This window comes from Lepidochelys olivacea, assembly GCF_965140295.1.
Source record: "Lepidochelys olivacea isolate rLepOli2 genome assembly, chromosome: 23".
NCBI lineage: Eukaryota > Metazoa > Chordata > Testudines > Cheloniidae > Lepidochelys > Lepidochelys olivacea.
Window position 1 is genome coordinate 12,340,169 of NC_140433.1, and position 272,593 is coordinate 12,612,761.

Consider the following 272,593-nt stretch of genomic DNA (forward strand, 5'->3'; position numbering starts at 1 on the left):
AGTCATGTTTCTGTTCCTCTGTTTCTGTCAAGAGAGTGGCTGGGTTAAGGGAGGGGCAAGGCTGTAAGGTGACTTCAGAGTTCTCTAACAGCTTAGCCTGGTACCGAGCAATCCGAGCTTGGGTGAGCCAAAGCCCTCCCTTTGCATCCAATAAGGCTTGGACCGTATGGGGAGTATAGATTTGCATAACCCCTCCCAATGTTAGCTTCTCGGCTTCCTCAAGCACTAGGGCAGTAGCTGCGACCGCCCGTAAACATGCCGGCCAACCCTTTGCAATCTGATCCAGTTGCTTAGACAAATAAGCCACGGGACGTCTCCATGCGCCTAACAGCTATGTGAGTACTCCTAGGGCCACCCCCTTTCGTTCATGTACATACAACTGAAACGGCTTAGAGAGATCCGGCAGGCCCAGAGCCAGGGCTTCCATCAATTTTCTTTTCAGGATTTTAAATACCCTGTCAGTTTCTCGGGTCCAATAGAAGGGGTCACGATTTGCTCCTTTTACACAGTCGTACAGGGGTTTAGCCCACAGTCCAAACTCTGGGATCCATATCCTGCAAAAGCCTGCCATACCCAGAAATGCCCTGAGCCGCTTACGATTACTTGGGGTAGGAACTTGACAGATAGCTTCCTTTCTTTTTTTTTTTTCGCTTGAAAGCTGACACTTCCCTTGCCTTAGCTGTAACCTGATTCTGCTCTACCTCAGACAACAGGGTTCTCAGGAGAATATTACAGTCATAGAATCATAGAATATCAGGGTTGGAAGGGACCTCAAGAGGTCATCTAGTCCAACCCCCTGCTCAAAGCAGGACCAATCCCCAACTAAATCATCCCAGCCAGGGCTTTGTCAAGCCTGACCTTAAAAACTTCGAAGGAAGGAGATTCCACCCCCTCCCTAGGTAACGCATTCCAGTGCTTCACCACCCTCCTCGTGAAAAAGTTTTTCCTAATATCCAACCTAAACCTCCCCCACTGCAACTTGAGACCATTACGCCTCGTTCTGTCATCTGCTACCACTGAGAACAGTCTAGAGCCATCCTCTTTGGAACCCCCTTTCAGGTAGTTGAAAGCAGCTATCAAATCCCCCCCTCCCCCTTCTCTTCCGCAGACTCAACAACCCCTGTTCCCTCAGTTTCTCCTCATAAGTCATGTGTTCCAGTCCCCTAATCATTTTTGTTGCCCTCCGCTGGACTCTTTCCAATTTTTTCACATCCTTCTTGTAGAGTGCAAGTTTCACATCCTTCAAGTTGCAGTGGGGGAGGTTTAGATTGGATATTAGGAAAAACTTTTTCACTAAGAGGGTGGTGAAACACTGGAATGCGTTACCTAGGGAGGTGGTAGAATCTCCTTCCTTAGAGGTTTTTAAGGTCAGGCTTGACAAAGCCCTGGCTGGGATGATTTAACTGGGAATTGGTCCTGCTTTGAGCAGGGGGTTGGACTAGATGACCTTCTGGGGTCCCTTCCAACCCTGATATTCTATGATTCTATGATTCTATGAGTGGGGCCCAAAACTGGACACAGTCCTCCAGATGAGGCCTCACCAATGTCAAATAGAGGGGAACAATCACGTCCCTCGATCTGCTGGCAATGCCCCTACATATACATCCCAAAATGCCATTGGCCTTCTTGGCAACAAGGGCACACTGTTGACCCATATCCAACTTCTCGTCCACTGTAACCCCTAGGTCCTTTTCTGCAGAACTGCTGCCGAGCCATTCGGTCCCTAGTCTGTAGCGGTGCATGGGATTCTTCTGTCCTAAGTGCAGGACTCTGCACTTGTCCTTGTTGAGCCTCATCAGATTTCTTTTGGCCCAATCCTCCAATTTGTCTAGGTCCCTCTGTATCCTATCCCTACACTCCAGCATATCTACCTCTCCTCCCAGTTTAGTGTCATCTGCAAACTTGCTGAGGGTGCAATCCACACCATCCTCCAGATCATGTATGAAGATATTGAACAAAACCGGCCCCAGGACCGACGCCGGGGCACTCCACTTGATACCGGCTGCCAATAAGACATGGAGCCATTGATCACTACCCGTTGAGCCCGACAATCTAGCCAGCTTTCTATCCACCTTATAGTCCATTCATCCAGCCCATACTTCTTTAACTTGCTGGCAAGAATACTGTGGGAGACCGTGTCAAAAGCTTTGCTAAAGTCAAGGAACAACACGTCCATTGCTTTCCTTTCATCCACAGAGCCAGTTATCTCGTCATAGAAGGCAATTAGATTAGTCAGGCATGACTTGCCCTTGGTGAATCCATGCTGACTGTTCCTGATCACTTTCCTCTCCTCTAAGTGCTTCAGAATTGATTCCTTGAGGATCTGCTCCATGATTTTTCCAGGGACTGAGGTGAGGCTGTGACTACTGAGGCACCCCTCAAAGACTGAAATAAACCGGCTTAGGTTCATGGAGAATTCCCCAGCCTGTGTTTTCAAAGCAGCCAAATCCAGAGGATTAAAGGGCACATGAGTATAAACCTGCATAGTCATGGCCGGACGCCTGTCCAATCCAGACCGGGCGACTTTAGTTTCGGTGATTAAGGGGTATAGGCCAACCATTGGGGACTTACAAGGTGTGGGTGTAGGGGCTGAAGCAGACACCGGTTCTGCCATTACAGTGGGGGTGGGGGTCTGGGGACTAACATTAGCTGCTACCGAACCAGTCGGAGTCAGATTACAGCGCTGTAAAATATCTGGTCGAGTACATAAAGTCAGAAACAAATGCGCATACCTATGTTCATTCCATTTCCTTGTTCTCTGACAGAACAGGAGTAACTGAAGGATCGTGTTGTAATTAATAGACCCTCCTGGTGGCCACCACTCCTGGTCCTCCAGTTGATATTGAGGCCAGTCAACTGTACAGAATCGTTTTAATTGGCTCTTAGTCATCAGATCTGCACCAAATACCTTCCAGTTTGCTAGAATGCATTCTAGGGGCGTGCACCGTGCCCTAACCCCCGAGCTCTGTCCCTGTCCCATACCTACAGGGTAACTCTGGGCGTCCCCAGGTTCCAACAGAGCATACAATCCGGATTTCAAAAGGTTCCTACCTTATCCAAGGGACCGGTTCCTCATCGTTGCCTGCAGCTGCTCCTCCCCTATGTCCAAGGGACCGGCTCCTCACCGTCGCCCACAGCTGCTTCTCCACTATATGAGTGTGTTGCACCGTTGTGCCCTCCGGGGTCGATCAAATCACATCTCCTCCGAGGCCCCCGATGAACTCACCGGTGCGCGCTGGGCGTCGGTTCTCGCCGCAATCCTCGACCTCCAGGAGGAGTCCGGGCAAGGCTAAATAGCAGCTTCGTCACCCACCCAGGGACACCAAAAGCTGTTGCTGGCACCCAGTGCCGAGAGGCAAAACAACAGCAGGGGTTCGTTACCTGGTGTGTGTCACCCAATAATCACAACGGGGTGGAGAAGCAGAAAAGTTTATTTGCAGCTGCAAACAAGGTACAGGGAGATTTGAATCTCAAATCCTGCACACAGAGCAGGAAGTTACACGGGCTTTTATACATCCTTTCTTCAGCATACTTATCCAATAGCAAGCTGCCCTAAGTATCCATGTAGCCAGCCAATCCAGTTACCAGCTAGTTCCCTTGTTCTCTGTATCATCTGTTAAAGCACACATAAAGCTGCTTTATTCAGCATTGTTCTTCCATATCTGCCCTGTTTGGCCTTGTTTAGTTTCAGGCAGTCTGACTCTGCAACATATTGTTGCAGATCCTCAGCATAACTACTGTGTGTGCCTCCAGGCGGGGGGGGCCAAGGACACTTGGGCCTAGTACGCAGAGCTGTTGCGAGTGCCTCCAGGGGGGGCGGGGGGCAAAGACACCTGGGCCTAGTGCAAGAGGGCTCCATCGACACTCGTGGTCTTCCATCCCCTCGAGTTACCTAGTGGCCATGCCCCAGTGTCCCCAACAATGTGGAACCATTGTCTGCCGTTGCCCTGACGGAGGGAGGGGCGAGTGACGACATGGCTTACAGGGTTGGCTTACAGGGAATTAAAATCAACAAAGGGGGTGGCTTTACATCAAGGAGAAACAGGAACAACTGTCACACAAAATGGCCCCCTCAAGGATTGAACTCAAAACCCTGGGTTTAGCAGGCCAATGCTCAACCCACTGAGCTATCCCTCTCCCTGCTATTCCAGGCAGGACTGAATCTCCATTAAACTTTTCAAGGTGCCCCTGACAGACCTCACTGAAACGATTGTCGGCCGTTGATTTCACGGAGGGAGAGGGGAGCAAAAGAATACAAAACAAATCTGGTCTATTTCTTGTTTTGATCCACTCCATCTATCTTTTACATTTTTGGCTGGCAGAAGACGGTGCAATAGGACTGCTAGCCATCCACATCTCCTGGCTGGTCGGCAGAAGACGGTGCAATAGGACTGCTAGCCATCCTCAGCTCCTGGCTGCTCGGCAGAAGACGGTGCAATAGGACTGCTAGCCATCCACATCTCCTGGCTGGTCGGCAGAAGATGGTGTAATAGGGCTGCCGGCAGGACTGAAGAGAATGACCTGCTCGAGTCACTCCTATTTCAGTCCCTGTGGCCATGTCTGCCCAGGAGCTCCTGACCGACCTTACTGAGGTGGCCAAGAGCTCCTAGGACATAAGGACAATGATTATCAGGCCTATGCACCGTCTGCTGCCACAAGGCAATGAGCTGCAGCTGTGTAGCAATGCAGTCCCACGTCTGCCAGCACCCAGGAGACGTAGGGTGACAGTGCGCTGAGCGGGCTCCATGCTTGCCGTGGTATGGTGTCTGCACAGGTAACTCAGGAAAAAAGGCGCGAAATGATTGTCTGCCGTTGCTTTCACGGAGGGAGGGAGGGAAGTGGGGGGGCTGATGACATGTGCCCAGAACCACCTGCGACAATGTTTTTTGCCCCATCAGGCACTGGGATCTCAACCCAGAATTCCAGTGGGCGGCGGAGACTGCGGGAACTGTGGGATGGCTTCCCACAGTGCAACGCTCCGGAAGTCGACGCGAACCTTGGTACTGTGGAAGCGCTCCGCCCAGTTAATGCACTTAATGCACTTAGAGCATTTTGTGTGGGGACACACACACTCGACTATATAAAAACGATTTCTAAAAACCAACTTCTATAAATTCGACCTAATTTCATAGTGTAGACATACCCTTAGCCAGCCAGTAAAACAGAGGTTTATTAGACAACAGGAACATGGTCTAAAACAGAGCTTGTGGGTGCAGAGAACCAGACCCCTCAGCCTGGTCCATTTTGGGGGGCAGTGAGCCAGACAACCACGTCTGCCCTTCACTCCATGTCCCCCGCCAGCCCCAAACTGAAACTCTCTCCAGCCCCTCCTCCTCTGGGCTTTGTCCCTGTGGAAGTATAACATTGTATAAGTATAACATTGTATAAGGGGACATGCTGGATACATTGTATATGAGAGGGCATGCCAAAACATGTTACAAAGTATCTGAGGGAGCACACGTAGAGACAGTTAGCTTTTGAATGGAGAAGCAATTAAGATACAGCCAGCACGTCTAAGAAGCAGGCATCAGAATGGAAGGTGTGAAGGGCAATTAGTTAAGTTAACTGGAAGCTGTTAAAGGAGATTGTTAAGGGTGGCAGGTAATTGAAGATACATGACTGGTCTCAGGGGTCTCGAAGGGTGGTGACTAAAATCTTTTTCTTCTTTTGTCTGTAACTTCTCTGTAACTTGTTCTCCAAAAAACTGTATAAATTAAAAGACACAAGCCCCACTCAGGGGGCTCACTTCTAAATGTATTAGCAGAGCAGCTTTGCTAATAAAACAGAGTGGTCTGATAAATTGTGAGTCTGAGTCAAACTTTGACAATTTGGAGGTCCCACCGAGATGGCAAGCGGCTTCACTGAGGCTGTGTGATCCCTGACTGCCTTGCAGGACGATCGTGGCAGCCGGCGCCTGGGCGCTTAGTCCAAGCGATCCTCCACAAGACAGAAAGGTACACAGCAGCAGCGCAGTCTACGCCATTGAACTTGTTGGTTCCCACTCTGTTCGGGCAGGGGTCTTTGGATCCAGCTTCTGGAATCAGAAGTCTCAGGTAATTATTATTTTTGTGCTTTAACCGGTTTGAGGACTGTCTTGTCTTTGTGTCTATCCGTCTTCCCCGTGGTTTGTGTGTGAATCTGGGAGCCATCTCTGTCCGGAGACTGGCTGACCAAGGGGTCCCCGTCCCCACGGTCTGAATAAGTGGAATCTGCACAGCTGCAGCCGCACCACGCCTTGGGTATAACCCCGGTGTGAAAGCAAGGGCAGTTGAGGCAGTAGCCTGTGGGCTCCTTTCTGTATGTGGCACCGGGCACCGCTCTGCTGAGCCCGAATTTCCTTCTTGTGTGAGTGCTGTGTGAAGTCCTCCTGGATGGGTAATCAGAAGTCTAAGGTAGAACAGTTCCCTAAGGGAACTCCAGCTTATTTTATGTATTTTAGGAGGGGTCCGGACTCTTGTAGGTTTCTTGAAAAATGGTCCAAATTAGCTCTAGAGAACCCCAAATTACAGTGGCCACTGTTAGGTTCTTGGGACAAGGATCAAGTGGACGCTTTAAAAAGCAAACTCGTCCTCCCAAAAACCAAATTGGAGAGAGGAGAAGTAGACTGCTTCATGCAGTGGTGGGAAGAGGCAAATCGTAGATGGACTGAGTCAAAACTCACCTCTCTTAAAAATTCTATCAAAAAACTAACAGTTCAATTGGATGCAGTCTCTCCCACCACTAGTCCGAGCGCTCCCCTTTGCCCAGTCCTGTGCAATGATCCGGATCGAACCCAACCCCCACCATACTCCTGCGCAAATAAGAAATCAGAAAAGGAAAAATCTTCAGTGACTACAGATAATGAAAATGAAGAAGATACCCTCATTGGCCTCACAGCTCTGCAAAATATTATGAAGAAGAAATCCAAAGCAGACTGCAAAGATTCTCTTGACTGGAGCTTCTCTTTCTACAATCCACACCACTGACTTGCTTGAGGTTCCCCAATCTGGAAAATCTTTGTCTGCTGTTGGCATTACAGGGATCCCTACCTCTTTTCCCCTCTCAAAACCTTTGTCTGTTCAGGTCGGTCCCCTCTCTGAGGAGCATGCATTCCTCCTCTCTGATTCCACCCCTGCAAACCTTCTGGGACGGGACTTGCTATGCAAACTTGGCTGTTCTATTTACTGCTCCCCAGATGGTGTCTATCTGCAAATCCCTCAGTCTTCCTTATGTGATTCTGTAGCCTCCCTGCTGTCTGAAACTTCCCTCTCCACTCCGGTCCCTTGCTGTCCCTTAACTCCGTCCCTAGGGCGTCTAATCTCTCAGGTTCCTTCCTCCCTATGGCCATCTCACCCATCTGAAGCGGGCCGATTAAATACTGACCCAGTTCGGATTACTGTAGACAATTCCAAACCTGTAGACAATTCCTATCCTTTGAATCCTGAGGCAGAAGCTGGGATTGCTCCAGTTATATCTGCATTAAAAGAACAAGGAATTATTGTCCCTTGTTCCAGCCCCTGTAACACCCCTATCCTCCCAGTTCAAAAGGCTGATGGCAAATCGTGGCGATTTGTTCAAGACCTTTGAGCTATTAACCGTATTGTCAGACCTTCTTTTCCAGTGGTTCCTAACCCTGCTACAATACCAGCGTCTATTCCTCCAAATGCAACCCACTTCACTGTTGTAGATTTGTGCTCCGCTTTCTTCTCTGTCCCAGTTCACTCTGACTCCCAGTATCTCTTTGTCTTCTCCTACAAGGGTCAGCAATATACATGGACTACCCTTCCCCAGGGGTATACAGAGAGTCCATCCTATTTTTCTCAAGCCCTAGCCAGGGATCTCGCTGATCTGGTTTTCCCGTCAGGATCCACACTGATCCAATATGTGGACAATTTACTCCTGTGCTCCCCCTCTCTGTCTGCCTCAGAAACTGATTCACTAACACTTCTCACAGCTTTAGTGAACAAGGGTCATAAGGCTTCTTGCACAAAATTGCAGCTCTGCCAAACCTCTGTCACATACCTAGGCTTCCTTCTCTCCGAGGGCTCCCGTACACTCTATCCAGCCCGGGTACAAGCCATCCTTAGCTTTCCCCAGCCTTGCTCTCCACACCAGGTCAGAAAATTCTTAGGCATGACAGGGTTCTGTAGGCAATGGATTCCCCAATATGCTTCTCTGGCTAAACCACTCCAAGAACTCACTCGATCCTCTGTACCTAACCCCATGCCATGGCCACTTGAAGCAAATGCTGCTTTCATCTCCCTTAAGCAGAATTTAGCCTCTGCCCCGCCTTAGGGTTACCTAACTATGACAAGCCTTTTACCCTTTTCTGTCATGAACAATCTGCTTGTGCCCTCGGGGTTCTTACTCAGGAGCACCGTGACAGAAATCGCCTGGTGGCTTATTTTTCTGCAACCTTGGACCCTGTAGCCCAGGGTTTACCCCCTTGCCTATGCGCTGTAGCTGCTGCAGAGCGCCTGGTCGAGATGTCTGAGTCCCTTGTCCTCCGCTCTCCTCTCACTCTCATGGTTCCCCATTCTGTGGAAACTCTCCTTCTGCAACGCAACACGGCTCACCTCTCCTCTGCTGCCCTCACTAGGTATGAACTTTTGCTGCTTTCAGCCTCACATATGATTGTTAAGCGCTGCTCCCGGTTAAACCCTGCTACCCTCCTTCCTTTACCTAGTGATGGTGAACCCCATGACTGCCTTGCAACTGTCTCCGCTATCACTCTCCCGCGCCCCGACCTTTCAGATGTACCTCTCCCTAACTCTGACCTGGTATTATTCACTGATGGGTCCTGTTATAGAAATGACCAAGGCCACCTTCTTGCAGGGTACGCTGTGGTCTCTCTCTCTGAGACCATAGAAGCTGCGCCCTTACCCTCTGTGACCTCTGCCCAGGTGGCTGAACTGATTGCTCTAACCTGTGCCTGCTTTCTAGCCGAGGGGCTCTCTGCCACTATTTTTTCATAGATTCATAGATATTTAGGTCAGAAGGGACCATTATGATCATCTAGTCTGACCTCCTGCACAACGCAGGCCACAGACTTTCACGCACCACTCCTACAAAAAAAAAAAAAAATCTCACACCTATATCTGTGCTATTGAAGTCCTCAAATCGTAGTTTAAAGACTTCAAGGAGCAGAGAATCCTCCAGCAAGTGACCCGTGCCCCATGCTACAGAGGAAGGTGAAAAACCTCCAGGGCCTTCCAATCTGCCCTGGAGGAAAATTCCTTCCCGACCCCAAATATGGCGATCAGCTAAACCCTGAGCATATGGGCAAGATTCATCAGCCAGATACTACAGAAAATTCTTTTCTGGGTAACTCAGATCTTACCCCATCTAATAACCCATCACAGGCCATTGGGCCTATTTACCATGAATATTTAATTACCAAAACCATGTTATCCTATCATACCATCTCCTCCATAAACTTATTGAGTTTAATCTTAAAGCCAGATAGATCTTTTTAAATCTTAAATCTTTTTACTAATTCTCGGTATGCCTTTGGGGTTGTGCATGACTTTGGCACCCTCTGGCAGGCTCGAGGTTTTCTTACCTCTACTGGTACCCCTATCAAGAATGGCCCCTACATTGCCGCCCTCCTGTATGCAGTTTTACTACCGTCTGCCTTGGCAATTGTTAAGTGTATTGGCCACTCAGCAGCAGACACCGAGGTGGCAAAAGGTAATGCACTTGCTGATGCTGCTGTAAAACATGCCACCACTATAAAACCTTCACCAGAAGCGTTTCTTGGTCCCCTCTCTGTCTCTGTAACGCCACCATCCCTGTCTCATCTCGCTCAGCTCCAGGATTCTGCCCCAGAAACAGAGAAAGACTCCTGGAGTGCTTTGGGTTGCTCTTTGCATTCTGATTCCCTTTGGCAATCGCCCACCGGTACCTTTGTAGCCCCCCTCTCACTCTACCCGTCTCTAGCCGTCCTGCTACATGGTGTTTCGCATGTCGGCAAGGAGGGGATGGTCTCTGCTATGAGTAAGGTGGGGTGGTGGGCTCCCCATTTCAGCTCCTTTGCAACCCGCCCCTGTGCCGCTTGTGTTACTTGTCAAAGCCACAATGTCGGCAAATCTGTAAAAGTAACACAAGGGTTCCGGGGTTTGCCTCAAGCACCTTTCCTACACTGGCAACTTGATTTTGTACAAATGCCAAAGTGTCAGAAATATGAATTCATTTTAGTTATAATATGTCTGTTTTCGGGTTGGATTGAAGCCTTTCCCTGTCGCAAAGCTGATTCATTGTCCGTTGCAAAATGTCTGTTAAACCACATTATCCCGACCAAGGGAATTCCTGCCACTTTGTCTAGTGACCGGGGAACACATTTTACTGGAAAAATTGTTCAACATCTAAACCAGGTATTACATGTCACCCCCCTGTTGCACTGCCCTTACCATCCACAGAGTGCAGGGGCAGTTGAAAGGCGAAATGGTGAGCTTAAAAATAAGCTGGCAAAAATCTGTAGTTCCACAGGGTTAAACTGGCCAGCTGCTTTACCACTGGCCCTTATGGAAATTCGGTCATCCCCGTCCCAGAGACACAAATTGAGTCCATTTGAAATTGTCATGGGACGCCCTATGCGAACAATGGCTACTATTAGCCCAGCCCCAGACCTAAACCTAACTCACAGCACGCTCCTCCAGTACTGCAAAGGGTTAATGCAAGCTGTGAGCTCCTTCCGTTCGCGCAGCTTGGCCGAGGGAACCCACCTCTGCTGCCTGTCACACCCCTGAGCCTGGTGACTGGGTCTACCTGCGGCCTTGGAACCCCGGTGGAAGGGTCCGTACCGGGTACTGCTCACCACCCAGACAGCAGCGAAATTATCCGGCATCGCTGCATGGATCCACGCCCCACAGTGTAAGCCAGCGCCACCTCAAGGGGACCCAGCACCTCTGCAAGACCACGCCGAACCAGCTTCAACCCCAGAAGACAAAGAGGAACCGCCTGCAATACCTTACAATCTGCGCTCTCGTAAGGGTTGCCAGAAGCAGAGGGTAAGCAGACAGCAGGACCCAACAAACAGGAAGCCGTAGTGAGCCTAGCGTCTGCTGCCTGGTGGACGTAAAACCGTGACTGCGGATCCCTCGAAAGGGGCTGTCGGAACCAGAAAGGGTCCTGCTTCCAACATGTGTCCTTTGAGAAGCTTAATCCTCAGCTCCTGTGTCCTGAGGGTCTGGGGAATCCAGAGTGACAGTGACAATTCTTTCATCCAACAACAGGTGCAGATAGCCCAGATCCTGAATATTTCTAATGGCTGGGTCTGCAGCCACATCCCAGCTCGCTCACAAGCTAGTATCCCCACCATGGCAATCCCTTTGAATTCCTCAGAGCCTGCTGGAGAACCCTATCCACTTAAAAGGACATGGAAGGAAAATGACACTTGGGGGCTGGGAAAAACATATGTTCCTAAACTTATAAGTGTGGTGAAAGGAAAGGGCCACTGGTGCTGGGTGTGTAATGGGACAGGGCTGAATCTAGGGAGGAGCAGCTGTCTCCAATACATCGTGTCCCATGGTGTATGGGACTATTCAAACAAGGTTGGAGAATGGCGAACCGGGTATGGAAAGATAAACTTCCTCTCAACCTGCGATCAAACCAAAGATTCAATCTCTTGCTCTCCCTACAGCCTCCCTGAGAAAAACAGCACCATCTACAAATGTCATGTGAATGCTACCTCTTCTCCCAGTGAAAATCATCCTGTGCCCTTTGGGGGATACTATTCCTCCTTCGTAAATTCTTACATGTCAAAGGGTTGCAGTCAACCCTTCCCAGCTTTAATGGGACATCATTGGGTTTGTGGGGAAAATGTTTACACGGTGTTACCAGGAAATTGGTCAGGTATCTGTTATCCTGATCAGCTTTTCCCACAATTCCGGGTGCTTCAATCCCTCCCACGAAATCGCCTCCGTAATTTCAGGCGAAAAAGGAGGGACTTGCCAGATGCTAAATGGTATGTGGATAACATAAGCCCCCTAACTTGGGAAGAAGCTGTTGGCATTTCTTTAGTCCCAGTAGGGGGGTAATCCACCATGCAAAAAGGCTTTTAAGGTTACAAGCGGTGGTTGAGATCATGGCCAATGAAACAGGAGAGAGCTTAAAAGCTCTAGCCAAAGAAGCAGGAACGGTCCGACAAGTGGCCCTCCAAAACCGTCAGGCATTAGATATAATACTGGCAGCCAAAGGAGGGACCTGTGCTCTAATTGGAACAGAAAGCTGTGTATACATACCTGATAATACTAATGAGGTAATAAATCGTGCTAGCGATCTGGAGCAAATTGCATACCTTCCCCACGAAGAACCAAGTTCCTTGTGGAAATGGATAAGTAACTTATTCAATTTCTCTAGTCTGGGAAACTGGTTGTTTCAAGGAATCCTGACTATCCTATTTGGAATTCTAATAATCTTTGTGTGTTTTCAATTGATTTCTTGTTGTATCCAAAACTGCACAAGACACACCATCCATCAGGTTACCCCTAACCAGAGTGCTAATCTAATGTTGTTAAATGTCACCAGTGAAAGTAATGAAAAGAACGATTGATGTATGGAATCCAGTAAGTTATTGGTCATGGGCGTAGCCTTGACCAAAAGGCGGGATTGTGGAAGTATAACATTGTATAAGGGGACACACACGTAGGGACAGTTAGCTTTTGAATGGAGAAGCAATTAAGATACAGCCAGCACGTCTAAGAAGCAGGTATCAGAATGGAAGGTGTAAAGGGCAATTAGTTAAGTTAACTGGAAGCTGTTAAAGGAGATTGTTAAGGGTGGTAGGTAATTGAAGATACATGACTGGTCTCAGGGATCTTGAAGGGTGGTGACTAAAATCTTTTTCTTCTTTTGTCTGTAACTTCTCTGTAACTTGTTCTCCAAAAAACTGTATAAATTAAAAGACACAAGCCCCACTCAGGGGGCTCACTTCTAAATGTATTAGCAGAGCAGCTTTGCCAATAAAACAGAGTGGTCTGATAAATTGTGAGTCTGAGTCAAACTTTGACATCCCTTTCCTGGGCCAGGAGGGCACCTGATTCCTTTGTTCTCCAACCCTTTAGCTCTCACCTTGCAGGGGGGAAGGGCCCAGGCCATCACTTGCCAGGAGACAGAGTGTTGGCCATTTATGTACACTGGCCCTTTGCTCTGCAACAATTACACCCCCTTATCCCACCACCGAGAGACTGAAGAAATGCATAGGGGAAACTGAGGCTCCCCTACAGTATTCAGAGGAAACATTAAGAACAGTCACACTTCGTCACAGGGACACAGGCCAGGGGGCAGAAAGATGGGGACAGGGACATGAGGGGACATGGGATGGTGGGACATGTAGGGGGGAGCGGATACAGGCCAGGAGGCTGAGGATCCCAATGCGTGAATGTCAGGGGTGGGGAGTGAAGGGTAAACAAGCTGGGGAGCCAGAGCTTGGGCATCCGCCGGGCATGGGGGAGGGGAGATTCTCCTGAGCTCTGTCCCTGTTAACTTGCCTCCTCCCCTTTCTGGGGGGCTGGTTGGCTCCCCCCGACCCCCCATGTCCCTTTTGCAGCATCCTGAGGTGAGCTCTGCTCTGGGCCCTGAGATGCGCAGACCCACTGCCCCGGGTATGGGATCGGGAAGGTACACGGGACCTTTCACCTCTAGGGGGCTGGCTCAAATCTGCATCCTTTTCTCTTAGCACTAGACCCCACCCCCCCCAACCAGAGCCAGGAGAGAACCCAGGAGTCCTGGCTCCCAGCCACCCCCACCCCCCAATCACTAGACCCCATTCCCCTCCCAGAGCCGGGATATAGAACAGGCTAGGTGCCGGGCATCAGGTTTTCACAGAATTTCACTGGCAGTAGCAGAGACAGGAAGCGAGCGCCGGCTCTGGCCAGACTTCCCCTTTCCCGGATTTATCCACTGCTCCTTTATCAACTCAGGATCTACATTTACCCCTCCCTCCCCTGCTCATGGGGACCAGAAACCACAACCCCCACCCACCTCAAACCCCCCGTCATGTCTCTGTGCCACATCACTCAGCTAAGAACGGCGTGTGCAGCGATGGTACCTGAGAAGGAGGTTGGCCAGGTCCCTCCACCCTCATGCTCCAGGGCTGGGGCTGGGCCCAGCTGGGTCAGGAAGGAATCTCTGTCCCGCTCCTTGGGAGAGGGTTTCTTTGTGGGGGGCACTGTGTGTGGGGGGGTAGAAGCCCTCCTCTGCTCTGAGCTGCTGCTCGAGGGTGGCTAGACGGGCCTGTTGGAAAAGCTCAGGGAAGCCTGGACACCTCATGACACCTCCTGAGATTTCCCTGTTCCCAGCCGGTACCCAGATTAGGCAACTCCCATGAGGGGCTGGGGGGTGATGGGGCTGGGGGGTGGCATGAGACCAGGCAGCTGCAGGAGGGGATGTGGTTTGCTGGGCGTTGCAGGGAGATGGCTTTGCTCTGACTGCTGTAGATTTGGGCTGGAGATTGCAGAGAAACCAGCTGATGGGGAAGAAAGGGGCCGAGCGCATCACGGGCTTCCTGGGGCTGCAGCCCCCGGCGCAGTTCCTCATTCTGCTCGCACTCGGGCCTCAGGCTCAGTGGAGCTCAGCACTGGGGTGTTGGTGGCAGCGCTGAGGGGCCCCCCACTGCCCCATCATGGCGTCTGCTCTCACTGTCCTCTTCCTCGGTGAGTATCAGAGACAGCCAGGGCTTGTGTCTATGTGGGGGGTGGATCTGAGACCAGGGCATGTGCCCATGGCGGGGTGGGGTGGGGTGGAAATGAGACCAGGGTGCGGGATCGAGTTTCTCTGGGATCTGGTCACTAACGAGCCGTCTCCTCTCCAGGCTGCTGGCTGGCCGGTCACAGCGGCGTGTGGGGAGGTGAGTATCAGTCTGGGGGGAGAACAGTAACATCAAGGATGGGGGAGGGGATCTGAGTCCTGAACGTTACCCAAAACTCAACACAAACTCCCCCTGGGCGCTCAGACCTGTCCCAGTTCTTCTCTGCCCTGCCCCACCAGGGAGTAACGAGAAGCCGACCTTGGCTCCCGGGGTCTGACAAAGCAGATGGGAACCATCCACTGGTTCAGTGTCCTGCCCCCGCAGACTGGGAAGATTGTGGGGGGCGGGGGGAATGTGGATTTATTTCAGCTCATACAAACACTAACAGGGCCCATCCGTGGGCTCTAGATCCCCTCGGGGTAACCAAAACATTCATGGTCAGTGCAGCCGTGGGGAAGACCCCCCCCAGATCAGCCCCCTTCCCAACACCTCCCTCCCCTGCACTCACAGCCGCCCACCCCGCGATCCCAAGGCCTGGGGAAAGGTGGGTCTCTGCACTGATGGGATGCTCAGAGCCAGGCTCTGCCCTGAGCCCAGCAGAGGGGACAGAGTCACTGGGGGGTTTATCAGCCGGGGGAAGAAGCAGCCACTGGACATTCAGGGCTGAGGGAGGGGGGATCCCTGCCCCCAGCGGGAGCTGCAGAGCAGGGGGGCCTTTCCCAGGTAACACATCAGTTAGGGGGTGACGGGCGGAGCTGAAGGTTATAAACCTCAGTGGATAGTAGAGACTTGCACAGTCCCCTACAAGTCAGGGGTGGTGCTGCGTGTAAGCGGGGGAATGGTCCCGCTATTGGGGGAAACTTTCCTGGCTTATACTCGCCCCGGTGGGATTGGCTGGTGAAAGGATCTGAGTCCTCACTCCCACTCCCTTTACCCAGCGGCCTGCCTGACCTCGAGGGCTCCCCTTCCTCCCTCCCATGTGGCAGAGTCCTCGTAACCCCGGCAAGACTGGGGCCCAGATTCCCGGGGGGCTCGACCCCCAACCTTGTTGTGGTCACTTCAGGAAGGGGCGAGGGTGTCCCCTCTCCAGGGTGCTCTCTCTGCGCTGGATGCTTCCTGTGAATGGACCCCTAGAGACTGGACTGGTGTGTCACCCACTTGGGAGCAGAGCTTTGGGCCCCCAGGGGCTGGGGTTGCTCCATGTCTCATGCTGTTAGCCCAGGGCTCAGAGGAAACTCTGGGCCCCTGTGGAAAGGCATCCAGGAGCCCGTCCCCAGGGCTGCCAGGTCTGACCCCCCACTGAGGCCGCGTGGTGAGGACGGGTCCCAGGACTGGGTGACGGGGCCTGCGTCTCACGGCCTGTCTGCTTCCCCCTACAGAGCCCAGCTACCCCAAACCCAACATCTCCTTGAGCCCCAGCGGGGGGGTCTCCCTGGGGGGAGCCGTGGCCATCTGGTGTCGGGGGCAGCGCCAGGGCATGCGGTTCATGCTGAACAAAGAGGGACGCCATCTCCCAGCTGTGGCTTCGAGCGGGTCTGGGGCTGTGTTTTTCATCAGCAACGTGAGCCGGGAGGACCGGGGGAGATACAACTGCTCCTATCAGAACAGATCGGGGTCAGCCGCCGCGTCGTCCCCCAGCGACCCCGTGGAGCTGGTGGTGACAGGTGAGGGGCTCAGCTCGGTGTCCCCATTCCCAGCCCCACCCCCAGCCCGACCCTCACGGGGGCTCGGTGCTAGTGGGATGCTCAGAGCCAGGCTCTGCCCTGAGCCCTGACCCCGCAGTGGGGACGCCCAGCCGGGGAGCGGGGACGGAGTCACTGGGGGGTTCCCCAGCCAGGGGGGAGCAGCAGCCCCTGGAGGCTCGGGGCAGGGAGGCGACTTTAACGCTGCCCCTTGTGCGTAGGAACCGTGAGTCGCTATTTAATCCTGTGATCCCCTCCCCACTGTTCTCCTGGCGCGGCCACAGACTCTGTGTGATGGGAGCACATCGCGGTTTTCAGAAGTGTCCTTCTTTGTCGGGGGGCCTCAATCTTGGGGGATCTCAGACCAACCGCCCACAAACAGAGATGCCCACAGTTAGTGGAGACCTCTGTAAACACTGGCCTCAATAGCGCTGGATCCCTTGTGTTGGGGGAGCATATAGGCCCCTGCCATGGTCAGGACCCCGTTGTGCCGGGCGCTGCATAAACACAGAGTGAAGAGACGGTCCCTGCCCTGGGAGCTCACGAAGGAAAGTGAATCTGACTGTGACTCAGTTTCCCCCGTAGAATGGGGATAAAGACTCCTCGCTGCCTCCCAGGGGCTGACTTCCTTCCTGTGTGGGGCTCAGGCCCTATAGTGCCAGGCTCCAGAGAGCAGCCTCTGAGTCGCCCTGTGCTCGGGGGGGGCGGGGGCGGATGCAGTGAATGAGGCAGGGGCCACACACGGCGTATGAGGACCCCAAGAACTAGGCAGCCGCGGCTCCATGTGTGTGGGACTGGGAGCCCAGGTCACAGGGTCAGGGGGACTCTGGAATCTGGGAGAGAATCTCTGCCAGGGGGCCCCTGGATCTGCCCATGCCAGGGCCAGACAGGGAATCATCGAAGATTAGGGTTGGAAAAGACCTCAGGAGGTCATCTTGTCCAACCCCCTGCTCAAAGCAGGACCAACGCCAACCAAATCATCCCAGCCAGGGCTTTGTCAAGCCAGGCCTTAAAAACCTCTAAGGATGGAGATTCCACCACTTCCCTAGGGAGCCCATTCCAGTGCCTCACCACCCTGCTAGTGAAATAGTTGTTACGGGTTGGATCACAGAAACCCCCTTGGGGCTCCCAACTGATGTTGGGAAGACTACTTCTGCCCCTGCCCTCCTTGCCAGCTTGGCACTCCAGAATCCTGCCTGGCTGCGCCAGACGCGCTTGCCGGCCAGAAACACAGACCCAGGTCTGAACCACGTCCCACAAGCTACAAGCTTAACTGAGAGCAGCTTACAGAAGTGTTCCTGTCTTTAACACTCAGATGCCCAACTCCCAGTTGGGTCTAAACCCCAAATAAGTTTGTTTTACTCTGTATAAAGCTTATACAGGGTAAACTCATAAATTTTTCGCCCTCTATAACACTGATCGAGAGATATGCACAGCTGTTTGCCCCTCTGCCCCCCCGGTATTAATACATACTCTTTGTTAATTAATAAGTAAAAAGTGATTTTATTAAATACAGAAAGTAGGATTTAAGTGGTTCCAAGTAATAACAGACAGAACAAAGTGAATTACCAAGCAAAATAAAATAAAACACGCATGTCTATGGCTAATCAAACTGAAGACAGATAAAAACCTCACCAGTTCCAGGAAGCTTCCTTTTACAGACAAATCTCCTTCTAGTCTGGGTCCAGCTATCACTCTCATCCCCTGTAGTTACTGTCCTTTGTTCCAGTTTCTTTCAGGTATCTTTGGGGGTGGAGAGGCTCTCTCTTTAGCCAGCTGAAGACAAAATGGAGGGGTCTTCCAGAGGTTTAATTAGACTTTTCTTGTGGGTGGAGATCCCCTCCTCTCTCCTATGCAAAGTCCAGCTACAAAATGGAGTTTTGGAGTCACCTGGGCAAGTCACATGTCCACACATGACTGAGTTCCTTACCAGGCAGGCCACATTCCTGGGAAAGCCCAGATGTGGACTGGCATCTCCAAGTTCATTGTTGGCTTAAGGGCTTCTTGATTGGGCACTTACTGAGAACAGTCCTTTCTCAGGAAGCTGACCAACTGCTTCACTGAAAGCTACTCACAATCAAACAAGTACGCAGCCAATACTCATAACTTCGAATACGATAAGGACACATGCATACAAATAGGGTGAATAGATTCAGTAGCTGATAACCTTGACAGAGATATGTCATGTGGCATATGTAGCATAAAACACATTCTAGTTATGTCATTTATAGATTGACAAGTATATTTTCATAAAGCCTTATGGGAGCACCGTCACAATAGTGTTTCCTAATATCCAAAGGAGACCTCCCCCACTGCAACCTGAGACCATCGCTCCTTGTTCTGTCATCTGCCCCCACTGGGAACAGCCCAGCTCCATCCTCTTTGGAGCCCCCCTTCAGGGAGTTGAAGGCTGCTCTCAAATCCCCCCTCACTCTTCTCTTCTGCAGCTGGAGGCCGGGGCTGGGTGGGTGCCCGGGTCTGGCTCTCACAGCCTGTCTCCTGTGCACAGATCCCAGCTTACCCAGACCCTCCATCTCTCTGAGCCCCACTGGGGTCACCGCCCCAGGGGCAGACGTCACCATCCGGTGTCAGGGGCAGCCCCGGGACGTGAGGTTCTTCCTGCACAAGGCTGGAGACCGGAACCCGCCGCGACACATGGACCCTGCTGGGGACGGGGCCGAGTTCCACATCCCCACCGTGGGCCGGCAGCACGGAGGGAGCTACGGCTGCAGCTACCGGCCCCGATCAGAGCCCTTCATCTCCTCGCAGCCCAGCCACCCCGTGCAGCTGGTGGTAGCAGGTGAGGGGCCCGGCTCCACGTCCCCGCTCCCAGCCGGACCCTCAGAAGGTCGGCACCCAGATGGGATGCTCAGAGCCAGGCTCTGCCCAGAGCCCTAGGAACCCCGTGGACAGGGAGCACGGACAGTGTCACTGGGGGGTTCCCCAGGCAGGGGGGAGCAGCAGCTTCTGGAGGTTCGCAGCTGAGGGAAGGGGATCCCTGCCCCCAGGGGGAGCTGCAGAGCAGGGGTCTTTCCCAGGGGATGCTCCCCCGGCTGCCCCCGCACTGGGGATGCACAGAGGAATCAGGGCCCAGGGGCTGCCCAGCCAGCTCCGTCCCCAGCCACAAACCCCCCTCCCCGGGACTCACAGTAACGATCGATGCTGAGTCACGGGCAGAGTTGGATTAAGGTTTCCTGGGGCCCTGGACCAGAGCAAGGGGGAGTCTCTCCCCACCTTTTCACCTGCCCTCCCTCTCCTGTCCCGCCTCCTCGGCCTGCAGCTGCAGCTACCGGCCCCGATCAGAGCCCTTCATCTCCTCCCAGCCCAGCCACCCCGTGCAGCTGGTGGCAGCAGGGGAGGGGCCCGGCTCCACGTCCCCGCTCTGGGGGCAGCAGGGCCCATCAGTGGCCATGGGGGTGGTGCCCTGGAGGTCTCTGTGAAGCTGCCAGGGGCAGCCAGCATGGGAGGCGGGATTCCAGGCTAGATGGTCCCTTTGGCCTGAGTCAGTGTGGCCATGAGGAAGGCGGTGAAATGCCTTAGAAATGACGGCCAGGCTGGATCAGACAGCACCCCCAGTGCCGTGCTGGGGCAATGGGGCCAGCTCCGACCGACGGGGTGAACGCCCCCTACTGAGCCCCCCACCCACTGCAGCCCAGTGCCCCCTTGTGATACAAATCCCCCAAATCTTGCTTGATCTGACCCCACTTGATACCGTGGGACCCCCCAACATCCTCCCCATAGAATTTTCTCCTGGTTGTGCCCTGCGGTGTCCCAGCCCCTTGGGTGCTGCCTGGGGTGGGAGAGGCCGGGGGGGAACAGACCAGCCCCTCCCGGCACTCATGGCCTGCTGCTGTTTCCCAGGCGAATCGGGACCTCTGGCACCGCCGTGTCTGACCAGCCACATCATCGCCGGGGCGAGCGCGGCAGCCGCCGGCCTCCTCCTCCTCCTGGTGGCCTTCCTCTGCTTCCGAAAAACCCGAGCCAGTAAGTGCCCCACCCAGTGAGGAAAGGCTTAAACCTGCCGCGAAGCAGGGCGGGATGGGGTCACGGCTTGGATGGGGGACGGTGCCGGGAAAGCCAAGGAGTGGGGTGGGGGCTCAGCAGGGGGTTCTCCCACCCCAAAGGGGCTGCATCTCAGCCCAGGCTGAGGGGTCCCCATATAACCAGTCCCCTTGCCCCACCCCAGAGGTGGCCGCATCTCAGCACCGGGCGAGGGGTCCCTTTATAAAGAGCCACCGACACCGTGCCTCTCTGGTACATGGGGTGCCAGGGGAGCCGACCTATGGATCAGGTTTGTTATAGCGAGTCACTAAGGAGGGAGGATTAGGGACAGGAAAAGCCCCCCCGAGTTAATCTGCCCCACCCCTGGCGCATGCTACAGTGTTGTGCTGCCCCCCACCCCTGCTGCCATGTGCTGGGACCGGGGGATCCCGATCTGCTCATGGGGGATTCTGGTTTGTGTCCCTCTGCAGGAAAAGGAGCTGCACCAAGACCCAGCAGGTAGGAACCCGGCTCCTCCCTCTCCCAATCGACCTGCCGGGGTCACAGGGCTCCTGGGTTCTCTCCTTCATCTGGGTGGGGAGTGGGGGTCTAGTGGTTACAGCAGGGAGGTGTGGGTGTGTGTGTTGGGGAGTGACCAGAAGTCCTGGGTTCTAGGGAACTGGGTTCAGTGTGAGGCAGGGTGGAGGGCTGTCTGGGTGTGTTGAGGAATCTGTCCGCGGGTGGGGGGATATAACATTTACAAGGGGATTTTCTCTTTTAGCACCAGCCCTATGGGGGCATTAAAGGCATCGGCTCAGCAAGACCCCGTCTGTGAGTAACACACCCAAGGGGGTACCAGGGTGGGGCAGGATCCCAGGGAGGGATGGGGCTTGTGGGGGCTCCACCCATATGGGGCAGGGTCTGATTTACAGCAGCTGCTGGGCGGGACTAAGGAGGGGGTCCCAGAGGTAGCCGGTGTCAGCTGAGAGTGTTGGACTCCCAGGAGCTCCCTGGGGCCACCCTCCCTTCCCGCTCTAATTCCCCATCCACTCCTGGCTGCCAGCCCCCTGCTCTAACCACTAGCTAGAACCCAGTCTCCTCCTGAGCCAGGGCGAGAACCCAGGATTTCTGACTCCCAGTCCCTCCCCCCCCACCCCCGCTGTAACCCCCTCGACATCTTTGTGACTCAGTTTTCCTCTCTGTAACTCGGGGCTAATGACCCTGGCCCATGGTGTGGGGCGGGGAGGGGGTGGCTCTGCCAGGCTCTGACCCCTTGGGATGGATGTGGGGGGTCAGAGCTGGGTGTGGGGTCCTGCTCTGGGCCGTCCGGGGGTGCAGCTCAGCGAGTGTCTCTGTTCCGCAGACACCTCTATCGACGAGGGGAAAGAGCCGCAGACCCTGGTAAGTGTCCCCTGTTCCCCCATGGGGCCTGACCCCCAACCTTGCCCCACATGGGCCCCAGCAACCCCCTCACATCCCCCCCCCCCAAATACACCTTTCCTGGAACACTCAGTGGCTTGGGGTGGGGGTCAGGCTGGTGGAGAGTGGTGGGCTGATGTGTGTGTGTGTGTACCCTGTGCTCTGTGTGTGTGTTGGGGTGTTGGTAGATTCACACACAGGCTCACACACACCCCAGTGACTCTCTCCCCTCCCTGCCCCAGGAGCCCGACCCCGGTGTCCAGGGACTCACCTACGCCGAGCTGGACGTCCAGGTGCTGCAGGCCAAGCGGGGGAAACCGGCCCCTGCCCCTGAGTCTGCCCAGCCCAGCGTGTACGCCGCGATCAACAGGGCCCGGGGGGCCCCGCAGTGAGAGCCCCCTGCAGCCATGGGGCACCTGGCCCCAGGGGGCGACAGACTCACCCCCCCTGCAGCGCCAGCCCCAGAGAACTCTGCTTCTAAGAAGATTTAGGGGAGACGCTGCCCTCCCCCTGCTACTGCCCCGTCCCATCGAGCTGCTGGCCCCCTGCCCCGTCCAGACCCACACGTAGGGCCGGTGTGGGGGGCTTAGCACCGGGATGAGGAGAGGATGTGCCGAGGCTGTCTATGTTATTTTGCATCCTGTTAATCTCCAGCTTTGTAATAAACACAGAACCACAAACCAGCCTCCCTGGGCCCCTGCTGTGAATGTGTGTAACACCTGGGCGAGATGGGGTGGGGTGCGTGGGCTGGTTATACAGGGACCCCTCGTCCAACGGAGGGATGCAGCCCCATCTGGGGTGGGGTGCTGGTTATACAGGGACCCCTCGCCTGGCGCTGGGTTTCAGCTCCTCTGGGGAAGGTCGTCCGTTGGGCAGGATGCCGGGGTTCACACCCTGACTCGGGGCGAAGCTGCAGAAGGGTCTGTGATGCTGTACAGAACTCCAGAATTTGCTAAGCAATAAAAAAGGCATAGTCAACCAGTTATTTTAGATATTCTAAGTTGACGTAAGACAAATTTTAAAATAAAATTTTAGAATAAAAGAAGGAAAACTATATTTTCAAATTATACAAATAGATGGTCTCAAATTGCTTCGGCTGCAAATAAGGCAACTTTCAATGGACGTGTAACACAGCCCTGTGCAATATTGCACTCTAGGTGTCTACTACAAGGTCTGTATTCATCAACCCGTATCTTAGCACTCAGGTGGGCACTCTTTTTATTATCTTGGGGAAATGAGAAGCCCAAGCCCACAGATAGATAGATGCAGAATAAGGAGAATAGAAACTCCTTTTCCACCATGAATATTGATTGATAAAAATTTCCTTCCTTAGAAGGTTTTAAGGTCAGGCTTGACAAAGCCCTGGCTGAGATGATTTAGTTGGGGATTGGTACTGCTTTGAGCAGGGGGTTGGACTAGATGACCTCCTGAGGTCCCTTCCAACCCTGATATTCTATGAAGTGGGACTGTTCTTAATGTTTCCTCTGAATACTGTACGGGTGCCTCAGTTTCCCCTATGCATTTCTTAAGTGTCTAGGTGATGGGATAAGGGGGTGTAATTGTTGCAGAGCAAAGGGCCAATGTACATAAATGGCTGACACTCTGTCTCCTGGCAACTGATGGCCTGGGCCCTTCCCCCCTGCAAGGTGAGAGATAAAGGGGTTGGAGTACAAAGGGATCAGGTGTCCTCCCGGCCCCGGGAAATGGACAAAGCCCAGAGGAGGAGGGGCTGGAGGGTGAGTCGGTTGGGGCTGGCTGGAGACATCTAGTGAAGTGCAGACAGGGATGTCTGGCTCACTGCCCCCCAAAATGGACCCGGCTGAGGGGTCCAGTTCTCTGTACCTACAAGCTCTGTGTTAGACCATGTTCCTGTTGTCTAATAAACCTCTGTTTTACTGACTGGCAAAGGGTATGTCTACACTATGAAATTAGGTCGAATTTATAGAAGTCGTTTTTTTAGAAATCGTTTTTATATAGTCGAGTGTGTGTGTCCCCACACAAAATGCTCTAAGTACATTAAGTGCATTAACTCAGCGGAGTGCTTCCACAGTACCGAGGCTCACATCGACTTCCGGAGCGTTGCACTGTGGGTAGCCATCACACAGTTCCCGCAGTCTCCGCCGCCCACTGGAATTCTGGGTTGAGATCCCAATGCCTGATGGGGCTAAAACATTGTCACGGGTGGTTCTGGGCACATGTCGTCAGGCCCCCGCTTCCCTCCCTCCCTCCGTGAAAGCAACGGCAGAAAATCGTTTCGCGCCTTTTTTCCTGACTTACCTGTGCAGATTCCACACCACTGCAAGCATGGAGCCCGCTCAGATCACTTTGGCAATTAGGAGCACATTAAACACCACGCGCATTATCCAGCAGTATATGCAGCACCAGAACCTGCCAAAGCGAAACCGGGCGAGGAGGTGATGTCAGAGCAGTGACGAGAGTGATGAGGACATGGACACAGACTTCTCTCAAAGCACGGGCCCCGGCAATGTGGGCATCATGGTGCTAATGGGGCAGGTTCATGCCATGGAACGCCAATTCTGGGCCCGGGAAACAATCTCAGACTGGTGGGATCGCATAGTGTTGCAGGTCTGGGACGATTCCCGGTGGCTGTGAAACTTTCACATGCGTAAGGGCACTTTCATGGAACTTTGTGACTTGCTTTCCCCTGCCCTGAAGCCCAAGAATACCAAGATGATAGCAGCCCTCACAGCTGAGAAGCGAGTGGCAATAGCCCTGTGGAAGCTTGCAACCGCAGACAGCTACGGGTCAGTCGGGAATCAATTTGGAGTAGGCAAATCTACTGTCGGGGCTGCTGTGATGCAAGAAGGCAACGCAATCAAAGATCTGCTGATATCAAGGGTAGTGACCCTGGGAAATGTGCAGGTCATAGTGGATGGCTTTGCTGCAATGGGATTCCCTACCTGTGCTGGGGCCATAGACAGAACCCATATCCCTATCTTGGCACCGAAGCACCAAGCCGGCGAGTACATAAACCGCAAGGGGTACTTTTCAATAGTGCTGCAAGCACTGGTGGATTACAAGGGATGTTTCACCAAGATCAACGTGGGATGGCCAGGAAAGGTACATGACTCTCGCATCTTCAGGAACTCTGGTTTGTTTCAAAAGCTGCAGGAAGGGACTTTCTTCCCAGACCAGAAAATAACCACTGGGGATGTTGAAATGCCTATATGTATCCTTGGAGACCCAGCCTACCCCTTAATGCCATGGCTCATGAAGCCGTACACAGGCAGCCTGGACAGCAGTCAGGAGCTGTTCAACTACAGGTTGAGCAAGTGCAGAATGGTGGTAGAATGTGCATTTGGACATTTAAAAGTGCGCTGGCGCAGTTTACTGACTCGCTTAGACCTCAGCAAAACCAATATTCCCATTGTTATTACAGCTTGCTGTGTGCTCCACAATATCTCTGAGAGTAAGGGGGAGACGTTTATGGTGGGGTGGGAGGTTGAGGCAAATCGCCTGGCCACTGGTTATGCACAGCCAGACACCAGGGAGGTTAGAAGAGTACAGGAAGGTGCGGTGTGATCAGAGAAGCTTTGAAAACCAGTTTCATGACTGGCCAGGCTACGGTGTGAAAGTTCTGTTTGTTTCTCCTTGATGAAACCTGCCCCCCCTTTGGTTCACTCTACTTCCCTGTAAGCTAACCACCTTCCCCTCCCCCCTTTGATCACCACTTGCAGAGGCAATAAAGTCATTGTTGCTTCACATTTATGCATTCTTTATTAATTCATCACACAAATAGGAGGATAAATAGTTGGATAATAAGGTAGCCCGGGAGGGGTGGTGGAGGAGGGAAGGACAAGGCCACACAGCACTTTAAAACTTTAAAACTTATTGAATGCCAGTCTTCTGTTGCTTGGGCAATCCTCTGGGGTGGAGTAGCTGCGTGGCCGGAGGCCCCCGCACTGCATTCTTGGACATCTGGATGAGGAGGCTTTGGAACTTGGGAGGAGGGCAGTTGGTTACAGAGGGGCTGTAGCGGCGGTCTGTGCTCCTGCTGCCTTTCCTGCAGCTCAACCATACTCTGGAGCATATTAGTTTGATCTTCCAGCAGCCTCAGCATTGAATCCTGCCTCCTCTCTTCACGCTGCCGCCACCTTTCAGCTTCAGCCCGCCACTTATTCTCTTCAGCCCGCCACCTCTCCTCCTGGTCATTTTGTGCTTTCCTGCACTCTGACATTGTCTGCCTCCATGCATTCGTCTGTGTTCTGTCAGTGTGGGAGGACAGCATGAGGTCAGAGAACACATTTCATCGCAAGTGCATTTTTTTCGACTTCTAATCTTCGCTAGCCTCTGGGAAGGAGAAGATCCTGTGATCCTTGAAACACAAACAATGGGTACACTCTTTCATGGTAAACCTTGTTGTTAACATTACATACATAGAACACGTGTGCTTTCGTTACAAGGTCACATTTTGCCTCCCCCCGCCGCGTGGCTAACCCCTCTCCCCACCACGTGGCCAACAGCGGGGAACATTTCTGTTCAGCCACAGGCAAACAGCCCAGCAGGAACAGCCACCTCTGAATGTCCCCTGAAGAAAAGCACCCTATTTCAACCAGGTGACCATGAATGATATCACTCTCCTCAGGATAACACAGAGAGATAAAGAATGGATGTTGTTTGAACTCCAGCAAACATACACTGCAATGCTTTCTTCTGCAATGATTCCCGGCTACATGCTACTGGCCTGGCGTGGTAAAGCGTCCTATCATGGTGGATGAAATAAGACTGCCCTCCCCAGAAACCTTTTGCAAAGGCTTTGGGAGTACATCCAGGAGCGCTTTATGGAGATGTCCCTGGAGGATTTCCGCTCCATCCCCAGACACGTTAGTAGACTTTTCCAGTAGCTGTACTGGCCGCGAATGCCAGGGCAAATTAATCATTAAACACACTTGCTTTTAAATCATGTATACTATTTAAAAAGATACACTCACCAGAGGTCCCTTCTCCGCCTGGTGGGTCCAGGAACCAGCCTTGGGTGGGTTCGGGGGGTACTGGCTCCAGGTCCAGGGTGAGAAACAGTTCCTGGCTGATGGGAAAACCGGTTTCTCTGCTTTCTTGCTGTGAGCTATCTACAACCTCATCATCATCATCTTCCTCGTCCCCAAAACCTGCTTCCGTGTTGCCTCCCTCTCATTTGACGGAGTCAAAGCACACAGCTGGGGTAGTGGTGGCTGAACCCCCTAAAATGGCATGAAGCTCATCATAGAAACGGCATGTTTGGGGCTCTGACCCGGAGCGGCTGTTTGCCTCTCTGGTTTTCTGGTAGGCTTGCCTCAGCTCCTTAAGTTTCACGCGGCACTGCTTCGGGTCCCTGTTATGGCATCTGTCCTTCATGCCCTGGGAGATTTTGACAAATGTTTTGGCATTTCGAAAACTGGAATGGAGTTCTGATAGCACAGATTCCTCTCCCCATACAGCCATCAGATCCCGTACCTCCCGTTCGGTCCATGCTGGAGCTCTTTTGCGATTCTGGGACTCCATCATGGTCACCTCTGCTGATGAGCTCTGCACTCACCTGCAGCTTGCCATGCTGGCCAAATAGATTCAAAAGTTCACGGGCCTTTTCCTGTCTACCTGGCCAGTGCATTTGAGTTGAGAGTGCTGTCCAGAGCAGTCACAATGGAGCACTCTGGGACAGCTCCCGGAGGACAATAACATTGAATTGCATCCACACTACCGCCATTTCAACCCGGCAAGACCGATTTCAGTGCTAATCCCCTTGTCAGGGGTGGAGTAAAGAAATCAGTTTTAAGAGCCCTTTAAGTTGAAAAAAGGGCTTTGTCATGTGGATGGGTGCAGGTTTAAATCGATTTAACACTGGTGAATTCAACCTCAACTCCTAGTGTAGACCAGGGCTGAGAGTCACATCTGACTGCAGAGTCGGGGAGCAGGCTTCCCCGGGACCCCGCCTGGGTGGACTCGCTGTGGGAAGGGCACGGAGGGCAGAGGATGCTGAATGCTCCGAGGTCAGACCCAGGAAGGTGGAAGCTGGGTGAGCTGTGTGTCCTGAAGACAGGCTGCTCACAGAAAGGAGATTTCCCCAGAGTCCTGCCTGGCTTCATGGGGAGCAGTTCCAGAGCACGTCCCGGGGGCTCTGTGAGAGTCCCACCCCCCATTCTGTAGTTCCCTCACATCCCCCCCATCAGGTCCCCATCCCCCCAATTTTGCCCCCTGTCCCATGTCCCTTCACCACCCTCGTGTACTCTCATGCCCCTGTCCCCAACCCTGTTCTGCCCTATCCCCATCTCCTATCCCCTCACACACCCCGACCTCCCTCCCTGGGGCAGAGGGGGGTGTGGGGTGTTGTGGGGGCAAGAGACTGAGGTGAAAGAAAGTGGGGGACCCAGAACTGAGGGGGCAGGAGTAGGAAGGGGTCAGTAAGAGGGGAAGCTGCCAAGGGGTGGAAATGACAGCTGCCTCCTGGGGGACTGTGACGAAGTGGGACTGTTCTTAATATTTCCTCTGAATAGTGTGGGGGTGCCTCAGTTTCCCCTAGGCAGTTCTTAAGTATCTAGGTGGTGGGATAAGGGTATATGATCATTGTAGAGCCCTGGAAGGCAGGTGTGTGTAGGGGTCTGGATACAGAGAATGACCAACACCATATTTCCTGGTTACTGATGGCCTGGGCCCTTCCCCCCTGCAAGGTGAGAGCTAAAGGTTTGGAGAACAAAGGAATCAGGTGACCTCCTGGCAGGGGAAAGGGACAAAGCCCAGAGGAGGAGGGGCTGGAGGGAGTTTCAGTTTGGGGCTGGCTGGGACATGGAGTGAAGTGCAGACGGGGTTGTCTGGCTCACTGCCCCCCAAAGTGGACTCAGCTGAGGGGTCCTGTTCTCTGCACCTGCAAGCTCTGTTTTAGACCATGTTCCTGTTGTCTAATAAACCTCTGTTTTACTGACTGGCTGAGAGTCACGTCTAACTGTGCAGGACCCTCTGGCTTCCCCAGGACCCCGCCTGGGTGGACTTGCTGTGGGAAGCGCACGGAGGGGCAGAGGATGCTGAATGCTCTGAGGTCAGACCCAGGAAGGTGGAAGCTGTGTGAGCTGTGTGTCCTGAAGACAGGCTGCTCACAGGAAGGTGACTTCCCCAGAGTCCTGCCTGGCTTCATGGGGAGCAGTTCCAGAGCATCACCCGGGGACCCCGTGACAATTGGTGGTAGCAGTGGGATGTATTGCACCCTGTGGACGGCGCTTCCTGCAGTAAGTGACTGGGGAGCAGTAAAACGAAGGGGGATTGATGGGGAGCAGGTGTGCTGAAGATTCAGAGAGAGACAGTTTCGGGGGGGGGGTTAACCCCTGAGAGTGTGTGACCAGAGAGAAGGACTTTTGCAGTAACAGGGTCCCCCGGGGGATTGCAGCGAGCGGTCCCAGGGGCGGAGGAGTCTGCAGCTCGACCCTGGCAAAGAGTTGGTGATCTCGAGAAGGGCTGGCACACTAAGGGTTCTCCCTGGAAACCGTGGGGAGCTGAGAGCACCCAGGCCTGTGAGTCCACAACAACTTGGGAGGAGCGGAGTGATGGCCTGTCACCGTCTCCTTAAGAAGGACATTGTAACCCTGTGCAGAAAGAGAGGGTTGAGCATTGGAAAGTTCACCAAGGCACAGTTAATCGTGCAGCCGGAGGAGGATGACCGCTCTAAGGAACAGATTCTTAGGAACAGGATCTGGGAGCAGCTGGAGTGGGAGCCAGGCATCCCCAAGACTCCAGTCCCCGACCAGACGAGGGTCTTCATGATCGGGTTTCCCATAGGGGGATCGGAGACGGAGGGGATTGGAGCTGAGTCCGAGAGAGCAAGAGGACTGTGAGAGACAGCGAGAGCCCAAGAAAGAGCTGCAGAAGCAGCAGCAGCATGAACTGGCGTTGGGAGAGCGGAGAGGCGTAAGGGACCTCCCAGGAGTTAGTGGGGATAGACCCCGGGGGGGCCAGTTCCGCAGGGAACCTCGAGACTAAATTGCTGTCCCTCCGTCAGCCAGATGGGTGGGGAGGTGGACAGGCTCCCACTCCTGACCCCAACCTATATGTCTGTGTGGAGAATTGGGATGGTGAAGGAAATGTGCCTGTGACTTGCCTATGGAGGGAGCTACCCCAGTCTCCAAGCAGTTGTCTGTGACCAGCCTTGTGTGCTGGGACAAGGGGAATGAGATCCCAAGCTGTGTGTCTGGTAAAGGAGAAAGTGTGTCCGGCGCTTCTTTGTCTGTGGAGCAAACAGAAGGGGCCTTGCAGCCTGTGATGGTTGAGGGTCGTGCAGTTGACTCAGAGTTGATTCTGGATTCAGCTCAAGCCCAGGAAGGGAATGGTCCTAAGTTTGGGTCTGCTCGGGAGAATGGCCCTGTAACTAGGTCGCATCCAGTTAGTGTCTATGTAAAATCCCCGAGACCAGACAATTCTGGTGCTTGTATTTTGCCTGTTGCTAGTGTGTGGCTGGGAAAGGGTGGAGCAACACTGTCTAATCAGGGTGAGATCCAAGCCTGGGCACAAGGAGAGCATGAAGATGATTTGATTGTGTTACCTACTGAGGATGTGGAAACCTGTAGCAGGAAGGAAAAGATTCCTGAACTTGTGTGTGGCAAAGGGAAGGAGAAGGCTTCTGACCTGTTATCTAGGAAGTCTGTCAGTTTGCCTGAAAGGGGATGTAACTGAGACCCGGAAAGAGTCTGTTGTTGCTCAGGAAAGTGTCCCTCTAGAGCAAGCCCTAGGGAAAGACGGTAAGAGCAGAATTTCTGTGAAATGTGAATTGTTGCATAGAAAAGCCCCTCTGGAAAGGAATCCTCATGGAGTCTTTGCAAGCAGTTTACTGCAACTGAGGGGTGTGAAAGTGATTTAATCAAGAAAGTTTCAGTTCTTAACAGCCAGAAATTTTCTGTTGTGAATGGATCCACTGACTTTCTTGTTGAAAGATCCAGCGTGGAGAGCTTTGAGAAGGTCTCAGATGGAGTGAAAGCTGTTAAGAAAGTTAAACAGTCCTCTAACCAAGTGGCTGTGTTTGGCCAGCTTGTTGGGGAGACAAGGTTGTTGAGAGAGGAATGTTTCCATGCTAATTCTGTAAGTAAACAGTATGTGGCCCAGGTCAAGATGGGGGCTCTTAAACAAAAGAGCCCGAATTGCAGCCCTCCAGACTGGAGCGCTGGGAGAAGACCCAATCACAGTTTGACCCCCAGGGATTTTGGGGTGGCCAAAGGGCACGGGCCACATAAACCTTCCCACATGCGGACTGCGAGTGCTATCGACCACCCCCAAGCTAAGGGAGGGTGTGAAACTGGAAGGGCCTGGTGTAACTCCCACCAAGGAACGGGAGAGATGCTGGGGCATCCATGGGAACATTGGTGGCCTCGAACTTCCCCAGGTCACCAGCTAAAGTGACCCCGCTCAGTTCGATCTCGAAGGGGGGAGAGATGTGACAAAGCGGGACAGTTCTTAATGACAGGTTTCAGAGTAACAGCCGTGTTAGTCTGTATTCGCAAAAAGAAAAGGAGGACTTGTGGCACCTTAGAGACTAACCAATTTATTAGAGCATAAGCTTTCGTGAGCTACAGCTCACTTCCTCAGATGCATATCGTGGAAACTGCAGCAGGCTTTATATATACACAGAGAATATGAAACAATACAAAACAACAGTATTGTTTCATATTCTCTGTGTATATATAAAGCCTGCTGCAGTTTCCACGATATGCATCTGAGGAAGTGAGCTGTAGCTCACGAAAGCTTATGCTCTAATAAATTGGTTAGTCTCTAAGGTGCCACAAGTACTCCTTTTCTTTTTACAGTTCTTAATGTTTCCTCTGAATAGTGTGGGGGTGCCTCAGTTTCCCCTATGCAGTTCTTAAGTATCTAGGTGGTGGGATAAGGGTGTGTGATCACTGCAGAGCCCTAGAGGGCAGGTGTGTGCAGGGGTCTGGACACAGAGAATGGCCGACACCCTGTTTCCTGGCAACTGATGGCCTGGGCCCTCCTACCCCCCCTCCCCCACCACCCCCCCCAGCCTCTACCTGGCCCAGGAAAGGAACAAAGCCCAGAGGAGGAGGGGCTGGAGGGAGTTTCAGTTTGGGGCTGGCTGGGGACATGGAGTGAAGTGCAGACGGGGTTGTCTGGCTCACTGCCCCCCCAAATGGACCCAGCTGAGGCGTCCTGTTCTCTGCACCTACAAGCTCTGTGTTAGACCATGTTCCTGTTGTTTAATAAACCTCTGTTTTACTGGCTGGCTGAGAGTCACGTCTGACTGCGGAGTTGGGGGGCAGGACCCTCTGGCTTCCCCAGGATCCCACCTGGGTGGACTCGCTGTGGGAAGCGCACGGAGGGGCAGAGGAGGCTGAATGCTCCGAGGTCAGACCCAGGAAGGTGGAGCCAGGGGAGCTGTGTGTCCTGCAGACAGGCTGCTCCCAGAGAGGAGACTTCCCCAGAGTCCTGCCTGGCTTCATGGGGAGCAGATCCAGAGCATCGCCCGGGGACTCCCTGACAGGGGCACCGTCTGCCCCCTCCCCCCTCACTTCCCCAAACAATCCTGGCCCCCGGCTCTGACCTTTGGGGGGAGCCTGTCTGCCCTCAAAGTCCAGCCCCCATCCCAAACCCTCTCCCCTCTACCCCCTCCCAACACTCCCAACCTACTTCGCCCAAACTCCCGGCTCCCCCTCAGCTGGCTCCCCCCAAACACCCGCTGTGGGGGTGTCCAGAAGCGCTGGTGGAGACTCAATAAAGGGCCTGAACACGCCCCAGCCCCTGCCCCACACTGAGCAGGGTTAAACACGGGCCGGGGCGGGGTCCAGAGCCCGCAGCCTGCTCAGTCCCACGGGAAACCCCCATTGACCCCTGGGACCGGCTGAGACAGACCCAGCAGAGCAGGAACCAGGGAGCCGTGGCAGGCGCCGTGTGAAATGAGGGGTTTGTTCCAGCCCCGGCCCCGTTCGCTGGAGCGAGTCTCTAGCCGGAAAATCCCCTGGGTTTGGGCATCTCCCCGCTGGCCCCAGAGACGCTAGCGACTGTCCTGGGGGGCAGAGGAGCCGGTGGAGCTCGGCTGGAGCCGGCGTCACCGCGGCTGCTGTGAAAGTCCGACCCCATTTCCTCCCAGGTTGGGGGTTCAGCCAGGGGAGGGGCGATGGCGTCGGGGTCCCTCTCTCTGGCCGCTCTGCTCAGGACGTCTCCACGGAGCAGGGTCCGGACAGCCCGGGGGGACCAGGAGACGGGGGGGTGGCAGCCGGGAGGGCGAAGCGTGTCTCTTTCTTTAAGGCCCCAAAGGGTGGTGGGTGGCACGTCCTGTCCCCGCAATATTTTATCCACCAATGAGGCCTCGTTTCCAACACCCCAATTTTGGGTCACGCATTTCTCCTCCCCCTCTTCTCCTGTGTCCCAGGCGGGCCCCAGCCCTGCCCAAGGGGTCTGTCTGGCGGCCACTCGGGTTGGACAAATCCTGTCTTTCTTTCTCGCCAACATTCCCCCCAACGTTCATTCGTCCAGGTTCTCGTGAGGCTGCTGGAACTTCTCATTCACCTTCGTCGGCTGCAACATTAGGGGACATTTGGAGGCTCTGGTATCACAGCCGCCCCTGGGGTGGGGAGATTTGGGGGGCAGGGGGCATGAAGCTCTGGGGGTTTGTACAATAGAAATACGGGGAGGGGGAGGTCTAGGGAGAAAGGGAGGACAGAAAAGGGTCTGGGGGACCCCACTGCACAGAGAGGAGGGGGACAAACACTGGGGGTGCAGTAAGCGCCGTTATTTCAGGGCCAGGGCCAGATGAAGCCTCCCCACACACAGGGGACTGGGGGCTCTGTCTAGGGATGCTGCGGGGAATGGGATTTTGTGGGGTGTGGGGAGGGGCCCAGCTCAGGGCTGGGCGATGAGCCCTGGTGGTCCTGGGGGATTTAACTACCCAGCTGCGGGTTGGGAAAGTGCTAGGGCCTAACGCACTCTGCCCAGTGAGGTCCTGGATGGACGGGGGACAACAGCAGGTGTCTGAGAAGGAGGCCATAACTGGGGGTGGCCAGTTTAGACTCGATGGGGACCCCCAGGCAGGAGCTGGCTACGAAGCAGCAGGTGGCAAGTGGGTGGGGTGACCGTGGCTGTGAAATGCCGGGTGCCCAGCCCCAAGGAAAGGGAGCGGGCGGTGCTGGGAATCTGGCCGGGAAGGGGCTAGTTATTGAGTGCCCGGCTCTCCAGTGCTCTTGGCTCCCCGCAGATGCAGGTGGTGCCTTCCCCTTGCTGAGCCCTGCTTCGTACCTGCTCCCCACTGGCAGCCCTGGGCAGAACCAGCCTGGCTGGGCCAGCGAGTGGGACTCCATCACCCTCCAGGTTCTGCTCCATAGGGAGTCCAATGTGCCCAGCCCAGGGGCGACTCCTCTAGCACGTACTGTAGGGGCTCGTGCTCATGGTGTGACAGGTTCAGTCAGAGAGACACCCTTCGGACTGCCACCTGACATGCTGAGATTACCTCTGAGCCGTTTTCCACTGCCACCTTGAGACTCCAGAACCCTGCCTTGTTGAGCCAGACACACTAGTCCGCTGCAAACACAGACCCAGGTCTGGTCCACACACCAAAACCTGCTCAGCGGGTCACCTATCTCCAGCACCCAGACACCCAGCGCCCAATGGGATCCAAACCCCAATTAAACCTATTTTACTCTGTATAAAGCTTATACAGGGTAAACTCATAAATTATCCGCCCTCTATAACACTGATAGAGAGATATGCACAGCTGTTTGCTCCCCCAGGTATTAATCATTTACTCTGGGTTAATTAATAAACAAAAGTGATATTATTAAGTATTAAAAGTAGGATTTAAGTGGTTTCAAGTAATAACAGTAAGTTACCAAGCAAAATAAAACAAAACACGCAAGTCTCATCCTAATGCATTAAGAAACTGAATACAGGTAAATCTCCCCCTTAGAGATGTTCCAAGAAGCTTCTTTCCCAGAATAGACTCCTTCCTAGTCTGAGCCCAATGCTTTCCCCTGGTACAGTCCTTGTTAGTTTTAGTTCAGGTGGTAACTAGGTGATTCCTCATGTCTGGCAGCCCCCTTTGTTCTGTTCCACCCCCTTTTATAGCTTTGGCCAAAGGCGGGACTCCTTTGTCTCTCTCTGGGTTCCCACCCCTCCTTCTAAATGGAAAAGCACCAGGCTTAAGATAGATTCCAGTATCAGCTGACATGGTCACATGTCCCTGTGAGACCTCCTTCTTCATTACCCACAGGCTGGCCCCCATGTCCACAAGAAGGCTTGCAGGTAAATAAACCATCTACAGCCAATTGTCCTAGTCAATGGGGGCCATCAAGATTCTAAACCACCATTAATTGACTTCAGAGTTAACGTCATATTTCGAGTTTTAGATACAAGAATGATACATGCACATAAATAGGATGACCACACTCAGTAGATCATAAGTTTTGTAATGATACCTTCCAAGAGACCTTTTGCTTAAAGAATATTCCAGTTACATTATAGTTACACTCATAAGCATATTTCCATAAACATATGGAGTGCAGTGTCACAGATGGCACTGGGGGTTCAATCCTGGGGAGCTGCTGTCAGGACGGGAGCTGTTTTGGGGTGAGGATTCTCTGAGGCAGGGGTATTTGGGGGCAGGGGGGTTTCTGCTGGCATCTCAGTCCCCCGAGGGGAAGCGGCTCGTCCCCCGGGGAGATTCTCTTCCCTGCACAGCCGGATCCAGACTCCGGGGGGCACAGAGAGACAGCAGGTTAGAGGGACCTGTGTCACCATGGGCCCAAGTCCTGGGGGCAGCAAGGGGCTCAGAAGCGGGGGATCACCTCACCTAGGGCACCTCCCTCGAGCGGCTGTAATAGGCCTCAGCCAGGATCAGCCCCATGATGAGCAGGACCATGGCGCTCAGCGCCAGGCGGGCGATGTTGGCGTAGGTGAAATCCTGGTGTCCCGGGGGGGCTGCTGCAGAGGGAAGGGGAGAGTCACTTGGCAGCTCAGATGGGGAGATCAGCAGCTAGCTCTGCCCCAGGAGTGGAGCCCCCAACACCTCATCCAGCAGGTCCAGCCCAGCCCCCCTCTGGGGGTCTCCCAGGTGCTGCGGCTCTGAGATCTCCCCAGGGCTGGAAACCTCAGGTGAGGCCATGTCCTCCTGCCCCAGGGGGCTGAGCCTCAGCTTCGCTGATGAAGGGGGCTCCCGGGTGGACCAACTGCCCCCGAGCCACCCAGCACCCCAGACCACGCCAGGGGATGGAGACAATCAGAGCCTCAGGGTCTTAGCCCCCCACAGCAGGGAACTACCCCAGCTCCCTGTCCCCATAGGACCCCTCTGTCCACCCCCACAGGTGCCTCTGCCCCAGCCTGTCTGCTGTGCAGTGAGCCCGTCCCTGGGGTATCTTGGCTACTGCCAAACACAGCCAGGCAGAGCGTGTGGAGGGAGGCTGGAACATCACCCGCTGCCCCCCACACTCGGGTGGTGCCCAGGGCCCTGGGGACGAGGGCGCAGCCAGAGGCGGCAGAACATCTATTGGGGGAGGGTCAGGGGGTCCCCTGAGACCCCAGTGTGGGGAGGGGAAGCAAGAACCAAGGAAATTCTCGGTAATGCTCACTGCTATTGCCAGGGGGATGTCATGTGGCCCAATAATGGGGGGTTATTGCCAGAGGACTCTGGGCCCAATTTCACAGCCCAGTCCCCCAGATCCTGTCCCTCCCCTGGGATCCCCCAGCAAATTCTCGGCTGCGATCTGCAGATCAGGAGGCATAGGAGGAGCTGTGGGTCCGGGGTTGCCCCTCCCCCTGATGTCTCAGTCCCACCCACCCCTGGGCACCACGACCTGTTTCCACAGTAATTGCCCCCAACCCCGGACCAGGACCCAACCTCCTCTATGGGTCCCAAGAACGGGAGCAACACGGGGGAACATCCCCCTGGGAAAAGCCCCCTTCTCTGCAGCTCCCCCTGGGGGAAGGGATCCCCCCTCCCTCTGCCCCGAACCGCCAGTGGCTGCTGCTCACCCCCAGCTGGGGAACCCCCAAGTGACTCCATCCCGGCTGCACGCCTGGATGTCCCCTCTGCTGGGCCCAGGGCTCAGGGCAGACCCTGGTTCTGAGCGTCCCATCAGTGCGAAGACCGGAGGGATCTGGCCGGGTGTGGGGCTGGGAGCGGGGACGTGGAGCCGGGCCCCTCACCTGCTACCACCAGCTGCACGGGGTGGCTGGGCTGCGAGGAGACGAAGGGCTCTGACCGGGGCCGGTAGCTGCAGCTGTAGCTCCCTCCGTGCTGCCGGCCCACGGTGGGGATGTGGAATTCGGCCCCGTCCCCAGCAGGGTCCATGTGTCGCGGCGGGTTCAGGTCTCCAGCCTTGTGCAGGAAGAACCTCACGTCCCGGGGCTGCCCCTGACACCGGATGGTGACGTTTGCCCCTGGGGCGGTGACCCCAGTGGGGCTCAGAGAGATGGAGGGTCTGGGTAAGCTGGGATCTGCGCACAGGAGACAGGCTGTGAGAGCCAGACCCGGGCACCCACCCAGCCCCGGACTCCCTGGCAGGCCCGAGCCACGGGCAGATCCAGGGCCCCGGGCAGAGATTCTCTCCCAGATCCCAGAGTCCCCCCACCCAGAATCCCGGCCCTGCGAGCTGGGCTCCCAGCCCCACAGATACCGAGCCACGGCTCCCTACTGCTTGGGATCCTCCTATGCCCGTTTGTGGCCCCTGCCTCGTTCACTGCATCTGGCTTGCCCTGGACACACAGCTACTCACGGGCTTGTCTCCAGGGCCCAGCACGACAGGGCCTGAGCCCCACACAGAAAGGGAGTCACCCTGCCAGCCCCCCAGGAGGCAGGGAGGCATCATTATCCCCTTTCTAAACAAGGGGAAACTGAGGCACAGACAGATTCACTTTGTTAGTGAGCTCCCAGGGGCAGGGACTGTTTCTTCATTCTGTGTTTATGTAGTGCCTGGCACAAAGGGGCCCTGAACATGGCAGGGACCCTACATTCTCCCCCAACACAAGGGATCCAGCACTATTGAGGCCAGCATTTGCAGAGGTCTCCACTAACTGTGGGCATCTCGGTTTCTGGCGCTTGGCCTGAGGTCCCCCAAGATTGAGGCCCTTTTGAAGGACACTTTTGAAAATCATGACATGCTCCCATCTCACAGAGTCTGTGGCCGTGCCAGGAGCTGGGCCAGATCTCCTGGGTCCCAGCCCAGCACTGTGTCCACCAAGCCACCACTTCCCCTGCAGCCCCTGCCTCATTCACCTCCGACTGGGGCACTGTCTGGGGCGGGGCCTGGAGAACAGAGCGGAGGGGATCACGGGATTAAATAGCGACTCACGGTTCCTACGCACAAGGGACAGCGTTAAAGTCACCTCCCTGTCCCGAGTCTCCAGGGGCTGTTGCTCCACGGGGGAGGGATAGCTCAGTGGTTTGAGCATTAGCCTGCTAAACCCAAGGTTACGAGTTCAATCCTTGAGGGGGCCATTTTGGAATCTGGGGCAAAAATTGGGGATTTGGTCCTACTTTGAGCAGGGGGTTGGACTAGATGACCTCCTGAGGTCCCTTCCAACCCTGATATTCTATGATTCTATGATGGGCATCCCGTCAGGGCTCAGGGCAGAGCCTGGCTCTGAGTGTCCCATCAGCACCGAGCCCCTGTGAGGGTCTGGCTGGGGCTGGGGCTGGGAATGGGAATGCCGAGCCGGGCCCCTCACCTCTCACCACCAGCTCGACGGGGTCGCTGGGGGACGATGCGGTGGCTGACCCCGATCTGCTGTGATAGGAGCAGTTGTATCTCCCCCGGTCCTCCCGGCTCATGTTGCTGATGAAAAACACAGCCTCCAACCCTTTCGGATCCACAGTTTGGAAACGGCATCCCTCTTTATTCAGCACGAACCGCATGCCCTGGTGCTGCCCCCGACACCAGACGGCCACGGCTCCCCCCAGGGAGACCCCCCCGCTGGGGTTCAGGGAGATGCTGGGTTTGGGGTAGCTGGGCTCTGCAGGGGGAAGCAGACAGGCCATGAGACAGAGGCCCCGTCCTCACCACGCAGCCTCAGTGGTGGGCCTGGGGACGGGCTCCTGGATGCCTTTCCACAGGGGCCCAGAGTTTCCTCTGAGCCCTGGGCTAACAACATGAGACACGGAGCAACCCCAGCCCCTGGGGGCCCAAAGCTCTGCTCCCTAGCAGGAGACAGGCCAGGCCAGTGTCATGGAGTCCCTGGGCCATGCTCTGGATCTGCTCCCCATGAAGCCAGGCAGGACTCTGGAGAAGTCTCCTTTCTGTGAGCAGCCTGTCTGCAGGACACACAGCTCACACAGCTTCCACCTTCCTGGGTCTGACCTCGGAGCATTCAGCCTCCTCTGCACCTCCGTGCGCTTCCCACAGTGAGTCCGCTCAGGCGGAGTCGTAGGGAAGCCAGAGGGTCCTGCACCCCAACTCCGCAGTCAGACATGACTCTCAGCCAGCCAGTAAAACAGAGGTTTATTAGATGACAGGAACATGGTCTAAAACAGAGCTTGCAGGTGCAGAGAACGGGACCTCTCAGCTGGGTCCATTTTAGGGGGCAGTGAGCCAGAAAACCACGTCTGCCCTTCACTCCATGTCCCGGCCAACCCCTAACTGAAACTCTCTCCAGCCCCTCCTCCTCTGGGCTTTGTCCCTTTCCCAGTCCAGGAGGGCACCTGATTCCTTTGTTCTCCAGCCCTTTAGCTCTCACCTTGCACTGGTGAAGCAGGGGGGAAGGGACAGGCCATCAGTTGCCAGGAAACAGGGTGTCGGCCATTCTCTGTGTCCAGACCCCTGCACTCAGTTGCCCTATAGGGCTCTGCAATGATCACACACCCTTACCCCAAAACCTAGATACTTAAGAACTGCATAGGGGAAACTGAGGCACCCCCACACCATTCAGAGGAACCATTAAGAACAGACCCACTTCATCACATCTCTCCCCCCTTCGAGATCGAACTGAGCGGGGTCACTTTAGCCGGTGACCTGGGGAAGTTCAAAACCACCAACATTCCCATGGATGCCCCAACATCTCTCCCATTCTTTGGTAGAAGTTACACCAGGCCCTTCCAGTTTCACGCCCTCCCTTAGGTCGGGGGTGGTCGACAGCACTCGCAGGCCGCATGTGGGAAGGTTTATGCGGCCCGTGCCCTTTCGCCACCCCAAAACCTCCGGGGGTCAAACTGGGATTGGGTCTTCTCCCCAACAAGCTGGCCAAACACAGCCACTTGGTTAGAGGACACTTTAACTTTCTTAACAGCTTTCACTTCATCTGAGACCTTCTCAAAGCTCTCCACACTGGATCCTTCAACAGGAAAGTCAGTGGATCCATTCACAACAAAAAATTGATGGCCGTTAGGAACTGAAACTTTCTGGATTAAATAACTTTCACACTCTTCAGTTGCAGTAAACTGCTTGCAAAGACTCCATGAGGATTCCTTTCCCGAGGGGCTTTTCTATGCAACAATTCACCCCTCCCAGAAATTCTGCTCTTACCCTCTTTACCTAGGGCTTGCTCTAGAGGGACACTTTCCTGAGCAACAACAGACTCTTTCTGGGTCTCCTTACATCCAGAATTACCTCTGGCCCATCCGGCGGATTCCTACACAATCCCCTTTCAGTCAAACTGACAGACTTCCTAGATAACAGGTCAGAAGCCTTCTCCTTCCCTTTGCCACACACAAGTTCAGGAATCTTTTCCTTTTTGCTACAGGTTTCCGCACCCTCAGTAGGTAACACAATCACATCACCTTCATGATCTCCTTGTGCCCCGGCTAGGATCTCACCCTGATTAGACAGAGTTGCTACACCCTTTCCCAACAACACACTAGCAACAGGCAAAATACAAGCACCAGAATTGTCTGGCCTCTGGGATTTTGCATAGACACTAACTGGATGCGACCAGAACCAACTCTGAGACAACTGCACTATCCTCAACCATCACAGGCTGAAAGGCCCCTTCTGTCTGCTCCACAGACAAAGAAGAGCCGGACACACTCTCTCCTTTCCAAGACACCCAGCTTGGGATCTCTTTCCCCTTGTCCCAGCACACAAGGCTGGTCACAGACAACTACTTGGAGATCAGGGTAGCTCCCTCCATAGGCAAGTCACAGGCACATTTCCTTCACTGTCCCAATTCTCCACCCAGGTAATAGGTAAGGTCCAGGGACACTCATCTTCCATTCTCCTCGCCTTCCCACCCTGCTGACTAGACACAGGCATCAGCTCACAACGCTGCCTAGGCTCATCAAAACTTTCCTTACCAAGCACCTTGCCACTCCCCACAGATCCCCTGCCCTGCCTGTGTCTCCCCCCACTCAGCTGGCGTCTCAGCTCCCACTGTGCTCAGCACTGCCCTTGCTGTCCCAGTGGGGATAGGCAGCGAGCTCCCTGCTTTCCTCACTGCATCAGAGCCAGCCTGAGCCCCCCCCCCCCCCCCACAGCCGTGCTCCTGCGAGCAAGGGGGGCGGGGAGCATCTCTCTGTCCCACCCAGCCCCAGAGGTCTGGTGTGATGATGTGACACAGCAGGGAGGGGGGAGTGTTGACCTGGGAATGTGCCCTGGGGATGGGAGACCTGAGAGCCTGTCACCTGAGCCGGGAGGGTAAGGGGGAGATAAGACCTCTCCCCAGGAATGCGGACAGAGGCTGCAGGAGGCGCTTCCTTCAGTAAGTGACTGGGGAACAGTAAAACGAAGGGGGATTGACGGGGACCAGGCGTGCTGAAGATTGAGAGAGACGGTTTCGGGGGGCAGTTAACCCCTGCGAGTGTGTGACCAGAGAGAAGGACTTTTGCAGTAACAGGGTCCCCCGGGGTATTGCAGCGAGCTGTCCCAGGGGCGGAGGAGTCTGCAGCTCGACCCTGGTAAAGAGGTGGTGACCTCAAGAAGGACTGGCACACGAGGGGTTTTTCCTGGAAACCGTGGGAAGCTGCCCGGCCTGCGAGTGGCCAGCAGGGAGATGTACGCTAAACGCCTTAAGAGCGACCTGGTGGAGATGTGCAGGCAGAGGGGGCTGCGCACTGGGAGGTCCACCAAGGAACAGCTGATTGCTCAGTTGGAGGAGAGGGATCGCTTGGATGACCCGATCCCTGTCCCGGAGGGAAGCTGCCCGGCGGATGCAGCATGGGCCCTGGGGCCTGACCGGGCTGGGAGGGGTCAGACTGCTGCCGAGGACATCCCAAGACCCTTCCTACCTATGCCTGGGGGAGGGGTTCGGGGAAGACCGGTGAATACTGAGGGCACCCTGACCCCGGCAGCCAGCAGGGGATCCTCCCGGCGGAGCTCCCCATCCCTGGAGCGGATACGGCTGGAATGGGAGAGGGAGATAAAAATGAGGGAGATGGAGGATCATGAAAAACAATGTCAACATGAGCAGGAGGAGAAGGAGTGGGAACTTCAGGAGAAGGAGTGGGAACATCAGGAGAAGGAGCGGGAGCACCAGGAGAAGGAGCGGGAATGTCAGGAGAAGGAGCGGGAGCGTCAGGAGAAGGGGAGGCAACGTAGGCATGAGCAGGAGGAGAAGGAGAAACGAAGACAGCATGAACTGGAGCTGGCCAGGCTGAGGAGCAGTGGGGCCCCAGCTGCGGTGAGTGCGGGGGGACCCAAGACTGCAAGGAGCTTTGATAAGTGCTTCCTGGCCCAGCGGAAGGAGGGGGAGGACATGGATAGCTTCCTGACGGCCTTTGAGAATGCCTGTGAGATGCACAGGGTTGACCCTGCAGACAGGCTCCAGTTCCTCACCCCCTTACTGGACCCCAAAGCCGTGGAGGTGTACAGCCGAATGACAGGGGCGGAGGCAGGGGACTATGAACTGTTCAAACAGGCCCTGCTCCTTGAGTTTGGGCTGACCCCCGAGATGTACCGGAGAAGGTTCCGGAATCAACGTAAAACGCCTGAGGTCACCTACCTACAACTGGTCAACCGGATGCAGGGATATGCCCGCAAGTGGACAGCTGGGGCCCAAGCTAGAGAGGACCTGCTTGACCTAATCGTACTGGAGCAACTGTATGATCAGTGCCCTTCCGACCTGAGGCTGTGGTGGGTGGACAAAAAGCTAGAGAACCCCCAGCACGCAGGGCAGCTGGCCGACGAGTTTGTGAACAGTCGGTCAGGGGGTAGGCGGGAGGAGTCCCAAAGGAACAGCTCCCCCCCCCCCCCCCAATGCAGACAGAGAGTCACCCTGAGATCTCCCAGCAGGGAAATATGGAGAGCCCCCTCCAAAGGGGAATGCCTGGCGTCGGGCCCCTCCGACCCGCTCGAGGGGACCAACGTGACCTGAGCTGCTATCACTGTGGCCAGAGAGGCCACGTATGGACCCAGTGCCCCAGGCTCAGGGACAAACTGAGCAGACCCAACCTACCCAGGGTTAACTGGGTAGGGACCCAGCTGGACGAGGGGCAGACGACCCAGGCAAGGGGGGTTGCCAGTTTACCACCTGCTCAAGAGGGAAGAGTACCCCAGGCCAGCTCCGCCAGAGGGCTGGATGCTCTGGACTCAGGGTTCTCGGTTTACAGGGTGGGCGTGGGGCTGTCCCTCCGGAGAGAGTGCCTTGTACCCCTGGAGGTGGATGGGAGGAAGGTCAATGGATACTGGGATACGGGCGTGGAGGTGACGCTGGCCCGGCCCGAGGTGGTGACCCCAGATCGGGTGGTGCCCAACACCTATCTGACCCTGACGGGGGTGGGCAGGACCCCATTTAAAGTGCCCGTGGCAAGGGTACACCTGAAATGGGGGGCCAAGGAGGGCCCCAAGGATGTAGGGGTGCACCACCATTTGCCCACTGAGGTTTTGATGGGGGGAGACCTAGAGGACTGGCCAAGCAAGCCCCAGACCGCCCTGGTTGTGACCTGTAGCCAGAGCCGGCGAGGGGCACTGCACCCTGACCTCGGGGAGGGTACCACACCGGAGGCGCAGGACCCTACCCTGGTGGGGAGGGAGCGCCGAGGGGCACGGCTCAGAGAGGCTGAGGCCTCAGACCCGGCCAATGAGGGGGATCCGGGCCCCATCCCTTCCCCAGCCGCTGAGTTCCAGGCCGAGTTGAGGAAAGATCCCTCCTTGCGGAAGCTCAGGGACCTGGCCGACCTCAGTGTGGGACGGACTATGAGGAGAGGCTGCCAGGAGAGGTTCCTGTGGGAGAAGGGGTTCCTGTACCGAGAATGGGCTCCCACAAGGGAAGTAGAGTCCTGTGGGATCAGGAGGCAGCTGGTGGTCCCCCAGAAGTATCGCCGCAGGCTCCTGTACCTGGCCCATGACATCCCCCTCGCAGGGCACCAGGGAATCCGACGCACCCGGCAGAGGTTGCTACAGAACTTTTACTGGCCCGGGGTCTTTACCACGGTCCGGCAGTATTGCCGATCCTGTGACCCCTGTCAGAGGGTGAGGAAGGCCCTGGACAAGACGAAAGCAACTTTGATACCTTTGCCCATCATAGAGGAGCCTTTCCAGAAGGTGGCCATGGACATCGTGGGGCCTTTCAGCAGGATGACCCGGTCAGGGAAGAAATACATTCTGGTGGTGGTAGATTTCGCCACCCGCTACCCCGAGGCCGTGCCCTTAGCTTCCATTGAAGCAGACACCGTGGCCGATGCGCTCCTGATCATTTTCAGCCGAGTGGGTTCCCCAAGGAAGTCTTGACAGACCAAGGCTCCAACTTCATGTCAGCCCTGCTCCGGTGCTTGTGGGAGAAATGTGGGGTCCGGCATGACTGGGCCTCAGCTTATCACCCCCAGTCCAATGGGCTGGTGGAGAGGTTTAACGGGACGCTAAAGATGATGCTGAAAACCTTTATGAACCAGCACCCGCAGGATTGGGACAAGTACTTACCGCACCTGCTGTTCAAGTACAGGGAGGTACCCCAGGAGTCTACCGGATTTTCGCCTTTCGAACTGTTATATGGAAGGAGGGTAAGGAGCCCCCTGGACCTGATGAGAGATGAGTGGGAGGGGAAGGCCACTCCCAACGGAGAGTCAGTGGTGGAGTATGGCCTGATCTTCCGAGAGAGACTCGCTGAACTCATGGGCCTGGCCAGGGAGAATGTGGCCAGAGCCCAGAAGAAGCAGAAGGTCTGGTATGACCGCATGGCGCGGGCCCGTGCCTACGCCACCGGGGCCCTTTCAAGGGTGTCAAGCAGCTCAATGAGGTAAACTTTGTGGTGGAGCTGTCGAACCGGGCACACCACCGCCGGGTTTACCATGTGAATATGATGAAGCCATACTATGCCAGGGGGAATGTGGTGTTGGCTGTATGTGGACATTGGGAGGAGCAGGGAGATGACCCTTTAGTAGATCTATTCCCTGGGACCAGAGCTGGTTCCCCCCTGGAAACAATTCCCCTCTTGCAACAGCTAACCCCTGCCCCTCAAGCTGAGGTCAGGGGGGTGCTGCATCCGTCCCGACAGCTGTTTTCCAACCAGCCTGGATGCACTAATCTGACTGTCCACCGGGTGCAGACAGGGTGGCACCCGCCAATAAGATGCTCCCCCTTCCGAGTCACAGGGAAAACTGCTCAGGACCTGGAAAGAGAGGTCCGGGACATGCTGGCTTTGGGGGTGATCCAGCCATCTGCCAGCCCTTGGGCCTCGCCCGTGGTGCTGGTCCCCAAAAAGGACGGGTCAGTCCGGTTCTGTGTGGACTATCGGAAGCTCAATGCCATCACTGTGTCTTATGCCTACCCCATGCCCAGGCCTGACGAGCTCCTAGACAAGCTAGGAGGAGCTCGGTACCTTACCACCATGGACCTTACAAAGGGCTACTGGCAAGTGTCGCTGGATGCAGATGCCCGGCTGAAATCGGCCTTTATCACCCCTCTGGGGCTTTATGAGTTCCTGACCCTGCCTTTTGGCCTCAAGGGAGCGCTGGCCACCTTCCACTGCCTGGTGGACCAGCTACTGAGGGGGATGAACAGTTTTGCCGTGGCGTATATTGATGACGTCTGTGTTTTTAGCCAGACCTGGGAGGACCACGTGTCCCAGGTTAGACAAGTGCTGGACTGACTCCAGTGGGCTGGGCTGACTGTAAAAAGGGAGAAATGCAAGGTGGGGATGGCGGAAGTATCTTACCTAGGCCATTGGGTGGGGAGCGGCCACCTAAAGCCGGAACCAGCCAAGGTGGAGGTGATCAGAGACTGACCCGCTCCCCACACCAAAAAGCAGGTCCAAGCCTTTATTGGGTTGGCAGGATACTACCGAAGATTTCTGCCCCACTTTAGCGCCATAGCCATCCCCATCACTGAGCTATGCAAGAAGGGGAAGCCAGACAAGGTGGTCTGGACCGAGCAGTGCCAGGAGGCTTTCCGGGTGCTGAAGGAGGCTCTGGTCAGTGGCCTAGTTCTGGCAAACCCAGACTTTGACAAGCCCTTTGTGGTGTTCACCGACGCCTCAGACACGGGACTGGGGGCGGTATTAATGCAGGAGGATTAAAAGGGGGAGAGACACCCCATCGTGTACCTGAGCAAGAAGTTGCTACCCTGGGAGCAACACTACGCGGCCATCGAGCAGGAGTGCCTGGCCATGGTGTGGGCCCTCAAGAAACTAGAGCCCTATCTCTTCGGGCGACACTTCACCGTCTACACCGACCACTCTCCCCTGACCTGGCTGCACCAGATGAAAGGAGCCAACGCCAAACTCCTGAGGTGGAGCCTGCTCCTGCAGGATTACGACATGGACGTGGTCCACGTGAAGGGAAGTGCCAACCTGATAGCGGATGCGCTGTCCCGGAGAGGGGGCCCCGAACTTCCCCAGGTCACTGGTCACAGTGACCCTACTCAGTTCAGTCTCGAAGAGGGGAGAGATGTGACGATGTGACGCAGCAGGGAGGGGGGAGTGTTGACCTGGGAATGTGCCCTGGGGATGGGAGACCTGAGAGCCTGTCACCTGAGCCAGGAGGGGGAGGGGGAGGTAACACCTCTGCCCAGGAATGTGAACAGAGGCTGCAGGAGAGAGCCTGCTGGGGGCGGTTAGTTTTCAGTTTGGGGCTTGGTGGAGGAATGCAGGGAACTCCACGGCTGCTCCCCCAGAAGGACTTGACTGAGGGGTCCTGGGTGTACCCACAAGCTCTGTTGTGGACTGTGTTCCTGTTGTCCAATAAACCTTCTGTTTTACTGGCTGGCTGAGAGTCTCAGTGAATCCCAGGAAGAGGGGTGCAGGGCCTGGACTCCCCCACATTCCGTGACAACTGGTTACAGGCAGGCAGGAAGCCTAAGCCTAGCTGCTCCTCCCCCCTGCCAGCCAGGTCATCTGCATTTTCACTGACCATTTCCCTCTCCACCAATTGGTTCCCTGGATTCAAATTCAAACCCTGGGCAGTTACAGGAGCAGGGCCTGGATCCTGTCCCAAAGAGACACAGTCACCCCACAACAGGGTCTCGCAGCTGGTGTCCTGGAGCACCCCAACGACCAGCCAGCCCCACCCCTCCTGGGTCTGCACAGGGATCTGGGCCATAGGCAGGGCGAGGGGCTTCGTCCCTGGGACCCTCACCCAGCTCACCCAGCCCCTCAGCATCTGAGGCTGCACCACCCGGGGCCTGACAACAGTTCTCTTTGTCCCAGGATCTCACCACCCCAGAAATGTCTCCCCATTGACCATCACCTTCTGCTCCCACTGGGGGCCCGAGGGGCCTGGCCCCAGGAAACTCCACACAGACATATAGGTTGGGGTCAGGAGTGGGAGCCTGTCCACCTCCCCACCCATCTGGCTGACGGAGTCGATGGCCTTGGGACCCAGCAAGGGAGCTAGACACCGGGGCTTTTCCGCAGGGTCCCCCTGGTTCAAATCTCCAGCCTGCTCAAAGGCAGTGAGGTGGCATCCACATCCCCACGTCCTTAACCAGGGGCAGCAATTTACTCTCGAGGTTCCCTGCAGAACTGGCCCCCCGGGGTCTGTCCCCACTCACCCCTGGGGGGTCCCCTAGGCCTCTCTGCTCCCCCACCGCCAGTTCATGCTGCTGCTGCTTCTGCAGCTCTTTCTCGGGCTCTCGCTGTCTCTCACAGTCCTCTTGCTCTCTCGGACTCAGCTCCAATCCCGTCCGTCTCCGATCCCCCGATGGGGAACCCGATCGTGAAGACCCCCGTCTGGTCGGGGACAGGAGTCTTTGGGATGCCTGGCTCCCACTCCAGCTGCTCCCAGATCCTGCTATAGCCCCATTTGGGGTCAGGAATCTGCTCCTTAGAGCGGTCATCCTCCTCCAGCTGCACGATGAACTGTGCTTTGGTGAACTTTCCAGTGCTCAACCTTCTCTTTCTGCACAGGGTTACAATGTCCTTCTTAAGGAGACGGTGACAGGCCGTCACTCCGCTCTTCCCAAGTTGTTGTGGACTCACAGGCCTGGGTGCTCTCAGCTCCCCACAGTTTCCAGGGAGAACCCTCGTGTGCCAGCCCTTCTCGAGGTCACCACCTCTTTGCCAGGGTCGAGCTGCAGACTCCTCTGCCCTGGGACCGCTCGCTGCAATCCCCAGGGGAACCCTGTTACTGCACAGTCCTTCCCACTGGTCACACACTCCCAGGGGTTAACTGCCCCCCGAAACCGTCTCTCTCTGAATCTTCAGCACACCTGGTCCTCGTCAATCCCCCTTCGTTTTACTACTCCCCAGTCACTTACTGCAGGAAGTGCCATCTATGGGGTGCAGTAGATCCCACCGCTAACACCAGTTGTCACGGAGTCCCTGGGTGAAGATCTGGAACTGCTCCCCATGAAGCCAGTCAGGACTCTGGGGCAGTCTCCTCTCTGTGAGCATCCCGTCTGCAGGACACACAGCTCACACGGCTTCCACCTTCCTGGGTCTGACCTCGGAGCATTCAGCATCCTCTGCCCCTCCGTGCGCTTCCCACAGCGAGTCCGCTCAGGCGGGGTCCTGGGGAAGCCAGAGGGTCCTGCCCCACAACTCTGCAGTCAGACGTGACTCTCAGCCAGCCAGTAAAACAGAGGTTTATTAAACGATAGGAACATGGTCTAAAACAGAGCTTGTAGGTGCAGAGAACGGGACCCCTCAGCTGGGTCCATTTTGGGGGGCAGTGAGCCAGACAACCATGTCTGCCCTTCACTCCATGTCCCAGCCAGCCCCAAACTGAAACTCCCTCCAGCCCCTTCTCCTTCTCTGGGCTTTGTCCCTTTCCCGGGCCAGGAGGGCACCTGATTCCTTTGTTCTCCAACCCTTTAGCTCTCACCTTGCAGGGGGGAAGGGGCCAGGCCATAAATTGCCAGGAAACAGGGTGTTGGCCATTCTCTGTGTCCAGACCCCTGCACAAACCTGCCCTCTAGGGCTCTGCAATGATCACACACCCTTACCTCATCACCTAGATACTGAAGAACTGCATGGGGAAACTGAGGCACCCCCACACTATTCAGAGGAAACATTAAGAACAGTCCCACTTCATCACAGCCAGTCTCCAGGGTCCATTCACTCTCTGGCTTCTCTACTGGGAGGGCTGGGAGCCAGGTTCTCTCCCCAGATCTGGGAAGGGAGTAGGGTGACAGCAGGAGGGATGGGGTCCAGGAATCCTGGGTTCTGTGCACTGCACCACCCCTGACTTGTAGGGGACTGTACAAGTCTCTACTTCACACTGAGGTTTATAACCTTCAGCTCCGCCCGTCACCCCCTAACTGATATGTCGGCTGGGAAAGGCCCCCCCTGCTCTGCAGCTCCCCGGCCGGGCGTCCTCTCTGCTAGGCCCAGGGCTTTACGCAGAAAGAACTTCATGCCCGGGTACCGACCCTCACAGCGGATGGTGATGCTTCCCCTGAGCGCCACCACCGTGCTGGGCCAGACAGTGGGCGTGAGAAATTCTCGCCCTGCTTTCAACAAGAGACAGGAGTTAAACAAGGGAGACACCCCACCCCTGCCTCCCTCCCGCCCCAGTTCAGTTCATCTGTCACTCAGCCTCTCTGGGAGTCTGTCCCCTACCAGGCATGGCACTGCCTGCCCCTGGGGAAAGGGGGTTCACCCATACATAGCTCTGGACCCGGCTGCATGAGAGATCACCTGTCCCCCCGGCCCCACCTATGGCCAGCCAGGGAGCCTGACCAGTGGGCCCCTTGCAGCTCTGCCCCCCGCCCCGGGGTCGGAAATAGAGTCTGTGACCGGCAGGAGTCACACAAGACCCACCTTCCCCCAGGCCTTGGGAACAGGGGGCTGTGAGTGCAGGGGAGGGAGCAGTTGGGGGTGGATCTCGGGGCAGGGGTGGATCTGGGGGGTTCTCCCCCACGGCTGCTCTGACCGGGAACCTTTCGGTTCCCCGAGGGGATCTAGAGCCCACGGACGGGCCCTGTTAGTGTTTGTATGAGCTGAAATAAATCCAGGTGTCCCCCCCGCCGATCCTCACAGCCTGGGCATTGCAGAACTTTGAACCAGTGAATGGTTCAAATCCTGGCTTCTTTGTCAGAGTCTGGGAGCCAGATTCGGCTCCTAGTTACTCCATGGGGTCGGGGCACAGGAGAGCTGTGACGGGTCTTCACAGGGCGAGTTTGGGTTGTGTCTTGGGGAAGGTTCAGGGCTCGATTCCTCTTTTCCCCACCCCACGCATCCCCTCCCCCATCCTTCATGTTACCACCCTCCCCACAGACTGATACTCACCTCCCCATGCCCCGCTGTGCCCCGCCAGCCAGCAGCCTGGAGAGAAAAGTGGTGTTAAGGGGTCACATCCCAGAGCAACTGGATCCTACACCCTGGTCTCAGATCCCCACCATGGCCACACACCCTGGTCTCAGATCCCCCCGCCCCGCATGGCCACACAGCCTGGCTGTCTCCGATACTCACTGAGGAGGATGACGGTGAGAGCAGACGCCATGATGGGGCAGCGGGGGGCCCCCCAGTGCTGCCACCAACACCCCAGGGTCCAGCTCCACCCAGCCTGAGGCCCGAGTGCAAGCGGAATGAGGAACTGCGCCGGGGGCTGCAGCCCCAGGAAGCCCGTGATGCGCTCGGCCCCTTTCTTCCCCATCAGCTGGTTTCTCTGCAATCTCCAGACCAAATCTACCACGGTCAGAGCAAAGCCAGCTCCCTGCAACGCCCAGCAAACCACATCCCCGCCTGCAGCTGGGCTCCCAGACCCACAGACACCACGCCTCAGCTCCCTCGTTCTTGGGACCCTGTAAACCCTGAGATTCCCCACGACTGGGGCCACCCCACAAGGAAGGACACTTTTGAAAACTGCGACGAACTCCCATCACACAGAGTCCAGTCTCTAAGGTCCATTCATTCCCTGGGTTCTTTGCTGGGAGGGCTGGGAGCCAACCCTCACAGCGGATGGTGACGCTTCCCCCGAGAGCCACCACCCGGCTGGGGCTCACCCAGATGGTGGGTTTGAGAAATTCTCACCCTGCTATCGACAAGAGACAGGAGTTAAACAGGGGAGACACAGCCCCCCGCTTCCCCTCCACCCCAATTCAGTCCATCCCTCGTCCAGCCTCTCTGGGAGTCTGTCCCCTACCCGGGTTGGCACTGCCTGTCCATGGGGCTCGGGCGCAGGGGGTTCACCCATACGTAACTCAGAACCCAGCTGCATGAGAGATCACCTGCCCCGCCCCACCCCACCTGAGGCCAGCCAGGGAGCCTGACCAGTGGGCCCCTTGCAGCTCTGCCCCCCGCCCCGGGGTCGGAAATAGAGTCTGTGACCGGCAGGAGTCACACAAGACCCACCTTTCCCCAGGCCTTGGGAACGGGGGGCTGTGAGTGCAGGGGAGGGAGCTCTTGGGGGTGGATCTGGGGGGTTCTCCCCACGGCTGCACTGACCGTGAACGTGTCGGTTTCCCCTGCAGGAACAGAACCAGCGTCTGTCGGGGCGGGGGAAGGGGCTGAAACACCGACACAGGGATCGCCCCCCACTCTCTGCAACCAGTGATGGATCAGCCACTGGGCCTATGGGGCCTGTGTGCCCAGGGCCCTGGCCAAGTGGGGCCCCCTGGAGCCAGGGGCGGCTCTACCAATTTTGCAACCCCAAGCAGTCGCTGCCGAATTGCCGCCGAGCCCGGAAGAGCGGCGGAGCTGCCGCCCTCACTCCCCACTGGGCCCCTGGCCGGGGTGTGGGGACAGAGGTTCTCCGGTCTTGGGGCCGCAGCTGGGGGGTGTCACGGAGTCCCCGGGCGATGCTCTGGAACTGCTCCCTACGAAGCCAGGCAGGACTCTGGGGAAGTCTCCTCTCTGGGAGCAGCCTGTCTGCAGGACACACAGCTCCCCCGGCTCCACCTTCCTGGGTCTGACCTCGGAGCATTCAGCCTCCTCTGCCCCTCCGTGCGCTTCCCACAGTGTGACGAAGTGGGACTGTTCCTAACGGTTCCTCTGAATTGTGTGGGGGCGCCTCAGTTTCCCCTAGGCAGTTCTTAAGTATCTAGGGGGTGGGATAAGGGTGTGTGATCGTTGCAGAGCCCTAGAGGGCACGGTTGTGCAGGGGTCTGGACACAGAGAATGGCCAACACCCTGTTTCCTGGCACCTGAGGGCCTGGCCCTTCCCCCCTGCAAGGTGAGAGCTAAAGGGTTGGAGAACAAAGGAATCAGGTGGCCTCCTGGCCCTGGAAAGGGACAAAGCCCAGAGGAGGAGGGGCTGGAGGGAGTTTCATTTTGGGGCTGGCTGGGACATGGAGTGAAGGGCAGAAGTGGTTGTCTGGCTCACTGCCCCCCAAAATGGACCCGGCTGAGGGGTCCTGTTCTCTGCACCTACAAGCTCTGTGTTAGACCATGTTCCTGTCGTCTAATAAACCTCTGTTTTACTGGCTGGTTGAGAGTCACGTCTGACTGCGGAGTTGTGGGGCAGGACCCTCTGGCTTCCCCAGGACCCCGCCTGGGCGGACTCGCTGGGGGAAGCGCACGGAGGGGCAGAGGGTGCTGAATGCTCCGAGGTCAGACCCAGGAAGGTGGAAGCTGTGTGAGCTGTGTGTCCTGAAGACAGGCTGCTCACAGGAAGGAGACTGCCCCAGAGTCCTGACTGGCTTCATGGGGAGCAGTTCCAGAGCATCACCCAGGGACTCCGTGACAACTGGTGGTAGCGGTGGGATGTATTGCACCCTGTGGACGGCGCTTCCTGCAGTAAGTGACTGAGGAGCAGTAAAACAAAGGGGGATTGACGAGGACCAGGCGTGCTGAAGATTGAGAGAGAGACTGTTTCAAGAGGCGGTTAACCCCTGGGAGTGTGTGACCAGAGAGAAGGACTTTTGCAGTAACAGGGTCCCCCGGGGGATTGCAGCGAGCGGTCCCAGGGGCGGAGGAGTCTGCAGCTCGACCCTGGCAAAGAGGTGGTGACCTCGAGAAGGGCTGGCACACTAGGGGTTCTCCCTGGAAACCGTGGGGAGCTGAGAGCACACAGGCCTGTGAGTCCACAACAACTCGGGAAAAGCGGAGTAATGGTCTATCACCGTCTCCTTAAGAAGGACATTGTAACCCTGTGCAGAAAGAGAGGGTTGAGCACTGGAAAGTTCACCAAGGCACAGTTAATCGTGCAGCTGGAGGAGGATGACCGCTCTAAGGAGCAGATTCCTGACCCCAAATGGGGCTATAGCAGGATCTGGGAGCAGCTGGAGTGGGAGCCAGGCATCGCCAAGACTCCTGTCCCGGACCAGACGGGGGTCTTCACGATTGGGTTCCCCATCCAGGGATCGGAGATGGACGGGATTGGAGCTGAGTCCGAGAGAGCAAGAGGACTGTGAGAGACAGCGAGAGCCCGAGAAAGAGCTGCAGAAGCAGCAGCAGCATGAACTGGCGGTGGGGGAGCAGAGAGGCCTAGGGGACCCCCCAGGGGTGAGTGGGGACAGACCCCGGGGGGCCAGTTCTGCAGGGAACCTCGAGAGTAAATTGCTGCCCCTGGTTAAGGAGGGGGGGATGTGGATGCCACCTCACTGCCTTTGAGCAGGCTGGAGATTTGAACCAGGGGGACCCTGTGGAAAAGCCCCGGTGTCTAGCTCCCTTGCTGGGTCCCAAGGCCATAGTCTCCGTCAGCCAGATGGGTGGGGAGGTGGACAGGCTCCCACTCCTGACGCCAACCTATATGTCTGTGTGGAGTTTCCTGTGTCCCTCTAGAGCAAGCCCTAGGTAAAGAGGGTAAGAGCAGAATTTCTGGGAGGGGTGAATTGTTGCATAGAAAAGCCCCTCGGGAAAGGAATCCTCATGGAGTCTTTGCAAGCAGTTTACTGCAACTGAAGGGTGTGAAAGTGATTTAATCAAGAAAGTTTCAGTTCCTAACAGCCAGAAATTTTCTGTTGTGAATGGATCCACTGACTTTCCTGTTGAAATATCCAGTGTGGATAGCTTTGACAAGGTCTCAGATGAAGTGAAAGCTGTTAAGGAGTTAAACAGTCCCACTTCATCACACACAGCCAATCCACCCAGGCAGGGTCCTGGGGAAGCCAGAGGGTCCTGCTCCCCAACTCCACAGTCAGACGTGACTCTCAGGCAGCCAGTAAAACAGAGGTTTATTAGAAAACAGGAACATAGTCTAACACAGAGCTTGTAGGTGCAGAGAACAGGACCCCTCAGCTGGGTCCATTTTGGGGGGCAGTGAGCCAGACAACCACGTCTGCACTTCACTCCATGTCCCCAGCCAGCCCCAAACTGAAACTCTCTCCAGCCCCCCCCCCCCCGCTCCTCCGGGCTTTGTCCCTTTCCTGGACCAGGAGGGCATCTGATTCCTTTGTTCTCCAACCCTTTAGCTCTCACCTTGCAGGGGGCAAGGGCCAGGCCATCAGTTGCCAGGAAACAGGGTGTCGGCCCTTCTCTGTGTCCAGACTCCTGCGCGCACCTGCCCTTATCCCACCACCCAGATACGTAAGAACTGCCTAGGGGAAACTGAGGCACCCCCACACTATTCAGAGGAAACATTCAGAACAGTCCCGCTTCATCACAGGGGGGGCAGAAAGTAGGAAATGGGTTGAGGGGCTGCAGTGGGGGGACAGAATGGGGTGGGACCGAGGGTGGGATAGGGGCAAGGACTGGGGGAAGGGGCAGAAAGGGGTGGGGCCATGGGCGGGGCCGCAGGCTGAGGAGGCGGGACAGGAGAGGGACGGCAGGTGTAAGCGGTAGGGAGGGATCCTCCTTGCTCTGGCCCAGGGCCCCAGGAAACCTTAATCTACCTCTGCCTGTGACTCAGCATCGATTGATCGTTACTGTCAGTCCCAGGGACGGGGGGTTTGTGGCTGGGGATGGTGCCGGCTGGGCAGCCCCTGGGCCCTGACTCCTCTGTGCGTCCCCAGTTCGGGGGCAGCCGGGGGAGCATCCCCTGGGAAAGGCCCCTGCTCTGCAGCTGCCCCTGGGGACAGGGATCCCCCCTCCCTTGGCACCAAATCTCCAGGAGCTGTTGCTCCCCCGTGGCTGGAGAACCCCCCAGTGACACTGTTCCCGCTCCCTGTCCAGGCGAATCCTAGGGCTCTGGGCAGAGCCTGGCTCTCAGCATCCCATCTGGGTGCCGACCTTCTGAGGGTCCGGCTGGGAGTGGGGACGTGGAGCCGGGCCCCTCCCCTGCTACCACCAGCTGCACGGGGTGGCTGGGCTGCGAGGAGACGAAGGGCTCTGATCAGGGCCGGTAGCTGCAGCCGTAGCTCCCTCCGTGCTGCCGGCCCACGGTGGGGATGCGGAACTCGGCCCCGTCCCCAGCAGGGTCCATGTGTCGCGGTGGGTTCAGGTCTCCAGCCTTGTGCAGGAAGAACCTCACGTCCTGCCGCTGCCCCCGACACCGGATGGTGACGTCTGCCCCTGGGGCGGTGACCCCAGTGGGGCTCAGAGAGATGGAGGGTCTGGGCAGGCTGGGATCTGCGCACAGGAGACAGGCTGTGAGAGCCAGACCCGGGCACCCACCCAGCCCCGGCCTCCAGCTGCAGAAGAGAAGAGCGACGGGGGGATTTGAGAGCAGCCTTCAACTCCCTGAAGGGGGGCTCCAAAGAGGATGGAGCTGGGCTGTTCTCAGTGGGGGCAGATGACAGAACAAGGAGCGATGGTCTCAGGTTGCAGTGGGGGAGGTCTCCTTTGGATATTAGGAAACACTATTTCACTGGGACAGTGGTGAAGCACTGAAATGGGTTCCCTAGGAGGTGGTGGAATCTCCATCCTTAGAGGTTTTTAAGGCTCGGCTTGACAAAGCCCTGGCTGGGATGATTTAGTTGGGGTTGGTCATGGTTTGAACAGGGGATTGGACTAGAACCTCCTGAGGTCTCTTCGAACCCTGATCTTCTATGCTGCCCGCAGTGACTCTGTCCCCGCTCCCCGGCCGGGCGTCCCCACTGCGGGGTCAGGGCTCAGGGCAGAGACTGGCTCTGAGGATCCCATTGGCACCGAGCCCCTGTGAGGGTCTGGCTGGGCTTGGGGCTGGGAACGGGGACGCCGAGCCGGGCCCCTCACCTCTCACCACCAGCTGCACGGGGTCGCTGGGAGATGACACGGCGAACGGCTCCGATCTGCTGTGATAGGAGCAGCTGTAGCTCCCGTCGTTCTCCTGGTGCACGGTGCTGATGGGAAACACAGCCCCAGACCCGTCCGGATCCTCAGGCCTGGCCTCCCTCAGCACAGCACGTCCAAGTGTGACCAAGTTGGGGGATTTTCTTGTTTTCTCCTTGTTTTTCAATGGTTTGCATGCAGAGGGCATGGGACTCAGTTTCACTGGACGTTACTGGTTTAGAGGTGATGGGAGAGGGAGTTGGTTGGTACAGGGGACCCGCGAGGGAATGGGGACCCCGGCCAATGGCCTGGAGAATGGAGACCCCAGCGACTGGTGACCGGGAGGCCCAGCTCAGGAGTCACAGCTGGGTCTGGCCAGTGGGAGGACAATGGGCTGAGGAGAGAGGATCCTGGTAACCGGACCAGCTGGTTCCAGCCAGAGGGGCCAGAGGACAGAAGAGGGGAGAGGGGGCCTAGGCGACCCTGTTTACCTGGAGAGAAGACAATGAACAGAGGCGGGCTTCTGGCCAGTGAGATCAGATGCCCAGCTGGGAAGCAGGGGGGCTTGGGGCTGGAGAGAGGAAGCAGGCAGAGCCCACCTGGATGCAGGGGAGACTGGGATGTGCTGTGCTGAGGGAGGCCAGGCCTGAGGCACGGAGAGTTTCCTGTGCTGCGTTCAGATGCTCAATAAACCCTCCTGTGTTACGCTGGCTGAGAGTCGCTCCGGGCTAGAGATCAGGGGGCGTTATTCCCTCTGGGAGTGGAGGCCCTGGGGCTCCAGACCGAGTGGACTCCCTGCGGGGACCCACGGCAGAGACAGGCGTGCTAAGGTCGGAGAGGTGCAGTTCCAGGAGGCAGAGGGGCCTAACCCCCGAGAGAGAGTGGACCCCCGAGAAGGGCTGTTGCACTAAAGAGGGTTCCCCCCAGGGACCGCACAGCCAAGAGTGGGCACCCCCTGGGAGTCCATGACAGGCCTCAATACCCCTGCTGCACTAGGGGGTGCTATGGTGCAGGGGAAGGGGCTCAGTGGAGGGGCAGTCTCCTCTGGCCGTCACTGCTGGCCCTGATACCCCAGTGCACTGCTTGGGGGCGCTGTGCTGCAGGGAGTGGGGGCAGAGGTCACTAGGGGGCTCTCCCCTGGCCGTCAGTGCCGTCCCCAGTGCTAAGAAAAGTCCTGCAGAGAGAAATCCTACAAAACCCTGTGCAACAATTACAGCCGTGGCCATCTTCACATCCTCCCCGGTGTTCTCGGCTCCGATGGGCCTCTCAGTAGACAAGCGTCGCTAGCGGGATGGTTCCTGCTGGGGTTTCCCTTGTGTCTTCCCTCTTTGATATTGTAACTCTGACTACACCTAACACATAAGAACGGCCACACTGGGTCAGATCAAAGGGCCATCTAGCCCAGTATCCTGTCTGCTGACATTGGCCAGTGCCAGGTGCCCCAGAGGGAATGAACAGAACAGGGAACCATCAAGTGATCCATCCTCTGTCGTCCTCCGAGCAAACAGAGGCTCGGGACACCATCCCTGCCCATCCTGGCTAATAGCCATTGATGGACGTAACCTCCATGAACTTATCTAGTTCTTTTTTGAACCCTGTTATAATCTTGGCTTTCACAACATCCTGTGGCAAGGAGTTCCACAGGCTGACTGTGCGTTGGGTGAAGAAATACTTCCTCTTGTTTGTTTTAAACCTGCTGACTATTAATTTCACTGGTTCTTGTTTCATGAGGAGTAAACAACACTTCCTTCTTTACTTCCTCCACACCAGTCATGATTTTATAGACCCCGACCTGATCCCCCGTTAGTTGTCTCTTTTCCAAGCTGAAAAGTTTTAATTTCTCCTGTCACGGAGTCCCTGGGCGATGCTCTGGAACTGCTCCCCATGAAGCCAGTCAGGACTCTGGGGCAGTCGCCTTTCTGTGAGCAGCCTGTCTCCAGGACAAACAGCTCACACAGCTTCCACCTTCCTGGGCCTGACCTCGGAGAATTCACCATCCTCTGCCCCTCCATGCGCTTCTCCCAGCGAGTCCGCTCAGGCGGGTATCCTGGGGAAGCCAGAGGGTCCTGCCCCCCAACTCCGCAGTCAGACGTGACTCTCAGCCAGCCAGTAAAACAGAGGTTTATTAGACAACAGGAACATGGTCTAAAACAGAGCTTGTAGGTGCAGAGAACAGGACCCCTCAGCTGGGTCCATTTTGGGGGGCAGTGAGCCAGATAACCACATCTGCCCTTCACTACATGTCCCAGCCAGCCCCAAACTGAAACTCCCTCCCGCCCCTCCTCCTCTGGGCTTTGTCCCTTTCCCGGACCAGGAAGGCACCTGATTCCTTTGTTCTCCAGCCCTTTAGCTCTCACCTTGCATGGGGGAAGGGCCCAGGGCATCAGTTGCCAGGAAACAGGGTGTCGGCCATTCTCTGTGTCCAGACCCCTGCACACACCTGCCCTCTAGGGCTCTGCAATGATCATACACCCTTACCGCACCACCTAGATACTTAAGAACTGCATAGGGGAAACTGAGGCACCCCCACACTATTCAGGGGAAACATTAAGAACAGTCCCACTTTGTCACATCTCCTCATACAGAAGCCGTTCCAGACCCCTAATCATTTTTGTTGCCCTTTTCCGAACCTTTTCCAATTCCAGTCTATCTTTTTTAAGATGGGGTGTCCACATCTGCACGGAGTATTCAAAGTGTGGGCGTACCATGGATTCATAGAGAGGCTATTCATCTATCCCTTTCTTAATGATGCCCGACCTTCTGCTGGCTTTTTTGACTGTTGCTGCACATTGAGTGGAAGTTTTCAGAGAACTCTCCATACTGACTCCCAGATCTCTCTCTTGCCTGGTAACAGCTAATTGAGGCCTTATCGTTGATATGTAGAGCTGGGATGATGCTTTCCAGCGTGCATCACTTTACATTGATCAACACTGAATTTCATCTGCCAGTTTGTTGCCCAGTCACCCACTTTCTGGAGATCCCTTTGTAGCTCTTTGCAGTCTGCCTGCGACTTAACTAACTTGAGTAGTTTTGTATCATCTGCAAATTTTGCCACCTCACCGTTTATGCATGAAGGTGTGTCACAGACTCACAGGCCCCTGCAAGCTCTCTCGGCTCTGTAGGATCCCGGGAGGAACTCCCCTCCGTCTAACAGCCCTTCTCCGGGTCCATTCTCCCTTGGGGGCTAAGCCCTGGGTTCCACCGTCTCCTGGAACTGCACCTCTCAGAGCCTCCAGCCCGCCTGGCTCTCACCATAAGCCTCCCCCAGGGACTCTCAGCCGGCGTAAAACAGGAGGGTTTATTGAATGTCTGGACAAAGCCCAAGGGCTTGGGCCTGGCCAGTCTCAGCACCGTTCAGCTGGTCTGTCCCAGTCCAGGTGAGTCTGTCCCAGTCCAGGTGCAGCCAGACCCCTCTTTGTCCCCAGTACAGAAGTGACTTCCTTCCAGCTGACCCCCCTATATTACCTTCCCCACAGCCCCACCTCCACCCTTTGGCTTCCTTCTGGGAAAACAAATAGCTCGGGCCCTCTCTCTTCGTCCTTTGTCCTCCCACTGGCCAGAACTGGCCGGCTCCCAACACAGGCTGGGCCACCAGGTCACCGGTTGCTAAGTTCTATCATGTCCAGGCCATTGTCCGGGGTCCAGGCTGCTAGGCGAGGTCACACCCGGCCCTCTGCACCAGCAAAACCCCTCTCCCACCACCTCATTACACATGCCGCACACAGGGGAAACTGAGGCACGCACAGTACTCATGCACAACACTAAGAAAATCCCCCGCTTCGTCACAAGGTGTCAACCCGCTTTTCCTTAGCTGCACTTCCACACCCTGTGATTATTGGTCTGCCCGATTTTTCTTAGGTTGTTTGTAGTTCCTTTTTGTCTCACACGCAGCTACGCATGGCAGGTACCCTGCAGTCAGGACAGGCATTTTCCCATAACCTCACCTGTTGGCACATCTTATGCAGTAACCTTTGGTCTTAGCGGTTATTGCTAGGTCACGCAATCATCTTAAGCCTCTGGCCTAGTCTGGCGAAGCTAAAATCGTACAGGTCTCAGCCTGTAGGTCTTGCTATTAACCGTGCTTTACTAATACCTAATACACACTCCTTACACCTACTTATCTATCCTATACTGCGCTAATCCTGCAACTCCAGTCGAAGGAGCATCCGTTGATTGTATAGGAAATGCACATCCATTGGCCGTACCATCACATAATACACTGAGAAACGGAGGATAAAATGAAGGCTCCACACATAATCGGGGTGTAGTGAGCAGAGCGTCCTCCCTCTGGACTTGAGAGCGAGGGACCACTATGTTCCCCCCTGGTGGGTGGAGCCAAATGTGCCCCGCCCCCTTCCTGGAAGTACCGGGGCGGGGCAGGAAGTATAAAGGGAGGGCCCTGCAGGGGAAGGAGGCAGATGTCTCCAGCCTGCTGCTGAATGCAGAGATGACTCTGTGCTGTGGAGTGCCCTGCCCCCGGGGGAAACCAGTCCTGGAGACGTGGTGCCAGGACTGTCGTCCGCAGTGTACCCCACGGAGACAAAGGACCCCTGGACTGCAGAATCCCCCCACCCCCAACCAGACTGTAGTAGGAAGTAGCCCAGGGTCACCAGACTTTCATCCGGTTTTGTCGCCGGAGCACAGACTGGTGTGTTTGGGTACGATCCCCGCTGACCCAGTTGTGGCACTTCATATTCTCCATCGGGATATGCTTTTGATATGAATATGGCATCACTAAGTTGTATTTTATGCAAGATGGGTCATGTAAGATATCATTGGAAAGATTATGATTTACTGAATGTGATTATCCTGTTTGTATGCATGGATCATTTCTGTATCAGTCAATATTCCTAACTTTAATGTACCAATTACAAAAATGTTTACACCTGAGGAACGCCCACACACAAAACGCCATGAGTCTGGCTGGTTGGTCAATGAACCGTTAGGGGGAACAATAGGATTTTGAAGATGCTAACCTCCCACCTTCCTCAGACGTTTCCTGGGATGCTCCAAACCACCTTTGACTCATGGCTGCTTTGACACGGCAGAGTCATGTGATCATGTCACCTGGTACTGGACTCCATCTTGGACTGATAGTAGTTTTCCACTTGTAGGAGGTGGGGATCAAACTGGGAAACAAAGGATTCCCGCCTTATGTAAATCCTATTTAAGGCTGGGGAGTGAGATAATCAGGGTTCAGATCTTGTGCAGACTTGTGGCACCTTAGAGACTAACCAATTTATTAGAGCATGAGCTTTCGTGAGCTACAGCTCACTTCCTCAGATGCATATCGTGGAAACTGCAGCAGGCTTTATATATACACAGAGAATATGAAACAATACCTATTCCCACCCCACTGTCCTGCTGGTAATAGCTTATCTAAAGTGATTTCCAGCACAAATCCAGGTTTTCTCACCCTCCACCCCCCCCCACAAATTCACTCTCCTGCTGGTGATAGCCCATCCAAAGTGACAACTCTTTACACAATGTGCATGACAATCAAGCTGGGCTATTTCCTGCATAAATCCAGGTTCTCACATCCCCCCCACCCCCATACACACACAAACTCACTCTCCTGCTGGTAATAGCTCATCCAAACTGACCACTCTTCAAGTTAAAATCCAAGTTAAACCAGAACATCTGGGAGAACCTGGATTTATGCAGGAAATAGCCCAGCTTGATTGTCATGCACATTGTGTAAAGAGTTGTCACTTTGGATGGGCTATCACCAGCAGGAGAGTGAATTTGTGGGGGGGGGTGGAGGGTGAGAAAACCTGGATTTGTGCTGGAAATCACTTTAGATAAGCTATTACCAGCAGGACAGTGGGGTGGGAATAGGTATTGTTTCATATTCTCTGTGTATATATAAAGCCTGCTGCAGTTTCCACGATATGCATCTGAGGAAGTGAGCTGTAGCTCACGAAAGCTCATGCTCTAATAAATTGGTTAGTCTCTAAGGTGCCACAAGTACTCCTTTTCTTTTTGATAATCAGGGTTGGTTCTTCACTGAATCCCTGCCCAAGCTGACTGCTGAAAACACCTAAAACTGATCTGGGGAAGAAAGGACTGAACCCAGGCTAGAAGTTGTCTGGCCTGTGAAAGGAATACCTGGAGCTTCAAGTTTGTCTTCAAGAAACTCTGCAACCTGCTTAAAACAACATTGAGGGTGAGAAATTACTGCTTGTAGCCAGTTTCTATCGTGTATTAAACTATAGTTTGCATGTTTGTTTTATTTGCTCAGTAATCTGCCTTTGATCTCTTTGCTATCCCTTATAATCACTTAAAATCTATCCTTTCTAGTTAATAAACTTGTTTTGTTTTCTCAAAACCCAGTTTGTGGAACTCATTACTGGCGGGTGGGGGGACAAAGCTATGCATATCTTCCTCCACATTGAGGGAGGAGGCAAATTTCAATTAGCTTATGCAGTACAGTTCTCTGTGCAGCGCAAGACAAAACAATTTTGGGTTTGCACCCTGAGAGGGTGTGCACCTGAGTGCAGGTCAATTCCTTAGCTGAAAGCTTTCCTATGCAGGGCGGATTTCAGTGTCTGTGTCTTTCCGCAGCTGGTGTGTCCCTACCTGTGTGTGTGTGCTGGAGAAGGCTTGAGGGCCTGGCTCTGCAGGACAGGGTGAGGAAGCCCAGGCTGGTGGAACGGGTGGGCTCTGTGGTACCCCAGTACATCAGGTGGCATCCCCGGAGTGGTGCGGAGGGAGACTTTGAATGGGGGAACACGCACGCCATGACCTGGCCGCAGGGCTGAGGCAGCAGAAGCTGCTGGAGCAAGAGAGAGAGAGAGGCGGAGGGATGGCAGGCAGCTGTAGGAAGGGGCGTCGAGCCGTTCCCCAGAACTGCCAGCAGGAGGCGCCAGCCACGTGGCGCGTGGAGTACCCCGTCACCAAACTGTTCCAAAGCCGACAGAGGTGCTGCACGTAGGGAAGAAAAACCAAGCGCAGCAGGGCAGGGTGGGGGCGAACGGGCCTGGCAGCAGCTCGGCGGAGACGGATCGGGGAGTTGGGGTGGATCATGCCCTCAGCATGAGGCAGCCGTGCAATGCCGTTGCAAAACCAAAAGCAAAGGCAGCTTTAGGCTGTATTAAGAGAGGGGCAGCGTGCGAGTCCCGGGCGGTGAGAGTCCCGCTCTGCTGGGCCCTGGGCAGGCCGGGAGTGCTGCGTCCAGCTCCGGTCACCTAGGGCGCCCCCCTCGGGCGGCTGTAATAGTGGCTCCTCCCCCAGTAGCAGCAGGTCACGGTGCTCAATGGGCTGCTGTCCGGCCACACCGCTGCACGGCGAACAGGGAACTTAGCTTGGGACCCAGCTTGTTTCACATTATTCCTGACCTTGGCACAAAAACTGGGCGGGTTGTCATAAAATTTGCGGCTGACAAAAAGGCGGGACGTATTGCCAATCGGGAGGAGGACCGGACTATCGTACAGACGAGGATCTGGACGACCTGGAAAACTGGAGCAATAGGCACGGGATGAAATTTAACAATGCAAAGTGCAGGATCATCCACTAACGACAAGAATTTTTGCTATAAGCTGGGGATGTACCAATTGGAAGCAAAAGAGGAGGAGAGTGGGTGGGTTGATCACAGGGTGGCTAGGAGATGCCAGTGTGATGTGGCTGTGGGAAAGGCGAATGCAGTCGCAGGATGCATCAGGCGAGGTAGTTCCCATAGAGAGAGGGAAGCGTTTGTACCGTTCTACAGGGCACTGGTGAGGCCTGATCTGGAATACTGTGTGCAATTCTGGTCTCCCATGTTCAAGAAAGATCAATTCAAGCTGGAGCAGGTGCAGACAAGGGCTACGAGGACGATCTGAGGAATAGAAAACCCACCTTACGAGAGGAGACTCAAAGAGCTTGGCTTGTTTCGCCGAACCCAAAAAAGGCTGAGGGGAGATACGACTGCTCTGCTCTCTATCAATATATCAGAGGGATAAAGCCCAGGGAGGGAGAGGAGTTATTTACATTGAGCACCAGTTTGGACACAAGAACAAATGGATATAAACTGGCCATCAGCAAGTTTAGGCTTGAAATTAGATGAAGGTTTCTAAGGCCTCGTCTACATTACACAGTTTTGTCGGCAAACAGCAGTTTTTTGGGAGCCAGGAGTGGATGGGGATTCCCCCCAGGTCATTGGCTGGGAAGGTCTGATGAAGAAGTGAAGGGGGGACCCACAAAGCCCCAGGCCTGGGGGGGGGAGAATGAGGGGCAGGGGAGGGTGAGCTCCAGGGAATTGGTAGGGAGGGAGGCAAGAAGCTCAGCTGACACCAGCTACCTCTGGGACCTTCTCGTTAGTCCCACCCAGCAGCAGCTTTGAATCAGGCCCCGCCCCATATGGGTGGAGCCCCCACAAGACCCGCCCCTCCCCAGAGCCCCACCTTGGTACCCCCTTGGGTGTGCTACTCACAGATGGGGTCTTGCTGAGCTGGGGCCTTCAACACCCGCAAGGGGCTAGTGCTAAAAGAGAGAAAATCCCCTTGTAAATGTCATATCCCCCCACCTGCAGGGAGAGTCCCCAACACACCCAGAGAGCCCCCCATCCTCCCTCACACTGAATCCTATTCCCTAACCCCCCCTACCCCCACCACAGCCACTAGACCCCACTCTCCTGCCAGAGCTGGAGACGGAGCCCAGGTAGAGGCGACATGTGGGGGGGGGGGGCCTGCAGGGTCACATGACCCCTCCCAGATTGCTCGGTCACATGCTGCCACCGGGCCCCCTCCCCGCTGAGAAGCTGAGCTGGGGAGCTGCGGTGGACAGGGAGGGGCAGAGGCAGGTGCAGAGGAACAGCTGGGAGCTGCACGGGGGATGGGGGGCACTGCTTTCCGGGGCGGGGGGGTGTGGTGTGACTCCAGCTCTTCTGGGGTTGTGCCCCTCCACTGTCAGCAGGCCCAGGTCATCTCTGAGGGGTCCTGGCTCCCAACCCCATTCGCCCCCAGAGCCAGGGAGAGAACCCAGGAGCCCTGTGACCCAGGCAGGTCGATCGGGAGCAGGGAGGAGCCACCTTCCTACCTGCTGGGTCTCGCTGAGGTTCCTTTTCCTGCAGAAGGACACAAACCGGAATCCCCCATGAGCCGATGGGGAGCCCCCGGGCCCAGCGCCTAGCCACTCACCCCCCACAGGGCAGCAGGGATGGGGGAGTCTGGGGGGGTCCCCTCTGCTGCTGGGGCTAATCCTGGATCCCTGCTAGGTTGGGCCAGACCAGCAGGGGGCAGCGCAACACCGTCGCATGCACCGGGGGGAAGGACAGATGAACTCGGGGGGGGGCTTTTCCTGTCCCCAATCCTCCCTCGTTAATGACTCCTTATAACAAACCTAATCCACAGGCTGGTTGGCTCCTCTGTCACCCCAGGTACCTGAAAGGCATGGTGCCCGGGGCTCATTATACAGGGACCCCACGCCCAGTGCTGAGATGCGGCCACCTCTGGGGTGGGACAGCTGTGTGTATACAGCAATTACCCACACAGCAAAACCCCCTACTGAGCCCCCACCCCATTCCTTGGCTTTCCCGGCACAGTCTGCCATCCAAGCCTTCACCTCATCCCACGCTTAGCGGCTGGTTTAACCCTTCCCTCGGTTGGGGGCACTCACTGGCTTGGGTTTTTTGGAAGCAGAGGAAGGCCACGAGGAGGAGGAGGAGGAGGAGGCCAGTGGCTGCTGCGCTCGCCCCGGCGATGATGGGGCTGGTCAGACCCGAAGGCGCCGGCGATTCCGATCCGCCTGGGAAACAGCAGCAGGCCGTGAGTGCCGGGGGGGCCGGTCTGTTCCCCCCCACGCCCCCTCCTACCCCAGGCGACGCCCAAGGGGCTGGGACACCACAGGGCAGAGGGAGCCGAAAATTCTATGGGGAGGATGTCGGGGGCCCCAGGGCATCAAGTGCGGTCAGAGCAAGCAAGATTTGGGGGATTTGTAGTGCTAGGGGGGCGCTGGGCTGTAGGGGATGGAGGGCTCCTTAGTGGTCGCTCTCCCCACCAGTCAGGCCTGGCCTCATTGCACCAGCACGGCGCTAGGGGGCACTGTCTGACCCAGTCTGGCCATCATTTCTAAGGCATTTCACCCCCTTCCTCATTGCCTCACCGAGTCAGGCCAATGGCCCCATCTAGCCTGGTATCCCACCTCCCATGCTGGCTGCTCCTGGCTGCTTCGCGGGGGGCTCCAGGGTACTCCCCCTCCATGGTCACTGATGGGCCCAGCTGCCCATTAGCAGTGGGTTAGAGTCTGAGCAGGAGACTTCGCTCCCCTCCCAAATCCATCAGGCTGGGGGGGAGTCACTGCCCCTGTGAACAGCCTCCATCCCTCCCCCTGGGCAACCACTGGGGGAAGCTGCCCCACAATCTGTGACTCAATAGATTCCCCCCCAGTCCTTGTACCTGGCCCCGCGCTACCCAAGCGGGTGGGATCCGGCACCGCTCCAGGCTGGGTCGGGTCAGTTCCCCCTGCGGGAATAGAACCAGCGTCTCTCAGGGATGGGGGAGGGGCTGAAACACCGACTCAGAAATCACCTCCCACCCTCCGCGACCAGTGGTGGATCAGCCACTGGGCCTATGGGGCCCGTGCCCAGGGGCCCCGGCCAAGTGGGGGGCCCTGGAGCCCGGGCCGCCGGGTGAGCAGAATGGGAGAAGCCACAGCAGCCCGACCCTGGTCCCCTGCAGAAGCACGGGGGGCCGGGGGGGGAGGCAGGGGAAGCCTTAGCACCGGGACCCCCGCTGTGGCCCTGGGGTGGGAGGAGCTTTCGCTACCTGCTGCGGCCTCGGGGCTGGGGGACTCTCACTTCCCGCTGCGCCCCCGGGTCGAGGTGGGGGCCAGAGCTTCTCTGGTCTTGGGGCCGCAGTGCCGGGGGGGAGAAAATAGCAAATGGGTTGCGGGGCTGCAGTGGGGGGACAGAATGGGGCGGGACCGTGGGTGGAATAGGGGTGGGGCCCCGGGGAAGGGGCAGAAAGAGGTGGGGCCAGGTGGGGACGCAGGCCAAGGGGGCGGGACAGGAGAGGGACGGCAGGTGGAAGAGGTGGGGAGGGATCCCCCGTTGCTCTGGCCCAGGGCCCCAGGAAACCTAAATCCACCTCTGCCCGTGACTCAGCATTGATCAGAGTGCAGGGGGGGTTTGGCTGGGGACGGAGCTGGCTGGGCAGCCCCTGGGCCCTGACTCGTCTGTGGGTCCCCAGTGCGGGGGCAGGCGGGAGCATCCCCTGGGAAACGGCCCCTGCTCTGCAGCTCCCACTGGGGCAGGGATCCCCCCTCCCTCAGCCATGATCCTCCAGGAGCTGCTTGCTGCTCCCCCTGGTTGGGGAACCCCCGAGTGACACTGTCCCCACTCCCTGTCCACGGGGGTCCTGTGGCTCTGGGCAGAGCCTGGCTCTGAGCATCCCATCTGGGTGCCGACCTTCTGAGGGTCCAGCTGGGAGCAGGGACGTGGAGCCGGGCCCCTCCCCTGCTACCACCAGCTGCACGGGGTGGCTGGGCTGCGAGGAGACGAAGGGCTCTGATCGGGGCCGGTAGCTGCAGCCGTAGCTCCCTCCGTGCTGCCGGCCCACGGTGGGGATGCGGAACTCGGCCCCGTCCCCAGCAGGGTCCATGTGTCGCGGCGGGTTCAGGTCTCCAGCCTTGTGCAGGAAGAACCTCACGTCCCGCCGCTGCCCCCGACACCGGATGGTGACGTCTGCCCCTGGGGCGGTGACCCCAGTGGGGCTCAGAGAGATGGAGGGTCTGGGTAAGCTGGGATCTGCGCACAGGAGACAGGCTGTGAGAGCCAGACCCGGGCACCCACCCAGCCCCGGCCTCCCTGGCAGGCCCCAGCCACGGGCAGATCCAGGGCCCCGGGCAGAGATTCTCTCCCAGATCCCAGAGCCCCCGGCCCAGAATCCCGGCCCTGCGAGCTGGGCTCCCAGCCCCACAGACACCGAGCCATGGCTCCCTACTGCTTGGGGTCCTCATATGCCCGTGAGTGGCCTTTGCCCCTGCCTCGTTCACTGTGTCCGGCTCCCCTGAGCACAGAGTGGGCTGGTCTCTGGCACCCGCCACTTCAGGGCCTGAGCCCCACACAGGAAGGAAGTCAGCCCCCCGGGAGGCATCAAGGCGTCTTTATCCCCATTCTACAGGGGGAAACTGAGTCACAGTCAGATTCACTTTCCTTCGTGAGCTCCCAGGGGCAGGGACGGTTTCTTCACTCTGTGTTTATGCAGCGCCCGGCACAAAGGGGTCCTGACCATGGCAGGGGCCTATATGCTCCCCCAACACAAGGGATCCAGCGCTACTGAGGCCAGTGTTTGCAGAGGTCTCCACTAATGGTGGGTGTCTCCGTTTGTGGGCGCCCGGCCTGAGATTCCCCCAAGATTGAGGCCCCACCACAAGGAAGGACACTTCTGTAAACCGCGACGTGCTCTCATCACACAGAGTCTGTGGCTGCGCCAGGAGCTGGGCCAGATCTCCTGGGTCCCAGCCCAGCACTGTGTCCAGCAAGCCACCGCTTCTCCAGCCGCACCCCAGCGCTGCCCCCAACACCAGACGGCCACGGCTCCCCCCAGGGAGACCCCCCCGCTGGGGCTCAGGGAGATGCTGGGTTTGGGGTAGCTGGGCTCTGCAGGGGGAAGCAGACAGGCCGTGAGACGCAGGCCCCGTCACCCAGTCCTGGGGCCCGTCCTCACCACGCAGCCTCAGTGGGGGGTCAGACCCGGTGGCCCTGGGGACGGGCTCCTGGATGCCTTTCCACAGGGGCCCACAGTTTCCTCTGAGCCCTGGGCTAACAACATGAGACACGGAGCAACCCCAGCCCCTGGGGACCCAGAGCTCTGCTCCCTAGCAGGAGACAGGCCAGTCCAGTCTCTAGGGTCCATTCACGCCCTGGCTTCTCTGCTGGGAGGGCTGGGAGCCAGGACTCCTGGGTTCTCTCCTCAGCTGTGGGAGGGGAGTGGGGTCTAGTGGGGAGAGCAGGGAGGATGGGGGCTAGGACTCCTGGGTTCTGTGCACAGCACCACCCCTGACTTGTAGGGGACTGTGCAAGTCCCTAGTATACACTGAGGTTTATAACGTTCAGCTCCTCTCATCACCCCATAACTGACATGTTGCCTGGGAAAGGCCCCCCCTGCTCTGCAGCTCCCGCTGGGGGCAGGGATCCCCCATCCCTCAGCCCTGAATCTCCAGCCGCTGCTTCTCCCCTCTGGCTGGGGAACCCCGCAGTGACTCCATCCCCGCTCCCCGGCCGGGTGTCCTCTCTGCTGGGCCCAGGGCTCAGGGCAGAGCCTGGCTTTGAGCGTCCCATCGATGCAGAGACCCCCTGTGGGTCGGGATGGGTGAGGGGCTGGGAGTCAGGACACTGAGCCCGGCCTCTCCCTCACCTCCTACAATGATCTCGATGGGGTCGCTGACATATGACCAGCGATTCTCATCCGTTATGGAGTGATATTCGCAGGTGTAGCTCCCTCCATCTTCCCGGCCGACACTGGGGATGGGAAATTCAGCCACGGTCCCATCAGGCACCGTCTGCACCTGCGGGTTCGGGTGTCCAGCTTTAGGCAGAACGAACTCCAAGCCCAGGTATGAACCCTCACAGCGGATGGTGACACTTCCCCCAACCGCGACCACCCTGCTGGGGCTCACCCACACGGTGGGTTTGGGGTATTCTCGCCCTGCTTTCAACAAGAGACAGGAGTTAAACAGGAAAGACGCAGCCCCCCACCCCGCCCTCCACCCCAATTCAGTCCATCCCTCGTTCAGCCTCTCTAGGAGTCTGTCTCCTACCAGGGTTGGCACTGCCAGCCCATGGGACTTGGGGGTAGGGGGTTCACCCATACGTAGCTCAGGACCCAGATGCATGAGAGATCACCTGTCCCCGCCACCCGGTCCCACCTGAGGCCAGCCAGGGACCCTGAGCGGTGGGCCTCCTGCAGCTCTGTCCCTGCCTCCACCCGCCCCCCCGGGGTTGGAAATAGAGTCTGTGACCGGCAGGAGTCGCACAAGACCCACCTTCCCCCAGGCCTTGGGGACAGGGTGGGGCTGTGAGTGCAGGGGAGGGAGCTGAGGGTGGATCTGGGGGTGGGGGAAGATCTGAGGGGTTCTCTCCCATGGCTGCACTGACCCCGAATGTTTCAGTTCCCCAAGGGGATCTAGAGCCCATGGACGAACCCTGTTAGCGTTTATATGAGCTGAAAAAAATCCACGTGCTGCCCCACCTACCCCCCGATCCTCACGGCCTGTGTGGGGCAGGACGTTGAACCAGGGGATGGTTCCAGTCTGCTTCATCATACCCCGTGTAAGGAGAAGGCCTTCATCTGCCACCAGATTAAAAGTGCAGCCGAGCAGCAGCCTTTAGCTGAGAAGCAGGAAGTCGAATCCTCAATTTCCATCTACAGGACATTCAAACAATGTCATACCAGGCTGCTAAGAAGGAGACCCCGGCCTAATGGCCCCCACTGTCGCCAGATAAAGAAACAGATCTTGAGATGGTTAAAGAAAATGGAGTTTGACAGCGTCTTGTCTGGCAAGAAATCACTTCTCAATAGCTGTGGTTGTGAACTCCTCATTTCGTTATTGTTCTGTCATTATGGTCCCCACTTCCCTACTGTTTGTCTGTGTGGTCTGTCTGGTTCTTTAATTGTTTCTGTCTGTTACATAATTAATTTTGCTGGGTGTAAATTAATTAAGGTGGTGGGGTAGGATTGGTTAGAGAAATTTTAGTGATTGGTTAAGATATAGCTAAGCAGGGCTCGAGTTTCACTGTATAAACTGGGCTCCAAAAGGAAGTTCTTTGGGAACCAACTCCAGGACACAGCCCCAAAGATCAGATCTGCCAGACCTCAACGCTCTGCCAATGACACCGGGCAGAAACTGGAGCCCCCCCGATGGGCCTGATCCTGACCGGCCATCAAGAAAAGTTCCCCTGTCGTATTGGGCGTGGTGAGCACTGTATGAGTAGCGTGTGCCGTCTGGTTTTGGCGATTGTTAATAGAGGTTACGTAGGATATTCCTGGGTAAGGCTCTTTCACTGGTAAATGGTCCTGCACACCTGCAGAAGTAGTTACACCCGGAGCCCTACAGATTGGGAAAGAGTGTGGGTATTTAAATTGACCTGGTTACTTACTCCTAGTTACTCCATGGCAGGGGAGGAGGAGCACAGAAGAACGGGGCCGGGTCTGAGCTCACGGGGGGGGAATTTGGGTTGAGTTTTGGGGAAGGTTCAGGGCTCAGTTCCTCTTTTCCCCACCCCACGCATCCCCTCCCCCGTCCTTGATGTTACCACCCTCCCCACAGATTGATACTCACCTTCCCACGCCCCGCTGTGCACGGCCAGCCAGCAGCCTGGAGAGGACACAGCTCATTAGTGACCAGATCCCAGAGCAACTGGATCCCGCACCCGGTCTCAGATCCCCCCTCCATGGCCACACGCCCTGGCTGTTTCCGATACTCACTGAGGAAGAGGACGGTAAGAGCAGACGCCATGTTGGGGGCAGTCGGGGGCCTTTCAGAGCTGCCACCAACACCCTGGTGCCCAGCTCCACCCACCCTGAGGCCCGAGTGCGAGCGGAATGAGGAACTGCGCCGGGGGCTGCAGCCCCAGGAAGCCCGTGATGCGCTCGGCCCCTTTCTTCCCCATCAGCTGGTTTCTCTGCAGTCTCCAGCCCAAATCTACCGCAGTCAGAGCAAAGCCAGCTCCCTGCAACACCCAGCAAACCACATCCCCTCCTGCAGCTGCCTGGTCACCCCACCCACCCCATCACCTCCCAGCCCCACATGGGAGCTGACCCGTCTGGGGACCAGCTGGGAATGGGGCAATCTCGGGAGGTGTCAAGAGTGCCCAGGCTGCCCTGACCTTTTCCAACAGGCCCGTCTAGCCTCCCTGGAGCAGCAGCTCAGAGCAGAGCAGAGGAGGGAACCCACCACACACACCCCCAGTGCCCCCAATGAAGCAACCCTCTCCCATGGAGCGGGGCAGAGATTCCTTCCTGACCCACATGGGCCCAGCGCTCACCCTGGAGCATGAGGATGGAGGGGCCTGGCCAACCTCCTTCCCAGGTACCATCGCTGCAGATGCTGTTCTTAGCTCAGTGACGTGGCACAGAGACAGGACCGGCGGCTGGGTGGGGTTGCGGTTTCCAGCCCCCATGGCGGGGCGAGAGAGGGGTAAATGTAGATCCTGAGTTGATAAAGGTGCAGTGGATAAATCCGCGAAAGGGGAAGTCTGCCCAGAGCCGGCGCTCGCGTCCTGTTTCTGCTACTGCCAGTGAAACTCTGCACCAGGGCCGGATTTAGGGGCAGGCGTCTGCCTCGGGTGGCAGACTTGGGGGGGCGCCAGGCTCGGGGTGCTGGTTTTGTTGTTAGAGAAAAAAGGGAAAATTGAATATTTGGAGTAAAATGTTTCAGAAGAAAAATTCCAGAGGGAGTTTTTTTATTGCTCGTTGACTCTGCTCAAGCGTCCATCGAAGAAAGGTTCGGACCAATGAAGCACCACGAAAAGACTCCTCCCCACCTAGCAGATGCCCCAGCTCTGACTCCCCAGTTCATTTGCCCTTCACCCCGCAACCCCGACATTCATGCATTGGGCCCCTCAGCTCCCTGTCCTATGCCCCCTCCCCCATTCACATTCCCGCCCCCCATCCCCACCCCGTCCCGTGTCCCCTCATATCCCTGTCACCCCATTTTTGCCCCCTGGCCTGTATCCCCTTCCCCATTCTGTCCCCCCAGCCTGTAGTTCCCTCACGTTACCCCCATCATGTCCCCGTCCCTCCAATTCTGCCCCCTGTCCCAAGTCCTTTAACCCCCTGTTGTGTCTCCCTGTCCCCTCCCCCATTCTGCCCACCCCATCCCCATCCCCTCACACACCCCCAACCTCCCTCAGGGAATGTGGGGCAGAGAGGGGTGTTGGGGGTTGTGGGGGCATGAGATTGAGGGGAAAGAAAATGGAGGACTAAGGGGGCAGGAGTAGGAGGGGGGAAGTGAGAGGGGAAGCTGCCGAGGGGTGGAAACCGCAGCTCCTGGGGGGCCCTGTCTGCCCCCTCCCCCTCACACCGCAAAACAATCCTGCTCCCCGGCTCTGACGTTTGAGGGGCACCTGTCTGCCCTCAAACTCCTGTCCTCCATCCCGACCCCTCTCCCCTTTACCCCCCTCCTAACACTCGCAACCTACTTCGCCCAAACTCCCGGCTCCCCCCAGCTGGCTCCCCGCAAACGCCCGCTGTGGGGGGGTCCAGAAGCGCCGGTGGCTAAATCACTCTGGGCCCTGTTGTGTTCATGGAGATGCAATAAAGGGCCCAAGGTGCGAACACGCCCCAGCCCCTGCCCCACACTGAACAGGGTTAAACACAGGCCGGGGCGGGGTCCAGAGCCCGCAGCCTGCTCAGCCCCACGGCAAACCCCCCAGTGACCCCTGGGACCGGCTGTGACAGACCCAGCAGAGCAGGAACCAGGGGAGCCGTGGCAGGCGCCGTGTGAAACGAGGGGTTTGTTCCGGCCCCGGCCCCGTTCGCTGGAGCGAGTCTCTAGCCGGAAAATCCCCCGGGTTTGGGCGTCTCCCCGCTGGCCCCGGAGACGCTAGCGACTGTCCTGGGGGCAGAGGAGCCGGTGGAGCTGGGCTGGAGCCAGCGTCGCCGCGGCTGCTGTGAAAGTCCGACCCCATTTCCTCCCGGGTTGGGGGTTCAGCCGGGGGAGGGGCGATGGCGTCGGGGTTCCTCTCTCCACCCGCTCTGCTCAGGACGTCTCCGCGGAGCAGGGTCCGGACGGCCCGGGGGGCCCAGGAGACAAGGGGTGGCAGCCAGGAGGGCGAAGCGAGTCTCTTTTTTTAAGTCCCCAAAGGGTGGTGGGTGGCACAGCCCGTCCCCCCAATATTTTATCCACCAATGAGGCCTGGTTTCCGACACCCCAATTTTGGGTCACAGATTTCTGCTCCCCCATTTCTCCAGTGTCCCAGGCAGGCCCCAGCCCATGGGGTCTGTCCAGCGGCCGCTCAGGTTGGACAAATCCCATCTTTCTGTCTCGCCGACTTTCCCCACAATGTTCATTTGTCCAGGTTCTCGTGAGGCTGCCTGAACTTCTCACTCACCTTCGTCAGCTGAACCCACCATGGGGGGACATTGGGAGGCTCCGGTATCACAGCTCCCCCTGGGGTGGGGAGATTTGGGGGGCAGGGGAGAGGGAAGCTCTGGGGGTTTGTACAATAGAAATGCAGGCAGGGGAGGTCTAGGGAGAAACGGGGAGAGAAAAGGGGCTGGGGGACCCCACTGAAGAGAGAGGAGGGGGACAGACCCTTGGGGGCTGGAAGTGCCGTTATTCCAGCGCCAGGGTCAGACGCAGCATCCCCCTCCCCACTGACAGCCCCAGGCAGAGACAGGCCCGGCTGGGCCCGCGAGTGGGACCTGATGCCCTCCAGGGGCTGCTCCGTGGGGAGCCCGATGCGCCCGGCACTGGGGCAACTCCTCTCGCTGGTGCCGCAGGGGCTGGTGCTCACGGGGCCAGAAGTCCGGGGTTCAATCCTGCGGGGCAGCAGTTGGGTCAGGAGCTGTCAAGGTTCCTTCCCCACTCTGAACTCTAGGGTACAGATTTGGGGACCCACATGAAACACCCCCTAAGCTTATTCTGACCAGCTTAGGTTAAAACTTCCCCAAGGTACAAACTTTGCCTTGTCCTTGAACCGTATGCTGCCACCACCAAGCATCTTACACAAAGACCAGGGAAAGAGCCCACTTGGAGACGTCTTCCCCCAAAATATCCCCCCAAGCCGTACACCCCCTTTCCTGGGGAAGGCTTGATGAGAATCCTCACCAATGGGTACAGGTGAACACAGACCCAAACCCTTGGATCTTAAGAACAATGAAAAAATCAAGCCCGTTCTTAAAAGAAGAATTTTAATTAAAGAAAAGGTAAAAGTATCACCTCTGTAAAATCAGGATGGTAGATACCTTACTGGGTAATCAGATTCAAAACATAGAGAATCCCTCTCGGCAAAATCTTACGTTACATAAAGATGCAAAAACAGGAACATACATTCCCTCCAGCACAGCTTATTGTACCAGCTATTAAACAAAAGGAAATCTAATGCATTTTCTAGCTACTAACAAATTTATCTGAGCATGAGCTTTCGTGAGCTACAAGTCACTTCATCGGTGAAGTGAGCTGTAGCTCACAAAAGCTTATGCTCAAATAAATTGGTTAGTCTCTAAGGTGCCACAAGTACTCCTTTTCTTTTTGCAAATACAGACGAATACGGCTGCTCCTCTGAAACCGGCCATTTTCTAGCTAGATTACTTACTAACTTAACAGGAGTTGGAAGGCTGCATTCCTGATCTGTTCCCGGCAAAAGCATCACACAGACAGACAGGACCCTTTGTTCCCCCCTCCTCCAGATTTGAAAGTATCTTGTCCCCTCATTGGTCATTTTGGGTCCGGTGCTGGCGAGGTTACCTGAGCTTCTTAACCCTTTACAGGTGGAAGGGTTTTGCCTCTGGCCAGGAGGGATTTTATAGCACTGTGTACAGAAAGGTGGTTACCCTTCCCTTGATATTTATGACAGAAGCACTCTGTGGGGAATGATTCTCAAGGCAGAGGGGTTTGGGGGCAGGGGGTTTGTGCTGGAGTCGCAGTCCCCCAAGGTGGAGCAGCTCGTCCCCCGGGGAGATTCTCTTCTCTGTACGGCCAGATCCAGGCTCCTGGGGGCTCAGAAAGATGGTGAGTTAGAGGGGCCCCATGTCGCCCTGGGCCCAGCCCCTGGGGGACACAGAAGGGGGGGTCACCTCACCGAGGGTGCCCCTCTCCGGCGGCTGTAATAGGCTTCAGCCAGGCTCAGCCCCAGGACAAGCAGGACCACGGCGCCCAGCCCCAGGCGGGTGATGTTGGCGTGGGTGAAATCCGGGCGCCCCAGGGGGGCTGCTGCGAGGGGAAGGGGAGAGTCACTCGGCGGCTCGGACAGGGAGATCAGCAGCTGGTGCTGCCCCGGGAGCAGAGCCCCCAACCCCGTGTCCAGCAGGACTGGCCCAGCCCCCTTCTGGGTCTGTCCCAGGTGCCGCGGCTCTGGGGATCCCCGGGGTCGGACCCCTCAGGGGAGGCCGTGTCCTGCTGCCCCAGGGGGCTGAGCTTTAGCTTCCCTGGTGAAGGGGGCACCTGGGCAGTTGAACTCCCCCCTTAGCTACCTGGCACCCCATAGTGCCCTTCTGTCCACCCCCACAGGTACCTCTGCCCCGGCCCATCTGCTGTGCAGTGAGCCCATCCCCGGGGTATCTCGGCTCCTGCCAAACACAACAGTACACGCAGGGGGAGGCTGGGACATCACCCGCTGCCCCCCACATGCCGGTGGTGCCCACGGCCCAGCCAGATGCAGCAGAACATCTATTGGGGGGCGGGGCGGGGATCCCCTGAAAACCCAATGTGGGGAGGGCAAGGAGAGGGAATTCTGGGTAATGGTCACCCCTATTGCCAAGGGGATGTCATGGGGCCTAGGGAAGGGGGTTATAGCCCCAGCCCTCCTGCGCCCAGCAGGGCCCAGTGCCCCAGACCCTGCCCCGCCCCTGGGATCCTCCACAGTTTCCTGGCAGCGACATGCAGGGCAGGAGACTTTGGGGGAGCTGGGGGCTTGGCAGTGAGGAGGGGCAGTGGGGCTGTCTCTCCATCCCCCAATGTCAATGAGCCCCTCTCTGTGGTGTCTGGGCCCCACCCACCCGGATTCACTGCCCCCATCTCAGCCCCAGCTCCTGGACATCACGAGCCTGTTTCCAGGGCTGGTTCGATGGTGATTCCCCCCCCAGCTCTGGTACCTGGTCCCGCGCTGCCCGGGCGGCTGGGAGCCGGCTCCACTCCTGGCTTGGTTGGGTCGGTTCCCCCTGCGGGAATAGAACCAGCGTCTGTCAGGGTGTAGGGAGGGGATAAAACAGCGGCTTAGTGATCACCCGACCCCCGACTCAGCATCAGTCGTCACTGTCAGTCCTGGGAGCGTGGAGGGGGAGTTTAGTGGCTGGGGAGTGGGGACTCCCCCCTTCCCTCGCTGTATCAAACCAGGAGGCGTGAATTCTGACACCCCAGAATTGCTCGGAGATCACCAGTGGGGGTGGGGAACCACATGGGATTCGTCATTTTGGGTCCCGTTTTCATGTAGACAAGGTCTTTGTCCATCTTTCTATCCCTCACCAGACGTGCTCCCCTGTGTCCACCACCCTACGTCCCCATTGACCCACATTCCCATGGACCCGTGGCCGTCTGTCCCCACTAGGGCTGCCAACTTTCTAGTCACACAAAACCAAACACCCCTGCCCCGCCCCTGCTCCGTCCCTTCTCCTAGACCCTGTCCCCTGATCACTCCATCCCCTCTCCCTCCATCTTTCGCTCTTCTCCACCCTCACTCACTTTTACTAGGAGGGGGTTGGGGTGTGGGAGTGGGTCAGAGCTCTGGGCTGGGGGTGCAGGCTCTGAGAAGGGCGGGGGATGAGGGGGTTTGGGTGCAGGAGGGGGCTCCAGACTGGGGCCAAGGGGTTTGGGGTTTGGAGTGCGGGAGAGGGTGCATGATCTGGTATGGGGCCGGGGATGAGGGGTTTGGGGTATGGGAGTGGGCTCTGGGCTGGGCCGAGGGGTTCAGAGTGTGGGAGGGGGTGCAGGCTCCGACTGGGGGGGTGCAGACTCTGGGGATGAGGACTTTGGGGTGCAGAAGGTGGCTCCGGGGTGGAGCAAAGGGTTCAGGTGCATCCAAATTTGCGCCCCCCACCACAGAAAAGATGTGGACAAATTGGAGAGAGCCCAGCAGAGGGCAACGAAAATGATCAGGGGGCTGGAGCACATGACTTACGAGGAGAGGCTGAGGGAACTGGGGTTATTTAGTCCGCAGAAGAGAAGAGCGAGGAGGGATTTGATAGCAGCCTTCAACCACCTGGAGGGGGTTCCAAAGAGGATGGAGCTGGGCTGTTCTCAGGGGGGGCAGATGAAAGAACAAGGAGCGATGGTCTCAAGTTGCAGGTGGGGAGGTCAGGGGCATGCAGAGGAATAAAAATGTGGCCCCTTTTGGAGGGGCATTTTGTGTGCCTCCCGCAGCCAGAGGAGCTGGCTCTGCTCCCCAGAGGAGTTCTGTGCTCTGGCCCCACTGATTCGGGGGGGCCCTGTGCCTGCTTCCCCCCTTGCACTGCCCCTGCCCCGAGGGTCCGGCTGGCTGTACGGCTGGGAGCGGGGATGCTGAGCCGGGCCCCTCACCTGCTACCACCAGCTCCACGGGGTCGCTGGGCTGCGACCACATGGACAGGTCCGATTTGTGGTGATAAGAGCAGCTGTAGCTCCCTGCATCTCTCCGGCTCACGTTGCGAATCAGAAACTCAACCCCAGGAAGCTCCGCGTTCTGCAGCGCGTTCAGGCTTCCCTCTTTGTACAGAAGGAACCTCACGTTCTGGAGCGGACCCCAACACTGGATGGTCACGGCTCCCCCCAAGACGACCCCACCGCTGGGCTGCAGGGAGATGGAGGGTTTGGGGTAGCTGAGCTCTGCAGTGAGAAGGGAACAGGCCGTGAGACAGACCCCGGCACAGTCACTGCACCCCATCCTCGCTGCACGGACCCAGAGATGGGGCCCCTGGGAGAAAACCCAGCCAGAGGAACCTCTCCGAGACCCCAGAGATTCCTGGGAGCTACGACGGAAACTGCCCGAGGACCTAAATCCAGAGCACCCCTCTGCACCCGTCTATCTATCTATTGCGGGCCCCACAGCCTGGAAGCCAGGACTCCTGGGTTCTATTCCCAGCTCTGGGAAGGGGGTGGGGTCTAGTGATTAGATCGGGAGAGGGCTGCGAGTCAGAGGTGCTGGGTGCCACACAGACACGGTGAGAAAAAAACCCCGCCGTAAAGCCAAGTCCTGAGTATCTAACCAGACACAAGGTGCAGGAGGGATGATTATCCCCCATTCATACAAGGGGGAAAGGAGGTACAGGCAGGTTAAGTGACATCCCAAGGAGTGTCCCATCTGCCCAGAGAGCCCCGTGACGGTCTGGCTGGGTGTGGGGCTGGGACTAGGGACACTGAACCGGGCCCCTCACCTGCTACAATGATCCACACAATGTTACTCCGATACGACCAGTTGGGAGGCTCCGATCGGGAGCGAGATCGGCAGCTGTAGGCCCCTCCGTCTTCCCGCTTGGCTCTGGGGATGGTGAATTCACCCTCGTCCCCATCAGCATCCAGCTCCTGGATTTGGAATCTACCTTTATACAGAAATAACCTCCTGGACTCGCACTGACACTGACAGCGGATGGTGACGGCTCCCCCCAGGGCGATCACCCCACTGGGGCTGGCAGAGATGGAGGGTCTGGGCGCAGGGAGCTCTGTGTTCACACACAAACAGGAGTGAGATGGGGAGACACAAACCCCTCCCTGTGTGTCTATAACCTGCCCTTAGTGCCCAGCCCCAGGGACGGTACCGGGGGTAACAGACACCTCACTGCATCCACAGGGAACTTGAGGGCTGGGTTCGGATCTCAGCCCACCAGGAGGGTGACCATATTTCCCCATGCTGAATATGGGACACCTGGTAAAGTTACTTGTATTCAAGCAAGTTCAAGGGCAATCGATCAGAACTACGCAGTACAAACATTCAAATTAACATCAAATTGACTGAGCCCCTGTTAAAAATAAATACTGCCTAGCTGGGTTCTTTATATTGACCTTCTTATCTGTAAGGTTTTAGGCTTCACATGGGTGGGGGTGACACACACACACCCCTATTCCCTCCCCCCAACAGGGAGAGGTTTTACACACACACATACACACTCCCATACCCCTCTCTCACACGGGGGGTGACTGACTGACCTGAACCTCCCTGCCCAGCGCTCTCCGCCCTCCATGTCTGGCTGGGCCTCCGGGGACGGGCCCGCCTCTCCTGGTAGCTGGCACCATGTCTTGCAACACGTGGCGGGGGGGGGGGGCAGAGAGACATAGAGTCACATGCCTCCCCTCCCCAGATTTCTGCCAGGGTTCACACCAGAATGTAGCCAGCAGCAGCCTTTCGGCATTGTGCGGGAGGGAAGGGATGGGACCAGATCCCAAAGCAACTCAGATCCCCCCCGCCCCATAGACACACTCCCTGGTCTCAGATCCCCTCCCCCATGGGCACACACCCCGGTCTCAGATCCCCCGACCTCTCTCTCCAGGTCCTGGGCTGGTTTCCCAGTAACCCTGAATGGGGAACACCTGATGGGAGGGTTGGCTCCCGTCTCCACCCAGTACACAGTCAGGTTAGTGAGCCCAGGGACGGGCTGACCTGGCCCCTGTCTTTGCAGAGCTCATCTCTCCCTCTCTCCCCCATGGACGGAAGCAGCTTGTCCCTGCCCGCACAGTGTGGAAAGGCAGCTAACGCCAAACTGCTGCTGGCCACCCACATAACCCAGCCACCTCCTGTCCCCCAGCTACAGCGCGGGCAGGAAGGGGTTAAGCCCGAAGGCTGCATTGTGCACCAGGGCCCAGGGAACCTGACTGCAGGGGCCTCAGTGACCCCGGCCAGATAGGGGGCTCAGCAGGGGAGGGTGACTAGGGGACACGGAGCAGCCCCGCGCTCTCTGGGGGCAGGACCCAGGATAAGGGGGTGGGAGGCAAAGAGGGTGCTAAGCCCCTGCCCAGGGGGGCTGCTGTGGGTACGAATAGGCTGGAAATCACTTCCCCCCACCTCCCCATCCTGAACACTAAAGTTTTCCCTGCACCACGGATACTGACGTCCGGACTCTCCGCTCTGTCCCGACACCCCGCTCTGCCCGGCCAGCCAGCAGCCTGGAAAGGAGACAGCTCATTAGGGACCAGATCCCAGAGCAACTCAGATTCCCCCCGCCCCATGGGCACACACCCTGGTCTCAGATCCCCCCAGTGGACACACGCCCTGGCTCTCTCGATACTCACCAAGGAAGAAGTTCATGAGAGCAGATGCCATGACGGGGGCAGTGAGGGGCCCTTCAGTGCTGCCTGCAACACCCCGGTGCCCAGCTCCACCCAGCCCCAAACAAGGTGCTCAGCTGATGGCTCCAGCTACAGGAAGCCGAGGTGTCTCATCTCTTCCTGCGTCCATCACACCTTCTCTCTAATCTGCAGGCAAAATCTAAGGCAGTCAAAGTAAGCAGGGGCCTTTGCAAAACCCAGGAAACCCAGGGACTGGCAGCCTGGCCAAGCGTCATGCAGCTCCCAGCTTGTCTGTGTCTCTGTGGGGAGGGGGGACAGGTCACCCGCAACGCACCCTGCAGCCTTGGGGAAGGTGCCTCAGGCTGAGAGCCGGGCGACCACGGGGTCTGGTCTTCAATCTGCCACTGACCACGATTGCCATGAAAATTCCATCCCCTTTTCATTCTGGGTTCAAGCCCGGCTGGTGACCCATGTCGGTAATGTTAATACAGGATCGTGCAATTGAAGGCTGGCTTTGTAATGGACCTGCATGAGGGAGCACAGTTAAGGTTGTTCAGAAAACCGTAACTGTGGCATTTCCTGGTGCTGGAGCATTTGACTCTGCAGCCTTCCCGCTCAGCCTGCCAAGCTGCCCATCTGCGACACGAGCCGTGGCACCGTGTGAGGAGCGGGCGTGATGGGGGACGCCTGGGTTTCCTGCCCCTTGGGCCACAGCTGAGCGGTGATGACGGGTTTACGCTGTAACGCCTGGTTCGAAGGGGCTTTTCTCAGCGTGTGAATTAAATCAACAAGGTTCAAAAAAAAATCAGAGAAAGAGAAATTCGATCCTGGGCCCCCAACGGGTCACTAGCCGGGAGAGATCCAGGGACCTTCTAATGCCCCCACAGAGACCCTGCCCCCGAGCTGGAGGAGACCCTGTCAGTGGTTATGTGGCCAGGCCCCAAGGGAGAGACGTGACACAGGCTTTGTTTATACAGTGTTACAGAATCACAGGTCGTGTTCACTCTTCCGCCGTTCAGTCCCTGGGGAGAACCCCCTTCAGTGCGACAGCCCTTCTCCGGGGTCCACTCTCTCTCGGGGGTTAGGCCCCTCCACCTCCTGGAGCCACACCTCTCCGAGCCTTAGCACGCCGCAGGGAGTCCACTCTCTCTGACCTCCCCGGTCCATTCTATTCTCTCCAGATAAACAGGGTCACCTGGGCCCCCTCTGGCCCCCTGGCTGGAACCGGTCACTGGGGTCCTCTCTTCACAGCCCATTGTCATGCTCCGCCCTGGAGCATGAGGGTGGAGGGGCCTGGCCAAGGTCCTTCTAAGAGACAGTGGCTGCAGATACTGTTCTTAGCCCAGTGGTGGGACAGAGACAGGAGGGATGGGAGGTGGGGAGGGGTTGTGGCTTCCGGCCCCTGTGACAGGGGGAGGGAGGGATCCATTTACATGCTGAGTTGTTAAAGGAACAGTCGATAAAGCTGCGAAAGGGGAAGTCTGCCCAGAGCCGGCTCTCGCTTGCTGTCTCTGCTAGAGCCAGTGAAACTCTGCGTGACCCAGATGCCCCGCAACAGGGCTGGATTTAGGGGCACGCGACCGCCAGGGATGCTGGGCTTGCGGGGCACCAGGCTCAGGGTGCTGGTTTTGTTGTTAGCGACAAAAGGGAAAATCGAATGTTTGGAGTAAAATGTTTCAGAAGAAACGTTCCCGAGGGAGGTTTTTTTATCGCTCGTGGTCCCTGCTCAAGCGTCTATCGAAGAAAGGTTCGGACCAATGAAGCACCACGAAAAGACCTGGGGGGTTCGTACGACTTTAGTAAGCATCCGGCGGATGGGAAAACACTGCTGAGCCATCGTACGGACCTTCCCCAGGCGCTGACGCAGGGGGACTGCTCAGACGTCAGTGGTAAGGACAGGTTTCAGAGTAACAGCCGTGTTAGTCTGTATTCGCAAAAAGAAAAGGAGGACTTGTGGCACCTTAGAGACTAACCAATTTATTTGAGCATAAGCTTTCGTGAGCTACAGCTCACTTCATCGGATGCATGCCGTGGAAACTGCAGCAGACTTTATATATACACAGAGAATATGAAACAATACCTCCTCCCTATTACCAGCAGGACAGTGGGGTGGGAGGAGGTATTGTTTCATATTCTCTGTGTATATATAAAGTCTGCTGCAGTTTCCACGATATGCATCTGATGAAGTGAGCTGTAGCTCATGAAAGCTCATGCTCTAATAAATTGGTTAGTCTCTAAGGTGCCACAAGTCCTCCTTTTCTTAGTGGTAAGGACCTCTCTGTTGAATCGGACAACATCCGTCCCGTTTGGCCACACGGGACGCGCCCTCCACTCCAAGTTCTCCATCACACGCGTGGTGAAGAGCTGCAGGACACGGTTCCTAACCTGTGGGCGGCTCCGAGGGTTCTGCTCAAGCAGCTGCTCGCAGTCGTGTGCGGTGAGTGGAGCTTTTCCAAAGCTCAGGCTCATTAAAACAGGTCTGTGATCGCCGATGGCCAATGAGAGACGGACATCGCTGGCTATTTTATCGCTTGAAAATGCCAGTGGCCAGTCCTTGGCTCCCGCTCGGATGCTGTACTTCAGTTCGGGCGGGCGAAGGTGAGAAAAGCGACTCTTCGAACTAAAGGATGAGCGGGGACGTTCTCAGGCTGTCACCTGGTGTAACACTATTTAGTACAGGTTGGGGCACAGGTCAAGTCCTTGACATTCGTACATTTCAGTTATTCTTAAAATTAGAACGTTTCTATACGTGTAGAAGAAATGAATTTTTGGGGGGTATTTTTCTTATCTGCGGCATGAAGAAATACAGATTTACAGATCCTAGTGTGCAAATTTATTGTCTTATACGACAGGGCTAAATCATGAATGCAAATCCTGCATCAAAGTCATGAAATGGGCTACAAATGCAAGAAAAATTAAAGTATTGAAAAGTTTAACAAATGGAGGGCGGCCCCTGGGGCACCATTACATCCCGCTCAGCATCTACCCAGGAATCTATCCCAGTTCTGGGAGGGGAGTGGGGTTCAGGGGTTAGAGCAGGGCCCTCCCTCCCTGCGCCCGTTTCGGAGTAATCCCACCTCACTCAGGTGTTACACACGAGGACTGGGGAGCTTTGGGGTGCCTGTGGGGGGTGGTGGTTTGTGGTTCTCTGTTTATTACAAATCTGGAGAGTAACAGGATGCAAAATATAGGAGAGCCTCAGAGTTACAAACACCTGGGGAAGGGAGGTTGTTCGTAACTGAAATGTTCCTAACTCTGAATAAAACATTATGGTTCTCTGAAAGGTTTACAACTAACCATTGACCTCACACAGCTTCGAAACTTGACTATGCCGAAGAAAAATGCTGCTTTTAACTATCTTCATTTAAACGAAACAAGCACAAAAACCATTTCCTTCCCTTGTCAAAGCTGTTTTTAAACTTTCCCTTTGGTTTTTTAGTACTTTGTTGAACACAGAATGGTTCTCTATTGGCTTTCTTTTTTTTTTTTTTTTTGAACTCTTCTAGGGTCTCACTTCCTGGCTCTGGGCCACACTGAGTGGGTCTCAGCGGGAGCACCCGCTGCTGATGCCTTTCCCATGCACAGGGCAACTCGCACCCTGGCAGAAATCGGGGGAGACATGTGACCCCCGCGCACTCCCACACACACGTCACCTGTCCCAGACCTGCATAACAATGTGATCCCACCACTCAGCGCTTGTTTCCAGAGCCCCAAAGAGACGCTCCGCCGTGTGCAGCCGCCCCGTGATGCCAGAAGGAAGCTGGTGCTGTTTCTTTCCCTGGCACCCAGCCTCTCGGGCAGCTCTGATCCCTGTTCAGACTGGGAGCTCGTGACATACTGCCTGACCAGTCGCGCTGCGTTCACAGCAGTGGAGAGCCGGGCGGGATCCATCCTTTCGCACAGGGGTGGCGGGCGCCCCGGGAACAGGGGCCGTTGGAAAATGCCGCGAAACGTAGTCGGAACAGCGTGGGACGCTGGGAGAGAAAATAAGGCACCACGGGACCTTGAGCCGCCCCCACGACGCGCTGCGATCCACCCCGCCTGCCCACAAGTCCTAGCTGCAGAAGGTGCCGAGTAGCACGGTGGGACAGCTACCCACAATGCACTGCTCTCGCTGTGGACGGTGGCACACCAAAGGCGGACGCGCTCTGCCGGCAGAGGAAGCGCAGTGGGAACGTGCAATAGCGATGTCATCGTGGCGCCTTTTGCCGACAACTCTCTGTAGTGTAGACACGGCCCAACGCCAGAGGAGCGAAGTTCTGGAGCAGCCTCCCAAGGGACCTCCCTGGCTTCAAGACTGAGCTTGAGACGTTTCTGGAGGGGACGGGATGAGGAGACATCCCACAACGGCAGGGAGCCGATCCGCGACTGCTAGCAGCAAATCTCTCCAGCGGCCGGAGACGGGACACCCGCTGGGGAGGGCTCTGAGTGACGACAGAGGATCCGTTCCCAGGTGTCTGGCTGGAGGGTCTTGCCCACATGCTCAGGGTCTAACCGGTCGCTGTATCTGGGGTCAGGAGCTAATTTCCCCCCCGGGTCAGACTGGCAGAGACCCTGGGGGGGTTCACCTTCGTCTGTGGCCTGGGGCGCGGGGCACTGGCAGGTTTCAACTAGTGTCAGTGGTGGATTCTCTGGAACTCGAAGTCTGTAGCCCTCGATCTGAGGACGTCAGTGACTCAGCCGGAGGCGAGGGGTCTGCTACAGGAGTGGGCGGGGGAGGCTCTGTGGCCTGCGATATGCAGCAGCTCACACCAGATGATCACGATGGACCCTTCTGGCCTTAAAATCAGTGAGTCTGTTGCCCCCTGTGGGCCGGCGCCCCATGGCTGTGGGGGGCTCTCACTGCGGGGCCCCCCAGCTCACGTTAATCACGGCGTACACGCTGGGCTGGGTGGGCTCAGGGGCAGGGGGCGGGCCCCCCGGCTTGGCATGCAGCGCCTGGCAGTCCAGCTCGGCGTAGGTGAGACCATCGGTGCCGGGGTCGGGCTCCTGGGGCTGGGAGGGGAGAGAGTCACTGGAGTGTGCGTGTGTGCACCAACCCCCCCCACACACACACACAGTCACACAGAGCAGGGCTTGTCCCCTCCCACAGGGGGTGACAGGGACACACACACACACACACACTTGCAATCCCAGCTGCGATCCCATGAGCCCCTCCCAGCAACCCAACCCCCACCCCAAAATACTGAGTGTGCCAGACAAGGTGAGTAGGGGCCATGTGGGTCAAGGTTGGGGTCAGGCCCCATGGGGGAACAGGGGACACTTACCAGGGTCTGTGTCTCTTTCCCTTCGTCGACAGAGGAGTCTGCAGAACAGAGACACCCGCTGAGCGGCACCCCCGGCCGGCCCAGAGCAGAGCCCCATACCTAGCTCCGACCCCCTATGTCCAGCCAGGGGGCTCAGAGACCGGCACAGCCACCCCTCCCCCGCCCCACAGCATGGGCCATGGTCATTAGCCCCGTGTTACAGAGAGGAAAACTGAGGCACAGAGATGGCAGCAGAGTCTAGGGGGTTATGGCAGGGCAGGGTGGCTGGGAGTCAGGACTCCTGGGTTCTCACCCCAGCCCTGGGAGGAGAGTGGGGTCTAGCAGTTAGAGCAGGGGGCTGGGAGCCAGGAGTGGATGGGGATTCCCCACAGGTCACTGGCTGGGAAGGTCCGATGGAGAAGTGAAGGGGGGACACACAAAGCCTCAGGCCTGGTGGGGTAGAATGGGGGGCTCACAGAGGAAGTCCCTGAACTAGAGGGGGAGGGGAGGGTGACCCCCAGGGAGTTGGTGGGGAGACAGGCAAGAAGCTCAGCTGACAACAGCTATCTCTGGGACCCTCTCCTTAGTCCCACGCAGCAGCAGCTGTAAATCAGGCCCTGCCCTGTATTGGTGGAGCCCCCACAAGCCCTGCCCCTCCCCAGGGGTCCTGCCCCTCCCTGGTACCCCCTTTGGTGTGTTACTCACAGATGGGGTCTTGCTGAGCCGGGGCCTTCAACATCCCCAACGGGATGGTGCTAAAAGATAGAAAATCTACCTGTAAATGTCATATCCCCCCACCCACAGGGAGATTCCCCAACACACCCAGAGAGCTCCCCCATCCTGCCTCGCACTGAACCCTGGGGGCGACACTTTGGAGGGGGGGGCATGCAGGGTCACATGACACACACCCCCAGGTGGCTCTGTGACATGGTGCAGCCAGGCCCCCTCCCTGCAGAGCAGCTGAGCTGGGAAGCTGTGCTGGACAGGGAGGGGCAGAGGCAGGTGCAGAGGAACAGCTGGGAGCTGCACGGGGGGGGGTCACTGCTTTCGGGGGGGGGTGTGACTCCAGCTGTTCTGGGGTTGTGCCCCTCCACTGTCAGCAGGCCCAAGTAATCTCTGAGGGGTCCTGGCTCCCAATCCCGTCCCCCCACAGAGCCAGGGAGAGAACCCAGGAGTCCTGTGACCGAGGCAGGTTGATCAGGAGCGGGAGGGGCCGGGGTTCCTACCTCCTTGGTCTCGGTGCGGCTCCTTTTCCTGCAGAGGGACACAAACCAGAATCCCCCATGAGCCGATCCCCTGGTCCCAGCACCGGCCACTCACCCCCCACAGGGCAGCAGGGATGAGGGTGCCAGGGAGGGGTCCCCTCTGCTGCTGGGGCTGAGCCTGGATCCCTGCTGGGGTGGGATGGACCAGTAGGGGGCAGCACAACACCATAGTATGTGCCAGCGGGAGGGGCAGATTAACTCGGGGGAGGGGGCTTTTCCTGTCCCCAATCCTCCCTCGTTAGTGACTCGTTATAACAAAATTGATCCATAGGTCAGCTCCCCAGGTACCTGAGAGGCACAGCGTCAGTGGCTCGTTATACAGGGACCCCTCGCCTGGTGCTGAGATGCAGCTACCTCTGGGGTGGGACAGCTGTGTGTGTCCAGGGATTACTCACGCAGCGCCCCCTGCTGATCCACGACCCCTGCTCCTGGGCTTTCCCGGCACAGTCCCCCATCCAAGCCGTGACCCCATCCCGCCCTGCTTAGTGGCAGTGTGAGGATGTGACAGTGTATACATTTTGGGATGTATAAGTAGGGGCATAGCGAGCAGATCAAGGGACGTGATCGTTCCCCTCTATTCGACATTGGTGAGGCCTCATCTGGAGTACTGTGTCCAGTTTTGGGCCCCACACTTCAAGAAGGATGTGGATAAATTGGAGAGAGTCCAGCGAAGGGCAACAAAAATGATGAGGGGACTGGAACACATGACTTAGGAGGAGAGGCTGAGGGAGCTGGGATTGTTTAGCCTGCAGAAGAGAAGAATGAGGGGGGATTTGATAGCTGCTTTCAACTACCTGAAAGGGGGTTCCAAAGAGGATGGCTCTAGACTGTTCTCAATGGTAGCAGATGACAGAACGAGGAGTAATGGTCTCAAGTTGCAGTGGGGGAGGTTTAGATTGGATATTAGGAAAAACTTTTTCACTAAGAGGGTGGTGAAACACTGGAATGCGTTACCTAGGGAGGTGGTAGAATCTCCTTCCTTAGAGGTTTTTAAGGTCAGGCTTGACAAAGCCCTGGCTGGGATGATTTAACTGGGAATTGGTCCTGCTTCGAGCAGGGGGTTGGACTAGATGACCTTCAGGGGTCCCTTCCAACCCTGATATTCTATGATTCTGTTGACCTGGGAATGTGCCCTGGGGATGGGAGACCTGAGAGCCTGTAACTGAGCCAGGAGGGGGAGGGGGAGGTGACACCTCTGCCCAGGAATGTGAACAGAGGCTGCAGCAGGGAACCTGCTGGGGGGGTTTAGTTTCAGTTTGGGGCTGGGTGGAGGAACACAGGGAACTCCAGGGCTGGGGTCTAAGCTCCCTGCTCCCCCAGAAGGACTTGACTGAGGGGTCCTGGTTGTACCCGCAAGCTCTGTTTTGGACTGTGTTCCTGTTGTCCAATAAACCTTCTGTTTTACTGGCTGGCTGAGAGTCTCAGTGGATCCCAGGAAGAGGGGTGCAGGGCCTGGACTCCCCCACACTCCGTGACAGGCAGGTTTAACCCTTCCCTCGCTGGGCAGAGCACTCACTGTCTCGGGTTTTTCTGAAGCAGAGGAAGGCCACGAGGAGGAGGAGGAGGAGGACAGCGGCTGCTGCGCTCATCCCAGCGATGATGGGGCTGGTCAGACCTGAAGGTGCCGGCGATTTGGATCCACCTGGGAAACAGCAGCGGGCCGTGAGTGCCGGGAGCGGCTGATCTATTCCCCCCCATGCCCCCTCCTACCCCAGGTGGCACCCAAGGGGCTGGGACACCGCAGGGCAGAGGGAGCCAAAAATTCTATGGGGAGGATGTCAGGTGCCCCAGAGCCTCAAGTGGGGTCAGAGCAAGCAAGGTTTGGGGGATTTGTAGCGCTAGGGAGCGCTGGGCTGCAGAGGGCAGGGAGCTTAGTACGGGGCGCTCTCCCCATCAGTCAGGGTTGGCCCCGTTACCCCAGCATGGTGCTAGCAGGCCCTGTCTGATCCAGCCTGGCCATCATTTCTAAGGCATTTCACCCCTTTCCTCATGGCCACACCGACTCAGGCCAACAGGCCCATCTAGCCCGGTATCCCGCCTCCCATGCTGGCTGCTCCTGGCTGCTTCACAGGGAGCTCCAGGGCACCCCTCTCCATGGCCACTGATGGGCCCAGCTGCCCCCAGAGGAAGCCTCTGGCTGCCTCGTTAGTGGCAGGTTCGTGTTTGAGCAGGAGGCTTCGCTCCCCTCCCAAAACCATTGGTGGCGGGGAGTCACTGCCCCCGTGAACAGCCTCCGTCTATTGTGACTCAATAGATTCCCATCGCCAGCCCGGTACCTGACCCCGCCCTGCCTGCGTGGGTGGGAGCCGCTCCAGGCTGGGTCAGGTGGGTTCCCCCTGCGGGAATAGAACCAGCGTCTGTCAGGGAGGGGCTGAAACACCAACTCAGAGATCTCCCTGTACCCTCTGCAACCAGTGGTGGATCAGCCACTGGGCCTATGGGGCCAGTGCCCAGAGGCCGCGGCCAAGTGGGGGGCCCCAGAGCCCTGGCCGCCGGGCGAGCAGGACGGGAGAAGCCCCAGCAGCCCGACCCTGCTCCTCTCAGAAGCACAGGGTGGTGGTGGCAGGGGAAGCCTTAGCACCGAGACCTCCGTTGCAGCCCTGGGACGGGAGGAGCTCTCGCTACCCGCCACTGCCTCGGGGCTGGGGGACTCTCACTCCCCGCTGCGCCCCTGGGCCGGGGTGAGGGGACAGAGCTTCTCCAGTCTTGGGGCTGCAGTTGGGGTCGGGGGGTTAGAAAGTAGCAAATGGGTTGTGGGGCTGCAGTAGGGGGACGGAATGGGGCGGGACCGTGCGTGGAATAGGGGCGGGGCCCTGGGGAAGGGAGAGAAAGGGGTGGGGCTGTGGGCGGGGCCACAGGCCGAGGAGGCGGGACAGGAGAGGGATGCAGGTGGAAGGGGTGCAGAGGGATGCCCCTTGCTCTGGCCCAGGGCCCCAGGAAATGTTAATTCACCTCTGCGCGTGACTCAGCATCGATCGTTACCGTCAGTCCCGGGGAGGGGGGTTTGTTGCTGGGGACGGTGCCGGCTGGGCAGCCCCTGGGCCCTGACTCCTCTGTGAGTCCCCAGTGCGGGGGCAGCCGGGGGAGCATCCCCTGGGAAAGGTCCCTGCTGTGCAGCTGCCCCTGGGGACAGGGATCCCCCCTCCCTTGGCACCAAATCTCCAGGAGCTGCTGCTCCCCCCTGGCTGGGGAACCCCCCTGTGACACTGTCCCCGCTCCCTGTCCAGGCGAGTCCTAGGGCTCTGGGCAGAGCCTGGCTCTGAGCATCCCATCTGGGTGCCGACCTTCTGAGGGTCCGGCTGGGAGCGGGGACGTGGAGCCGGGCCCCTCACCTGCTACCACCAGCTGCACGGGGTGGCTGGGCTGCGAGGAGACGAAGGGCTCTGACCGGGGCCGGTAGCTGCAGCCGTAGCTCCCTCCGTGCTGCCGGCCCACGGTGGGGATGCGGAACTCGGCCCCGTCCCCAGCAGGGTCCATGTGTCGCGGCGGGTTCAGGTCTCCAGCCTTGTGCAGGAAGAACCTCACGTCCCGGCTCTGCCCCCGACACCGGATGGTGACGTCTGCCCCTGGGGCGGTGACCCCAGTGGGGCTCAGAGAGATGGAGGGTCTGGGCAGGCTGGGATCTGCACACAGGAGACAGGCTGTGAGAGCCAGACCCGGGCACCCACCCAGCCCCGGCCTCCAGCTGCAGAAGAGAAGAGTGAGGGGGGATTTGATAGCAGCCTTCAACTCCCTGAAGGGGGCTCCAAAGAGGATGGAGCTGGGCTGTTCTCAGTGGGGGCAGATGACAGAACAAGGAGCGATGGTCTCAGGTTGCAGTGGGGGAGGTTTAGGTTGGATATTAGGAAACACTATTTCACTAGGAGGGTGGTGAGGCACTGGAAGGGGTTCCCTAGGGAGGTGGTGGAATCTCCTTCCTTAGAGGTTTCTAAGGCCCGGCTTGACAACACCTCGGCTGGGATGATTTAGTTGGTCCTGCTTTGAGCAGGGGGTTGGACTAGAACCTCCTGAGGCCTCTTCCAACCCTGATCTTCTATGATTCCCCAGCCGGCCCCAGCGCGGGCAGATCCAGGGGCCCCCTGGCAGAGATTCTTTCCCAGATCCCAGAGTCCCCCTGACCCAGAATCCTGGCCCTGCGAGCTGGGCTCCCAGCCCCACAGACATGGGGCCTCGGCAGCCGAGTTGTTGGGGTCCTCATATGCTGTGTGTGATCCCTGCCTCGTTCACTGTGTCTGCGCCACCCCACCCCCACTCCCCCACAGCACAGAGCGACTCACGGGCTGGTCTCTGGCGCCTGGCACCACAGGGCCTGAGCCCCACACAGGAAGGGAGTCAGCCCCCTGGGAGGCAGGGAGGTGTCATTATCTCCATTCTACATGGCGAAACTGAGGCACAGACAGATTCACTTTCCTTAGTGCGCTCCCAGGGGCAGAGACCGTCTCTTCACTCTGTGTTTATGCAGCACCTGGCACAAAGGGGCCCTGATCATAGCCTGGTTAGAGTGGGGGAGGGGATGGCTGGGGGCCAGGACTCTTGGGTTCTGTGCACAGTCCCACCCCTGACTTGTAGGGGACTGTGTAAGTCTCTACTATCCACTGAGGTTTATAACCTTCAGCTCTGCCCATCACCCCCTAACTGAGGTGTTGCCTGCGAAAGGTCCCCCCTGCTCTGCAGCTCCCCCTGGGGGCAGGGGTCCCCCCTTCCTCAGCCCCAAATCTCCAGCAGCTGCTTCTCCCCTGTGGCTGGGGAACCCCCCAGTGACTCGGTCCCGGTGGGTGTCCCCTCTGCTGGGACAAGGGTCTGGCTGGGCCTAAGGCTCGGAGCGGAGACACTGAGCCGGGCCCCGCACCTGCTTCCACCGACTCCATGGGGTCGCTGGGCTCCGACCGGGTGTCGGGATCCGAGTCGGGGGGATAATAGCATGTGTAGCTGCCTCCGTCTGCCCGGCTCACTTTGGGGATGGGAAAGTTGATCCCAGCCGAGTCCCTCATGGGGCGTGAGACAGACCCTGTCCCCAGCAGGGAGCATCAGCGATGGGGTAGAGACAGGGTCAGGGTCTCCCTTGGGATCCAGGGCCAAGATATCCTCCCTCCCCTCAACCTTCACTGGTTGGGCTGGACGTCCCATCTGCTGGGCACCAGGTTTTGCTGAGACCCCCTGGGGGCCTGGCCGGGTGTGGGGCTGGGAGCCGAGGTGCCGGGCTGAGCCCCTCACCTGCTACAATGATCTGCACGGGGTCGCTGGGCACCGAGTAGGCAGTTGGTCCTGTTCTGTGGCTATAACGACAGGTGTAGCTGCCCCCGTGTTCCCGTCTGGCGCTGGGGATGGGAAATTCAGCCCCATAACTAGCAGAGTCTGTGTACGTCAGATGGTTCCCGTCTCCATCCTTGTAGAGGAGGAACCTCATGCCCAGGCGCTGATGCCAACACCAGATGGTGACGTTTCCCCCCATGGGGATCACCCCACCGGGGCTGATGGAGATGGAGGGTTTGGGGTAGGACCCCTCTGGATTTACAAACAAACAGGAAGTAAGTGGGGGTGACACAAACCGCGTCCGTCTGGTGCAATCCTCTGCCCGTCTGTCGCTCCAGCCTTTCACCCCAGCCCTGCCTGTCCCTGCGATGCAGGCCTGGCCCCGGGAGGGGAGAGACACAGCAGGGGGAAAGGAGATTTCCAGTCTCTGATTCCTTTAGTTCTCCACGGTTAATTCAGCCCAGCCCCCGCTGTAGTCAGGGGTCACTCCGGATTGAGCCCGGGGCGCTGAGATCAGAATCCGGCCCTTCCTTCACTGCAGTCAGGAGGTGAATTGGGATCTACCCTGCGAGGTGTGACGGGGTAGGGAGTAGAGAATATTAACCTGGTAATGTTGCGTGGGAGTTTTACTAGTTGACTGTCTGCATTGATACTAGATGATGGTGGGATATCAGGGTGTGACTTCACTGCGGGATGATACTTGACGGCCAGCTCCCAACCTGAGCCCAGGAGCGGGTTGGGGCCAGGTGACACCTTCTGCCCAGGAAACTGGACCAAGGCTGGAGGAGGGGTCGGGGTGTGTGGCTGTGGGAGGCGGCTGGAGGGAGTTTCAGTTTGGAGCCGGCTGAGGGGGGAGGCCCAGAACCTGGGTCTGGGCTCCCCACCCCCGAAGAAGGACCCCACTGAGGGGTCCTGTTTTGTGTATATACAAGCTCTGTTTTAGACCTTAGACCGTGTTCCTGTCGTGTAATAAGCCTTCTGTTTTACTGGCTGGCTGACAGTCACAGTGAACCGCAGGAAGTGCGGGGTGCAGGGCTCTGACTCCCCCACACTCCGCGACATGGGGTTCCTGGTCTAAATATGGGTCATTTGAGGAAGCTGCTCCCAGAACAGGCACCCCAAGAAAACTTGTTAACAAAATCCCCCAGTTGTTCCAACAGGTTCCCATCCCTGTGATGAGTAGGGCGAGGTCTCAGTCCCCACCTCTGGAGAACACATGTTTGACAGGATCATCCCTTTGTGGGACTGGTGCCCCTCACCCTCACCCACATCCCTCGTCCCTAATGTGGAAATTCCCCCAGCTTCCCCATTCCCCACAGATACTCACGTCCCAATGCCCCGCTCCGCCCAGCCAGCCAGCAGCCTGGAGAGGAGACAGCTTGTTAGAAACCAGATCCCAGAGCAACTGGACCCTGGTCTCAGATCTGCCCCTCCGCCCCCCATGGGCACACTCCCTGGTCTCAGATCCCCACCGTGGCCACACGCCCTGGCTGTGGCCGATACTCACCAAGGAGGACGGTGAGAGCAGACACCATGATGGGGCAGTGGGGGGCCCCTCAGCGCTGCCACCAACGCCCCAGTGCCCAGCTCCACCCAGCCTGAGGCCCGAGTGCGAGCGGAATGAGGAACAGCACCAGGGGCTGCAGCCCCAGGAACCCCGTGATGTGTTCAGCCCCTTTCTTCCCCATCAGATTGTTTCTCTGAACTCTCCTCCTCAAATCTACCACGGTCAGAGCAAAGCCAGCTCCCTGCCACGCCCAGCAAACCACATCCCCTCCTGCAGCTGCCTGGCCCCACCCCGCCATGATCTCCCAGCCCCACATGGGAGCTGCCCAGTCCGGGGACCAGCTGGGAGCGGGGCAATCTCAGGAGGCAACAAAAGGTGCCCATGTTGCCCTGACCTTTTCCAACAGGCCCATCTAGCCTCCCTGGAGAAGCAGCTCAGAGCAGAGGAAGGCTTCCCCCATACACACACAGTGCCCCCCACGGAGTGGCCCTCTCCCATGAAGCAGGGCAGAGATTCCTTCCTGACCCACCCTGGAGCATGAGAGTGGAGGGGCCTGGCCAAACTCCTTCTCAGATCGTGTCGCTGCAGAATCTATTCTTCGCCCAGTGACGTGGCACAGAGATGGGACGGGTGGCTGGGAGGGGTTGTGGTTTCCGGTCCCCGTGAGTGGGGGAGGAAGGAATAAATGTAGATCCTGAGTTGTTAAAGGAACAGCCGATAAATCCGTGAAAGGGGAAGTCTGCCCAGAGCCGGCGCTCGCGTCCTGTTTCTGGTACTGCCAGTGAAACTCTGAATCATAGAATATCAGGTTGGAAGGGCCCTCAGGAGGTCATCTCGTCCAACCCCCTGCTCAAAGCAGGACTGATCCCCAACTAAATCATCCCAGCCAGGGCTTTGTCAAGCCTGACCTTAAAAACTTCCAAGGAAGGAGATTCCACCACCTCCCTAGATAACGCATTCCAGTGCTTCACCACCCTCCTAGTGAAAAAGTTTTTCCTAATATCCAACCTAAACATCCTCCACTGCAACTTGAGACCATTGCTCCTTGTTCTGTCATCAGCTACCACTGAGAACAGTCTAGATCCATCCTCTTTGGAACCCCCTTTCAGGTAGTTGAAAGCAGCTATCAAATCCCCCCTCATTCTTCTCTTCCGCAGACTAAACAATCCCAGTTCCCTCAGCCTCTCCTCATAAGTCATGTGTTCCAGTCCCCTCATCATTTTTGTTGCCCTCCGCTGGACTCTTTCCAATTTTTCCACATCCTTCTTGTAGTGTGGGGCCCAAAACTCAACACAGTCCTCCAGATGAGGCCTCACCAATGTCAAATAGAGGGGAACGATCACGTCCCTCTATCTGCTGGCAATGCCCCTACATATACATCCCAAAATGCCATTGGTCTTCTTGGCAACAAGGGCACACTGTTGACTCATATCCAGCTTCTCGTCCACTGTAACCCCTAGGTCTTTTCTGCAGAACTGCTGCCGAGCCATTCGGTCCCTAGTCTGTAGCGGTGCATGGGATTCTTCCATCCTAAGTGCAGGACTCTGCACTTGTCCTTGTTGAACCTCATCAGATTTCTTTTGGCCCAATCCTCTAATTTGTCTAGGTCCCTCTGTATCCTATCCCTGCCCTTCAGTGTATCTACCTCTCCTCCAAGTTTAGTGTCATCCGCAAACTTGCTGAGAGTGCAATCCACACCATCCTCCAGATCATTTATGAAGATATTGAACAAAACCGGCCCCAGGACCGACCCTTGGAGCACTCCACTTGATACCGGCTGCCAACTAGACTTGGAGCCAATGATCACTACCCGTTGAGCCTGACAATCTAGCCAGCTTTCTATCCACCTTATAGTCCATTCATCCAACCCATATTTCTTTAACTTGCTGGCAAGAATACTGTGGGAAACCATGTCAAAAGCTTTGCTAAAGTCAAGGAACAACACGTCCACTGCTTTCCCCTCATCCACAGAGCCACTTATCTCGTCACAGAAGGCAATTAGATTAGTCAGGCACAACTTGCCCTTGGTGAATCCATGCTGACTGTTCCTGATCACTTTCCTCTCCTCTAAGTGCTTCAGAATTGATTCCTTGAGGACCTGCTCCATGATTTTTCCGGGGACTGAGGTGAGGCTGACTGGCCTGTAGTTCCCAGGATCCTCCTCCTTCCCTTTTTGAAAGATTGGCACTACATTAGCCTTTTTCCAGGCGTCCGGGACTCCCCCGATCGCCATGAGTTTTCAAAGATAATGGCCAATGGCTCTGAATCACATCTGCCAACTCCTTCAGCACTCTCGGATGCAACTCGTCTGGTCCCATGGACTTGTGCTCGTCCAGCTTTTCTAAATAGTCCCGAACCGCTTCTTTCTCCACAGAGGGCTGGTCACCTCCTCCCCATGCTGTGCTGCCCAGGGCAACAGTCTGGGAGCTGACCTTGTTTGTGAAGACAGAGGCAAAAAAAGCATTGAGTACATTAGCTTTTTCCACATCCTCTGTCACTAGGTTGCCTCCCTCATTCGTTAAGGGGCCCACACATTCCTTGACTTTCTTCTTGTTGCTAACATACCTGAAGAAACCCTTCTTGTTACTCTTAACATCTCTTGCTAGCTGCAACTCCAGGTGTGATTTGGCCTTCCTCATTTCACTCCTGCATGCCTGAGGAATTTTTTTATAAACCTGATGCAGCTACCCTGTTATATACCACAGTTCGGGGAGGGGAATGGGGTCTAGTGATTGGGCGGGACGGGCTGGGAGCCAGGACTCCTGGGTTCCCTCCCTGGCTCTGGTTGGGGGGTGGGATCTGGTGCTTAGAGAAAAAGGACACAGATTTGAGAAAAAGGCCCCCTAGAGGTGAAAGGCCCCATGTCCCTTCCCCAGCCCATCCCTGGGTCAGCGGGTCTGCACAGCTCAGGGCCTAGGGCAGAGCTCATAGCGGGTTGACAGCTGAGCAGAGTTTCCCTCTCCCCCCTCAGGATGCTGCGAAAGGGACACAGGGGATGGGAGAGAGCTGACCAGCCCCCCAGAAAGGGGAGGGGGCAAGATCACGGGGACAGAGCTCAAGAGAAACTGGCCCCCCCGGCAGATGCCCCAGCTCTGGCTCCCCAGCTCATTTGCCCTTCACCCCCCCCCAACATTCAGGCATTGGGCCCCTCAGCCCCCCTATTCTGCCCCCTGGCCTGCGTCCCCTCCCCCATTCTGTCCCCCCCAGCCTGTAGTTCCCTCACGTCCACCCCATCATGGCCCTCGCCTTCCTAGTTCTGCCCTGTCCCCTATCCCTTCATCCCCCGTTGTGCCACTCATGCCCCATGCCCTGTCCCCTGTTCTGCCCCCCACCCCCCTGACCTCCCCGTTGTAGGGAAGGGACACCTGGCTGCCCTCAGTTAACATGGCCGCCCCCTCGCCCCCTGCAGCCCTCACAGGGCAGCCATGCTGGCCCCTGGCTAAGATGGCCAACGCCTCAACCTGGGGGCAGGAACAATCCTGCCCCCCCCCCGTGATGGGTTGGATCACAGGAAACCCCCGTGGGACTGCCAACTGATTTGCTGAGACGTCTTCTGCCCCTGCTTTCCCTGCCAATTTGGGACTCCACAACCCTGCCTAGTTTGAGCCAGACACGCTATCCTGTTGCAAATCAAGACCCAGGTCTGAACAACGTCCCACAAAAGCTGCAGGCTTAACTGAAAACAGATTAAGAAGTGTTCCTGTCTCCAACACCCAGATGCCCCGTTCCCAATGGGGTCCAAACCCCAAATAAATCCGTTTTACCCTAGATAAAGCTTATACAGGGTAAACTCATAAACTGTTCGCCCTCTATAACACAGAGAGACATGCACAGCTGTTTCCACCCCCCCAGGCTCGGTATTAATACATACTCTGGGTTAATAAGTAAAAAGTGATTTTATTAAATACAAAAAGTAGGATTTAAGTGGTTCCAAGTAATAACAGACAGAACAAAGTTCTAGGCAGTTCTTAAGTATCTAGATGGTGGGATAAGGGTGTACGATCGTTTCAGAGCCCTAGATGGCAGGTGTGTGCAGGGGTCTGGACACAGAGAATGGCCGACACCCTGTTTCTTGGCAACTGATGGCCTGGGCCCTTCCCTCCTGCAAGGTGAGAGCTAAAGGGTTGGAGAACAAAGGAATCAGGTGCCCTCCTGGCCAGGGAAAGGGACAAAGCCCAGAGGAGGAGGGGCTGGAGGGAGTTTCAGTTTGGGGCTGGCTGGGACATGAAGTGAAGGGCAGACGGGGTTGTCTGGCTCACTGCCCCCCAAAATGGACCCAGCTGAGGGGTCTGGTTCTCTGCACCTACAAGATCTGTGTTAGACCATGTTCCTGTCGTCTAATAAACCTCTGTTTTACTGGCTGGCTGAGAGTCACGTCTGACTGCGAAGTTGGGGGGCAGGACCCTCTGGCTTCCCCAGGACCCCGCCTGGGCGGACTCGCTGTGGGAAGCGCACGGAGGGGCAGAGGATGCTGAATGCTCCGAGGTCAGACCCAGGAAGGTGGAGCCGGGGGAGCTGTGTTTCCTGCAGACAGGCTGCTCACAGGAAGGCGACTGCCCCAGAGTCCTGACTGGCTTCATGGGGAGCAGTTCCAGAGCATCGCCCGGGGACTCCGTGACAGTAGCATAAAACATATTCCAGTTATGTCAAATATACATTCATAAGCATATTTCCATAATGAATTATGGGGTGTGTCATGGACTCCCAGGTCATGTCCACTCTCAGCCCCGTACGGTCCCTGGTGAAAACCCCCTTCAGTGTGACAACCCTTCTCGGGGGTCCACTCTCTCTTGGGGGTTACGCCCCTCCGCCTCCTGGAACCGCACCTCTCTGAGCCTTAGCACACCTGTCTCCTGCCATGGGACCCCTCAGGGAGTCCACTTGCTCTGGACCCCCGGGATCCCCACTCCCAGAGGGAATAATGCCCTCCGTTCCCTAGCCCGGAGCGACTCTCAGCCAGCGTAACACAGGAGGGTTTATTGAGCATCTGAACCCAGCACAGGAAACTCTCTGGGCCTCAGGCCTGGCCTCCCTCAGCACAGCACATCCCAGTCTCCCCTGCATCCAGGTAGGCTCTGCCTGCTCCCTCCCTCCAGCCCCGAGCCCCCCTGCTTCCCAGCTGGGCATCTGATCTCACCGGCCCCAAGCCCCCCTCTGTCCATTGTCTTCTCTCCAGGTAAACAGGGTCACCTGGGCCCCCTCTCCCCTCTTCTGTCCTCTGGCTGGAACCGGCTGGTCAGGTCACCAGGGTCCTCTCTTCACAGCCCATTGTCCTTTCACTGGCCGGACCAGCTGTGACTCCTGAGCTGGGCCTCCCGGTCACCAGGTCACCAGTCGCTGGGGTCTCCATTCTCCAGGGCATTGGCCGGGGTCCCAAGTTCTGTTGCACGTCCTCTGTACCAATAAACTCCCTCTCCCATCACCTCGTGAAACCAGTAACACTCAGGGAAACTGAATCCCACCTACTCTGCATGCAAACCATTGGAAAAACCAAGGAAAAGCCAAGAAACGCCCCCACTTTCTCACAGTGGGGAGCAGGGGTTGCCCCTATTGGTAAGGGGACGTCATGGGCCCCAGAGAGGGAGGTTATTGCCCTAGATCTCCTCCTAGATTGTGCCCCTTCCCTGAGATCCCCACACAGCTTCCAGGCAGTGACCTTCAGGGCAGGAGTCATCGGGGGATCTGGGGGTCTACCAGTGGTGGAGGGGCAGTGGGGTTGTCTCTCCATCCCCCCATCTCAATGAGCCCCTCCCCGAGGTGTCTGGGCCCCACTCACCTGGATTCACTGCCCCCGTGCCCCCCAACCAGCCCCAGCCCCTGGGCACCACGAGCCTGTTTCTAGAGCTGGTTTGATGGTACCTGGCCCCGTGCTGCCTGGGCGGGTGGGAGTCGGCGCCGCTCCAGGCTGGGTCGGGTTGGTTCCCCCTGTGGGAATAAAACGAGCACCTGTCAGGGGCCGGAGGAGGGACTGAAACAGCGACTCAGTGATCTCCCCCTCTCCCCACCTCGATTCAGCAGGCAGGACAGGTGGGGTGGGTGCCACACACCTGACTGCAGCATCCGATGGAAAGCCAGGAGAGTGAGCTAGGAGAGGACGAAAGACACAGCGGGGTGGCAAACAACCCAACCAGGGAAGGGAAAAGGATCTTGTCACAGAGTGTACAGAGTGTGGGGGAGTCCGGGGCCTGCACCCCTCTTCCTGGGATTCACTATGACTCTCAGGCAGCCAGTAAAATGGAAGGTTTATTGGACAATAGGAACCCAGTCTAAACCAGAGCTTGTGGGTACACCCAGGACCCCCTCAGTCCAGTCCTTCTTGGGGAGCAGGGAGCTCAGACCCCAGCCCTGGGGTTCCCTGTGTTCCTCCACACAGCCCCAACCTGAAACTAACCCCCCCTCTCCCCCCACAGCAGGCTCTCTCCTCCAGCCTCTGTTCACATTCCTGGGCAGAGGTGTTACCTCCCCCTTCCCGACCTGGCTCAGGTTACAGGCTCTCAGGTCTCCCATTGAAACTCCCCTGCCACATTCCCAGGTCAACACTCCCCCCTCCCTGCTGTGTCAGGTCCTCACATCTCCCCCCCCTTGGAGACTGAACTGAGCGGGGTCACTGTGACCAGTGACCTTGGGAAGTTCAGGCCCCCCTCTCCGGGACAGCGCATCCGCGATCAGGTTGGCACTTCCCTTCACGTGGACCACGTCCACGTCCTAATCCTGCAGGAGCAGGCTCCACCTCAGGAGTTTGGCGTTGGCTCCTTTCATCTGGTGCAGCCAGGTCAGGGGAGAGTGGTCGGTGTAGACGGTGAAGTGTCGCCCGAAGAGATAGGGCTCTAGTTTCTTGAGGGCCCACACCATGGCCATGCACTCCTTCTCGATGGCCGCGTAGTGTTGCTCCCGGGGTAGCAACTTCTTGCTCAGGTACCCGATGGGGTGTCTCTCCCCCTTTTCATCCTCCTGCATTACCACCGCCCCCAGTCACCTGTCTGAGGCATCGGTGAACACCATAAAGGGCTTGTCAAAGTCTGGGTTTGCCAGAACTGGGCCACTGACCAGAGCCTCCTTCAGTGCCCGGAAAGCCTCCTGGCACTGCTCGGTCCAGACCACCTTGTCTGGCTTCCCCTTCTTGCATAGCTCAGTGATGGGGGTGGCTATGGCGCTAAAGTGGGGCACAAATCTTCGGTAGTATCCTGCCAACTCAATAAAGGCTTCGACCTGCTATTTGGTGTGGGGAGCGGGCCAGTCTCTGATCACCTCCACCGTGGCTGGTTCCGGCTTTAGGTGGCCGCTCCCTACCCGATGGCCCAGGTAAGATACTTCCACCATCCCCACCTTCTACTTCTCAGCTTTTAGGGTCAGCTCAGCCCCCTGGAGTCAGTCCAGCACTTGTCTAACGTGGGATACATGGTCCTCCCAGGTCTGGCTAAAGACACAGATGTCATCAATATACGCCACGGCAAAACTCTCCATCCCCCTCAGGAGCTGGTCCACCAGGCGCTGGAAGGTGGCCGGTGCTCCCTTGAGGCCGAAAGGCAGGGTCAGGAACTCATAGAGCCTCAGAGGGGTGATAAAGGCCGATTTCAGCCGGGCATCTGCATCCAGCGGCACTTGCCAGTAGCCCTTTGTAAGGTCCATGTTGGTAAGGTATCGAGCTCCTCCCAGCTTGTCTAGGAGCTCGTCAGGCCTGGGCATGGGGTAGGCATCAGATACAGTGATGGAATTGAGCTTCCGACAGCCCACACAGAACCGAATCGACCCATCCTTTCTGGGGATCAGCGCCACCAGCAAGGCCCAAGGGCTGGCAGATGGCTGGATCACCTCCAAAGCCAGCATATCCCTGACCTCTCTTTCCAGGTCCTGAGCAGTTTTCCCTGTGACTCGTAAGGGGGAGCATCTTATTGGCGGGTGCGACCGTGTCTGCACCCGGTGGACAGTCAGATTAGTGCATCCAGGCTGGTTGGAAAACAGCTGTCGGTAGGGATGCAGCACCCCCCTGACCTCAGCTTGCTGGCCAGGGGTTAGCTGATCCGAGAGGGGAATTGTTTCCAGGGGGGAACCAGATCTGGTCCCAGGGAATAGATCTACTAAAGGGTCATCTCCCTGCTCCTCCCAATGTCCACACACGGCCAACACCACATTCCCCCTGGCATAATATGGCTTCATCATATTCACATGGTAAACCCGGCGATGGTGCGCCCAGATAGACAGCTCCACCACATAGTTTACCTCATTGAGCTGCGTGACAACCTTGAAAGGGCCCTCCCAGGCGGCCTGTAGTTTGTTTTTTCTCACGGGGATGAGAACCATCACCTGATCCCTGGTGGTGTAGGCATGGGCCCGCGCCGTGTGGTCATACCAGACCTTCTGCTTCTTCTGGGCTCTGGCCAGATTCTCCCTGGCCAGGCCCATGAGTTCAGCCAATCTCCCTCGGAAGATCCGGACATACTCCACCACTGACTCTCCATCGGGAGTGGCCTTCCCCTCCCACTCGTCTCTCATCAGGTCCAGGGGGCCCCTCACCCTCCTTCCATATAACAGTTCGAAAGGTGAAAATCCGGTAGACTCCTGGGGTACCTCCCTGTACGCGAACAGCAGGTGAGGTAAGTACTTGTCCCAATCCTGCGGGTGCTGGTTCATAAAGGTTTTCAGCATCATCTTTAGCGTCCCGTTGAACCTCTCCACCAGCCGAATGGACTGGGGGTGATAAGCTGAGGCCCAGTTGTGCCGGACCCCACATTTCTCCCACAAGCACCGGAGCAGGGCCGACATGAAGTTGGAGCCTTGGTCTGTCAAGACTTCCTTGGGGAACCCCACTCGGCTGAAAATGGTCAGGAGCACATCTGCCATGGTGTCTACCTCAATGGAAGCTAAGGGCACTGCCTCGGGGTAGCGGGTGGCAAAATCTACTGCCACCAGAATGTATTTCTTCCCCGACCGGGTCGTCTTGCTGAGAGGTCCCACTATGTCCATGGCCACCTTCTGGAAACGTTCCTCTATGATGGGCAAAGGTCTCAAAGCCACTTTCCCCCTTGTCCCGGGCCTTCCTCACCCTCTGACAGGGGTCACAGGATCGGCAATACTGCCGGACCGTGGTAAAGACCCCAGGCCAGTAAAAGTTCTGTAGCAACCTCTGCCAGGTGTATCGGATTCCCTGGTGCCCTGAGAGGGGGATGTCATGGCCAGGTACAGTAGCTTGCAGCGATACTTCTGGGGGACCACCAGCTACCTCCTGATCCCACAGGACTCTACTTCCCTTGGGGGAGCCCATTCTCAGTACAGGAACCCCTTCTCCCATGGGAACCTCTCCTAGCAACCTCTCCTCATGGTCCATACCACACTGAGGTCGGCTAGGTCCCTGAGCTTCTGCAAGGAGGGATCTTTCCTCAACTCAGCCTGGAACTCAGCGGCTGGGGAAGGGATGGGGACCGGTTCCTTCACATTCGCCAGGGTCCGAGGCCACAGGCTCTCTGAGCAGTACCCCTCAGCGCTCCCTCCCCACCAGGGTAGGGTCCTGCGCCTCCGATGTGGTACCCTCCCCAAGGTCTGCTCAGTCTGTCCCTGAGCCTGGGGCACTGGGTCTGTACGTGGCCTCTCTGGCCACAGTGATAGCAGCTCAGGTCACATTGGTGCCCTCGAGCGGGTTGGAGGGTCCCGACGCCAGGCGTTCCCCTTGGGATGGGGTTCTCCCTATTTCCCCGCTGGGAGGTCCCAAGGTGACTCTCTCTCTGCATCGTGGGGGGTCTGTTATTTTGGGACTCCTCCCTGCTACTCCCTGACCTGTTCACAAACTCGTCAGCCAGCTGCCTGCGTGCTGGGGGTTCTCTAGCTTTTTGTCCACCAACCACAGCCTCAGGTCGGAAGGGCACTGTTCATACAGTTGCTCCAGTACAATTAGGTCAAGCAGGTCCTCTCTAGCTTGTGCCCCAGCTGTCCACTTGCGGGCATATCCCTGCATCCGGTTGACCAGTTGTAGATATGTGACCTCAGGCATTTTACGCTAACTCCGAAACCTTCTCCGGTACATCTCGGGGGTCAGCCCAAACTCACGGAGCAGGGCCTGTTTGAACAGGTCGTAGTCCCCTGCCTCCGCCCCTGTCATTCGGCTGTACACCTCCACGGCTTTGGGGTCCAGTAAGGGGGTGAGGAACTGGAGCCTGTCTGCAGGGTCAACCCTGTGCATCTCGCAGGCATTCTCAAAGGCCGTCAGGAAGCTATCTATGTCCTCTCCCTCCTTCCGCTGGGCCAGGAAGCACTTATCAAACCTCCTTGCAGTTTTGGGTCCCCCCACACTCTCCGCAGCTGGGGCCCCACTGCTCCTCAGCCTGGCCAGCTCCAGTTCATGCTGTCTTTGTTTCTCCTTCTCCTGATGTTCCCTCTCCTTCCCTCCTGCTCATGCCGACGTTGTTTCTCCTCATGCTGACACTGCTTTTCACGGTCCTCCAGCTCCCTCATTTTCATCTCCCTCTCCCATTCCTTCCACCTCCGCTCCAGGGATGGGGAGCTCCGCCGGGAGGATCCCCTGCTGGCTGCCGGGGTCAGGGTGCCTTCGGTCTTCACTGGGCTTCCCCCAACCCCTCCCCCAGGCCTAGGTAGGAAGGGTCTCGGGATGTCCTCGGCAGCAGTCTGACCCCTCCCAGCCCGGTCAGGCCCCAGGGCCCACGCTGCGTCCACCGGGCGGCTTCCCTCAGGGACAGGGATCGGGTCATCCAAGCGATCCCTCTCCTCCAACTGGGCAATCAGCTGTTCCTTGGTGGACCTCCCAGTGCGCAGCCCCCTCTGCCTGCACAGCTCCACCAGGTCGCTCTTAAGGCGTTTAGCGTACATCTCCCTGCTGACCACTCGCAGGCCGGGCAGCTTTCCATGGTTTCCAGGAAAAACCCCTCGTGTGCCAGTCCTTCTTGAGGTCACCACCTCTTTGCCAGGGTCGAGCTGCAGACATCTCCGCCCCTGGGACCGCTCGCTGCAATCCCCCGGGGGACCCTGTTACTGCAAAAGTCCTCTCTGGTCACACACTCGCAGGGGTTAACCGCCCCCTGAAACCGTCTCTCTCAATCTTCAGCACACCTGGTCCCCATCAATCCCCCTTCGTTTTACTGCTCCCCAGTCACTTACTGCAGGAAGCGCCGTTCACGGGGTACAGTACATCCCACTGCTCCCACCAGTTGTCACGGAGTGTGGGGGAGTCCAGGCCCTGCACCCCTCTTCCTGGGATTCACTGAGAATCTCAGCCAGCCAGTAAAACAGAAGGTTTATTGGACAACAGGAACACAGTCTCAAACAGAGGTTGTGGGTACACCCAGGACCCCTCAGTCAAGTCCTTCTGGGGGAGCAGGGAGCTCAGACCCCAGCCCTGGGGTTCCCTGCGTTCCTCCACCCAGCACCAAACTGAAAACTAAACCCCCCGAAGCAGGCTCCCTGCTGCAGTCTCCGTCCACATTCCTGGCCACCTCCCCACCCCTCCTGGCTCAGGTGACAGGCTCTCAGGTCTCCCATCCCCAGGGCACATTCCCAGGTCAACACTCCCCTCTCCCTGCTGCCTCACATCCTCACACTCCCTGACAGGGGCACCGTCTGCCCCCTCCCCCCTCACTTCCCCAAACAATCCTGGCCCCCGGCTCTGACCTTTGTGGGGAGCCTGTCTGCCCCAAAGTCCTGCCCCCATCCTGACCCCTCTCCCCTCTACCCACTCTCCCAACCTACTTCGCCCAAACTCCCGGCTCCCCCAAGCTGGCTCCCCGCGAGCACCCGCTGTGGGGGGGTCCAGAAGCGCTGGTGGCTAAATCGCTCTGGGCCCTGTTGTGTTCATGGAGACGCAATAAAGGGCCCGAGGTGCGAACACGCCCCAGCCCCTGCCCCACACTGAACAGGGTTAAATACGGGCTGGGGCGGGGTCCAGAGCCCGCAGCCTGCTCAGCCCCACGGCAAACCCCCCAGTGACCCCTGGGACCGGCTGAGACAGACCCAGCAGAGCAGGAACCAGGGAGCCGTGGCAAGCGCCGTGTGAAACGAGGGGTTTGTTCCAGCCCCGGCCCCGTTCGCTGGAGCGAGTCTCTAGCCGGAAAATCCCCCGGGTTTGGGCGTCTCCCCGCTGGCACCGGAGATGCTAGCGACTGTCCTGGGGGGCAGAGGAGCCGGTGGAGCTGGGCTGGATCTGGCGTCGCCGCGGCTGCTATGAAAGTCCAACCCCATTTCCTCCCAGGTTGGGGGTTCAGCCAGGGGAGGGGCGATGGCGTCAGGGTCCCTCTCTCCAGCCGCTCTGCTCAGGACGTCTCCACGGAGCAGGGTCCGGAGGGCCCGGGGGCCCAGGAGACGGGGGGTGGCAGCCAGGAGGGTGAAGCAAGTCTCTTTCTTTAAGGCCCCAAAGGGTGGTGGGTGGCACAGCCCGTCCCCGCAATATTTTATCCACCAATGAGGCCTCGTTTCTGTCCCCCCAATTTTGGGTCACGGATTTCTGCTCCCCCACTTCTCCCGTGTCCTAGATGGGCCCCAGCCCGGCCCATGGGGTCTGTCCGGTGGCCTCTTGGGTTGGACAAATCCCATCTTTCTGTCTCGCCAACTTTCCCCCCAACGTTCATTCGTCCAGGTTCTCGTGAGGCTGCCTGAACTTCTCACTCACCTTCGTCGGCTGAACCCACCATGGGGGGGACATTGGGAGGCTCCGGTATCACAGCCCCCGCTGGGGTGGGGAGATTTGGGGGGCAACTCTGAGGGTTTGTACAAGAGAAATACAGGGTGGGAGAGGTCTAGGGAGAAAGGGGGGAGAGAAAAGGGGCTGGGGGACCCCGCTGAAGAGAGAGGAGGGGGATGGACAGCGGGGGGGGGGGCAATAAGTGCCATTATTCCAGTGCCATGCAAGATGCAGCCTCCCCGCTGTCCACTGACAGCCCTGGGCAGAGACTGGCCCGTTTGGCGCTGTCCAGGGGCTGCTCCGCGGGGAGCCCAATGAGCCCAGCACAGGGGCAGTTCCTCTAACTGGTGCTGCAGGGGCTGGTGATCGCAGGGTTCGGGGTTCAATCCTGGGGTGTTGCTGTCAGGTCAGGAGCTGTTGGGGGGGGGATTCACCGAGGCAGGGGTGTTTGGGAGCAGGAGGTTTTGTGCCGGCATTTCAGCCCCCCAAGGGGGAGCAGCTCGTCCCTCGTGGAGATTCTCCTCTCTTCAAGGCTGGATCCAGGCTTCTGGGGGTGCAGAGAGATGGCAGGTTAGAGGGGCCCGTGTCGCACTAGACTCAGCCCCTGGGGGCAGCAAGGGGCACAGAAGTGGGGGTCACCTCACCTAGGACACCACCCTCGGGCGGCTGTAGTGGGCCTCAGCCAGGATCAGCCCCACGATGAGCAGGACCATGGCGCTCAGCGCCAGGCGGGCGATGTCGGCGTGGGTGAAATCCGGGCATCCCAGGGGGGCTACTGCGGGGGGAAGGGGAGAGTCACTCTGTGGCTCAGACGGGGAGATAGCAGCTGGAGGCCAAAGAGAGTGGGTGAACTACCCCCTTGAGCCACCCGGCACCCCAGGGCCTGCCCAGGGGACTGTGACAGTCAGAGACGCAAGGTCCCAGGCCCCCCAGGACAGGGAACCACCCCAGCTCCCTGTCCCCGTAGGACCCCCTCAGTTTACCCCCACAGGTGCCTCTGCCCCGGCCTGTCTGCTGCGCAGTGAGCCCATTTCTGAGCTGCTGCAAAACACAGCCAGGCAGTGCGGACTGGGGGAGGCTGGGACGTAACCCGCTGCTCCCCCGACCCCGTGGTGCCCAGGGAGCAGCCAGAGGCAGCAAAACGTCTGTGGAGGATGGGTCAGGGGTCCCCTGGGAGCCCCATGGGGGAGGGCAAGCAAGAGCAGAGGGAATTCTGGATAATGGTCACTCCTATTACCAGGGGGAGATCATGAGGCCCAGGGAGGGGGCTCATTGCCCCAGCACCTGTGCACCCAGCAGGGCCCAGCCCCCACAGCCCCATCCCTCCCCTGGGATCCCCCCACAGCTCCCAGGCAGTGACCTGCAGGGCAGTAGGCTTCTGGGGAGCTGAGGGCCTGGCAATGGGTGAGGGGCAGTGGGTCTGTTTCTCCTTCCCCCATGTCAATGAGCCCCTCCCTGTGGTGTCTGGGCCTCACCCACCCAGCTTCACTCCCCCATCATTTCCTGCAACCAGCCCCAGCCCCTGGGCACCACAAGGCTGTTTCCAGGGCTGGCTGGACGGTGATTCCCGCCCCGGCCCTGGTACCTGGCCCTGCTCTGCTCGGGCGGGTGGGAGCCGGTGCCGCTCCAGGCTGGATCAGGGCGGTTCCCTCTGCGGGAATAGAACCAGCGTACACCAGGGCCTGGGGAGGGGAAGAAACAGCGACTCAGCGATCTGCCCCCAGCTGCTGACTCAGCATCGATCTTCACTGTCAGTCCCAGGGAGAGGAGGGATGGATTTTAGTTGGTGGAGAATGGGGACCCCCCCCACCCTGTTCCCTCCCTGGTGGGGACGCTCACTTCCTCCTGTTTGTCTCTAGCAGAGGCAGGCCAGGAGGTGCCATTCACACCTGGAGTCACTGCGGAGTCAGTCTCGGTGCGGCTGTTCCTATTTGGGAGGAGGAACGTCCCTGTGTCTATAGAGCTAAAGGTGAGCTCATCTGCAAACGGGGCTGTATCAAACCGGATGGGACGGCTAATCCAACAGTCCAGACTTGCTCTGAGATCACCGCGGGGGGGTCGGTTGGGAACCACACGGGATTCGTCATTTCAGGTCCAGTTTTCATGTAGACAAGGTTTTAGTCCATCCTTCTATCCCTCACCAAACACGCTCCCATCTGTCCACCTCCCTACTTTCCCACAGACTCATATTCCCACCGACCTGTGGCCGTCTGTCCCCATGGATCTGTCCATCACCCTCTATATAGAAGAAATGAACCCATCAGCACTGTCTGCAGGGACCATCCCCCTCCAAACAGCCCGACTGGCCCCGTGGGCGTTGGAGCGGGGAGTCCTGTTCCCTGGGGGATGAATTGTTCCATTTCTCCGGCTCACCTTCTCCCTCCGGCTCCATCATGGGGGGATCTGGCTGCTGGGGCCCAGCTGGGTCGGTTCCCTCTGTGGGATGAAATCGAGCGTGGGCTGGGGCTGGGGAGGGATAGAACCAGCACCCAGGCCCGGGTGGGAAGAGGCTGAAATGGTGACTCAGCGACTGGGCCCCTCGCCCCACGACCAGGCGTTTGTTATGGGTTTAATTGTCCAGGCTGGTGGGAAGTGAATTCAGCGCTGGGGCCGGAGCCAGCTGGGCATCCTCTGAGCCCTGACTCCTCTGTGTGTCCCCAGAGCGGGGTCAGCTGGGGGAACATCCCCCTGGGAAAGGCCCCCTGTTCTGCAGCCTCCCTGGGGGCAGGGATCCCCCCTTCCTCTGCCCTGAATCTCCAGCAGCTTCTGCTCCCCCTGGCTGGGGAACCCCCCAGTGACTCCGTCCCCGCTCCCCAGCCGGGCGTCCCCTCTGCTGGATCCAGGACTCAGGGCAGAGCCTGGCTCTGAGCGCCCCACTGGGGCTAAGCCCCTCTGAGTATCCAGCTGGGTGTGGGGCTGGGAGCAGGGATGCTGAGCCGGGCCCCTCACCGGCTACTACCAGCTCCACGGCGTCGCTGGGCTCCGACCAGACAGACAGGTCGGATTTGATGCTATGTCGGCAGCTGTAGCTCCCTGCATCTCTCTGGCTCACGTTGTGGATGGAAAATTGAGCCACATCCTCTGGGGGGTCTTTGTCCTGCCGTGCTTCTGGGTCTCCAGCTTTATACAGAAGGACCCTCGCTCCCCGACACCGACACTCACACCGGACGGTCACGGCTCCCCCCGGGGCGACCCCCCACTGGGGAGCAGGGAGATGTTGGGTTTGGGGTAGCTGGGCTCTGCAGGCAGGAGGAGACAGGCCGTGAGACACAGACCCCGGCACGGTCACTGCTCCCCGTCCCCACAGCCCGGCCCCAGTGACGAGGCCGAGACAGGGGGCTGCAGGGAGAGAGTCTCCTGGATGCTTTTTCCCCAAATCCAAGAGCGAGAGAGCTGGGCTAGCGACACAAGAGCCCCGGGGGCCCCTCACCCCTCAGCAGGGCAACGGCGCGGCTCCATCTGCCAGGAGCCCATGGAGGGGTGGCTGGGGCAGGGCAAGGAGAGGCCGAGGCGACCTAGAGGCCAATTGCGTTTTATCTCCATCAGCTGGGGAAGGAGAAATCAGTGGGCATGTGCACTGGCTTTCTCTCACACTCACCGAGGAAGAGGACGGTGAGAGCAGATGGCATGACGGAGGCAGCGAGAGGCCCCTCAGCACTGCCACCAACGCCCCAGAGCCCAGCTCCACCGAGCCCCAAATAACAAACTCAGCTGGTGTCTCCAGCTACAGGAAGCCGACGATGTCTCGTCTCTTCCTGTGTCCATCGCATTTTGTCTCTAATCTGCAGGGGAAATCTAGTGAGGTCAAAGTAAGCAGAGGCGCCTGCAAAACCCAAGCCTGGGCCCATCGGCCTGGCCAAATGTCATGCAGCTCCCAGCTTGTCTGTGTCTCTGTGGGGTGGGGGGACAGTTCTCCCTCCATGTACCCTGCAGCCTTGGGGAAGGTGCACCAGGCTGGGAGCCAAGAGAGCACGGGGTCTGGTCCTCAATCTGCCACTGACCACGATTTCCATGCAGATTCCCCCACACCCGTCCTTTCTTACATTCTGGGTTCAAACATGGGTGGTGGCCTGTCCTAAATATCAAGGGAAGGGTACCCACCTTTCTGTACACAGTGCTATAAAATCCCTCCTGGCCAGAGGCAAAACCCTTTCACCTGTAAAGGGTTAAGAAGCTCAGGTAACCTCGCTGGCACCTGACCCAAAATGACCAATGAGGGGTGTCAGGGTTTCTTCCCCACTCTGAACTCTAGGGTACAGATGTGGGGACCTGCATGAAAACCTCCCAAGCTTACTTTGACCAGCTTAGGTTAAAACTTCTCCAAGGTACAAACTATTTTACCCTTTGCCCTTGGACTTCCACTGCCACCACCAAAAGTTTATCTGGGTTTATTGGGAAAACGTAGTTTGGACGCGTCTTTCCCCCCAAAATCCTCCCAGCCTTTGCACCCCACTTCCTGGGGAAGGTTTGGTAAAAATCCTCACCAATTTGCATAGGTGACCACAGACCCAAACCCTTGGATCTTAGAACAATGACAAAAGCATTCAGTTTCTGAAAAGAAGGATTTTAATAGAAGTAAAAAGTAAAAAAGAATCACCTCTGTAAAATCAGGATGGTAAATACCTTACAGGGTAATTAGATTCAAAACATAGAGAATCCCTCTAGGCAAAACCTTAAGTTACAAAAAAGACACACAGACAGGAATATTCATTCTATTCAGCACAACTTAATTTCTCAGCCATTTAAAAAAATCAGAAGCTAACGCATATCTAGCTAGATTACTGACTAAGTTCTAAGACTCCATTCCTGTTCTGTCCCCAGCAAAAGCATTACCCAGACAGATACAGACCCTTTGTTTCTCTCCCTCCTCCCAGCTTTTGAAAGTATCTTTTCTCCTCATTGGTCATTTTGGTCAGGTGCCAGCGAGGTTATCCTAGCTTCTTAACCCTTTACAGGTGAAAGGATTTTTCCTCTGGCCAGGAGGGATTTTAAAGGTGTTTACCCTTCCCTTTATATTTATGACAAGGGGGCAAGATACTTTCAGACCTCGAGGGGGGGGGGAGTCTTTTGTCTGTCTGTGTGATACCTTTGCCAGGAACAGATCAAGGATGCAAGCCCTCCACTCCTGTAAAGTTAGTAAGTAATATAGCTAGAAAATGCATTAGGTTTTCTTTGTTTTGGCTTGTAAATTCGCTGTGCTGGAGGGAATGTGTATTCCTGTTTTTGTGTCTTTTTTGTAATTTAAGGTTTTGCCTAGAGGGATTCTCTGTGTTTTGAATCTGACTGCCTGTGAGATTATCTTCCATTCTAATCTTACAGAGTGTTTCTTTTATCTTTGTTTTGTTCTTCTAATAAAGTTCTGTTTTTTAAGAATCTGACTGGATTTTTAGGGTCCTAAGAAATCCAAGCTGGTCTGTGCTCAACTTGTTTATTCTCAAGCCTCCCCAGGAAAGGGGGTGTGAGGGCTCGAGCGAATTGCTGGGGGAAGAGGAACTCCAAGTGGTCCTTTTCCCTGGTTCTTGGTTAAAGCGCTTGGTGGTGGCAGCATTCCTCGTCCAAGAACAAATAGAGATTTTGTGCCTTGGGGAAGTTTTTAACCTAAGCTGGTAGAAATAAGCTTGGGGGGTCTTTCATGCAGGTCCCCACATCATAGAATCATAGAATATCAGGGTTGGAAGGGACCTCAGGAGGTCATCTAGTCCAACCCCTGCTCAAAGCAGGACCAATCCCCAATTAAATCATCCCAGCTAGGGCTTTGTCAAGCCTGACCTTAAAAACTCCTAAGGAAGGAGATTCTACCACCTCCCTAGGTAACACATTCCAGTGTTTCACCACCCACCTAGTGAAAAAGTTTTTCCTAATATCCAACCTAAACCTCCCCCACTGCAACTTGATCTGTATCCCAGAGTTCAGAGTGGAGAAGGAACCTTGACATGGCCCATGAAAATAAAATTAATACGTGATCACGAAATTAAAGGATGGCGCCGTAATGCATGTGCACAAGGGGGCAGAGTTAAGGATGTTTGGGAAACTTTGTGGCATTCCCTGATGCTGGAGGGTTTGATTGCAGCCTTCCCGCTCAGTCTGCCAACCTGCCCACCTGCAACACAAGCCGTGGCACCATGTTAAGAGCGGGCACAATATGGAAGACCTGGGTTTGCTGCCCCTTACACCTTAGCTGAGTGGTAATGACGGGTTTACACTGTAATGCCTGGTTCTAAGGGGCTTTTCTCAACATGTGAATTAAATCAACCAGGTTCAAAAGAAAACCAGAGAAAGAGAAATTCCATCCCAGGCCCCGAACGGGTCACCAACTGAGAGAGACCCAGGGACCTTCTAATGCAGAGACCCTGTCCCCCGAGCTGGAGGAGACCCTGTCAGTGGTTATGTGGCCAGGTCCCTAGAGAGGGACGTGACAGTCTTTCTTTAAATGCCATTGGCTAGAGGACAGCAGAAAGCTGGGGGTCAGGAAGGTTTGACTCAGTTCTGGGCTCTGGCAGCGGAGTGGGGACTAGTGGTTAGAGCCGAGGGGTGGAGCTGGGGCCAGGACTCCTGGTGTCACAATTGTGGTGTCACTCCTCCGGGGCTTGCACACAGTGCTTTGCTGGGCCGAGGCTGCATTAAAGGTGCATCAGCTGCCCAGCCGAAGGCTCCCAATGAGCCTCCTTCAATCAGCTCCCTCGTCCCAGGGCCCTGGCCCACCTTCTCACCAGCCCCCCAGGACCCTTCGCCCCCAGCCACCGGAGCAGGAGGGAGATGAGCAGCAGATTCATTGTGAAGCAGGGTCATTCCCCGCCACCTGACCCCACCGCCTGACCTCCCCAATCTCCCAGCTTGCTGCCCCCCTTGGAAGGGGCAGGGAGAGAGGTGACTGTGGGGTTGGGACCCTTATTGGGCAGGGAATTTGCAGCACAGGGGCTGTGAGGGGAAACTGAGGGGACTAAAAAGAAAATGGGGGACCCTGAGGGTGAGGGGGCTGGAGCTGCGGAGGGATGTGGAGGGGGGGCAGTGAGAGGAGAGGCTGCTGGGGGTAGAAGTGGCAGCCCAGGGAGTGCTGGGTGGTGCTGCTCCCCCCTCGCTCCTCACATGCCCAACAATCCTACCCCCCACCCCCCCAGCTCTGACCTTCTTGGGGGAGCGTGTCTGCTGATGTGCTTTGACTAACTCTAAGTCTCTTTTCCCTGCCAGCTTAAGACTTCAGTGCCCAGTCTGGTTTGAGCCAGACCCGCCAGGTGCCAGTGAGGTTATCTTAGCTTCTTAACCCATTACAGGTAAAAGGACTTTGCCTCTGGCCAGGAGGGATTTTATAGCACTGTATGCAGAAAGGTGGTTACCCTTCCCTTTATATTTATGACTGTCTATAACACTGATAGAGAGATACGCACAGCTATTTGCTCCCCCAGGTATTAATCACTTACTCTCGGTCAATTAATACACAAAAGTGATTTTATTAAGTATAAAAAGTCGGATTTAAGTGGTTTCAAGTAACAACAGACAGAACAAAGTTACCAAGCAAAATAAAACAAAACACGCAAGTCAAAGCCTAATACATTTAAGAAACTGAATACAGGTAAATCTCACCCTCAGAGATGTTCCCATAAGTTTCTTTCCCAGATTAGACTCCTTCCTAGTCTGGGCCCAATCCTTTCCCAAGTACAGTCCTTGTTAATTCCAGCAGATAGCTTAGGTAAAAAGCAGGGGATTCAACATGACTGAGACCCACTTTGTTCTGTTCCTTTAATAGCTTTGGCAGAAGGCAGGAATCCTTTGTCTCCTTCAAAATGGAAAAGCATCCGGTTAAAGATGGATTTCCGTTCAGGTGACATGATCACATATCCTGTGAGACTTCATTACCCGCTTGCTGGCACACAGGTATACAGGAAGTCTTACAAGTAAATAGAGCCATTTACAACCAATTGTCCTGGTGAATGGGAGCCATCAAGATTCCAAACCACCATTAATGGCCCACACTTTGCATAATTACAATAGGACCTCGGAGTTATATTTCATATTCCTAGTTTCAGATACAAGAATGATACATTCCTACAAATAGGATGAAAGGATACCAGGGAAGAGTATAAAAATATTGCTCGGGCATGTAGGAATGTTATCAGGAGGGCCAAATCGCACCTGGAGCTGCAGCTAGCGAGAGATGTCAAGAGTAACAAGAAGGGTTTCTTCAGGTATGTTGGCAACAAGAAGAAAGCCAAGGAAAGTGTGGGCCCCTTACTGAATGAGGGAGGCAACCTAATGACGGAGGATGTGGAAAAAGCTAATGTACTCAATGCTTTTTTTGCCTCTGTTTTCACTAACAAGGTCAGCTCCCAGACTGCTGCGCTGGGCATCACAAAATGGGGAAGAGATGGCCAGCCCTCTGTGGAGAAAGAGGTGGTTAGGGACTATTTAGAAAACCTGAACGTGCACAAGTCCATGGGGCCGGACGAGTTGCATCCAAGAGTGCTGAAGGAATTGGCGGCTGTGATTGCAGAGCCATTGGCCATTATCTTTGAAAACTCGTGGCGAACGGGGGAAGTCCCGGATGACTGGAAAAAGGCTAATGTAGTGCCAATCTTTAAAAAAAGGAAGAAGGAGGATCCTGGGAACTACAGGCCAGTCAGCCTCACCTCAGTCCCCAGAAAAATCATGGAGCAGGTCCTCAAAGAATCAATCCTGATGCACTTGCATGAGAGGAAAGTGATCAGGAACAGCGAGCATGGATTCACCAAGGGAAGGTCATGCCTGACTAATCTAATCGCCTTTTATGATGAGATTACTGGTTCTGTGGATGACGGGAAAGCAGTGGATGTATTGTTTCTTGACTTTAGCAAAGCTTTTGACATGGTTTCCCACAGTATTCTTGTCAGCAAGTTAAGGAAGTATGGGCTGGATGAATGCACTATAAGGTGGGTAGAAAGCTGGCTAGATTGTCGGGTTCAACGGGTAGTGATCAATGGCTCCATGTCTAGTTGGCAGCCGGTGTCAAGTGGAGTGCCCCAAGGGTCAGTCCTGGGGCCGGTTTTGTTCAATATCTTCATAAATGATCTGGAGGATGGTGTGGATTGCACTCTCAGCAAATTTGCGGATGATACTAAACTGGGAGGAGTGGTAGATACGCTGGAGGGGAGGGATAGGATACAGAAGGACCTAGACAAATTGGAGGATTGGGCCAAAAGAAATCTGATGAGGTTCAATAAGGATAAGTGCAGGGTCCTGCACTTAGGACGGAAGAACCCAATGCACCGCTACAGACTAGGGACCGAATGGCTAGGCAGCAGTTCTGCGGAAAAGGACCTAGGGGTGACAGTGGACGAGAAGCTGGATATGAGTCAGCAGTGTGCCCTTGTTGCCAAGAAGGCCAATGGCATTTTGGGATGTATAAGCAGGGGCATAGCGAGCAGATCGAGGGACGTGATCGTTCCCCTCTATTCGACATTGGTGAGGCCTCATCTGGAGTACTGTGTCCAGTTTTGGGCCCCACACTACAAGAAGAATGTGGATAAACTGGAGAGAGTCCAGCGAAGGGCAACAAAAATGATTAGCAAATAGAAAAGGAGTACTTGTGGCACCTTAGAGACTAACCAATTTATTTGAGCATGAGCTTTCGTGAGCTACAGCTCACTTCATCGGATGCATGCCATGGAAACTGCAGCAGACTTAATTTATACACAGAGAATATGAAAAAATACCTCCTCCCACCCCACTGTCCTGCTGGTAATAGCTTATCTAAAGTGATCATCAGGTGGGCCATTTCCAGCACAAATCCAGGTTTTCTCACCCTCCACCCCCCCACGCAAATTCACTCTCCTGCTGGTGATAGCCCATCCAAAGTGACAACTCTTTACACAATGTGCATGATAATAAAGTTGGGCCATTTCCTGCACAAATCCAGGTTCTCTCACCCCCTCACCCCCCTCCCAAAAACCACACACACAAACTCACTCTCCTGCTGGCAATAGCTCATCCAAACTGACCACTCTCCAAGTTTAAATCCAAGTTAAACCAGAACATCTGGGGGGGGGGGTAGGAAAAAACAAGAGGAAATAGGCTACCTTGCATAATGACTTAGCCACTCCCAGTCTCTATTTAAGCCTAAATTAATAGTATCCAATTTGCAAATGAATTCCAATTCAGCAGTTTCTCGCTGGAATCTGGATTTGAAGTTTTTTTGTTTTAAGATAGCGACCTTCATGTCTGTGATTGCGTGACCAGAGAGATTGAAGTGTTCTCCGACTGGTTTATGAATGTTATAATTCTTGACATCTGATTTGTGTCCATTTATTCTTTTACGTAGAGACTGTCCAGTTTGACCAATGTACATGGCAGAGGGGCATTGCTGGCACATGATGGCATATATCACATTGGTGGATGTGCAGGTGAACGAGCCTCTGATAGTGTGGCTGATGTTATTAGGCCCTGTGATGGTGTCCCCTGAATAGATATGTGGGCACAATTGGCAACGGGCTTTGTTGCAAGGATAAGTTCCTGGGTTAGTGGTTCTGTTGTGTGGTATGTGGTTGTTGGTGAGTATTTGCTTCAGGTTGCGGGGCTGTCTGTAGGCAAGGACTGGCCTGTCTCCCAAGATTTGTGAGAGTGTTGGGTCATCCTTTAGGATAGGTTGTAGATCCTTAATAATGCGTTGGAGGGGTTTTAGTTGGGGGCTGAAGGTGACGGCTAGTGGTGTTCTGTTATTTTCTTTGTTAGGCCTGTCCTGTAGTAGGTAACTTCTGGGAACTCTTCTGGCTCTATCAATCTGTTTCTTTACTTCTGCAGGTGGGTATTGTAGTTGTAAGAAAGCTTGACAGAGATCTTGTAGGTGTTTGTCTCTGTCTGAGGGGTTGGAGCAAATGCGGTTGTATCGCAGAGCTTGGCTGTAGACGATGGATCGTGTGGTGTGGTCAGGGTGAAAGCTGGAGGCATGCAGGTAGGAATAGCGGTCAGTAGGTTTCCGGTATAGGGTGGTGTTTATGTGACCATTGTTTATTAGCACTGTAGTGTCCAGGAAGTGGATCTCTTGTGTGGACTGGACCAGGCTGAGGTTGGTGGTGGGATGGAAATTGTTGAAATCATGGTGGAATTCCTACACCAACATTCCACACAAAGATGGACTACAAGCCATCAGGAACACTATCCCCGATAATGTCATGGCTAACCTGGTGGCTGAACTTTGTGACTTTGTCCTCACCCATAACTATTTCACATTTGGGGACAATGTATACCTTCAGATCAGCGGCACTGCTATGGGTACCCGCATGGCCCCACAGTATGCCAACATTTTTATGGCTGATTTAGAACAACGCTTCCTCAGCTCTCGTCCCCTAAAGCCCCTACTCTACTTGCGCTATATTGATGACATCTTCATCATCTGGACCCATGGAAAAGAAGCCCTTGAGGAATTCCACCATGATTTCAACAATTTCCATCCCACCACCAACCTCAGCCTGGTCCAGTCCTCTAGAGCTCTGCAGTGATTATACACCCTTACCCCACCACCTAGATACTTAAGAACTGCCTAGGGGAAACTGAGGCACCCCCACAATATTCAAAGGAAACATTAAGAACAGTCCCACTTCATCACACCTTCCCCATGCTGAGCCCTGCTTCGTCCCTGCTCCCCACTGGCAGCCCTGGGCAGAACCAGCCTGGCTGGGCCAGCGAGTGGGACTCCATCACCCTCCAGGTTCTGCTCCATAGGGAGTCCAATGTGCCCAGCCCGGGGGCGACTCCTCTAGCAGGTACCGCAGGGGCTCGTGCTCATGGTGTGACGGGTTAAGTCAGAGAGACACCCTTCGGACTGCCACCTGACATGCTGAGATTACCTCTGAGCCGTTTTCCACTGCCACCTTGAGACTCCAGAACCCTGCCTTGTTGAGCCAGACACACTAGTCCGCTGCAAACACAGACCCAGGTCTGGTCCACACACCAAAACCTGCTCAGCAGGTCACCTATCTCCAGCACCCAGACACCCAGCGCCCAATGGGATCCAAACCACAATTAAACCCATTTTACTCTCTATAAAGCTTATACAGGGTAAACTCATAAATTATCCGCCCTCTATAACACTGATAGAGAGATATGCACAGCTGTTTTTTTCCCCAGGTATTAATCACTTACTCTGGGTTAATTAATAAACAAAAGTGATATTATTAGGTATTAAAAGTAGGATTTAAGTCGTTTCAAGTAATAACAGTAAGATTACCAAGCAAAATAAAACAAAACATGCAAGTCTAATCCTAATGCATTAAAAGAAACTGAATACAGGTAAATCTCCCCCTTAGAGATGTTCCAAGAAGCTTCTTTCCCAGACTACAGAGTAACAGCCGTGTTAGTCTGTATTCGCAAAAAGAAAAGGAGTACTTGTGGCACCTTAGAGACTAACCAATTTATTTGAGCATAAGCTTTCGTGAGCTAGCTCACGAAAGCTTATGCTCAAATAAATTGGTTAGTCTCTAAGGTGCCACAAGTACTCCTTTTCTTTTTCCCAGACTAGACTCCTTCCTAGTCTGGGCCCAATCCTTTCCCCTGGTACAGCCCTTGTTAGTTTTAGCTCAGGTGGTAACTAGGCGATTCCTCATGTCTGGGAGCCCCCTTTGTTCTGTTCCACTCCCTTTTATAGCTTTGGCCAAAGGCGGGACTCCCTTGTCTCTCTCTGGGTTCCCACCCCTCCTTCTAAATGGAAAAGCACCAGGCTTAAGATAGATTCCAGTATCAGGTGATATGGTCACATGTCCCTGTGAGACCTCCTTCTTCATTACCCACAGGCTGGCCCCCATGTCCACAAGAAGGCTTGCAGGTAAATAAACCATCTACAGCCAATTGTCCGAGTCAATGGGGGCCATCAAGATTCTAAACCACCATTAATTGACTTCAGAGTTAACGTCATATTTCGAGTTTTAGATACAAGAATGATACATGCATATAAATAGGATGACCACACTCAGTAGATCATAAGTTTTGTAATGATACCTTCCAAGAGACCTTTTGCTTAAAGAATATTCCAGTTACATTATAGTTACACTCATAAGCATATTTCCATAAACATATGGAGTGCAGTGTCACAGATGGCACTGGGGGTTCAATCCTGGGGAGCTGCTGTCAGGTTGGCAGCTGTTTTGGGGGGGATTCTCTGAGGCAGGTGTATTTGAGGGCAGGGGGGTTTGTGCTGGCATCTCAGTCCCCTGAGGGGAAGCGGCTCGTCCCCCGGGGAGATTCTCTTCCCTGCATGGCCGGATCCAGACTCCTTGGGGCACAGAGAGACGGCGGGTTAGAGGGGCCCGTGTCACCATGGGCCCAAGTCCTGGGGAAAGCAAGGGGCTCAGAAGGGGGGGATCACCTCACCTAGGGCACCTCCCTCGGGCGGCTGTAATAGGCCTCAGCCAGGATCAGCCCCATGACGAGCAGGACCATGGCGCTCAGGGCCAGGCGGGCGATGTTGGCGTAGGTGAAATCCTGGTGTCCCGGGGGGGCTGCTGCAGAGGGAAGGGGAGAGTCACTTGGCAGCTCAGATGGGGAGATCAGCAGCTAGCTCTGCCCCAGGAGTGGAGCCCCCAACACTTCATCCAGCAGGTCCAGCCCAGCCCCCCTCTGGGGGTCTCCCAGGTGCTGCGGCTCTGAGCTCTCCCCAGAGCCGGACCCCTCAGGTGAGGCCATGTCCTGCTGCCCCAGGGGGCTGAGCCTCAGCTTCCCCGATGAAGGGGGCTCCCGGGTGGACAAACTGCCCCCAAGACACCCAGCACCCCAGGACCACGCCAGGGGATGGGGACAATCAGAGCCCCCCACAGCAGGGAACCACCCCAGCTCCCTGTCCCCATAGGACCCCTCTGTCCACCCCCACAGGTACCTCTGCCCTGGTCTGTCTGCTGTGCAGTGAGCCCATCCCTGGGGTATCTTTGCTACTGCCAAACACAGCCAGGCAGAGCGTGTGGAGGGAGGCTGGAACATCACCCGCTGCCCCCCACAGTCGGGTGGTGCCCAGGGTCCTGGGGACCAGGGCGCAGCCAGAGGCAGCAGAACATCTATTGGGGGAGGGTCAGGGGGTCCCCTGAGACCCCAGTGTGGGGAGGGGCAGCAAGAACCAAGGAAATTCTCGGTAATGCTCACTCCTATTGCCAGGGGGATGTTATGTGGCCCAATAATGGGGGGTTATTGCCCCAGGACTCTGGGCCCAATTTCACAGCCCAGTCCCCCACATCCTGTCCCTCCCCTGGGATCCCCCAGCAAATTCCTGGCTGCGACCTGCAGAGCAGGAGGCATAGGGGGAGCTGTGGGTCTGGGGTTGCCCCTCCCCCTGATGTCTCAGCTCCACCCACCCCTGGGCACCACGATCAGTTTCCACAGTAATTGCCCCCCACCCCGGACCCAGGACCCAACCTCCTCTATGGGTTCCAAGAATAGGAGCAACACGGGGGAACTTCCCCCTGGGAAAAGCCCCCTTCTCTGCAGCTCCCCCTGGGGGAAGGGATCCCCCCTCCCTCTGCCCCGAACCGCCAGTGGCTGCTGCTCACCCCCAGCTGGGGAACCCCCAAGTGACTCCATCCCGGCTGCACGCCTGGATGTCCCCTCTGCTGGGCCCAGGGCTCAGGGCAGACCCTGGTTCTGAGCGTCCCATCAGTGCGAAGACCGGAGGGATCTGGCCGGGTGTGGGGCTGGGAGCAGGGACGTGGAGCCGGGCCCCTCACCTGCTACCACCAGCTGCACGGGGTGGCTGGGCTGCGAGGAGACGAAGGGCTCTGACCGGGGCCGGTAGCTGCAGCCGTAGCTCCCTCCGTGCTGCCGGCCCACGGTGGGGATGCGGAACTCGGCCCCGTCCCCAGCAGGGTCCATGTGTCGCGGCGGGTTCAGGTCTCCAGCCTTGTGCAGGAAGAACCTCACGTCCCGGGGCTGCCCCTGACACTGAATGGTGACGTTTGCCCCTGGGGCGGTGACCCCAGTGGGGCTCAGAGAGATGGAGGGTCTGGGTAAGCTGGGATCTGTGCACAGGAGACAGGCTGTGAGAACAAGACCAGGACACCCACCCAGCCCCGGCCTCCCTGGCAGGCCCCAGCCACAGGCAGATCCAGGGCCCCGGCAGAGATTCTCTCCCAGATCCCAGAGTCCCCCCACCCAGAATCCCGGCCCTGCAAGCTGGGCTCCCGGCCCCACAGACACCGAGCCACGGCTCCCTACTGCTTGGGATCCTCCTATGCCCGTTTGTGGCCCCTGCCTCGTTCACTGCATCTGGCCTGCCCTGGACACACAGCGATTCACGGGCTTGTCTCCAGGGCCCAGCACGACAGGGCCTGAGCCCCACACAGAAAGGGAGTCACCCTGCCAGCCCCCCGGAGAGGCAGGGAAGCGTCATTATCCCCATTCAACAGAAGGGGAAACTGAGGCACAGTCAGATTCACTTTCCTTCGTGAGCTCCCAGGGGCAGAGACTGTTTCTTCATTCTGTGTTTATGCAGCGCCTGGCACAAAGGGGCCCTGAACATGGCGGGGCCCTACATGCTCCCCCAACACAAGGGATCCAGCACTATTGAGGCCAGCATTTGCAGAGGTCTCCACTAACTGTGGGCATCTCGGTTTCTGGCGCTTGGCCTGAGGTCCCCCAAGATTGAGGCCCTTTTGAAGAACACTTTTGAAAATCATGACATGCTCCCATCACAAAGAGTCTGTGACCACACCAGGAGCTGGGCCAGATCTCCTGGGTCCCAGCCCAGTACTGTGTCCACCAAGCCACCACTTCCCCTGCAGCCCCTGCCTCATTCAGCTCCAGCCGGGGCACTGCCTGGGGCGGGGCCTGCAGAACAGAGCGGAGGGGATCAGGGGATTAAATAGCGACTCACGGTTCCTACGCACAAGGGAAAGCGTTAAAGTCACCTCCCTGCCCCGAGTCTCTACGATCTGCTGCTCCACGGGGGAGGGATAGCTCATAAGCCTGCTAAACCCAAGGTTACGAGTTCAATCCTTGAGGGGGCCATTTTGGAATCTGGGGCAAAAATTGGGGATTTGGTCCTGCTTTGAGCAGGGGGTTGGACTAGATACCTCCTGAGGTCCCTTCCAACCCTGATATTCTATGATTCTATGACAGGCATCCCGTCAGGGCTCAGGGCAGAGCCTGGCTCTGAGCGACCCATTAGCACCGAGCCGCTGTGAGGGTCTGGCTGGGGCTGGGAATGGGAACGGGGATGCCGAGCCGGGCCCCTCACCTGTCACCACCAGCTCCACGGGGTCGCTGGAGGACGATGCGGCGGACGGCTTTGATCTGTTCTGATAGGAGCAATTATAGCTCCCGCCGTCCTCCCGGCTCACGTTCCTGATGGGAAACACAGCCTCCAACCCGTCCGGATCCACAGCTGGGAAATGGCGTCCCTCTTTATTCAGCACGAACCGCATGCCCTGGTGCTGCCCCCGACACCAGACGGCCACGGCTCCCCCCAGGGAGACCCCCCCGCTGGGGCTCAGGGAGATGTTGGGTTTGGGGTAGCTGGGCTCTGTAGGGGGAAGCAGACAGGCCGTGAGACGCAGGCCCCGTCACTCAGTCCTGGGACCTGTCCTCACCACGCAGCCTCAGTGGGGGGTCAGACCTGGCACCCCTGGGGACGGGCTCCTGGATGCCTTTCCACAGGGGCCCAGTTTCCTCTGAGCCCCGGGCTAACAACATAAGACACGGAGCAACCCCAGCCCCTGGGGACCAGAGCTCTGCTCCCTACCAGGAGACAGGCCAGGCCAGTCTCCAGGGTCCGTTCACTCCCTGGCTTCTCTGCTGGGAGGGCTGGGATCCAGGTTCTCTCCCCAGCTATGGGAAGGGAGTGGGGTGACAGCAGGAGGGATGGGGTCCAGGACTCCGGGGTTCTGTGCACTGCACCACCCCTGACTTGTAGGGGACTGTACAAGTCTCTACTCCACACTGAGGTTTATAACCTTCAGCTCCGCCCGTCACCCCCTAACTCATATGTCGGCTGGGAAAGGCCCCCCCCCCGTCCTCTGCAGCTCCCCGGCCGGGCGTCCTCTCTGCTAGGCCCAGGGCTTTAAGCAGAAAGAACTTCATGCCCGGGTACCGACCCTCACAGCGGATGGTGATGCTTCCCCCAAGCCTCACCACCGTGCTGGGCCAGACGGTGGGCGTGAGAAATTCTCGCCCTGCTTTCAACAAGAGACAGGAGTTAAACAAAGGAGACACCCCACCCCTGCCTCCCTCCCGCCCCAGTTCAGTTCATCTGTCACTCAGCCTCTCTGGGAGTCTGTCCCCTACCAGGGATGGCACTGCCTGCCCATGGGGCTTTGGGGACAGGGGATTCACCCACACGTAGCTCAGGACCCGGCTGAATGAGAGATCACCTGTCACCCCGGCCCCACCTAAGGCCACCCAGGGAGCCTGACCAGTGGGCCCCCTGCAGCTCTGCCCCCCGCCCCAGGGTTGGAAATAGAGTCTGTGACCGGCGGGAGTCACACAAGACCCACCTTTCCGCAGGCCTTGGGAACGGGGGGCTGTGAGTGCAGGGGAGGGAGCTCTTGGGGGTGGATCTGGGGGGTTCTCCCCACGGCTGCACTGACCGTGAAAGTGTCGGTTTCCCCTGCAGGAACAGAACCAGCGTCTGTCGGGGCGGGGGAAGGGGCTGAAACACCGACACAGCGATCACCCCCCCTCTCTCTTCAACCAATGGTGGATCAGTCAGTGGGCCTATGGGGCCTGTGTGTCTAGGGGCCCTGGCCAAGGGGGGCCCCCTGGAGCCAGGGGCGGCTCTACCAATTTTGCCAACCCAAGCAGTCGCTGCCGAATTGCCGCCAAGCCCGGAAGAGCGGTGGAGCTGCCGCCCTCACTCCCCACTGGGCCCCTGGCCGGGGTGTGGGGACAGAGCTTCTCCGGTCTTGGGGCCGCAGCTGGGGGGTGTCACGGAGTCCCCAGGCCATGCTCTGGAACTGCTCCCTACGAAGCCAGGCAGGACTCTGGGGAAGTCTCCTCTCTGGGAGCAGCCTGTCTGCAGGACACACAGCTCCCCCGGCTCCACCTTCCTGGGTCTGACCTCAGAGCATTCAGCCTCCTCTGCCCCTCTGTGCTCATCCCCCAGAGAGTCCGCCCAGGTGGGGTCCTCTGGGCTTTGTCCCTTTCGGGGCCAGGAGGGCACCGGATTCCTTTATTCTCCAACCCTTTAACTCTCACCTTGCAGGGAGGAAGGGCCAGGCCCTCAGGTGCCAGGAAACAGGGTGTCAGCCATTCTCTGTGTCCAGACCCCTGCACACACCTGCCCTCTAGGGCTCTGCAAAGATCATACACCCTTACCCCACCCCCTAGATACTTAAGAACTGCATAGGGGAAACTGAGGCGCCCCCACACTATTCAGAGGAAACATTAAGAACAGTCCCACTTCGTCACATCTCTTCCCCCTTCGAGACTGAACTGAGTGGGGTCACTTTAGCCGGTGATTTGGGGAACTTCGAAACCACCAACGTTCCCATGGATGCCCCAGCACCTCTCCCCTTCTTTGGTGGGAGTTACACCAGGCCCTTCCAGTTTCACATCCTCCCTTAGGTCGGGGGTGGTCGATAGCACTCGCAGGCCGCATGTGGAAAGGTTTATGTGGCCCGTGCCCTTTGGCCACCCCAAAACCCCAGGGGGTCACACTGGGATTGGGTCTTCTCCCAGCGCTCCAGTCTGGAGGGCTGCAATTTGGGCTCGCTTGGTTAAGAGCCCCCATCTTGACCTGGGCCACATACTGTTTACTTACAGAACTAGCATGGAAACATTCCTCTCTCAACAGCCTTGTGTGACGAAGTGGGACTGTTCTTAATGTCTCCTCTGAATAGTGTGGGGGTGCCTCAGTTTCCCCTAGGCAGTTCTTAAGTATCTAGGGGGTGGGATAAGGGTGTATGATCTTTGCAGAGCCCTAGAGGGCACGGTTGTGCAGGGGTCTGGACATGCGGACATCTTGTTTCCTGGCAACTGATGGCCTGGGCCCTTCCCCTCTGCAAGGTGAGAGCTAAAGGGTGGGAGAACAAAGGAATCAGGTGACCTCCTGGCCTGGGAAAGGGACAAAGCCCAGAGGGGGAGGAGGGGCTCGAGGGAGTTTCAGTTTGGGGCTGGCTGGAGACATGGAGTGAAGGGCAGACGTGGTTGGACCCATCTGAGGGATCCAGTTCTCTGCACCTACAAGCTCTGTGCTAGACCATGTTCCTGTCGTCTAATAAACCTTCTGTTTTACTGGCTGGCTGAGAGTCACGTCTGACTGCGGAGTTGGGGGGCAGGACCCTCTGGCTTCCCCAGGAGCCCTGCCTGAGCAGACTCGCTCTGGGAAGCGCACGGAGGGGCAGAGGATGCTGAATGATCCAAGTTCAGACCCAGGAAGGTGGAAGCCGTGTGAACTGTGTGTCCTGCAGACAGGCTGCTCACAGAGAGGAGACTTCCCCAGAGTCCTCCCTGGCTTCATGGGGAGCAGATCCAGAGCATCGCCCAGGGACTCAGTGACACCTTGTCTCCCCAACAAGCTGGCCAAACACAGCCACTTCGTTAGAGGACTGTTTAACTTTCTTAACAGCTTTCACTCCATCTGAGACCTTCTCAAACCTCTCCACGCTGGATCTTTCAACAGGAAAGTCAGTGGATCCATTCACAACAGAAAATTTCTGGCTGTTAAGAACCGAAACTTTCTTGATTCAATCACTTTCACACCCTTCAGTTGCAGTAAGCTGCTTGCAAAGACTCCATGAGGATTCCTTTTCGAGGGGCTTTTCTATGCAACAATTCACCCCTCAAAGAAATTCTGCACTTACCCTCTTCACCTAGGGCTTGCTCTAGAGGAACACTTTCCCGAGCAACAACAGACTTTTCCGGGTCTCACTTACATCCCCTTTCAGGCAAACTGACAGACTTCCTAGATAAAAGGTCAGAAGCATTCTCTTTCCCTTTGCCACACACAAGTTCAGGAATCTTTTCCTTCTTGCAACACGTTTCCACACCGTCAGTAGGTAACACAATCAAATCACCTTCATGCTCTCCTTGTGCCTCGGCTAGGATCTCACCCTGATTAGACAGAGTTGCTCCACCCTTTCCCAGCCACACACTAGCAACAGCCAAAATACAAGCACCAGAATTGTCTGGTCTCTGGGATTTTACATAGACACCAACTGGATGCGACCTAGTTACAGGGCCATTCTCCCGAGCAGACACAGACTTAGGACCCTTCCCTTCCTGGGCTTTAGCTGAATCCAGAACCAACTCTGAGACAACTGCAGGACCCTCAACCATCACAGGCTGAAAGGCCCCTTCTGTTTGCTCCACAGACAAAGAAGAGCCGGACACACTTCCTCCTTCACCAGACACACAGCTTGGGATTTCATTCCCCTGGTCCCCGCACACAGGGCTGGTCACAGACAACTGCTTGGAGATCAGGGTAGCTCCCTCCATAGGCAAGTCAATACCCCTGACAGACACAGGCACGTTTCCTTCACTGTCCCAATTCTCCACACAGACATATAGGTTGGGGTCAGGAGTGGGAGCCTGTCCACCTCCCCACCCATCTGGCTGACGGAGTCGATGGCCTTGGGGCCCAGCAAGGGAGCTAGACACCGTGGCTTTTCCGCAGGGTCCCCCTGGTTCAAATCTCAAACCTGCTCAAAGGCAGTGAGGTGGCATCCACATCCCCCCCTCCTTAACCAGGGGCAGCAATTTAGTCTCGAGGTTCCCTGCGGAACTGGCCCCCCGGGGTCTATCCCCACTCACCCCGGGGAGGTCCCCTAGGCCTCTCCGCTCCCCCACCGCCAGTTCATGCTGCTGCTGCTTCTGCAGCTCTTTCTCGGGCTCTCGCTGTCTCTCACAGTCCTCTTGCTCTCTCGGACTCAGGTCCAATCCCGTCCGTCTCCGATCCCCGGGTGGGGAACCCGATCGTGAAGACCCTTGTCTGGTCGGGGACAGGAGTCTTGGGGATGCCTGGCTCCCACTCCAGCTGCTCCCAGATCCTGCTATAGCCCCATTTGGGGTCAGGAATCTGCTCCTTAGAGCGGTCATCCTCCTCCAGCTGCACGATGAACTGTGCTTTGGTGAACTTTCCTATGCTCAACCCTCTCTTTCTGCACAGGGTTACAATGTCCTTCTTAAGAAGACGGTGACAGACCATCACTCCGTTCTTCTCAAGTTGTTGTAGACTCACAGGCCTGGGTGCTCTCAGCTCCCCACAGTTTCCAGGGAGAACCCTCGTGTGCCAGCCCTTCTCGAGGTCACCACCTCTTTGCCAGGGTCGAGCTACAGACTCCTCCGCCCCTGGGACCGTTCGCTGCAGTCCCCCGGGGGACCCTGTTACTGCAAAAGTCCTTCTCTCTCCCAGGGCCAAGCCACAGGCTCCTCCGCCCCTGAGACTGCTCACCTGCTCACCGCAGTCCCCAGGGGGACCCCATTACTGCACAGTCCTTCTCGCTGGTCACACACTCCCAGGGGTTAACCGCCCCCCGAAACCGCTCCTCTCTGAGCCTTCAGCACGCTTGGTCCTCGTCAATCCCCCTTTGTTTTACTGTTCCCCATCACTTACTGCAGTAAGCGCCGTCCACGGGGTGCAGTACATCCCACCCCTGCCACCAGTTGTCACGGAGTCCCTGGGCGATGCTCTGGAACTGCTCCCCTTGAAGCGAGTAAGGACTCTGGGGCAGTCGCCTTTCTGTGGGCAGCCTGTCTGCAGGACACACAGCTCACCTGGCTTCCACCTTCCTGGGTCTGACCTCGGAGCATTCAGCATCCTCTGCCCCTCCGTGCGCTTCCCACAGTGAGTCCGCTCAGGCGGGGTCCTGGGGAAGCCAGAGGGTCCTGCCCCCCAACTCCGCAGTCAGACGTGACTCTCAGCCGGCCAGTAAAACAGAGGTTTATTAGACGACAGGAACATGGTCTAACACAGAGCTTGTAGGTGCAGAGAACAGGACCCCTCAGATGGGTCCATTTTGGGAGGCAAGTGAGCCAGACAACGTCTGCACTTCACTCCATGTCCCAGCCAGCCCCAAACTGAAACTCTCTCCAGCCCCTCCTCCTCTGGGCTTTGTCCCTTTCCGGGGCCAGGAGGTCACCTGATCCCTTTGTTCTCCAACCCTTTAGCTCTCACCTTGCAGGGGGGAAGGGCCAGGACATCAGTTGCCAGGAAACAGGGTGTCAGCCATCCTCTGTGTCCAGACCCCTGCACACACCTGTCCTCTAGGGCTCTGCAGTGATCATACACCCTTATCCCACCACCTAGAGACTTAAGACCTGCATAGGGGAAACTGAGGCACTCCCACACTATTCAGAGGAAACATTAAGAACAGTCCTGCTTTGTCACAGGGGGGACAGAAAGTAGGAAATGGACTGCGGGGCTGCAGTGGGGGGATGGTATGGGGCGGGACAATGGGTGGAATAGGGGCAGGGACCGGGGGAAAGTGTAGAGAGGGGTGGGGCCATAGGCAGGGCTGCAGGCTGAGGAGGCGGGACAGGAGAGGGATGGCAGGAGGAAGGGGTGGTGAGGGATCCCCCTTGCTCTGGTCCAGGGCCCCAAGAAACCTTAATCCATCTCGGCCCGTGACTCAGCATCAATCGATTGTTACTGTCAGTCCCGGGGAGGGGGGTTTGTGGCTGGGGACAGTGCCGGCTGGGCAGCCCCTGGGCCCTGACTCCTCTGTGCGTCCCCAGTGCGGGGGCAGCCGGGGGAGCATCCCCTGGGAAAGGCCCCTGCTGTGCAGCTGCCCCTGGGGACAGGGATCCCCCCTCCCTTGGCACCAAATCTCCAGGAGCTGCTGCTCCCCCCTGGCTGGGGAACCCCCCAGTGACACTGTCCCCGCTCCCTGTCCAGGCGAATCCCAGGGCTCTGGGCAGAGCCTGGCTCTGAGCATCCCATCTGGGTGCCGACCTTCTGAGGGTCCGGCTGGGAGCGGGGACATGGAGCCGGGCCCCTCACCTGCTACCACCAGCTGCACGGGGTGGCTGGGCTGCGAGGAGACGAAGGGCTCTGACTGGGGCCGGTAGCTGCAGCCGTAGCTCCCTCCGTGCTGCCGGCCCACGGTGGGGATGCGGAACTCGGCCCCGTCCCCAGCAGGGTCCATGTGTCGCGGCGGGTTCAGGTCTCCAGCCTTGTGCAGGAAGAACCTCACGTCCCGGCTCTGCCCCCGACACCGGATGGTGATGTCTGCCCCTGGGGCGGTGACCCCAGTGGGGCTCAGAGAGATGGAGGGTCTGGGCAGGCTGGGATCTGCGCACAGGAGACAGGCTGTGAGAGCCAGACCCGGGCACCCACACAGCCCCAGCCTCCCTGGCAGGGCCCAACCACGGGCAGATCCAGGGCCCTGGGCAGAGATTCTCTCCCAGATCCCAGAGTCCCCCCACCCAGAATCCCGGCCCTGCAAGCTGGGCTCCCGGGAAGACACCGAGCCACGGCTCCCTACTGCTTGGGATCCTCCTGTGCCCGTTTGTGGCCCCTGCCTCGTTCATCTGGCCTGCCCTGGACACACAGTGACTCATGGGCTTGTCTCCGGGGCCCAGCATGACAGGACCTGAGGCCCACACAGAAAGGGAGTCACCCTGCCAGCCCCCCGGGGAGGCAGGGAAGCGTCATTATCCCCATTCAACAGAAGGGGAAACTGAGGCACAGACAGATTCACTTTGTTAGTGAGCTCCCAGGGGCAGGGACCATTTCTTCACTCTGTGTTTATGCAGCGCCTGACACAAAGGGGCCCTGAACATAGCGGGGCCCTACGTACTCCCCCAGCTCTAGGGATCCAGCGCTATTGAGGCCAGCATTTGCAGAGGTCTCCACTAACTGTGGGCATCTCGGTTTCTGGCGCTTGGCCTGAGGTCCCCCAAGATTGAGGCCCTTTTGAAGGACACTTTTGAAAATCATGACATGCTCCCATCACACAGAGTCTGTGGCCGCGCCAGGAGCTGGGCCAGATCTCCTGGGTCCCAGCCCAGCACAGTGTCCACCAAGCCACCACTTCCCCTGCAGCCCCTGCCTCATTCAGCTCCGGCCGGGGCACTGCCTGGGGCGGGGCCTGGAGAACAGAGCGGAGGGGATCACGGGATTAAATAGCGACTCACGGTTCCTACGCACAAGGGACAGCGTTAAAGTCACCTCCCTGCCCCGAGTCTCCAGGGGCTGCTGCTCCACAGGGGAGGGATAGCTCAGTGGTTTGAGCATTAGCCTGCTAAACCCAAGGTTACGAGTTCAATCCTTGAGGGGGCCATTTTGGAATCTGGGGCAAAAATTGGGGATTTGGTCCTACTTTGAGCAGGGGGTTGGACTAGATGACCTCCTGAGGTCCCTTCCAACCCTGATATTCTATGATTCTATGATGGGCATCCCGTCAGGGCTCAGGGCAGAGCCTGGCTCTGAGTGTCCCATCAGCACCGAGCCCCTGTGAGGGTCTGGCTGGGGCTGGGGCTGGGAATGGGAATGCCGAGCCGGGCCCCTCACCTCTCACCACCAGCTCGACGGGGTCGCTGGGGGACGATGCGGCGGCTGACCCCGATCTGCTGTGATAGGAGCAGTTGTATCTCCCCCGGTCCTCCCGGCTCACGTTGCTGATGAAAAACACAGCCTCCAACCCTTTCGGATCCACAGTTTGGAAACGGCGTCCCTCTTTATTCAGCACGAACCGCATGCCCTGGTGCTGCCCCCGACACCAGACGGCCACGGCTCCCCCCAGGGAGACCCCCCCGCTGGGGCTCAGGGAGATGTTGGGTTTGGGGTAGCTGGGCTCTGTAGGGGGAAGCAGACAGGCCGTGAGACGCAGGCCCCGTCACTCAGTCCTGGGACCTGTCCTCACCACGCAGCCTCCGTGGGGGTCAGACCTGGCAGCCCTGGGGACGGGCTCCTGGATGCCTTTCCACAGGGGCCCAGAGTTTCCTCTGAGCCCTGGGCTAACAACATGAGACACGGAGCAACCTCAGCCCCTGGGGGCCAGAGCTCTGCTCCCTACCAGGAGACAGGCCAGGCCAGTCTCCAGGGTCCGTTCACTCCCTGGCTTCTCTGCTGGGAGGGCTGGGATCCAGGTTCTCTTCCCAGCTCTGGGAAGGGAGTGGGGTGACAGCAGGAGAGATGGGGTCCAGGACTCCTGGGTTCTGTGCACTGCACCACCCCTGACTTGTAGGGGACTGTACAAGTCTCTACTTCACACCGAGGTTTATAACCTTCAGCTCCGCCCGTCACCCCCTAACTCATATGTTGGCTGGGAAAGGCCCCCCCCCCGTCCTCTGCAGCTCCCCGGCCGGGCATCCTCTCTGCTAGGCCCAGGGCTTTAAGCAGAAAGAACTTCATGCCCGGGTACCGACCCTCACAGCGGATGGTGATGCTTCCCCCAAACCCCACCACCGTGCTGGGCCAGACGGTGGGCGTGAGAAATTCTCGCCCTGCTTTCAACAAGAGACAGGAGTTAAACAAGGGAGACACCCCACCCCTGTCTCTCTCCCGCCCCAGTTCAGTTCATCTGTCACTCAGCCTCTCTGGGAGTCTGTCCCCTACCAGGGATGGCACTGCCTGCCCATGGGGCTTGGGGAGAGGGGATTCACCCACACGTAGCTCAGGACCCAGCTGCACGAGAGATCACCTGTCCCCCCGGCCCCACCTAAGGCCACCCAGGCAGTCTGACCAGTGGGCCCCCTGCAGCTCTGCCCCCCGCCCCGGAGTCGGAAATAGAGTCTGTGACCGGCGGGAGTCACACAAGACCCACCTTTCCCCAGGCCTTGGGAACGGGGGGCTGTGAGTGCAGGGGAGGGAGCTCTTGGGGGTGGATCTGGAGGTTTCTCCCCACGGCTGCACTGACCGTGAATGTGTCGGTTTCCCCTGCAGGAACAGAACCAGCGTCTGTCGGGCGGGGGAAGGGGCTGAAACACTGACACAGCGATCACCCCCCCTCTCTCTTCAACCAATGGTGGATCGGTCAGTGGGCCTATGGGGCCTGTGTGTCCAGCTTGTTGGGGAGACAAGGTGTCACGGAGTCCCCAGGCCATGCTCTGGAACTGCTCCCCATGAAGCCAGGCAGGACTCTGGGGAAGTCTCCTCTCTGTGAGCAGCCTGTCTGCAGGACACACAGCTCACCCGGCTCCACCTTCCTGGGTCTGACCTCGGAGCATTCAGCCTCCTCTGCCCCTCCGTGCGCTTCCCACAGTGAGTCCGCTCAGGCGGGTCTCCTGCGGGGGCCAGAGGGTCCTGCCCCCCAACTCCGCAGTCAGACGTGACTCTCAGCCAGCCAGTAAAACAGAAGGTTTATTAGACGACAGGAACATGGTCTAACACAGAGCTTGTGGGTGCAGAGAACGGGACCCCTTAGCTGGGTCCATTTTGGGGGGCAGTCAGCCAGACAACCACATCTGCACTTCACTCCATGTCCCCAGCCAGCCCCAAATTGAAACTCCCTCCAGCCCCTCCTCCTTCTCTGGGCTTTGTCCCTTTCCTGGGCCAGGAGGGCACCGGATTCCTTTGTTCTCCAACCCTTTAGATCTCACCTTGCAGGGGGGAAGGGCCAGGCCAGCAGTTGCCAGGAAACAGGGTGTCGGCCATTCTCTGTGTCCAGTCCCCTGCACACACCTGCCCTCTAGGGCTCTGCAATGATCACACACCCTTACCCAACCACCTAGATACTTAAGAACTGCCTAGGGGAAACTGAGGCGCCCCCACACCATTCAGAGGAAACATTAAGAACAGTCCCACTTCATCACAGCTCTCCCCCCTTCGAGATCGAACTGAGCGGGGTCACTTTAGCCGGTGACCTGGGGAAGTTCAAAACCACCAACGTTCCCATGGATGCCCCAGCATCTCTCCCATTCCTTGGTAGGAGTTACACCAGGCCCTTCCAGTTTCATGCCCTCCCTTGGGTCGGGGGTGGTCGATAGCACTCGCAGGCCACATGTGGGAAGGTTTATGAGGCCCGTGCCCTTTGACCACCCCAAAATCCCAGGGGGTCAAACTGGGATTGGGTCTTCTCCCAACAAGCTGGCCAAACACAGCCACTTGGTTATAGGACTGTTTAACTTTCTTAACAGCTTTCACTTCATCTGAGACCTTCTCAAAGCTATCGACACTGGATCCTTCAACAGGAAAGTCAGTGGATCCATTCACAACAGAAAATTGATGGCTCTTAGGAACTGAAACTTTCTTGATTAAATCACTTTCACACCCTTCAGCTGCAGTAAACTGCTTGCAAAGGCTCCATGAGGATTCCTTTCCCGAGGGGCTTTTCTATGCAACAATTCACCCCTCCCAGAAATTCTGCTCTTACCCTCTTTACCTAGGGCTTGCTCTAGAGGGACACTTTCCTGAGCAACAACAGACTCTTTCTGGGTCTCCCTTACATCCAGAATTACCTCTGGCCCATCTGGCCTATCTATTACCAGCAGGAGAGTGAGTTTGTGTGTGGGGGGGGAGGGGGTGAGAAAACCTGGATTTGTGCTGGAAATGGCCCAACTTGATTATCATACACATTGTAAGGAGAGTGATCACTTTAGATAAGCTATTACCAGCAGGAGAGTGGGGTGGGAGGAGGTATTGTTTCATGGTCTCTGTGTATATAATGTCTTCTGCAGTTTCCACAGTATGCATCCAATGAAGTGAGCTGTAGCTCACGAAAACTTCTGCTCAGATAAATTGGTTAGTCTCTAAGGTGCCACAAGTACTCCTTTTCTTTTTGCAAATACAGACTAACACGGCTGTTACTCTGAAAAAATGTTCAGGAACGTTTTCCTTCTTGCTACAGGTTTCCGCACCCTCAGTAGGTAACACAATCACATCACCTTCATGCTCTCCTTGTGCCCTGGCTAGGATCTCACCCTGATTAGACAGAGTTGCTACACCCTTTCCCAACAACACACTAGCAACAGGCAAAATACAAGCACCAGAATTGTCTGGTCTCTGGGATTTTGCATAGACACTAACTGGATGCGACCTAGTTACAGGGCCATTCTCCCGAGCAGACACAAACTTAGGACCCTTCCCTTCCTGGGCTTTAGCTGAATCCAGAACCAACTCTGAGACAACTGCACGACCCTTGACCATCACAGGCTGAAAGGCCCCTTCTGTCTGCTCCACAGACAAAGTAGAGCCAGACACACTTTCTTCTTTACCAGACACCGAGCTTGGGATCTCATTCCCCTTGTCCCAGCACACAAGGCTGGTCACAGACAACTGCTTGGAGATCAGGGTGGCTCCCTCCATAGGCAAGTCAATACCCCCGACAGACAAAGGCATGTTTCCTTCCCTGTCCCAATTCTCCACCCAGCTAACAGGTAAGGTCCAGGGACACTCATCTTCCACTCTCCTCCCCTTCCCACCCTGCTGACTAGACACAGCCATCAGCTCACAAGGCTGCCTAGGCTCATCCAAACTTTCCTTAACCAAGCACCTTGCAACTACTAAAAGATCCCCTCTCCTGCCTGTGTCTCCCCCGTCTCAGTTGGGGTCTCAGCTCCCACTGTGCTCAGCGCTGCCCTTGCTGTCCCAGTGGGGGTAGGCAGGGAGCTCACTGCTTTCCTCACTGCATCAGAGCCAGCCTGAGCCCCCCCATCGGGCGTGCAAGGGGGGCGGGGAGCATCTCTCTGTCCCACCCAGCCCCAGGGGTCTGGTGTGACAATGTGAGGCAGCAGGGAGGGGGGAGTGTTGACCTGGGAATGTGCCCTGGGGATGGGAGACCTGAGAGCCTGTCACCTGAGCCGGGAGGGGGAGGGGGAGGTAACACCTCTGCCCAGGAATGTGGACAGAGGCTGCAGGAGGGAGCCTGCTGGGGGGGTTTAGTTTTCAGTTTGGTGCTGGGTGGAGGAACACAGGGAACCCCAGGGCTGGGGTCTAAGCTCCCTGCTCCCCCAGAAGGACTTAGAATCATAGAATCATAGAATATCAGTTGGGTTGGAAGGGACCCCAGAAGGTCATCTAGTCCAACCCCCTGCTCAGAGCAGGACCAATTCCCAGTTAAATCATCCCAGCCAGAGCTTTGTCAAGCCTGACCTTAAAAACCTCTAAGAAAGGAGATTCTACCACCTCCCTAGGTAACGCATTCCAGTGTTTCACCACCCTCTTAGTGAAAAAGTTTTTCCTAATATCCAATCTAAACCTCCCCCACTGCAACTTGAGACCATTACTCCTCGTTCTGTCATCTGCTACCACTGAGAACAGTCTAGAGCCATCCTCTCTGGAACCCCCTTTCAGGTAGTTGAAAGCAGCTATCAAATCCCCCCTCATTCTTCCCTTCTGCAGATTAAACAATCCCAGCTCCCTCAGCCTCTCCTCATAACTCATGTGTTCCAGTCCCCTAATCATTTTTGTTGCCCTTCGCTGGACTCTCTCCAATTTATCCACATCCTTCTTGAAGTGTGGGTCCCAAAACTGGACACAGTACTCCAGATGAGGCCTCACCAATGTCGAATAGAGGGGAACGATCACGTCCCTCGATCTGCTCGCTATGCCCCTACTTATACATCCCAAAATGCCATTGGCCTTCTTGGCAACAAGGGCACACTGCTGACTCATATCCAGCTTCTCGTCCACTGTCACCCCTAGGTCCTTTTCCGCAGAACTGCTGCCTAGCCATTCGGTCCCTAGTCTGTAGCTGTGCATTGGGTTCTTCCGTCCTAAGTGCAGGACCCTGCACTTATCCTTATTGAACCTCATCAGATTTCTTTTGGCCCAATCCTCCAATTTGTCTAGGTCTTTCTGTATCCTATCCCTCCCCTCCAGCGTATCTACCACTCCTCCCAGTTTAGTATCATCCGCAAATTTGCTGAGAGTGCAATCCACACCATCCTCCAGATCATTTATGAAGATATTGAACAAAACCGGCCCCAGGACCGACCCTTGGGGTACTCCACTTGACACCGGCTGCCAACTAGACATGGAGCCATTGATCACTACCCGTTGAGCCCGACAATCTAGCCAGCTTTCTACCCACCTTGTAGTGCATTCATCCAGCCCATGCTTCCTTAACTTGCTGACAAGAATACTATGGGAGACCGTGTCAAAAGCTTTGCTAAAGTCAAGAAACAATACATCCACTGCTTCCCCTTCATCCACAGAACCAGTAATCTCATCATAAAAGGCAATTAGATTAGTCAGGCATGACCTTCCCTTGGTGAATCCATGCTGGCTGTTCCTGATCACTTTCCTCTCATGCAAGTGCTTCAGGATTGATTCTTTGAGGACCTGCTCCATGATTTTTCCAGGGACTGAGGTGAGGCTGACTGGCCTGTAGTTCCCAGGATCCTCCTTCTTCCCTTTTTTAAAGATTGGCACTACATTAGCCTTTTTCCAGTCATCCGGGACTTCCCCGGTTCGCCACGAGTTTTCAAAGATAATGGCCAAGCGGATAATGGACTTGACTGAGGGGTCCTGGGTGTACCCACAACCTCTGTTTTGGACTGTGTTCCTGTTGTCCAATAAACCTTCTGTTTTACTGGCTGGCTGAGAATCTCAGTGAATCCAGAATCTGGAAACCATAGAGAGCTGCCCGGCCTGCGAGTGGCCAGCAGGGAGATGTACGCTAAACGCCTTAAGAGCGATCTGGTGGAGCTGTGCAGGCAGAGGGGGCTGCGCACTGGGAGGTCCACCAAGGAACAGCTGATAGCCCAGTTGGAGGAGAGGGATCGCTCGGATGACCCGATCCCTGTCCCGGAGGGAAGCCGCCCGGTTGACGCAGCGTGGGCCCTGGGGCCTGACCAAGCTGGGAGGGGTCAGACTGCTGACCAGAACATCCTGAGACCCTTCCTACCTAGGCCTGGGGTAGGGGTTGGGGGAAGCCCGGCGAATACCGAGGGCACCCTGACCCCATCAGCCAGCAGGGGATCCTCCCGGCGGAGCTCCCCATCCCTGGAGCGGATGCGGCTAGAATGGGAGAGGGAGATGAAAATGAGGGATCTGGAGGATCATGAAAAACAACGTCAACATGAGCAGGAGAAGGAGCGGGAACATCAGGAGAAGGAGAGGCAACGTAGGCATGAGCAGGAGGAGAAGGAGAAACAGAGACAGCATGAACTGGAGCTGGCCAGGCTGAGGAGCAGTGGGGCCCCAGCTGTGGTGAGTGCGGGGGGACCCAAAACTGCAAGGAGGTTTGATAAGTGCTTCCTGGCCCAGCGGAAGGAGGGAGAGGACATAGATAGCTTCCTGACGGCCTTTGAGAATGCGTGAGAGATGCACAGGGTTGACCCTGCAGACAGGCTCCAGTTTCTCACCCCCTTACTGGACCCCAAAGCCGTGGAGGTGTACAGCCGAATGACAGGGGCGGAGGCAGGGGACTACGAACTGTTCAAACAGGCCTTGCTCCATGAGTTTGGGCTGACCCCCGAGATGTAGCTAGCGAGAGATGTTAAGAGTAACAAGAAGGGTTTCTTCAGGTATGTTGGCAACAAGAAGAAAGCCAAGGAAAGTGTGGGCCCCTTAATGAATGAGGGAGGCAACCTAGCGACAGAGGATGTGGAAAAAGCTAATGTACTCAATGCTTTTTTTGCCTCTGTCTTCACGAACAAGGTCAGCTCCCAGACTGCTGCGCTGGGCATCACAACATGGGGAAGAGATGGCCAGCCCTCTGTGGAGATAGAGGTGGTTAGGGACTATTTAGAAAAGCTGGACGTGCACAAGTCCATGGGGCCGGACGAGTTGCATCCGAGAGTGCTGAAGGAATTGGCGGCTGTGATTGCAGAGCCATTGGCCATTATCTTTGAAAACTCGTGGCGAACGGGGGAAGTCCCGGATGACTGGAAAAAGGCTAATGTAGTGCCAATCTTTAAAAAAGGGAAGAAGGAGGATCCTGGGAACTACAGGCCAGTCAGCCTCACCTCAGTCCCTGGAAAAATCATGGAGCAGGTCCTCAAGGAATCAATCCTGAAGCACTTACATGAGAGGAAAGTGATCAGGAACAGTCAGCATGGATTCACCAAGGGAAGTTCATGCCTGACTAATCTAATCGCCTTCTATGATGAGATTACTGGTTCTGTGGATGAAGGGAAAGCAGTGGACGTATTGTTCCTTGACTTTAGCAAAGCTTTTGACCCGGTCTCCCCCAGTATTCTTGTCAGCAAGTTAAAGAAGTATGGGCTCGATGAATGCACTATAAGGTAGGTAGAAAGTTGGCTAGATTGTCAGGCTCAACGGGAAGTGATCAATGGCTCCATGTTTAGTTGGCAGCCGTTGTCAAGTGGTGTGCCCCAGGGGTCGGTCCTGGGGCCGGTTTTGTTCAATATCTTCATAAATGATCTGGAGGATGGTGTGGATTGCACTCTCAGCAAATTTGCGGATGATATTAAACTGGGGGGAGTGGTAGCAGTTTTTGAACAGTCAGGGGGTAGCAGAGAGCAGTCCCAAAAGAACAGGCCCCCCCCGATGCAGAGAGAGAGTCACCAGCGGGAAAATAGGGAGAGCCCCCTCCCAAGGGGAATGCCTGGCGTCGGGCCCCTCCGACCGCTCGAGGGGACCAACATGACCTGAGCTGCTATCACTGTGGCCAGAGATGCCACGTATGGACCCAGTGCCCCAGGCTCAGGGACAGACTGAGCAGACCCAACCTACCCAAGCGTAACTGGGCAGGGACCCAGCTGCACGAGGGGAAGACAACACAGGCAAGGGGGGCTGCCAGTTTACCACCTGCTCAGGAGGGAAGAGTACCCCAGGCCAGCTCCGCCAGAGGGCTGGATGCTCTGGACTCAGGGTGCTCGGTTTACAGGGTGGGCGCGGGGCTGTCCCTCCGGAGAGAGTGCCTTGTTCCCCTGGAGGTGGATGGGAGGAAGGTCAATGGATACTGGGATACGGGCGTGGAGGTGACGCTGGCCCGGCCCGAGGTGGTGACCCCAGATCGGGTGGGGTCCAACACGTACCTGACCCTGACGGGGGTGGGTGGGACCCCATTTAAGGTGCCCGTGGCAAGGTACACCTGAAATGGGGGGCCAAGGAGGGCCCCAAGGATGTGGGGGTACATCCATTTGCCCACTGAGGTTTTGATGGGGGGAGACCTAGAGGACTGGCCAAGCAAGCCCCAGACCGCCCTGGTTGTGACCCATAGCCAGAGCTGGCGAGGGGCACTGCACCCTGACCTTGGGGAGGGTACCACACCGGAGGCACAGGACCCTACCCTGGTTTGGAGGGAGCACCGAGGGGCACGGCTCAGAGAGGCGGAGGCCTCAGACCCGGCCAATGAGAGGGAACCGGTCCCCATCCCTTCCCCAGCCGCTGAGTTCAAGGGCAAGTTGATGAAAGATCCCTCCTTGTGGAAGCTCAGGGACCTGGCCGACCTCAGTGTGCTACGGACTATGAGGAGAGGCTGCCAGGAGAGGTTCCTGTGGGAGAAGGGGTTCCTGTACTGAGAATGGGCTACACAAGGGAAATAGAGTCCTGTGGGATCAGGAGGTAGCTGGTGGTCCTCCAGAAGTATCGCCGCAAGCTACTGTACCTGGCCCATGACATCCCCCTCGCAGGGCACCAGGGAATCCGGCGCACCCGGCAGAGTTTGCTACAGAACTTTTACTGGCCCGGGGTCTTTCCCACAGTCCGGCAGAATTGCCGATCCTGTGACCCCTGTCAGAGGGTGGGGAAGGCCCGGCACAACGGGAAAGCGGCTTTGAGACCTTTGCCCATCATAGAGGAACGTTTCCAGAAGGTGGCCATGGACATCGTGGGGCCTCTCAGCAAGACGACCCGGTCGGGGAAGAAATACATTCTGGTGGTGGTAGATTTCGCCACCCGCTACCACGAGGCCGTGCCCTTAGCTTCCATTGAAGCAGACACCGTGGCCGATGCGCTCCTGACCATTTTCAGCCGAGTGGGGTTCCCCAAGGAAGTCTTGACAGACCAAGGCTCCAACTTCATGTCGGCTCTGCTCCGGTGCTTGTGGGAGAAATGTGGGGTCCGGCATGACTGGGCCTCAGTTTATCACTCCCAGTCCAATGGGCTGGTGGAGAGGTTCAAGGGGACACTAAAGATGATGCTGAAAACCTTTATGAACCAGCAACCGCAGGATTGGGACAAGTACTTACCTCACCTGCTGTTCGCGTACAGGGAACTACCCCAGGAGTCTACCGGATTTTCGCCTTTCGAACTGTTATATGGAAGGAAGGTGAGGGGCCCCCTGGACCTGATGAGAGACTTGTGGGAGGGGAAGGCCACTCCCAATGGAGTGGTGGAGTATGTCCTGATCTTCCGAGAGAGACTGGACGAACTCATGGGCCTGGCCAGGGAGAATCTGGCCAGAGCCCAGAGGAAGCAGAAGGTCTGGTATGACCGCACGGCGCAGGCCCCTGCCTACGCCACCAGGGATCAGGTGACGGTTCTCATCCCCGTGAGAAAAAACCGACTACAGGCCACCTAGGAGGACCCTTTCAAGATTGTCAAGCAGCTAAACGAGGTAAACTTTGTGGTGGAGCTGTCGAACCGGGCGCACCACTGCCGGGTGTACCATGTGAATATGATGAAGCCATATTATGCCAGGGGGAATGTGGTGTTGGCTGTGTGTTGGCAGTGGGAGGAGCAGGGAGATGACCCTTTAGTAGATCTATTGCCTGGGACCAGAGCTGGTTCCCCCCTGGAAACAATTCCCCTCTCGGATCAGCTGACCCCTGGCCAGCAAGCTGAGGTCAGGGGGGTGCTGCATCCGTACCGACAGCTGTTTTCCAAACAGCCTGGATGCAGTAATCTGACTGTCCACCGGGTGCAGACAGGGTCGCACCCGCCGATAAGATGCTCCCCCTTCCGTCACAGGGAAAACTGCTCAGGACCTGGAAAGAGAGGTCAGGGATATGCTGGCTTTGGGGATGATCCAGCCATCTGCCAGCCCTTGGGCCTCACTGGTGGTGCTGGTCCCCAAAAAGGACGGGTCGGTCCGGTTCTGTGTGGACTATCGGAAGCTCAATGCCATCACTGTGTCTGATGCCTACCCCATGCCCAGGCCTGACGAGCTCCTAGACAAGCTGGGAGGAGCTCGGTACCTTACCACCATGGACCTTACAAAGGGCTACTGGCAAGTGCCGCTGGATGCAGATGCCCGGCTGAAATCGGCCTTTATCACCCCTCTGGGGCTCTATGAGTTCCTGACCCTGCCTTTCGGCCTCAAGGGAGCGCCAGCCACCTTCCAGCGCCTGGTGGACCAGCTCCTGAGGGGGATGGAGAGTTTTGCCGTGGCGTATATTGATGACATCTGTGTCTTTAGCCAGACCTGGGAGGACCATGTGTCCCAGGTTAGATAAGTGCTGGACCGACTCCAGGGGGCTGGGCTGACTGTAAAAGTGGAGAAGTGCAAGGTGGGGATGGTGGAAGTATCTTACCTGGGCCATCGGGTGGGGAGCGGCCGCCTAAAGCCGGAACCAGCAAAGGTGGAGGTGATCAGAGACTGGCCCGCTCCCCACACCAAAAAGCAGGTCCAAGCCTTTATTGAGTTGGCAGGATACTACTGAAGGTTTGTGCCACCCCCATCACTGAGCTATGCAAGAAGGGGAAGCCAGACAAGGTGGTCTGGACCGAGCACTGCCAGGAGGCTTTCCGGGCGCTGAAGGAGGCTCTGGTCAGTGGCCCAGTTCTGGCAAACCCAGACTGTGACAAGCCCTTTATGGTGTTCACCGACGCCTCAGACACGGGACTGGGGGCGGTGTTAATGCAGGAGGATGAAAAGGGGGAGAGACACCCCATCGTGTACCTGAGCAAGAAGTTGCTACCCCGGGAGCAACACTACGCGGCCATCGAGAAGGAGTGCCTGGCCATGGTGTGGGCCCTCAAGAAACTAGAGCCCTATCTCTTCGGGCGACACTTCACCGTCTACACCGACCACTCTCCCCTGACCTGGCTGCACCAGATGAAAGGAGCCAATGCCAAGCTCCTGAGGTGGAGCCTGCTCCTGCATGATTAGGATATGGACGTGGTCCACGTGAAGGGAAGTGCCAACCTGATAGCGGATGCGCTGTCCCGGAGAGGGGGCCCTGAACTTTCCAAGGTCACTGGTCACAGTGACCCAGCTCAGTTCAGTCTGGAAGGGGGGAGAGATGTGAGGATGTGACGCAGCAGGGAGGGGGGAGTGTTGACCTGGGAATGTGCCCTGGGGATGGGAGACCTGAGAGCTTGTCAGCTGAGCCAGGAGGGGGAGGGGGAGGTGACACCTCTGCCCAGGAATGTGAACAGAGGCTGCAGCAGGGAACCTGCTGGGTGGGTTTAGTTTCAGTTTGGGGCTGGGTGGAGGAAGGCAGGGAACCCCAGGGCTGGGGTCTAAGCTCCCTGCTCCCCCAGAAGGACTTGACTGAGGGGTCCTGGGTGTACCCACAAGCTCTGTTTTGGACTGTGTTCCTGTTGTCCAATAAACCTTCCGCTTTACAGCCTGGCTGAGAGTCTCAGTGAATCCCAGGAAGAGGGGTGCAGCGCCTGGACTCCCCCACACTCCATGACAACTGGTTACAGGCCTTGCCGCTCCTCCCTGCTGCCAGCCAGGTCATTTGCATTTTCACTGACCATTTCCCTCTCCACCAATTGGTTCCCTGGATTCAAATTCAAACCCTCGGCAGTTACAGGAGCAGGGCCTGGATCCTGTCCCAAAGAGACACAGTCCCCCCACAACAGGGTCTCACAGCTGGTGTCCTGGAGCACCACAACGGCCAGCCAGCCCGACCCCTCCTGGGTCTGCACAGGGATCTGGGCCATAGGCAGGGTGAGGGGCTTCGTCCCTGGGACCCTCACCCAGCTCACACAGCCCCATTGACCATCACCTTCCGCTCCCACTGGGGGTCCCAGGGGCCTGGCCCCAGGAAACTCCATCACAGACATATAGGTTGGGGTCAGGAGTGGGAGCCTGTCCACCTCCCCACTAATCTGGCTGACGGAGTCGATGGCCTTGAGACCCAACAAGGGAGCTAGACACCAGGGCTTTTCCGCAGGGTCCCCCTCATTCAAATCTCCAGCCTGCTCAAAGGCAGTGAAGTGGCATCCACATCCCCACGTCCTTATCCAGGGGCAGCAATTTAGTCTCAAGGTTCCCTGCGGAACTGGCCCCCCGGGGTCTATCCCCACTCACCCCGGGGAGGTCCCCTATGCCTCTCCGCTCCCCCAACGCCAGTTCATGCTTCTGCTGCTTCTGCAGCTCTTTCTCGGGCTCTCGCTGTCTCTCACAGTCCTCTTGCTCTCTCGGACTCAGGTCCAATCCCGTCCGTCTCCGATCCCCCGATGGGGAACCCGATCGTGAAGACCCTCATCTGGTCCGGGACAGGAGTCTTGGGGATGCCTGGCTCCCACTCCAGCTGCTCCCAGATCCTGCTATAGCCCCATTTGGGGTCAGAAATCTGTTCCTTAGAGCGGTCATCCTCCTCCAGCTGCACGATGAACTGTGCTTTGGTGAACTTTCCAATGCTCAACCCTCTCTTTCTGCACAGGATTATAATGTCCTTCTTAAGGAGACGGTGACAGGCCATCACTCCGCTCCTCCCAAGTTGTTGTGGACTCACAGGCCCGGGTGCTCTCAGCTCCCCACGGTCTCCAGGGAGAACCCCTAGTGTGCCAGCCCTTCTCAAGGTCACCACCTCTTTGCCAGGGTCGAGCTGCAGACTCCTGCACCCCTGGGACCACTCGCTGCAGACTCCCGGGGGACCCTGTTACTGCAAAAGTTCTTCTCGCTGGTCACACACTCCCAGGGGTTAACCACCCCCTGAAACCGTCTCTCTCTGAATCTTTAGCACGCCTGGTCCCCGTCAATCCCCCTTCGTTTTACTGCTCCTCAGTCACTTACTGCAGGAAGTGCCATCCATGGGGTGCAGTAGATCCCACTGCTACCACCAGTTGTCACGGAGTCCCTGGGCGATGCTCTGGAACTGCTCCCCATGAAGCCAGGCAGGACTCTGGGGAAGTCACCTTTCTGTGAGCAGCTTGTCTGCAGGACACACAGCTCACACAGCTTCCACCTTCCTGGGTCTGACCTCGGAGCATTCAGCATCCTCTGCCGCTCCGTGCACTTCCCACAGCGAGTCTACTCAGGCGGGGTCCTGGGGAAGCCAGAGGGTCCTGCCCCCCAACTCCGCAGTCAGACGTGACTCTCAGCCAGCCAGTAAAACAGAGGTTTATTAAACGACAGGAACATGGTCTAAAACAGAGCTTGTAGGTGCAGAGAACGGGACACCTGAGCTGGGTCCATTTTGGGGGGCAGTGAGCCAGACAACCACGTCTGCCCTTCACTCCATGTCCCAGCCAGCCCAAACTGAAATTCCCTCCAGCCCCTCCTCCTCCTCCGGGCTTTGTCCCTTTCCAGGGCCAGGAGGTCACCTGATTCCTTTGTTCTCCAACCCTTTAGCTCTCACCTTGCAGGGGGGAAGGGCCCAGGCCATCAGTTGCCAGGAAACAGGGGATTGGCCATTCTCTGTGTCCAGACCTCTGCACACACCTGCCCTCTAGGGCTCTGCAATGATCACACACCCTTACCCAACCACCTAGATACTTAGGAACTGCACAGGGGAAACTGAGGCACCCCCACACTATTCAGACGACCCATTAAGAACAGTTCCCGTTCATCACAGCTAGTCTCCAGGGTCCGTTCACTCCCTGGCTTCTCTGCTGGGAGGGCTGGGAGCCAGGTTCTCTCCCCAGCTCTGGGAAGGGAGTGGGGTGACAGCAGGAGGGACGGGGTCCAGGATTCCTGGGTTCTGTGCAGTGCACCACCCCTGACTTGTAGGGGACTGTACAAGTCTCTACTTCACACTGAGGTTTATAACCTTCAGCTCCGCCCGTCACCCCCTAACTGATATGTCGGCTGGGAAAGGCCCCCCCTGCTCTGCAGCTCCCCGGCCGGGCGTCCTCTCTGCTAGGCCCAGGGCTTTACGCAGAAAGAACTTTATGCCCGGGTACCAACCCTCACAGCGGATGGTGATGCTTCCCCCAAGAGCCACCACCGTGCTGGGCCAGACGGTGGGCGTGAGAAATTCTCGCCCTGCTTTCAACAAGAGACAGGAGTTAAACAAGGGAGACACCCCACCCCTGCCTCCCGCCGACCCCAGTTCAGTTCATCTGTCACTCAGCCTCTCTAGGAGTCTGTCCCCTACCAGGGATGGCACTGCCTGCCCATGGGGCTTTGGGGACAGGGGATTCACCCATACATAGCTCTGGACCCGGCTGCATGAGAGATCACCTTTCCCCACGGCCCCACCTAAGGCCAGTCTGGGAGTCTGACTAGTGGCCCCCTGCAGCTCTGCCCCCCGCTTCGGGGTCGGAAATAGAGTCTGTGACCGGCAGGAGTCACACAAGACCCACCTTCCCCCAGGCCTTGGGAACAGGGGGCTGTGAGTGCAGGGTAGGAAGCGGTTGGGGGTGGATCTCGGGGCAGGGGTGGATCTGGGGGGTTCTCCCCCATGGCTGCTCTGACCGGAAACCTTTCGGTTCCCTGAGGGGATCTAGAGCCCACGGACAGGCCCTTTTAGCGTTTGTATGAGCTGAAATAAATCCACATGTCCCTCCCGCCGATCCTCACAGCCTGGGTGGGGCAGAACTTTGAACCAGTGAACGGTTAAAATCCTGGCTTCTTTGTCAGAGCCTGGGAGCCAGATTCGGCTCCTAGTAACTCCATGGGGTCGGGAGAACTGTGACAGGTCTTCACAGGGCGAGTTTGGGTTGTGTTTTGGGGAAGGTTCAGGGCTCGATTCCTCTTTTCCCCACCCCACGCATTCCCTCCCCCATCCTTGATGTTACCACAGACCTCCCCACAGGTTACTCACCTCCCCTCGCCCCACTGTGCCCCGCCAGCCAGCAGCCTGGAGAGAAAAGTGGTATTAAGGGGTCACATCCCAGAGCAACTGGATCCTACACCCTGGTCTCAGATCCCCCCTGCCCCCCATGGCCACACGCCCTGGTCTCAGATCCCCCCCGCCCCGCATGGCCACACGCCCTGGCTGTCTCCGATACTTACTGAGGAGGATAATGGTGAGAGCAGACGCCATGATGGGGCAGTGGGGGGCCCCCCAGTGCTGCCACCAACACCCCAGTGTCCAGCTCCACCCAGCCTGAGGCCCGAGTGCAAGCGGAATGAGGAACTGCGCCGGGGGCTGCAGCCCCAGGAACCCCGTGATGCGCTCGGCCCCTTTCTTCCCCATCAGCTGGTTTCTCTGCAATCTCCAGCCCAAATCTACCACGGTCAGAGCAAAGCCTGCTCCCTGCAACGCCCAGCAAACCACATCCCCTCCTGCAGCTGGGCTCCCAGCCCCACAGACACCGCGCCTCAGCTCCCTCGTTCTTGGGACCCTATATCCTGAGATCCCCCAAGACTGGGGCCACCCCACAAGGAAGGACACTTTTGAAAACTGCGACGAACTCCCATCACACAGAGTCCAGTCTCTAAGGTCCATTCATTCACTGGGTTCTTTGCTGGGAGGGCTGGGAGCCAACCCTCACAGCGGATGGTGACGCTTCCCCCGAGAGCCACCACCCTGCTGGGGCTCACCCAGACGGTGGGTTTGAGAAATTCTCACCCTGCTATCGACAAGAGACAGGAGTTAAACAGGGGAGACACAGCCCCCCGCTTCCCCTCCACCCCAATTCAGTCCATCCCTCGTTCAGCCTCTCTGGGAGTCTGTCCCCTACCCGGTTGGCCCTGCCTGCCCATGGGGCTCGGGCGCAGGGGGTTCACCCATACGTAACTCAGGACCCGGCTGCATGGGAGATCACCTGCTGTGCCTCACCCCACCTGAGGCCAGCCAGGGAGCCTGACCAGTTGGCCCCTTGCAGCTCTGCCCCCCGCCCCAGGCTCGGAAATAGAGTCTGTGACCGGCAGGAGTCACACAAGACCCACCTTTCCCCAGGCCTTGGGAACGGGGGGGCTGTGAGTGCAGGGGAGGGAGCTCTTGGGGGTGGATCTGGGGGGTTCTCCCCACGGCTGCACTGACCGTGAAAGTGTCGGTTTCCCCTGCAGGAACAGAACCAGCGTCTGTCGGGGCGGGGGAAGGGGCTGAAACACCGACACAGGGATCGCCCCCCTGCTCTCTGCAACCAGTGGTGGATCAGCCACTGGGCCTATGGGGCCTGTGTGCCCAGGGGCCCCGGCCAAGTGGGGCCCCCTGGAGCCAGGGGCGGCTCTACCAATTTTGCCACCCCAAGCAGTCGCTGCCGAAGAGCGGCGGAGCTGCCGCCCTCACTCCCCACTGGGCCCCTGGCCGGGGTGTGGGGACAGAGGTTCTCCGGTCTTGGGGCCGGTGTCATGGAGTCCCCGGGCGATGCTCCGGAACTGCTTCCTACGAAGCCAGGCAGGACTCTGGGGAAGTCTCCTCTCTGGGAGCAGCCTGTCTGCAGGACACACAGCTCCCCCGGCTCCACCTTCCTGGGTCTGACCTCGGAGCATTCAGCCTCCTCTGCCCCTCCCTGCGCTTCCCCCAGCGAGTCCGCCCAGGCAGGGTCCTCTGGGCTTTGTCCCTTTCAGGGCCAGGAGGGCACCGGATTCCTTTATTCTCCAACCCTTTAGCTCTCACCTTGCAGGGGGGAAGGGCCAGGCCCTCAGGTGCCAGGAAACAGGGTGTCGGCCATTCTCTGTGTCCAGACCCCTGCACACACCTGCCCTCTAGGGCTCTGCAAGGATCATACACCCTTATCCCACACCCTAGATACTTAAGAACTGCATAGGGGAAACTGAGGCGCCCCCACACTATTCAGAGGAAACATTAAGAACTGTTCTGCTTCGTCACATCTCTCCCCCCTTCGAGACTGAACTGAGCGGGGTCACTTTAGCCGGTGACCTGGGGAAGTTCGAAGCCACCAACGTTCCCATGGATGCCCCAGCATCTCTCCCGTTCCTTGGTGGGAGTTACACCAGGCCCTTCCGGTTTCACATCCTCCCTTAGGTCGGGGGTGGTCGATAGCACTCGCAGGCCGCATGTAGGAAGGTTTATGTGGCCCGTGCCCTTTGGCCACCCCAAAACCCCAGGGGGTCAAACTGGGATCAGGTCTTCTCCCAGGGCTCCAGTCTGGAGGGCTGCAATTCGGGCTCTCTTGGTTAAGGGCCCCCATCTTGACCTGGGCCACATACTGTTTACTTACAGAACTAGCATGGAGACATTCCTCTCTCAACAACCTTGTCTCCCCAACAAGCTGGCCAAACACAGCCACTTGGTTAGAGGACTGTTTAACTTTCTTAACAGCTTTCACTCCATCTGAGACCTTCTCAAAGCTCTCCACACTGGATCTTTCAACAAGAAAGTCAGTGGATCCATTCACAACAGAAAATTTCTGGCTGTTAAGAATTGAAACTTTACAAGTTTAAAGTTTAACGTGGTGATGGGAGAGGGAGTTGGTTGGTACAGGAGACCCGCGAGGGAACTTGGGACCTCGGCCAATGGCCTGGAGAATGGAGACCCCAGTGACTGGTGACCGGGAGGCCCAGCTCAGAAGTCACAGCTGGGTCTGGCCAGTGGGAGGACAATGGGCTGAGGAGAGAGGATCCTGGTAACCGGACCAGCTGGTTCCAGCCAGAGGGGCCAGAGGACAGAAGAGGGGAGAGGAGGCCCAGATGACCCTGTTTATCTGGAGAGAAGACAATGGACAGAGGCGGGCTTCTGGCCAGTGAGATCAGATGCCCAGTTATGAAGCAGGGGGGCTTGGGGCTGGAGAGAGGAAGCAGGCAGAGCCCACCTGGATGCAGGGGAGACTGGGATGTGCTGTGCTGAGAGTTTCCTGTGCTGCGTTCAGATGCTCAATAAACCCTCCTGTGTTACGCTGGCTGAGAGTCGCTCCGGGCTAGAGATCAGGGGGCGTTATTCCCTCTGGGAGTGGAGGCCCTGGGGCTCCAGACCGAGTGGACTCCCTGCGGGGACCCACGGCAGAGACAGGCGTGCTAAGGTCGGAGAGGTGCAGTTCCAGGAGGCAGAGGGGCCTAACCCCCGAGAGAGAGTGGACCCCCGAGAAGGGCTGTTGCACTAAAGAGGGTTCCCCCCAGGGACCGCACAGCCAAGAGTGGGCACCCCCTGGGAGTCCATGACAGGCCTCAATACCCCTGCTGCACTAGGGGGTGCTATGCTGCAGGGGAAGGGGCTCAGTGGAGGGGCAGTCTCCTCTGGCCGTCACTGCTGGCCCTGATACCCCAGTGCACTGCTTGGGGGCGCTGTGCTGCAGGGAGTGGGGGCAGAGGTCACTAGGGGGCTCTCCCCTGGCCGTCAGTGCCAGCCCCAGTGCTAAGAAAAGTCCTGCAGAGAGAAATCCTACAAAACCCTGTGCAACAATTACAGCCGTGGCCATCTTCACATCCTCCCCGGTGTTCTCGGCTCCGATAGGCCTCTCAGTAGACAAGCGTCGCTAGCGGGATGGTTCCTGCTGGGGTTTCCCTTGGGTCTTCCCTCTTTGATATTGTAACTCTGACTACACCTAACACATAAGAACGGCCACACTGGGTCAGATCAAAGGGCCATCTAGCCCAGTATCCTGTCTGCTGACATTGGCCAGTGCCAGGTGCCCCAGAGGGAATGAACAGAACAGGGAACCATCAAGTGATCCATCCTCTGTTGTCCTCCCAGCAAACAGAGGCTCGGGACACCATCCCTGCCTATCCTGGCTAATAGCCATTGATGGACGTAACCTCCATGAACTTATCTAGTTCTTTTTTGAACCCTGTTATAATCTTGGCTTTCACAACATCCTCTAGCAAGGAGTTCCACAGGCTGACTGTGCGTTGGGTGAAGAAATACTTCCTCTTGTTTGTTTTAAACCTGCTGACTATTAATTTCATTGGTTCTTGTTTCATGAGGAGTAAACAACACTTCCTTCTTTACTTCTTCCACACCAGTCATGATTTTATAGACCCCGACCTGATCCCCCGTTAGTTGTCTCTTTTCCAAGCTGAAAAGTTTTAATTTCTTCTCATACAGAAGCCATTCCAGACCCCTATCTTTTTTGAGATGGGGCGACCACATCTGCACGCAGTATTCAAGTTGTGGGCGTACCATGGATTTATAGAGAGGCAATATTATCATCTATCCCTTTCTTAATGATGTCCAACCTTCTGCTGGCTTTTTTGACTGTCGCTGCACACTGAGTGGAAGTTTTCAGAGAACTCTCCACACTGACTCCCAGATCTCTCTCTTGCCTGGTAACAGCTAATTGAGGCCCCATCGTTGTATATGTAGAGCTGGGATGATGCTTTCCAACATGCATCACTTTACATTGATCAACACTGAATTTCATCTGCCAGTTTGTTGCCCAGTCACCCACTTTCGGGAGATCCCTTTGTAGCTTGGCAGTCTGCCTGCGACTTAACTAACTTGAGTAGTTTTGTATCATCTGCAAATTTTGCCACCTCACCGTTTATGCATGAAGGTGTGTCACAGACTCACAGGCCCCTGCAAGCTCTTTCGGCTCTGTAGGATCCCGGGAGGAACTCCCCTCCATCTGACAGCCCTTCTCGGGGTCCACTCTCTCTTGGGGGCTAAGCCCTGGGTTCCATCGTCTCCTGGAACTGCACCTCTCAGAGCCTCCAGCCCGCCTGGCTCTCACCATGAGCCTCCCACAGGGACTCTCAGCCGGCGTAAAACAGGAGGGTTGATTGAATGTCTGGATACAGCCCAGGCAGTTGTCAGGGGCTCGGGCCTGGCCAGTCTCAGCACCGTTCAGCTGGTCTCTCCCAGTCCAGGTGGGTCTGTCCCAGTCCAGGTGCAGCCAGACCCCTCTTTGTCCCCAGTACAGAAGTGACTTCCTTCCAGCTGACCCCCCTATATCACCTTCCCCACAGCCCCACCTCCACCCTTTGTCTTCCTTCTGGGAAAACAGATAGCTCGGGCCCTCTCTCTTCTGTCCTTTGTCCTCCCACTGGCCAGAACTGGCCGGCTCCCAACACAGGCTGGGCCACCAGGTCACCGGTTGCTAATTTCTATCATATCCAGGCCATTGTCCGGGGTCCAGGCTGCTAGGCGAGGTCACACCCGGCCCTCTGCACCAGCAAACCCCCTCTCCCACCACCTCATTACACATGCCGCACACAGGGGAAACTGAGGCACGCACAGTACTCATGCACAACACTAAGAAAATCCCCCGCTTCGTCACAAGGTGTCAACCCGCTTTTCCTTAGCTGCACTTCCACACCCTGTGATTATTGGTCTGCCTGATTTTTCTTAGGTTGTTTGTAGTTCCTTTTTGTCTCACACGCAGCTACGCATGGCAGGTACCCTGCAGGACAGCCATTTTCCCATAACCTCACCTGTTGGCACATCTTATGCAGTAACCTTTGGTCTTAGCGGTTATTGCTAGGTCATGCAATCATCTTAAGCCTCTGGCCTAGTCTGGCGAAGCTAAAATCGTACAGGTCTCAGCCTGTAGGCCTTGCTATTAACCGTGCTTTACTAATACCTAATACACACTCCTCACGCCTACTTATCTATCCTATACTGCGCTAATCCTGCAACTCTAGTCTAAGGAGCATCCGTTGATTGTATAGGAAATGCACATCCATTGGCCGTACCATCACATAATACACTGAGAAACGGAGGATAAAATGAAGGCTCCACACATAATCGGGGTGTAGTGAGCAGAGCGTCCTCCCTCTAGACTTGAGAGCGAGGGACCACTATGTTCCCCCCTGGTGGGTGGAGCCAAATGTGCCCCGCCCCCTTCCCGGAAGTACCGGGGTGGGGCAGGAAGTATAAAGGGAGGGCCCTGCAGGGGAAGGAGGCAGATGTCTCCAGCCTGCTGCTGAATGCAGAGCTGACTCTGTGCTGTGCCCTTCCCCCGGGGGAAACAAACCCTGGAGATGTGGTGCCAGGATTGTCGTCTGCAGTGTACCCCACGGAGACAAAGGACCCCTGGACTGTGGAACCCGCCCCCCACCCACCCAAGCTGTGGTAGGAAGTAGCCCAGGGACACCAGACTTTAGTCTGGTTTTGTCGCCGGAGCACAGACTGGTGTGTTTGGGTAGGATCCCCACTGACCGAGTTGTGGCACTTCATATTCTCCATCGGGATATGCTTTTGATACGAATATGGCATCACTAAGTTGTATTTTATGCAAGATGGGTCATGTAAGATATCATTGGAAAGATTATGATTTACTGAATGTGATTATCCTGTTTGTATGCATGGATCATTTCAGTATCAGTCAATATTCCTAACTTTAATGTACCAATTACAAAAATGTTTACACCTGAGGAACGCCCACACACAAAACGCCATGAGTCTGGCTGGTTGGTCAATGATCCGTTAGGGGGAACAATAGGATTTTGAAGATGCTAATCTCCCACCTTCCTGAGACGTTTCCTGGGATGCTCCAAACCACCTTTGACTCATGGCTGCTTTGACATGGCAGGGTCATGTGATCATGTCACCTGGTACTGGACTCCATCTTGGACTGATAGCAGTTTTCCACTTGTAGGAGGTGGGGATCAAACTGGGAAACAAAGGATTCCTGCCTTATGTAAATCCTATTTAAGGCTGGGGAGTGAGATAATCAGGGTTGGTTCTTCACTGAATCCCTGCCCAAGCTGACTGCTGAAAACACCTAAAACTGATCTGGGGAAGAAAGGACTGAACCCAGGCTAAAAGGTGTCTGGCCTGTGAAAGGAATACCTGGAGCTTCAAGTTTGTCTTCAAGAAACTCTGCAACCTGCTTAAAACAACATTGAGGGTGAGAAATTACTGCTTGTAGCCAGTTTCTATTGTGTATTAAACTATAGTTTGCATGTTTGTTTTATTTGCTCAGTAATCTGCCTTTGATCTCTTTGCTATCCCTTATAATACTTAAAATCTATCCTTTCTAGTTAATAAACTTGTTTTGTTGTCTCAAAACCCAGTTTGCGGAACTCATTACTGGGGGGTGGGGGGACAAAGCTATGCATATCTTCCTCCACATTGAGGGAGGAGGCAAATTTCAATTAGCTTATGCAGTACAGTTCTCTGTGCAGCGCAAGACAAAACAATTTTGGGTTTGCACCCTGAGAGGGTGTGCACCTGAGTGCAGGTCAATTCCTTAGCTGAAAGCTTTCCCATGCAGGGCTGGTTTCAGTGTCTGTGTCTTTCCGCAGCTGGTGTGTCCCTACCTGTGTGTGTGTGTGTGCTGGAGAAGGCTTGAGGGCCTGGCTCTGCAGGACAGGGTGAGGAAGCCCAGGCTGGTGGAACGGGTGGGCTCTGTGGTACCCCAGTACATCAGGTGGCATCCCCGGAGTGGTGCGGAGGGAGACTTTGAACGGGGGAACACGCACGCCATGACCTGGCCGCAGGGCTGAGGCAGCAGAAGCTGCTGGAGCAAGAGAGAGAGAGAGGCGGAGGGACGGCAGGCAGCCACAGGAAGGGGCGTCGAGCCGTTCCCCAGAACTGCCAGCAGGAGGCGCCAGCCGCGTGGCGCGTGGAGCACCCCGTCACCGAACTGTTCCAAAGCCGACAGAGGTGCTGCACGTAGGGAAGAAAAACCAAGCGCAGCAGGGCAGGGTGGGGGCGAACGGGCCTGGCAGCAGCTCGGCGGAGACGGATCGGGGAGTTGGGGTGGATCACGCCCTCAGCATGAGGCAGCCATGCGATGCCGTTGCAAAACCAAAAGCAAAGGCAGCTTTAGGCTGCATTAAGAGAGGGGCAGCGTGCGAGTCCCGGGCGGTGAGAGTCCCGCTCTGCTGGGCCCTGGGCAGGCCGGGAGTGCTGCGTCCAGCTCCGGTCACCTAGGGCGCCCCCCTCGGGCGGCTGTAATAGGCCTCGGCCAGGATCAGCCCCAGGACGAGCAGGACCGCGGCGCTCAGCGCCAGGTGGGTGATGTTGGCCTGGGTGAAATCCGGGCGCCCCGGGGGGCCTGCTGTGGGGGGAAGGGAAGAGTCACTCGGCAGCTCGGACCAGGAGATCAGCAGCTCGCGCTGCCCCGGGAGTGGAGCCGCCAACCCACCCGTCCGGCAGGTCTGGCTCTGGGGCCTCAGCTCACTCTCCCCACCCTCACTCACTCGCTCATTTTTAGGGGGTTGGGGTGCGGGAGGGGGTGAAGGCTCCGGCAGGGGGGCGGGCTCTGGGTGGAGCCAGCGATGAGGGGTGGGGCCGAGGGGTTGGGCGTGTGGCAGGGGGCTCTGGGCTGGGGCAGGGGGTTGGGACTCAGACGGCGGTGCGGGGTGTGGGCTCTGGGTGGGAGTTTAGGTGAGGGGGGGGCTCAGGGCTGGGGCAGGGGATCGGGGCATAGGAGGGGGTTCGGGGTGCAGGCCTCGGGTGGCGCTTACCTCAAGCGTCTCCCGGGAAGTGACCAGCCCGTCTGGGAGCTGGAGGGGCAGCCAGGGGGTTCTGCACGCTGCCCCTGCCCACAGGTGCTGCCCCTTGTAGCTCCCATTGGCTGCGCTTCCTGGCCAATGGGAGCTGCGGAGACGGCGCTTGGGGCGGGGCCAGGGTGCAGAGCTCCTGTGGCCACCCTGCGCCTCGGAGCCGGAGGGAGATGCCGGCTGCTTCCCGAGAGCCGCGCAGAGCCACAGCAGCCAGGGACCCTGCCAGCCCCGCGGTGCCGCCAACCGGACTTTTAACTGTCCTGCCAGGGTCCCTTTGCAACCGGGTGTTCGGGTCAAAAACTGGACACCTGACAACCCTAGCCCCAGGACCTGCCTGGGCACCCAGCTTGTCCCAACCCCAAAGCCAGGACTCCCAGATCCTGTCCTCTCTTGGGATCCCCCAGTCAGTTCCAGGCAGCAACCTATAGGACAGGAGGTGCCGGAGGAGTCGGGAGTCTGGTGGGGAGGGAGGGGCAGGGGCTTCCGTCACTTGCCCCATCCTGCCCACCCAGCCTCAACCCCCGGGGGCAGCTCCTTGGGCCTCATGAGCCTTCCAGGGCTGGTTTGATGGTGATTCCCCCCCGGCCCCGGTACCTGGCCCCAAGCAGCCTGGGTGGGTGGGAGCCAGGGCCACTCCAGGCTGGGTTGGGTCAGTTCCCCCTGAGGGAATCGAACCAGTGTCTGTCGGGGTGGGGGGAGGGGCTGAAACAGTGACAGTGATTGCCCCCCCCCCTTCCTCCACAACTCAGCTTCAATCCTCACTGTCATTCATGGGGGGGGGGGGCAGTGCCGGCTCAGAAGCCCCTGGCCCCCGACTCCTCCTTGTGTCCCTCCTGGTGTTTAATTCAATATCTTCATAAATGATCTGGAGAATGGTGTGGATTGCACTCTCAGCAAATTTGCGGATGATACTAAACTGGGAGGAGTGGTAGATACGCTGGAGGGGAGGGATAGGATACAGAAGGACCTAGACCAATTGGAAGATTGGGCCAAAAGGAATCTGATGAGGTTCAATAAGGATAAGTGCAGGGTCCTGCACTTAGGACGGAAGAACCCAATGCACCGCTACAGACTAGGGACCGAATGGCTAGGCAGCAGTTCTGCGGAAAAGGACCTAGGGGTGACAGTGGACGAGAAGCTGGATATGAGTCAGCAGTGTGCCCTTGTTGCCAAGAAGGCCAATGGCATTTTGGGATGTATAAGTAGGGGCATAGCGAGCAGATCGAGGGACGTGATCGTTCCCCTCTATTCGACATTGGTGAGGCCTCATCTGGAGTACTGTGTCCAGTTTTGGGCCCCACACTTCAAGAAGGATGTGGATAAATTGGAGAGAGTCCAGCGAAGGGCAACAAAAATGATTAGGGGACTGGAACACATGACTTATGAGGAGAGGCTGAGGGAGCTGGGATTGTTTAGCCTGCAGAAGAGAAGAATGAGGGGGGATTTGATAGCTGCTTTCAACTACCTGAAAGGGGGTTCCAAAGAGGATGGCTCTAGACTGTTCTCAATGGTAGCAGATGACAGAACGAGGAGTAATGGAATTCTGAGGGGAGACTGGGTGAGGAAAGTGGTCAGTGGAAGCATGTGACTAAAAGAACTAGGCAGAGGAAAAGACGGGCTAGTGAAGGAGAAATAGAGCTTCAGAATAGGTTTGCAGAGTTGGAAAATGAAGAAGGGGCTCAGCAGGTAGTCACTGAAGGTGACAGGGCAAGGAAGAAGAGAAGAGCGGTTAGTCCTATAGGAAAAGGGGAAGAGTTAATGGAGATTACACCAAATATGAGCCCCAGGAGGATACAGGATGGGTTAAAAAGGATTACAAGGGAGAATGGGAATGGAAAGAACTTGCAGCCAGAGGGAACAGGGGATAGACTGGAGAATAGCACCGTCACTAGGAAAAGGCAGGTCTATGTGATTGGGGACTCTTTACTGAGAAGAATAGATAGGCCTGTAACCAGAGCTGATCCAGAAAATAGGAGGGTGTGCTGTCTTCCAGGTGCTAAGATACGGGATGTAGACCTGAGGTTGAAAAGGATTCTAAAGGGAGCGGGAAAGAATCCCCTAATTATCCTTCATGTGGGAACAAATGATACGGCTAGATTCTCGCTGGAAAGTATTAAGGGAGACTATGCTAGGCTGGGGAGGACGCTTAAGGAAATTGAGGCTCAGGTGATCTTTAGTGGGATTCTGCCTGTTCCTAGAGAAGGGCAACAAAGGTGTGACAAGATTATGACTATCAATAGATGGCTTAGGCAGTGGTGCTATAAGGAGGGCTTTGGGATGTATGGTCATTGGGAGGCATTCATGGATAGAGGACAGTTCTCTCGGGATGGACTTCATCTGAGTAGGGAAGGAAATAGACTTCTAGGATGGAGGCTGGCACAACTGATTAAGAGAGCTTTAAACTAGGAATTTGGGGGAGATGGTTGGGAGATGTCCAGGTAATCTCCACGCCAGAATTTAGCATAGAGTGGAAAGAAAATGAAGTAAGAGTGGATACAGCTGTAGGTAGGAGGAAGGGCAGTGTAGATACAAGTCTAATAGGTTATACTGGTAGTAAAATAACCGTGCCTAATAGGGTACAGAATGTGAGTGAGGCCAAACAGCAAAAATTAAGATGTTTGTACACTAATGCAAGGAGCCTAGGTAACAAAATGGAGGAACTAGAGTTACTGGTGCAGGAAGTGAAACCAGATATTATAGGTATAACAGAGACCTGGTGGAATAGTAGTCATGACTGGGCTACAGGTATTGAAGGGTATGTGCTGTTTAGGAAAGACCGAAATAAAGGTAAAGGTGGTGGAGTAGCACTGTATATCAATGAGGAGATAGAATGTAAAGAAATAAGAAGCGATGAAATGGATATGACTGAGTCTGTCTGGGCAACAATTAAATTGGGGAAGAAAACTATTAGAGCCTCCCCTGGGATAGTGCTTGGGGTGTGCTATAGACCGCCGGGATCTAATTTGGATATGGATAGAGCCCTTTTTAATGTTTTTAATAAAGTAAATACTAATGGAAACTGTGTGATCATGGGAGACTTTAACTTCCCAGATATAGACTGGAGGACGAGTGCTAGTAATAATAATAGGGCTCAGATTTTCCTAGATGCGATAGCTGATGGATTCCTTCAGCAAGTAGTTGCTGAACCGACTAGAGGGGATGCCATTTTAGATTTGGTCTTGGTGAGTAATGAGGACCTCATAGAGGAAATGGTTGTAGGGGATAATCTTGGCTCAAGTGATCATGAGCTAATTCAGTTCAAACTGAATGGAAGGATTAACAAAAATAAATCTGCAACTAGGGGTTTTGATTTCAAAAGGGCTGACTTTCAAAAATTAAGGAAATTAGTTAGGGAAGTGGATTGGACTGAAGAATTTATGGGTTTAAAGGTAGAGGAGGCCTGGGATTATTTTAAATTAAAGCTGCAGAAGCTATCGGAAGCCTGCATCCCAAGAAAGGGGAAAAAATTCATAGGCAGGAGTTGTAGACCAAGCTGGATGAGCAAGCATCTTAGAGAGGTAATTAAGAAAAAGCAGAAAGCATATAGGGAGTGGAAGAAGGGAGGGATCAGTAAGGAAAGCTACCTTATTGAGGTCAGAATATGTAGGGATAAAGTGAGACAGGCTAAAAGTCAAGTAGAGTTGGACCTTGCAAAGGGAATTAAAACCAATAGTAAAAGGTTCTATAGTCATATAAATAGGAAGAAAACAAAGAAAGAAGAAGTGGGACCGCTAAAAACTGAGGATGGAGTGGAGGTCAAGGATAATCTAGGCATGGCCCAATATCTAAACAAATACTTTGCCTCAGTCTTTAATAAGACTAAAGAGGATCTTAGGGATAATGGTAGCATGATAAATGGGAATGAGGATATGGAGGTAGACATCACCATATCTGAGGTAGAAGCGAAACTCGAACAGCTTAATGGGACTAAATCGGGGGGCCCAGATAATCTTCATCCAAGAATATTAAAAGAATTGGCACAAGAAATTGCAAGCCCATTAGCAAGAGTTTTTAATGAATCTGTAAACTCAGGGGTTGTACCGTATGATTGGAGAATTGCTAACATAGTTCCTATTTTTAAGAAAGGGAAAAAAAGTGATCCAAGTAATTATAGGCCTGTTAGTTTGACATCTGTAGTATGCAAGGTCTTGGAAAAAATTTTGAAGGAGAAGGTAGTTAAGGACATTGAAGTCAATGGTAAATGGGACAAAATACAACATGGTTTTACAAAAGGTAGATCGTGCCAAACCAACCTGATCTCCTTCTTTGAGAGAGTAACAGATTTTTTAGATAAAGGAAACGCAGTGGATCTAATTTACTTAGATTTTAGTAAGGCGTTTGATACTGTGCCACATGGGGAATTATTAGTTAAATTGGATAAGATGGGCATCAATAGGAAAATTGAAAGGTGGATAGGGAATTGGTTAAAGGGGAGACTACAACGGGTCCTACTGAAAGGTGAACTGTCAAGTTGGAGGGAGGTTACCAGTGGAGTTCCTCAAGGATCAGTTTTGGGACCAATCTTATTTAATCTTTTTATTACTGACCTGGGCACAAAAAGTGGGAGTGTGCTAATAAAGTTTGCAGATGATACAAAGCTGGGAGGTATTGCTAATTTAGAGAAGGACAGGGATACTCTACAGGAGGATCTGGATGACCTTGTAAACTGGAGTAATAGGAATAGGATGAAATTTAATAGTGAGAAGTGTAAGGTCATGCATTTAGGGATTAATAACAAGAATTTTAGTTATAAGCTAGGGACGCATCAACTAGAAGTAACGGAGGAGGAAAAGGACCTTGGAGTATTGGTTGATCATAGGATGACTATGAGCTGCCAATGTGATATGGCTGTGAAAAAAGCTAATGTCGTCTTGGGATGCATCAGGAGAGGTATTTCCAGTAGGGATAAGGAGGTTTTAGTACCGTTATATAAGGCACTGGTGAGACCTCACCTGGAATACTGTGTGCAGTTCTGGTCTCCCATGTTTAAGAAGGATGAATTCAAACTGGAACAGGTACAGAGAAGGGCTACTAGGATGATCCGAGGAATGGAAAACTTGTCTTATGAAAGGAGACTCAGGGAGCTTGGCTTGTTTAGCCTAACTAAAAGAAGGCTGAGGGGAGATATGATTGCTCTCTATAAATATATCAGAGGGATAAATACCAGAGAGGGAGAGGAATTATTTAAACTCAGTACCAATGTGGACACAAGAACAAATGGATATAAACTGGCCACTAGGAAATTTAGATTAGAAATTAGAGGAAGGTTTCTAACCATCAGAGGAGTGAAGTTTTGGAATAGCCTTCCGAGGGAAGTAGTGGGGGCAAAAGATCTATCTTGCTTTAAGATTAAACTCGATAAGTTTATGGAGGAGATGGTATGATGGGATAACATGGTTTTGGTAATTAAATATTCATGGTAAATAGGCCCAATGGCCTGTGATGGGTTTTTAGATGGGGTAAGATCCAAGTTACCCGGGAAAGAATTTTCTGTAGTATCTGGCTGATGAATCTTGCCCATATGCTCAGGGTTTAGCTGATCGCCATATTTGGGGTCGGGAAGGAATTTTCCTCCAGGGCAGATTGGAAGGCCCTGGAGGTTTTTCGCCTTCCTCTGTAGCATGGGGCACGGGTCACTTGCTGGAGGATTCTCTGCTCCTTGAGGTCTTCAAACTACAATTTGAGGACTTCAATAGCACAGATATAGGTGTGAGGTCTTTTTTAGGAGTGGTGGGTGAAATTCTGTGGCCTGCATTGTGCAGGAGGTCAGACTAGATGATCATAATGGTCCCTTCTGGCCTAAATATCTATGAATCTATGAATCTATGAATGGTCTCAAGTTGCAGTGGGGGAGGTTTAGATTGGATATTAGGAAAAACTTTTTCACTAAGAGGGTGGTGAAACACTGGAATGAGTTACCTAGGGAGGTGGTAGAATCTCCTTCCTTAGAGGTTTTTAAGGTCAGGCTTGACAAAGCTCTGGCTGGGATGATTTAACTGGGAATTGGTCCTGCTTTGAGCAGGGGGTTGGACTAGATGACCTCCTGAGGTCCCTTCCAACCCTGATATTCTATGATTCTATGATTCCCCAGAGTGGGGACAGCCATCTGGGGCCCAGGATCCCCCCTCAGCCTCAAATCTCCAGGGGCTGCTGCTCCCCCTGGCCAGGGAACCCCCCAGTGATCCCCGGCCGGGGGTCCCCTCTGCTGGGCTCAGGGCAGAGCCTGGCTCTGAGAGCCCCTTCAGTGCCAAGCTGCTGAGGGTCCGGCTGGGGGTGGGGCTGGGAGCGGGGACGCCGGGCTGGTCTCTGGCGCCCGGCACCGCAGGGCCCGGGGTTGCCGGTGTCGTTTTCAGCAGAAAAGTCTGGCTGAAAAGGGAACCTGGCAGCGACGCTGACCGGACCCGAAGTCTGATTCCTGCAGTGACCGGCCTGTGCCACCGGGACAGGGGGCGGGAAGAGCAGCGGCTGCTGGAGCCTGGAGGAGCAGTGGAGCCACTGAGCAGGGGCCCTGCCCCACGCCCTGCCCCCCTCACTCCACTCCCCTCCCCCCCACCCCTGGAGAGCGGCTCCCCCTCCCCCGCCCTGCCCCCCTCCCCCCACTCCCCCCACCCCCACCCCTGGAGAGTGGCTCCCCCTCTTCTGCCCTGCCCCCCTCACCCCCACTCCCCTCCCCCCCACCCCTGGAGAGCGGCTCCCCCTCTTCTGCCCTGCCCCCCTCACCCCACTCCCCTCCCCCCCACCCCTGGAGAGCGGCTCCCCCTCCCCTGCCCTGCCCCCCTCCCCCCACTCCCCTCCTCCCCACCCCTGGAGAATGTCTCCCCCTCCCCCACCCTGCCCCCCTCACCCCACTCCCCTCCCCCCCACCCCTGGAGAGCGGCTCCCCCTCTTCTGCCCTGCCCCCCTCACACCACTCCCCTCACCCCCACCCCTGGAGAGTGGCTCCCCCTCCCCTGCCCTTCCCCACTCACCCCACTTCCCTCATCCCCACCCCTGGAGAGTGGCTCCCCCTCTTCTGCCCTGCCCCCCTCACCCCACTCCCCTCCCCCCCACCCCTGGAGAGCGGCTCCCCCTCTTCTGCCCTGCCCCCCTCACACCACTCCCCTCACCCCCACCCCTGGAGAGTGGCTCCCCCTCCCCCGCCCTGCCCCACTCACCCCCACCTCTGGTGCACGGCTCACCTGGCAGGAGGAGGGCGGTGGAGAGAGCAGCGTCAAAGGGGGGGAAGAGGGGCAGGGGGCTGAGCCCCACACAGGAAGACAGTCACCCTCCCAGCCCCCCAGGAGGCAGGGAGGGGTCTTTATCCCCATACTACTGGGGGGGAAACTGAGGCACAGACAGATTCACTTTTCTTAGTGAGCTCCCAGGGGCAGGGACCGTCTCTTCACTCTGTGTTTATGCAGCGCCGGGCACAAAGGGGCCTTGATCATGGCTGGGGCCCTACATGCTCCCCCAACACAAGGGATCCAGCGCTATTGAGGCCAGTGTTTGCAGAGGTCTCCACTAACTGGGGGTATCTCAGTTTGTGGGCGCTCGGCCTCAGATCCCCCAAGATTGAGCCCCCCCCACAAGGAAGGACACTTTTGGAAACTGCGATGTGCTCCCATCACACAGCGTCTGTGGCCGCGCCAGGAGCTGGGCCAGATCTCCTGGGTCCCAGCCCAGCACTGTGTCCACCAAGCCACCACTTCCCCTGCAGCCCCTGCCTCATTCAGCTCCGGCCGGGGCACTGCCTGGGGCGGGGCCTGGAGAACAGAGGGGAGGGGATCACGGGATTAAATAGCGACTCACGGCTCCTACCCACAAGGGGCAGCGTTAAAGTCGCCTCCCTGCCCCGAGTCTCCAGGGGCTGCTGCTCCTCCCTGACTGGGGAACCCCCCAGTGACTCCGTCCCCGCTCCCCGGCCGGGCGTCCCCTCTGCGGGGTCAGGGCTCACGGAGACCCCCTGGGGCCTGGCTGGGTGTGGGGCTGGGAGCTGAGCTGCCAGGCTGGGCCCCTCACCTGCTACAATGATCTGCACGGGGTTGCTGGGCTCCGAGAAGGCAGCTGGTCCTGTTCTGTGGCTATAACGACAGGTGTAGCTGCCCCCGTGTTCCCGTCTGGCGTTGGGGATGGGAAATTCAGCCCCATAACTAGCAGAGTCTGTGTACGTCAGATGGTTCCCGTCTCCATCCTTGTAGAGGAGGAACCTCATGCCCAGGCGCTGATGCCAACACCGGATGGTGACGTTTCCCCCCATGGGGATCACCCCACCGGGGCTGATGGAGATGGAGGGTTTGGGGTAGGACCCCTCTGGATTCACAAACAAACAGGCAGTAAGTGGGGGTGACACAAACCGCGTCCGTCTGGTGCAATCCTCTGCCCGTCTGTCGCTCCAGCCTTTCACCCCAGCCCCGCCTGTCCCTGGGTGCAGGCCTGGCCCCGGGACTCACAGCCGGGGAGAGACACAGCAGGGGGAAAGGAGATTTCCAGTCTCTGATTCCTTTAGTTCTCCAGGGTCAATTCAGCCCGGCCCCCGCTGCAGTCAAGGGTCACTCCAGATTGAGCCCGGGGGGCTGAGATCAGAATCCAGCCCTGCCCCCATTGCAGTCAGGCAGTGAATTGGGATCTACCCTGCGAGGTGTGACGGGGTAGGGAGTAGAGAATATTAACCTGGTAATGTTGCGTGGGAGTTTTACTAGTTGACTGTCTGCATTGATACTAGATGATGGTGGGATATCAGGGTGTGACTTCACTGCGGGATGATACTTGACGGCCAGCTCCCAACCTGAGCCCAGGAGCGGGTTGGGGCCAGGTGACACCTTCTGCCCGGGAAACTGGACCAAGGCTTGAGGAGGGGTCGGGGTGTGTGGCTGTGGGAGGCGGCTGGAGGGAGTTTCAGTTTGGAGCCGGCTGAGGGGGGAGGCCCAGAACCCGGGTCTGGGCTCCCCACCCCCGAAGAAGGACCCCACTGAGGGGTCCTGTTTTGTGTATATTCAAGCTCTGTTTTAGACCGTGTTCCTGTCGTGTAATAAGCCTTCTGTTTTACTGGCTGGCTGACAGTCACAGTGAACCGCAGGAAGTGCGGGGTGCAGGGCTCTGACTCCCCCACACTCCGCGACATGGGGTTCCTGGTCTAAATATGGGTCAGTTGAGGAAGCTGCTCCCAGAACAGGCACCCCAAGAAAACTTGTTAACAAAATCCCCCAGTTGTTCCAACAGGTTCCCATCCCTGTGATGAGTAGGGCGAGGTCTCAGTCCCCACCTCTGGAGAACACATGTCTGACAGGATCATCCCTTTGGGGGACTGGTGCCCCTCACCCTCACCCACATCCCTCGTCCCTAATGTGGAAATTCCCCCAGCTTCCCCATTCCCCACAGATACTCACGTCCCAACGCCCCGCTCCGCCCAGCCAGCCAGCAGCCTGGAGAGGAGACAGCTTGTTAGAAACCAGATCCCAGAGCAACTGGACCCTGGTCTCAGATCTGCCCCTCCGCCCCCCATGGGCACACTCCCTGGTCTCAGATCCCCACCGTGGCCACACGCCCTGGCTGTTGCCGATACTCACCAAGGAGGACGGTGAGAGCAGACACCATGATGGGGCAGTGGGGGGCCCCTCAGTGCTGCCACCAACGCCCCAGTGCCCAGCTCCACCCAGCCTGAGGCCCGAGTGCGAGCGGAATGAGGAACAGCACCAGGGGCTGCAGCCCCAGGAACCCCGTGATGTGTTCAGCCCCTTTCTTCCCCATCAGATTGTTTCTCTGAACTCTCCTCCTCAAATCTACCACGGTCAGAGCAAAGCCAGCTCCCTGCCACGCCCAGCAAACCACATCCCCTCCTGCAGCTGCCTGGCCCCGCCCCGCCCCGCCATGATCTCCCAGCCCCACATGGGAGCTGCCCAGTCCGGGGACCAGCTGGAAGCGGGGCAATCTCAGGAGGCATCAAGAGGTGCCCATGTTGCCCTGACCTTTTCCAACAGGCCCATCTAGCCTTCCTGGAGCAGCAGCTCAGAGCAGAGGAAGGCTTCCCCCATACACACACAGTGCCCCCCTCCCATGAAGCAGGGCAGAGATTCCTTCCTGACCCACCCTGGAGCATGAGGGTGGATGGGGCCTGGCCAAACTCCTTCTCAGGTTGTGTCGCTGCAGAATCTATTCTTCGCCCAGTGACGTGGCACAGAGATGGGACGGGTGGCTGGGAGGGGTTGTGGTTTCCGGTCCCCGTGAGTGGGGGAGGAAGGAATAAATATAGATCCTGAGTTCTTAAAGGAACAGCCGATAAATCCGTGAAAGGGGAAGTCTGCCCAGAGCCGGCGCTCGCGTCCTGTTTCTGGTACTGCCAGTGAAACTCTGAATCATAGAATATCAGGGTTGGAAGGGACCTCAGGAGGTCATCTAGTCCAACCCCCTGCTCAAAGCAGGACCAATCCCCAACTAAATCATCCCAGCCAGGGCTTTGTCAAGCCTGACCATAAAAACTTCCAAGGAAGGAGATTCCACCACCTCCCTAGGTAACGCATTCCAGTGCTTCACTACCCTCCTAGTGAAAAAGTTTTTCTAATATCCAACCTAAACATCCTCCACTGCAACTTGAGACCATTGCTCCTTGTTCTGTCATCAGCTACCACTGAGAACAGTCTAGACCCATCCTCTTTGGAACCCCCTTTCAGGTAGTTGAAAGCAGCTAACAAATCCCCCCTCATTCTTCTCTTCCGCAGACTGAACAATCCCAGTTCCCTCAGCCTCTCCTCATAAGTCGTGTGTTCCAGTCCCCTCATCATTTTTGTTGCCCTCTGCTGGACTCTTTCCAATTTTTTCACATTCTTCTTGTAGTGTGGGGCCCAAAACTGGACACAGTACTCCAGATGAGGCCTCACCAGTGTCGAGTAGAGGGGAACGATCACGTCCCTCGATCAGCTGGCAATGCCCCTACGTATACATCCCAAAATGCCATTGGCCTTCTTGGCAACAAGGGCACACTGTTGACTCATATCCAGCTTCTCGTCCACTGTCAAACCTAGGTCCTTTTCTGCAGAACTGCTGCCGAGCCATTCGGGCCCTAGTCTGTAGCGGTGCATGGGATTCTTCCTTGCTAAGTGCAGGACTCTGCACTTGTCCTTGTTGAATCTCATCAGATTTCTTTTGGCCCAATCCTCTAATTTGTCTAGGGCCCTCTGTATCCTATCCCTCCCCTCCAGCCTATCTACCACTCCTCCCAGTTTAGTGTCATCCACGAACTTCCTGAGGGTGCAATCCACACCATCCTCCAGATCATTTATGAAGATATTGAACAAAACCGGCCCCAGGACCGACCCTTGGGGCACTCCACTTGATACCAGCTGCCAGCTAGACATGGAGCCATTGATCACTACCCGTTGAGCCCGACAATCTAGCCAGCTTTCTATCCCCCTTATAGTCCATTCATCCAGCCCATACTTCTTTAACTTGCTGGCAAGAATACTGTGGGAAACCATGTCAAAAGCTTTGCTAAAGTCAAGGAACAACACGTCCACTGCTTTCCCCTCATCCACAGAGCCAGTTATCTCATCACAGAAGGCAATTAGATTAGTCAGGCATGACTTGGCCTTCGTGAATCCATGCTGACTGTTCCTGATCTCTTTCCTCTCCTCTAAGTGCTTCAGAATTGATTCCTTGAGGACCTGCTCCATGATTTTTCCAGGGACTCAGGTGAGGCTGACTGGCCTGTAGTTCCCAGGATCCTCCTACTTCCCTTTTTGAAAGATGGGCACTACATTAGCCTTTTTCCAGGCGTCCAGGACTTCCCCGGATCCCCATGAGTTTTCAAAGATAATGGCCAATGGCTCTGCAATCACATCCGCCAACTCCTTTAGCACTCTCGGATGCAGCGCATCCGGCCCCATGGACTTGTGCTCGTCCAGCTTTTCTAAATAGTCCCGAACCGCTTCTTTCTCCACAGAGGGCTGGTCACCTCCTCCCCATGCTGTGCTGCCCTGGGCAGCAGTCTGGGAGCTGACCTTGTTTGTGAAGACAGAGGTAAAAAAAGCATTGAGTACATTAGCTTTTTCCACATCCTCTGTCACTAGGTTGCCTCCCTCCTTCAGTAAGGGGCCCACACATTCCTTGACTTTCTTCATGTTGCTAACATACCTGAAGAAACCCTTCTTGTTACTCTTAACATCTCTTGCTAGCTGCAACTCCAGGTGTGATTTGGCCTTCCTGATTTCACTCCTGCATGCCTGAGGAATTTTTTTATAAACCTGATGCAGCTACCCTGTTATACACCACAGTTCGGGGAGGGGAATGGGATCTAGTGATTGAGCGGGACGGGCTGGGAGCCAGGACTCCTGGGTTCTCTCCCTGGCTCTGGTTGGGGGGTGGGATCTGGTGCTTAGAGAAAAAGGACACAGATTCGAGCCAGCCTCCTAGAGGTGAAAGGCCCCATGTCCCTTCCCCAGCCCATCCCCGGGGCAGCGGGTCTGCACAGCTCAGGGCCTAGGGCAGAGCTCACAGCGGGTCGACAGCTGAGCAGAGTTTCCCTCTCCCCCCTCAGGATGCTGCAAAAGGGACACAGAGAATGGGAGATTTCAGAGTAACAGCCGTGTTAGTCTGTATTCGCAAAAAGAAAAGGAGTACTTGTGGCACCTTAAAGACTAACCAATTTATTAGAGAATGGGAGAGAGCTGACCAGCCCCCCAGAAAGGGGAGGGGGCAAGATCACGGGGACAGAGCTCAAGAGAAACTGGCCCCCCCGGCAGATGCTCCAGCTCTGGCTCCCCAGCTCATTTGCCCTTCAACCCCCCCCCCCCAACATTCAGGCATTGGGGCCATCAGCCCCCCCATTCTGCCCCTGGCCTGCATCCCCACCCCCATTCTGTCCCCCCAGCCTGTAGTTCCCTCACGTCCACCTCATCATGGCCCCCGCCTTCCTAGTTCTGCCCATGTCCCCTATCCCTTCATCCCCCGTTGTGCCCCTCATGCCCCATGTCCTGTCCCCTGTTCTGCCCCCCACCCCCCTGACCTCCCCGTTGTAGGGAAGGGATACCTGGCTGCCCTCAGTTAACATGGTCGCCCCCTCGCCCCCTGCAGCCCTCACAGGGCAGCCATGCTGGCCCCTGGCTAAGATGGCCAACGCCTCAACCTGGGGGCAGGAACAATCCTCTCCCCCTTGTGATGGGTTGGATCACAGAAAACTCCCATGGGACTGCCAACTGATTTGCTGAGACGTCTTCTGCCCCTGCTTTCCCTGCCAATTTGGGACTCCACAACCCTGCCTGGTTTGAGCCAGACACGCTATCCTGTTACAAATCAAGACCCAGGTCTGAACAACGTCCCACAAAAGCTGCAGGCTTAACTGAAAACAGATTAAGAAGTGTTCCTGTCTCCAACACCCAGATGCCCAGTTCTCAATGGGGTCCAAACCCCAAATAAATCCTCTTTACCCTAGATAAAGCTTATACAGGGTAAACTCATAAACTGTTCGCCCTCTATAACACAGAGAGACATGCACAGCTGTTTCCACCCCCCCAGGCTCGGTATTAATACATACTCTGGGTTAATAAGTAAAAAGTGATTTTATTAAATACAAAAAGTAGGATTTAAGTGGTTCCAAGTAATAACAGACAGAACAAAGTTCTAGGCAGTTCTTAAGTATCTAGGGGGTGGGATAAGGGTGTAGGATCGTTTCAGAGCCCTAGAGGGCAGGTGTGGGCAGGGGTCTGGACACAGAGAATGGCCGACACCTTGTTTCTTGGCAACTGATGGCCTGGGCCCTTCCCCCTGCAAGGTGAGAGCTAAAGGGTTGGAGAACAAAGGAATCAGGTGCCCTCCTGGCCAGGGAAAGGGACAAAGCCCAGAGGAGGAGGGGCTGGAGGGAGTTTCAGTTTGGGGCTGGCCGGGACATGGAGTGAAGGGCAGACGTGGTTGTCTGGCTCACTGCCCCCCAAAATGGACCCAGCTGAGGGGTCTGGTTCTCTGCACCTGCAAGCTCTGTTTTAGACCATGTTCCTGTTGTCTAATAAACCTTCTGTTTTACTGGCTGGCTGAGAGTCCCGTCTGACTGCGGAGTTGGGGGGCAGGACCCTCTGGCTTCCCCAGGACCCTGCCTAGGTGGACTCGCTGAGGGAAGCGCAGGGAGGTGCAGAGGAGGCTGAATGCCCCGAGGTCAGACCCAGGAAGGTGGAGCCGGGGGAGCTGTTTGCCCTGCAGACAGGCTGCTCACAGGAAGGCGACTGCCCCAGAGTCCTGACTGGCTTCATGGGGAGCAGGTCCAGAGCATCGCCCGGGGACTCCGTGACAGTAGCATAAAACATATTCCAGTTATGTCAAATATACATTCATAAGCATATTTCCATAAAGAATTATGGGGTGTGTCATGGACTCCCAGGTCATGTCCACTCTCAGCCCCGTACGGTCCCTGGTGAAAACCCCCTTCAGTGTGACAACCCTTCTCGGGGGTCCACTCTCTCTCGGGGGTTAGGCCCCTCCACCTCCTGGAACCGCACCTCTCTGAGCCTTAGCACACCTGTCTCCTGCCATGGGACCCCTCAGGGAATCCATTTCCTCTGGACCCCCAGGGCCTCCACTCCCAGAGGGAATAATGCCCCCTGTTCCCTAGCCCGGAGCGACTCTCAGCCAGCGTAACACAGGAGGGTTTATTGAGCATCTGAACCCAGCACAGGAAACTCTCTGGGCCTCAGGCCTGGCCTCCCTCCGCACAGCACATCCCAGTCTCCCCTGCACCCAGGTGGGCTCTGCCTGCTCCCTCTCTCCAGCCCTGAGCCCCCCTGCTTCCCAGCTGGGCATCTGATCTGACTGGCCCCAAGCCCCCCCATCCATTGTCTTCTCTCCAGGTAAACAGGGTCGCCTGGGCCCCCTCTCCCCTCTTCTGTCCTCTGGCTGGCACCGGCTGGTCAGGTCACCAGGATCCTCTCTTCACAGCCCATTGTCCTTTCACTGGCCGGACCAGCTGTGACTCCTGAGCTGGGCCTCCCGGTCACCAGTCACTGGGGTCTCCATTCTCCAGGGCATTGGCCGGGGTCCCAAGTTCCGTTGCACGTCCTCTGTACCAATAAACTCCCTCTCCCATCACCTCGTGAAACCAGTAACACTCAGGGAAACTGAATCCCACCTACTCTTCATGCAAACCATTGGAAAAGCCAAGAAACGCCCCCACTTTGTCACAGTGGGGAGCAGGGGTTGCCCCTATTGGTAAGGGGACGTCATGGGCCCCAGAGAGGGAGGTTATTGCCCTAGATCTCCTCCTAGATCATGCCCCTTCCCTGAGATCCCCACACAGCTTCCAGGCAGTGACCTGCAGGGCAGGAGTCATCGGGGGAGCTGGGGGTCTACCAGTGGTGGAGGGGCAGTGGGGTTGTCTCTCTATCCCCCCATCTCAATGAGCCCCTCCCCGAGGTGTCTGGACCCCACTCACCTGGATTCACTGCCCCCGTCCCCCCAACCAGCCCCAGCCCCTGGGCACCACGAGCCTGTTTCCAGAGCTGGTTTGATGGTACCTGGCCCCGTGCTGCCCGGGCGGGTGGGAGTCGGCGCCGCTCCAGGCTGGGTCGGGTTGGTTCCCCCTGTGGGAATAAAACGAGCACCTGTCAGGGGCCGGAGGAGGGACTGAAACAGCGACTCAGTGATCTCCCCCTCTCCCCACCTCGATTCAGCATCGCTCGTCACTGTCATTCCCGGAGGCAGGGGGGAAGGATTTTTGTGGCTGGGGACGGTGCCGGCTTGGCAGCCCCTGGGCCCCAACTCATCTATGCATCCCCAGAGTAGGGACAGCCCTGGGAAAGGCCCCCTGCTCTGACGCTGTCCCTGGGGGCAGGGATCCCCCTCCCTCGGCCCCAAATCTCCAGCAGCTGCTGCTGCTCCCAAGTTGGGGACCCCCACCCCAGTCCTAGTGACTCCATCCCCGCTTCCCAGATAGGCATCTCCTCCGCTTTGCCCAGGGCTCATGGCAGAGCCTGGCGCTGAGCATCCCATCAATGCGGAGCTCCCCCGAGTGTCCGGCTGGGCGTCGGGTTGGGAGTGAAGATGCCAAGCCGGGTCCTTCACCTGCTACCACCAGCTCCGCGGGGTCACTGGGCTCTGACCAGACGGGCAGGTCTGCTTTGGTGCTATATCGGCAGCTGTAGGTCCCTGCGTCTCTCCGGCTCACACTGCTGATGGGAAACTCGGCCGTGTCCCCAGCCGGCTCCGCGTCCTGCAGCCCGTTCGGGTTTCCATCTTGGTACAGAAGGAACCTCACGTTCTGGTGCCGACCCCGACACCGGATGGTCACGGCTCCCCCAGCTGCTGGGACTCAGGGAGATGGCGGGTTTGGGGAAGTAGATCTCTGCAGTGAGAAGGAGACAGGCCATGAGACAGACCCCGGCAGCGTCTCTGCACCTGTCCTCACCGCACGGTCCCAGACACGGGGCCCCTGGGAGAAAACCCAGCCGGAGGAACCTCTCCGAGATCCCAGAGATTCCTGGGAGCTCCGACTGAAGCTGCCCGAGGACCTAAATCCACAGCACCCCTCTGTACCCGTCTATCTACTTAATGGGCCCCCCCAGCCCAGTGTCCCCCTTCCCCATCCCTGCCCCATGGGATCAGACCCATGGGCCCATCCTGCCAGTATCATCCCCCCACCCCCCGGATCAGACCCACAGGTCCTCACAGCCGCTGTCTCGTACCCAGCAGCCGCCAGCAGCTGCTGCGTCTCTGGCAGGCGCTGGGAACCTCTCGGGCTGGCGGCACCGGGCAGGGCCAGATTGTGTCTGGTACAACAACACCCGGCTCCTCCCCAGCGCTTCACACCCGCAGATCTCACAGCGCTTCACAGAGGGGGGCAGGGGAACCAGCCCCATTTTACAGAGGGGGAAACTGAGGCAAAGAAGGGGGCAGGGACTTGGCTACAGTCCCCTAGAAAATCATGGCAACACTAGGAACGGCAGCCAGCTCTCCTGAGTCCCAGCCCCTGTGCTCTCCCCACTAGGCCACACGGCCACCCAGGGAGTGTCAGCCCGCCTCAGGGCCGTAGTCCGTACAGCATTAGTGGGCTAGTGGCTACAGTAGAGGACTGAGATCCAGGGTTATATCCCCAGCTTCGGGAGGAGAGTGGGGTCTAGAGGTGGGGGTGGGGAGGCCTGGGAGCCAGAATTCCTGGGTTTGATCCCAGCACAGAGAGGGGAGTGGGGTGTAGTGGTTAGATCGGGAGGGGGGTGGGAGTCAGAGGTGCTGGGTGCTGCAGACACAATGAGAAAAAGCCTCCACCCTAAAGCCAAGCCCTGACTATCTAACCAGACATGAGGTACAGGAGGAATGATTGTCCCCAGTTCATACAAGGGGAAATGGAGGCACAGGCGGGTTGAGTGACACCCCAAGGTCCCCTGGCGGCAGGGATCCCCCCTCCCTCCACCCCAAATCTCCAGTGGCTGGGAACCCCCCAGTGACTCCGTCCCCACTCCCCAGCCTAGCGTCCCCTCTGCTGGGCCCATGGCACTGAGCATCCCATTGGCATGGAGAACCCCTGTAGGTCTGGCTGGGTGTGGGGCTGGGAGCAGGGACGCCAAGCCGGGCCCCTCACCTACTACAACAATCCGCACGATGTCACTAGGATCCGACCAGTTGGGCGGCTCCGATCCGGAGCAAGGTCGGCAGCTGTAGGCCCCTCCGTCTTCCCGCCTGGCACTGGGGATGGTGAATTCAACCCCGTCCCCAGCAGTATCCAGCTTCCAGATTTCGATTCCACCTTTATACAGAAATAACCTCCTGGCCTCGCACCGACACTGACAGCGGATGGTGACGGCTCCCCCCAGGGCGATCACCTCGCTGGGGCTGGCGGAGATGGAGGGTCCGGGCGCAAAGAGCTCTGTGTTCACACACAAACAGGAATGAGATGGGGAGACACAAACCCCTCCCTGTGTGTCTGTAACCTGCCCCTAGCGCCCAGCCCCAGGGACAGCACCAGGGCTAACAGACACCTCACTGCATCCACAGGGAACCTGTGGGCGGGGTTCTGATCTCAGCCCCCTGGGGTCAACCGGGAGTCACCCCTGAGTGCACTGGGGGCAGGGCTGGGGTTAATCCAGGGGGGTTGATTTGAGGTTTGGGGGGAAGGTTCTGGGCTCAGCTAGTCTGTTCTCCCCCATCCTTAACTTTCTTTCACTGTTCATTGATACTCACGTCCAGACACCCCACTCCACCCGACCAGCCAGCAGCCTGGAAAGGAAACTGTTTATTAGGGACCAGATCCCAGAATGACTGGAGTCTGCACCATGGTCTCAGATCGATTCCCCCCACTCCCCCCCCGACCCACCCATGGTGACACTCACCAAGGAAGAGGACAGTGAGATGAGAGCAGATGCCATGATGGAGCAGCGGGGGGGCTCTCAGCACTGCCACCAATGCCCCGGTGCCCAGCTCCACCCAGCCCCGAATAAGGCACCAAGCCAGGGGCTGTAGCCACAGGAAGCCGGCGATGTCTCATCTCTTCCTATACCCATCACACCTTGTCTCTAATCTACCGGCCAAATCTAGCGCGGCCAAAGTAAGCAGAGGTACCTGCAAAACCCAGGAAATCCTGGGACCATCAGCCTGGCCAGGTGTCATGCAGCTTGCAGCATGTCCCTATGTCGGTGGGGAGTGGGGACAGGTCACCCGCAGCGTACCCTGCAGCCTTGGGGAAGGTGCACTAGGCTGGTAGCCAGGAGACCACGGGGTCTGGTCTTCAATCTTCAACTGACCACTGCGAATATTTCCGTGCAGATCCTCCTTCTCATTACTTTCTGGGTTCAAACCTGGCTGATGACCCATATCAGTAAAAGTAATATGATCATGCAATTAAAGTATGAGGTCATAATGCACAAGGGGGCAGAGCTAAGAGTGTTCAGGAAACCGTAACTGTGGCATTTCCTGGTGCTGGAGGGTTTGACTCCGCAGCCTTCCTGCTCAGCTGCCAACCTGCGACACGAGCCGTGGCACCGTGTGAGGAGCGGGCGCGATGGGGGATGCCTGGGTTTGCTGCCCCTTGGGCCCTAGCTGAGCAGTGATGATGGGTTTACACTGTAACGCCTGGTTCTAAGGGGCTTTTCTCAGCGTGTGAATTAAATCAACCAGGTTCAAAACAAAACTGGAGAAAGAAATTCCATCCCGGGCCCCCAGCCGGTCACCAGCCAGGAGAGACCCAGTGACCTTCTAATGCCCCTGTCAAGGTTCCTCCCCCACTCTGAACTCTAGGGTACAGATGTGGGGACCTGCATGAAAAACCTCCTAAGCTTATCTTTACCAGCTTAGGTCAAAACTTCCCCAAGGTACAAAATATTCCACCCGTTGTCCTTGGATTGGCCGCTATCACCACCAAACTAATACTGGTTACTGGGGAAGAGCTGTTTGGACGCGTCTTTCCCCCCAAAATACTTCCCAAAACCTTGCACCCCACTTCCTGGACAAGGTTTGGTAAAAAGCCTCACCAATTTGCCTAGGTGACTACAGACCCAGACCCTTGGATCTTAAGAACAATGAACAATCCTCCCAACACTTGCACCCCCCCTTTCCTGGGAAATGTTGGATAAAAAGCCTCACCAATTTGCATAGGTGACCACAGACCCAAACCCTTGGATCTGAGAACAATGAAAAAGCATTCAGTTTTCTTACAAGAAGACTTTTAATAAAAAATAGAAGTAAATAGAAATAAAGAAATCCCCCCTGTAAAATCAGGATGGTAGATATCTTACAGGGTAATTAGATTCAAAAACAGAGAGAACCCCTCTAGGCAAAACCTTAAGTTACAAAAAAGATACACAGACAGAAATAGTTATTCTATTCAGCACAATTCTTTTCTCAGCCATTTAAAGAAATCATAATCTAACACATGCCTAGCTAGATTACTTACTAAAAGTTCTAAGACTCCATTCCTGGTCTATCCCCAGCAGAAAACAGCATACAGACAGACACAGACCCTTTGTTTTTCTCCCTCCTCCCAGCTTTTGAAAGTATCTTGCCTCCTCATTGGTCATTTTGGTCAGGTGCTAGCGAGGTTACCTTTAGCTTCTTAACCCTTTACAGGTGAGAGGAGCTTTCCCCTGGCCAGGAGGGATTTCAAAGGGGTTTACCCTCCCCTTTATATTTATGACAGCCCCCGCAGAGACCCTGCCCCCGAGCTGGAGGAGACCCTGTCAGTGGTTATGTGGCCAGGCCCCGAGAGAGGGACGTGACACAGGCTTTGTTTATATGCCACTGGCTGAGGGCAGCAGAAAGCTGGGGGTCAGGAAGCTTTGACTGTATCCTTGGCTCTAGTCCTTGGAGCAGGGGGCTGGGAGCCAGGATCCCGGGCGTGATGGTTGCGCCATCTCCCATCCGTTGCTCTCACTCACTCTCAGCGCTGGGTAATGTCGGGGGCACCGCGACTTGGGGGCAGCGTTAAAGATGCATCAGGAGTCCAGCCAGATGGTCCCAACGGGCTTTAACTCCCGCATCCCCCTGCTCACCAGTCGCCCCCTCCTCGGCTGCCCCTGGTCCCCCGGAGCAGGAATGGGACAAGCAGCGGATTTGCTGCATAGCAGAGTCATCTCCCGGCCTTTTCACTCCCCAAACTTACCCCCGCCCCCCCCCCGGTCTGGGAAACGGCAGCCACCTGGGCTGGGAGGGGCACTGGGGGGCAGGTAGGGTGACCTGATGTCCCAATTTTATAGGGACAGTCCCGATATTTGAGGCTTTGTCTTCTATGGTCCCCACCCCTATCCCGATTTTTCACACTTGCTCTCTGGTCACCCTAGGGGCAGGGGAACATGGCAGGTGGGATAACATGGGGGAACATTGGGGCCGGGGGGCTGAGGTGGCAGGCCTGCAGGGCAGGGCAGTGGAGGGGAGACAATGGAAGCTGCCCCCAGTGGCCGGGGTTCGCCTGGATTCCCCCCGGTGAGTGTTTCAGGGTGAATCTGCCCTATGGCCATGGGGGGCATTGTCTCCCCTCCCTCCCCTGCCCCACCCCAGCCAGCCAGAGGTGCCCCAGCTCAGTGGGAATTTTGGCAGAAAAACAAATCCCCCCCCGACCCCATCTGCCGACTCCCCCCCTCAAAACCCCATACTATCTCAAACCACCGCCCCCGTCCTGACCATCTCCCCTCAAACTCCCAACTCCACCACTTCCCCCGACCTTGGCCCGTCTCCCCTCACAACCATGTCCCCCCTACCCCGACCTCGGCCGTCTCCCTTCACACCCATGTCCCGCCCTCCCCAACCTCAGCGTGTCACTCTGCCTCGGTGGGTCACAACTGTGAATACCAAATTCAGGGCAAGCTGCTGACAAGTAGGGCAGACACACCCCGAAACAGGTGGTTATTCTTCCATAAGATATTCCAAACCAGCAACTAACGTAAACTTCTGTCTCACCCCATTGGCTAACAAGAAGTTAGAAATGCAGGGTCCTTAGGAATTCCAGTCCTTGTTCCAACTCCCAGACACTAGACCTAATCATGGGTGGTTATTTAAAACCAACTGCGTCAACCAAAGGGTTCTTCTGATCCCAAAGGACCAGCCACGCACCCAGGTCAATATGTAACTCAGATCTTACTAAAGGATTGGCAAGAGTGCGATCAATAGGGTATCTAATATCTAAAGGTTTATTTATAAAAAGAAAGAGGGGAGAGTTAAAGTTGGTTAAAGGAATCAAATACATACAACAATTGCAAAGTTCTTGGCTCAGGCTTGAAGCAGCGATGAAATAATGTGCTGGCTGCTTCAGTCTCATTGGAAGGTCCTCGGTCGGTTGGTTTGAAAGCTCCCGTTCATATAAGTCCACAGTCCAGAGAGCAGAGCAGGAAAAAGGGGAAATGGAGATGTTTCCAGGGCTTTTTATAGCGTCTGTGGCATTTTAGGATTCAAATATGACCATGCAGATCATTGTTGCTACCACTGTTATACAATTGCAACAAATCTTCTGCAAAGTATGTCATGTAAGGTGTCGTGGTTTCTCGACAAGCCGTCAGCACACTCTGTGGAAAAATACAGGCACAAGATGGAGTTTAGTGTCGCGAGATCTGGTCACACGCCTGCCTTCCAGTGCTTGGATGAGTCATAGCAGGGGCCATTGCCCAGATTCCAGTTAGAGCAGTCACATGAAAGTCCGCCAGGTGTGGATAGGCTTCTTCCATGGCCCATTGTGTCTGTTGACGGGCCATCACTCGAATGCTCCATTCGCAATGTGCTGGCTAAACTCCATGTAAACGGTCCTGTGGGTGTTACCACAGAAGCAAACACATTTGAAAGACAGGTACCTAGTCAATATCCATAACTGCAGATACAAAAATGGTGCATGCATACAAACAGGATAGTCTTATTCAGCAAACCATAACTTTTCCATTGACACCTTACATGACATACTTCAGACAAGATTTGTTGCAACTGAGTAACTGTGGTAGCAACAACGATCTACATGGTCATATTTGAATCATACAATGTCACACCACGTCCCCCCTGCCCTGACCTCGGCCTATCCCCCAAATCTCCCATAGCCCAGCTGCTCTTTGCAGAGGGTCTCACCGGCCCAGAGAGTTCAAGGGGTTTGGAAACTCTCTCCCTTGCCAGCGTTACCGAGGCTGGGGGGGCTCGTTTCAAACAGAGCCCTTTGTTTTACTCAGCTCCTGGGCAAACCCCCAGCAGCAGCCATTCAAAGGCAAAGCTTTCAGGTTAAACCCACGGACAAGGAATCAAACCCAGCCTTTCTACTGAAACGGGGGCTTCATGACTGCGGCCAACAGCCGGAGTCAGACTGGCTCCAAGTCTTGCTCTGTCGGGAGTCACCAGAGCAGAATCGCTTGTTTCCAAAACAGCCAGGCTTTGTGGGGAGGAACAGGTTCATTTCACTCTCCCGATAGATGGGAAGGGCAGGCGCTGACTGCGCTCCTAGCAAACAGACAGAAGGGAGATGGGGGAGAGACAGGATGGAAATGGGGGTGAAATAGGGCTTCTGGGGATGGTGTCGGGCGCTGGCTGGGGGAGCAGGGAGCTTAGACCCCAGCCCTGGGGTTCCCTGCGTTCCACCACCCAGCCCCAAACCTGAAACTAAACCCCCCCTCAGCAGGCTCCCTCCTCCAGCCTCTGTTCACATTCCTGGGCAGAGGTGTTACCTCCCCCTCCCCCTCCTGGCTCAGGTTACAGGCTCTCAGGTCTCCCATTGAAACTCCCCTGCCACATTCCCAGATCAACACTCCCCCCTCCCTGCTGCATCACATCTCTCCCCCCTTCCAGACTGAACTGAGAGGGGTCACTCTGACCAGTGACCTGGGGAAGTTCAGGGCCCCCTCTCCGGGACAGCGCATCCGCTATCAGGTTGGCACTTCCCTTCACGTGGACCACGTCCATATCCTAATCATGCAGGAGCAGGCTCCACCTCAGGAGTTTGGCGTTGGCTCCTTTCATCTGGTGCAGCCAGGTCAGGGGAGAGTGGTCGGTGTAGACGGTGAAGTGTCGCCCGAAGAGATAGGGCTCTAGTTTCTTGAGGGCCCACACCATGGCCAGGCACTCCTTCTCGATGGCTGCGTAGTGTTGCTCCCGGGGTAGCAACTTCTTGCTCAGGTACACGATGGGGTTTCTCTCCCCCTTTTCATCCTCCTGCATTAACACCGCCCCCAGTCCCGTGTCTGAGGCATCGGTGAACACCACAAAGGGCTTGTCAAAGTCTGGGTTTGCCAGAACTGGGCCACTGAGCAGAGCCTCCTTCAGCGCCCGGAAAGCCTCCTGGCACTGCTCGGTCCAGACCACCTTGTCTGGCTTCCCCTTCTTGCATAGCTCAGGGATGGGGGTGGCTATGGCGCTAAAGTGGGGCACAAATCTTCGGTAGTATCCTGCCATCCCAATAAAGGCTTGGACCTGCTTTTTGGTGTGGGGAGCGGGCCAGTCTCTGATCACCTCCACCTTGGCTGGTTCCAGCTTTAGGCAGACGCACCCCACCTGATGGCCCAGGTAAGATACTTCCGCCATCCCCACCTTGCACTTCTCAGCTTTTATGGTCAGCCCAGCCCCCTGGAGTCGGTCCAGCACTTGTCTAACCTGGGACACATGGTACTCCCAGGTCTGGCTAAAGACACAGATGTCATCAATATACGCCACGGCAAAACTCTCCATCACCCTTAGTAGCTGGTCCACTAGGCGCACGAAGGTGACCGGCACTCCCTTGAGGCCAAAAGGCAGGGTCAGGAACTCATAGAGCCCCAGAGCGGTGATAAAGGCCGATTTCAGCCGGCATCTGCATCCAGCGGTACTTGCCAGTAGCCGTTTGTAAGGTCCATGGTGGTAAGATATCGAGCTCCTCCCAGCTTGTCTAGGAGCTTGTCAGGCCTGGGCATGGGTAGGCATCAGACACAGTGATGGCATTGAGCTTCCGATATTCCACCCAGAACCGGACCGACCCGTCCTTTTTGTGGACCAGCACCACCGGCGAGGCCCAAGGGCTGGCAGATGGCTGGATCACCCCCAAAGCCAGCATATCCCTGACCTCTCTTTCCAGGTCCTGAGCAGTTTTCCTTGTGACTCGGAAGGGGGAGCATCTTATCGGCAGGTGCGACCCTGTCTGCACCCAGTGGACAGTCAGATTAGTGCGTCCAGGCTGGTTGGAAAACAGCTGTCGGTAGGGATGCAGCACCCCCCTGACCTCAGCTTGCTGGGCAGGGGTTAGCTGATCCGAGAGGGGAATTGTTTCCAGGGGGGAACCAGCTCTGGTCCCAGGGAATAGATCTACTAAAGGGTCATCTCCCTGCTCCTCCCAATGTCCACACACAGCTAACACCACATTCCCCCTGGCATAATATGGCTTCATCATATTCACATGGTACACCCGGCGGTGGTGCGCCCGGATAGACAGCTCCACCACATAGTTTACCTCATTGAGCTGCTTGACAACCTTGAAAGGGCCCTCCCAGGCGGCCTGTAGTTTGTTCTTTCTCACGGGGATGAGAACCATCACCTGATCCCCGGTGGCATAGGCACGGGCCCGCGCCGTGTGGTCATACCAGACCTTCTGCTTCTTCTGGGTTCTGGCCAGATTCTCCCTGGCCAGGCCCATGAGTTCAGCCAGTCTGTCTCGGAAGATCAGGACATACTCCACCACTGACTCTCCATCGGGAGTGGCCTTCCCCTCCCACTCGTCTCTCATCAGGTCCAGGGGGCCACTCACCCTCCTTCCATATAACAGTTCGAAAGGCGAAAATCCAGTAGACTCCTGGGGCACCTCCCTGTACGCGAACACCAGGTGAGGTAAGTACTTGTCCCAATCCTGCGGGTGCTGGTTCATAAAGGTTTTCAGCATCATCTTTAGCGTCCCGTTGAACCTCTCCACCAGCCCATTGGACTGGGGGTGATAAGCTGAGGCCCAGTCGTGCCGGACCCCACATTTCTACCACAAGCACCGGAGCAGGGCCGACATGAAGTTGGAGCCTTGGTCTGTCAAGACTTCCTTGGGGAACCCCACTTGGCTGAAAATGGTCAGGAGCGCATCGGCCACGGTGTCTGCTTCAATGGAAGCTAAGGGCACGGCCTCGGGGTAGCGGGTGGCAAAATCTACCACCACCGGAATGTATTTCTTCCCCAACCGGGTTGTCTTGCTGAGAGGCCCCACGATGTCCATGGCCACCTTCTGGAAAGGCTCCTCTATGATGGGCAAAGGTCTCAAAGCCGCTTTCCCCTTGTCCCGGGCCTTCCCCACCCTCTGACAGGGGTCACAGGATCGGCAATACTGCCGGACCGTGGTAAAGACCCCAGGCCAGTAAAAGTTCTGTAGCAACCTCTGCCAGGTGCGCCGGATTCCCTGGTGCCCTGCGAGGGGGATGTCATGGGCCAGGTACAGTAGCTTGCAGCGATATTTCTGGGGGATCACCAGCTACCTCCTGATCCCACAGGACTCTACTTCCCTTGTGGGAGCCCATTCTCGGTACAGGAACCCCTTCTCCCACAGGAACCTCTCCTGGCAGCCTCTCCTCATGGTCCGTACCACCCTGAGGTCGGCCAGGTCCCTGAGCTTCTGCAAGGAGGGATCTTTCCTCAACTCGGCCTGGAACTCAGCGGCTGGGGAAGGGATGGGGACCGGTTCCCTCTCATTGGCCGGGTCTGAGGCCTCCGCCTCTCTGAGCCGTGCCCCTCGGCACTCCCTCCCCACCAGGGTAGGGTCCTGCGCCTCCGGTGTGGTACCCTCCCCAAGGTCGGGGCGCAGTGCCCCTCCCTGGCTCTGGCTACGGGTCACAACCAGGGCGGTCTGGGGCTTGCTTGGCCAGTCCTCTAGGTCCCCCCCCATCAAAACCTCAGTGGGCAAATGGTGGTGCACCCCCACGTCCTTGGGGCCCTCCTTGGCCCCCCATTTCAGGTGTACCCTTGCCACAGGCACCTTGAATGGGGTCCCACCCACCCCCGTCAGGGTCAGGTAGGTGTTGGACCCCACCCGATCTGGGGCCACCACCTCGGGCCAGGCCAGCGTCACCTCCGCGCCCGTATCCCAGTATCCATTGACCTTCCTCCCATCCACCTCCAGGGGAACAAGGCACTCTCTCCGGAGGGACAGCCCCGCGCCCACCCTGTAAACCGAGAACTCTGAGTCCAGAGCCTCCAGCCCTCTGGCGGAGCTGGCCTGGGGTACTCTTCCCTCCCGAGCAGGTAGTAAGCTGGCAGCCCCCCTTGCCTGGGCCGTCTGCCCCTCATCCAGCTGGGTCCCTCCCCAGTTAACCCAGGGTAGGTTGGGTCTGCTCAGTCTGTCCCTGAGCCTGGGGCACTGGGTCCGTATGTGGCCTCTCTGGCCACAGTGATAGCAGCTCAGGTCACGTTGGTCCCCTCGAGTGGGTTGGAGGGTCCCGACGCCAGGCGTTCCCCTTGGAAGGGGGTTCTCCCTATTTCCCCGCTGGGAGGTCCCAGGGTGACTCTCTCTCTGCATCGTGGGGGACCTGTTATTTTGGGACTCCTCCCTGCTACCCCCTGACCGACTGTTCACAAACTCGTCGGCCAGCTGCCCTGCGTGCTGGGGGTTCTCGAGCTGTTTGTCCACCAACCACAGCCTCAGGTCGGACGGGCACTGATCATACAGTTGCTCCAGTACGATTAGGCCAAGCAGGTCCTCTCTAGCTTGGGCCCCAGCTGTCCACTTGCGGGCATATCCCTGCATCCGGTTGACCAGTTGTAGGTAGGTGACCTCAGGCATTTTACGCTGACTCCAGAACCTTCTCCAGTACATCTCGGGGGTCAGCCCAAACTCAAGGAGCAGGGCCTGTTTGAACAGTTCATAGTCCCCTGCCTCCGGCCCTTTCATCCGGCTGTACACCTCCACGGCTTTGGGATCCAGTAAGGGGGTGAGGAACTGGAGCCTGTCTGCAGGGTCAACCCTGTGCATCTCGCAGGCATTCTCAAAGGCCGTCAGGAAGCTATCCATGTCCTCCCCCTCCTTCCGCTGGGCCAGGAAGCACTTATCAAAGCTCCTTGCAGTCTTGGGTCCCCCCGCACTCACCGCAGCCGGGGCCCCACTGCTCCTCAACATGGCCAGCTCCAGTTCATGCTGTCTTTGTTTCTCCTTCTCCTGATGTTCCCTCTCCTTCCCTCCTGCTCATGCCGACGTTGTTTCTCCTCATGCTGACGCTGCTTTTCACAGTCCTCCAGCTTCCTCATTTTCATCTCCCTCTCCCATTCCTTCCACCTCCGCTCCAGGGATGGGGAGCTCCGCCGGGAGGATCCCCTGCTGGCTGCCGGGGTCAGGGTGCCTTCGGTCTTCACTGGGCTTCCCCCAACCCCTCCCCCAGGCCTAGGTAGGAAGGGTCTCGGGATGTCCTCGGCAGCAGTCTGACCCCTCCCAGCCCGGTCAGGCCCCAGGGCCCACGCTGCGTCCACCGGGTGGCTTCCCTCAGGGACAGGGATCGGGTCATCCAAGCGATCCCTCTCCTCCAACTGGGCAATCAGCTGTTCCTTGGTGGACCTCTCGATGCGCAGCCCCCTCTGCCTGCACAGCTCCACCAGGTCGCTCTTAAGGCGTTTAGCGTACATCTCCCTGCTGGCCACTCGCAGGCCGGGCAGCTTTCCACGGTTTCCAGGAAAAACCCCTTATGTGCCAGTCCTTCTTGAGGTCACCACCTCTTTACCAGGGTCGAGCTGCAGACTCCTCCGCCCCTGGGACCGCTCGCTGCAATCCCCCGGGGGACCCTGTTACTGCAAAAGTCCTTCTCTCTGGTCACACACTCGCAGGGGTTAACTGCCCCCCGAAACCGTCTCTCTCTGAATCTTCAGCACGCCTGGTCCCCGTCAATCCCCCTTCGTTTTACTGCTCCCCAGTCACTTACTGCAGGAAGCGCCGTTCACGGGGTGCAGTACATCCCACCGCTACCACCAGTTGTCACGGAGTGTGGGGGAGTCCAGGCCCTGCACCCCTCTTCCTGGGATTCACTGAGACTCTCAGCCAGCCAGTAAAACAGAAGGTTTATTGGACAACAGGAACACAGTCCAAAACAGAGCTTGTGGGTACAACCAGGACCCCTCAGTCAAGTCCTTCTGGGGGAGCAGGGAGCTTAGACCCCAGCCCTGGGGTTCCCTGCGTTCCTCCACCCAGCACCAAACTGAAACTAAATGCCCCCAGCAGGCTCCCTTCTGCAGCCTCTGTCCACATTCCTGGGCAGAGGTGTCACCTCCCCCTCCCGCTCCTGGCTCAGGTGACAGGCTCTCAGGTCTCCCATCCCCAGGGCACATTCCCAGGTCAACACTCGCTGCTGCCTCACAGACCTCCAGGGCCTTCAGGGCCCTGCTAATCAGCTGTCCCCGTGGGTGGGCTGGGGGCTGCCGGTCACGGCAATGGGAGGACTTCCAGCTCGCAGAGGGGAAAACAAAGGTCCTTAAACAAGAGCCAGGCCTGCCGGCTCCGTCCCCACGCTGATGCCTCAAGCTGCCCAGGGTGATGGTGACCCCTCTGCCCTTCCCCCATGCTGGGGCACATTTGGCGGGGAGATCAGCTCACCTACAGTCCGCCCCTCCTCCCGCCGTGAGCAACCTCGGCCAGGATCAGCACCAGGGCCAGCAGGACACCGGCGCCCAGGGCCAGGCGGACGATGTTGCCCCGGGTGTTATCTGGGGGTGACGAAGGGGGAGGGGTGTCGGTGCAGTTAGACCCACTGGGGCCCTCTCCCCCCACCCTGTCTGTGTCCCCGTGCAAACCCCTCGATCCATCCCACTGCAGGGAGCCCCTCCCCATGGCACCTGGGCGCCACATACCCCCAGTAACTCCAGCCATTCTCCCCACCCAGCTCTTCATTGCTCCCCATGGGGGCGGCTCCTTGGGCAGAACGAGCCTGTTTAACTGGCTGAGTGGGTCCCCTCCCCTGCCCCCTCGCTGCCTGGGCCCTGGGGCAGAGTGACTAGGAGACGCCGATCTGGGACCCTCACCTCTCACCAGGAGCAGCGTGGGCTCGCTGGGGCAGCTCATGGCAACCAGCTCCCGCATGGTGACCCCCCAGCTGGAGCGGACAGAGACAGAGGGCTTGGGCAGAGAGGGCTCTGGGGGCAGAAGGAGACAGGCTCTGAGACGCAGACCCCAGGGAGGGAGGGGCCGACTTGGCGACCCAGACACCCCCCCCCGCCCCCGCACAGCTCCCCACTGAGTGCTGGTTTTCCAGGGGAGTGGGAAAGTGCCCTGGATTCAGAGCTTGTAGGAGGGCCGGGCTGGGCAGCCCCTGGGGCCCGAGCCCTCTGTGCATCCCCCAAGACGAGGAGTATCCCCCTGGGAAAGGCCCCTGCTTTGCAGCTTCCCCTGGGGGCAGGGATCCCCCCACCCTCAGCCCCAAATCTCCAGCGACCCTCAAATCTCCCCCTTGGCTGGGGAACCCCCCAGTGACTCCCTCCCTGCTCCCCAGCTGGGTGTCCCCTCTGCTGGGTCCAGGGCTTATGGCAGAGCCTGGCTCTGAGGTCCCATCGGGTCCAAGCCCCCCTGAGTGTCTGGCTGGCTGTGGGGCTGGGAGAAGGGACTCCGAGCCAGGCCCCTCACCTGCCACCACCAGCTCCACGGGGTCCCTGTGCTTTGACCATTCAGTTAGTTCTGATTTGGTACCTCCCTCTGTCGTCCAGCCCCACACCGGTGATGGGGAAACTGGCCTCAATCCCAGCAGGGTCCTGCATCTTTACCAGGCGTCCGTTTTTATACAGGGCAAACCTCAGGCCTGGCTGCTCCCCCCCGGCTCAGTCACCCCCCGGGGGCTCATGGACAGGGAGGGTTTGGGAAACTTTCCCTCTGGGTTGAAAAAGAACCAGGTCAGTGGGGAAGGCGCCAGCCCTGCCCTGTTGGTGTCTGTCTATCTGTCCTACCCGTACCCAACCCCTGGGTGTCCAGAGACTGCCCCGTCCTCACAGCCCCTGGGAAATATACAGCAGGGTGAGCAGGGCTTTTCAGATCCGCCGCCCCTGTGAAAAATGCCCGTCAGGCTCTGATCTCAGCCTCCCCCGGGTCGATCTGGAATCACTCCAGACTGCACTGGGGACAGGGCTGGGTTCTGATCTTAGCCCCTGATGTCAATCTGGAGTCACCCCTGACTGCACTGGGGACAGGGCTGGGTTCAGCCCCTGCAAGATAAATTCAGGGGGATTGATATGAGTTTTGGGGGGAAGGTTCAGGGTTCAGCTCCTCTTTTCCCCTCCCCCCATCCATAACACTAATGTTCATAGAATCATAGAATCTCAGGGTTGGAAGGGACCCCAGAAGGTCATCTAGTCCAACCCCCTGCTTGAAGCAGGACCAATTCCCAGTTAAATCATCCCAGCCAGGGCTTTGTCAAGCCTGACCTTAAAAACCTCTAAGGAAGGAGATTCTACCACCTCCCTAGGTAACACATTCCAGTGTTTCACCACCCTCTTAGTGAAAAAGTTTTTCCTAATATCCAATCTAAACCTCCCCCACTGCAACTTGAGACCATTACTCCTCGTTCTGTCATCTGCTACCATTGAGAACAGTCTAGAGCCATCCTCTTTGGAACCCCCTTTCAGGTAGTTGAAAGCAGCTATCAAATCCCCCCTCATTCTTCTCTTCTGCAGGCTAAACAATCCCAGCTCCCTCAGCCTCTCCTCATAACTCATGTGTTCTAGACCCCTAATCATTTTTGTTGCCCTTCGCTGGACTCTCTCCAATTTATCCACATCCTTCTTGTAGTGTGGGGCCCAAAACTGGACACAGTACTCCAGATGAGGCCTCACCAATGTCGAATAGAGGGGAACGATCACGTCCCTCGATCTGCTCGCTATGCCCCTACTTATACATCCCAAAATGCCATTGGCCTTCTTGGCAACAAGGGCACACTGCTGGCTCATATCCAGCTTCTCATCCACTGTCACCCCTAGGTCCTTTTCCGCAGAACTGCTGCCTAGCCATTCAGTCCCTAGTCTGTAGCGGTGCATTGGATTCTTCCATCCTAAGTGCAGGACCCTGCACTTATCCTTATTGAACCTCATCAGATTTCTTTTGGCCCAATCCTCCAATTTGTCTAGGTCTTTCTGTATCCTATTGTAGCCAGACAGACAGCCCCCCCCCTCTCAGACCAGCATTGCTGGAAACACAGGAGGAAGCAGGAACAGGGCACTTAACATATATTCCAGCACAGCCTTTGAAGCTGTGAAAGCACAGGTGTGCTGCTACAATGTGCCTCTGGGAACAGATACAACGATTAAGCTCACAGCAGGCAGAGGCCCTGTGACAGACATGGCTGTTAGCCCCTACTAAATAGCGTGATGCACACACACCAACATCCTAGTTGGGAAAATATTTACCCTGATAAAAGAAATGTCCAGTAGTCGACACTTATTGTTTCTCTCCTTTGCAAGTGTAAACTACTCTTGCGAAAGCTGGCGTCACCCCGACAGACCAGCCTCAATTTGGCATAAGAAAGGAGAAAGAGAATAAAGGAGTACAGAGGTATAAGTAGGGGACCTACAGCACCATGATTTTTGAGTGCTTTCACTATCTATCTGCTGGTCAGATAAGTGACAGCCTCCCAAGGCTTCTGCAGCTAAGAGGGTCCCTACGCCTTGTCCCTTATTCGTCTTTCCGCGGAATTGAGTGACCGATCCTGGCTTGGCACCGCTGGAATCGAGAGATGCAAGGAGGGTAAGAAGCACCCACACCTGATCTCCTATCTTTAGTGTACACATATTTTGAAATAGAGCTCTATACTTTGTTTTCTTTCTTTGGGATTGTGGCTTCAGTTTTGTAACTTGTTTGTGTGTGTAACATCTCTACATTTAAATAAGTAGGCACTAGCAATTTTGTAACCACATGATTAGAATCTAGCTTAATAAATTTTTGGTAACCATTTATGCATAAGCCTGACTTGTTTTCTCTGGTTTACTGTAAAGCAGCCAACACAATTAAAGAACCTCAGCCGTTTTGGCTCTAAAGCCTGGCCATTAGGTGAGAGTACTAAGAGCCTAGCGTTGAGTTGTGCCGCCTCCACGGGGCAAACTCTTGGGGCACCTGTCAGTCAATCCTGGCTGCCCGCTGCGAAGGAGCTCTGAGCTCTAGCAGTTAAAGTCACGGGTGTGGAGAGGCTCTTAGTGCTGCCATTGGGGCACCTGTCAGTCAGTATTGACTGCCCGCTGCGAAGGAGCTCTGAGCTCTAGCAGTTAAAGTCACGGGTGGTTAGGACCTTGGGGCATCCGTCAGCCTAGCCCGGGCTGCCCGCCGCGAAGGGACAGTGCGTCCTAGCGGTTAAAGTCACGGATGGTATAAACGGGCATAGCTGGCACCTCACCAAACATCCTTGGCCGTCGGCTAACACCTATCCCTCCCCTCCAGCGTATCTACCACTCCTCCCAGTTTAGTATCATCCACAAATTTGCTGAGAGTGCAATCCACACAATCCTCCACATCATTTATGAAGATATTGAACAAAACCGGCCCCAGGACCGACCCTTGGGGCACTCCACTTGATACCGGCTGCCAACTAGACATGGAGCCATTGATCACTACCTGTTGAGCCCGACAATCTAGCCAGCTTTCTACCCACCTTATAGTGCATTCATCCAGCCCATACTTCCTTAACTTGCTGACAAGAATACTGTGGGAGACCGTGTCAAAAGCTTTGCTAAAGTCAAGATACAATACATCCACTGCTTTCCCTTCATCCACAGAACCAGTAATCTCATCATAAAAGGCGATTAGATTAGTCAGGCATGAACTTCCCTTGGTGAATCCATGCTGGCTGTTCCTGATCACTTTCCTCTCATGCAAGTGCTTCAGGATTGATTCTTTGAGGACCTGCTCCATGATTTTTCCAGGGACTGAGGTGAGGCTGACTGGCCTGTAGTTTCCAGGATCCTCCTTCTTCCCTTTTTTAAAGATGGGCACTACATTAGCCTTTTTCCAGTCATCCGGGACTTCCCCCGTTCGCCACGAGTTTTCAAAGATAATGGCCAATGGCTCTGCAATCACAGCCGCCAATTCCTTCAGCACTCTCGGATGCAACTCGTCCGGCCCCATGGACTTGTGCACGTCCAGCTTTTCTAAATAGTCCCTAACCACCTCTATCTCCACAGAGGGCTGGCCATCTCTTCCCCATTTTGTGATGCCCAGCGCAGCAGTCTGGGAGCTGACCTTGTTAGCCCTGGTCTACACTAGGACTTTAGGTCGAATTTAGCAGCATTAAATCGATGTAAACCTGCACCCGTCCACACAATGAAGCCCTTTATTTCGACTTAAAGGGCTCTTAAAATCGATTTCCTTACTCCACCCCTGACAAGTGGATTAGCGCTTAAATCGACGTTGCCGGCTCAAATTTGGGGTACTGTGGACACAATTCGATGGTATTGGCCTCCGGGAGCTATCCCAGAGTGCTCCATTATGACCGCTCTGGACAGCACTCTCAACTCAGATGCACTGGCCAGGTAGACAGGAAAAGAACCGCGAACTTTTGAATCTCATTTCCTGTTTGGCCAGCGTGGCAAGCTGCAGGTGACCATGCAGAGCTCATCAGCACAGGTGACCATGATGGAGTCCCAGAATCGCAAAAGAGCTCCAGCATGGACCGAACGGGAGGTACGGGATCTGATCGCTGTTTGGGGAGAGGAATCCGTGCTATCAGAACTCCATTCCAGTTTTCGAAATGCCAAAACCTTTGTCAAAATCTCCCAGGGCATGAAGGACAGAGGCCATAACAGGGACCCGAAGCAGTGCCGCGTGAAACTGAAGGAGCTGAGGCAAGCCTACCAGAAAACCAGAGAGGCGAACAGCCGCTCTGGGTCAGAGCCCCAAACATGCCGCTTCTATGATGAGCTGCATGCCATTTTAGGGGGTTCAGCCACCACTACCCCAGCCGTGTTGTTTGACTCCTTCAATGGAGATGGAGGCAATACGGAAGCAGGTTTTGGGGATGAAGAAGATGATGATGAGGAGGAGGTTGTAGATAGCTCACAGCAAGCAAGCAGAGAAACCGGTTTTCTCGACAGCCAGGAACTGTTTCTCACCCTAGACCTGGAGCCAGTACCCCCTGAACCCACCCAAGGCTGCCTCCTGGACCCAGCAGGCGGAGAAGGGACCTCTGGTGAGTGTACCTTTTAAAATACTATACATGGTTTAAAAGCAAGCATGTGAAAGGATTACTTTGCCCTGGCATTTGCAGTTCTCCTAGATGTAGTCCTAAAGCCTTTGCAAAAGGTTTCTGGGGAGGGCAGCCTTATTGCGTCCTTCATGGTAGGACACTTTACCACTCCAGGCCAGTAACACGTACTCGGGAATCATTGTAGAACAAAGCATTGCAGTGTATGTTTGCTGGCATTCAAACAACATCCGTTCTTTATCTCTCTGTGTTATCCTCAGGAGAGTGAGATATAATTCATGGTCACCTGGTTGAAATAGAGTGCTTTTCTTCAGGGGACACTCAGAGGAGCCCATTCCTGCTGGGCTGTTTGCCTGTGGCTAAACAGAAATGTTCCCCGCTGTTAGCCACAGGGAGGGGGGAAGGTTGAGGGGGTAGTCACGCGGTGGGAGGAGGCAAAATGTGACCTTGTAACGAAAGCACATGTGCTATGTATGTAATGTTAACAGCAAGGTTTACCCTGAAAGAGTGTAGCCACTGTTTTATAAAATGTGTCTTTTTAAATACCGCTGTCCCTTTTTTTTTCTCCACCAGCTGCATGTGTTTCAATGATCACAGGATCTTCTCCTTCCCAGAGGCTAGTGAAGCTTAGAAAGAAAAAAAAACGCGATGAAATGTTCTCCGAGCTCATGCTGTCCTCCCACACTGACAGAGCACAGACGAATGCGTGGAGGCAAATAATGTCAGAGTGCAGGAAAGCAAAAAATGACCGGGAGGAGAGGTGGCGGGCTGAAGAGAGTAAGTGGCGGGCTGAAGAGAGTAAGTGGCGGGCTGAAGACAGGGCTGAAGCTCAAATGTGGCGGCAGCGTGATGAGAGGAGGCAGGATTCAATGCTGAGGCTGCTGCAGGACCAAACCAGTATGCTCCAGTGTATGGTTGAGCTGCAGCAAAGGCAGCTGGAGCACAGACTGCCACTGCAGCCCCTCTGTAACCAACCACCCTCCTCCCCAAGTTCCATAGCCTCCACACCCAGACGCCCAAGAACGCGGTGGGGGGGCCTCCGGCCAAGCAGCCACTCCACCACAGAGGATTGCCCAAAAAAAGAAGGCTGTCATTCAATAAATTTTAAAGTTGTAAACTTTTAAAGTGCTGTGCTTAAAGTGCTGTGTGGCATTTTCCTTCCCTCCTCCACCACCCCTCCTGGGCTACCTTGGTAGTCATCCCCCTATTTGTGTGATGAATGAATAACGAATGCATGAATGTGAAGCAACAATGACTTTATTGCCTCTGCAAGCGGTGATTGAAGGGAGGAGGGGCGGGTGGTTAGCTTACAGGGAAGTAGAGTGAACCAAGGGGTGGGGGGTTTCATCAAGGAGAAACAAACAGAACTTTCACACCGTAGCCTGGCCAGTCATGAAACTGGTTTTCAAAGCTTCTCTGATGCGTACCGCGCCCTCCTGTGCTCTTCTAACCGCCCTGGTGTCTGGCTGCACGTAACCAGCAGCCAGGCGATTTGCCTCAACCTCCCACCCCGCCATAAACGTCTCCCCCTTACTCTCACAGATATTGTGGAGCACACAGCAAGCAGTAATAACAGTGGGAATATTGGTTTCGCTGAGGTCTAAGCGAGTCAGTAAACTGCGCCAGCGCGCCTTTAAACGTCCAAATGCACATTCTACCACCATTCTGCACTTGCTCAGCCTGTAGTTGAACAGCTCCTGACCACTGTCCAGGCTGCCTGTGTACGGCTACATGAGCCATGGCATTAAGGGGTAGGCTGGGTCCCCAAGGATAACTATAGGCATTTCAACATCCCCAACAGTTATTTTCTGGTCTGGGGATAAAGTCCCTTCCTGCAGCTTTTGAAACAGACCAGAGTTCCTGAAGATGCGAGCGTCGTGTACCTTTCCCGGCCATCCCACGTTGATGTTGGTGAAACGTCCCTTGTGATCCACCAGTGCTTGCAGCACTATTGAAAAGTACCCCTTGCGGTTTATGTACTCGGCGGCTTGGTGCTCCGGTGCCAAGATAGGGATATGGATTCCGTCTATGGCCCCACCACAGTTAGGGAATCCCATTGCAGCAAAGCCATCCACTATGACCTGCACATTTCCCAGGGTCACTACCCTTGATATCAGCAGATCTTTGATTGCGTGGGCTACTTGCATCACAGCAGCCCCCACAGTAGATTTGCCCACTCCAAATTGATTCCCAACTGACCGGTAGCTGTCTGGCGTTGCAAGCTTCCACAGGGCTATCGTCACTCGCTTCTCAACTGTGAGAGCTGCTCTCATCTTGGTATTCATGCGCCTCAGGGCAGGGGAAAGCAAGTCGCAAAGTTCCATGAAAGTGCCCTTACGCATGCGAAAGTTTCGCAGCCACTGGGAATCGTCCCAGACCTGCAACACTATGCGATCCCACCAGTCTGTGCTTGTTTCCCGAGCCCAGAATCGGCATTCCACAGCATGAACCTGCCCCATTAGCACCATGATGCATGCATTGGCAGGGCCCATGCTTTCAGAGAAATCTGTGTCCATGTCCTGATCACTCACGTGACCACGCTGACGTCGCCTCCTCGCCCGGTATCGCTTTGCCAGGTTCTGGTGATGCATATATTGCTGCATAATGCGTGTGGTGTTTAATGTGCTCCTAATTGCCAAAGTGAGCTGAGCGGCCTCCATGCTTGCCTTGGTATGGCGTCCGCACAGAAAAAAGGCGCGGAACAATTGTCTGCCATTGCTCTGACAGAGGGAGGGGCGACTGACGACACAGCTTACAGGGTTGGCTTCAGGGAGCTAAAATCAACAAAGGGGGTGTCTTTACATCAAGGAGTATTTCAGGCAGGACTTCACGGAGGGTTCCAATAAGAAATGGTGCACCTAAGTTATCGTTCTTATTGGAACAAGGAGGTTAGCCTGGCCTCTGATTGATACATGGCTAGATTTACCTCGCTGCACCTTCTCTGTGAGTGACTGCAGTGTGACCTAGAGGAATGAGTCCCCTAGACAGGGGAGGAGGCAAATGAGTACAAAACAAATCTGGTCTATTTCTTGTTTTGACCCACTCCATCTATCTTTTACATCTTTGGCTGGCAGCAGACGGTGCAGAAGGACTGCATGCCATCCACATCTCATGGCTGCTCGGCAGAAGATGGTACAGTACGACTGCTAGCCATCCTCATCTCTTGCCTGCCTGGCATAAGATGGTACAATACGACTACTAGCAATCCTCATCTCTTGCCTGCGTGGCAGAAGATGGTACAGTACGACTGCTAGCAGTCCGTATCGCCTGCCCGCTCACCATAAGACGGTTCAATAGGACTGACTGCAGGACTAAAGAGAATGACCTGGTCAAGTCACTCCAAATTTAGTCCCTGCGCCCATGTCTGCCCAGGCGCTCCCAGCCGACGTGGCCAGGAGCACCTCGGAGACGACGAGGACAACTACCAATCGTATTGCACCGTCTGCTGCCAGAAGGCAATGGGTTGCTGCTACTGTGCAGCAAAGCCGTACCACATCTGCCAGCACCCAGGAGACATAGGGTGACGGTTACCTGAGCGGGCTCCATGCTTGCCGTGGTATGGCGTCTGCACAGGTAACTCAGGAAAAAAGGCGCGAAATGATTGTCTGCCCTTGCTTTCACGGAGGGAGGGAGGGAACGGGGGCCTGACGATATGCACCCAGAACCACCCGCGACAATGTTTTAGCCCCATCAGGCATTGGGATCTCAACCCAGAATTCCAATGGGCAGCGGAGCCTGGGGGAACTGTGGGATAGCTACCCACAGTGCAACGCTCCGGAAGTCGACTCTAGCCTCGGTACTGTGGAAGCGCTCCGCCCAGTTAATGCACTTAGAGCATTTTCTGTGGGGGGACACACACTCGAATATATAAAACCGATTTCTAAAAAACCGACTTCTATAAATTCAACCTTATTCCGTAGTGTAGACATACCCTTAGTGAAAACAGAGGCAAAAAAAGCATTGAGTACATTAGCTTTTTCCACATCCTCTGTCACTAGGTTGCCTCCCTCATTCAGTAAGGGGCCCACACTTTCCTTGGCTTTCTTCTTGTTGCCAACATACCTGAAGAAACCCTTCTTGTTACTCTTAACGTCTCTGGCTAGCTGCAGCTCCAGGTGCGATTTGGCCCTCCTGATATCATTCCTACATGCCCGAGCAATATTTTTATACTCTTCCCTGGTCATATGTCCAACCTTCCACTTCTTGTAAGCTTCTTTTTTATGTTTAAGATCCGCTAGGAAAATGTTCCCAGAACCCCAATCCCCCACGGATACTCACGTCCCGAAACCCCACTCTGCCCAGGCAGCCAGCAGCCTGGAGAGGAGACGGCTTGTTAGGGACCAAATCCCAGAGCAACTGGATCCTACACCCTGGTCTCAGATCCCCTCCCCCATGGACACACACCCTGGTCTCAGATCCCCCCATCATGGACACATGCCCTGGTCTCAAATCTCCCCCATGGAAAACATGCCCTGGTCTCAGATCCTCCCCCATGGACACCCACCCTGGTCTCAACCCCCACCCCCAATGGGCACACGCCCTGATCTCAGATCCCCCCGCCCCCGCGACGGGCACACACCCTGGTTCTCTCCGATACTGACTGAGGAGGAGGATGGTGAGAGCAGACGCCATGATGGGGCCAGTGGGGGGCCCCTCAGCGCTGCCACCAACGCCCCAGTGCCCAGCTCCACCCATCCAGATGCCCGAGTGGGAGCAGAATGAGGCACTGAGCCAGGGGCTGCAGCCGCGGGAAGCCGGCGATGGCTTGTCTCTTACTGTGTCCTCACACCTTTGTTCTCTCATCTGCCAGCAACGTCTACATCGGTCAAAATAGCCCCAGCAAACCACGTTCTTGCCCCCACGCTGGGCAGGGGGCTCTCTGGAGATGTGGGGTCACTGTCACCAACACCCCCCTGCACATCAGGGCAGAGTGATGGGCCCTCCTGTCCTGTGTCTCCCTCCCTGCTTGTTGGGGGTCTCAGTGGTGAGAGTGGGGTCTGGGAGCCAGGACTCCTGGGTTCCACTCCTGGCTCTGGGAGGGGAGCAGGGTCTCTCCTAGTCCTAGGGCAGAGACCGACTGGTTCAGTGGGGTGGGGAATGGGACGTGGGACCTCTCCCCTCTCAGGGGCGCCGGCTCCGATCCTCAAGGCAGGGGCACAAGAAGACTCAAGTATCCTTTCTCCAGTGGGTGTGGGTCCCGTATCCCTTTGATCCCCACAGCCCATGTCCCCTCCTGACCCGCAATCCCATCCGCGTTCTGCCCCCTCCATGTCCCCTCTGCCCACCGTCCCATATCCTCTCACACCCCTGTCCCCTCCCCTGTTCTTCCCCCCAGCCCATGTCCCCTCATGTCCATTCCCCCTCTCTGACCCCCTGGCCCACGTCCCCTCACACGCTTTGTTCAGCTCCCGAGCCTGTCGCCCCCACACCCCCGCTAGCCATGGCCACCGTCTCCCATTGCTCCCCAAGGGAAGGAAGCCCGCGGGTGCTCTCAGTTAACGTGGCCGCCCCCTCGCCCCCTGAAGCCCTGGCAGGGCGGCCATGCTGCCCCAAGCTAAGATGACCGATGCCTCAGCCTGGGGGTGGGCCTGGTGGGGGACAAACCTGCCCCACCCGGACTGTCGGGGTGGGGTGATGGCTGCCTGGGAAGGAGCCCCCCGGCTTCTCTGACTCTAGACTGACCCCCAGCTCATGCCCCCCCAATTCCCATCTCTTGATCCTGCCCCATGGCCATGGGGGGTTGTTGCCTCCCCCCCGACACCTCCCCCTGGCTTGAGCTGCCCCATCTCAAATGGGGGTTAGTGTGAAAACAATCCTGCCCCTTACACTGAACAGGGTTAAACACGGGCCGGGGGCGGGGTCCAGAGCCCGCAGCCTGCTCAGCCCCACGGCAAACCCCCCAGTGACCCCTGGGACCGGCTGTGACAGACCCAGCAGAGCAGGAACCAGGGAGCCGTGGCAGGCGCCGTGTGAAACGAGGGGTTTGTTCTGGCCCCAGCCCCGTTCGCTGGAGCGAGTCTCTAGCTGGAAAATCCCCCGGGTTTGGGCGTCTCCCCACTGGCCCCGGAGACGCTAGCGACTGTCCTGGGGGGCAGAGGAGCCGGCGGAGCTGGGCTGGAGCCAGCGTCGCCGCGGCTGCTGTGAAAGTCCGACCCCATTTCCTCCCGGGTTGGGGGTTCAGCCGGGGGAGGGGCGATGGCGTCGGAGTCCCTCTCTCCGGCCGCTCTGCTCAGGACGTCTCCGCGGAGCAGGGTCCGGAGGGCCCGGGGGGCCCAGGAGACGGGGGGTGGCAGCCGGGAGGGCGAAGCGAGTCTCTTTCTTTAAGGCCCCAAAAGGAGGTGGGCGGCACAGCCCGTCCCCCCAATATTTTATCCACCAATGAGGCCTCGTTTCCGACACCCCAATTTTGGGTCACGGATTTCTGCTCCCCCCCTTCTCCCATGTCCCAGGTGGGCCCCAGCCCGGCCCGTGGGGTCCGTCCTGCAGCCGGTCGGGTTGGACGAATCCCATCTTTGTGTCTCGCCGACTTTCCCCCCAACGTTCAATTGTCCAGGTTCTCGTGAAGCTGTCTGAACTTCTCACTCGCCTTCGTCGGCTGAACCCACCACGGGGGGGACATTGGGAGGCTCTGGTATCACAGCCCCCCCTGGGGTGGGGAGATTTGGGGGGCAGGGGAGCAGGAAACTCTGGGGGTTTGTACAATAGAAATGCAGGCAGGGGAGGTCTAGGGAGAAAGGGGGAGAGAAAAGGGGCTGGGGGACCCCGCTGCAGAGAGAGGAGGGGGACAGACCCTTGGGGGCAGTAAGTGCCATTAGTACAGCGCCAGGGTCAGACGCAGCGTCCCCACACACAGGGGGCCAAGGGCTCTGTCTCAGGGCACTGGAGTGTGTGCGATTCTGCGGGTTGAGGGGCCTGGCTCGGGGCTGGGCGATGAGCCCTGGTGGTCCTGTGGGATTTAACTACCCAGCCGCCGGTTGGAAAAGCGCGAGGGCCAAATGCACGCTGCCCAGTGAGATCCTGGATGCCATGATGGGGCCCCGGGAAGGGGGGGCCGGTGCTGCTGCCAACACCCTGGTGCCCAGCTCCACCCAGCCCTGAATGAGGCACTGAGCCAGGGTTGCAGCTACAGGAAGCCAGCGCTGTCTCATCTCTTCCTGTATCTCTTACACATTGTCTCTAATCTGCGGGCCAAATCTACCTCGACCAAAGCAAGCAGAGGTCCCTGCAACACCCAGGAAACCTTGGGACCATCAGCCTGGCCAGGCATCATGCCACTTGCAGCTTGTCTGTGTCTCTGTGCGGAGAAGGGGACAGCTCACCCTCAATGTACCCTGCAGCCTTGGGGATGGTGAGGTGGGCTGGAAGCCAGGAGACCACAGGGGCTGGTCTTCAATCTTTGACTGACCACTATTTCCATGCAGATTCCCACCCCATCAGCTGGTGACCCATGTAGGTAAAATTAGTACATGATCATGCAATTAAACGATGTGTGGCACATGGCCAAGTGGGCAGAGTTAAGGTTGTTCAGGAAACTTTAACTCTGGCAATTGCTGATTCTGGAAAGTATGATGTTGCACCTTTCTCTCTCAGCCTGCCAACCTGCCCACGTGCGACACGAGCCGTGGCACCGTGTGAGGAGCGGGCGCGATGGGGGACGCCTGGGTTTGCCTCCCCTTCTGCCATAGCTGAGCGGTGATGATGGGTATACACTGTAATGCCTGATTCTAAGGGGCTTTTCTCAGTGTGTGAACTAAATAAACCAGATTCAGAAAAAAATTGGAGAAAGAGAAATTCCATCCCGGGCCCCCAAACGGGTCACCAGCCGGGAGAGACTATCGATATTAGGCATCAAAACGACAGAAAAAAAACCACATTAATTTCCGCCCCACCTGTGCGCACTGAACGTCGCCGGAACTGCTCCGGTGTCCCCCTCTGGACACTCACTCTGCATCCCGCAGCGTTTTAAGATACCCCAGTAGCTTAAACCGCCCCTTTCCCCGTATCTCACCGAAGGCAGCCGTCTGGGAGACAGCTTAGCACTCTCCGGAGGCAGGGGTACGACGCACGCAGAGGCTTCGCCCGGCGCCGGGGCTCTGCCTGGAATTACGCGACAAACGCACCGGTCCGTACAGAACCAAGAAACCCTGCCTGCGTTTCCCCGCTCCTGCTCGCCCGTCCTTGAGGGACGGTGATCAATGGCTAGTGATCAATGGCTCCATGTCTAGTTGGCAGCCGGTATCAAGTGGAGTGCCCCAAGGGTCGGTCCTGGGGCCGGTTTTATTCAATATCTTCATAAATGATCTGGAGGATAGTGTGGATTGCACTCAGCAAATTTGCGGATGATACTAAACTGGGAGGAGTGGTAGATACGCTGGAGGGCAGGGATAGGATACAGAGGGACCTAGACAAATTGGAGGATTGGGCCAAAAGAAATCTGATGAGGTTCAATAAGGATAAGTGCAGGGTCCTGCACTTAGGACGGAAGAACCCAATGCACCGCTACAGACTAGAGACCGAATGGCTAGGCAGCAGTTCTGCGGAAAAGGACCTAGGGGTGACAGTGGACGAGAAGCTGGATATGAGCCAGCAGTGTGCCCTTGTTGCCAAGAAGGCCAATGGCATTTTAGGATGTATAAGTAGGGGCATAGCGAGCAGATCGAGGGACGTGATCGTCCCCCTCTATTCGACATTGGTGAGGCCTCATCTGGAGTACTGTGTCCAGTTTTGGGCCCCACACTTCAAGAAGGATGTGGATAAATTGGAGAGAGTCCAGCGAAGGGCAACAAAAATGATGAGGGGACTGGAACACATGAGTTATGAGGAGAGGCTGAGGGAGCTGGGATTGTTTAGCCTGCAGAAGAGAAGAATGAGGGGGGATTTGATAGCTGCTTTCAACTACCTGAAAGGGGGGTCCAAAGAGGATGGCTCTAGACTGTTCTCAATGGTAGCAGATGACAGAACGAGGAGTAATGGTCTCAAGTTGCAGTGGGGGAGGTTTAGGTTGGATATTAGGAAAAACTTTTTCACTAGGAGGGTGGTGAAACACTGGAATGCGTTACCTAGGGAGGTGGTGGAATCTCCTTCCTTAGAGGTTTTTAAGGTCAGGCTTGACAAAGCCCTGGCTGGGATGATTTAACTGGGGATGGGTCCTGCTCTGAGCAGGGGGTTGGACTAGATGACCTTCTGGGGTCCCTTCCAACCCTGAGATTCTATGTTTCTATGATTGATTCTATGACCATCTGCGCCCAGGGGACGGACGCTTAGGGCCCCTCCACCACTGGTTTATCGCCGCGTCCGGGGCGATTCCATTGCAATGGGTGGACACTTTAAGTCAACTACCCTCTTTTGTTAGCCCTTTGACACCCGCATTAAAGCCCAGCCTGGATGCCCGGTGTGACAGGGCCGCCAATCTTAGTCAGTGGGGGGGTCTGTGCAACGCCCGGCACGATGGGGACACTTACTCTGTCCCAGTGGCGGCCCTTTGCACTAACACTGGTAGTGTAATAACAGGGTGTGAGGGAGGAAGGGGCCGGGGAGACACAAGCTGCCAATCACCAGACACCCCCCCCCTGGGGGGGGCATCACACTTTCTTTATTGAGGCCCGGTCCCTGGTCCGTATAACCAGGGCGGGGCTGTATAAATACAGGAGGTGCCGGGCAGCGGTGAAGCCCAGCGCTCGCGGCTCCAGAGGGGGGGCGACGTGTGGTACCATCCCTCAGCCCCCTCCCGCCAGCAGCTCCCCTGCCCGCCTTGTGGGGGGGCTTGACCGACCATTCCAGGGACCAGGCGGGCTCCCCCAGGGCTGCCCCCGCTCCGAAACGTCCGCTCTCCCTTTGCCAGGGCGATGGGGGACCCACCCTGGAATCTGGGGCGGCCATCGGCTGGGATGGGGGCAGAGCGGGGAGCTGGTGGGAGGGGCTGAGATAGCCCAGGGTGAAGAGGATGTTGGGGGGGGCTAATGGGGGAGGGGGAACAGAGAGGACTGGGTTGGACAGGATGAAGGGGTGGTTGGCAGGTGGGGGCTAGGGGGTTGGAATGGATGGGGTGGGATAGACCAGGCGGGGGGCGAGGTGGAGTGGGGGGGTGAATCCCAGCAGAGGGGGCTGCATGGAGTGGGGGGGGGGCTATTCCTTCCCTTAGTTGCCTGCGAGCCCGTGACGGCCTGTGAGGGGAGAGAGAACCCCATTAGCTGCACTCCTGAGACCCCCCTTCCTGGACAGAGGGGCCTCCCCAGCCCCCCCGGGACAGATGGGGTCTCAGTCCCGCTCCTCCCACCCCAAACCCCAGCCTTTCCCCTGAGTGTGGGGAGACGCAGGAGAGTGTCAAGTGTGAAACAGACTGGGGGGGGGCAACTTCACCCCAAATCCCCCCTGAGAGCTGGGCTGTAGCGGGAAATCGAGGTGGTTGTGCTGGGGAGGGGGCGCAGGCACCTGTCAGGACTCCTGGGTTCTCTCCCCGGCTCTGGGCAGGCAGTGGGGTTTAGTGGTTAGAGCAGAGGGGGGCTAGGAGCCAGGACTCCTTGGTTCTCTCCCCAGTTCTGGGAGGGGAGTGGGGACTAGTGGTTAAGAGGGGGAGGGGGGCTGGGATTCAGGAATCTCCAGCATGGCCTCGTCCCCACCTCCCCCAGGACCAACTCACTGGCCTCAGCCTTGCAGGTGTCTCTCCTCCCAGCAGGCCTGGGCTACAAAGAGCAGAGCCAGCAGCAGGACGGCGGCCCCCAGGCCCAGCCGCAGTGCATTGGTCTGGCTGTAGTTGGTGCCCTCAGAGCACGAGCCTGGGGGGGGGCAGGAAGGAGACAATGGAAAAAAAATACACGGTTAGAGATCGGCCCTCGCAGCTAACAGCTTATGGGGAGAAGGGGGAGAAAATCCACCCGCACTGCTCCTGCCCCCGCCGTGAGAGGAGAGAACCCAGGAGTCCTGATCCCCACCCCTGGGCTCTAACCGCTGGACCCCACACTCCTCCCAGAGCTCGAAATACTCACCCATCCGTCCATCCCTCCCCCACAACCCTCCATCCCTCTGCGTACACACCCCTCTATCCCTCCATCCCTCCCCATACACACCCCTCCGTCCATCTGCCCCCAACCCTCCATCCATACATCCCCATACACACCCCTCCATCCATACATCCCTCCATCCATCCATCCCTCCACGTACACACCCCTCTATCCCTCCATCCATGCCCATACACACCTCTCCGTCTATCCATCCCTCCGCGTACACACTCCTCCATCCATCCATCCATCCATCCCCCCAACCCTCCATCCATCCCTCCCATACACACCCCTCCATCCATCCCCCCAACCCTCCATCCATATATCCCCATACACACTCCTCTATCCCTCCATCGCTCCCCATACACACCCCTCCATCCATCCATCCCCCATCCCTCCGTGTACACACTCCTCCATCCATCCCCCCAACCCTCTATCCATCCATCCGCGTACTCACCCCTCTCTCCCCCCACACCCCTCCATCCATCCACCCATCCCCACACACCTTCTCCATCTGTCCATCCATGCCCAGACCCCATGGTCCCTGGCCAGTTCCCAGGCAGGACTGTAGCCAGTCCACATCCAGCGCCCCACTTCCCCCCGACTTAGCCCAGCGCACATATGGCCAGACTGATTAACCCTTGAACTGCTGGATGCCCCCGGCCGCGCACTCACCTTGGGTCTGCACCTCCGTGTCATTGAGATCCAGGTTGAAATGGGGGCCCGGTTCCTCCGGCCCGTAAAGGCAGCTGAAGATCCCGCTGGGGCCCAGGGCCTGCTCCTCCGGGAGATTGAAGCCGGCCGGCCCATTGTCCCCATCGGCTGCGATCCAGGCCAAGGGCTCGGGATCCCCGTCTCGGTACAGGAAGAACCAGCCACCCGGGGCATCGGGGACAGAGCAATTCACCCGGAGCTTCCCGCCCACATCCACGAACCTCTCCCGGGCGCTGGGAACGTCTGGAAGAGCGAAGAGCCCCCATGAGATGCTGCTCCGGCCCCGCATGGCCCCGGTTGTACCCGTGCTGGGGCAGGGTCGTCGGCCTGCAGGGGGCGCTTCCACCCACGGACCCTATGGCACCACCCCACAATGCACTGGGGTGCATTACCCACCAGCCCTACACACACCTCTATCCATCCCTCCCCATAGACAACCCTCCATCCATCCCTCCCTCCCCAGACACCCCCCTCCATCTCTCCCCCATTCCTCCATCCCTTCCTCCCTCAATCCTCCCATCCCTCCCCATACACACCCTTCCATCCTTCCCTTCCTCCCTCCCCAGACACTCCCTTTCATCCGTCCCCCATTCCTCCATCCCTGCCCAGACACACCCCTCCATCCATCCCTTCCTCCATCCATCCCTACAGACAACCACCCACCCCTCCATCAACCCTCCAGCCATCCCTCCTTCCACCCTTCCATCCCCACACATGGCTCTCCGTCCATCCAGCCGCCCCCATACACCGCCAGCCAGCCGCTGCCATAGACCTCCAGCCGTCCCCATACCCGCCCCCCGTGACACGGAGCCAGAAAGGGCTAAGCACCTAGCAGGCTACATGACCCAAGTTCAGCCTTTAGGGACATATTAGTGCCAATGTCAATGGGGATTGGGGCCATTCCACGTGAGATACACTAGAGCTTCGAAACGTGGCCTTGTCAGAGAGTTAGAAGAAGCTAGTGAGTGTCTTTGGCTACGGTTTCCCAGAGCAGCGGTTCTCACCCTGCTGTCCATGGCCCACTTGCAGCCCAATCAGCACACAGCTCCGGGGCTGGAGCACCCACGGTGGGGAAAAGTGGGGGGTACGGAGCACCCACCGGCAGCCCCCCATCAGCTCCCCACCAATGTCCCCTCTGGTTTTTGACGGGCCGGGCGTGCAAAAAATTGCTTCTCTGCCAGTTGTTAGGCGCGCGGTGTTTCGCCGTGTGCGTGGGGTTTAGGATCTGTGTGCGCGCCCAGCTTAGAGGGACCAGTGCTCCCCATCACCACCACCCCAGCGCCTCCGGCCCTGCGGATCAGCACCTCCCCTTCCCTCCCCGCGCCTCCCACCTGCTGCCATCAGCTGTTTCTCGGCATGCAGGAGGCTTGGGGGGGGGAAGAGCGAGGACGCACCATGCTCGGGGGAGGGGGGAGAACTGGCCGGGAAGAGGTGGGGCGGGGGTGGAGAGGGGGCAGGAAGAGGCAGGGGTGGAGTGGGGGCAGGGCCTGTCGCAGAGCTGGGGGTCGAAGACCCCTCGGCACTTTGGAAAATCAGCACCTGTGCATATAACACATTGCAGCCCACCGTGGTCAATAGGTTGAGAACCACTGGCCTCTATCTTGTTAGGTGTTAGCAGCTGTGACGAAGCAGGACTGTTCTTAATGTTTCCTCTGAATAGTGTGGGGGTGCCTCAGTTTCCCCTAGGCAGTTCTTAAGTATCTGGGTGGTGGGGTAAGGGTGTATGATCCTTGCAGAGCCCTAGAGGGCAGGTGTGTGCAGGGGTCTGGACACAGAGAATGGCCAACACCCTGTTTCCTGGCCACTGATGGCCTGGGCCCTTCCCCCCTGCAAGGTGAGAGCTAAAGGGCTGGAGAACAAAGGAATCTGATGACCCCCTAGCCCGGGAAAAGGACAAAGCCCGGGGGGATGGTGGGGGGGGCTGGAGAGAGTTTCAGTTTGGGGCTGGCTGGGGACATGGAGTGAAGGGCAGACGGGGTTGTCTGGCTCACTGCCCCCCAAAATGGACCCTGCTGAGGCGTCCTGTTCTCTGCACCCACAAGCTCTGTGTTAGACCATGTTCCTGTCGTCTAATAAACCTTCTGCTTTACTGGCTGGCTGAGAGTCACGTCTGACTGCGGAGTTGGGGGGCAGGACCCTCTGGCTTCCCCAGGACCCCGCCTGAGCGGACTCGCTGTGGGAAGCGCACGGAGGGGCAGAGGAGGCTGAATGCTCCGAGGTCAGACCCAGGAAGGTGGAGCCGGGGGAGCTGTGTGTCCTGCAGACAGCCTGCTCCCAGAGAGGAGACTTCCCCAGAGTCATGCCTGGCTTCGTAGGAAGCAGTTCCAGAGCATCGCCCAGGGACTCCGTGACAGCAGTGTAACCAGCCGGTTCCTGTCCGTCTCTATGCTCTACTGATTCAAAGAGCAAACGGAAATATTAACATTTAGATGGAACTTGGCTGTAAAAATGTCCTTGTCTATATTTCTCTTTGAAACTCGTAATAGATCATCTAGGAACCGCTTTAGGGATAATTACCTTATACTGCTGAATGCACCTAGTGACCTGGGTCTACTGAGTCCAGGACATCTACATAGAAAACAGGTGATTCTACTTCAAAGCCACCATACTTCCCCAAGGACTGCAGGCCGCTAAGAGGCTCCCAGAGAGCTAGGAAAGGACTTGTGGGCCCTGATCCTGTCGTCTCAGATCTGCTTAAGCTTCATCAGGGGAAGTTCGAGCCGCCAGGCTGGGGTCTCCAGCTCCAGTCAGGGGCACCCGGGCATTGGACTGAACCAACGGACTAATTCCAAAAGAACGTTTTGTGACTCTAAAGCTCACATCTCTCCTATGAACCTGACCTAAGAACTGTATTCGGGTCTGTACGGATACCGATCTTTGAACCCATGCGCTCGCTCGCTCTCTCTTTTCTTTTTTAGTAAGTTTGAGTTTAGTTAACAGGAATTGGCTGTGAGCGTGTATCTGGGCAAGAGCTGAGATATTCAGAGACCTGGGGCTGATGTGTCCCATCCTTTGGTATCGGTAGAACTTTTTATATGAGGAACAAGATTTTCAGTCATCCTCATCATACGTGAGTGGGAGCCCAAGGCTGGGTGGCTTTAAGGGAGCTCTGTTTTGGCATCTGGGTAACCAGGAAGGTGTTGGAGAAGCTCTGGGTGAATCAAAGTAGTTGAATAACCACCAGCTTTGGGGGCTTGTCTGCCGCATTCTTTGCAAGTTGCCCTGATTGAGCAATCTCAGTGTGGCCCCCCAGGAACTCAGTCACCACCCTGCCATCCATCCCCCCATCCCCCCACACCCTTCCTCTATCCTGCCATCCCTCCATCCATCCCTCGCACCCTCCTCTATCCCCCATCTCCCCATCCATCCCCCCACACCCTCCCTCTATCCCCCATCCCCCCATCCATCCATCCCCCCACACCCTTCCTCTATCCCCCGTCTCTCCATCCCCCCACACCCTCCCTCTATCCATCCATCCCCCCAGATCCTACCTCTATCCCCCATCCCCCCATCCATCCCTCATCCCCTCACACCCTCCCTCTATCTCCCATCTCCCCATCCATCCCCCCACACCCTCCCTCCATCCCACACACCCTCACTCTATCCCCCATCCATCCATCTCCCCAGACTCTACCTCTATCCCCCACACCTTCCCTCTACCCTCTCATCCCCCCATCCATCCTGCCACACCCTCCCTCTATTCCCACATCCATCCCATAGACATTCACATCTATACAAAATGAGCTGAAAAAATCGTGCCCTAGAGGGGAGAGGCCCCAAGCCCCATTCCCCGCCCCCTGAGCCAGCCAGTCCCAGCCCTGGGGCCGGATGGGAGCCGGCGCTCCCTCGAGGGGAGAGGCCCCGTGCCCCTTTCCCCCCACCTATGACGCTGAGCTCCAGGGGGTTGCTGGCGTTGGACCAGGCGAAGGGCTCGCTGGTGGTATGATAGTAGCAGGTGTATCTCCCCGCGTTGGCGGCGCCGGCGTTCCCCAGGTGGAACTCGGCCGTGGGGGGGTCTCCACGAGGCGCCCGCTCAGTCCAGAACTCCCGGGCCCGGTACAGCACGAAGCTCATCCCCGCATACGGAGCCCAGCACCGGATCGTCCAGGTCTGGCCGGCCGAGACCTCCGCGCCGGGGCTGACGGCGATGGATGGCTTGGGGTAGCGATCTGGACCGGGCACAAGGGAAGCAGAGCGTTGGGGTGGGGTATTGGGTACCCCGAGCTGGGGTGGGGACTGTGTGTGTGGGGGGAACTGGGAGAGCCCAGTATCCTCCCACCTGGCTTAGACCCACGGGCCCATCTACCCCGGTATCCCGTCTCCTCCCTTCCCCCAGGATCAGACCCATGGGCCCACCTACCCTGGCATCCCGCCCCCTCCTGCCCCGCGGATCCGACCCCCGGGTCCATCTTCTGGCATCCCGCCCACTCCCTGCCCCTGGGACCAGACCCTCAGGACTCACCGCTGGTGACGTTAGCGGGGTCGCTGAGCGGGGACTCCACCCGCCCCCCGGCCGCATCCCGGTTCCAGTAGCCGCAGCGGTACCGCTCGCCAGGGCCAACGCTGGGCAGCAGGAACGTGACCTCTGAGCCCTGCGCTGGGGCCCGCTCCTTGGCCACAGGGCCCGGTGTGCCGTCCCGGTGCAGGGTGAACCAGCCGGCCCCGAGCGGCCCCAGGACAGAGCAGCGCAGCCTGATCCCCGCCTCGGCTCCTGTGGCCCGGTCCCAGACAAGGGACGGCTTCGGAAGAGCTGGAGACACAGAGTGGGGGGGGGGGAAGGCCTCTGGGTGACCCCCAAACAACCCTCCTTCCCTCCTCCCTTTGCCCCCCACCCTACCTGAGCCCTCCATACACACAGCCCCTCTTCTGGCCCTACCCGTCACAGCTAGCACCTTACCCTGCCCTCTCCCCTAGAGCCCCTGCCCTGCATTGCCCCACCTCACCGAGGGGTCTCCATGGGCCCCGGGGTGACCCCCTTCTTGATGGCCTGTACAGTCCTCATCTGCTCTGACAGAAATAGAACCCAGGAGTCCTGGCTCCCAGCCCCCAACCACTAGACCCCACTCCCCTCCTACAGCCGGGGAGAGAACCCAGGAGTCCTGGCTCCCAGCCCCCCTGCTCTAGCCCCCTTTCAGCTGTAGGGCGGGCAGCGACACTCACCAACCGTCAGGAGCAGGACTGGCAGAGTCACGGCCATGGTGTGCAGCCGCGCGGCCAGCAATGGGGAAGTGGCAGGGCTGGGATGGAGGCACTGGGAAAAACCCAGCTCTAGGAAATGAGCCACTGGCCACAATGGAAAATCTCCACTTCCGATTCCGATGGGGGCCCAAACGCTGCGGGGGGTAGGGGGCCTGCACCTCTGCTACATGTATTACGGTAGTGCCAACCAACCTCGGGGGGGGGGCCCGTCGCGCCAGGCGCTGCACAGACCGACCCCCCCCCCACACACACACACGCTGAGCTCAGGACGTCACGCCATGTGCTGCATAGACACCCCCCCCACAGATCGCCCCCCCCCCCCGGACTGAGATGAGGGGTCCCATGGCACCGGGTGCTGCACAGACAGGCGCCCCCTTCCCCTGACCAAGATCAGGCCCTGCCGTGCTGGGCACTGGACACAAAGTGAGGGACACTCCCTAGAGCTCACAGGTAAATAGACAAAGGAAGGACTGTTCTCCCCATTTCACAGATGGGGAAACTGAGGCACAGAGAGATTCAGTGATTTGCCCAAGACCACATAGCACAGGGGCAGGAGCGGTAGAGCCAGGAATTGGACCCAGGTGTCCTGAGCTGCAGTGCTATGCCTTACCAAGACCAGCCTTAGGCTACCTTGCACTCGCCCTGCCACCCAGCCAGCTCTGGGAGGGGAGTGGTGTCTAGTGGTTAGAGCAGGGAGGGCTGGGAGCCAGGACACCTGGGTTCTCTCCCTGGCCCTGGGAGGTTAGAGTGGTAGAGGGGCCATCTCCACCCCAGAGCCAGGAAGGGAACCCAGGAGTCCTGTGCCCACTTCCCAAGTGCTGGGGACTGAGGCCGCTGGGCAGGGAGCCTGGCTACCCCAGCGCGGTTCATCACGCCCAGGCGAGCCGTGTGCTGGGCGCTCTCTCCCTCCCGAAAGTCCCTGGTGACTCAGAGGAAGCAGATGTGTGATGGGGGGGCTGTCCCCTGGGGGTTCCCTCTGTGGTGTGGGGCGATGGGGTGGCTGGCAGGGGCACTCAGCTGCCTCTGCTGTGGGGTCTGGGGGTTTCTGGGACCCTCTCAGCCCCCCCACACTTCCAGCCCCCCCATCCCACCGGGGACGGGGGCCTCAGGACTGCCTCAGCTCCCCCTCCCCCGCCCCTCAAATCGGAGTCTGGAGCGCAGATGCCCCCAAGAGCTGTTACTGGGGTTCAAGTTTCGGGGTGGGGGGGGAACCCAGGAGTCCTGGCTCCCGCCCCAGAGCCAGGGCTAGCGGTTCCGGAGGTGGGGGGAGGGCTGGGAGCCAGGACTCCTGGGTTCTCTCCCCGGGGGCGGGCGGGGCCAGCGGCCCCGCACTACAAGTCCCAGGCTGCCCGGCCCGGCCCGGCCCGCGGTTTCCTTCCTGTGCGGCGGGAGCGAAGATGGCGGCGTTGAGCAGTGAGCGTCTCCTTCAGGGGGTGCCCCAGCGGGGGGGGAAGGGGGATTTGCGGTGGAGGGGGCTGCCCCAGCGGGGGGGGATCTGCGGTGGGGGGGCTGCCCCAGCGGGGGGGGAGGGAGATTTGCGGTGGAGGGGGCTGCCCCAGCTGGGGGGGGATCTGCGGTGGGGGGGGGCTGCCCCAGCGGGGGGGGAAGGGGGATTTGCGGTGGGGGGGGGCTGCCCCAGCTGGGGGGGGATCTGCGGTGGGGGGGGGCTGCCCCAGCGGGGGGGGAAGGGGGATTTGCGGTGGAGGGGGCTGCCCCAGCGGGGGGGGAGGGGGATCTGCGGTGGGGGGGCTGCCCCAGCGGGGGGGGAGGGGGATCTGCGGTGGGGGGGCTGCCCCAGCGGGGGGGGAGGGGGATCTGCGGTGGGGGGGCTGCCCCAGCTGGGGGGGAAGGGGGATCTGCGGTGGGGGGGCTGCCCCAGCGGGGGGGGAAGGGGGATCTGCGGTGGAGGGGGCTGCCCCAGCGGGGGGGGAGGGGGATCTGCGGTGGGGGGGCTGCCCCAGCTGGGGGGGGATCTGCGGTGGGGGGGCTGCCCCAGCGGGGGGGAAAGGGGATCTGCGGTGGGGGGGCTGCCCCAGCTGGGGGGGGATCTGCGGTGGGGGGGCTGCCCCAGCGGGGGGGAAAGGGGATCTGCGGTGGGGGGGGCTGCCCCAGCGGGGGGGGAAGGGAAATTTGCGGTGGAGGGGGCTGCCCCAGCGGGGGGGGATCTGCGGTGGGGGGGGCTGCCCCAGCGGGGGGGGAAGGGGGATTTGCGGTGGAGGGGGCTGCCCCAGCGGGGGGGGATCTGCGGTGGGGGGGGCTGCCCCAGCGGGGGGGGAAGGGGGATTTGCGGTGGAGGGGGCTGCCCCAGCAGGGGGGGGATCTGCGGGGGGGGGGGGGCTGCCCCAGCGGGGGGGGAAGGGAGATTTGCGGTGGAGGGGGCTGCCCCAGCTGGGGGGGGATCTGCGGTGGGGGGGGCTGCCCCAGCGGGGGGGGAAGGGGGATTTGTGGTGGAGGGGGCTGCCCCAGCGGGGGGGGGGGAATCTGGTTTGGGGGGCGGGCTGCCCCAGCTGGGAGGGAGGGGGGATCTGTGCTGGGGGGGACATTAACCCTTCACGCTCCGCTCTCCTCCCCTCCCCCCAGAGATCGGCGCCTTCCTGAAGGACATGTGGGCCAAGGAACCCGTCATCACCGTCTCCTTCGCCATCGGCATCCTGGGTGAGTCGCCCCCATGACTAGGACGGGGGGAGCCCCCTGCCCCGCTCTTACACAGCGCCCCCTAGTGCTGCAAGGGGGCTGGCACTGACTGCCAGGGGAGAGCGCCCCCCGCCGAGCCCCACACACTGTTCCCCGCAGCCCAGCGCCCCTTACTGAGCCCCTGCGCGCCTCGGCATACGTGGGGCTGCGCTGACGCTGTCCGTGTCTCTCTGCCTGCAGCCACGGTGGCGCCCCTGCTCAGCCCCTACACGAAGTTCTCCGGCATGATCAACCGAGCGACGCCCTACGTCTACCCAGGTGAGGGCTCCTGGCCATGCCGCCCCCCGGGGGGCCTAGCTGAGAGAGAGGTGCCAGGCGCTGCACTGGGGCATCAGGCCTAGCCCTGACTGCCAGGGGAGAGCGCCCCCTGCTGACCCTCCCCACTCCCTGCGGCACAGCGCCCCCTAGCGCTGCCCTGGAGCAATTGGGCAATGCACTGACTGCCAGGGGAGAATGCCCCCTGCTGACCCTCCCCACTCCCTGTGGCACAGTGCCCCCTAGCGCTGCCCTGGGGCAATGCACTGACTGCCAGGGGATTGTGCCCCAACCCACCCCCTACAGCGCCCCCTAGCGCTGCCCCGGGGCAATGGGGCTAGCACTGACTGCCAGGGGAGAGCGCCCCCTACTGTGGGCCTCTCTTCCACACACCAGGCAGCTGGATCAAGTCTCAGCTGGTTGGTTCCCCTGGCCAATCCTCATGGCAGCATCACAGTGCACCTTAGGCAGCGGGTAGCAGCTAGGCTGATAGCCGTGGGGTGCTGACCCCTGAGGGAGGGGGGTGAGCCCCAGCTGACTCTGCAGAGGTGAAGGGGTTAAAGCCACCCCTGCACTCTGTCCCCTGGGGAGAGCCCCCTCCCCCTAAGCCACCTCCACCTCTCTCTAGTGCCCGTGCGAGATGACGGCAAGATGCCCAACATCCCCTCCCACCCCTGTGATAAGGAGGGGCCAAGCCTGGACTGGCTGAAGAAGCTGTGACATGGCCGGGGCCCTGACGTGCTGGCTGCAGAGGGAGCCTTCCCCCTGGGCTGGGTCAGCGCACTGCCCCCTGCTGGCTACAGGGGGGTGTGGTTCTCTCCGCCTCCCCCCATGGATGTAATAAAGGTTTTGACTTACGGAACCAGCCTGGGTGTGTGTTAATCTGTCCCTGGTGCCCCCTACTGGCAGGATGGAGCCCTGCTGGCTCTGTGAGATAGTGACATTGGCGCCCCCTGCTGGCTGTTAGTGTGTTGCTGGCACCCCCGGCAGGAGGGACAGGGCTATGCTGCCTCTGTGTTAGCGTCACTGGTGCCCCCTACTGGCGGGATGGAGCCCTGCTGGCTCTGTGGGTGTCCCTGCCCCTGCCCCAGGGGGAGACCTGGAGCGTGCACAGCTGCTGCCCTCTACAGGAGGACATGGGAATTGCATGCTTGCACGCACAGTTTCATTGCACTGACCAAGGGGACCATCTACACCTGGGGGGAGAGGCAGTGCCCCGTCCCAGTGCTTACTCGCTCCACCTACCCACAGATCACGCAGTGTGAGGGGAGACATGGGGGAGACACAGGCCAGGGGGCCCAGTAGAGAATCAGGGACTAGAACACAGGCGTCCCAGACTCCATTTATTATTCATTAGGGGGGTAGCAACGATGGTCCCATCAACGCAGGGACCAGGGGGCTGTGCAAACAGCAAACAAAGACTAGACCCCACTCCCCTCCCGGAGTCAGGGAGAGAACTCAACTGTCCTATATCCCAGCCCTCCCTGCTCTAACCACTAAACCCCACTCCCCCCCCCCCCCCCCGGGGACAGAACCCAGACATCCTGACCCCCTGCTCTAACTCAGTACAGCAGAGTCACTCAGTGTTTGTGCGCTTTGGCCCAGACCAACGTCTCTATTTCCTCATCATGAGACCTGCCCTACTCTGCGGGGCTTTTAACCCTGAAAGATTCCGGCAGGAGTTTTACCCACCCTGGGAAAGCTCCTTCTCCCAGCCGGCTGGAGGCTTCCTACCCTGTCCCCGCTTAGCTGTCGGTCCCACAGCACAGGGGCCTGGTGTACAGGGGGTTAACCTCTCCCAGTCCACAGGGAGGGACCGCACCCCTCCTGGTTTAACCCCTTGAGGGCTGGAGCCAGGGGCCTGGTCAGTTTCAGAAGGGTTCAGTCGAAATCAGCGCAGGCCCCAGGGCTGGAGAACTTGGGGTAATGGATGAGTTTGTCCCGGGGCTGGGGCCAGCTGACGGTGTCCTGGTCACAGGGGAACTCGTCCTCTTCTTTGAGCTGGAGGGGGGAAGAAAAGGTTCAGACCCACAAGCCCCGAGCCCATCTAGCCTGGTATCCTGCCCCTCACCCACATCAGCCCCATCTAGCTACCACCCAGGAGCAAGGGGAGTGACCGGTACCTGTGCAGGGAAGTCATCCATGGGGAGGAGGGCAGGGGCCAGCCGCCTGCCCCTCTGCTCCTTGTCCTCACGCCCATGCCGGCGACGCTTCTTCCCCGTGGGGGTCTCCGCCTGGGATGGGCTCTTGGGCTCTGGACCAGCTGGCGGGGGGCCAGGGAAGCGCCGGGGGGTCTCCTTCTCTGGAGGTTCGTTCTCGGTATTTCCTGGGGTGGGGGCTTCTGTGCTGGGGCTGCCTTCGTCCTGGGGACGGGGGGGGGAACAGAGCCATTCAGTGGGCTCCCACCCAGGGCTCTCCGAAGTCGAGCAGGGCCACAGTAAAGGGCTGAATTCTCTTGACAGCTCCAAAACAGAATCTGCCCCACTCCAGGGAGGGACCCCCTAGTGGGGAGAGGGGCTCCTACCTCTAGGACAATGGTGAGCTGGCTCTGTCTATAGTCATCCCCATAGGAATCCAGGACCCTCATAAGGAATCTGTAGGGGGAACAAAGAGAGACACATTCTGACATCAGGGCCCCTTGGGGACGGGCGCTGCCCAGACCCAGACTCACAGAGATCGCGGCCCCGTCGCACCGGGCACTTCCCAGACTCACTGAGATTAGGCTCCCATCATGCCAGGCGCTGCCTGGCCACAGAATCACCGAAACTGGGGACCCGTCGGGCTGGATGCTGCCCAGACACAATGTCAGTGAGATCAGGGCCCCACTGGGCTGGGTGCTCCCTGGACAGGGAGTTGCTGAGGCTGTCGCGCTAGGCCCAGCTCCCGTCCCGGAGCTCTTACCTCCTCTCTTGCTTGAGCCGCCGTGTGATCTTCTGCACGTGGTGGAGTCGGTTCAACACCCTCTCGTTGACCTGGAGCCAGGGAAACAGACGCATCAGGCCGGTAACTCACCCAGGCTGGAGCCTTCTCCCCCAGCACCTCCCGTCTCTGCCCAAGCCAAGGGGTCGTCCCCTGCATTAGATGCGTCCTGTGGGGGGTCCAGGGGTCGAGTGTTCCGCAGTGCACTCCTGTGTTCACACCCCACACCTGTGAGACTCAGACCAAAGCTTGAGAGCTGCTTTAGTGTGTCTCCTTTGCAGCATGAGATGAAAACAGGGATGTAAGGAATGGTTCCGAACGGAGACTGGTTAACCAGGCTGCTTTCGCTGTGTTGTTAACCAGTGATTAACTTGCCCTAAGTTCTTCAGAAGTATGCATCTGACAAAGTGGGTTTTTTACCCACGAAAGCTTATGCCCAAATAAATCTGTTAGTCTTTAAGGTGCTACCGGACTCCTCGTTTTTGTGGATACAGACTAACACGGCTATCCCCTGATACTTGCCCTAAGTTATTAACTTTGCTGTGAGAATTATCGATAAAACATACCGTCGTACAGTCAGTGGAACAAGGAATTCACACAAGTGTGGTTCTTTCCGCTCTGGAGATCACTAATTTGGCTCCTGAACCCCTGAGGCTGGCATATCACTGCCCTCCACCCTAGTGTAATAAGCTTGGTGCAAGGCATGGCTGGGGAGCTGAAGACTGTCTGCTTGCGAAGCAGTGATATCATGGCAAAAGGCACCTAGCAGCACTACGTGTAACGAGCTGAGATCCCGACGGACGCATTTCCCAGCTAAGTCTGGGGAGTGGCTAGGCTGGTTTCTCAAAGACAAGGGAGGCCCAGCCCGGTGGCAACGAAGCCGATGGGCCACCACCGAGCAAGCAGCCAGTCTTGGGCAAGAAAGGGGAGCAGAGACAAAGGCCGGGTCTACACTACAGACCTATATCAGTATAACTACATCGCTCAGGGGTGTGTAAGCGCGTGTCTGCGCCGGTTTGGTAGCGCCGCCTCCCCAAGCGTCTGACAGTCCTGCACGACGTAGTTAGGTAGATGCAGCATCGGCACAGGCGCCGTGATATTTCTGTCGACCGCTGACTTTCAGGAGCCACCCCACGCTGCCGGTACAATCAACACACCCCGAGGCACCAAGTGTGCGCGCCCGCAAACAATTGAATAACCACAGCGACCGCATGCCAATGTGATTGTGTAGCGTAAACATGGCCTTAGCAAAGAAACAATGTGAGGTCTACTTCCTCCGCCAGCCCCCTCGGCTCTCAGCTGGAAAGGTTTGTCAAATGGGGGCTGACACTATCCAAAGGAGGGACAAAGACCCCATGGGAGCTCCCTCTCCCCCTGCCCATCGCATTCGCCACACCTGAGAGGACAAAGAAACCAGCCCTGCATTCGGCGGTGGGGGTCTTGGCCTACAGAATTCGGTCAGCTGGAAGCACACGGGGAGAAACTTTGCTTTGAATCTAACCTAGCTGAAGCAGGCACTAGAGAGCATTTTGATCCCTTCAAATCTCTCTCTCCTCATAGTTAATAAACTTGTTTCATCTACTCCAGGGTGCATAAGATAAAGCATCTGGTAACTTCACTTAGCACCGTGAGCTGGTGTATGTTATTCCCTTACAGGAATAGTGGAGGGAGTGTTTCTGGCCAGGAGAGGGCAGCGCAGCTGGGATTGGGGATGCGTCAGGGGGCACTCTGGGGTGTAATCAGGGCCGGTGAGCGCCGACTGGCTGGCCAGATGCAGCACACGAGTGTCTGCAGGCGACTGGAATGGTGGGGGTGGGGCAGGTGAGGGGGCAGGGCCCAAGGCCCACTGAAGGGGGACAGTGGGTACCCTGGGTTGGTGGGGCAGGGACTGGTGGTTGTGAAGGAAGTGGGGTGGGATGGGGCTGGGCACGTGTGGGGTGATGACTTAGGTAGAAGGGCTGGGCCATGGCTTGGGGCACTATGGACCAGGGGGGCTGGTGGTTTACAGGGCACGGCCAGGCAGCGGCCAATGGAGGGAGTGAGTTAGGGGGCACAGCCAGGCCATGGCCAATGGAGGGAGTGGCTCAGGGGGCGGAGCCAGGCTGTGGCCAGTGGCGGGGGGGAGTGGCTCAGAGGGTGGGGCCAGCTTTGGTCCCCAGCCCTGTGTCCAGCTCCAGCCCCCCCTCCCCACCTGCTCGATCTCCTTGCAGCGCCGGGCCAGGGCCTGAATCTTCCGGCGGCCCAGCTCGCGCTGCCGCTGCTGGCTCTCCTCCTCCTCCTCGTCCTGCAGGTTGTCCCCGCTCAGCCCCCCGTCCACGAACTCCACCTCCGTCTCCAGCTCACTCTCCAGGATGTTCCCCCCGAAGAGCGGGGGCAGCGCCAGCTCCGAGCCCGGGGGCACCGAGAACTCCTCGAAGCCCACCCCGGCCATGGCGCTGCAGGGGGTGGGGGGTGAGGGCAGTGATGAGACGGGGGCAGGAAAATGGGGAAAACGGGGTCTCCCCCACCAAGCACTAAGCTGTGACCCCCCCAGCACACACACACACTTCTCTGCTGTTAACACCCCCCACTGGGGACCCATCCCCCTTACACGGACCCATCTTCCCCTTCTGCTAACACCCCCCACCAGGGACATGACCCCCCCTTACAGGGACTGACCCCTCCTGCTGCCAATACCCCCCCCCGCCCACGGGGATCCCCCCTCCTCGCTTTCCGGCCCCCCCCCGCCCACGGGGATCCCCCCTCCTCGCTTTCCGGCCCCTCCCCCGCCCACGGGGATCCCCCCTCCTCGCTTCGCCGCCCCCCCCCGCCCACGGGGATCCCCCCTCCTCGCTTCGCCCCCCCCCGCCCACGGGAATCCCCCCTCCTCGCTTCGCCCCCCCCCGCCCACGGGGATCCCCCCTCGCTTCGCCGCCCCCTCCCCCGCCCACGGGGATCCCCCCTCCTCGCTTCGCCCCCCCCCGCCCACGGGGATCCCCCCTCGCTTCGCCGCCCCCTCCCCCGCCCACGGGGATCCCCCCTCCTCGCTTCGCCCCCCCCCGCCCACGGGGATCCCCCTCCTCGCTTCGCCGCCCCCTCCCCCGCCCACGGGGATCCCCCCTCCTCGCTTCGCCCCCCCCCGCCCACGGGGATCCCCCCTCGCTTCGCCGCCCCCTCCCCCGCCCACGGGGATCCCCCCTCCTCGCTTCGCCCCCCCCCGCCCACGGGGATCCCCCTCCTCGCTTCGCCGCCCCCTCCCCCGCCCACGGGGATCCCCCCTCCTCGCTTCGCCGCCGCCGCCCCCCCCCCGCCCACGGGGATCCCCCCCCTCACCTTCCCCCCGGGCCCCGTTCCCCGACTTCTGCCTGAAGGCGACGTCCCGTCCCGCAGGGGGGCGGGGCCAGGCCGGACGCGCGCTGATGACGCCACGAAGGGGGCGGGCGGAGGTAGCGCGAGGCGGGCTCGTTAACGGGACCGGGGTGACGCCAGCGGCGCGGGCCGGAAGCGGGGACGTGACGCGCGGAGACCGGGGAGTGGGAGGGGCGCGAGCAGGTAACGGACAGGGGGGCGGGGGGCAGGCAGAGGGAGGTGGGGCCCATGGGGAGGGAGGCTGGGGGGGTCGTAGGGGGCAGGGGTGCAGTGGGGCACAGATACAGTGAAGGGGGTGGGGGTGCAGTGGGGCACAGATACGGGAGAGCAGAGGTGGGGCAGGGGTTGGGGGCAGGCTGGGGGAGGTGGGGCCCATGGGGAGGGAGGCTGGGGGGGTCGTAGGGGGCAGGGGTGCAGTGGGGCACAGATACAGTGAAGGGGGGTGGGGGTGCAGTGGGGCACAGATACGGGAGAGCAGAGGTGGGGCAGGGGTTGGGGGCAGGCTGGGGGAGGTGGGGCCCATGGGGAGGGAGGCGGGTGGGGTTGCAGGGGTGGGAGTGCAGTGGGGCACAGATACAGTGAAGGGGGGTGGGGGTGCAGTGGGGCACAGATACGGGAGAGCAGAGGTGGGGCAGGGGTTGGGGGCAGGCTGGGGGAGGTGGGGCCCATGGGGGGGGAATGGGGTTGCAGGCAGGGAGGAGGGGTTGGGGGGCAGGGGGAGAGGTTGGCTCACAAAAGGAGGTCTGACTCCAGCCCTGCCAGGGCCCTGGGTGGGGTCGTTAGGTGGCCAGTGGGGTGGGGTAACCCCGAGGGCAGAAGGTGTCTGGGTGGGGTGTGTGGAGAAGCCTCCCCTGCTCCAGGCTCTGCTCACCTCCGCTCCCTGCTCTCCCCGCGCTGTCCCAGACCTGAAGGATGTCTCTGGCGGACGAGCTGCTGGCCGACCTGGAGGAGGCGGCGGAGGAGGAGGAGAACTTTGTAGATGAGGAAGATGAGCCGGCCATTGAGGATGTGCAGGAGGAAATGCAGCTGGACCTCAGCGTCGACTCCGTCAAGAGCATCGCCAAGCTATGGGACAGCAAGATGGTGAGAGATGGGGCCTTTCCCCTCCAGTGGGGCACTGGTTCCCATCCAGCCCCCGGGCAGGGACTGGCTGGCTTGGGGGTGGGGCATGGGGCCTCTCTCTTCTAAGGGGTGCTGGCTCCAATCTGGCCCCAGGTTGGGGACAGGCTGGCTGGCTTGGGGGCGGTGAATGAAACATGGGGCCTCTTTTCTCTAATGCCATGCTGGGGCATTGGGGTCAGCCCTGACTCAGAGGGGAGAGCACCCCCTGCTGCCTCCCTTTCCCCCACTCACTTCACCTTTTCCAAGTACAGAAGAGCCTGCTGTGTTTTCTCTTGGCAGTTTGCGGAGATCATGGTGAAGATTGAGGAGTATATCAGCAAACAGTCGAAAGCCACAGAAGGTACCGGAGCGGGGGTGGGGTGGGGTGAGAGCGAAGCTAACCTCTCTGCTCTGACTGCAAAGGTGGTACCACGAGCATCCCAGCACCTCCTAGTACTGGGGTCAGCACTGTCTGTGTGGGGAGAGCGCCCCCTATTGAGCCCCCACCTTGCTCCCTGCAGCACAGCGCCCCTTACTGCCATACAGGGCATTGGGACCAGCCCTGACTCCTAGGGGAGAGCACCCCCTAGCGCCCCAGGCAGCCCCAGGGAGATCCTTATGTGCGTTGTCTCCGCAGTGATGGGGCCGGTGGAAGCAGCTCCGGAGTACCGAGTCATCGTCGATGCCAACAATCTGACGGTGGAGATCGAGAATGAACTGAGTGAGTGGCCCGCCTTGTGGCGGGCATTGCTGAAAGAGAAGCTTGTGGGGTGGGGGTGCAGAGTGTGTTTGGGGGTATGGGAGGTGCCGTGCGAGGGACAGACTCCATCTCCTTTGGCTTGTGCTCCCCCAAGGCTCTCCATGGCGAAGTCAGGGAAGTTCTCTGGCTTGCCTTGTGCAGACGATCAGACGATCACGGGGGGCCCCTTCTGTGAGCATACAGAGCACGCGCCCCAGCAGGGATGCGCTCCTGGCGTACACAGCTCTGCTCTCTGCCATGTCCGTGGCTGGAGGAGGTCCCTGGCACACAGTCGGGCAAACAGACTCTCCTTGCTCTGAGTCAGACTGAGTAACCAAAGCTTCTGATTTGGGACCTTCCGCTTGCGAGAGCAGAGAAGGGGAAGCAGAAGGGTTAATTCAGAAGGAAAGGGAGGTTGTGTGGCCTTGTGGTTAGAGCACCGCAGACTTGGGAGCTGGGTTTATTCCTAGCTGGGCTGCTGGGTGACCATTCCTCCCCCCCCCCCGGTGCCTCAGTTTCCCCATCTGTGAAAATGGGAACTGCTCTGCCCTTCTTTAAGGGCTGTGAGATTGAGTTTGTGAAATAGCCAGGTGGGATAATCCCCAGCTCTTGTCTATGTGCAGCCATACAGGGCCTGGCTGGGGACACGCAGCTGCTCTAGTGTGGTCTGGGGGCTTCTGTGACAGAAGACAGAGGGCCCCCAGATGATTTCCAGGTCTGCTCCCTAGTTACTAACAGGGGTCTCGTCCCTTCCCCTCCCCCTTTGTGTCCCATCAGACATCATCCACAAATTCATCCGGGATAAATACTCCAAGCGATTCCCCGAGCTGGAGTCCCTGGTCCCCAACGCTCTGGATTACATCCGCACGGTCAAGGTGTGCGCTGTTCCCGCCTGCTGCTGCTATCGGTGGGGTAGGAGGGACAAGTGATGGGCAGTGCTGGGCGGAGGGGAGGGCAGATAAGGTGCTGGGGCTGGGCATAGGGTGGGGGGTGAAGGGCAGGAACTGAAGGGGTTGGGCAGGGGGGTGAGAAGCAAACAGTGAACATCCAGGTGCTTGGGGTGACCCAGACTTCTGTGTTGCTGGAGTTAAGTGGCAGCAGGACCAAGGGTCTGGCTGCCAAAGGGTGGGCACTGAAGGCCCAGATGGTGGGGGGGTTGGGGGAAGCCAGGTGGGGTGGGCATTGAGGATCTGGGTGGTGATGGGGGGTGGGCACTGAGGGTCCAGGTGAGGGAGGTTGGGCACTGAAAAGCCAGACATGGGGGCAAACTGAGGGGGGCACCAGGGGTCTGGGTGATGTGGGGGGTAGCCAGGGTTGGGCAGGGGCAGCAGGCTCTGGCTGGCGACCTGCCATCTTCTGTTCTCTTCTCTCCTTCCCCCTCCCCCCCCCCCCTTTACGGTGCCCTTGGGGCTGGGGCTAGGCTGAGCAGGACCAGGGCTGTGTCCGTGTGTCTGTCCTAGCCCAGCTATCTCACACACACACACACACCGTGTTTGTCTGTGTCGTCCCTGTGCAGGAGCTGGGCAACAGCCTGGACAAGTGCAAGAACAACGAGAACGTGCAACAGATCCTGACGAACGCCACCATCATGGTGGTGAGCGTCACGGCCTCCACCACACAAGGGTACGCTGGGCTGCGGCCCCCCACCCCTCTGATCCCTGCCATGGGGGAGGGGCGGGACACCAGGCCGCAGGAGCCCCCATCCCCAGTTCCCCCACCTGCCACTGTAGTCGGGAGGCCTGCAGCGGATCCTGCCTCCTGTGTGGGCAGTGGAGCACTGGGCCCCTCCTTCCTTCCTGTCTTCTGTTCCCGGCTGCCCCTCCCAGTGCTCCGTTTCCCATTCGCAGGGACCTGACCCCTGAGCTGGAGGGTGGGGGGAGGCAGGACTCCTAGACTCTATCCCTGGCTCCAGCTTTCAGTGGCTCCAGTCCCTGCTGCCCCTGAGCCTGCCCCGGCATAAGAGATCCCAGGGGGCTGCTTGTGAGATCTGGCAGGAGGAACCTTGGCCGGCCTTTCCCTTTTCCAGCCTATTTGTATGTTCCGCCCCAGAAGTAGCTGCATCTCGGTGGGAGGGCTTGGGCTGGGCCCATTTGAGACGTGGAATCACCTGCCCTGCATCTGGGGGCCCCTGTTGGAGCCCGAGCCGGGTGCCAGGGTATCTGTGCAGCCCCCCCCGGGGGCCGGGGCCTGAGGGTCACCCGTCATTCTCCACCCCATCCCCCTCCCCCCCCCCGACGCAGGCAGCAGCTGACAGAGGAGGAGCTGGAATGCATCGAGGAAGCCTGTGACATGGCCCTGGAGCTCAACCAATCAAAGCACCGCATCTACGAGTACGTAGAGTCCCGCATGTCCTTCATCGCCCCCAACCTGTCCATCATCGTCGGCGCTTCCACTGCTGCCAAGATCATGGGTGAGGGGCTGTGGGGCGGGGGGCGGGGCCTCTCCCTGCTAGGGAGCACCGGCTCCTATCTAGCCCAGGCAGACGGCGGGTGTCTAACGCTGCCCGTCCACCCCGCAGGCATCGCTGGCGGCCTCACCAACCTCTCAAAGATGCCGGCCTGTAACATCATGCTCCTGGGAGCCCAGCGCAAGACCCTGTCCGGCTTCTCCAGCACCTCGGTGCTGCCCCACACGGGGTACATCTACCACAGCGACATCGTGCAGTCACTGCCCCCGGTACGGACCCTCTGTCCCCTTAGGTCCCAGCGCCACATCGCCTGTCCGCTCTAGTCCCGTCGTCGTCTTTTCCCCCCCACCACACACACACATACCTGGCTTCCCCCCGCCTCCCCTCCGCTCTGTCCCCTTAGGTCCCAGCACCACATCGCCTGTCTGCTCTAGTCCCGTCGTTGTCTCCCCCCCCCCCCCCACACACACACACATACCTGGCTTCCCCCCGCCTCCCCTCCGCTCTATCCCCTTAGGTCCCAGCGCCACATCGCCTGTCCGCTCTAGTCCCGTCGTCGTCTTTTCCCCCCCACCACACACACACACACCTGGCTTCCCCCCACCTCCCCTCCGCTCTGTCCCCTTAGGTCCCAGCGCCACATCGCCTGTCCGCTCTAGTCCCGTCGTTGTCTTCCCCCACACACACACACACACCTGGCTTCCCCCCGCCTCCCCTCCGCTCTGTCCCCCCAGACCCCGCACCCCAATGTTTCTCAGTGCTCGGAGTTCTTCCCCACCCCCCGCCCCCAGCATCCTGATCCCAGTATCATGACAACCTTGTCTCCCCATCTAGCCTCCCCCGCCCCGCCCATCTCAGGACACTGATGGTCATCTGCATTTTCCTACTCTGGTCCCCTTCTCCTCCTCTTCTCCCCCCTTCCCAATCCCAGGGCCCCCAAGGCTCCTCTGCACCGCCCCGCTCTGTCCCCGTCCCCCCGGATCCCACACCCCAACGTTTCTCAGTGCGTCTGAGCTCTTCCCAGCCGACACCCCTCCACTCTATATCCCCTCCCGCACCCCAATGTTTCTCAGTGCTCCGAGCTCTTCCCCCACCCCCAGCGCCCCGATGCCCCTCCACTCTGTCCCTCTGGATCCCACACCCCGATGTTTCTCAGTGCCTCTGAGCTCTCCCCTCCCACCCAGCTCCCTGACGCCTGTCTTCCCATCGCTCCCCCCTTCCCCAGATCCCCGCATCCTGACAACCTTGTTTCCCCATTTGTTGTCCCCTTCCACTCTGATGCTCATTTGCATCTCCCCACTCTGTTCCCCCATATCTCAGCCCCTGACACCTGGCTCACCATCTGGTTCCCTTCTCCCCCCGCACTCTGATCCCAGGGCCCCGAAGCTCCTCTGCATCTCCCCGCTTTGTCCCTGGATCCGATATTTCTCTGCGCTCTCACACACACCAGGTCCCAGCGCCCTGACACTCATCTGCATCTCCCTGCTCTGCCCATCCTCCCCGCATCCCGATGCCCCTGTGCTTCATCCCCCAGGCTCTGTCTCCCAGCACCTTGACACCTCTCTCCCCAACAGGACCTGCGAAGGAAGGCGGCTCGTCTTGTTGCTGCAAAGTGCACACTGGCGGCTCGGGTTGACAGCTTCCATGAGAGCCCAGAGGGGAAGGTGGGTATCAAAAATATGAGGAGTGGGGTTTAGGGGTAAGAGCAGGGGGGCTGGAAGCTGGGACTTCTGGGTTCTCTCCCTGGCTCTGGGAGGAGAATGGGGTCTAGGGGTAAGAGCAGCCCCCTTCGTGTGTTTGATCTGGCCCCCTAGCTGGGCCCTCCTTGTGCGCAGTGGGGCGTGGCGACTGCCTGGCTAGTTCTCAGTGTCTCCCCTCCCCTGGCAGGTGGGCTACGACCTCAAGGAGGAGATTGAACGGAAGTTTGACAAATGGCAGGAGCCTCCCCCTGTGAAGCAGGTGAAGCCCCTGCCGGCCCCCCTGGATGGCCAGAGAAAGAAACGAGGAGGCCGCAGGTGAGAGGGGATTGAGTGGGGGCCTTCACGGGGCTCTGGCTCCCATCTGGCACCAGCGGGGGAGGCTGGCTGAGGGGCATGGGTAATGGGGCACAGAGCCTCTCCATGCTAGGGGGTGCTGGCTCCCATTTGGCACCAGGGCAGGCACTGGCTGGCTCAGAGGAGCAGGGAATGGGGCCCTGGGGCCTTTCCCCTCTAGAGGGCACCCCAGTCTCTTCCCAGAGCTGGGAGTAGAACCCAGGTGTCCTAGACCCATAATTCAACCACACACACATCTCCCCCCTCCCCCCCCCCGAGCGCCATGGTCAGTCCAGCACCAATCCACCAGCCGTTCCCTCCCAGGTATCGGAAGATGAAGGAGCGACTGGGGCTCACGGAGATCCGGAAACAGGCCAACAGGATGAGCTTCGGGGAGGTGAGCAGCCTCCAACCTTCGTCCCCCTCCCCACAGAGATTCTATCCCTGGCTCTGGGAGGGGAGTGGGGGCTAGCGGTTAGAGCAGTGGGGGCTGGGAGCCAGGACTCCTGGGTTCCTTTCCCCCAGTTGTGGTTGTTCAGGCTGGTCTGTGCATGAAGCAGAGTGTGAATGAAGGTCGGGAGTGAGCTGGCAGCTGCCCCTGGTGAATTCCTTGTGGATGCTGATTTTGGAGTTAATCCAGAGCCGCACTCTGTGTAGACCAGCACTCGCCAGAGATGTGCAAGTTGTTCCCTACCCCCACCCCAAAATAGAACTTGTACCCTCCACTCCAAAGCAGGTACTTGGTGCTAGTCAGGGCCAGTCTCTAGGGTGCTTTGAGCTCTCACCACTTGCCTTCCCCATGTGACTCCTGGAATCTGCCCCTGCCACCGCAGATCGAGGAAGACGCCTACCAAGAGGACTTGGGCTTCAGCCTGGGCCACCTGGGCAAGTCGGGCAGCGGCCGGGTGCGGCAGACGCAGGTCAACGAGGCTACCAAAGCCAGGATCTCAAAGACCTTACAGGTAGCAAGGGAGACGGGATGGAGTCATGCGGGCCGGGTCCTCCTTCACGCCTTGGGGTCCCATAGTGCCATGACACTGGAGCCGATCCCACCGCCCCACCCCAGTGGCGGCCACTCTCTGCGCCAAGCAAGTATGGCGGATCAGAGCCCTTCCTCCCATGACGGACCAGTAGAGACCCCCTCCTCTCAGGAGCAATGGGGTTCCCTTTCCCCACCACAGAGGCAGTCGGGCTCCCCCCAGTACTTGCCCACTGAGAGCTCCCCACTCTGAGCGATGGGCTCAGGTTCCTTGCAGACTTGGACTGTGTTGGAAACAAAGCCATGATTCCGATCGCAGCCCCGCTCCCTGCTGGCATTCCCCTTCCCAGTCTAGGTCGTCCCCCCGTACCATCCTTATGCTAACCCCGCGTCCCTCCATCCCCGCCCAGCGCACGCTCCAGAAGCAGAGCATGGTGTACGGCGGGAAATCAACAATCCGGGACCGCTCCTCAGGCACAGCCTCCAGCGTGGCCTTCACTCCGCTCCAGGTAAGCCCCATGGCTGCCAGAGATCTGGGCTCGTGAAGGATGCGGCACCTCCAAGAGCAGTTGGGGAGGTGATATTGATGTGGCCTTTGACCCTCTCCTGCCCTGAACAGCCCTTCATGAATGAGGGGTAGGAAATTTCCTTCAAGTGGGTGTGGGGCGTTTCTGGCCCCTTCCTGAGGCAGCTGGCTACAGGCAGGTGGCAGACAAGGGATCTTTCAGCTCTTGTCCCAGCTGGAAAATTCTTTACTGATGTCTCCCATAAGGACCCCTTCCTGTCCTAAACTGACATGCAGTGCAGCTGTTAAAAGCCTCCCACCCCAGCACTGGGCAAAGGGTCCCTGTATAAACACCCCCCATGCCTCACCCCACAGGGGCCATGTCTCGGGATCAGGCACGCATGGCAAATCCAAGTCCCCTGTCTCTCTGTCTCAGGGTCTGGAGATAGTTAACCCACAAGCGGCAGAGAAGAAGGTGGCGGAGGCCAATCAGAAATACTTCTCCAGCATGGCGGAGTTCCTAAAGGTGAAGAGCGAGAAAAGCGGCATTATGTCTAGCACATGAGCCTCTTCCCCACAGACTCCCCCCTCGCCTGGAGCCCTGCCACGCCGGGAAGCATCGGGGAACTTCTGGGGCTTTCACTCTAGCTCCCCCGCTCAGCGGGACTGGGCCCTTCCACCTCCCAGCTGCCAAGAAGCTGGGCAGAGCCAAGCATCTTTCTGTTCCCACGGGGACCCACACCTGAGCTCCACACAGGCTTGGGAGCTCTGAGGGTGTCTGGGGAGGGGTGCGAATTGTGTGGGGAGCCCTAGCCCTGTTCTCTGTATAAGGTGTGTAGGGGTGTGTGTGAGAGAGAGAGAGACCCTTGTTACCTGTATAAATTAGCGGGCGTGTGCATGAGATGAATGCAGAATGGCTGGTGCATTGATTTCTCAGTGCTCGTGTTGAAATCTCCCTTGGCTTGTGCCTGAGGGCAGAGGCAGGGAGCGGGCTGGTGAAGGGCGGGGTAGAGGGATGTTTTGTGGGAGCAAACATGCGGGCTGAATCGGTGTCTCTCTTTTTAACTTTGTTTTTTGGAAGAAATATAACAGGCTGGAGGCGAGTATCTCTGGTTTTTGTCCAGGGCGATTCTCTGAAAGGGAGAGGGAGGGAATGCGTTATGAGGGAATTAGCACGCTCGTGGCAGCCCGCTGTGCAAGGTGTTGTCCAGCTGCAGAGCAGCAGCGGCTGGGGGGCTCCGGGTGGGGTATGAGGTCCCTTTGTGCTAGGAGCTCTACATGTTAATGGCATGAATGACCCTGCAGCCCCTCCCAGAGCGGCTGGACTCTACAACGCTGGATGCTGCTCAACAGTCACTACGATGGAGGGGCCCCTTGCACGGTGTGCTTAAACACTGTCACTGAAATTGGGGCCCCAGTGTGGCAGCAAGAGTGACCAAGAGGGTGAACCAGCAGGCTGGGTGCCTGACCTAAAAAGCTTAGTCTAAATAGCTCTAGAATAGGAGAAACTGAGGCCAGGGGTGGATGCCACTTGGGGTGGCTGAGCTGGGACTACCAGGTCTCAGGAGCCCTGGGCCGGAGCACTAGCCCACAGGGCCTCACCGGGGCCAGGGGAAATAAGGGTGGTGACTCACACCGCACCTGCTGTTCTCTGTTGTCTTATACCTTTTTCTGGATCGCTCTGATTTGCTCGTCTCCTTGCTGCCATGACCTGGGTGCAGGAACGGGTATTCATCTGGCTGGCTCCTACCCCTAGCTCTGGGAAAGGAGTGGGGGCTACTGGTTAGAGTAGGGGGTATGGGAGTCAGGCTGGGGCCCCCTTTAGGGCAGGGAAGGGGCATCGGTCCTTGATGTTAGCCCCTCCCCCAGTCAACTGAGGCCTAGGCCCTCTTGGGGGTAGGTGCAGTGGCCCTGTCTTGTTCTGTGGGCCCTGGACCAGGCTGGAGCTGTCCCAGCCTAAGCACCATCATCCAGTCCTCTTGCAGGTGGGTGCTCTCCTGGGTACAGGGTCTGTCCCCACTGTGTGGAAACTCCACCACCCCCACATTCTGCTGCCCCAGCCCCCCTCCCAGGGGCTGGATCCCCCCCACACACACTGCTGCCCTAGGGCTGGGGGGTTCTTCAGGCCTAGGCTGCTCCAGGCTCCCCCTACCCTTGTTGGTTGGATTCCCTCAGGGGCCAGGGTTCTCCTATGCTCCTTCCCCTGCTGCCTCGGTGGGGTCACTTTGCACCCTGGCCCTGCTGGGGCCCAGCTGCCCTTTAAGGCCTGGGGCATATAATGCAATATTGCCCTGAGTACCCAGGGGGCGGGCCCTTCCTGTGGTCTTCAATCCTATTGGGCCTTAGGGGTTTGAGTGAGAACCTCAGTGGGCAATAGCTATCACCAATATGTTTTAAGTCCACCTCCTCGTTGCACGCTACAACTATTGGTCTTTCGTCCATCGTCTCAGCCAATCAGTGTCTGGCGAATCCATCAACCCGCCTCCCCTACTTCAACTAATCGTTGCGATCGAGCTATCCACTGCCTCCGGGCTGGGAGCCAATCAGCTGCAAGAGTGGTTTCATGAGCGGCTCCCCCGACCACTGGGGGAGACCGAGCTGTGACGGGTGTCGCCCCTTCCTTCCTTCTCTCATGTGGGCGAGCCTCCTTTGTACCCCGTCCTTCTCGGCCAATAAACGCTGAGGATTGCTGACGGATGTGTGCTGAGGCTAATAAGAAGGAAGTTGGGCGTTGATTGACATATAAAGGGATAGGCGGGTCCCCTGGCTTGCCCCGCCTATATCTAATGTAGCCAATAGGAGAACAAAGTGACTTAAGGGGCGTGCGGCAAACCCAATGGGGTGCAGGCGGGGGGGCGGGGCCCTGCCCCGGGGCGGAGAGGCGGACGGAGGCAGCCGGCCGCCATCTTGGATGCCGCGGAGCCCGAGAGGCGGCGGCGGCGGCGAGTTGGGGGGGGAGGGGGTCGCGACCCGGCTGAGCGGCGCCAGCATCGCGACAGTCGGCCCGCGAGCGGGGGGGAGGGGACCGATCCCCGGGGCCCGACCGGCCCGCAGGAGCTTCCGGTGAGGGGGGGCCCGGGGGGAGGGGCCGGGGGTACGGGGACGCCCTAGGGGGAGGGCGCACGCGGGGGCCCTCTGCCGCGGGGGGCTGTAGCGGCTGCAGGAGGCCCCCAGGGGAAAGGGGGATCGGTGCGGGGGCTGCGGGGTGTCAAGCGGGAGGAGCCTTTATTCCCGGAGCCCCGTGAGCTGCCGAGCGGGCTCCCGGGGCGGGACATGGGGCGAGTGCTGCGGGGGGGGGCAGCACAGGGGGGCATGAGGGGGGCAGGGGTTGTGCGGGGGGGAGAGGCCCCCGTGTCCCCCTTCTCCCCTTATTCAGTTGTGTGGTGTTTCAGCGCAGGCGGGGAGCTAGCAGCGGGAGCAAGGACACCTGGGTGTCCGTCCCCCCCCCCCCCCCCACCAACTTAGGGGGCAGGCAGGCAGCCTAGTGGCTAGAGCAGTAGATCCGGCAGCAGGACGCCTGGGTTCTCTTCCCACCACTCCACAAAAGGGCTGGTTACTGGATGCCCTCTGGGGGCACAGCCCCCTCCCTGGGCATGGATGGGATCTGGGGGGGGGGGGGCAGCAGGGCTCTGGCCATGATCCCTGGTGGGTATGCTGCCCATGGGATGTCTCCCTAAACCCTTCTATTGTCCCTCTCTGCCAGCAGCTCTGCCTCCACGCACTCCCCAGAGAGCTGGGCCCTAGTGCCAGCTGGTACCAAGACAGCCGGGCCACGGCTGCGGGGGGGGGGGGGGGGGTTGGAAAACAGACAACTGCTCACAACTGCTACTAGCCAGGTAAAGAATCTATTTGCCTTAGGTGAAGCCCCCTATCCCATTCCTCCCCCCAGAGCTGGCCAGACCCCTGCCCTGCAGCCGGATCAGAGCTGCTGCCCCCTAGAAGGGTAAGGCCTCGTCCTGTTCCCTACCCTAAGCCAACCATTCCCCCCTGCTCTGGGGCCAGATCAGAGTCGTGCCCCCCAGAGCGGGAAAGTGTCCCGTTCCCCAACCTTTACAAAATTTATAAGGCCCAATCTTCCCGTCCACATCTGTGTCCGGGGATTTGATTTTGGGATCCCTGCTCCTCAGTCTTCTCAGGGGAGGTAATCAGCAGAAGCAGTAGCATCCCCAGGCCTTTGCATCTCTGTTGATCCACAGGAGACAGGACCAGCTCAGAAATGGATTTAGCCATCGCTTTTGTTTGTGGACAGTCTCTGGTTTTTTGGCTTTCAGACATTGCTGGGCAACAGTCTCTTCTAAAAGCTGCACACTTCCCTTTGGGGAAGCTTGTCCATTGATCTTCCGGTGGATTAAAACAAGTTGCTGATTTCCAGAATGTTTTGATCCAAATTTAAAGGGGCAGCCTCAATCTGATCAATTTCAGGGCTTGCCTGGCCACGGGGAAATTGACCAGGTCGCTCAATTGTATTGGAATTACTCTGCAGGTCCCTTTCACCCTGACATAGCCGAGTCTCAGAAGGATCCAAGTCATTTCCAGGTGCACCACTTTACTCCCACTCCCCCTAGTTTCTGGCTGTACAGTTATGGGATTAATCATGGGTTTTGCTCATGCCAGTCACAGAGCATGGCCCCCACTGTGCCAGGCCCTGTACGGACACAGGACAGTCGCTGCCTCACAGGGCAGGGAGCTTTACAAGCTGATTGTGGGGGGTGCTTGTGGGCAAGGCAGGGGATTGGGACGCCAGAGAGCCCCATTCAGCCACAGACTCCCTTTGCTCCCTCGCTCACTATGATTTTTTCAGGGGCACGGAGGTGTTTAGCAGGATATGGGGGGCTTGGGTTCTCCCTAGATCATTGTGTTTATTGCCAGTCTCACAAGAAAAGTAGTGACACGTACTCATCCGACAGAAAACCAAGCAGGTGCCCACGCTGTACCATTCAGACAGCTCCCCACAACCACCCCCCTTCCGGCATAGTCCACAAGCCCAATTCACTATCTTAAGCAATTGGTGGCAGGTTGGAATCTAAAATGATCAAATCAGTTCACACTACTTGGTGTGTAATGGCCAACATGTGTTTTAACTGGAGAAAATGTAGGCGATTGGTTAGAGCGTGGGGGCTGGGAGCCAGGACTCTTGGGTTCTCTCCCTAACTCTGGGAGGGGAGTGGTGTCTAGTGGTTAGAGCAGGAGGAAATTGGCATGAACTCACGGGTTCTACTCCAGCCTGCTGCGTGACCCAAGGTACATCACAGCCCCATTTTGTGCCTCAGTTTCCCCACCTGCAAAGCAGGCTTAGCGACACTCACCTCTCTCTGTAAGCCCTGTACAAAGGGGGCCACCACGTGCTGCAGGTCTCCTCCCCCAAGTGTGGCACTTACACCCCAGAGCCCAGTCTTCGACCACTGAGTCTTTATAGCCCCAGTCCTTTCCCATCATCCCATGCTTCAGCACAGGCTGGGGGGGGGGGAGGGGCTCTCAACCTTCCTCCCAGTCATGTGCCTCTTTCACCTGTGTAGGAGCCTCCCACTTGCAGGCCCTAGACAGCCAGGCCACCTCTAGGTAAGCCAGAGCCCTTTGGCCTCTCGCAAAGCACTTGGGGGGCATGGCAGCTATTCAGTAGACACTGGGGTCATGTGGGCTAATAGGATTGTGGGGGGCACAGTGAGGGGCCCTGAGGTGAGACTGCTGGGATCCTGGGGGCAGCTTGGGGTCCCCCATCCCAGCCAGGGGTTGATCAGTCACAGAGGGTCAGGAGAGCCCTGCCTGTGTAGCTGAACAAAGAGAAGGTTCAGGGGTGACAGTTCCCCGCCTACAAGCCCCCGCATGGGGAGCAAACAGCTGCCTGGGGACTCCCTGGGCTGGTAGGCACTGGTCTTACCAGGGCCACTGGCTGGGAGGGGAAGCTTGACCAGTTCAGATTGGAAATAAGGGACAGGTTTTTAATGGGGGCGGGGGGGGGGGTAATTAACATCTGGAAGGGTTGGCTGGGTGTGGCTTCTCCATCAGTGGCAATTAGCCAATCCTGCTGGGCTGTGTACCCCCGGGGGGCAGACGAGATGATCGCTGTGGGGAGCTGGCTGAGAATCCTCCCTTAGGCCTCTTGGGGGGGCAGATTAAAGGGACATGGCCAGCTTCCTGAGGCCTCCAGTATATTGTTCGGAAGCAAGGGGGTTCCCCCCATGCCTAAGGGGGGAAAGTTCTTTGGCGTATGACCTGACCTCCCCATCCCTTACGGTTTGCTTCCTGGGGAACCAGGAAGTGAAACTGAGCAAACAGCCCTTAGCCGGTAAAGCCCAGACCCCTTGGAGAGGACAAAGGGGGTGGAAACAGTCTCCTGCGAATCACTTTTCCCTGGGGTGGTGCATTGCTGGGGTGAGGGGGCAGATCAGGGGCCTGGCTGGGCACAGTTCACTGGAGCTATTTTCTACCCTCCCCTCCCACCCCAGGCCCATAAGGGGTGAATCAGGGGTGGCTGGGGCACACTGCACTGGTGCTATTCCCTGCCCCCCAAAGCCCATAGGGAGCAGATCAGGGGCCTGGCCAGGGCATCCTTGGCTGTGGCTTTTCTCTGTCTCCCAGAGACCGGAGTATACACTTGAGCTGCCCTGATTCGCACCGGGGGCTGCACTACAGAATCCAGGGCGGCCCCTCCTGAGAATCAGCCCTTCGGTGTGAAGCAGCCCAGGGAAGCACCATCTCTGCCCCCTCCAAGGAAATAACAAACAGGATCCGGACTAGCCCGGTGGCTGAACCAGCTCCGGTCCAGGCGGCATCTGAACACATAGGCTGAGGTCTCCTCCCCACGCTCCCGTCGCCCACAGTCCTCCGGCCCGGGGTTGCCGGTCCCGAGTCGCTGAGAACCGAGCTGGCTCCGCTCAGACTCCAGGCGCGGTCGGCTTCGGGGTTAACGCCCAGCCACACCTGAATCCTGCCTGTCTCCCCAGCCCTGGCCCATGCTGGCAGCTTCTGCGCCACACCCCCGGGGAGCCAGCCTCAGGGCCACCGGCAGCAATGCTCTGGCAAGGGGCCACGCGGCCAGCGTCCCGTCAGCCGGGCCCCTTCTGGGCCAGCCGCCCGGCCCGCTAAACCTGCTGTTTCATGGTTTGACTTGAAGGCTGGGTGGGTGTGTGCTGCCCTGCCCCCTGCTGCTGGGGTGGGTATGTGGCTGTGTCCCAGCGCTGCCCCCTGCTGGGGGTATGTGAATGAACAGTCTTGGCACAACTGATCAAAGAATATGATGAGAGACTGGCTGACTGAGGTGGGGGGGAAAGAGGCCCGGGGCCTCTCCCCTGTAGGGGGTGCCGGCTCCCATCTGACCCCAAGACAGGGACTGGCTGGCTCAGGGGCTCTTCCCAGTGGGTTGGGAGGGTGCATTACCGTAACCTTCTTTTGCTGTCCCCTGCAGCGTTGGAGCTTTCTGAAGCATGAGGAGAGCCCCCCGCCAGTGACCGAAACATGGCTGACAAGAGGAAATTGCAAGGTAGGGCGGCTCCTCCTGCAGGCTGCCCCCCGCCTTTCCCGGGGTGCATGGCTGGGGGCATGTATGGGGGGGTGGGCAAAGAGAGGGGCCTCTTCCCCTTCCCCCGTGTGTGTTCCCTGCTTTGTGAGAGCTGGAGCGATGGAGTTTGTCACGGCTGCATTTAGAGTCAGGGGGCTGCGAGCCAGGACTGCTGGGTTCTCTCCCTGGCTCTGGGAGGGGAGTAGAGTCTAGTGGTTAGAGCGAGGCGGTTGGGGGAGGTCTGGGAGCTAGGACTCCTGAGTTCTATTTGAGGTTCATTGTGTGACCTCAGGCCCGTCCCTTCTCCCTCCCCTGTACCTCACACTGGGCTCAGTGGGGGGGGGGGGGGGGCGGCAGGTGGCAGTAATTAGCCCTGTCGGAGGTTGGGGCTGACCCTCGCCCCTCTGCTCCTCCAGGTGAGATCGATCGGTGTCTGAAGAAGGTCTCCGAGGGGGTGGAACAGTTTGAGGATATTTGGCAGAAGGTAAGAGCTCCCCCTTCGGCCTCAAACACCCCCACCCCGCCCCTGGCTTGCTGCCCTACTCTCTCATCCTCCCCCACGTTGCTCTCTCCCTGTCCCTAAACTTTTCTGCTTTTCTCTCCTGTATCAATTCTCTTCTCTCCCCCAGCCTCACTGCCCCCCACACCACCCCAAGAGCTATTTGTGTCCCTGCCCCCATACCCTACATCACGCCAGAGCAGGCAGCCCCCTCCCCCCACCCCACATCTCACTGTGGATAGGGCAGCCCAGCCTTCTGGGCCTCACCCCACATTGGATCCCCCCAGACCCTCCTCTCTGGCTGTTGTAGCCCCCCAACTGATTCCACACCGGATCAGGGCGCCACCCCCAGCCTGCCAAAGGCACTCTGTCCCATCCCCCTACACACTGTCTCACCCATTGTCTCTCGCCTGCAGCTCCACAATGCAGCAAACGCCAACCAGAAGGAGAAGTATGAAGCTGACCTGAAGAAGGAGATCAAGAAGCTCCAGGTAGGGCCCAGCACTTCGGCCATCTGTCCGGCTGGAGCCCTCGGGATACGTGGTCTCAGCCATGGCTGTCGGGAAAACACCCGCCGCTGGAGTCCTGACTCCCAGCCACCTGTGCTCTCAACCACGGGACACCACTCCCCTCCCAGGGCTGGGGAGAGAACCCAGCCTGGCTCCTAGCCCCTTCTTTAACCACTAGACCCCACTCCCTTCTCAGAGCTGGGGATAGAACCCAGGACTCCTGGCTCCCTTCCCCCCTGCTTTAACCTCTAGGCCCACTCCCCTTCCAGAACCAGGAATAGAGCCCTGGCCTCGTGACCCCCAGTCTCTCCTTGTCTCGCCTTTCTACCTCCCCTTATTGTCCAGCGAGATCTTTGTGCTCCCTGTTAAACCAGAGCTTGCGATTCTCACCCCACTCTGCAGAGGGCATCCTCCCAGCTGGTGGGGGCTCATTGGGGGCAGGGGGGACTTTTTAGTGGCTGGGTGTCCTCGTTACCTCTCCCACGTCCAGACCAAGGCAGTGTTGGCTGTTGCCTCTACGGGTCTAAGTGAGGCGGGTGGGTGGGTGCTATGGGCCCGTCTCTCTGCTGACCCTTCCCCTCTCTTCACCCCATCTCTGCAGAGGCTGAGGGACCAGATCAAGACGTGGGTAGCTTCAAATGAGATCAAGGACAAGAGGCAGCTGATAGACAACCGGAAACTCATTGAGACGGTAGGAGGCCAAAGGGGGTAATGGCCAGGCTTCAGGGCGGCAGCCTCTCGGGGTCAGGAAGGAAGTTTTGCCCCCGATCCAGAGCTGTAACTGGCGGGTTTTTCCTCCGTGGGCAGAGATGCTTCAATCTGGCGAAGGTCTCTGGGCGCTGGGGGAAAGCAAATGGCGGGAAGGGCCGGCCAGTTGATCTGCTGGGACTGGTGGGTGAGAGCAAGGGAAGGGGTTTTTGTGCTCTGCTTCTCGACCGTCATGGGGGTCGTGCTGACTGGCTGTGTCTGGGGTTGATGGATCACGGGCCTGGTAGGGCCGGCCCTAGCAACACTGCACTGAGAAGGCTCCTGTACGCTCAACCACTCTGCACTTGCAGGAGGCAGCAGTGGGGGAGTTGGAGGAGTGCCGGGACTCCTGGGTCCTCTCCCCAGCTCTGAGAGGGGAGTGGAGTTTGGGGGGGGCTGGGAGCCAGGACTCCTTTGTTCTTTCCCTGGCTCTGGGGCGGGGAGTGAGGTCTAGTGGTTAGAGCAGGGTGCTGGGAGCCAGGACTCCTGCACGCCAGATGTCCCAGCACCAGGGCTCAGCTCCCCCTGCCAGTGGCGTAGTGTCACTCCCATCCTGGCACAGCCATTGCGCAATCCTCTTGGCAGCCTCTGTGGGGCCAGCGTCCCCGACCCACACCCCCGACAGCAGGTCTCCATGCACTGCGAGGGGATCGCTGTATCGGTCACCTCCAGTGATGCCCAGGCCCAGTCTCTGGGATCCTGGAGCCCCCCCATGAGCAGCTGTGCCCAGCTCTGGGCCCTTCTCTCCCAGCACAGCCCCCATGGGGATCCGTTCGGGGCAGTCCCAGCCATGGAGAGAACGGCACACAGAGGGTTTAAAGCTCGGGGGCTGAGTGAGAGCAGCTGGGATCATGCCTCCCCTATGGGCACTGGGGGTGCTTTCCACTCCAGGGAAGGGGGGGATCCACCCACACACTCATCTGAGCCCCACCCTCCTCTCCAATAAGCCACTCCTCCCTCTGCTGTGATTGGCTGATGGGGCAGTGTGACATCACAGAGGGCAGCCAGCTGGCAGGGCAGGGACAGGTGGAGTCAGATCTGGAAGGGGTAGGGCCGGACTGGGGCCATTTGGGCATGAGGCTGGGTCCTGAATGACAGCAGGCGGCACGGGAGAGCGGTGGGGGCAGGGAGCTAGGATTCCGGGGTTCTGTGTCTGGCGAGGGGAGGGGGGTCTAGTAGTTAGAGCAGAGAGGGGCTGGGAGCCAGGTGCAGCTGAGAGGCTGCCAGGCATGGCCAACCAGGGCTATATTTGCCATGCCCCTGGACAGGATTGGGGTGGGGGGAGCCCCTATGTCTCTTGGGGTCTCTTGATCCCCTGTGTGGGGGTGGGGGACACCCTCCCTTGTTTCCCCAGACACTGAGCCCGCCCCCACCTCCCTCTCTCCTGTTCCAGCAAATGGAGCGGTTCAAGGTGGTGGAGCGGGAGACCAAGACCAAAGCCTACTCCAAGGAGGGGCTGGGCCTGGCGCAGAAAGTCGACCCTGCCCAGAAGGAGAAGGAAGAGGTCGGCCAGTGGTTAACGGTGAGGCTGGGGGCAGGGGTCTCCTGATCAGCTAAGCAGGGGTCAGTCTGATGGGGGCATGGGGCAAGGCCAAAGCTGTGAGAAAAAACAGGGCTCTCTCTCCTGCTGTCTCCAGGGCAGCCTTAGGGGGCGCTATGCTGCGGGAGGTTCGTGGGGGTGCTCTCCCTTCACAGTCACTGCTGGTCCCAAAGCCCCAGTGTGGCGCTTCGTCCTGAACAGCCTCGGCACCCCACCCCAGAGAGCTCGTGTCTCAGTGCCCATGAGGGCTCCCTGGATAACTAGCCCCTGTACCACACCCCAGAAGAGGTCGCATCCCAGCACCAGGCGCGGGGCCCCTGTATGGATTACCACCTTTCTGCAGGGCAGTTGGAGGCTTTATATTGGCCTGCGATCTTCAGTGAGGAAGCACCAGGGAAGGCCCCAGGTAGTGGTGGGGAGCGGCTACCGAGTGTCTCGGGGGGGTTGCGGGCTGGCAGCAGCTGGCGTGTGGGAGCCCCTGGGGACTGCACTGGGGATGACAGTGTGCGGCTCTCCCCCCTTCCCCCCCCAGAACACCATCGACACGCTGAACATGCAGGTGGATCAGTTTGAGAGCGAGGTGGAGTCACTCTCTGTGCAGACACGCAAGAAGAAGGGGGACAAGGATGTGAGTCACTGCCTGCCTGGGACACAGGGAGGATGTGTGGGGTGGCACCGTGGCGGGGGGCAAGAGTGCGGGGAGCTAGGACTCCTGGGTTCTATCCCCGGCACTGCGAGGGGAGTGGAGGCTAGTGGTTAGAGGGGGGAGGGGGCAGGGAGCCAGGACTCCCGGGTTCTCTCCTGGCTCTGGGCAGGGAGTGGGGGCTAGTGAAGGGGTGCTGTGCGCTGTGGCTGGAGAGGCGGGGTGTGGGCAGAGGGGGCCGTTTCTCGGCGTGTGTCCATCTGCCCATGCCCCTTCCCCGCAGAAGCAGGACCGGATCGAGGGGCTGAAGCGGCACATCGAAAAGCACCGATACCACATCCGCATGCTGGAGACCATCCTGCGCATGCTGGACAATGACTCCATCCAGGTGGACTCGATCCGCAAGATCAAGGACGACGTGGAGTATTACGTGGACTCCTCGCAGGACCCCGACTTCGAGGAGAACGAGTTTCTCTACGATGACCTCGACTTAGAAGACATTCGTAAGTGTCCCGGCTCCCGCGGGGCAGAGACAGGGGTCGAGTTCCCCGCCCCCGGTCACCGTCTGTGTTCCGCTGATCAGGTCTCTTGCGGGAGGGCAGGTTTTTCCAACCGCTTCAGCATCCGCCTGGCTGGTCGCTGGGCCCTCTCCAGCTGATCGGCGTCCTGCTTGGGTTAGGGACCCCAGAACCAGAGCCGGGATTGGAGCAGCCGAACCCAGAGGTAACCCAGACCGGGAAGGGACCCCCTCGCTTAGCCGAACCGCCCGCCCTGCCGTGAGGAGGGTTGGCTGAGGGCTTCCCAGTGGAATCCAGGCTCCCCTCGCCTTGCTGCAGATGCCTCCCGAGGTCTCGCTGGCTTTTTTCACAACCGTGTCCCAGCTGCAGCAACCGGGGGAACCGTCCCTGTCTTACAGCTGAAATAGTCGTGGGGGGAGGGCCCGTGCAATTTGTATGGTTAAATCTCATCCCATTTCTATGACTCGGGTCCTGCAGGTCATCCCGTCCTGCCTGTGGAAAGCACCACTCCTCTGGAGTCACGCTGCCCCCAAAGACTGTGTGTCTTCAGCCGATTTCGCTCGCGCCTTCCTGCTCTCCGTGTCTCATTCCCCTCCCGCCCCCGCAATCCCTTGTGCGATCGCTGGGGAGGGCACGCCTTGGCTGTCAAGGGGGCACAAGGAGGGGGCCACTGCTCAGAAATCCTGGCGCAGATTCCCCCAGGAGCCAGGGCTACTATAGGGCTTTGCCTTTAGATCGATCAAAGGAGAGATTCTCTCCGCAGAAGCCAGGAGCCCCCGCGGTTCCAATTGCCCCAAGTGTGGCTTTGTGAGGCCCCCGAATCCAGCAACAGCGTGTTTCATTTCCTTGCATCTTTCTGGAAAGGCCTGGAAATGTTCCTCTTCGGCTTTTCCTGGATTACGTCTGGAGGAGCTGGGGAGGTGGAGCCTTGGCGCTTTGCAGCCTGTTAATCACCTGGCTAGAGGCGTTGGGGTTTTATCCCAGAACAGTTTTCTCCAAAGTGTGTTCAGGCCATTGGTGTTTACAGAGAGTTTAGAAGAAATTGCTCCCGTCCGTTCCTGAATTGGAACGCTACCCTCCATCCAAAGCGTCCCCCCGGGCAAGCAGGGAGACAAGACCACAGCTGGGAGATCTCAGCTCCCTGGGTACGTGGCCTGGGAGAACTCTGGTTGGAACAGATCTCCGGTTTTCTCCCCGGGAAAGCAGGGCAGACCGGATGCAGGCGCAGGGCGGGATGCCGGCATCTTTGACTCCCAGCCCGGCTGCCTAACTGCGTCTTGTTCTGCTCCCCGCCCCCTTCCAGCGCAGGCTCTGGTAGCCACCTCCCCGCCCAGCCACAGCCACCTGGAGGACGAGATCTTCAACCAGTCCAGCAGCACTCCCACCTCCACCACCTCCAGCTCGCCCATTCCGCCCAGCCCTGCCAACTGCACGACGGTAAGGAGCCCCGCCCCCACCTGGCACAGCCCTGCCGCTCGAGTCCTGCCCCAGTGGGATCCGTCGCCCAGCCCTGTACAAAGTGGGACAGTCGGAGGCCTGCGCAGGCAGGCTCCCAGACAGCCAGGGTAACCCAGCGGTAGGGGTGCTGGGTCAGTGTCCCTTAAGGAAGGCAGCATTACCTAGTGAGGGGGGCGGGGAGCCAGGACATCTGGGTTCTCTCCTGGCTCTGGGAGGGGAGCGGAGTCTAGTGGTTAGAGTGGGGGGGCTGGGAGTCAGGACCCCCTGGTTCTATCCTGGCTGTTAGAGAGGAGTGGAATCTAGTAGTTAGAGCGGGGGGGGGGGCGGGGAGGGGCTGGGAACCAGGACACCTGGGCTCTCCTGGCTTAGGGAAATGGGAGGAGGGAACTAGGGGTGAGAACAAAGGGGCACTGCCTCATGGCAGCGATGTCCAGTGCATGTGCCCCCGATAACAGTGACCATGGCCCAGCCACACCAGGCCTCCAGTGCCATGGGTAGGACAGAGTCAACCGGCAGAGTGACCCCAATAACGAGGGAGACATCAGTGTGTCGTGTGCTGGCTGCCCCGCGGCAGGGCTGGTCCCCCCATCTCCACAGGGAGTGGCAGGGCGAGCACTGACTGTCCCCCCCACCCCCAGGAGAATTCGGAAGATGACAAGAAGAGGGGGCGGTCGACAGACAGCGAGGTCAGTCAGGTGAGTGACTTGGCGGGCGCCTGCCCTTATGCTGGGGGGTGTGGTGGGGTGGGGTGTTGGCTACTGATCGGAGCTTGGGGATTTCACCAGGACTTCTGGGTTCTATCCCCGGCTCTGGGAAGGGAGTGGGGGCGAGTGGGTTAGAGCAGGGAGCTGGAAGCCAGGACTCCTGGGTTCTCTCCGGCTCTCGGAGGAGAGGGGAGCGCGGCTGGGACCCAGGACTCCTGGGTTCTCTCCCCTGCTCTGGGGGGTGAGTGGTTAGAGCTGGGGGGGGGTCGCTGGGAGCCAAGACTCCTGGGTTCCCTCGGCTGGGGGGCGGGTCTAATACAGGGTTTGGTGAGGACTTCGTGGGGAAGCCTGGGAACATGGCCGCCCCAGCCACTTGAGCTGCGAGTGGGTGGGGCTGCCTTAGCCCCGCCCCCTCCTGCTCCTTGTTGGGGGGCTGGGATCACATGGGCTCTTAGCCCCGCCCTCTCCCAGCCTCCTTCCAGTGAGGCGCAGGGCGGGGCTGCCGTGGCCTGGGCTGGCCCTGGGAGGCTGCTGGGATGGCTGCCATGGGGCCAGGCTACCCACCTGCAGTGAGCTGGGGAGCTCGAGTGGGGTGTGGTCAGAGTGGGGCGGGGCTCAGCTTCTGGGGTCAGAGTGGGAGGTCACGGGGCTCTATGAGTGGGGCTGTGGGGACTCATGGTGGGGGCTATGGGGCTCAGGTGGGGAGGGGCAGAATGGGGGAGATATGGGGACTCAGCAGGGGGGCTGTGGGGCTCAGGTGAGTAGGGGTCAGAGTTGGGGGGCTGTGGGGCTCAGGTGGGGAGGGGTCAGAGTGGGGGGCTGTGGGGCTCAGTTGTGGGCTATGGGGCTCAGTTGTGGAGGGGTCAGAGTGGGGGCTGTGGGGCTCAGGTGGAGCCTATGGGGGTCTCAGTGGGGGGGCTGTGGGGCTCAGGTGAGGCGGGCTCAGAGTGGGGGGCTGTGGGGACTCAGGTGGGGTCAGAATGGGGGAGATATGGGGACTCAGTGAGGGGGCTGTGGGGCTCAGGTGGGGAGCGGTCAGAGTGGGGGCCTCAGTGGGAGCTATGGGCTCAGGTGGGGGGGCTGTGGGGCTCTGGTGGGGGGCTGTGGGGACTATGGGGTCTCAGAGTGGGGGCTGTGGGGCTCAGGTGGGGCCTATGGGGGTCTCAGTGGGGAGGGCTCAGAGTGGGGGGGGCTGTGGGGCTCAGATGGAGTAGGGGGGCTGTGGGGACTCAGGTGGGGTCAGAATGGGGGAGATATGGGGACTCAGTGAGGGGGCTGTGGGGCTCAGGTGGGGAGGGGTCAGAGTGGGGGGGCTGTGGGGACTATGGGGTCTCAGAGTGGGGGCTATGGGGGTCTCAGTGGGGGGGCTGTGGGGCTCAGGTGGGGAGGAGTCAGTGGGGGGCAGTGGGGAGGGGTCTCAGTGGGGGGGCTGTGGGGACTCAGGTGGGGTCAGAATGGGGGAGATACGGGGACTTGGGGGGCTGTGAGGCTAAGGTGGGCTGGGCTAATAATGTGGCGGCTATTGGAGTCAGAATGCGGGGCTATGGTGACACAGATGGGGCGGGCTCAGAGTGGGGGGCCCATGGAGCTTGGGGGGAGGGGTCAGAGTGAGGGGGCTGTGGGGAGCAATGTGCCTCTGAGCGGGGACTCAGGTGCAGGGAGAGATCAGCAGTGGGGGGTCCAAGTGAGTTCCCCGCCACAGCCCCACACAGGTGGGGGAGCAGAGAAAGGGCCTCGGGGGCAGAGCACTCTCAAACGCTCACAGACAGCAAACCAGACAGAGAGACACACACACCCCCAAGCCTGGCTCGGTTGCACAGAGAGGGCAGTGCCCGTGGCTCTCAGCTGCTGGTGTGGGGCCCATCAGCGCTGAGACGTTGTGCAGGCTCCCGGCGCGTCCCTCGCACGGCAGGCTCGGTGCCGCTGGGGACCAGCCAGTGCCATCTTGCAGCAGCGAGTTCCATGCTTCCTGATGCTTTGGCCCAGTGTGTTTGGGCAGCAGTGGGGCCAGGTCCCTCACCATAGCACGTAACGCTTGTAGAGCTGGGGCAGAGGCTCACTGCCTCGCCCAGGGTTGCCCTGGCCCACTGTGGCAGAGTGGGGTGTGGAGCCCGGCTCTGCCACGGCCCTGGGTAGGGTCCTGCCTGCTCAGCAAGTCTGCCTGCCTTATCCAGGGGTGGGAGCACATGGATACCGGGAGCCAGGACTCCTAGATTCCCTCCACAGCTCTGCGGGGGGAGTGGGATCTAGTGATTAAAGCGGGGTGTGGTCCAGGAGCCAAGACTCTTGGGTTCCATTGATGGCTCTGGGGCAGGGAGTGAGGGCTAGTGGTTAGAGCGGGGGGAGCTGGGAGCCAGGACTCCTGGGTTCTCTCCCAGCTCTGGGAGGGGAATGGGGTCTAGTGGTTAGAGCAGGGGGGCTGGGAGCCAGGACTCTTGGATTCCATTGACGGCTCTGGGGCGGGGGGGGAGCAGGACTAATCCTTGTCTGTCCACAGTCTCCCGCGAAGAACGGTTCGAAAAGCGTCCACAACAACCACCCCCCGCCCTCACCGGCTGTCACACCCAGCTACCAGCTGGGCAGCAGCTCCAGCACCTCTTCCTCGCTGGGCAACGGCCCGGGCTCCAGCAGCAACGGAGCCGTGTCCAACAGCAGCGGGAGCGGTGGGGCCAAGGCCGTCCCAGTCACCGGCCACACGCCCAGCACCCCCACCCCCTACGCCCAGGCCGTCGCGCCCCCGCCCCCCGGTGCCAACGCCTCGCAGCCCCGGCCTCCCAGCGCCCAGCAGAACGCCAGCAAGCAGAACGGGGCCACCAGTGAGTGCCGGGAGGAGGCACGGTTCAAGGGTCAGCACAGAGAACGAGTCCCTGGTCTGTTGCCAGGCTCTGGAGGGTGGGAGTGGGATCTAGTGGTTAGAGCGGCGGCTGGGAGCCAGGACTCCTGGCTTCTGTCCCCAGCTGAGGCAGGGGAGTGGGGTCTCGTGGTTGAGGTGGAGAGGCTGGGAAGCAGGATTCCTGGGTTCTGAACCTGGTTGGGAAGGGGGGTGTCTCATTGGCCTGATTGCCTAGGACTTTTCAAACTCGGCCATGGGGTGCTCTAAACAATGGGGTGCTCTCCTACCCTGCCCCCCACACCCTGAGCTGCATCTCCGCCCTCAGGTTACAGCTCCGTGGTGGCTGACAGCACATCGGACTCCGTTCTCGGCAGCAGCGGGCCAGCGCTCCCCAGCCAGCCAGTGGCCCACAACCCACCCAGCAGCGCTGCGTGAGTACCCGCCTGGCGGCTGCGCCCCCCACAGCCCCACCAGCCACTCACTGACGCTCTCTCCTCTCCCCCAGGAAAGAGCCCAGCGGAGCCCCTGCGCCCCCCAGTGCCAGCTCTGGCCTGCTAGTCCCCATGACGGTGAATACCCCAAGCTCCCCGACCCCGTCCTTCTCCGAAGCCAAGCCGAGCCAGCCACTGCTCAACGGGCCACCCCAGTTCAGCTCCACGCCAGAAATCAAGGTGAGCCTGCCCCGTCCGTGTGGGGGATGGGGGGGGGCACCTCGGGGGATGGGAGGGCACAGCCACAGGACTCCCTTCCACCCACCCTGTCTGTCACTTCCAGGCGCCCGAGCCCCTGAGCAGCTTGAAATCCATGGCAGAGCGAGCAGCCATTGGATCCAGTATAGAGGACCCAGTGCCATCTCTCCACCTGGCTGAAAGGGGTGAGGATTCCTGGGTTCTCTCCCCAGCCCTGGGGGGGAGTGGGGTCTAGTGGTTAGAGCGGGGGGGACTGGGAGCCAGGACTCCTGGGTTCAATCTTCAGCAGGCTCTCAGGCTTTTGGGCCTCGCTGGAGCACAGGAAGGGATTCCACCCATGCACATGGTGTCCCAGCACAGCTGACTGCAGTGTGAAGCACGCAGAGTTCCAGATGAGGGGGTCTCTGTAGGACCAGCCCCTGCGTCCCACCCGAGAGGTGGCTGCATCTCAGCACCGGGCGAGGGATTGTTGCATAAACTGGTTTTAAAGCTTTGTGCTCCCAACACTCTCTGAGGAATCTAACAGGCTGTCTGTTGTCTGTCCCCCCAGCAGACATTTTAATTAGTAGTACGACCTCGCAGCCGGCCTCCAGCCAGCCGCCTATCCAGCTGTCGGAGGTGAACATCCCTCTCTCCCTGGGGGTCTGCCCCCTGGGACCGGTGCCCCTCACCAAGGAGCAGCTCTACCAGCAGGCCATGGAGGAGGCAGCCTGGCATCACATGCCTCACCCCTCGGACTCCGAGAGGATCCGGTAAGGCACAGTCCCTAGGATGTTGGGGGCTTGGAGAGAACAGGACTCCTGGATTCAGTCCTTGCCTTTGAGCAGGGAGTAGGGTCTAGTGGTTAGATCCGGGGGGATGTGGGTGGGAGTCGGGACAGCTGGGTTATCTCCCCAGCTCTGGCAGGGGAGTGGGGGCTAGTGGTTAGAGCGGGGAGGGCTGGGAGCCAGGACAGCTGGATTGTATCTCCAGCCTCGGGGGACAGTGGGGAGGGGATTGGGAGCCAGGACTGCTCTGTTCTGTTCCCAGTAGACACTGTGCTGCTCCCCCGCCCATCAGGCTGTCTAATCCCCTCCCCCCACCCCCGCAGGCAGTACCTGCCCCGGAACCCCTGCCCGACCCCCCCTTACCACCACCAGATGCCTCCACTGCACTCGGACACCGTGGAGTTCTACCAGCGGCTCTCGACGGAGACGCTCTTCTTCATCTTCTACTATCTGGAGGTACAGAAGGGCCCCCTCTGCAGGCTAGAGCGCTCTATAGTCCCGCCCTGTCTGGCCGCCGCTGCCGCCTTTCCCTCGGGCAGGAGGGGCGAGGTGGGTGACTGCTGCCAACGTGCCCCCCCCCCCACCACTGCTGGCTTTGCGCATCGGCCACCTGACACTCCCCTCCCTGCAGGTGTGGATGGTATGCTCCATCCCTCCCCCTCCCCCATTGGTACCTCACACCCCTCCTTGGCCACCTGCAGTTGGTATGTGCAAGGGGAACTCCCCTCCCTGCAGGTGTGAATGGTACATTTCCCTTCCCTGCCATTGGCAGGTGCCAAGATCCCATCTCTCTCTGTCTCTCTCTCACTCCACCTGCCTCTGGTATGTGGGAGGGGATCCTCCCCACAGGTGCTGATGGTACAGTCCCCCTTGACCATCCCTGTGGTTGGTACATGAGACATACAACAGGGGACAAGGGGTGTGTATGTCAATAGTTCCCCCCCCCCATGCCCAGAGCATTTGGTACATGCTGAATGGTGCTATCGCTCTATTTGCAATGTAGCTAGTCTTTATGTAGCTAGTCTGCCTCCCCCAAAAGAAGAGCTAATGGTACATTCCCCTTCTCCCCTGCTGCCTTTGGTACTTACCAAGCCATTGCCCACCCCCACGCTGGTGGTATGGGCTCAGCCATGCCCCCAGGTCCTGTGGTCTGGTCCCAGTTGCCTCCTGTGTCAGTGGTACAGGCCAAGTCACTCCCCATTCCTCCCCGGTCCAATGGTACGTGCCCAGCTACCCCCGAGCCAGTGGCACATGCCATCTGCTCCCCCCCCCAACCCAGGCCCCATGGTGGCGGGGTGTCCCAGCTGCCCCCCAGCCCCGTGGGAGGCTCCCAGCTGCCCCAAGTGCTGCCCCCCACTGGCCAGCGGTGTGACGCACCTGGTTCTCTCTCCAGGGTACCAAGGCGCAGTACCTGGCGGCCAAAGCCCTGAAGAAGCAGTCGTGGCGATTCCACACCAAGTACATGATGTGGTTCCAGCGGCACGAGGAGCCCAAGACCATCACGGATGAGTTTGAGCAGGTGAGTGCCTCCCCCTCCCTCCGGGACCCCCTCCGGGCTGCTGCCCCACAGGGCAATGCAGCCACCTCTGGGGTGGGGCCACTACCATGGGGGAAGGGATTCAGTCCGAGACCCTGCTATCGCAAGTCACTCCGCTCCCCACAGCAGACTCCTCCATATCAAAGCCAGCCCTAGCACCCAGGGGGAGACCCTACAATAACAAACCTGCATGTACCGCACTCCAGAACAGCCCTGCGTGTGCAGGCCCGAAATCAGGCAGTGGTACATGCAGCACCGTAGGCTCTGCCCATCCGCTGATGCCTCCCCCCCATGTTCCCCCCTCAGGGCACGTACATCTACTTCGACTATGAGAAATGGGGCCAGCGGAAGAAGGAAGGGTTCACTTTCGAGTACCGGTATCTAGAAGACCGTGACCTGCAGTGATGCCTGCTCACCCCCCAGGGGGCGCCAGCCTTCCAGAGTCACGCGGGCGAGACATTGGGGTGTGGGGGAGGGAAGGAGAGGCCAAGCTCACCTCCCCCACCTCCATTCCACCTCCCCCACCCAACCCCCCCCAGGCGGGGGCCCCCTCCGGCCATCTGAACCCTTTAAATGCATGCAGTTTTAAAAGACATGGGTGGGGGGGCTGTGGCTGTGAAGGGAGGGGACTCAGCCATTCCCCAGCCCCCCTTCCTGGGTGAGTGTTGGCGGGGGGGGGGCGGGCAGAGGGACATGCGCAGGCCAAAAAAAAAGTGAACAAAGATGATCTTGGAGGAGTGTTGCAGGAGGGGAATGAAATCATTTGGCTTTTTTTTAAAAAAAAAAAAATTAAAGCAGCAAAAAATCCAGCAGAATTATTGTTACCCCCCCACACACACACAAATTCCTCCGGGGGGGCCCAAACCCCACCTCCCCCTCAGTTCTCCCCCTCCCATTTTTCGTCTCCTCCCCACTCCCATGAGATCCAGCCCCAGAGCAGATCGGCTGGGTTTTCCTTGGGGGAGGGACGGACAGGAATTCAAAAGGGGAGGCTGTTTTTCTGATTGCTTTCCCCCCTTCTCCCGAGGTGCTATGCAGCCGCTGAGGGCCGGGTGTTTAAAATATTTTTCGTAACCCTATTTTCATTTTGGAAAATATTTATGAATAAATAGTTTTATATGATGTCTTCTCACGCAAGAAATGGGGGGGAGGTCACCGGCAACTGGCAGCTTTCTGCGCCGTGGACAGCATCGGAGAGGTAAGGGCGGGGGGCAGGAATGAGATGCAGTCCTTGCTGTGGGGTTAGCTTAGAGACGCAGAGCCAGGACTCCTGGGTTCTGTCCCTAGCTTGGGGAGGGAAGGGGAGTTGGGTGGTTAGAGCGAAGGGGGCTGAGAGCCAGGACTCCTGGGTTCTCTCCCTGGCTCGGGGAGGGGAGTGGGGTGGTTAGTGCAATGGGGGCTAGGAGCCAGCAGTCTGCCCCTCCCCTAGTCCTGTGCCATTTTTTCCTTGTGGATCTAGTGCCCCCCGACACACACACACACTCACTCACTCATCCCAGACCTTATTTTGGTGTCACTTTATGCTGAAAATATCTTGGTGAGTGGAGTGGGGAGGGGGAGATTTCACATGACTATGTGCCAGAGTCCCAGCCAGCTCTTTCGCTGCCCCCGCCCAGACAGTGAGTGGCTGGGATGGGGGATCCCCAGCCCACTGCAGGAGGTGACTGCATGGTATATTCAGGGGGAGGAGATGCAGCCCCCTCTGCAGGAGCTGATGGGTGGTATGTTCCATGGGGGACCTTGCCTGGCTCTGGGGTCAAGCTCCGCCCCTCCCTGCCCTCAGGCCCAGAGCAGGATCTTCCCTGCTGCCTGCTCTGCTTTAGGTTTAAAAGCCCCCCACCCCTCTCCCTGGAGCCCCCCCTCCCACCTGGCATTGGTAACCCCAATGCCTGCTGGGAAAGTCCTTCTGTGGGGTGGGCATGGCCTAGCAATGGGGCTGATGCAACCATCCCCCCTGCTGCAGGCTGGTTGGTGAGGGAGAGACAGACACCCCCACCCCATAAGGAACCCCAGAAGAGACTGGACTGTCCATGCCTCAGTTTCCCATGTCAGATAAGGGCCCTGTGGAAGGCACAGGGAGCTGGCCTTGTGCATTTGCCCTGCACAAGGAGACCAGCCACAATCCTCTGCTGGGAGCTGGGCCCTACCAGCCAGGTGTGAGTCGTGAATGATTCCAGTGGGGCCTGGGTGGGGGTTCAGCAGAGGGGCAGGCACACCCCGCAGCAGGTGCTTTTCATTGCCATGGCTAAAGGGCTGGGCCTCCCCAGCAGCCGAGGTACAGTGAGCACTGTGTGGGGGAGCTGTTGAGGTATAGAAGAAATCAGAGGCAGAAGTGGAAATTATAACTCTGGAGTCCTGATATCTTCCCCCCAAAGAGCCAGCTGGCAAACTCAGGAGTCCCCTCCACTCAACTCCACTCTGACAAGGGGCTGGGCCTCCCTGCCCCCATTGAACCCACTGGCTCCTGCTCCCCAAGCCAGGGATAAAACCCAGCTGTCCTGACTCCCAGCACGCAGCTGGAACCCAGAAGTCTGGGACTGGGTTTCCCCTTCTGGGCTTGCTCCTATCCAAGCTTTCCCCGCTCCTGTGCGTGAGTGAGCGAAGACAGATGCCTTTTATTAGCAGATAAGCCCCTGCCTTGTGGGGCATTCAGATAACCCCTGGTACCCGCTGCTGCTAATAACGCCAGGCACTAAGAGGTGAGTGTCCAGCCTGGGGCCCCAGTGGGGCAGCCAGCACCCTCCTATGAGAGCAAGGAGGGTTGTGGCTCCCTGAGTATGACCCCCATGCCAACCTTCATGGCCAGGAGGGTGGCAGAGAGGACAGCACTCGGTGTCATCCTGCCCCCCCTCCCCCAAGTCTGCAGAGTGATACCACGCGCTGGCTGCCTTGCTGTGATGCCAATGTCCCTGTTCCACGTGCCGTGTGACCCCTGGTACAGGAGTATCTGTGCCCAGGGCCCGCTGTTTTCAGGGGGCACTGGGAGGGCTCAGTGCTGCTCCCTCTCGTCCCAGCTGCGGGGCCTGCGTGCCAGCTGCGGGTTGAACTGGGAGTTGTAGCGGCGTTTCCTGTCATCCGGCTCCTCCTCCTCCTCCCCACGCTGGGGCTCCCGCAGCCGCCCGGCCAACAGGGCTTCGGTCCTGGCTCGCTCGGCCTGCTCCCGCTGCAGCCGCTCCCGCCGCAGCTGCTCCAGGGAGAGGGGGGCAGAGCTGCAAGGACAAGCAGAAGGGAACCATTGAGTTCCTACAACCCTGCGCCAGGTGGTCTCTAGATGTGTTCCAGGAGGACTACAACTCCCAGGATGCAATCGTCCCTCCTAGGGGGAGGTGATGCATGCTGGGACAAGTAAGCCAGGCTACTGCCCAGGAACAAGTACATGCTGAGACTCATAGTTTCAGTAACACACCCACACCCGTGCAGCTGAGAACAAAGGAAGTAAATTGCAAGCTGGTAATTGTAGTCCTTGTGGACTGGGACATTGCATGCTGGGGACTTGTGATCCCTGTGCATAGGAAACAGGCTGGAGCAGTGGATGCTGGGACTTGTAGTCCCTGACTCCCATCCAGCGCTGCTCTCTAGCCCTGCCCCACATTCAGCTCACCCCACTGCTTTCTTCTCGCCTGCTGGCTTCTCCTTCTCCTTCTTGCGCTTCTTCCCCTCCCCTTTCTTCTTGCGCAGGTGCCTCTCCATCTCCCGCAGGGGGTCCAGTCTGCCCTTCAGCTGCTCCTGCGTGGTCACCGTGGCTGCCTCGCGGCTGCGGTCGGGGGCTTCCTGGTACCACGGCCGGCTGGTCTGGGCCTCGGCCGCACTCTGCCCCAGATAGGTCAGCAGCCCGATAGCCTTCTCCTGCCGCTCCTGGTTGGGGCAAAGCAGGGAGGGGAGCGTGCTGAACTGAATCACCTTGAAGAAGTGGGGGAGAGGGCGGGACTGATCGTAGAAGAGGGCACGGGGGGAGGTTTTTGCCTTATGGGTACAGGAGCCGCGGGGCAGCTCATGGGAGTGGGGAGAGAGCTTGAGAGGGGACCCAGCCTGCAGGGCAGCTGAGCTATAAAAGGTGTCAGAGCACCTGCATGTGTTGAGGGGGAACCCCCAATTCTGTACATAGCCTCCTCCAACAGGGGTGTGTGAATCCCCACCCTTGTCCCTTCTACGCCGAGATGCCAGGATCTGAGGCTTGGCTGTACCCCATCTCCTGTAACAGGGGGGGCGGTAGATACCCCACCCCCCTGCACCAGCCCCCTCCCATCAGTGCACCAACATAGGGGCAACCTAACCCCAGCAAGCAACCCAGGGGGTTGGACTAGATGACCTTCTGGGGTCCCTTCCAACCCTGATATTCTATGATTCTATGATTCAAGCTGGGGGGGGGGGCTTACCATGCCCAAGGAATGCAGGTGCCCCCCCCCCCAAATTCAAACTCACACCCCCCCACACACACACCTTTTCCCTGCGTTTCTCCTCCTCATACTCCTTGTTCCCAGTCTTGGAGCCCTTGCCCTCCTCCAGGTCCCGGAAGAGGTCAACATGGCGCGGCTCCTCGCCACTCGGGGCCAGCGCCGAGCCGCCATCGGGTCCTGGCAGGGCAGACACCCGAGCCTTCTTCCTCAGGAACTCGGTCCGCGCCTGCAGGGGGAGACGGGGGCTGGTTGTGGGGCCGGCTCTGACGCAGGTGGCAGGAGCCAGGGCAGCCGGTGGGCTCTGTGCTGGGGGGCGATGGGGTGGGGCGAGGGCAGCATGGCATCAGCCTGAGGCCTAAGAAACTCATTTCATCTGGGGCGAGGGCATGGTGATGGTAACAGTGCAGCATGTGCCATACCAGCCACCCCACGGGGGCAGGTGGGGTTAGAAAACTACCCGCTTTGGAAATGGTTCAGCCCAGCTCATTTCTCTGCTTCCCTCCCTACTTTGGAAATGTTCAGCCCTGCACCCTTTTCCCCAACTTTGGAAATGGTTCAGCCCAGCTCCCTTCTCTGATTCCACCCCTTTGGAAATGGTTCAGCCCGGCTCCCTTCTCTCCCCCTTTGGAAATGGTTCAGCCCAACTCTCCTTTCCTCCCTTTGGAAATGGTTCACCCCAGTTCCCTTCTGCTCTGCTTCCCCCCTGTTGTGGGTCACCTAACTACCACTTCTTTTTCTTCCCCTCCCCCATTTGAAAATAGTAAATCCCAGCGCTCTCCGCCTCCTCCCCCCCCCATTTAGAAATGGTTCAGCCCAGCTCCCTTTTGCTTTCCCCCGATTTGGAAATGGTTCAACCCACATTTCACCCCCAATTTGACAATGGTTCAATCCGTGCCCCCGTCACATGGTGTAGGACGCGCTCCCATTGTTATGCATGCGCACTCGCTACACCCGCGTTGCCGTCTGCGCATGCCCGGTAACTCGCCTCCTGTTCGGCCAGCAGGGCCCGAGCCTCCCGCTGTCGCTGCTCGTCCTGCGCCTGCGCCTCGTCCCGCCGCACGCGGGCTACATTGTCCTTGTTCCGCACGTGCCACGACTTCTTGGGCAGGATGTTCATGGTCCCGCCTCAGGTCCGTACTGCACGGCGCCGCTTCCGCTTCCGGGTCAGCGCCCTGCCGGTGCGCTGATTGGCACGCCCCGGTATCTCCCTGATTGGCGCGTTCCAGACCCACCTCCCGCTCTGAATTCTCATTGGCGGACCCTAGTCCGGCCCTCGCTTTCTGATTGGATTAGTCTGGCCAAACCCTCCGCAGTTCGCTCTTTTCTGATTGGAGAACACTGTGGCCGCCCTCGTGCCCTGATTGGCCTATTGGCGACTCCCCACTCCCCCCAGCTTTAACCAATTGGTTCCTATCCAACCTCCCCCCTCCCTCTTCTCTCATTGGTGCACTGTAGTCAGCCCCCCCCCCCCCGGCCCACAAAGCACTGATTGGTCCAAGCTGGCCTCACACCCCCACTGCGCCTGTAGCCGATTGGTTGGGACGAGGCCCCACCCCTTCTTCACACTTCCCCTCCCCCACCCCAGGGCTGGCGCCACCCAGAGGGGAGCAGCCCACTGTCCCATCCCCCATCCCCACCCCACTGCTGCCGGGACCCGCCCCACCCCGAGACTCCCCCACCCTCGCCTGAGCTGCATGGCCCACGCCCCGAGCCTGCGGAACTCCCCGCCACAGGACGTGGGGCCGGGCCAGGCGCTGGCTACATGCAGGTGCTGGCTACATCCTTCCCTCCCCGGGTCCCGACCCCTCCCCCCCGCCCGCCAGCTTGGGGCCTCCCCACACCTCCGACTGCGGGCGGGGAAGACTGGCCTGTGTCTGTCCCCAGCTGCCCTGCGCCGTGCACCGCCCCGGAGATGGGATACTGGGCTACATGGACCATTGCTCTCACCCCCCTGTGGCCGATCTTGTGCACCCTGCGTGCACGGAAGTACACGGCCTCCCATGCAGCCCGGGTGGAGGGCACGGAGCAGACGCGGAGATAATGGAGGTGGCTGTGGGGGCACAAACCCACTGCTGTTTGCTTCCAGCCCTGCACACCAGCTCCCCCCACACCCTTCACCGCCCCCTGGATTACTTACACATGGGCCTGGCAGAATTCAATTTTTATTGTATCATTTCAAACCAAAACTAGCATTTTATTTTTAAGCTTTTTTTTGGTTTTTTTTTTTTTCAGACTTAAAATTTTCCCAATTGCAGAAAATCACAGGAGAGTCAAAGAACGGGGGGAGTCAGCCAATGATTTATCGACAGCAGGTGTTAGAGACTCAAAAAGTCACAGCTTTAAAAGCCGTTAAATTGTCAACATCGCGTCTCAAAATACACCCAGGAAATCAAAACGCTGTTAAGTTTCCGAGCAGGGTTTCCTTGGCTTGGCCGAGCGGTAAATGGCGATTATTGTCGATGGCAATCGCTCTTTGCGGGTTTGTGTGTGTGTGGTGAAATCAGAGCCTGGACAGGGAGGGAGGGAGAGACGCGGGTCTCCGCCCAAGAGGGGTGGCAGCTGCGGACCGGTGGATAGGGAATACAAATGCAGCTGCCCTGGAGTGCGACAATGGAGTTCTGCTGCCAGCCGGCAACAAGAGATTCACTCCGGTTCACCCGCTATCTACTCCGTTCGGAGGGCGGGGGGCTAGCCTGGGATAGGATGGAGAGTGTGAGAAGTGGGGCCTGAAGGCCAGCAGCCTCGCCCGTTTTGGACACAGGTAATTCTACCTCCTCTTCCTGCAAAGCCCCCTGGGACGTCCGTCACACGCAGGGTTCTGCTTCACTTCCTGTCCAAAACTGAACAGCATCACTGGGCGGCGGTAAAGAGCAGCTGCCGGCAAGGGGGTCCCTGTATAACCAAACCCCACCCCCCACCCCAGAGAGGTCATGTCTCCGTGTCAGGCAAGGGGTCCCCATATACCCAGCCCCTACACCCCACTCCAGAGGGGCCACGTCTCAGCACCAGGTGAGAGGTATCTGTATAAACAGCCCCCGCACCCCATCCCAGAGGGGCCACGTCTCAGCACCAGACGAGTGATTCTTACACACAGTCCATGAACGAGCTCTGGGTTCTTTGGAGGTTATTGTAGTTTTCTTCCAGCAGGGGGCGGGTTTGGCACACAGGCAAATCGCTGACACTGGCAGGGGCGGGACGGGTCCGACAAGGCAGGGCCAAGAGTCATCCTCAAATCAACTGGACGGGAGTTGTGGGTGGCGCTCTCCTTAGCTGAGCTCTGTGATCTGAGTCACTAAGAAGACCTTATCCTGCCCCTCCTGTGGGAAAAAGAAGGGTTGAAAAGAGGTGGGAACCCTGGAGGGTAAGTACAGCCATCTGGGGCCAGCCCAGGGGCCCATCTACCCCGGTATCCCGGCTCTGCCTCCACCCACCTCCCACCTACTTCAGAGGAGGGAGACATGGCAGCCTCTAGTGGCCAAAGCAGGGAGTACGCCGTTCCTCATTTCTCCCTATCAATAACCCACCCCGCCAGGCCCAGGATCGTCTTGTGGCAAGGAGTCCCACCGGCTAACGGCGATCCCAGATGGGAGCCGGCTCCCCCCAGTGGCAAAAAGCCCCATGGCTCCGGGACATCACTCACCAGGCGCAGCTGCCCTTTGAGTTCCTTCACCAGGCAGCTGTAGGAGTGATCCAGGGCCATCAGGTAGAACATGAGGATGCTGCGGTTGTGGGATGGGAAGAGAAAAGCCAGGAGGGGGTTAGACAGTGAGTGAGAGATGGGGTCAGGGGCAGCCCGGAAGTTGTGTGCGTGCGTGTCTGTCCGTCCCTGCTGCCCCCTGCTGGCGGGGACAAGCTCTGCTCTGCGTCCGTCCGTCCGTCCATCCTCCCCTCTCGCCCCCGCATGGAGGGGATGGGCCCCTGCTCTCTGTGTGTCTCCATGTCCCTGCTGCCTGGCATCAGACCCCCCCTCCATGTGTCCTATCCCCTCTAGCGCCCCCCAGCCCAGGGGGATTCCCCGGAGGCCCCTCACCACAGCAGCAGGAATAGCGGCACAGCGAAGGCCAGCGAGCCCACAAACTGCAGGAACTCCCTGGCCACGAGGGGCAGGGTGTCGATGGCCACCCAGAGGGTGCTCCACATGGTCGGCTCACCCCGGAACGGGCCACAGGCCTGGGAGGGCTGGAGGCTGTGGGGGGGAGAGAGAGTGAGTTGGGGGGCGGAGAACCAAGTCCAAGTCAGGGAAGCAGACACAGCGCCCCGGGCGGGGGACGGGGAGGGAGGAGGATAAGGGGGTTTGTCATGCTGGGGGGGAGGACCCTGGAGGGCTGGGTGAGGTGGGGCAGCAGACCCCAAGGAGCTAGAGGTGTGGGCGAGGAGGGCTGGGGAGGTGGGAGAGGGGGACAGGGGACCCCAGGGGAACTGAGTGAGAGCGGTGGGGCACCCTGGGGACTGGACGAGGGGTGGGGGATACCAGGGGCCTGGGTGAAGGGGGCAGGAGACCCTGGGGGGGCTGGGGGAAGGGGGAAGGGAACCCCAGGAGCTGGGGGGCTGGGAGGCTGGGTGAGGGGACCAGGGGAACCCAGGGGGCTGGGTGAGGGAACCCGGGAGGTGATGGGCTGGGTGAGGGGGGCAGGGGACCCTGGGGGACCGGGGGAAGGGAACCCCAGGAGCCGGGGGGCTGGGCAAGGGGAGGCTGGGGGCCAGGCCGGGGTGGAATCCAGAGGAGCTGGGAGGCTGGCTGAGGGGAGCAGGGGACCCCAGGGGGCTGGGGGAGGGGGGCAGGGGACCCTGGGGGAGGGGGCCCAGGCGGGGGGGATCCAGGGGGCACTCACACAAAGACGCTGTACAGCAGGGGCACCCAGGCGATGGCCAGGCCCAGCAGCAGAACCAGCAGGAAGAAGAAGCTGGAGATAGAGGCGCGGAAGGTGCGGTCGGCCGGGCGGCAGTTCGAGAACAGGGTGAGCTGGGGGGTGACGAGACAGACGTGAACCCGGGGCGCTGAGCCACCAGACAGCCCCCCCTCCCCATCCCGGGAGAGGACCCAGGCGTCCGAGCTCCCAGTCCCTCCCCCGCCAACTAGGCCCCCTCAGGAGAGGACCCAGGCGTCCGAGCTCCCAGTCCCTCCACCCCTCCGCGCTCACCACTTGCCCCACTCCCGGGAGAGGACCCAGGCGTCCGAGCTCCCAGTCCCTCCACCCCTCCGCGCTCACCACTTGCCCCCCTCCCGGGAGAGGACCCAGGCGTCCGAGCTCCCAGTCCCTCCCCCGCCAACTAGGCCCCCTCAGGAGAGGACCCAGGCGTCCGAGCTCCCAGTCCCTCCACCCCTCCGCGCTCACCACTTGCCCCCCTCCCGGGAGAGGACCCAGGCGTCCGAGCTCCCAGTCCCTCCCCCGCCAACTAGGCCCCCTCAGGAGAGGACCCAGGCGTCCGAGCTCCCAGTCCCTCCACCCCTCCGCGCTCACCACTTGCCCCCCTCCCGGGAGAGGACCCAGGCGTCCGAGCTCCCAGTCCCTCCCCCGCCAACTAGGCCCCCTCAGGAGAGGACCCAGGCGTCCGAGCTCCCAGTCCCTCCACCCCTCCGCGCTCACCACTTGCCCCCCTCCCGGGAGAGGACCCAGGCGTCCGAGCTCCCAGTCCCTCCACCCCTCCGCGCTCACCACTTGCCCCCCTCCCAGGAGAGGACCCAGGTGTCCGAGCTCCCAGTCCCGCCCGCCCCCTCTCCCCCGCTCTCACCACTAGACCCCCCTCCCCGAGGCGGGGAGAGGACCCAGGCATCCGGGCTCTCACCTTCTTGAGGTAGAAAAACAGGATGAATTTGGCAGCGTGGAGCAGGGGCAGCAGGGGGGAGAAGGCGGTGCCGACCCAGCACACGGTCTGGCTGTACACCAGGTCCAGCACGTTGGGGGGCACCAGGAACTCCTGCTGCCCCAACAGCCGGGCCAGGGGGGCAGGGCCGTGGGTCACCAGCAGCCTGGGGGGAGCAAGAGGGGGTGAAGGGCGGAGGAGACTGCTCTGAGCCCAGCTCCCCCCACCCCAGCACTAGCCCTGCCTCCAACCCCAGTCGTTGTCCCCCAGCTCCCCACTCCTGTGACGAAGTGGGACTGTTCTTGATGTTTCCTCCGAGTGGTGTGGGGGTGCCTCGGTTTCCCCTGGGTTCAAATTCAAACCCTTGGCAGTTACAGGAACAGGGCCTGGATCCTGTCCCAAAGAGACACAGTCACCCCACAACAGGGTCTCGCAGCTGGTATCCTGGTGCACCCCAACGGCCAGCCAGCCCCACCCCTCCTGGGTCTGCACAGGGATCTGGGCCATAGGCAGGGCGAGGGGCTTCATCCCTGGGACCCTCACCCAGCTCACCCAGCCCCTCAGCCTCTGAGGCTGCACCACCCAGGGCCTGACACCAGTTCTCTCTGTCCCAGGATCTCGCCACCCCAGGAATGTCTCCCCATTGACCATCACCTTCTGCTCCCACTGGGGGTCCGAGGGGCCTGGCCCCAGGAAACTCCACACAGACATATAGGTTGGGGTCAGGAGTGGGAGCCTGTCCACCTCCCCACCCATCTGGCTGACGGAGTCGATGGCCTTGGGGCCCAGCAAGGGAGCTAGACACCGGGGCTTTTCCGCAGGGTCCCCCTGGTTCAAATCTCAAACCTGCTCAAAGGCAGTGAGGTGGCATCCACATCCCCACGTCCTTATCCAGGGGCAGCAATTTAGTCTCGAGGTTCCCTGCGGAACTGGCCCCCCGGGGTCTGTCCCCACTCACCCCTGGGGGGTCCCCTAGGCCTCTCTGCTCCCCCACCGCCAGTTCATGCTGCTGCTGCTTCTGCAGCTCTTTCTCGGGCTCTCGCTGTCTCTCACAGTCCTCTTGCTCTCTCGGACTCAGCTCCAATCCCGTCCGTCTCCGATCCCCCGATGGGGAACCCGATCGTGAAGACCCTCGTCTGGTCGGGGACAGGAGTCTTGGGGATGCCTGGCTCCCACTCCAGCTGCTCCCAGATCCTGCTATAGCCCCATTTGGGGTCAGAAATCTGCTCCTTAGAGCGGTCATCCTCCTCCAGCTGCACGATTAACTGTGCCTTGGTGAACTTTCCAATGCTCAACCCTCTCTTTCTGCACAGGGTTACAATGTCCTTCTTAAGATTAACTGTGCCTTGGTGAACTTTCCAATGCTCAACCCTCTCTTTCTGCACAGGGTTACAATGTCCTTCTTAAGGAGACAGTGACAGGCCGTCACTCCGCTCTTCCCAAGTTGTTGTGGACTCACAGGCCTGTGTGCTCTCAGCTCCCCACGGTTTCCAGGAAAAACCCCGAGGGTGCCAGCCCTTCTCGAGGTCACCACCTCTTTGCCAGGGTCGAGCTGCAGACTCCTCCGCCCCTGGGACCGCTCGCTGCAATCCCCCGGGGGACCCTGTTACTGCAAAAGTCCTTCTCTCTGGTCACACACTTCCAGGAGTTAACCGCCCCCTGAAACCGTCTCTCTCTGAATCTTCAGCACACCTGGTCCCCGTCAATCCCCCTTCGTTTTACTGCTCCCCAGTCACTTACTGCAGGAAGCGCCGTCCACGGGGTGCAGTAGATCCCACCGCTGCCACCAGTTGTCACGGAGTCCCTGGGCGATGCTCTGGACCTGCTCCCCATGAAGCCAGGCAGGACTCTGGGGCAGTCGCCTTCCTGTGAGCAGCCTGTCTGCAGGACACACAGCTCACCCGGCTCCACCTTCCTGGGTCTGACCTCGGAGCATTCAGCCTCCTCTGCCCCTCCGTGCGCTTCCCCCAGCGAGTCCGCTCAGGCAGGTATCCTGGGGAAGCCAGAGGGTCCTGCCCCCCAACTCCGCAGTCAGACGTGACTCTCAGCCAGCCAGTAAAACAGAGGTTTATTAGATGACAGGAACATGGTCTAACACAGAGCTTGTAGGTGCAGAGAACAGGACCCCTCAGCTGGGTCCATTTTGGGGGGCAGGGAGCCAGACAACCACATCTGCACTTCACTCCATGTCCCCAGCCAGCCCCAAACTGAAACTCCCTCCAGCCCCTCCTCCTCTGAGCTTTGTCCCTTTCCCGGGCCAGGAGGCCACCTGATTCCTTTGTTCTCCAACCCTTTAGCTCTCACCTTGCAGGGGGAAGGGCCCAGGCCATCAGTTGCCAGGAAACAGGGTGTCGGCCATTCTCTGTGTCCAGCCCCCTGCACACACCTGCCCTCTAGGGCTCTGCAACGATCATACACCCTTACCCCACCCCCTAGACACCCAAGGACTGCCTAGGGGAAACCGAGGCACCCCCACACCACTCGGAGGAAACATCAAGAACAGTCCCACTTCGTCACAACTCCCCTCTGGCCTGAGCCCCAAACCCCAGAGCCAACCCACTCGCCCCGGGACCCCCCTTATATGGCCACTGATTCCCATCCACCCCTAGAACAGATCCCACCCCCACCCCCCCCAGTGCGGATCCCACCTCCCCGCCAGCCCACTGACCCCCCCACCCCCACCCCAGTGCGGATCCCACCTCCCCCCAGCCCCACCCCCACCCCAGTGCGGATCCCGCCCCCCCAGCCCATCTCTCACTTGCGGGGGAACTCCACCAGCAGCAGCACCAACAGCAGCACAAGCAGGTCGAACACCAGCAGCTTGTACATCTCCTGCCCCACGCTCGTCTCCCAGCACTGGGGGGGGGACGGGATGGGACGTGTCAGCACCCCACACGGCCACAGAACCCAGGCGTCCGGGCTCCCGGCTCCCCCACTGCGCTCCAGCCGCCAGACCCCACTGCCCCCCCCCCCCCCGAGCCGGGAGAGAACCCAGGCGTCCGGGCTCCCGGCTCCCCTGCCGCGCTCCAGCCACCAGACCCCACTGCCCCCCCCGAGCCGGGAGAGAACCCAGGCGTCCGGGCTCCCAGCTCCCCCGCCGCGCTCCAGCCACCAGACCCCACTGCCCCCCCCGAGCCGGGAGAGAACCCAGGCGTCCTGCGCTGACCGGGTGCTGCTGGTGGTTGTAGTGGCAGATCCTGCAGGAATCGGCAGCGGGGTCCCCGTGGCAGGTGATCTGGGTCCAGAGGGAGAAGAGGAGAACGAGGAGGCTGGAGAGACGCAGGAACACGGTCCTGCCACAGGGGGGGGGGGCTGGTTAGAAGGGGACCCCTCGCCCAGCGCTGCCCACGGGGGCTGGGGGCTGGTACACGGGGACCCCTCGCCCGGCGCTGCCCACGGGGGTGGGGCGGGGGCTGGTACACGGGGACCCCTCGCCCGGGGCTGCCCACGGGGGTGGGGCGGGGGCTGGTACACGGGGACCCCTCGCCCGGGGCTGCCCACGGGGGCTGGGGGCTGGTACACGGGGACCCCTCGCCCGGCGCTGCCCACGGGGGTGGGGCGGGGGCTGGTACACGGGGACCCCTCGCCCGGCGCTGCCCACGGGGGATGGGGGCTGGTACACGGGGACCCCTCGCCCAGCGCTGTCCCTGGGGGTGGGGCGGGGGCTGGTACACGGGGACCCCTCGCCCGGCGCTGCCCACGGGGGCTGGTACACGGGGACCCCTCACCCGGCGCTGCCCACGGGGGTGGGGCGGGGGCTGGTACACAGCGACCCCTCGCCCAGCGCTGTCCCTGGGGGTGGGGCGGGGGCTGGTACACGGGGACCCCTCGCCCGGCGCTGCCCACGGGGGCTGGTACACGGGGACCCCTCACCTGGCGCTGCCCACGGGGGTGGGGCGGGGGCTGGTACACGGGGACCCCTCGCCCGGGGCTGCCCACGGGGGATGGGGGCTGGTACACGGGGACCCCTCGCCCGGCGCTGCCCACGGGGGATGGGGGCTGGTACACGGGGATCCCTCGCCCAGCGCTGTCCCTGGGGGTGGGGCGGGGGCTGGTACACGGGGACCCCTCGCCCGGCGCTGCCCACAGGGGATGGGGGCTGGTACACGGGGACCCCTCGCCCGGCGCTGCCCACGGGGGATGGGGGCTGGTACACGGGGACCCCTCGCCCGGCGCTGTCCCTGGGGGTGGGGCGGGGGCTGGTACACGGGGACCCCTCGCCCGGCGCTGCCCACGGGGGCTGGGGGCTGGTACACGGGGACCCCTCGCCCGGCGCTGCCCACGGGGGCTGGGGGCTGGTACACGGGGACCCCTCGCCCGGCGCTGCCCACGGGGGCTGGGGGCTGGTACACGGGGACCCCTCGCCCGGCGCTGCCCACGGGGGCTGGGGGCTGGTACACGGGGACCCCTCGCCAGGCGCTGCCCACGGGGGATGGGGGCTGGTACACGGGGACCCCTCGCCCGGCGCTGCCCACGGGGGATGGGGGCTGGTACACGGGGACCCCTCGCCCGGCGCTGCCCACGGGGGTTGGGGGCTGGTACACGGGGACCCCTCGCCCAGCGCTGTCCCTGGGGGTGGGGCGGGGGCGGTTACACGGGGACCCCTCGCCCGGCGCTGCCCACGGGGGTTGGGGGCTGGTACACGGGGACCCCTCGCCCGGCGCTGCCCACGGGGGATGGGGGCTGGTACACGGGGACCCCTCGCCCGGCGCTGCCCACGGGGGTTGGGGGCTGGTACACGGGGACCCCTTGCCCGGCGCTGCCCCTGGGAGTGGGGCGGGGGCTGGTACACGGGGACCCCTCCCCCAGAGCTGCCCCTGGGGTAGGGCACAGCCCTGGCTGCCCCCCGGTACCTCAGCAGGGTGAGCCGGATCTCCAGGCTGAGCGGGTATCTCTCCAGGCGCACCAGCAGCCCGAAGGCCAGCGGCACCAGCTGGTTGGCGGCCGTGATCACTATGGAGGGCAGATAGGCCACCAGCAGCCCCAAGACCAGTCCTTGCTGCCCCGGGCTGGTGTCCTGCTGCGGAGGGGGGGGAGGGGTCACCAGGGGTCAGAGCAGAATCCCCTCCCCCCAAGTCCCTTGTGGGGAGCCGAGCAGCTGAAGGGCTGGCAGCTGGGATAGCACCACTGCCCCCCATGGAAGGGGACACGGGCGACCGCAGGAGCGAGGGGTGTGTGGGCCGCGGGTCGGGAGCGAGGGGCACGTAGGCCAGGGGTCGGGAGCGAGGGGCGTGGGGGCCGCGGGCGAGGGGCGCAGGGGCCCCAGGTCAGGAGCGAGGGGCGCGGGCCGCACAGGGGCCGCGGGTCGGGAGCGAGGGGCGCGGGGGACCCAAGTCGGAAGCGAGGGGCGCGGGGGCCCTGGGTCGGGAGCGAGGGGCGCGGGGGCCGCGGGTCGGGAGCGAGGGGCGCGGGGGCCCTGGGTCGGGAGCGAGGGGCGCGGGGGCCGCGGGTCGGGAGCGAGGGGCGCGGGGGTCGGGAGCGAGGGGCGCGGAGGCCCGGGGTCGGGAGCGAGGGGCGTGGGGGCCGCGGGTCGGGAGTGAGGGGCGTGGGGGCCCGAGGTCGGGAGTGAGGGGCACGGGGGCCGCGGGCGAGGGGCGCGGGGGACCCGGGTCGGGAGCGAGGGTGCGGGGGCCCTGGGTCGGGAGCGAGGGGCGCGGGGGCCGCAGGTCGGGAGCGAGGGGCGCGGGCCGCACGGGGGCCGCGGGTCGGGAGCGAGGGTGCGGGAGCCCGGGGTCGGGAGCGAGGGGCACGGGCGAGGGGCGCGGAGGCCCGGGGTCGGGAGCGAGGGGCGCAGGGGCCGCGGGCGAGGGGCGTGGAGGCCCGGGGTCGGGAGCAAGGGGCGCGGGGGCCCCGGGTCAGGAGCGAGGGTGCGGGGGCCCCGGGTCGGGAGCGAGGGGCGCGGGTGCCGCGGGCGAGGGGCGCGGGGGCCCCGGGTCGGGAGCGAGGGTGCGGGGGCCCTGGGTCGGGAGCGAGGGGCGCGGGGGCCCCGGGGCAGGAGCGAGGGGCGCGGGGGCCGCGGGTCTGGAGCGAGGGGCGCGGGGGCCGCGGGTCGGGAGCGAGGGGCGCGGGGGCCCCGGGGCAGGAGCGAGGGGCGCGGGGGCCGCGGGTCTGGAGCGAGGGGCGCGGGGGCCCCGGGGCGGGAGCGAGGGGCGCGGGGGCCCCGGGGCGGGAGCGAGGGGCGCGGGGGCCGCGGGTCGGGAGCGAGGGGCGCGGGGGCCCCGGGGCAGGAGCGAGGGGCGCGGGGGCCGCGGGTCTGGAGCGAGGGGCGCGGGGGCCGCGGGTCGGGAGCGAGGGGCGCGGGGGCCCCGGGGCAGGAGCGAGGGGCGCGGGGGCCGCGGGTCTGGAGCGAGGGGCGCGGGGACCGCGGGCGAGGGGCATGGGGGCCCCGGGGCGGGAGCGAGGGGCGCGGGGGCCCCGGGGCAGGAGCGAGGGGCGCGGGGGCCGCGTGTCGGGAGCGAGGGGCGCGGGGGCCGCGGGCGAGGGGCGTGGGGGACCCGGGGTCGGGAGCGAGGGGCGCGGGGGCCCCGGGTCGGGAGCGAGGGGCGCGGGGGCCGCGGGTCGGGAGCGAGGGGCGCGGGGGCCGCGGGCGAGGGGTGCGGAGGCCCCGGGTCGGGAGCGAGGGTGCGGGGGCCCCGGGTCGGGAGCGAGGGGCGCGGGGGCCGCGGGCGAGGGGCGTGGGGGCCCCGGGGCGGGAGCGAGGGGCGCGGGGGCCGCGGGCGAGGGGCACGGGGGCCCCGGGGCGGGAGCGAGGGGCGGGGGCCGCGGGCGAGGGGTGCGGAGGCCCCGGGTCGGGAGCGAGGGTGCGGGGGCCGCGGGTCGGGAGCGAGGGGCGCGGGGGCCGCGGGCGAGGGGCGTGGGGGCCCCGGGGCGGGAGCGAGGGGCGCGGGCCGCACGGGGGCTGCGGGTGGGAGCCAGGGGCCGGGTACCTGGGCCCGCTGCGAGTACTCGGTGGCCCGGTAGACGCCGTAGAAAGCCGCCCCCAGCAGCCCCAGCACCAGCAGGTTGAGGGCCCCGCGCAGGCTGAAGAGGGCGAGTCGCTGGCCCGGGCTGCGCTGGGCCATGAGCCGCCGCAGGGTCTGTTCCTCCAGGTCCATCTGGGAGAGACGCGCGTCAGGGCAGCCCCCCACCCCAGCCAGGCCCCTCTCCACCCCCCCCAGCCGTGCCTCTCACTCCACACAGCGGCCCCCCTTCCTGCCCCAGCCCCCCCCTTCTCCCGCAATCCACCCATCCGCCCCATGCAGTCCCCCAGCCCCCCACCCCATCTCCCTCCCCACCAGCCCCCAATCACACCCTCCAGCCCCGCACCCCAGAGCCCCTGTCCATTCCCAGCCTGCCTGTACCTCAGTGTCCCCCCACACTCGCCCCCCGACCCGGCTGCCCCGCACCCCAGCCCTGCGCCCCCTGCTGGCCTCACCCGCAGCTCGTAGCGGAGGCTGTTGTGTTTCATGGCCGCTGCGGTGCCTGGCGCCAGGCAGAAATCCCAGCCGGCGAAGACCTTGTGGCTGTAGGTGCTGAGCTCCCAGTTCTCACCGACCAGGCTGCGCTTCAGGAGGTGGACGGCCCTGGGGGGAGAGCGCAGGGTGACGGCCCCCCAGAGATGGCAAAGTGCAGCCAGCTCTGGGGTGGGGCGCAGGGGCTGGTTACACAGGGACCCCTCGCCCGGCGTTGGGACGCGGCCCCTCTGGGGCGGGGCGGGGGCTGGGTACCCGGGGACCCCCTCGCCCGGCGTTGGGACGCGGCCCCTCTGGGGCGGGGCGGGGGCTGGGTACCCGGGGACCCCTCGCCCGGCGCTGGGACGCGGCCCCTCTGGGGCAGGGCGGGGGCTGGGTATACGGGGACCCCTCGCCCGGCGCTGGGACGTGGCCGCTCTGGGGCGGGGCGGGGGCTGGGTACCCGGGGACCCCTCGCCCGGCGCTGGGACGCGGCCCCTCTGGGGCGGGGCGGGGGCTGGGTATACGGGGACCCCTCGCCCGGCGCTGGGACGCGGCCCCTCTGGGGCAGGGCGGGGGCTGGGTATACGGGGACCCCTCGCCCGGCGCTGGGACGTGGCCGCTCTGGGGCGGGGTGGGGGCTGGGTACCCGGGGACCCCTTGCCCGGCGCTGGGACGCGGCCCCTCTGGGGCGGGGCGGGGGCTGGGTACCCGGGGACCCCTCGCCCGGCGCTGGGACGCGGCCCCTCTGGGGCGGGGCGGGGGCTGGGTATACGGGGACCCCTCGCCCGGCGTTGGGACGCGGCCCCTCTGGGGCGGGGCGGGAGGTGGGTACCCGGGGACCCCTCGCCCGGCGCTGGGACGCGGCCCCTCTGGGGCAGGGCGGGGGCTGGGTATACGGGGACCCCTCGCCCGGCGCTGGGACGTGGCCGCTCTGGGGCGGGGCGGGGGCTGGGTATACGGGGACCCCTCGCCCGGTGCTGGGACGCGGCCCCTCTGGGGCGGGGCAGGGGCTGGTTACCCGGGGACCCTCGCCCGGCGCTGGGACGCGGCCCCTCTGGGGCGGGGCGGGGGCTGGGTACCCGGGGACCCCTCGCCCGGCGCTGGGACGCGGCCCCTCTGGGGCGGGGCGGGGGCTGGTTACCCGGGGACCCTCGCCCGGCGCTGGGACGCGGCCCCTCTGGGGCGGGGCGGGGGCTGGGTACCCGGGGACCCCCTCGCCCGGCGTTGGGACGCGGCCCCTCTGGGGCGGGGCGGGGGCTGGGTACCCGGGGACCCCCTCGCCCGGCGTTGGGACGCGGCCCCTCTGGGGCGGGGCGGGGGCTGGGTACCCGGGGACCCCCTCGCCCGGCGTTGGGACGCGGCCCCTCTGGGGCGGGGCGGGGGCTGGGTACCCGGGGACCCCCTCGCCCGGCGTTGGGACGCGGCCCCTCTGGGGCGGGGCGGGGGCTGGGTACCCGGGGACCCTCGCCCGGCGCTGGGACGTGGCCGCTCTGGGGCGGGGCGGGGGCTGGGTACCCGGGGACCCCCTCGCCCGGCGTTGGGACGCGGCCCCTCTGGGGCGGGGCGGGGGCTGGGTACCCGGGGACCCCCTCGCCCGGCGTTGGGACGCGGCCCCTCTGGGGCGGGGCGGGGGCTGGGTACCCGGGGACCCTCGCCCGGCGCTGGGACGTGGCCGCTCTGGGGCGGGGCGGGGGCTGGGTACCCGGGGACCCCTCGCCCGGCGCTGGGACGCGGCCCCTCTGGGGCGGGGCGGGGGCTGGCCCCCCGCGGGGGCACCTGGGAAGTGACTCACCGGTGGAGGATCCAGAGGAGGCAGACGGAGAAGTAGCCCAAGACGCTCAGCAGATAGGCCAGGGGGATGTTATAGGAGAAGCCCACGAAATCCACGGCCGAGTTTTGGTAATAACCGTAGAACAGGTGTGTGAGCTCCATGAACCCCTGAAAGAGACACAGCCTCAGCGGGGGGGGGTCTCCTCCAGGGGGCGCCGGCTCCCATCCGGCCCCAGGGCCGGGACTGGGAATGTGACAAACTGATCTGGGGAATTGGGGCCAGCTTCCATTTGTAGGGGACACATGAAGGGGGCTGGGGAGGAGCTGATGGCATGGGGGGGCAGGGGGCGGAGCTGGGGGACTGGGGGGCGGAGCTCAGGTGCGGGGGGCTGGGGGCAGAGCTGAGGGGCCTGGGGAGAAGAACTGAGGCCTGGGGGGCTGGGGGCAGAGCTGGTGGGGCTAGGGGTGGAGCTGGGGGGGCTGAGGGCGGAGCAGGGGGCTGAGGGCGGAGCTGAGGACACAGGGGGCTGGGGGCGGAGCTGAGGTGCAGGGGCGGAGCAGGGGGGCTGAGGGCGGAGCTGGGGGACTGGGGGGTGGAGCTCAGGTGCGGGGGGCTGGGGGCGGAGCTGAGGGGCCTGGGGAGAAGAACTGAGGCCCGGGGGGCTGGGGGCAGAGCTGGTGGGGCTAGGGGTGGAGCTGGGGGGGCTGGGGGCGGAGCTGAGGTGCAGGGGCGGAGCAGGGGGGCTGAGGGCGGAGCTGAGGACACAGGGGGCTGGGGGCGGAGCAGGGGGCTGAGGGCGGAGCTGAGGACACAGGGGGCTGGGGGCGGAGCTGAGGTGCAGGGGCGGAGCAGGGGGGCTGAGGGCGGAGCTGGGGGACTGGGGGGTGGAGCTCAGGTGCGGGGGGCTGGGGGCGGAGCTGAGACATGGGGGCTGGGGGGGAGCTGGGGAGGAGCTGATGGTGTGGGGGCTGGGGGGCAGAGCTAGGGGACTGGGGGGTGGAGCTGAGGTGCGGGGGGCTGGGGGCAGAGCTGGGGGGGCTGGGAAGGAGCTCGGGGTGGGGGACAGAGCTGGGGGCTGGAGCTGAGGGCGTGGGGGGCTGGGGGTGGAGCTGAGGTGTGGGGGGCAGGGGGCAGAGCTGAGGTACTGGGGAGGTGGAGCTGAGGTGCGGGGGGCTGGAGCAGAGCTGTGGGTGCAAGGGGCTGGGGCGGAGCTGAGGGGGCTGGGGGGAGGAACTGAGGCATGGGGGGCTGGGGGCGGAGCTGAGGCGCTTGGGGCTGGGGGGCCACGGGCCGGGCTCTCACCGTCCCGGAGAGCAGGTCCATGAGGTAGGTGAAGTAGCTGACCAGGCCCCGCTCAGTGGGGTCGTACTGCAGGCAGCTTCTGTTCACTGTGAGTGGGGGGGAGAAAAGGGGTGAGACCCTGTGACGTTATTGACATAATCTGGGACCGTACAGAACATTGTTGCAACCAAGGACCTGTAGTGGCACCAAATCTTGTATAAAGGGAGTCAAATAAGGTGTCTAAGACAAGGTTGGGGTTTACTGGTTATGAGTATGAGGTCTATATGTGTGTATCATTTTTGTAAAGTGATGAATATTGGCTCTACACTGTCTAAAGAACAGGAGGACTTGTGGCACCTGAGAGACTAACACATTTATTTGAGTTTAAGCTTTCGTGGGCTAAAACCCACTTCATCAGATGCATAGAATGGAACATGTAGTCAGAAGATATATATACATACAGAGAGCATGAAAAGGTGGAAGTACCCAGACCAACTGAAAGAGGCAAATTAATTAAGAGGAGCGATTATCAGCAGGGGAAAATAAACTTTTGAAGTGATAATCAAGATGGCCCATTTCGGACAGCTGACCCAAAGGTGTGAGGATACTTAACATGGGGGAAAGATTCAATTAGTGTCATGACTGAGCCATTCCCAGTCTCTGTCATTACACATATTGAATCTTTCCCCCATGTTAAGTATCCTCACACGTCGGGTCAACTGTCCGAAATGGGCCATCTTGATTATCACTTCAAAAGTTTATTTTCCCCTGCTGATAATCGCTCCTCTTAATTATTTAGCCTCTTTCAGTTGGTCTGGGTACTTCCACCTTTTCATGCTCTCTGCGTGTATACATATCTTCTGACTATATGTTCCATTCTATGCATCTGATGAAGTGGGTTTTAGCCCACGAAAGCTTAAGCTCAAATAAATTTGTTAGTCTCTAAGGTGCCACAAGTCCTCCTGTTCTTTTTGAGGATACAGACTAACAGGGCTGCTGCTCTGAAATCTATCCTGTCTGTATTTCACACTTATGCTGTGCTTCTGGGTGACGCCCCAGACAAGCTGGTGTCAGCTCTGCCTAGCCTGCGGGATGGCCCATTAAGGACCATCAGCGACACAAGTGACCCATTGAGAGAAGGCAGACACACCTTGGGACTCAGCAAGGTAGGCCGGGACTTGCCCATGTGACGCCAAACTCCATTTTGCTGTAATTTTCCACAGTAAGAACAAAGAGGGGTTCTTACACCTGGAAAAGACTCTAAAGGGCTGATGTCTCCATCTTGTCTTCAGTCCTGCTTCACACCTCTGGCGGGACTTTGCTACACTGAAGCTTTGAACCAAGGACCGATGACCCATCCCAGCTGGGGATGTTCTCCAGAGACTTGCTTTGAACCTGCAGTTTCTGCCATCACTGCAACAAGCCTGAACCAAGAACTTTGCCATCACTGGATGTCATTGACTCCATTTAACCACTTCTCGCTCTCAGCTCTTTCTTTCTCCTTTTATGAATAAACCTTTAGATTTTAGATTCTGAAGGGTTGGCAACAGTGTGATTTGTGGGTAAGATCTGCTTTGTATATTGACCGGGCTCTGCGGCTCGGTCCTTTGGGATCGAGAGAACCTCTTTTCTTTCACTGGGGTCTTGGTTTTCATAACCATTCGCCCCCATAACGAGTGGCGCTGGTGAGGATACTGGGAAACTGGAGCGTCTAAGGGAATTGCTGGTGTGACTTGTGGTTAGCCAGTGGGGCAAACCCGAAGTCTGCTCTGGCTGGCTGGTTCGGTTTGCCTTGGTGTGCACAGAAACCCCAGCCCTGGGCTGTAACGGCCCTGCTTGAAGCAATTTGTCCTGACTTGGCACGCTCCATTGGGTCCCACCAGAATCAGCCTCGTTACAGACCCCCTCAAACCAAACCTCGTGGGTCACACACACACCCCGACATAGGACCTGGGCTGCCACTCTGGGGGCGATTCCCTTCTCCCCCATCTCCTTTGATAGGGATGGGATCCAGGCTGCCGTTCTGGGGGCTCTCGCCCCCTTTCTCTCACTGGAGACGGGACCCAGGCATCCGGGCCGGCCATACCCATGGAGTTCTGCCCCCGCTGGGTCTGGTTCAGCTGCAGCCCCTCGAAGGCGGCGTTGGGGGCCACCACGAACCCCACCATGAGCAGGGCCCCCCCCAGGTTCAGCAGCACCAGGAAGCGCAGAAAGTTGAAATACGACTGGATCCCGGTTCCAAAGTGACCTGGGGGGGAAAGGGCAGCGTCACCCCGACAGTGAGTCTGAACCCGCAGGCAGAGGCTGACCACAGGGCTCGGTGTGTGGGGGGGTCACTCAGCAGGGAGGGGGGACCACAGGGCTCAGAGGGGGGGTTGATCTCAGCAGGGAGGGGGGAGCCTGGGACTCGGGGGGGGGAGTCAATCTCAGCGGGGGAGGGGGGACCCTGGGACTCAGAGTGGAGGGTCGCTCTCAGCAGGGAGGGGGGACCACAGGACTCGGGGGGGTTGATCTCAGCAGGGAGGGGGGACCCTGGGACTCAGAGTGGAGGGTCGCTCTCAGCAGGGAGGGGGGACCACAGGACTCGGGGGGGTTGATCTCAGCAGGGAGGGGGGACCCTGGGACTCAGAGTGGAGGGTCGCTCTCAGCAGGGAGGGGGGACCCTGGGACTCGGGGGGGGGAGTCGATCTCAGCAGGGAGCGGGGACCCTGGGACTCAGAGTGGAGGGTCGCTCTCAGCAGGGAGGGGGGACCACAGGACTCGGGGGGGGGGGGAGTCGATCTCAGCGGGGGAGGTGGGACCCTGGGACTCAGAGTGGAGGGTCGCTCTCAGCAGGGAGGGGGGACCACAGGACTCGGGGGGGGGAGTCGATCTCAGCGGGGGAGGTGGGACCCTGGGACTCAGAGTGGAGGGTTGCTCTCAGCAGGGAGGGGGGACCCTGGGACTCGGGGGGGGGAGTCGATCTCAGCAGGGAGGGGGGACCCTGGGACTCAGAGTGGAGGGTCGCTCTCAGCAGGGAGGGGGACCTGGGCCGCAGGGAAAGGGGTCCTACCTTCGATGCGGTGCAGCGAGCCCCTCCACACCTGGGCGTACAGCAGGGCGCCCCTCACCTGTCCCCACAGGTGCCGCATCCCCACCTGCCACTGCTCCCAGCGGCTCCGTTTCCAGGCGACCCGCTGCTCCCGGAGCCTGGTGGGGAGAGGGATGGGGGTGAGACCTCAGCCCCCCCCAAACCCCTGTGGCCCTCCCAGAGCTGGGGAGAGAACCCAGGAGTCCTGGCTCCCAGTCCCCCCCTCTAACCACTAGCCCCCCTCCCCTCCCAGAGCCAGAAAGGAACCCAGGCGTCCTGCCCTGTGCAGGGGGGTTACCTGAGTATTCGTTTCTCCGCCATGCAGAGCGGCAGCTGTTTCAGGGGAACCGACTCCTGCTCCCTGGCTCCTTCCCCATCCCGCTCCTGGGGGGCCCCTGGGGGCTCTCCCTCATCCAGCGCAGCCCCCCAGGCCTTGGCCACGTTGCCACGGAAACGCAGGGTCGCGTTGCTTGGCAGCTGGAGGAAGAGGGATGAGGGGGGCTGCTGCTGGCCCCAGTCATCATCATCTGGGGAGGGAGCAAGTGGGGTGAGCGGGGGAGAGATTCAGCACCCTCCCTCCCCGCACTTACTGACCCAGGGATGGGGAGGGGACCCAGGAGTCCGGGCTACTGTCTGGGGTAGCCCTAGCTTCAGGAGATGGGACCCAGGAGTCTGAGTAACTGGTCGGGGGCTGCCTGCTGGGATGGGACCCTGGAGTCCAGATTATTTGGGGGGAGGGGTGGGGCTGCACACTGGGGATGGGACACAGGAAACCGGGTGATGGGCGTGGGGAGGGGCTGTGTCTTTTGGAGATGGGACCCAGGAGTCCAGGTTACTGCAGGGGGAGCACTGCTGGGGACGGGACCCAGGAGTCCAGGTGACTCCGGGGGGAGGGGCTGGACCCAGGAATCCGGGTGAGTCGTGGGGTGGGGCTGCTGGGGACGGGACCCAGGAGTCCGGGTGACACCAGAGGAGGGAGGGGCAGGGACCCAGGAGTCCGGGTGACTCGGGGGCGGGGACCCAGGAATCCGGGTTATGGGGTGTTTGGGGGGGGACCCAGGAGTCCGGGTGACTCGGGACGGTGGTTGGGGGGGGGTGGGGAGAGGCTCCTCACCTGGGCCATCCCGGCCAGTCTGCGCCCAGCGCGGCTCCATGGTCCGGCCGCTCCGGGAAGGAGGAAACGCGTCGCCCGGCCCGGCCCGGCCTGGTTAATCATTGGCCCCGCGGTGACCTGGCGACGGGGCGCGGCTCAGCCGTGGGGGGCGCGGCGGCTGGCCCCAGGTAACCCCCCCAACACAGCTGCCCCCCCCGCCCCGCTGGGGACAGACTTCTCGCAGGGAGGATGGGGGTCAATGGGGGCCCCCAGGGGCTGGGAAATGGGGGTGAAGGGCGGCGGGGGAATGGGGGCCCCCGGGGGCTGGGAAATGGGGGTCAAGGGCGACGGGGGAATGAGGGTCCCTGGGGGCTGGGGAATGGGGGTCAAGGGCAGCGGGGGAATGGGGGCTCCCAGGGGCTGGGGAATGGGGGTGAAGGGCGACGGGGGAATGGGGGCCCCCGGGGGCTGGGAAATGGGGGTCAAGGGCGGCGGGGGAATGGGGGCCCCCGGGGCTTGGGAAATGGGGGTCAAGGGGGCTGGGGAATGGGGCTTAATGGAGGGGGGTTCCTGGGGGGGGCGCGCGAGACACTCAGACCCGGGGTTGTTTTCAAGTCTTTATTTGCTGCAGCTGCCGCCCCCGCGGCATGGAAATACAACCCAGCGGGGGGGGGGGGGTGCGGTGGTAAAGGAGACCCCCCCCACCCTGAGCCCTCCTGTCACCCCGAGCCCTCCTGTCACCCCAGATTCCCCCCCTCATCTTCATCCCCTTCCACCCCCCCTCCCCCAGGGGTTAATAGCATAGGAAAGGGAAAGAGACCTCCGAGCGGGAGGGGGGCTTTCTACCAGCGACCCCCCGCCGCACCCCCAGCTAAGCACAGACCAGCTGCCTATGCTGCGGGACGTTCTCCCCCCAACCCCCCCAGCTGCTGGGGGGGAGGGGAGTTATGTGGCCCGTTCAAGGCTCTGCCTGAGAACGGTGCCAATTTGTTTCACACAAGATGTGGGGGGGGCTGCCTGGCTTAAAATTGGGGGGAACCATCTCCCCCCCCACTTGGAGGCTGGTCCCCAAGGCAGCGGTTCTCATACTTTTGTACGGGTGACCCCTTTCCCACAGCAGATCGCTGAGAGCGACCCCCCCCATCAATTAATAACAAACGTTGATATATTAAACACCATTATAAATGCTGGGAGGCCAAGCAGGGTTTGGTGTGGAGGGTGACAGCTTGCAACCCCCCCCCCCATGTAATAACCTCACGACCCCCTGAGGAGTCCCAACCCCCCCTTTGAGAACCCCCTTTTAAAGCCACAGTGTAGCATCGGCTGGGGGGAGGGGTAGAAACCACCCTCTTATTTGGGGATCTTGCGGGGCCGGGGGGGGAAGGGCTCCCACCCCCTCAGGAGTGCGGGGGGGGGGCAGGCCTGCCAGACCCCTTAGGGGAAGCCTGGTAGCAGCTCCGGCTCTCCCCCGCCATGGAGGTCTGGAGCAGGTTCCCCCTCCCAGCCAGCCAGAAGGAGAGGTGGGGGCCTGCAAAGAGGGGACGATCGGGGGGGGGGGGCACCCCATTTGCCTCGGCCCTCCCCCCTCCATGGCCAGCACAGAGCCGCTGTGTGGGTCCTGTTCCCAGCCCCTGGGGGGAGGCGCCCCCCCTCGCCCTGGCTATTCCCCGCCCCCCAGCGGCCCCGCTCGGCGCGGCCCCTCGGCGGCGCGGGGGGCAGAGCGGGGCAGGGCGCGGCCCAGCAGCAGCAGGCCCAGGGCCCCGAGGTGGACGCAGAAGTAGACGGCCCACCAGTAGCGCAGGGTGGGGCCCAGCTCCCGCAGAACGAAGCCCATGCACATGTAGTCGTAGGCCCGCATCTTGAGGAACCAGTGCAGCCAGGCGCCCCCCGAGCGGTCCGGCTCCGGCTCGGGCGCCGCCCCCCGGCGCCCCCGCAGCCCGGCCTCCAGCGCCCCCTCGGCCGCCAGGCACAGCGGGATGGTCAGGAAGCTGAGGTAGTAGCCGGGGTGCAGGCCGTGCCAATAGGCCGAAATCAGCATGGTCCAGCCGCTCCTGGGGGGGTGGGAGAGGGGGCAGGGTTAGTGGGGGAGGGGGATCTGAGCCCCCCCCCATGTTTGCCTCCTTCCCCCCTTCCTAGTCTTGAGCCACCCCCAGCCTCTTGTGAGTCCCCCTCCCCCACCCCGTTTGACGCCCCCAGAGATTTCACCTCTAATCCCTATGAGCCCCCCCCACATGACTCCCCCTGCCTCCAGTATCCACGCCCCCTCCCCATGTGACACCCCCCACCCACGATTTCCCCTTCATGCCCCATATTGGGACCCTCAGCCTCCCCCCTGCCACAAGGCCCCCCCTTCACAGGACCCCCCAGATCTGAGCCCCCCCCATCTGACCCCCCCCTTTCCCCGGGATCTCCAAGCCCCCCCCATGAGCCACCTGATCAGCGAGCATCCCCACGAGACCCCCCACCCCAGATTTCCGAGTTCTCCCCATATGACCTCCCCCAGGATCTTCGAGGCCCCCCCCCCGCACACAATGGTCTCCCCCTCATGGCTCCCCGTGTCCCCCACCTCATGACGTAGGAGCGGAAGGGGGCGTTCTTGTAGATGTACTGGGCCAGCCACCACTGCACGGTCATGTTCCAGTACCGCATGCCGTCCCGCACCCGCACGCAGAAGTCGGTGCCGTACGGGTCGATGTTCTTGATGGTCTCGTAGTCGTACTCAGGGGGTGCCGCCCCTGGAGCCCCCTCCTCCGCTCTGGGGTGGGGAGAGCAGTCAGTGAGAGGGAATGAGACCTCGCCCTGGGGCCGGATGGGAGCCGGCGCCCCCTACAGGGGAAAGGCCCCGCTCCCCATTCCCCGCCCCCCTGAGCCAGCCTGTCCCTGCCCTGGGGCCGGGTGGGAGCCGGCGCCCCCTACAGGGGAAAGGCCAGCCCCATTCCCCGCCCCCCTGAGCCAGCCTGTCCCTGCCCTGGGGCCGGGTGGGAGCCGGCGCCCCCTACAGGGGAAAGGCCAGCCCCATTCCCTGCCCCCCTGAGCCAGCCTGTCCCTGCCCTGGGGCCGGGTGGGAGCCGGCGCCCCCTACAGGGGAAAGGCCAGCCCCATTCCGCGCCCCCCTGAGCCAGCCTGTCCCTGCCCTGGGGCCGGGTGGGAGCCGGCGCCCCCTAGAGGGGAAAGGCCCTGCTCCCCATTCCCCGCTCCCCTGAGCCAGCCAGTCCCTGCCCTGGGGCCGGATGGGAGCCGGCGCCCCCTAGAGGGGAAAGGCCCCGCTCCCCATTCCCTGCCCACCTGAGCCAGCCAGTCCCTTCCCTGGGGCCAGATGGGAGCCGGTGCCCCCTACAGGGGAAAGGCCCCGGGCCCCACTCCCCACTCCCCACCCCCCTGAGCCAGCCTGTCCCTGCCCTGGGGCCAGGTGAGAGCTGGCGCCCCAGAGGGGCAGGCCCGCGGGCGCACCTGGGGCAGTGGGCGGTGGGGCCCCCGCCGGGGCGGGAGCGGGCGGCCGTGGGGTAGGCCCCAAAGGCAGCCGCGATGCAGCCGCACTCCGCGCAGAGCCAGGCCACGTAGAAGCGCATGCGGAAGACGAAGAAGATGGGCACCATGTAGAAGAGGCGGAAGGGCAGCCCCCGGGCGTCGAAGGCCTCGGTCCGCACGTAGTCCAGCGGGAAGAGCCGCGCGGCCCCCAGGAAGAGCAGCCCGTAGACCGGGACCAGCCGGGCCCGCGCCAGCAGGGGGCGCCAGCTGGGGATGGCCTGGGAGTCCGGCTGCTGCAGCCAGTCCAGGTAGGTCCTGTAGCGGTAGAAGGGGCCTGGCAGGGGATGGAGGGTGGCAGGAAAGGGGGGGGAGGTGTGTGTGTGTGGGGGGGGGAGTATGGTGGAGGAGGGGGGGCAGATGAGGAAGGAGGCCAGGATGGGGGAAAGGGGGGGAAATGCAGTTAAAGGTAACAGTGGGAAAGACTCCGGCTGGACCCCGTCCCCCCACAGAGCAGGGGAGCGAACCCAGGAGTCCTGGCTCCCAGCCCCCCCACTCCACCTCTAACCACTAGCCCCACTCCCTTCCCAGAGCCAGGGAGCGAACCCAGGAGTCCTGGTTCCCTGCAGCCCCCCCCCCCCCAACCACTAGCCCCCGCTCCCCTCCCAGAGCCGGGGAGAGGACCCAGGTGTCCGGCCGCCCGCCGCGTACCTGTCATGAGCCCCACGTAGCAGTAACCGTAGCAGAGGGTCGGGCCCAGCCCCGGCACGCTGGGGATCAGCCCAAGGGCGGGGACCTTGGTGAACGAGGTCACGTCCTGCTTCTTGGCCTGGCCGATCTCCTGCACCTCATTGGCCAGGCTCACCATCTAGGGCAGGGGGCGCGACCCACAGGGTGAGCGCCCCCTAGGGGACCACTGCTGTGGCACCGCGCCCCCCCGGGCCTCACCACCACACCACAGGGCTCCCCCTGCGCCCCGCGACACAGCGCCCCCCAGTGCCTCCCCACCACACCACAGGGCCCCCCCCACTCCCCGCGAC

At 58.7% G+C, this 272,593-nt stretch overlaps 14 protein-coding genes and 2 long non-coding RNA genes across 28 annotated transcripts in view; 5 read left to right on the top strand and 11 right to left on the bottom strand.

Moving 5' to 3' along the window:
• Positions 1 to 14,529: 14,529 nt before the first annotated feature.
• LOC311511740 (osteoclast-associated immunoglobulin-like receptor) lies at positions 14,530 to 22,338 on the top strand. Of its 2 annotated transcripts, XM_084612585.1 has the most exons (9): positions 14,530 to 14,633; positions 14,792 to 14,827; positions 16,108 to 16,392; positions 18,920 to 19,210; positions 20,272 to 20,394; positions 20,883 to 20,910; positions 21,173 to 21,222; positions 21,755 to 21,792; positions 22,053 to 22,338. In XM_084612585.1, exons 1-9 carry the CDS (start codon positions 14,603 to 14,605, stop codon positions 22,200 to 22,202), a joined length of 1,032 nt encoding a protein of 343 aa, XP_084468711.1. In that variant the 5' UTR covers positions 14,530 to 14,602; the 3' UTR covers positions 22,203 to 22,338. The 2 variants fall into 2 exon arrangements, with proteins under 2 accessions (XP_084468711.1, XP_084468712.1); XM_084612586.1 differs by lacking the exon at positions 21,173 to 21,222 and having other exon boundaries at positions 22,053 to 22,284.
• A 12,271-nt stretch (positions 22,339 to 34,609) lies between these two features.
• Positions 34,610 to 146,700, bottom strand: LOC311511980 (immunoglobulin superfamily member 1-like). Its single transcript, XM_084612953.1, has 24 exons — positions 146,631 to 146,700; positions 146,440 to 146,475; positions 131,216 to 131,500; positions 129,704 to 129,994; positions 123,861 to 123,938; positions 123,005 to 123,289; positions 121,497 to 121,787; positions 120,160 to 120,287; positions 109,771 to 110,020; positions 107,478 to 107,596; positions 106,810 to 106,936; positions 71,593 to 71,715; positions 69,429 to 69,599; positions 68,576 to 68,671; positions 67,533 to 67,816; positions 66,837 to 66,964; positions 65,689 to 65,817; positions 56,059 to 56,165; positions 55,286 to 55,473; positions 50,497 to 50,740; positions 50,314 to 50,349; positions 38,455 to 38,739; positions 36,934 to 37,224; positions 34,610 to 35,712 (listed from the first exon to the last, which is right to left on the bottom strand). Exons 1-24 carry the CDS (start codon positions 146,659 to 146,661, stop codon positions 35,582 to 35,584), a joined length of 4,134 nt encoding a protein of 1,377 aa, XP_084469079.1. The 5' UTR covers positions 146,662 to 146,700; the 3' UTR covers positions 34,610 to 35,581.
• LOC311511763 (uncharacterized protein) lies at positions 69,539 to 71,537 on the bottom strand. Its single transcript, XM_084612616.1, has 3 exons — positions 71,353 to 71,537; positions 70,338 to 70,436; positions 69,539 to 69,719 (listed from the first exon to the last, which is right to left on the bottom strand). The coding sequence occupies exons 1-3, from the start codon at positions 71,527 to 71,529 to the stop codon at positions 69,687 to 69,689; spliced, it is 309 nt and encodes a 102-aa protein (XP_084468742.1). The 5' UTR covers positions 71,530 to 71,537; the 3' UTR covers positions 69,539 to 69,686.
• LOC311511737 (T-cell-interacting, activating receptor on myeloid cells protein 1-like) lies at positions 74,979 to 82,265 on the bottom strand. Its single transcript, XM_084612582.1, has 7 exons — positions 80,932 to 82,265; positions 80,752 to 80,805; positions 79,083 to 79,367; positions 78,250 to 78,534; positions 76,830 to 76,916; positions 75,818 to 75,948; positions 74,979 to 75,728 (listed from the first exon to the last, which is right to left on the bottom strand). The coding sequence occupies exons 1-7, from the start codon at positions 80,960 to 80,962 to the stop codon at positions 75,540 to 75,542; spliced, it is 1,062 nt and encodes a 353-aa protein (XP_084468708.1). The 5' UTR covers positions 80,963 to 82,265; the 3' UTR covers positions 74,979 to 75,539.
• LOC311511742 (osteoclast-associated immunoglobulin-like receptor) lies at positions 83,809 to 94,295 on the bottom strand. The gene is made up of 9 exons (XM_084612588.1): positions 94,200 to 94,295; positions 94,020 to 94,055; positions 92,654 to 92,944; positions 90,772 to 91,062; positions 88,956 to 89,081; positions 87,401 to 87,428; positions 86,880 to 86,929; positions 86,196 to 86,233; positions 83,809 to 85,923 (listed from the first exon to the last, which is right to left on the bottom strand). Exons 1-9 carry the CDS (start codon positions 94,225 to 94,227, stop codon positions 85,768 to 85,770), a joined length of 1,044 nt encoding a protein of 347 aa, XP_084468714.1. The 5' UTR covers positions 94,228 to 94,295; the 3' UTR covers positions 83,809 to 85,767.
• LOC311511768 lies at positions 88,997 to 112,074 on the top strand. Of its 2 annotated transcripts, none has more exons than XR_014709338.1 (3): positions 88,997 to 89,101; positions 108,684 to 108,790; positions 110,368 to 112,074. It is a non-coding gene; the product is annotated as an uncharacterized lncRNA (long non-coding RNA). The 2 variants fall into 2 exon arrangements; XR_014709339.1 differs by having other exon boundaries at positions 89,020 to 89,101; positions 108,681 to 108,790.
• A 6,114-nt stretch (positions 146,701 to 152,814) lies between the features above and the next one.
• LOC311511761 (osteoclast-associated immunoglobulin-like receptor) lies at positions 152,815 to 164,607 on the bottom strand. The gene is made up of 4 exons (XM_084612614.1): positions 164,459 to 164,607; positions 164,279 to 164,314; positions 162,912 to 163,202; positions 152,815 to 154,465 (listed from the first exon to the last, which is right to left on the bottom strand). The coding sequence occupies exons 1-4, from the start codon at positions 164,484 to 164,486 to the stop codon at positions 154,335 to 154,337; spliced, it is 486 nt and encodes a 161-aa protein (XP_084468740.1). The 5' UTR covers positions 164,487 to 164,607; the 3' UTR covers positions 152,815 to 154,334.
• Positions 164,608 to 172,693: 8,086 nt separating this feature from the next.
• LOC311511769 lies at positions 172,694 to 173,580 on the bottom strand. The gene is made up of 3 exons (XR_014709340.1): positions 173,421 to 173,580; positions 173,043 to 173,078; positions 172,694 to 172,728 (listed from the first exon to the last, which is right to left on the bottom strand). It is a non-coding gene; the product is annotated as an uncharacterized lncRNA (long non-coding RNA).
• Positions 173,581 to 199,524: 25,944 nt separating this feature from the next.
• LOC311511741 (T-cell-interacting, activating receptor on myeloid cells protein 1-like) lies at positions 199,525 to 206,359 on the bottom strand. The gene is made up of 6 exons (XM_084612587.1): positions 206,278 to 206,359; positions 205,580 to 205,867; positions 204,999 to 205,286; positions 201,079 to 201,360; positions 200,046 to 200,181; positions 199,525 to 199,569 (listed from the first exon to the last, which is right to left on the bottom strand). Exons 1-5 carry the CDS (start codon positions 206,312 to 206,314, stop codon positions 200,051 to 200,053), a joined length of 1,026 nt encoding a protein of 341 aa, XP_084468713.1. The 5' UTR covers positions 206,315 to 206,359; the 3' UTR covers positions 199,525 to 199,569; positions 200,046 to 200,050.
• A 1,273-nt stretch (positions 206,360 to 207,632) lies between these two features.
• On the top strand, positions 207,633 to 210,127 carry NDUFA3 (NADH:ubiquinone oxidoreductase subunit A3). Its single transcript, XM_084612617.1, has 4 exons — positions 207,633 to 207,729; positions 208,897 to 208,971; positions 209,191 to 209,268; positions 209,894 to 210,127. The coding sequence occupies exons 1-4, from the start codon at positions 207,714 to 207,716 to the stop codon at positions 209,983 to 209,985; spliced, it is 261 nt and encodes an 86-aa protein (XP_084468743.1). The 5' UTR covers positions 207,633 to 207,713; the 3' UTR covers positions 209,986 to 210,127.
• Positions 210,128 to 210,779: 652 nt separating this feature from the next.
• TFPT (TCF3 fusion partner) lies at positions 210,780 to 215,599 on the bottom strand. The gene is made up of 6 exons (XM_084612608.1): positions 215,497 to 215,599; positions 214,376 to 214,619; positions 212,167 to 212,237; positions 211,790 to 211,859; positions 211,389 to 211,628; positions 210,780 to 211,266 (listed from the first exon to the last, which is right to left on the bottom strand). The coding sequence occupies exons 2-6, from the start codon at positions 214,613 to 214,615 to the stop codon at positions 211,147 to 211,149; spliced, it is 741 nt and encodes a 246-aa protein (XP_084468734.1). The 5' UTR covers positions 214,616 to 214,619; positions 215,497 to 215,599; the 3' UTR covers positions 210,780 to 211,146.
• A 3-nt stretch (positions 215,600 to 215,602) lies between these two features.
• On the top strand, positions 215,603 to 224,399 carry PRPF31 (pre-mRNA processing factor 31). The gene is made up of 14 exons (XM_084612570.1): positions 215,603 to 215,715; positions 216,436 to 216,615; positions 216,934 to 216,994; positions 217,271 to 217,354; positions 218,150 to 218,247; positions 218,889 to 218,995; positions 219,613 to 219,782; positions 219,891 to 220,048; positions 221,354 to 221,443; positions 221,667 to 221,794; positions 222,137 to 222,209; positions 222,646 to 222,774; positions 223,202 to 223,300; positions 223,733 to 224,399. The coding sequence occupies exons 2-14, from the start codon at positions 216,445 to 216,447 to the stop codon at positions 223,859 to 223,861; spliced, it is 1,497 nt and encodes a 498-aa protein (XP_084468696.1). The 5' UTR covers positions 215,603 to 215,715; positions 216,436 to 216,444; the 3' UTR covers positions 223,862 to 224,399.
• A 1,812-nt stretch (positions 224,400 to 226,211) lies between these two features.
• On the top strand, positions 226,212 to 244,360 carry CNOT3 (CCR4-NOT transcription complex subunit 3). 9 transcript variants are annotated; one of them, XM_084612534.1, is made up of 18 exons: positions 226,212 to 226,359; positions 230,702 to 230,776; positions 231,211 to 231,278; positions 231,710 to 231,784; positions 232,404 to 232,493; positions 233,943 to 234,071; positions 234,622 to 234,717; positions 235,016 to 235,235; positions 236,554 to 236,687; positions 237,347 to 237,403; positions 239,910 to 240,258; positions 240,571 to 240,676; positions 240,751 to 240,916; positions 241,020 to 241,119; positions 241,485 to 241,686; positions 242,025 to 242,250; positions 243,095 to 243,220; positions 243,545 to 244,360. In XM_084612534.1, the coding sequence occupies exons 2-18, from the start codon at positions 230,752 to 230,754 to the stop codon at positions 243,641 to 243,643; spliced, it is 2,268 nt and encodes a 755-aa protein (XP_084468660.1). In that variant the 5' UTR covers positions 226,212 to 226,359; positions 230,702 to 230,751; the 3' UTR covers positions 243,644 to 244,360. The 9 variants fall into 9 exon arrangements, with proteins under 9 accessions (XP_084468660.1, XP_084468665.1, XP_084468661.1 ...); XM_084612539.1 differs by having other exon boundaries at positions 242,025 to 242,157; XM_084612535.1 differs by having other exon boundaries at positions 241,488 to 241,686.
• A 1,472-nt stretch (positions 244,361 to 245,832) lies between these two features.
• On the bottom strand, positions 245,833 to 248,815 carry LENG1 (leukocyte receptor cluster member 1). The gene is made up of 4 exons (XM_084612606.1): positions 248,621 to 248,815; positions 247,679 to 247,861; positions 246,840 to 247,093; positions 245,833 to 246,447 (listed from the first exon to the last, which is right to left on the bottom strand). The coding sequence occupies exons 1-4, from the start codon at positions 248,750 to 248,752 to the stop codon at positions 246,228 to 246,230; spliced, it is 789 nt and encodes a 262-aa protein (XP_084468732.1). The 5' UTR covers positions 248,753 to 248,815; the 3' UTR covers positions 245,833 to 246,227.
• A 1,102-nt stretch (positions 248,816 to 249,917) lies between these two features.
• Positions 249,918 to 268,214, bottom strand: TMC4 (transmembrane channel like 4). Of its 2 annotated transcripts, none has more exons than XM_084612544.1 (16): positions 268,110 to 268,214; positions 267,294 to 267,522; positions 266,978 to 267,114; positions 266,012 to 266,173; positions 263,947 to 264,032; positions 262,666 to 262,811; positions 260,855 to 261,002; positions 260,367 to 260,534; positions 258,294 to 258,457; positions 256,607 to 256,733; positions 256,199 to 256,296; positions 253,423 to 253,606; positions 252,468 to 252,598; positions 251,666 to 251,821; positions 251,276 to 251,354; positions 249,918 to 250,952 (listed from the first exon to the last, which is right to left on the bottom strand). In XM_084612544.1, the coding sequence occupies exons 1-16, from the start codon at positions 268,147 to 268,149 to the stop codon at positions 250,902 to 250,904; spliced, it is 2,106 nt and encodes a 701-aa protein (XP_084468670.1). In that variant the 5' UTR covers positions 268,150 to 268,214; the 3' UTR covers positions 249,918 to 250,901. The 2 variants fall into 2 exon arrangements, with proteins under 2 accessions (XP_084468670.1, XP_084468669.1); XM_084612543.1 differs by having other exon boundaries at positions 258,294 to 258,460.
• Positions 268,215 to 268,692: 478 nt separating this feature from the next.
• MBOAT7 (membrane bound acylglycerophosphatidylinositol O-acyltransferase MBOAT7) overlaps positions 268,693 to 272,593 on the bottom strand; it is a 7,747-nt gene continuing 3,846 nt past the window's right edge. For both annotated transcript variants that reach the window (XM_084612572.1, XM_084612571.1), the window contains exons 5-8: positions 272,265 to 272,421; positions 271,539 to 271,890; positions 270,655 to 270,843; positions 268,693 to 270,139 (exon numbers count right to left, since the gene is read on the bottom strand). In XM_084612572.1, the coding sequence (XP_084468698.1) occupies positions 269,749 to 270,139; positions 270,655 to 270,843; positions 271,539 to 271,890; positions 272,265 to 272,421 (1,089 nt within the window). In that variant the 3' untranslated portion in view covers positions 268,693 to 269,748. The remainder of the gene's footprint in view (positions 270,140 to 270,654; positions 270,844 to 271,538; positions 271,891 to 272,264; positions 272,422 to 272,593) is intronic.

Coding starts and splice junctions, on each gene's coding strand:
- LOC311511740 (XM_084612585.1), top strand. CDS start 14,603: ATGGCGTCTGCTCTCACTGTCCTCTTCCTCG. Junction 14,828..16,107: donor TCACAGCGGCGTGTGGGGAG/GTGAGTATCAGT, acceptor TTCCCCCTACAG/AGCCCAGCTACCCCAAACCC. Junction 20,911..21,172: donor GCTGCACCAAGACCCAGCAG/GTAGGAACCCGG, acceptor TTTCTCTTTTAG/CACCAGCCCTATGGGGGCAT.
- LOC311511763 (XM_084612616.1), bottom strand. CDS start 71,529: ATGGCGTCTGCTCTTACCGTCCTCTTCCTCAGTGAGTATCGGAAACAG. Junction 70,437..71,352: donor GCACAGCGGGGCGTGGGAAG/GTGAGTATCAAT, acceptor AATGTCCTGTAG/ATGGAAATTGAGGATTCGAC. Junction 69,720..70,337: donor AGGCCTTCTCCTTACACGGG/GTATGATGAAGC, acceptor TGTTGAAAGCAG/GGCGAGAATACCCCAAACCC.
- LOC311511737 (XM_084612582.1), bottom strand. CDS start 80,962: ATGGCATCTGCTCTCATGAACTTCTTCCTTG. Junction 76,917..78,249: donor CGTGGAGCTGGTGGTAGCAG/GTGAGGGGCCCG, acceptor ACACCCTGACAG/ACGCTGGTTCTATTCCCGCA. Junction 75,949..76,829: donor CCCGGGCAGCGCGGGACCAG/GTACCAGAGCTG, acceptor TTCCCCTCGCAG/CAGCCCCCCTGGGGCGCCCG.
- LOC311511742 (XM_084612588.1), bottom strand. CDS start 94,227: ATGGTGTCTGCTCTCACCGTCCTCCTTG. Junction 94,056..94,199: donor TGCTCTCACCGTCCTCCTTG/GTGAGTATCGGC, acceptor TCTCCTCTCCAG/GCTGCTGGCTGGCTGGGCGG. Junction 85,924..86,195: donor GGAAAGAGACACAGACCCTG/GTAAGTGTCCCC, acceptor CTCCCCTCCCAG/CCCCAGGAGCCCGACCCCGG.
- LOC311511980 (XM_084612953.1), bottom strand. CDS start 146,661: ATGGCGTCTGCTCTCACCATTATCCTCCTCA. Junction 131,501..146,439: donor GCACAGTGGGGCGAGGGGAG/GTGAGTAACCTG, acceptor TTCCCCCTACAG/AGCCCAGCTACCCCAAACCC. Junction 67,817..68,575: donor GTGTTGGGGGCAGCGCTGGG/GTGCGGCTGGAG, acceptor TCCTGTGCGCAG/ATCCCAGCTTACCCAGACCC.
- LOC311511761 (XM_084612614.1), bottom strand. CDS start 164,486: ATGGTGTCTGCTCTCACCGTCCTCCTTG. Junction 164,315..164,458: donor TGCTCTCACCGTCCTCCTTG/GTGAGTATCGGC, acceptor TCTCCTCTCCAG/GCTGCTGGCTGGCTGGGCGG. Junction 154,466..162,911: donor CGTGCAGATCATTGTAGCAG/GTGAGGGGCCCA, acceptor TTCCCCCCACAG/CAGGCCCCCCGGGGCGCCCG.
- LOC311511741 (XM_084612587.1), bottom strand. CDS start 206,314: ATGGCCGTGACTCTGCCAGTCCTGCTCCTGACGGTTG. Junction 205,287..205,579: donor CCCCGCTAACGTCACCAGCG/GTGAGTCCTGAG, acceptor TGCCCGGTCCAG/ATCGCTACCCCAAGCCATCC. Junction 200,182..201,078: donor CACGGAGGTGCAGACCCAAG/GTGAGTGCGCGG, acceptor GCCCCCCCCCAG/GCTCGTGCTCTGAGGGCACC.
- NDUFA3 (XM_084612617.1), top strand. Junction 208,972..209,190: donor CTTCGCCATCGGCATCCTGG/GTGAGTCGCCCC, acceptor CTCTGCCTGCAG/CCACGGTGGCGCCCCTGCTC. Junction 209,269..209,893: donor GACGCCCTACGTCTACCCAG/GTGAGGGCTCCT, acceptor ACCTCTCTCTAG/TGCCCGTGCGAGATGACGGC.
- TFPT (XM_084612608.1), bottom strand. CDS start 214,615: ATGGCCGGGGTGGGCTTCGAGGAGTTCTCGGTGCCCCCGGGCTCGGAG. Junction 211,860..212,166: donor CGGCTCAAGCAAGAGAGGAG/GTAAGAGCTCCG, acceptor TTCCCCCTACAG/ATTCCTTATGAGGGTCCTGG. Junction 211,629..211,789: donor AGCTCACCATTGTCCTAGAG/GTAGGAGCCCCT, acceptor CCCCGTCCCCAG/GACGAAGGCAGCCCCAGCAC.
- PRPF31 (XM_084612570.1), top strand. CDS start 216,445: ATGTCTCTGGCGGACGAGCTGCTGGCCGACCTGGAGGAGGCGGCGGAG. Junction 219,783..219,890: donor CACTGCTGCCAAGATCATGG/GTGAGGGGCTGT, acceptor TCCACCCCGCAG/GCATCGCTGGCGGCCTCACC. Junction 221,795..222,136: donor AAGAAACGAGGAGGCCGCAG/GTGAGAGGGGAT, acceptor GTTCCCTCCCAG/GTATCGGAAGATGAAGGAGC.
- CNOT3 (XM_084612534.1), top strand. CDS start 230,752: ATGGCTGACAAGAGGAAATTGCAAG. Junction 230,777..231,210: donor TGACAAGAGGAAATTGCAAG/GTAGGGCGGCTC, acceptor CTGCTCCTCCAG/GTGAGATCGATCGGTGTCTG. Junction 240,677..240,750: donor AACCCACCCAGCAGCGCTGC/GTGAGTACCCGC, acceptor CCTCTCCCCCAG/GAAAGAGCCCAGCGGAGCCC.
- LENG1 (XM_084612606.1), bottom strand. CDS start 248,752: ATGAACATCCTGCCCAAGAAGTCGTGGCACGTGCGGAACAAGGACAAT. Junction 247,862..248,620: donor CCCTGCTGGCCGAACAGGAG/GCGAGTTACCGG, acceptor CTCCCCCTGCAG/GCGCGGACCGAGTTCCTGAG. Junction 246,448..246,839: donor GGCGAGAAGAAAGCAGTGGG/GTGAGCTGAATG, acceptor TTGTCCTTGCAG/CTCTGCCCCCCTCTCCCTGG.
- TMC4 (XM_084612543.1), bottom strand. CDS start 268,149: ATGGAGCCGCGCTGGGCGCAGACTGGCCGGGATGGCCCAG. Junction 266,174..266,977: donor CTCGCTGCACCGCATCGAAG/GTAGGACCCCTT, acceptor TTTCCCCCCCAG/GTCACTTTGGAACCGGGATC. Junction 261,003..262,665: donor CTCCTCTGGATCCTCCACCG/GTGAGTCACTTC, acceptor CTCTCCCCCCAG/GGCCGTCCACCTCCTGAAGC.